This window comes from Amblyraja radiata, chromosome 9, assembly GCF_010909765.2.
Source record: "Amblyraja radiata isolate CabotCenter1 chromosome 9, sAmbRad1.1.pri, whole genome shotgun sequence".
NCBI lineage: Eukaryota > Metazoa > Chordata > Chondrichthyes > Rajiformes > Rajidae > Amblyraja > Amblyraja radiata.
In genome coordinates, this window is record NC_045964.1 from 2,520,251 (window position 1) to 2,808,608 (window position 288,358).

A 288,358-nucleotide genomic window follows, 5' to 3' on the forward strand; every position below is an offset into this window, starting at 1 on the left:
CATCAGGTGTTTTGCGCTTCTGACAGCTCGTTCAGTGAGCCCGTTACTCTGTGGGTATTCGGGGCTGCTCGTGACGTGGTCGAAATCCCATCGGTTGGCAAAGGGCTTGAATTCGTGGCTGGTAAACTGTCGGTCTGCAAACGGACGGGTGCGCCGAATATAGAGAAATATTTCTTTAGTTTTCGAATGCCCATCTCCGATGTGATGGATGGAGGTCAGTAGGTCGAGTTCAAACCAGTTTGAATAGGGGTCGACTAGGACGAGATAGTGTTCACCGTGCCATTCGAAAATGTCTGCCGCCAGCGACGTCCAGGGCAGAGCTGGTGCAGGTTGTTGCAGTAAGGGCTGTCTCTGTTGGTGTGGTACGAGACTGTTACAGGTAGGGCAGGAGGCTGTACGGTCACGTATGTACTTGGCCAGTAGAACAGGTTCTGTGCATGGGCCAGCGTGGCATCAACTCCTGGGTGACCGTTGTGTGCCTCTTTGTAGTATTCGTCATGTAGCGATGAGGGGATCACGACTTTATGTAGCAATGTTACAAAATTTTGAGATTTTAAAAATCAAGTCTGTAATTTATCCCATCAGATAAAGCATAAAAATAAGTTTAATTTGACACCTAATTCACTTTCATATCTCAAGTATTTAAAAAGTTATGGCCATTTTCATACTCGGAAATGAGCATCTTGTTCCCTATTGATTTTCTATGGACATAACAAAAAAGTTGTGATCGTGAACAGTCAAAAGCCCATAACTTTCTTAAAAATTAAGAGAACTGAATGAAATTTTCAGTTATCATAGATTGAAGCATTCTGAAACAAATATAAAATAATCTTACTTGGATGACCTGAAATTAAAGCATATAATTAGTTAGTTACCTAATTGTAGCTAATTTCAGACTTCAATTACTAGATCTAAACATCTATCCATTTCTTAATAAATGATTAACATTTTTAAATAGCCTAAATGTCCAAATAATATTCACAAATAATTCATAATAAAACATGATTTTTAAATCTCATTTACATTAATTTATAGACCAAATGGAAGGAATTTAGTGTTCAATTGCTGTAAATAAATGCCCATTTAAATCAGCTTTCCAGTGGGTCCCTGTGGAACGCGCTGGTTTAGAACGTTCACATTGCGGTAGATTTGTGCCCCAAATGCCCAGAAAAATACTGCGGGATATAATGGTCCCAAAATGAGCTACTCGCAATATTAAACTTTGTATAAAGGGATCTTAAGAAGCCCTTTTTAATGTAAAAATATTGTAAAAACCTTCAGTTATTTGCTCTATGAGACCCTGCGGTTGCTGGTGGTCGCGGGTTTAGAGATTGATTTTTAAACTACTATAACTATTATACGAGGCCTTTAAAACTAATAATAACTTTTGCGACGGGGTCTTCCAGCGATTTTTCGTTAATAATTAACTAGGCTGAACATCTTCGATTTGAACAGCCTAGAGAAAATCGCGTTTTAAACCCGCCCCCTCTAAACGGCGCCAAAATCGCGCACACCCGCAGCGACAGATTTTCAGCGACGCTTCAGGTAGGCTTTGCAACATACCTACTTTATGGCCCTTAACTATGACACCATCCTGTATTACCAGTTCATCGCCGACTAAGAAGACAACTGCACCGCTGTTGGTACGCTGGATTGTCAGTCTGGCCAACCTCTTTTGATCATTGAGGAGAGTAACAGGAGGATGGCGTCGGCGGCTGTGTGTTCGGCTAGGCGGCGCAGTTGTTTTGTAGGAACAAAGTCAATGTGAGGACCGTAAACTCTTCCCGTTCATAGGGGTGACGTTCGCTGGATGCCCCTGGTGCACAAGAGAGGGGATACACAACGTGCATGTCTGTACCCTTTTTGTAGACAAGTTTAAAGTCGAAACGTTGGAGCTGCATCATCATGCGTTGCAGGCGTGCTGGTGCAGCATGGATGGGTTTGTTGAGGATCGTCACCAGTGGTTGGTGGTCTGTCTCGACCGTGAAGGCGTTTCCAAAGACAAAATCATTGAATTTGGAACTGGCGAAGACGACAGCCAGCAGCTCCTTCTCGATCTGTGCGTAGCGCTGTTCAGTGTCGGCCATGGTGCGGGGGGCATAGGAGACAGGGCACAAGGCACCATCAGCAGATGCTTGTAGGCAGGCTGCACCAAGCCCGAATCGTGAGGCATCGCAGGTAACTGTCACAGGGCGCTTCAGGTCGAAGAATGTCAGGGTTGGTGCGCTGGTCAGCTTCGATTTTGAAACGTCAAATGCTTTTTGGTGTTGCTGGAACCAGGACCAAGTCGTATCCTTTCTAGTCAGTTGTCGCAGGGGCGAACTCCGTTCACTGAGGTTTGGTATGAATTTTCCAAGATAGTTCACCATACCCAGGAATCGCTGCAGGCCGAGCACGTCGGTGGGGGCAGGCATCTCTGTGATGGCGGCAGCTTTCTTCGGATCCTGCTTGAGGCCGTCGGGAGTGAACACATGCCCAACGTAGGTGACCTCTGAAACCCTGAACTTGCACTTGTTAGGGTTGAGTTTCAGGTTGATCTGACGTGCCCGGTCCATGATAAGCCTTAGGTTGTGGTCGTGCTCCGGTGCCTGATAGATATGGCAAATTTGTTTAATTCTTATGGCATGTGTGCTCACTATACTCACTCTTTAGGGGGAAGGATGTAGATTGGTTTATGCATGATAACCAAAGGTTAGCATCACTAACCATTTATATTAACACCCACTTCCTATACTGCTTAGGTCTGGAAGCAGTCAGGATGCTCTGACAACTAACGATCTTCTGTACTGCTATAGTTTGCATAACGATTAAAGATGATCTTGGATAATATATCGTGTGAATCTCTTGTTTACAGTAACCAAGCTGAAGGGATAGCAAATTGGCTCCATGGAACGAAGCAGAGGGTGATGGTAGAAGTTGCTTCTCAGACTGGAGGCCTATGACTAGTGGTGTGCCTCAGGGTTCAGTGCTGGGCCAGTTACTGTTTGTCATCTACATCAATGATTTGGATGAGAACATACAGGGCAAGATTAGCAGGTTTGCTGATGATACAAAAGTTAGTGATTTTCTTGGAAAGAGGCACAACATTTGCCACCCTCCAGTCTTCCGGCACCTCTCCTGTATTTAAGGACGACTCGTCAATTTCAACCAGGGCTCCCACAATTTCCTCTCTAGTTTCCCACAGTCCTCGGGTATATCTGCTCTGGAGATTTGTCTACCTTCATACACGATAGTAACTTCAGTACTTCTTTGAAGGTAACACTGACTGCTCTCAAGACACTTCCATTGATCACTCCAAGTTCCTCCGTCCTACTGTCTTTCTCATCGGTAAATACAGAGGATAAATACTCATTGAGGACCTTGCCCATCTCCTGTGGCTCCACACAGAGGTGACCGCTTTGATTCCTGAGAGGCCCCACTCTCTCTCCAGTTACCCTTTTCCCCCTAATGTATCTATAAAATCTTTTGTAATTGTCCTCAATGCTACTGGCCAGAGCTATCTCCTGGATCCTTTTTGCTCTTCTGATCTCAGTTTACTGATCTCCCTTTTCAGTTTACAGCGATGATACAAAAGTGGGTGGTTTTGCAGATAGTGAAGATGGTTGTGAAAAATTGCAGCAGGATCTTGATCGATTGTCCAAGTGGACTGTGGCATGGTTGATGGAATTTAATACAGAGAAATATGAGGTGTTGCATTTTGGGATGTTGAACGAGGGCAGGACCTACACAGTGAATGGTAGTGCCTCTGGGTAGTGTTGTAGAGCAGAGGGATCTAGGAGTACAGGTGCATGGTTCCTTGAAGGACGAGTCGCAGGTAGATAGGGTAGTCAAAAAGGCTTTGGGCACATTAGCCTTCATCAGAGTATATAGGGAGGTCATGTTGCAGTTGTATAAGATATTGATGAGGCCACATTTAGCGTACAATGCTCAATTCTGGGAATCATGTTATAGGAAAGATGTTGTCACGGTAGAAAGAGTACACAGAAGATTTACGAGGATTTTGCCAGGTCTAGGGGGTGTTAGCTATAGGGAGAGGTTGAGTAGGCTGGGTAGGAATAGATCGGGTAGATGTACAGAGTCTCTTGCCCAAAGTAGGTGAATCGAGGACCGGAGGACACAGGCTTAAGGTGAAGGGGAAAAGTTTTAATAGGAATCTGAGGGGTAACGTTTTCACACAGAGGGTGGTGGGTGTATGGAACAAGCTGCCAGAGGAGGTAGGTGAAGCTGGGACTATCCCAAAGTTTAAGAAACAGTTAGACAGGTATATGGATAGGATGGGTTTGGAGGGATATGGACCAAACGCGGGCAGGTGAGACCAGTGTAGCTGGGACATGTTGGCCCGTGTGGGCAAGTTGGGCTAAAGGGCCTGTTTCCACGCTGTATCAATCTAGAGTCCAATATTGGTATCGCCCAACAATGTGGAAATTGTTCAGGTATGTCCCATTCACAAAAAGCAAAAAAATCCCATCTGGCTAATGACTGCCTCGTTAGCCGACTCTCAAACATCATTAAAGTGGCAAGCCGTTGTCAATATCTACTGACTGAGTAGCAATTACTCTCCAAGAAACTGCTCAACCATGCCCTGTTTGAGTTTATCAGGACCACTTGACTCCAGTTCTTATCACAGCTGTAGCCCAAACAATTCCATAAACAAGGCAATAGTGATTGCCCTTGGTTTCAATGCAGCATTTGGCCTCGTGTTTTTGGTGCCCTGCGATCTGAAGTCAAGGGGACCCAGTCCCAGGTCATCAGCCCAGGAGTTTGTTGCTGGAGGTCCTAAGCACCTTTGTCTTTAGTTAGTTCATCAGTGACATTTCTTCCAGAAATGTAGATGTTTGCTGATAAAGGCCCAATGTTCAATTCCATTTGTAGCTCGTTGGCAAATACAGGCTTCCAACTCGGCATGCAACAAGAACCAGACATCATTCTGGCATGAGTTAATGAAGTTTTGTGAAATAAATTGCCACCTAATGGCATGTTGGCCTTCATAACAAGAGGAGTTGAGTATAGGAGCAAAGAGGTATTTCTGCAGTTGTACAGGGCCCTAGTGAGACCACACCTGGAGTATTGTGTGCAGTTTTGGTCTCCAAATCTGAGGAAGGACATTCTTGCTATTGAGGGAGTGCAGCGTAGGTTCACGAGGTTAATTCCCGGGATGGCGAGACTGTCATATATTGAGAGAATGGAGCAGCTGGATTTGTATACACTGGAATTTAGAAGGATGAGAGGGAATCTTATTGAGACATATAAGATTATTAAGGGTTTGGACACGCTAGAGGCAGGAAACATTTTCCCGATGTTGGGGTAGTCCAGAACTAGGGGCCTCAGTTTAAGAATAAGGAGTAAGCCATTTAGAACAGAGACGAGGAAACACCTTTTCTCACAGAGAGTGGTGAGTCTGTGGAATTCTCTGCCTCAGAGGGTGGTGGAGGCCGGTTCTCTGGATACTTGAGAGAGCTAGATAGGGCTCTTAAAGATAGCGGAGTCGGGGGATATGGGGAGAAGGCAGGAACGGGGTACTGATTGTGGATGATCAGCCAGGATTACATTAAATGGCAGTGCTGGCTCGAAGGGCCGAATGGCCTCCTCCTGCACCTATTGTCTATTGTCATGTCATCTCCAAAGTAGTGTCTAGCACCTAACTTTGACATTCAATGATCTTTGTTGAATCCCCTGACATCAAGATATTGGGGCTCTTTGACCAGAAACTGAAGTGGAACAGGTATATTAATAGTGTGGCTACAAATACAGGACATAGGCTTATGAACAACTCACGTCTTGACATCCCTACAATTTCCAATTGAAAATAAGGTACAAAAGTTCAAGAGTGAGGTTGAATATTCTCCATTTGTCTGGTGACGGCAGCTCCAAAAGCTCCCAGGAAGTTAGACACTATCCCGTAAAAATCAGCCAAGTTCATTGCTACCACCCTAAATTTTTATTCTCATCATCACCGGCAGCAGTTACGATACATTTCATCCACAAACTCTACTGCAGTTATCCAGCCAGGGCCCATTGATAACACAACCAAAACCACCACTACTACCAACAGGAAGAATATGCGTAACAGGCACATTGGAATGCCACCACTTGCTCCAAAGGTGCATGTGACAAATAAACTTGACTTGACTTGACTTGGCACTCCATCCTCATGGCATTATAATCAGCATGCCTACATTGCGGCATCTATTCCAGGCCTTTCTTTCCCAACAGCACGGTGGGAGTAAGTTCACCAGAAGAATTACAGCAATTCACATTTTGAATGGAAATCAAGGATGGAAAATAAAAGATGGCCTTAAATAAAGAATTAACTGATGACATTTCAATTATAGTTTTGACAATTGCCTGAAGGGGACGTGGAAATAGACAATAGGTGCAGGAGTAGGCCATTCGGCCCTTCGAGCCAGCACCGCCATTCAATGTGATCATGGCTGATCATCCCCAATCAGTACCCCGTTCCTGCCTTCTCCCCATATCCCCTGACTCCGCTATTTTTAAGAGCCCTATCTAGCTCTCTCTTGAAAGATCTCAAAATGTTGACACACAACTTAAATGGGGGACAAAGTGGTGCAGCGGTAGTTGCTTTAGTCTCTTACAGCGCCAGAGACTAGGGTTCGATCCTGACTACGGGTGCTGTCAGTAAGGAGTTTGTATGTGCTCCCTGTGACCGCGTGGGTTTTGTCCAGATCATAGTCATAGAGTGATAAAGTGTGGAAACAGGCCCTACGACCCAACTTGCCCGATGTCCCAGCTACACTAGTCCCACTTGCCTGCACTGAAGGTCAAAAGGCTTTTGGCACTTTGGCTTTCATCAGTCAGAGTATTGAGTATAGACGTTGGGAGGTCATGTTGCAGTTGTATATGACGTTGATGAGACCGCATTTCCAATATTGTGTTCAGTTCTGGGCACCATGTTATAGGAAAGATATTGTCAAGCTTGAAAGGGTTCAGAAAAGATTTACGAGGGTGTTGCCATGCCTAGAGGGTGTGAGCTATAGGGAGAGGTTGAGTAGGGTGGGTCTCTATTCCATGGAGCGCAGGAGGATGAGGGGTGTTCTTATAGAGGTGTACAAAATCATGAGAGGAATAGATTGGGTAGATATACAGAGTCTTTTGCCCACAGTAGGGGAATCGAGGCCAGAGGAAATAGGGTCAAAGTGAAGGGGAAAAGATTTAATAGGAATCTGAGGGGTAACTTTTTCACACAGAGGATAGTGGGTGTATGGAACGAGCTGCCAGAGGAGGTAGTTGAGGCTGGGACTATCCCATTGTTTAAGAAACAGTTAGACAGGTACATGGATAGGACAGGTTTGAAGGGATATGGATCAAGCCCAGGCAAGTGGGACTAGTGTAGATGTGGCATTGTTGGCCGATGTGGGCAAGTTGGTCCGTAGGGCCTGTTTCCACACTGTATCACTCTATGACTATGAGCAAACTCGCTAATCTTGGCATGTATGTTCTCATCCAGTTTTGTAACATACCTATGATATATACCACAATGACGTGCAGCAAAATTATAATACATTATCTCAACTCTTGTTACACATTGTAATTAATGCAATTTCTATTATTTCAGGGAGTGATTCTGCGTTGGTTTTCAGTGGTCGCAGCGAGGAGGCGACCGGACAGCAATGGCGGCCAGATCTCCCACAATTCAAAACGGGGCAGAAAGTGCCCAGCGCCGACCAGTTGCCGTGCACAGGGCGGCCGATGATGTGCGGGCCGTGGTTGTGCGCTTGTCCAGTGGGGAGGATGTGCTGGCCGTGGTTGTGCGCATGTGCAAGGCGGCCGGCCGTGCCGGCGGATGAGGAGCGAGCGGAGAGCGGATACCCGGCGGCCCAGATACGGATATGGATGGCGGGCGGAGACGGAGATTGACAGACAGAGAGAGAGGGAGATAGAGAGATAGAGAGGGGGGCCCGCCCAGAGTTGAACGGCAGGTGTCCTGCCTTGGCCAGAGGCCGCCTAGATTTCGAGGCCCTAGGCTTCAGCCTATGAAACCTAGTGCTAAATCTGGCTCTGCGAGGCCTTCCTAGATCTCGAGGCCCTAAGCTTAAACTTGTCCAGCTTATACGTAAATCCGGCCCTGCCGAGGACATTGCAGGAAACTAGAGTGGAAATTGCGGGAGCCCTGATTGAAATTTACGAGTCGTCCTTAAATACAGGAGAGGTACCGGGAGACTGGAGGGTGGCAAATGTTGTGCCTCTTTTCAAGAAGGGCTGCAGGGAAAATGCTGGGAATATAGGCCAGTGAGCTTAACATCTGTAGTTGAAACGTTACGAGAGTATTCTGAGGGATAGGTTATACAGGCATTTGGATGGGCAAGGGCTGACTAGGGATAATCAGCATGGTTTTGTACATGGGAGGTCGTGTCTCACAAATCTGATTGATTTTTTTTTGAAGATGTGACCAAAAAAGTCGATGAGGGCAGGACTGTAGATGTTGTGTACATGGATTTCAGTACGGCGTTCGACAATGTTCCGCATGGGAGGCTGCTCTGGAAGGTTAGACCGCATGGGAACTGTAGATTGGTTTATGCATGACAACCAATCATAATAGGTTAGCATCACTAACCCCACTTTACTGTACCATTTATATTAACACCCACTGCCTATACTGCTCAGGTCTGGAAGCAGTCAGGATGCTCTGACAACTAACGATCTACTGTACTGCTATAGTTTGCATAACGATTAAAGATGATCTTGGATTATATATCGTATGAATCGCATCTTTACATGGTGTCAGAAGTGGGATACGAACCCACGCCTCCAATTGGCAGTCTCGTTGTTCTGGACATCAGTCGCTGGGTAGGCGAGCCCAGGGTGCCGTCTCTAGCAATGTTCCTGAGATTTAAAAGATCAAGGTACACGTCTGATTTGGCAAGGCGTGCTCGTTCCATCAGGTGTTTTGCGCTTCTGACAGCTCGTTCAGCGAGCCCGTTACTCTGTGGGTATTCGGGGCTGCTCGTGACGTGGTCGAAATCCCATCGGTTGGCAAAGGGCTTGAATTCGTGGCTGGTAAACTGTCTTCCGTTGTCGGTCTGCAAACGGATGGGTGCGCCGAATATAGAGAAATATTTCTTTAGTTTTCGAATGCCCATCTCCGATGTGATGGATGGAGGTCAGTAGGTCGAGTTCAAACCAGTTTGAATAGGGGTCGACTAGGACGAGATAGTGTTCACCGTGCCATTCGAAAATGTCTGCCGCCAGCGACGTCCAGGGCAGAGCTGGTGCAGGTTGTTGCAGTAAGGGCTGTCTCTGTTGGTGTGGTACGAGACTGTTACAGGTAGGGCAGGAGGCTGTACGGTCACGTATGTACTTGGCCAGTAGAACAGGTTCTGTGCATGGGCCAGCGTGGGGAATCTATGACTATGAGCAAACTCGCTAATCTTGGCATGTATGTTCTCATCCAAATCATTGATATATTGCAGCTGCTCTGAGCCAGCCTAGCTAATGTTGCAGCATGTTCCAGAATGCAGATCTTCAATGCAACAACCTTGATGTTGGTTGTACGGGCTTGTATTTGGGTTCTTGGAGAAATCAAGAGATATGGGCATAGGACAGGAAAACTGTGTTGTGACGTCTAAGATCAGCGATGGTTCCAGAGAAAAGAGTTGGTGCGTACTGAATCTTTCCTCTTTTGATGGATCCACCATCGTGGTAACTAGCCTGGTCACAGTTAGTGGATCAGCTCAGGAACTCACTGTCAGAAGTAACTGTGGGCTGTGGAGACAGATTCAGCTGGAGGGAACTGGGGAAATATCTAAAAAGGAAAAACATTGGAGGGCTACTAGATGAGGACATGTGTATGGCTATCTGCATAGCTCTTGCAGGAGGCTAGTACAGATTTGATTGCCTGCAGATTTTTTGCCTAGTTGGGTTGCAATGCAAGTTTGAAGTGTTGTCAATAACTGCGGGGAACTACCCCCCCCCCACCCCCCCCCCCCCACCACCACCACAATCACAGCGTGGTTCTGCACAGTTCCCCAAAATAGCACGTCTCCTTCGGGGTATTTGAAATTCATTTGACTGATGTAGAACTGACAAACGCTTGGAATTGTATAACCACAACCTGAACATCCACTATCAATGACGTTTGGAAGTGTCTCCACCCGAAACGTCGCCTATTTCTTCTCTGGAACGGTCTCGACCCAAAACGTTGTCTATTTCTTCTCTGGAAAGGTCTCCACCCGCAACATCGCCTATTTCTTCTCTCTATAGATGCTGCCTCACCCGCTGAGTTCTTCCAGCATTTTTGTCTACCTACTATCAATGACCTGTTCACTGTCTTCTGGATTTCTAACCCCCAGCCATCCCTTACCCAAACCATCAAACCTTCAATCCATGATTAGAAAGTGCTGAATGCAGATTAAGCACACTCACCAATATGCTTGAAGTTTCACACTGGCAATATGGTGGGCAAGGGTTAATGACTCCTCCACCCTGAAGGTGAACAATCCCATTCTTTACAGTTTTGAAACATGAGGTTCAAGTCACCTATAAAATTACTAAACTATAAATACCAGTCTTTTGACAGTGTTTAGATGTATCTTGAAGATCCCATCTCAGTACTTCCAAAAATAGCATTGAATTTCCATGAATCTGGAATGCATTGAATGCTAATGGCAATACGATTCCAAACATTTGTCTGTTCTTCATCAGTCAAAGGAATTGCAAATAGCCAGAAGGAAAAGTGCTATTTTGGGGAACTATGCAGATCTGCACTCTGTGATTATGGGGGTGTAATACCCCATAGTTGTTGACAACACTTCAAACTTTCAATCAGTCCCTGCAAACCTGTACTGTCCCTGCCTGCTTTAAAGTGTCCACTATTGCCCCTGTACCCAAAAAGGCAAGGATTACTGGTCTTAATGACTACAGGTCTGTCGCGCTGACCTCTGTAGTCTTGAAGACCCTTGAAATACTTGTGCTGGCCCGGCTGAAAAATATCACAAACCCCTTGTGGGACCCCTTGCAGTTTGCATACCGGGCCAATAGATCAGTGGATGATGCAGTCAACCTAGGCCTGCACTTCATCCTACAGCTCCTAGACCGTCAGGGGACCTATGCAAGGATTTTGTTTGTGGATTTTAGCTCTGCATTCAACACCATTGTGCCAGAGCTACTACACTCCAAACTCTCCCAGTTGACTGTGCCTGAACCCCTCTGTCAGTGGATCACCAGCTTCCTGACAGACAGGAAGCGGCATGTGAGGTTGGGAAAGCACATCTCGGACCCGCAAACGCTCAGCATAGGAGCACCGCAAGGCTGCATACTCTCCCCTCTCCTCTACTCTCTCTACACCAATGACTGCACCTCCACAGACACCTCTATCAAGCTTCTCAAGTTTGCAGACGACACAACCCTGATTGGTACAATCATTGTCTTGTTAAATGTATGTCTTCAGCTAGTTTTTATTATTATTTTTAGCTGTGTATATGTGGGGGGTGGGGGGGACTTTGGGGGAAACCGTTTAATCTCTTCCCTGTGCGGGGACCCGACTTTTTCCCTGTTGGGTCTCGGATGTCGTTGGGTCTAACATCGAGGAGCTGGCTGGGGACTAACCTGAGGGCTCCAGTCGCGGAGCCTGCGGAACTGACATCGCGGAGCTGGCCGTCTTCGGAGCAGGGAGAGCTGTGGTGGAGCACGACTGCGACCCGACTTTGGAGTTCGGAGGCTCCGGCCGCAGGCCCGGTGGACAGGAACATCGGAGCTCGCAGGTCCCGGGTGGGAGACCGCTTTTCTGAGCTCCACAACGGCAACTTCTCCCGCTGAAATCGCGGGGTTTAAAAGACACGGAGCCAGGGCCTAACATCGCCCGGCGCGGCTTAAATGGCCACATGACTTACCATCGCCCGCTGGGGGCTTTAACATCGTGAGCCCCAGTTCGCATCGACGCTGCAGTTGGACTGCTGGACCGCGGGAGAAGAACAAAGGGAAACATAGAAAATAGGTGCAGGAGTAGGCCATTCGGCTCTTCGAGCCTGCACCATTCAATATGATCATGGCTGATCATTCAACTCAGTATCCCGTACCTGCCTTCTCTCCATACTCCCTGATCCCTTTAGCCACAAGGGCCACATCTAACTCCCTCTTAAACATAGCCAATGAACTGGCCTCAACTACCTTCTGTGGCAGAGAGTTCCAGAGATTCACCACTCTCTGCGTGAGAAATGTTCTTCTCATCTCGGTTCTAAAGGATTTCACCTCTATCCTTAAGCTGTGACCCCTTGTCCTGGACTTCCCCAACATCGGGAACAATCTTCCTGCATCTAGCCTGTCCAATCCCTTAAGAAGAGATAAAGACTTTGCCTTCCATCACAGTGAGGAAGTGTTGGAGATTCACTGTGATGGATGTTTATGTAAACTGTGTTAAGTGTGTCTTGGGTTTTTTTGTAATGTAAAACACTGTAAAAATGAAATTTCGTTCAAACCTAGGCTTGAATGACAATAAATAGCATTCCATTCCATTCCATCCATCACCTAATTTGGTTACAATGCAATCTGTCTCTTCATCAAACTTATTAATAATAACTAAATAGTTAAGGCCCCAGTACTGCACACTAAAGAGTAAGAAAGAGGCAAGAATGGAGATTGGACCCCTGGAGAAGTGATAACGGGGAATAAAGAAATAGCAGAGGCATTGAATATTTTTTTAGCATCAGTCTTCACAGCGGAAGACACCAGTAACGTGCCTGAAATTCACGAGAGTCAGGGGTGGACGTTAGTGGAGTGGCTAATAGTATTACTAGTGAGAAGGTGCTTGGGAAGCTGAAAGGGCTGAAGGTGGATAAGTCACATGGACTGCACCTTAGAGTTCTGAAAGAGGTTGCCTTAGAGATTGTGGAGGCATTGATAGTGATATTTCAAGAATCACTAGAGTCAAGAGTGGTCCCAGATGTTTGGAAAATTGTCAATAGTACCCTGCTGCACAAAAAGGGAGCTAGGCAGAATAGTCCTCGGCGGTTGGTAAGATTGTAGAGTCCATTATAAAGCATGAGGTTACGGAATAATGAGACGTTCACAATAACATAGGCCAAAGTCAGCATGGCTTTGTGAAGGGGAGGTCTTGCTTGACAAATTTGCTCGAATTCTTTGAAGACGTAAATAGCAGGACAGACAAAGGAGATTCAGTACATGTTGTTTACTTAGATGTTCGGAAAGCCTTTGATAAGGTGCCACACTTGAGGCTGCTAAGGAAGATGAGTGTCCACAGTATCAAAGGGCAGATACTGGCATGGATATCAGGCTGGCTGAATGGCAGAAGGCAAAGAGTGGCAATAAAGGGAGCTTTTTCTGGTTGGTTGCCAATGACTAGAGTTCCACAGGGGTGCTGGGGCCACTACTCTTCACGTTGTACATTAATGATTTGGATGAGGGAATTGAAGGCTTTGTAGCCAGGTTTGTGGATGAAACAAAATTAGGTGGAAGGGCAGGTAGTGTAGAGAAAGCAGGGACTCTGCAGAAGGACTTGGACAGGTTGGGAGAGTGGGCAGAGAGTGGCAGATGGAATATAGTGTAGCAAAGTGTGGAGTCATGTCTTTTGGTAGTAGACAATAGACAACGGGTGCAGGAGTAGGCCATTTGGCCCTTCGAGCCAGCACCACCATTCACTGTGATCATGGCTGATCATCCCCAATCAGTACCCCGTTCCTGCATTCTCCCCATATCCCCTGGCTCCGCTATCTTTAAGACCACTATCTAGCTCTCTCTTGAAAGTCTCCAGAGAACCGGCCTCCACCGCCCCCTGAGGCAAAGAATTCCACAGACTCACTACTCTCTGTGAGAAAAAGTGTTTCCTCGTCTCTGTTCTAGATGACTTATTCTTAAACTGTGGCCCCTGGTTCTGGACTCCCCCCCATATCGGGAACATGTTTCCTGCCTCTAGCATGTCCAAACCCTTAACAATCTTATATGTTTCAATAAGATACCCTCTCATCCTTCTAAATTCCAGAGTGTACAAGCCCAGACGCTCCATTCTCTCAGCATATGACAGTCCTGCCATCCCGGGAATTAACCTTGTAAACCTACTCTGCACTCTCTCAAAAGCAAGAATGTCCTACCTCAAATTAGGGGACCAAAACTGCACACAATACTCCAGGTGTGGTCTCACTAGGGCCATGTACAACTGCAGAAGGACCTCTTTGCTCCTAATCTCCTTTGTGGGACCTTATCAAATGCTTTCTGATAGTCCAGGTACATTACATCCACTGGCTCTCCCTTGTCCATTTTCCTAGTTACATCCTCAAAAAATTCCAGAAGAGTAGTCAATCATGATTTCCCCTTCGTAAATCATGATTTCCCCTTCGTAAATCCATGCTGACTCGGACGGATCCTGTTACTGCTATCCAAATGTGGCGCTATTTCATATTTTATAATTGATTCCAGCATCTTCCCCACCACCGATGTCAGGCTAACTGTCTATAATTCCGTTTTCTCACTCCCGCCTTTCTTAAAAAGTGTGCTAACATGAGCTACCCTCCAATCCACAGGAACTGATCCTGAATCTATAGAACATTGGAAAATTACCACCAATGCATCCACAGTTTCTAGAGCCACTTCCTTAAGTACCCTGGAATGCAGACCATCAGGCCCTGGGGATTTATCAGCCTTCAGTCCCATCAGTCTACCCAACACCATTTCCTGCCTAATGTGGATTTCCTTCAGTTCCTCCGTCACAGTAGGAATAAAGGCATAGACTATTTTCTAAATGGGGAGAGAATCTAGAAATCGGAGGTACAAAGGGACTTGGGAGTGCTGGTGCATGATTCCCAAAACGTTAATCTGCAAGTCGAATCGGGAGTAAGGAAGGGAAACTCAATGCTAGCATTTATTTCAAGAGGGCTTGTATACAAAAACAGGGGTGTAATGCTGAGGTTCTATAAGGTGCTGGTCAGATCGCATTTGGAATATTGTGAGAAATATTGTGAGAAAATGTACTCGCTGGAGTTTAGAAGAGGGGGGACCTCATTGAAATATACAGAATAGTGAAAGGCTTGGATAGAGTGGATGTGGAGAGGATGTTTCCACTAGTAGGAGAGTCTAGGACTAGAGGTCATAGCCTCAGAATTAAGGGATGTTCTTTTCAGAAGAAGAGGAGAAATTTATTTAGTCAGAGGGCGATGAATCTTTGGAATTCTTTGCCATAGAAGGCTGTGGAGGCCAGGTCAGTGGATATTTTTAAGGTAGAGATAGATAGATTCTTGATTAGTACAGGTGTCAGGGGTTATGTGGAGAAGGCAAGAGAATGGGGTGAGGAAGAGAGAGATCAGCCATGATTGAATGGCGGAGTAGACTTGATGGACCAAATGGTCTAATTCTACTATTATCACATTACTTTAGTACCTTATGCCAACCTATTAACCACAATACTACAAGTTCTTACTTCATACAGTGGACTTCCATTTGGTAGCTCAAGAATCCCCTTGGGAAATTCAAATACATCTTTTGGTTTTTCATCTGCCTGCTGTGTTGATTCCAACATTTCCCCATGCAACATTTCAGGCCAATTGGCCTAGTTTCCTGCATTTAATCTTCCTATTTTATGAAGAATATTACATTTGCAGCTTTCCAATTCACTGGGATCCTTCCAAACTTTCACAAACATCAGACGATCATAACCAGTGCATCCACTGTCATTTTTGATAAGTGCCCTGGTTGCAGACATCAGATTCAGCAGACCTGTCAACCTTCATTACTAAAATACTTATTATTACCTATGTACACTGAACAGATAATAGCCAAGCCTGGGTGGCAAAGAAATGGCTTGATTCTTTTTGCAAAGATGTTCTTGTAGGTTGTTTATGACTGTATGGTGGAGGGTGAACATGACTTGTATGTTCAGGAACAAGCCTATACAACATTTATCTTGTGATAGATTTTCATTTACTACTGCAGCTCATCAGCTGACAACCACCAGTACCTTGCTATGAGTTTGATGTCTGGCAACCTAGTGAACTTGAAAGGATGTAAAATAAATTGTAAATTAACTGGAGGGGGAAACTGAGGGTCAGGAGCATGGCACCAGTCAGGTTGGCAAAGTGCCTCGGGAGCTTAAGGTAAGCTTATGCAGTAGCTTTAATTTAAACCTGGCAACTGAGATTTATGGAGGTATTGCAGCATATGCTAGCTTCCTCAATTTTCTAATCTTTTAGAAAATGTACCAGGTATAAAATTAACTGCAAGGTGGATGAACCTGGTGCAGTCTGAAGAAGAAACCCAACCGGAAATGTCATCTATCCATGTTCTCGAAGATCCTGCTTGACCCGCTGAGTTACTCCAACTTTGTGTGTTTTTTTTGGTAAACCAGCATCTGCAGTTCCGTGTCTGGATGAGCTTTACATTGAGTAGTTACAATAAAAATAAGTACAAGCTCAAAGCATGTGAACCCTTTGCTGGAAACACTAAGTAAAACATGAAATCTTACTTGGCGTACAGATAACATTAATCATCACCCTCCAGTCACGACACACACCGTGAGGAATATGCCTGTTTACTTAAAAATGACCCTAATTATTATGTGAAAGCACTTTGCAAGCCACGTCGAAAAATACCTTTGAATCATCATATAAACTCAGATTAAGTCCAGCCTAAATATTTAAAATGTCATGGGATATGTTAGTGTTTGTTACCATGGGTCTACTCAGTTTTATTAGCTCTCCTTCTGGATGGCAATTTACCAATGGAAATGAGAAGCTGAGTTTAAATTGACTGTTTCCTTGGGTGGTATATGCTGAGTCATGTACATGGAGGCTGGTATTTCAACTGATATTGAACTAATTTCTGTTTTCTTGTTCTGTGAGGAAAATTCGATCCATATGTTCATTTCTGTTTGTTACGTATATGTAATCTGTGGGCAAGTCCCCTCGTGTGTAAAATTAGAATTTCGAAGATCTTGCATTTTTAGCGATGCTTACTCTACAATGATTGTAGGACCGAGATACCAAGCACAACTATACAGCTCCTATTATCTTCATGCTGTCAGTGGCATTTAGCCCATCTGCCACTAAGAACGGTTCTTTGGAGACACAGTGGTAGCTGTGCCATAATGCATAAAAGGAGCTGCCATTAATTGGAGCTGAATTTCTGTGGGCAGCCAAATTTGAAGGTGTGCACAGTCTCTCCCCCCCAATTGATGGAATCAATGATAAGGTTGAAAAAAATCCATGTACAGTGATTGATGTGGCTCCCAGCACTTTTCTTAGAGGTGATGTGTGCTGAAGGTCATGTCCATGTTGCTGCTGGGTGGATAGAATCCATACTGTGATTTGAGGTGCTGCTCACTGGTGCAGGTGGTCGAGGAAAAACCCTGGTGTTGATTTATCTGTGGTAGATTGCTCGATGTCAAAACATTGCCACAATATTCCACCTCAGCCGCAACAAACCTCTTGGGGGAGGGAAGCTACTGAGTCAGAGTGATACAGTGTGAAAACAAGCCCTTCGGCCCAACTTGCCCACACCGGCCAATATGTCCCAGCTGCACGAATCCCACCTGCCAGCATTTGGTCCATGTCTCTCCAAACCTGTCCTTTCATGTGCCTGTCCAACTGTTTCTTAAATGTTGGGATAGTCCCTGCCTCAACCACCTCCTCTGGCAGCTTGTTCCATACACTCACCGCCCGTTGTGTGAAAAAGATACCCCTCAGATTACTATTAAATCGTTTCCCCTTCACTTTGAACCTATGTCCTCTGGTCCTCCATTCCCCTACTCTAGGCAAGACTGTGTATCTACCCAATCTATTCCTCTCACGATTTTATACACCTCTATAAGATCACCCCTCATCTTCCTGCACTCCAAGGAATAGAATCCCAGCCTACTCCGAATCCCAGCCTAATCCCAGCCTTCTCAGAACTGAGAAATGGGAAAGGGGTATTATAGACCTCCAAATGGGGAGCAACAATTGGAAGAGCAAATATGCAAGGAGCTCGCAGATATTAGTAGTAAGCACAAGGTAGTGATTGTGGGAGATTTCAATTTTCCACACATAGACTGGGAAACACATTCTGTAAATGGGCTGGATGGTTTGGAGTTTGTAAAATGTGTGCAGGATAGTTTTTTGCAGCAATACATAGAGGTACCTACTAGAGAAGGGGCGGTGCTGGACCTCCTGTTAGGAAATGAGACAGGTCAGATGGCAGAGGTATGTGTTGGGGAACAGTTCGGGTCCAGTGATCACAATACCATTAGTTTCAATATAATTATGGAGAGGGTCAGAACTGGACCTAGAGTTGAGATTTTTGATTGGAGAAAGGCTAACTTTGAGGAGATGCGAAAGGATTTAAAAGGAGTGAATTGGGACATTTTGTTTTATGGGAAAGATGTGGAAGAGAAATGGAGGACATTTAAAGGTGAAAATTTAAGAGTACAGAATCTTTATGTCCCTGTTCGGTTGAAAGGAAATAGTAAAAATTGGAAAGAGCCATGGTTTTCAAGGGAAATTGGACACTTGGTTCGGAAAAAGAGAGAGATCTACAATAATTATAGGCAGCATGGAGTAAATGAGGTGCGTGAGGAGTATTAAGAATGTAAAAAGAATCTTAAGAAATAAATTAGAAAAGCTAAAAGAAGATATGAGGTTGCTTTGGCAAGTAAGGTGAAAGTAAATCCAAAGGGTTTCTACAGCTATATTAATAGCAAAAGGATAACGAGGGATAAAATTGGTCCATTACAGAGTCAGAGTGGACAGCTATCTGCAGAGCCAAAAGAGATGGGGGAGATATTGAAAAATGTCTTTTCTTCGGTATTCACCAAGGAGAAGGATATTGAATTATGTGAGGTAAGGGGAACAAGTAGAATAGCTATGGAAACTATGAGATTCAAAGAAGAGGAAGTACTGACACTTTTGAAAAATATAAAAGTGGATAAGTCTCCAGGTCCGGACAGGATATTCCCTATGACAGTGAGGGAAGTTAGTGTAGAAATAGCAGGGGCTATGATAGAAATATTTCAAATGTCATTAGAAACGGGAATAGTGCCGGAGGATTGGCGTACTGCGCATGTTGTTCCATTGTTTAAAAAGGGTTCTAAGAGTAAACCTAGCAATTATAGACCTGTTAGTTTGACGTCAGTGGTGGGCAAATTAATGGAAAGGATACTTAGAGATAATATATATAAGCATCTGGATAAACAGGGTCTGATTAGGAACAGTCAACATGGATTTGTGCCTGGAAGGTCATGTTTGACTAATCTTCTTGAATTTTTTGAAGAGGTTACTCGGGAAATTGATGAGGGTAAAGCAGTGGATGTTGTATATATGGACTTCAGTAAGGCCTTTGACAAGGTTCCTCATGGAAGGTTGGTTAAGAAGGTTCAATTGTTGGGTATTAATGGTGGAGTAGCAAGATGGATTCAACAGTGGCTGAATGGGAGATGCCAGAGAGTAATGGTGGAGGGCTGTTTGTCAGGTTGGAGGCCAGTGACTAGTGGGGTGCCACAGGGATCTGTGTTGGGTCCACTGTTTTTGTCATGTACATCAATGATCTGGATGATGGTGTGGTAAATTGGATTAGTAAGTATGCAGATGATGCTAAGATAGGTGGTGTTGTGGATAATGAAGTTGATTTTCAAAGTCTACAGAGAGATTTAGGCCAGTTGGAAGAGTGGGCTGAAAGATGGCAGATGGAGTTTAATGCTGATAAGTGTGAGGTGCTACATCTTAGCAGGACAAATCAAAATAGGACGTACATGGTAAATGGTAGGGAATTGAGTAATGCAGTTGAACAGAGGGATCTAGGAATAACTGTGCACAGTTCCCTGAAGGTGGAATCTCATGTAGATAGGCTGGCCTATATAAATCACAGCATTGAGTATAGAAGTTGAGATGTAATGTTATAATTGTACAAGGCATTGGTGAGGCCAATTCTGGAGTATGGTGTACAATTTTGGTCGCCTAATTATAAGAAGGATGTCAACAAAATAGAGAGTACAGAGGAGATTTACTAGAATGTTGCCTGGGTTTCAGCAACTAAGTTACAGAGAAAGGTTGAACAAGTTAGGTCTTTATTCTTTGGAGCGCAGAAGGTTAAGGGGGGACTTGATAGAGGTCTTTAAAATGATGAGAGGGATAGACAGAGTTGACGTGGATAAGCTTTTCCCACTGAGAGTAGGGAAGATTCAAACAAGAGGACATGACTTGAGAATTAAGGGACTGAGTTTAGGGGTAACATGAGGGGGGACTTCTTTACTCAGAGAGTGGTAGCTGTGTGGAATGAGCTTCCAGTGAAGGTGGTGGAGGCAGGTTCAATTTTATCATTTAAAAATAAATTGGATAGTTATATGGACGGGAAAGGAATGGAGGGTTATGTTCTGAGTGCAGGTAGATGGGACTAGGGGAGAATACGTGTTCGACACGGACTAGAAGGTCCGAGATGGCCTGTTTCCGTGCTGTAATTGTTATATGGTTATATGGTTACTCAACCTCTGCCTATAGCTCAGACCCTCTAGTCCTGGCAACATCCTTGTAAATCTTCTCTGTACCCTTTCCAGCTTGACAACATCTTTCCTATAACATGGTGCCCAGAACTGAACACAATTCTCTAAATGTAGTCTCACCAACGTCTTATACAACTGCAACATGACCCCCAAAGTCTATACTCAATACTCTGGCCGATGAAGGCCAATGTGCAAAAGCCCTTTTGACCACCTGCGACTCCACCTTCAGGGAACTATGCACCTGCACTCCCAGATCCCTCTGCTCTACAACAATACCCAGTGCCCTACCATTCACCGTGTAGGTCCTACCCATGTTAGACTTCCTAAAATATAACACCTCACATTTTTCTGCATTAAATTCCATCAACCATTCCTCAGCCCACTTGGCCAATTGATCAAGATCCTGCCACAATTTTTCACAACCATCTTCACTATCTGCAAAACCACCCACTTTTGTATCATCTGCAAACTTGCTAACCTTGCCGAGTATGTTCTCATCCAAATCATTGATATAGATGACAAACAGTAACGGGCCCAGCTGTGAACCCTGAGGCACACCACTAGTCATAGGCTTCCAGTCCGAAAAGCAACCTTCCACCATCACCCTCTGCTTCCTTCCATGAAGCCAATTATCTATCTATTCAGCTATCTCTTCTTGGATCCTATACGATCTAACGTTCCAGGGCAGCCTACCATGAGGAACCTCATCGAATGCTTTACTGAAGTCCATATATACATTTAGAGCTCTGCCCACATCTACCTTTTTGGTCACTTCTTCAAAAAATCATCAGATTTGTGAGACACGATTTCCTACGTACAAAACCATGCTGACTATCCCTAAGCAGCCCTTGTCAGTCTAAATGCTTGTATATCCTATCCATCAGAATACCCTCTTGTAACTTTCCAACTACAGATGTTAACCTCACTGGACTACAGTTCCCAGCATTTTCCCTGCAGCCCTTCTTGAATAAAGGCACAACATTTGCCACCCTAGTCTTCAGAACTACTTACGACAACTTCGCTCTTGAAACAAGGTCGGCACAACCTCTGTGAGCTGCAGCCTAGACAATGCCTATGTCTATATGCTTTTAAAGGCAAACCTCAAGCCATCAACACTTTCATTGAGACAGAAGATGGGCTTCACACTCAAAGTTTGCATGCCAAAGTGTTTCACCAAAGTGCTCCCCATTGCCTGAAACTGTAAAGGTACATAGCAAATATCACTGACTTTCCATAACATGAAAGCCGCTACTTGGTGAAATTCACCAGTCATCAATGTGCCAAGAAACCATCTGATCAGTTGAAGAAAATGGAACTTAAAGACCAAGTCCTCAAACATGGTGAAACGATTGTAGCCTAGAGGCAGTTAATCAGACTTTACTGGACTTTATCTTGCACTAAATGTTATTCCATTTCTCCTGTATCTATACACTGTGAATGGCTTGATTGTAATCTTGTATGGTCTTTCCACTGATTGGAAAGCACACAAAAAGCTTTTCACTGTATCTCGGCACATGTGACAATAAACTAATTGATCCCCGAATTCTACATGGCTCTGAGATGTGGTGAAAGGCACCAACATTTCAGAAAGGATAAATTAAAAACTTCAACATCACAGGTTCTGAAGCAGTCTGACGGTGAAAGCCAAGTCATTTACACACTTAGCATCAAACTTCTGAAATGGAAACTCTACTCAGAGCTCCACCATGGGAAGATATTACCAGGCATATGGGGGAAAGATTAAAGAACATGCTCAAAGCTTCCTACAGAGAATTAACCTCAACCCACTCCCTTCCCACCCAACACCTAGGAATCTCTCCTTCGACCCCTCCCACAAATTCAAGGCCTCAGCTACAGACCTCTGAAGGGTATGTTGAACAATCTCTGTTCCAGGCGTACACTGGCCCTATCCCCAAACTCTATCTTTGTTGCTTTGACGACAGCATCGGTGCTATCTCCTGCACCCATGCAGAACTCATGGACTTCATTAACTACTACCAATTTCCATCCTATCACTTGGACAATCTCTGACTCCTCCCTCCCCTTTCTTGATCTCACCATCTCCATCACAGGAGATAGACTATTGACTGACGTCTATTATAAACGTACTGATTCTCACAACTATCTAAGCTACACTTTTTCCCACCCTGCCTCCTGCAAAGTCTCTATCCCCTATTCCCAATTCCTCCGTCTATGCTGTACCTTCGCCCAAGATGAGGTGCTCCATACCAGGACATCCGAGATGTCCTCATTCTTTAGAGAACGAGGGTTTCCCTCTTCAATCATAGATGAGGTCATCACACGTGTCCTCGATACCACGCAGCTCTGCTCTTGCTCCCCCTCCCCCCAGTCACAACAGGGATAGAGTACCCCTAGTCCTTACCTTTCACCCCATCAGCCGTCGCATACAACATATAATCCTCTGATATGTTTGCCACCTCCAATGGGATCCCACAAGTCGCATCTTTCCATATCCACCCCCAGTAGAGACTGTTCCCTCCGCAACTTCCTGGTTCCCTTCCCACCCAAACTACCCCTTTCCCAGGTACCTTCCCCTGCAACCGCAGGAGATGCAACACCTGTCCCTATACTTTCTCCCTCGAATCTGTCCAGGGACCTGGAGAGTCCTTTCAGGTGAGGCAGATGCTCGCTTGCATCTCCTCCAACCTCATCTCCTGTATCTGTTGTTCCAGGTGTGGATTCTTATACATCGACAACACCAAACATAGACCAAGCCAATCATTTTGCTGAACGCCTTAGCTCAGTCTGCCTGGACCTACGTGATCTCCGGGTTGCCAAATACTTCTTTGATTCCCCCTCTCGTTCCCATACTAACCTTTCTATCCTCCTCCATTGTCAGTGAGGCCAAACACAAATTGGAGGAACAGCACCTGATATTATGCTTGGGCAGCTTACAACCTAGTGGTATGATATTAATTTCTTTAACTTCAAGTAACCCTTGCATCCCCTCTCTCTCGCACCACCCCCCGCCCACCCGTCGTTGTATTAGTTTCAGTCACCCTGGTGAGCTTCATTGTCTGTATAACTCTTTACTATCCTAGCCAAAAGCCAACAATGGACCATTTCTGTCATCATTGTTACTTTTTTGCATGTATTTATTCTATATCTCTCTATCACCGTCTATATCTCTAGTTTCCCTCTCCTGATTCTCAGTCTGAAGAAGGATCTCGACCCAAAACATCACCTATTCCTTTTCTCCAGAGATGCTGCATGACCTGCTGAGTTACTCCAGGCACCCTGCATCTGCAGTTCCTTCTTACACCAAGGAATCTCGGCCCCATGACTACTCAAAGTGGCGGGACCTGCATTTTGTGTAGTATGGATGGGCAAGACAAAGATGCTGTGCAGCCAACAGAAGGCTCACTTCTTCCCTTGCATATGGGCAACCACCCCACAGCGTATGAGTAGAAGAGTCTGCGGTTTTAACCTTGTCCACATCAAACCCAGTGGAAGCAAATCACCTTCAATACAGAGGGACTGCATAAGCAGAAATCTTAAATAATAGTACTAAAATGCTCGCAATACTGATTGGAGACATATCAATCAAACGTTGTTAATCAAAACTATTTACTCTGAGTAATGAAACCCGAATGCAGATAACAATTCACATCAAAATGCATTGTATTGGGTAGTGTTTTTTTTGTCCCCAAAAGTTTGAAACAGTTATAACCCGCAGATGTCTAAAAAGTTATCGTAGCATCACCGAACTCTTCACCCAAGTTTATAATTCCTTTGTCAGTGCTCTTAAATAAAGGAGTAAAATAAAATACAGAATTCCATTGGCAACGCTGCGGAAGATACTTGACGCTTTCTAAAAGGACGTCTTTGCAACCAGTCTGTTGTGTGAATCCCTAGGAGCACTAAGCCGCACCATTTAGTCTGAAGCAGGGTCTCGGCCAGAAATGTTGCCAGTCCTCGTTCTCCATGGATGCTGCCTGACCCGCTGAGTTACTAATTCAGTGGTGCTTTTATTGTCACACGTGCGAAGTGCAAACGCAGTGACATTCTTTCCTTGCAAACAGTTTCTGCAGCAGTGTGTCTTGTAAAGCAGCAGACACACACCTCGTCGTTTCTACCATTTGCAGTCAGACGGGGCGGCCTGCTTGAAGTCCAAGTGTGTGAGCAGGTGCGAGATGGGCAGCTCGTCCAGAGCCTCGGGGAACCGCTCGGGGGCGATGGCCGCCATCACAGTCTGCATGGCTCTCATGAAGAGGGAGGGCGGGCTGCGGCCCGACAGCCACTCGTAGACATCGTGGGGCAGCAGCCGCCGCCACAGGGCGTCGTCCGCCCTCAGCTCGGCCTGCATGTGGAAGTGTGGCCGGGGCATGAAGAGGAGGAGGGTGTGTAGGCAGGCGAGGTGGGGCTGCGGCGTGTTGGGGCGGCGGTGGTGGTGGCGGAGCTGTGCGAGGAGCGTGTCGAGCGGGGTGCGGCCCTGGCCGTCTGTCAGGAGCGGCGAGCACCCGTTGGCGAGGAGCAGGGCGGCGCACTCGGCTCGAGCCAGCTCAGCCGCCACGTGGAGCGGCAACTTCCCGCGCGCGCCGTCACAGCCGCAGCAACCGCCGTAACCACTGACGTCGCCGCCGACGCCGACGCCGCACGAGCCGCGGCCGTTGAGGAGGCGCACGCGCTCCGGGCCCGCGCTCCGCAGCAGCAGCGCCAGCGCCCCCACGCGGTTGTAGCGCACGGCCAGCGCCAGGTGCGGCCCCGGCCCCCTCGGCCCAGACCCCGGGCCCGGGCCCCCCGAGCAGCCGCACACACTGAAGCTGCCGCCCGGCCACGCCAGCGCCTCGCCCGGGTGCTCCCTCAGCAAGTACTGGCCGTAGCGCCGGTGGTCGTGCACCAGCGCGTACAGCAGCGCCTCGGACGGTGAGTAGGCGCTCGCCCGCCCGCTCTCCTCCCAGTGCAGCACCTCGGTCGTCCTCATCTCCTCCAGCAGCCAGACGGGCAGCCGGTCGCGCACTGCCTGGTAGAAGGCGAACGACGACATCTTGCAGCGCTTCTGGCAGCGGTAGTCGCGGCTCGGCGAGCAGGGCTCCCAGGGCATGGCGCCGGCGGACATCACCCTCACCTCAAGCGGCTCCCACTAGCCCGGTCCCTCACTCGCTGGCTCAGTCAGTCAGTGTCCCCCGCTCGCTCGGTGTCTCAGTGGGACTTGTCTCCGACCTGTTGCCGCCAGCCGGCCGCGCTGCTCCAGCCGCTGCTTTTATAGGCGCCGACATTGGCATTGGCCACCCCCGGGTCACACACCCTCTCCCCGCCCCCGGGTCACTCACACACACACCCTCCACGGGACACACACACACCCTCCACGGGACACACACACACACACCCTCCACGGGACACACACACACACACACCCTCCACGGGACACCCTCAGCTCACACCCCACCACTCCCACATCCCCATCCCCCTGCCTCAGCTCACCTCCCTCCCTCAGTTCACAAACAAACACACACGCTCCCCCCTCCCGGCTCATGGCCAGCCGCCCCATCCCGCTACAACCTGTCAGTGCTGGTCCTGTGGCTCCACTTGCTTGTTTCTGCTGTCAACACTGCAGCCGGAGTGCGTGAACACTGCAGTCCAGTGTTTTATCATCCTATGTCCCAAAACGGAATAGTGAAGTTCTTACGTGCAGCGGCACAACAGACGTGTAGACAAACTGACACAGAGTGCTGGAGTAACTCAGTGGGTCAACAGACAATAGCAGGAGAAGGTTATTCGGTCCTTAGAGCCAGCGCCACCATTCACTGATCATGGCTGGTCATCCACATCAGTACCCCGTTCCCGCCTTCTCCCCATATCCCTTGACTCTGCTATCTTTAAGAGCTCTATCTAACTCTCTCGTGAAAGCATCCAGAGAATTGGCCTCCACTACCTTTTAGGCAGAACATTCCACAGATTCACAACTCTGTGTGAAAAAGTTTTTCCTCATCTCCGTTCTAAATGGCTTAACCCTAAAGAGCCTGTCCCACGAGCATGCGACTCCATGCAGCAAGCGTGATCTAACGTGGTCGCTTGAGCCGTACGGCCTCGAGGGGCCGGTCCCACTTCGATCGCCTGAGCCGTATGGAGTCGTGCGGAGCTGGTCCCGACATCGCGCGGGGCTCCGGAAAACTGACCGTGTTCAAAAATTCCGCGCGGCAACGGCCTGCCGGCCCGCGGACCGCTCGAACTTCACGTCGCTCACTCTACCTCCGCGCGACCCCCGCGATTTGATTTAATTAAATTTCTTAACAACAGAGCTACCCCACCCCCTTTGCCCACCTGTCTGTCTTTTCGATAGGACATATACCGGTGAATTTTCAGTTCCCTGCCCTGGACCTCGTGCAACCATGTCTCTGTAATTACCACAACATCATACTTGCCAATTACTAACTGAGCCTCAAGCTCATCCACTTTATTTCTTATACTTCGGGCATTCATATACAACACTTTAACCAGTATTCACCTCCCACCTCGGACAATGGAGATACCCATCACTATGGCTCTGCCCGACGTCGGTCTCGCCTCATCGCTACGACAACAAGCAATTGCAAATGCTGGTTTACAAAAGAGTACATAACGTGCTGGAGTAACTCAGCGGGTCAGGCAGCATCTCTGGAGAACACGGTCTGTATCAGTCTGAGGGGTCCCGACCCGAAACATTACCTATCCATGTTCTCCAGAGATGCTGCCTAACCCGCTGAGTTACTCCAGCACTTTAGGTCTTCTTTTATAAACCAGCATTTGCAATTCCTTGTTTCGTTGTTTGCCTCATCTTGGTCACAACATTCCTCCATTCTCTTACCCTGTTTTTATTTATTTTTAATAATTTATCTTGAACTGAGAACTGCCGTTGCATTAAAGTGGGTACTCTAAATGAGTTCTTGCTTTGTACACTACAGGTTTGAAGTGTTGCACTTTGGTATGTCAAACCAGGGCAGGACTTAAGAGTTGAATGTAGACCCCTGGAGTGTTATAGAACAGAGAAATCCGTGACTACAGGTGCAAAGTTCTTTCAAAGTGACAGGTCAGGTGAACAGCATGGCGAAGACAACATTTGGCACGGAAAATTGGCATATCATGATGCTGCTATACAGGTCGTTGGCGAGATCACACTTGGAGTATAGTGTGCAGTTCTGGTTGCCCAGAAGGATGTCATTAAGTTGAAAAGAACTGAAGAGATTCACCAGGATTTTACCTGGGCTTTCACGCTTGAGTTTTAGGGAGAAATATGGTAAGCCGGAACTTCTTTCTTTGGAGCATAGGAAACTGAATGACCTTACACAATCACGAGGGCATAGATAAAGTGAATGCTCAGCCTTTATCCCCAGGGTAGAGGATTCTAAAACTAGATGTCACAGGCTTAAGGACAGAGGGGAAAGATTTCAGAGGCAACTTTTTTGGAACGTTGCGAGTCCGTATTTGGAACGAGCTGCTAGAGGAAGTTACAGAAACTGATATAATTATGACATTTCAAAATATATTTCTATGGATATGTCCACAGGAAGGGTTTAAAAGGCTATTAATAGGTTTTAGCCAGTCTTCAACAATGACTAAGCATTTTACTAGACAAGGCAGGACAAATCAAAATAGGAAGTACATGGTAAATGATTGGGAATTGAAGATTGCAGGTGAACAGAGGGATCTGGGAATAACCGTGCACAGTTCCCTGAAAGTGGAATCTCATGTAGACAGGGTGGTAAAGAAAGCTTTTGGTGTGCTGGCCTTTATAAATCAGAGCATTGGGTATAGAAGTTGGGATGTAATGTTAAAATTGTACAAGGCATTGGTGAGGCCAATTCTGGAGTATGGTGTACAATTTTGGTCGCCTAATTATAGGAAGGACGTCAACAAAATAGAGAGAGTACAGAGGAGATTTACTAGAATGTTGCCTGCGTTTCAGCAACTAAGTTACAGAGAAAGGTTGAACAAGTTAGGGCTTTATTCTTTGGAGCGCAGAAGGTTAAGGGGGGACTTGATAGAGGTCTTTAAAATGATGAGAGGGATAGACAGAGTTGATGTGGATAAGCTTTTCCCACTGAGAGTAGGGAAGATTCAAACAAGGGGACATGACTTGAGAATTAAGGGACAGAAGTTTAGGGGTAACATGAGGGGGAACTTCTTTACTCAGAGAGTGGTGGCTGTGTGGGATGAGCTTCCAGTGAAGGTGGTGGAGGCAGGTTCGTTTTTATCATTTAAAAATAAATTGGATAGTTATATGGACGGGAAAGGAATGGAGGGTTATGGTCTGAGCGCAGGTATATGGGACTAGGGGAGAATACATGTTCGGCACGGACTAGAAGGGTCGAGATGGCCTGTTTCCGTGCTGTAATTGTTATATGGTTATAAGGTTATAAAGTGAATCACTGGTTAGTGGTTAGTACCTGGAATGCTAAACAAGTTTTACAAGAACATTAAATTGAATGGTTAAATGTATCCTTAAAAATAGCTAGAAGACTTTAAATCCCTGCGTTAAAATATTTATTGCTGATTATTTTACCTAAAGCAGAGACTTTAAAGGTGGATCAAAATTCAATTGTATCTGCCTCTAACAGTATTTTAATTTGCATATTTTAAAAAGTCTAATTTTTCTAAATGCCAGTAACTCTTCATATCAAAAAGTAAGTTAAACTGGCAGATAAAGACACGGAAAGAGGGAATACTTGCTTTCATTCTAAACCACAAAAAAAATCAAATTAAACTTAATAAACTTTGAGGAATAAAATGTATTATTAGCACTAGTTTTGGTTTGATTATGAAATCTTTTCAAAACATGAAAAAGAAACATTGATAAAAGTAGGGGAGACATGTCCAGAATCAAATCATAAATCACTGAATTCAATATTTACATAAAACCTCTACCTTCCGACTGAAGACTCAGTGTTTTGTGCATGGCCATTTCTCCTTATTGCTGATAACCCACAGTAATCACAGTGAGCCAACATTCACTTTTCCTTTTAAAAAGGGCACAAAGCACTGAAGCAACTCAGCAGGTAAGCAGCATCCTCGGAGAACATGGATAGGTGACGTTTCGGGTCGAGATCCTTCTTCAGACTGATTTTGGGGGAAGAAAAGAAAGCTGGAAGAGGAGGGACAGGGTAAAGCATGGTAATAGGAAAGGTCGTGACCAGAAACATCACCAGAGATGCTGCCTGACCCCTTGAGTACGCCAGCATCTTGTGCATTTTGCTGTCTATATATAATTTGCATGCTATTTCTCAGGCTCGGCGCTGTAGAAAGACCACAATGTGCTGGCCCTGGCTTGCACCAATGTTTACGGAATTGCTGCAAAGGAGTTCCTTGAAATGGGTGTAACTAGGTTGTATCTTTCTTCCCATCTGATAAATGCAGAAAACTAGATGATTCACCACCTCAGGGCCATACTTATCCAACACACCAGCAAAGTCCAGATGTGCACTGAAGCAAGTGTGTAGTGCAAAGTTCATTTCAATGTTATAATTTCCCCAAAATACAATCAGTTATCGAGAACCAAAATGACGATAAACCTACTTGACCTCAGGCAATAAATCATCTGATGCAACCTTGATGCATCTACTACAATATTGGTAGGAGTGACTACTGCACAAAGTCCAATCTACACATTTCAGTACTCTGGTGAACTGATGGAGTGTTAACTGAGATTAATTCAGAATTTATCTAGCAGCTCAAAACTATCTTCACCAGATACTATAGGTGCAGAATCTGCAAGCTCATGGCATAAAATATCCCTCACTTAACCATTAATATCCAGCTGAGCAACCAAGCTTGGTTGAATCTGTGGACAAGTATGCCAGCCAGCAGCGGCAGACACAATTAACGAGTTAAACTGTTCGAGCAGAGAATAGAATGGAGCAGGCACATGGGAATACCCCACTTGAAAGAGCCTTTCCAAATCTAGATTCAAAATTCAAGAGAGTTTGTCATGTGCCCCTGATAGGACAATGAAATTCTTGCTTTGCTTCAGCACAACAGAACATTGTAGGCATGACTACAAAACAGATCAGTGTGTCCATATACCATTATATAAATATATACACACATGAATAAATAAACTGATAAAGTGCAAATAACAGATAATGGGTTATTAATGTTCAGAGTTTAGTCCGAGCCAAGTTTAATAATCTGATGGCTGTGGGGAAGTAGCTATTCCTGAACCTGGTCGTTGCAGTCTTCAGGCTCCTGTACCTTCTACCTGAAGGCAGCGGGGTGATGAGTGTGGCCAGGATGGTGTGGGTCCTTGATGATGCTGGCAGCCTTTTTGAGGCAGCAACAGTGGTAGATCCCCTCAATGGAAGGGAGGTCAGGGCCGATGATGGACTGGGCAGTGTTTACTACTTTTTGTAGTCTTTTCCTCTCCAGGGCGCTCAAGTTGCCGAACCAAGCCACGATGCAACCGGTCAGCATGGTCTATACTGTGCACCTGTAGAAGTTAGAGAGAGTCCTCCTTGACAAACCGACTCGCCGTAATCTTCTCAGGAAGTAGAGGCGCTGATGTGCATTCTTAATAATAGAATCAGTGTTCTCGGACCAAGAAAGATCTTCAGAGATGTGCACGCCCAGGAATTTGAATCTGCACATCTTAATCTGGAAATATATTGCCTTCCTTCACTGTCCTTTGTCAAAATGCAGGAACCCTGCAAGTAACAATGTTAAGGGAGGATTCGCACCCCTGGCCTTGCAATATTGGTGGGAAAGGGCACTGCACAAAGTCCAACCCACAAATTCAACGAGTTGATTCTTAACAGTTTGTTAGGAGCAATAGGGTACGTGCCTTAAAGTTATGGTCTTGTTAGTAACATTCACGTCCAGTAAATCAAAAAGAAAGAAAAATAGGGTACAATGTTTAGTTTAGAGATACAGCACGGAAACAGGCCCTTCGCCCCACTGAGTCCGCGCCGACCAGCGATCCCCGCACATTAACACTATCCTACACCCACTATGGACAAGCCAATTAACCTACAAACCTGTACGTCTTTAGAGTGTGGGAGGAAACCGAAGATCTCAGAGAAAACCCACGCAGGTCACGGGGTGAGTGTACAAACTCCGTACAGACAACACCCGTAGTTGGGATCGAACCTGGGTCTCCGCGCTGCATTCGCTGTAAGGCAGCAACTCTACCGCTGCGCCACCGTGACCGCCTGTGTTGTTAGTTCATTCTCAAAATGTAACCGTCAACTTCAGAAATTCTTGCATAAAGACAATGTATGCAAATTATGTTAAAGCAAATGTAGAAAAGATCCTTTAGTTCTTTTATTTTACTTTTGCTGGAGTTAGGCAAACAAGTACAGGTAATATTTTAGGAACAGTACTATTTTTGAAACACAAATGTAAAACATAAATGTTTTAATAAAGTTGTTATTAGCTGTAATGAGAGTTCATTCATAAATAATAGTTAAAATATACAACACCATGCATGTAGTACAATTCTGTTTACAACATTGCTTAAATACTCCCAGAGCTATTTCAGCCACAGCCGTCTCTCTATTTAACTACAATTTACATTTTAACATCTACAAGTATTCAGCACTTGAAATAAGATGTCAAAAAAGGCCATAACCATGTAAAGCTGCAACGTCATGTTAATGCGTATCATCTTTCAAAGTGTTAAAGCAGCACATTACCAACTCAAAGTTTTACCCTCATACAATCACAGCATTAACAATTACAGTATTCAACACTATGTACTACCAGAGACACATTCTAAAAACTGCTTAAAAAAATATTTCCTATTTGTATACTGCATCTAAGATACTGAGTAACAAATGTTGGAATTCTTTCAAAGAATGAAAATTAAGTTGAGCAAATGAGTTTTTGCAAAAATACATTAGAATTTCCTGTATTTTTAAAGACATAACAGACTTCTGTTAGTGCACACTGGTTAGTCACTTGCACGTACAAACTAATTTTCCAACATTGCAGGCTTTTGCAATTTTAATACTCCAGTTGGGGTTGATATTAATAAAAATCTTTTCACATTGAATTTATATAGTTTTATTTTGTCGGTAAAACTCCAGGGGAATCAAAAGTTTCCATATTTAGTATCCAAGTGTCACATTCACATATTACTGTGTCGGACGGAACTGCAGATGCTGGTTTACGTCGACAAAATGCTGGAGTAACTCAGCGAGACAGGCAGCATCTCTGGATAGAAGGAAGGGGTGACGTTTCGGGTCGAGACCCTTCTTCAGACTGAAACGTCACCTATTCCTTCTATCCAGAGATGCTGCCTGTCCCGCTGAGTTACTCCAGCTTTTTGTGTCCATCTTCACATATTACTTACAGATTGGAGCATCTCCAAAATGTCGAGTGTGATTATTTGCAGTCCAGACCTGGTGATGCTGCCAATTGGAAGGGCCAGTACCATAGAAACCTCATTTGCTTGGATAATAATTAAGACTGATTACAAAATTTATTTCCATGAATATGGTACAGATTTTGCATACCCACATTATCTAGTTCTGTCTTTTTAATCATATTTTACTCCGCATTTACCTAAAGTTATGCTTCACATTTATACAACCTTTAAATTGACTGATAAGTACCCAATTTATTTGAAGGCAAGTTAAAGGTAAATGATCAGACAAGTGGGCTTCTCATTCCCTACATAGAACAAGCTTTCAGGAGTTTAATTTTTCCAAACAATTATCTGGGGATCTGGCATGTACAGTTATACATCGACAATGCTGGTTGCACAAATCCTTTGTGGCTTAAAAGGATTTATGCAGAACGTTGAATAAAGGTTTCAGAATGAACCAGCAATGTTTGGGCAAATGAATTAACCAATCCATGGTTAGCTTTTTTTGTACAAAAGGTGCTGTTGTTTGTGGAATATTTAACTTGCTACCTGATATTTATTTTGGGATATTTCACACTGTCATTTACGCTGGAAAAAAATTGTCTCATTCCAGAACAAAAGTACATCATTTCAATATAATGGGACATTACATACCTCACCATGAATGCTACAAATCAGATTATAATGTTATGTCAAGATATTAAATATGTATTTTCACAAAATACTCAATAGAAATGCTCAAAGTGCAAATTGCAACGGACTAAACTTTCATTATGTACAGAAACTGCTTCTCATCTGTACATAAACATGGGGTTAATATTTATCCCAAACGTGTAAACATCTTTAGTTTCGCAGTAAGCTAGGGAATAAGCATCACTAATCAGTTTTGCCGATAATTTTATAGCCAGGTTCTGTCACTTAAAAGGATTAAAAAAATTAAAATTACTAAAACCTCAAATTATTACTACAGTTGTACACAGATACTGTTTACAGTAAATTATATTTAGCAAAAGGCTTTTTGGGAAGATAGCATAATAATTCAACACAAAATTTAAATAGATGTACAACTTATTTCAAAACGATACTTTAATTCAATCAATGAGTTGAATAATGTACTGTTATGATATCTACAATTAGGGTTTTACTGCTGTATACTAATATCTTAAATAATAACATAAAACTGTTCTAAATTATCTACACTATTGTACAAGTATATTGTACAGTTTACTTAATAAAATCCATGATAGAGTAAGTGTTTAAAATCGGAGACTGCTGGCTTCCAGTCATAGAAATTAAGTTGAATTGCAGGTTTTGAATTGAAGGTCATGGAAATACACATGCTTTCCATACAGCTGCAACTTGGGTGCAGATCAAACTCTGACAAAATTATCGTGCTTTATTCATGGTCATATAAATCAACAAAACTGCACACAAACCTTTCAAGTATGAGGGTATGTCAAACAGCTGCAGGAAAGCAACACATCAGAGCTATTTATGTGGATTGTTAAATGATTGGCACAAGGCAGTCCAAATATATATTCTATCGGAGCATACTCTGGCATTAATTGTCCAATTGAAGATAGGATACCAAGCAGTCAGTCCCTATTCAATAGTGTAGTGATTTATATATATATCGATACCGGCAGAATCACAAAGCCATATCAATTATAACATATCAATTATAACATTGATAACTTAGAAAACTTCAACTGAATGCAATTTTTATCCCTAATAGTTTTAACATTGTGTACAAAAAAAAGTGATCTAAATTGCTTGATTAAATGGCCTCAATGCTGCAAAAAGCTATGCTTCCAATGGTCAGATAATCTCCCACTCATCATCAAAGTCATCGCATGGCCCCAAAGCAACATTACGGTTGTGGTTAACCAGTGAATCAGTGTGGCTAAAATTCTTGGTTAGTCTTTGAAGGAGAGAACCTCCATTACTGATGCCCCACAGTTCATCTTGAGGAGTTACTGTGTGGAAAGTGAGAACAAATTGAAAACAAACATTAGAATCACAAAGCAAATTTATCCTTGGAATTACTGGTATATTCTTAATGCTATAGGATGATCAAAAGCGAGCATTTTCTACGGAAAAGCCATCAGATATATATATATATATATATACACATAGGAAGGAAATGCACGGTGGCGAAGCAGTAGAGTTGCTGCCTTAGTGTCTGAGACCCGGATTCAATCCCGACCAAGGGTGCTGTCTGTACAGAGTTTGTACATTCTCCCTGTGACCACGTGGGTTTTCACCGAGATCTTTGGTTTCCTCCCATACTCCAAAGAGTTAGGTTAATTGGCTTGGTGTATGTGTAAAATTGTCCCTAGTGTGTGTAGGATAGTGTTAATGTATGTGGGGATCATGTGGACGGTAGGCCAAAGGGCCTGTTTCCGCGCTGTATCTCTAAAAACTAACCTAATACTGAAGGAACTGTAGGTGCTGGTTTACACAAAAGATAGACACAAAACGCTGGATTAACTCAGCGGCACAGGCAAATTCTCTGGATAGAAGGAATGGGCGACGTTTCGGGTCGAGACCCTTCTTCATACTCAAGTCTATCCAGAGATGCTGTTACTCCAGCATTTTGTGTCTATCAATCAGAAATATAATTGGTAGAAAAAGTCATTCTCTTCATTCCAAGGAATTGGTGCGCTACAATGTTCTACAATGCTGAGAACTATATTCTGTATCTTCCCCCTTGCTCGATCTGTTGGACTTGAGTTTGAACTTACTTGTTATGCAAGCCACATTGCCAGGAATCTTTTTCCAATAATCACCAGGAGGATTTTTGCTTGTTATGCCATAACGACGTGCCACATCTCCATTAGAACAACGTACCCAAACTGTTCGGTTGCTCACTGCTAATTGACTTGCCTGCAAACCTGTTAAAATATTAAAGCAGCTCTTTAATAAGTTCAATAAATTGCATGCTTTATATATGAACTATTGAAACTAAAAGAGTTTTACTGAGGAGCAGATAATTCCTCCTGCTGACGCAATTTCTTAAATCCTTTCTTAAAAACATCATTTATCATTATACATTAACTCTACCTGGAATTTCAGTGGGTTACCAGTACAACTTAATCTGCCTCCGTGCAAGAAAGAAGAGGAAGTTTGCAGCCTGATAAGCGGGGGATATTTGGAAAACAAACCCTACCAAAATGAGTGCACGACAGGAAACTGAACTAAACGGGACCTTGTGGAGAGAACAATAAAATAAATATTTGAACAGAAATATTTAAACAGTAAAGTTCAAACATTTCAGTTAAGAATCAAAAAACTGAAGTTTAGATGAAGAAAAACATAAACTGAAATAGAAGAAAATAATTAAGGACTATCAGTGTGTAGGAAGGACTATAGGTTGGGTCACGGAATAAATCATTTTAAATTTTACCTGGAACATGCTCCCAATCAGTGCCTACAGGCATTGCCTCCGTTATTCCAATTCGTACGTGCACATTTCCACGATTATCAATGGCCCAAAGCATCTGATCATTGGAGCTACAATATACATTGTACAGCTGTGTTCCTAAAGGCTTTAAATGGAAAATAGAAAAATAAAATGGAATCCTGGAACTTATTTTTAATATACTAGTATACTGTCTAAATATACAGGAAATGAATAACTACATCCTCTAGAAATGACCACATGACTCCAAGCACTTTTGAAGGACACAGACTCTACTTGTGATTATGTAACTATCAAATAAGGTCACTCAGTGTGCTGTTAAAGCTTCAAATATATGCCTCATCTTGCCTTTTTTGAGAAAAATGAACCAAATGAATGTGCTGAATTTACTTTTGGTAAACATTAGCATGAGAGAGTGAGGTATTATGATATGCACTCTATGTGTAATGTATTTATAATCAATTTAAAGACCAAAGATCATATAACTTCGTAACTTAAAAGATCGCATTACATAGTTTTAAATAATCAGTGCCACTGGTTACGAAGATTGCAATAAAAATGTAAATTCTTTTTAGAACCTTTTCTTCTTGGTTGGTGTTCTTTACAAAGAAACAGAAAAATACTTTATAAAATACAGTAGAACACTGATATTCAATGTGTAGGAAGGTAACTGCAGATGCTGGTTTAGACCGAAGATAGACACAAAAATTGGAGTAACTCAGCGGGACAGGCAGCATCTCTGGAGAGAAGGGATGGGTGATGTTTCGGGTCGAGACCTTTCTTCAGATTCAATTATCAGACTATTTAGGAATCAGGAATACCAATAGTCTGTCCTCGAGCTTGCCAGGTGAAGTATGGCTTGCTTCCTTCCAATTTACTGGGGAGAAGCCTTGGTACTTGCACTCTCTCCAAGCACCCTGGGGCCTGGTTCCTATTCTCCATTTCAACCGGGGCCCTGTTTCTAATGCTCCCTTTAAGGGTGGATTAATGAATTCATGGAAAACATTAATCCAACTGTATAACATCTGAAAAAAGGCAAGTTAAAAGTATAGAAACAAAGAACTGCTGATGCTAATTTATACCAAAGATAGACACAAATTGCTGGAGTAACTCAGCAATGAGGCGGCCTCACTGGTGAAAAAGAATAGGCGATGTTTTGGATCAGTCCCTTCTTCAGACTAAAAGTAGGGGGTGGGGTGAAGAGGTGGAGGCGAGAATAAAACAGACCAATCCAGACCATCAAAAATGACCTCAGGCAGGACATTGAGTCGAGTCTGAAGAAGGGTCTCGACCCGAAAAGTCACCCATTCCTTTTCTCCAGAGGTACTGCCTGTCCCGCTGAGTTACTCCAGCATTTTGTGTCCATCTTCAGGCAGGACATTACCTGATAGGTCCATTGCTGGTCAGGGGCGCATTTAAAACTGTATTTAGAAGAGTAACAGCCAAGAATCTGGAAAATCTGCTAGTCCATCAATGTTAAAAATCCCATGTGTGCTGGATTAAGGGAGTTTTACTCCCATGCTGTGAGATAAAAGCAGGCTGGAATTGTTTACAACGAGCTCTCTGGTTGAAACGTGAACTGCATTGTAAATATGCACTCACGTGGTAGAAAATCATCTCTTTTTGTTAATGAGTGCTGGTAGTCTCATGAATGTTGCAAGTGTCACAAAACTCTGCAGTTTTTCCATGGAACATTCACAACGCATTGAACTATCCTTCTCAGTGAATTCTTGTTAGTATTTAGAATCGAGTAAAATATGACGATTGTTTGCAATGTCTCAAACAAAAAGCACTTCTGGTTTCAGTGTCCTCAACGTAAAAAAGACATTGTAAAGGTTGGCGGCACTGTGGCACAGCAGTAGAGTTGCTGCCTTGCAGCACTAGAGACACAGATTAGATCCTGACTGACGCCTGTTCGGAGTTTGTACGTTCTCCCTGTGACCGAGTGGGCTTTCTCCGGCATCTCTGGTTTCCTCCCACATTCCAAAGACATGCAGGTTTTTACATTAATTGGCTTCTGTAAATTGTCCCTACTCTGTCCCTATCTAGTGTATGGGGTGATTGTTGGTCGGTGCGGACTCGGTTGGTGAAGGGCCTGTTTCCGTGTTGTATCTCTAAAGTCTCAAAGGAAGAGTTGTCCAGAATGAACTGGGAAAGTAGACTAAAGGAAAGGTCAGCAGATGAGCAGTCAGATATTTAAGTAACAACTTCATGGTCGCCAGCAGAAAGGGTGACTCAAAGAGAAAGGGAAACTAACCATGGCTAATCAGAGATCAAGGAAAATATTACATAAAAAAACTACAGCATATGAAGTGTCAAAATTGTGGAGTATTCCACAGGAGAGAATTTTCCAGGAAGACTAAATCACAAGGCTAAAAAGTTAATATGGGAGAATAAAATTGATCAGTAGCACAAATTGGCAAGAAGCATCAAAGCAGATGAGCATTTGTGGCTATTTATAAAAAGGAACAGGGTAGCTCAGTATGGGAGCCCTGGAGTGTGAGACTGGAGAACTATTAACCAGAAGCAAGAAAGTGGCAAGTTGTTTTATCTAGTAGTTTGTATCAGACTTCACTCGGAGGGACAGTGCAATATCAGAAACAGATCAGATAGTCTGGTTTTAAATAGGAAGGAAGAAATTGTAACAAGAGCAAGACACAAAATGCTGGAGTAACTCTGCGGGCCAGGCAGCATCTCTGAAGAACATGGACAGGTGATATTAGGGTTGGGACCCTTTGTCAAAATGTGTTGTTTTTTGTAAACCCAGCACCTGCAGTTCTTCAGTTCAGTCTGAAGAAGGGTTTCGGCCCGAAACTTTGCCTATTTCCTTCGCTCCACAGATGCTGCCTCACCCGCTGAGTTTCTCCAGCATTTTTGTCTACCTTCGATTTTCCAGCATCTGCAGTTCCTTCTTAAACACCTGCAGTTCCTTGTTTGTCCATCTCCTTACATTGTGAGAGGAAGATTTTAAAAATGTTCAAATCTTTCAAGTTCTTCTCCCTACGACAAATGCAACTTCTTAGTTAACTAACTAATACAGTTGGAGTTTACACTTGAACCATAACCACACAAGCAATAAAGAGTTTGACTAGAATTACATGTTTGCAAATGAAGTACAGCAACTTTGCAATATAACGTTTGTGAGATCAGAGTTCACAGGTTTTAACTTGGACTGCTGCAGACAAATCAAAACTGGATCAGAACAAATAAAGGCTGATAGTCATGTCTGGCTCTGGTAACTAGGCTGTACATTCTCTGCAGGCAGAGTTTAGTTGCTGCGTCAATAATTGTTTAGAAAAGATCAGAAACTTAAACTGGGAACAGAACCACTCCCGCAATGAATCAGTTGATTCTTTCAAGACAAACGAGTTACCACAGCGACAAGAGAAAGGATATGAATTTAAAATAGCAACCACTGAATGAAAAGCACTGGTATTGTTGCTTGGGCACTGCTAAGCTGGGCTTCATCTGAGTAGTGTTCCTATCAACATGTCAGGGTTCAACTGAAACAGAACAATGATATTTACTTGCAGCAGCACAACAGGTTTGTAAACTGCTCAATGGATAATACAATAGTTTAGTTTAGAGATACAGCATGGAAACGCCCTATGGCCCACCAGTTCCTCACCGACCAGCACTCCCCGCACACTAACACTAACCTACACACTAGGGACTATTTAAATTTAGGCCAAGCCTACAAACCCGTACGTCTTTGGAGTGTGGGGAAAAAACCAGAGCACCCTGAGAAAACCCACGCGGTCTCAGGGAGGACGTACAAACATCACACAATTGCTGCCTCTTCCTACATGTGCAGCACCAAATCTGAAATTTCTATTATATGGGCATTAATACAGAGGTTCCAAATCCTCCTGCTATTTGCTAGCCTTTTCCAAACTGTGATCTAGCATTGAACTCAACATTAACCATAATATTATAAATGCAATAAAAGTATTGACTTCATGCTCAAAACTCTCAGCAAAAGCCTGTGGTAATATATTAATGAGGGATCGGACATAACTAGATTGCTTCATTGACATGGTTACTATTAGGGCTGTTAGAGAGGGTTGACACCCAAATGGGGAGAACTCTCCTAGCAAGTCACACATTGATTAATGCAATTCAGGAGGCGCTTTGAAAGTTATGAGTATATATGGCAGTGTTGCTCATGTTAAAGTTTGGCGTAATGTTCACAATTTACTTGGCAATTTTACAAGAAGAGGTCTCTAAACTTTGAAGTGTCTCAAAAGTTAAGACTGCACAATTTACCAACTGGATTTAAACAATTCAGGTGCATCATCTTCTGACGGCAGTTAGTGGGGAGGCAAGTGTTTATAGTTTAGAAACAAAACTTAGTTTAGAGATACAGCGCAGGAATAGGACCTTTGGCCTACCAAGTCCGCGACAAACAGCGACACCCCATACACTACTTTACATACTAGGGACATTTTATAATTACCAAATTACCAAAGCCAATTAACCTACAGACCTGCTTGTCTTTGGAGTGTGGGAGGAATCCAGAGCACCCAGAGAAACCCCACGTGGTCACAAAGAGAATGTACAAACCCCGTACAGACAGCACTCGTACTCATGATTTAACCTGGGTCTCTGGCGCTGTAAGGCAGCAACTCTACCGCTGTGCTACTGTGCCGCCCCTAAGGAACTGCAGATGCTAGTTTACAAAAAAAAGACAGGGTGGATTGGTGGCGCAGCAGTGGAGTTGCTGCCTTACATTTCTTGCAGCATCAGGTTCAATCCCGATTACGGGTGCTGTCTGTACGGAGTTTGTGCGTTCTCCCCGTGACCGCATGGGTTTTCCCCGAGATCTTCATGTTCCTCCAAAGACGTGCAGGTTTGTAGGTTAATTGGCTTGGCATAAGTGTAAATTGTCCCTTGTGTGTGTGTGTAAGATAGTGTTAATGTGCGCGGATCACTGGTCGGTCCGGACTCAGTAGGCCAAAGTGCCTGTTTCTGCTTTTATCTCTAAACTAAACTCAGCAGGTAAGGTAGCATTCCTGGAAAACATGTACAGAACACAGGTAGACACAACTCAGCGGGTGAGGCAGCATCTATGGAGCGAAGGAAATAGGCAACGTTTTGGGTCGAAACCCTTCGTCAGACGACTGAAGTCTGAAGAAGGGTTTCGACCAGAAACGTTGCCTATTTCCTTCGCTCCATAGATGCTGCCTCACCCGCTGAATTTCTCCAGCATTTTTGTCTACCTTCGATTTTCCAGCATCTGCAGTTCCTTCTTAAACATGTACAGATGACAATTCAGGTCTGAAGAAGGGTTCTGACCCGAAACATCACCTATCCACCTTCTCCAGGGATGCCGCCTGACTAGCTGAGTTACTCCAGCACTTTGCGTCTTTTATTTTAGTCATTGTTATCAGCATAGTAAGTGAATTTACTCAGGTATAGATAGCAACTTGATAGGTAGATGGTTGATCACAACTGTAATATCTCAAAGGTACACTCACGAAGGACAAGGCCAAACACGTTCTGCAACTATTCCTCGCCACAAAGGCTTGAATCTCTTTCATTGTCTCATTAACCAAACCCACTAACATTCTAATTACCTGCAGAAACGAATCATTAATTTTAATTTGTCTTAATCATCGGAATTCACTTGTAAATTTATCTAATGATTGCTCGATAACTGGTTCTACTTACAATCCACACTGATTAATTACTTGCACTGAGTGTTTAAAGTGGACTAAATATAGTTTAAAGGTCAAGGAAAAATACTTCATATCATGTGCTTGATGCCAAGATCACTGTAGAAAGGCTCTAATCAGGTCCTCCAGCATTTTGATCAGATCGACAATAGACAATAGGTGCAGGAGTAGGCCATTCGACCCTTCGAGGATATTTTTACATGTAAATGGGTACACATTATTACGGATCCACCACAGATTTTCTGGCACCCTTGGTTCCAGAGCCTTTCTGGATTATCCGTTTTGCCGGACCAGCAGAGGTCACGGCCTTGGGTGGCCGAGATATCAGTTCGCAAAGTCGGCCGTGGAAGTCGGCTATGGGAACAGATTTTCCGGCCCCAGCTGGGCCGGAGTTCCAGAACCCTCGCCGCAGGCTGCAAATTTGACCTGCCGATCTGCTGTGGAAGTGCCGATGAGGCCTCACCCGGCCTAGGTGCCATATTTTTAGGGGGACTTCAGGAAGGGGGAGATTTTGACCGGATTAAAGAGGGAGGGTGGACCACCAGTTGCCAGACAAATCAGTGCGTGGACCTGTAGTGTGGCTATCCACTCCTGTTATTTTGTTTAATCACAAAACTTTGGGACAAACACCTATACAATTTTCAAACATAGCTGTAATGCAATGGACAAAATCAATTGGACTTCATCCCTCAGTTATTTTTTTCCTCTCTATACTCCACTGGAGTCTGGAGATATGTGGTTGTGGATATATGGAACAAGCTTCCAGAGGAGGTAGTTGAAGCAGGTGCTATAACATTTAAAAGACATCAGGAACATTTGATGAGAAATGGACCAAATGCAGGCATGTGCGACCAATGTAGATGGGACATCTTGCTTGGCATGGGTAAGTTGGGCCGAAGGGACAGTTTCTGTGCTGTATGACCCAATGACATGGTATTGATGCTTCAAGGTCAATGATTCAAGGTCATCAACCACAACCAAACTGCTTTACTTTCCTTGCCGTTTTCCCCACACATACAAAAACACACAGGAGATGAATCCTTAAATACAACACGTTAGAACTTTAAAGCAGTCATTGCCCGTCATGTGGGGATGAAATAGTGGAGGCAGGAAATTAGACGAGTACGAAGTGGCGGCGCTGCCCTGGCAGCAGCGGCTCACCTGCAGTCCGTTTGTTTTTGCTTTTTTTGTGTTGTTTATTTCGTTTTGGCTAGTCCAGTTTTTGTTTTTTTAGTTTGTGTTTGGGGGGGGAGGGTTGAAACGGGGCTTGCTGTCTCTCCCTGCGGGGGAATGCGACTTTTTGTCGTATTCCCCTTCTCTGCCTCCGTCTGCGCTGAGGCCTAATGGCGGAGCTGGCGACCTCGGGACTCTGGAGGCAGAGCCCGCCAGGACTCGCCCTGGGCTCGCTCTCGTGAGGACGGCCCGGCTCGGGGGCTGGAACAGTGCTTTCGTGAGGGGCTGTGACGCTCCCGGGGGGCGGCCAGGTCCGAGGAAGGAACGATGCTCCCATCGGAGTGGCCGAGCTCGGGGAGGTGCGGCGCTCCCAGCCCGAGGGAGGAGCGACGCCCATGTCGGGGCTGCCCGGCCCGAGGGAGGAGCGGCGCCCATGTCGGGGCTGCCCGGCCCGAGGGAGGAGCGGCGCCCATGTCGGGGCTGCCCGGCCCGAGGGAGGAGCGGCGCCCATGTCGGGGCTGCCCAGCCCGAGGGAGGAGCGGCGCCCATGTCGGGGCTGCCCGGCCCAGCCCGAGGGAGGAGCGGCGCCCATGTCGGGGCTGCCCGGCCCAGCCCGAGGGAGGAGCGGCGCCCATGTCGGGGCTGCCCGGCCCAGCCCGAGGGAGGAGCGGCGCCCATGTCGGGGCTGCCCGGCCCGAGGGAGGAGCGGCGCCCATGTCGGGGCTGGCCCTGCCCGAGGGAGTAACGCGCACATTTCGGGCTCCCAGCCTAGGGAGGAGCGGACTCCCATTTCGGGGCTAGCCCGGCCAGGTCCCTATGGATTAGGCGGCGCCCAGTCGGGGCTGCCCTGCCGAGGGAGGAACGGCGCCCATGTCTGGGCCTGCCCAGCCCTAGGGAGGATCGGCGCCATGTCGGGGCTGCCCGGCCCAGCCCGAGGGAGGAGAGGGCCATGTCGGGGCTGCCGGACCGAGGGAGGAGCGGGAAATGTCGGGGTGCACGGAACGAGGGAGGAGCGGCGCCATGTCGGGGCTGCCCAGCCCGAGGGAGGAGCGGCGCCCATGTCGGGGCTGCCCGGCCCAGCACGAGGGAGGAGCGGCGCCCCGGTCGGGGTGCCCGGCCCAGCCCGAGGGAGGAGCGGCGCCCATGTCGGGGCTGCCCGGCCCAGCCCGAGGGAGGAGCGGCGCCCATGTCGGGGCGGCCTGGCGCGAGGCTGAGACAGTAACGGCACTCACGTGAGGGCGATCCGGCTCGGGGCTGGAACGGTGCTCCGGTGGCTGGGATGGTGTTCTGGCAGCCGTGACCTGAGTCCGGGGTTCAGCCGCGGGCCAGCGGCTGTGTCAGCAGGACTGGTGGACGGCAGCTTCGACCACCCCGGGGCCGCGGTGTTTGAGCCGCGGGACTGTTTGCTACATCGCCCGGTGGGTATCGCCTCAGCGCAGAGAGAGAAGAGGAGGGGAGAGACTGCAGCCCTAAGACTTTTGCCTCCATCACAGTGAGAAGGTGCTATGTGGACTCACTGTGGTGGATGTTAATATGTGTTTATTGTTGTTTTTTTATTGTATTGTATGTATGTATGACTGCAGGCACGAAAATTTGTTCAGACTTCGGTCTGAATGACAATAAAGGAAACCCTGTAAACCCTGTAACCCTGAGTAGATGGGAGGAGGAGGAGGAATAAGTACGACGGTGGAAATCGCAAAAACAAGAAGCTTGTTTTGCAATGTCAAGAGGCATATCCTTTGTGAAATTAGTGTTAAAGTCCAAATCAGTTCCATGAAACTCAAAGCAATGGGTAAATTAATTACTGTGCAACTTCACAGCCCAGTTGCACATATTTCAGCCCTTTAGGAATGTGTGTGTTTTGCTCTATAGGAGGCTCTGCCCTCCTTGCTTTATCTGATACTATCAATCTGACGAAGGGTCTCGACCCAAAACGTCACCCATTCCTTCTCTCCAGAGATGCTGCCTTTCCAGCTGAGTCATTCCAGCTTTGTGTCGATCAGCATCTGCAATTCCTTTTTACACACTCCCATCAATTTACAATTCCATTCCCATCTTATCTTCTCCATTTATCTATATTATTCATCTCAACTGTCCTTTAGGATAGCACGTTGCATCTTCTCATTTCAGTTTATTTATATATCCAGCCTTCTGAGTAATTTCAAGATTTTCCTTCACTACTAACAGCAAAATCAAGATCAATACACTCTATTCGGTGGACCACTTAAATGATTACCTTTCACCAGACACTATCAAAATAAACCATTTCAACTCAGCACAACTTTTTGCTCAATTTCATATAGAGAACTGGCTGGCACACAGGAAGCAAAGAGTAGGAGTAAACGGGTCCTTTTCAGAATGGCAGGCAGTGACTAGTGGGGTACCGCAAGGTTCAGTGCTGGGACCCCAGCTATTTACAATATATATTAATGATATGGGCGAGGGAATTGAATGCAACATCTCCAAGTTTGCGAATGATACAAAGCTGGGGGGCAGTGTTAGCTGTGAGGAGGATGCTAGGAGGCTGCAAGGTGACTTAGATAGGTTGGTGAGTGGGCAAATGCATGGCAGATGCAGTATAATGTGGATAAATGTGAGGTTATCCACTTTGGTGGCAAGAACAGGAAAGTGGAATATTATCTGAATGGTGGCCGATTAGGAAAAGATGCAACGAGACCTGGGTGTCATGGTACACCAGTCATTGAAAGTAGGCATGCAGGTGCAGCAGGCAGTGAAGAAAGTGAATGGTAAGTTAGCATTCATAGCAAAAGGATTTGAGTATAGGAGCAGGGAGATTCTACTGCAGTTGTACAGGGCCTTGGTGAGACCACACCTGGAGTATTGTGTACAGTTTTGGTCTCCTAATCTGAGGAAAGACAATCTTGCCATAGAGGGAGTACAGAGAAGGTTCACCAGACTGATTCCTGGGATGGCAGGACTTTCATATGAAGAAAGACTGGATAGACTCGGCTTGTACTCGCTAGAATTTAGAAGATTGAGGAGGGATCTTATAGAAGCTTACAAAATTCTTAAGGGGTTGGACAGGCAGATTGTTCCCGATGTTGGGGTAGTCCAGAACAAGGGGTCACAGTTCCGGGATAAGGGGGAAGTCTTTTAGGACCGAGATGAGAAAAACATTTTTCACACAGAGAGTGGTGAATCTGGAATTCTCTGCCACAGAAGGTAGTTGAGGCCAGTTCATTGGCTATATTTAAGAGGGAGTTAGATGTGGCCCTTGTGGCTAAAGGGATCAGGGGGTATGGAGAGAAGGCAGGTACAGGATACTGAGTTGGATGATCAGCCATGATCATATTGAATGGCGGTGCAGGCTCGAAGGGCCGAACGGCCTACTCCTGCACCTATTTTCTATGTTTCTATAAATCGATATCGAAGTCATCAGTACAGATAATTTTGGGAATCAAAATCCATATACCTGTCTAACTGTTTCTTGAACGGTGGGATAGTCCCAGCCTCAACTACCTCCTCTGGCAGCTTGTTCCATACACCCACCACCCTTGGTGTGAAAAAGGCACCCCTCAGATTCCTATTAATCTTTTCCCCATCACCTTAAACACCGATGTCCTCTGGTCCTCGATTCACCTACTCTGGGGAAGAGACTGTGCATCTATTCCGCTCATGATTTTGTACACCTCTATAAGCTTCACCAACGTCTTATACAACTGCAACATGACCTTCCAACTTCTATACTCAATACTCTGACTGATGAAGGCCAATGTACCAGAAGCCTTTTTGACCACCCTATCTACCTGCGACTCGACCTTTAAGTAACCATGCACCTGCACTCCTCGATCCCTCTGCTCTACAACACAACCCAGAGCCCTACCATTCACTGTGTAGGTCCTGCCCTTGATATACGTCCAAAAATGCAACACCTCACACTTCCATTAACCATTCCTCCGCCCACCTGGCCAATCGATTAAGATCCTGCAGAAATTTTCACAACCATCTTCAGTATCTGCAAAACCGCCCACTTTTGTATCTTCAGCAAACTTGCTTATCTTGCAGTGCATGTTCTCATCCAAATCATTGATTTCTCTGTACCTCGGTACGTGATGATAATAAACTAAACTAAATTCTTGTTGTGCCTATCCTTTTTGGAGTGACCAAGAGAAATAGCACCATCGGCCCATTACCTACCTGTTCTGGTGAGTCAATGGTTATCCAAGCGGGCAGCATCATGCTGGGGTTTAACGGTTGTGTACCGACACGGAAATAAATAACGCCGTCAAAATCACAAGCCCACACGTGCTGACCTCCACACGCCAAGCTTGCTAGCTTGATGCTTCCTGAAAAATAAAAGCACTCTTAGCAATGGCAGGCAGCCATGAGGAGTAAAGATTTTGCAATGAAGCTTTGTTTAGAATTATAGTAAAGACCGACTGTTGATTATTCCCATGTGATCGCATTCTCCGGTCACTCTGCGGCCTACCATTGATGGAGCGGGAAGCCTCCTTGGATTGACTTGAGCCCTACATGGACTTAACATCGGAGCCGATCCCTTGCCTGGGATCCCTCCAACTTTAAAAAGCCTGCAGACTTTACCACCGTGAGCTCGCAGTCTCGGGAGTGGCTAGTCGGGAGCTCCAACGTTGCAAAAGGTTCGACCAGCCCCGACGCAGGGTCCGATCGCCAGCGCAGGGGTGCTGACATCCCCCCGATGCAGGAGCTGAACGTCCCAATGCGGAGGGCCCAAACGCCGCCGGCTACGGGAGTCAAGATCGTCCCGTCAACGGAGAGCTCGAGACCCCTGACCGCGGGAGAGCAAAGAAGGGAAGAAATTTGATTTTTTCCCCCCTTCCATCAGTGAGGAATATGGAGGTGTCACTGTGGTGGATGTTAAAATGTGTTTTGTGTGTTCCATTGCTTTTTATTTGTATGACTCACTTGACAAATGAAATTCCTCGTATGTTGCAAAACATACTTGGCTAATAAAGTATTATTGTGATTGTGAACCTCTACTATTGTGTAGGAAGGAACTGCAGATGCTGGTTTATAGACTCAAACTGCTGGAGTAACTACGTCCACTCTACAGGCAGCATCTCTAGAGAAAAGGAATAGGTGACGTTTCAATTCAAGACACTTCAGAATTCCTTTTCCCCAGAGATGCTGCCTGACCTGCTGAGTTACTACAGCATTTTGTGTTCACCTTTGTTGAACCTCTACTAATACATTCCTGAGATGCTGTATGTAGAGTCACTGCACTTTCCATCTTTGGTGGTGAATCTGAGCAAGATCTGAGGCCATGTGGAGGGCATAATAAAGCAGGAGCGGGAGAAGAATTAATGAATGGCAGCCGTCCATTTGCATACCGTTAAAAGTCTTACATGTGGCCTTGGCTGCACAATACAATGCCCGCAGCTCTGACATCATGGTGAAAATATCAAACTAAAGATACACACAAATGCTGGAGTAACTCAGCGGGACAGGCAACATCTCTGGAGAGAAGTAATGGGTGACGTTTCGGGTCAAGACCCTTCTTCAGTCCCAACCTGAAACGTCACCCATTCCTTCTATCCAGAGATGCTGCCTGTCCTGCTGAGTTACTCCAGCATTTTATGTCTTTTGGTGTAAACCATCATTTGCAGATCCTTCCGACACAGTATCAAACTAACCACATATAAAAAGCCAGCAGATCCATTCCCATAACTGACTTCTGAGGCTGACTTTGTGGGCCAGTATCTCGGCCCCTCGGCAGACCATTCCAGTACTGTTGGACTCCTCTTAGAGGCCGTGACCTCTGTTGGTCCGGCAAAACGGATAATCCAGAAAGGCTCTCTAACCTAGGGTGCCGGAAAATCGGTGGTGAATCCGTATTTCCGTTGTTTCTCATGTTTCCTCTTCCAACAAATAGACAATGGATGGGTTGTCTAACCACCCCCCACTCTAGTGCTAGTTCCACCATTTAATGTCAGAACTGATCCAAGCACACAGAGGATTAAAAACTCCTTACACTCCATTGATCTCAGTGGAGATCTTGATCTTGCTATGGTATTTGAATATACCATACTCAATAAATAGATTTGATCTATTTGAATATACTGTACTCAATGAATAAGCAAGCGCAGACAAGATTTTCTGCTATAGAGAATTACAAATGTTTACAATAGTTAGAATGAAAGGAAGTCTCCTCACAGCCTTGAGTGACCTAACCCTTAAGTTCTTTATTGATCTGGATTTTACTTTAGTTTAGAGAAACAGACCCTTCGGCCCACCGAGTCCGTGCTGACCCGTGACCACCAGTAAATTGTACTATCGTACACACCAGGACAATTTACAGAAGCCAATTAACCGACAAACCTAATCTTGGATACCTCTATCTGGTCCACTCTGCTCATGGAAAACAACCCTGTTAATGCATTTAAATATCCATCCCAGTAGCTCTCCTCTGCAACCTCTCCTCTCCTTCCTATGGTTTAATGACCAGAATTGCAAAGAATATGCCAGCTGTACCGGAATCAAGATGTTATAACGTTGTAGCGGGACTTCCCTGTCCTTGTATTCAATGCCCCGGCAAATTAGGGCAACCATCCTGTCTGCCTTCTTCACTGCAATATCTAATTATGCTGCTACATTTGGAACCTGCAAACAACCCCCCCACCCGTGTTCTTCAATACTCTGGAAAGTTCTACCATTCAGGATGCCTGGTAGATGCATCCCGGCCACTTCATGCTGACAAATGGTCAAGGCCCCAGCACTGAAGACTAGTACACCACTGACCATAAAAGCAATCCTCCAACGTCACCTGTGCCTGTCCACATTGGCCATCTGTCTGAAGAAGGGTCTCGACCTGAAACGTCACCTATTCCTTTTCTCCATGTCCCTCTGAGGTACTCCAGCTTTTTGTGTCTATCTTCAGCCACCCTGATCTCACACCATTTCAACTCCTCTTTCCATTCCCAGACACACCTGCCTATCCCCAACCTTCTCAACTGCCAGGGTGACCCCAGAACGCAACCCAGGATAACAACACCTCATATTTTGGTGGGCTATAAACATTGTATTTTCCAGTTCCAGGTAACCAGCTCCCATGTTCCTTTCTCCCCTCCTGATCCACACACGTTTTCCCAGGCATCACCCAGTTTTGCTCCCCTTCCTGAGAATGCCCATTGGCATCGACTCTGCCAGCGAGGTTTTCCAGCGCACGGTGGAACAACTGTTTGCGGGGTATCCATGCGCCATCATTGTTGATGACATTCTCGTTTACGGGCGTGACTTGGCTGAGCATGACGCCAATCTGAAGAGAGTGCTGGACCATGCCAAAGACATTCAGCTCAAACTCAATCCCCTGAAGTGCAAGTTTTGGGATGCGGAAGTTATGGACATGTTTTCACAAGTGATGGTCTCAGACCAGACCCATCAAAAGCTGTTGCTGTCAACGAAATGCCGGTTCCTACTGACGGTACGAGTCTACAAAGGTTCCTTGGAATGGTCAACTACCTGGGGAAATTTATTCCCCAACCTCAGCGAGAACTGACACACAAAGACACGGCATGGTCCTGGTATCCGCAGCACCAAAGAGCTATTGATATCCTCAAGTTGCAGCTGGCCAGCGCACCTAACCTCGCCTACTTCGCTTTGGAGTTACCCGTAACGCTCACATGTGATGCCTCCCAGTACGGACTTAGTGCTGCTTGCCTGCAGACCACTACTGATGGTGACTGCAAGCCTGTTTCATATGCCTCTTGCACACTAACCGATACTGAACAATGTTATGCCCGTTCTCCGCCCGCGGTCCAGAAACAACTACAATTCAAGCACGATGCACAAAATCATTGTCCAGTAAGCCACTTAAACCTCTCTCCAGTGGACAGGTTGTTCGCCTCCAGACCAGCAAGGGCTATGGCCATTTGGGTCACATCCACAGCCCTGCCAAGGAACCGCTCTCCTACCTGGTAAGCGCGGACGGGGCCATTTACAGACGCAACCAGCAACGTCTCCTTCCAGTGAAGGAACTGCGTCCTGCGACTCCGTATCCAGAGGTCTCACGTTTTGTATACCCTCCCACTACCGGGCCGGCTGCTCAACTGCCAGAGACTGTATCCCCCGCGGCCTCTCCACGGCGTTGAACGCCCAGCTCACCTATTTCACCACCTCTACCGGTCTCCGGTGCCGTCCCTGGTCACATTCCCGGTCCCCTCCCCAGTCACTTCACCGGTGAAAGGAGGAGATGAGGATTCGTACCGCACACACGCCGGATGGGTCAGCAGGCCACCCATTAGATACGGCGATTTTGTGTAACCATTTATACTTCCCCATATGCGTTATTAGTGTTTCGGCTACTATGTTGTTTGGCCACCATGCATCCACGTATCTCTACTTTATTTTGTTTCTACAAGGAAAGGTGTAGATTGGTTATTTCCTACTAACCAATTGTAGTGCTTGTTAGTAGTTGCTCCGCCTAATGTGCGATTTATATTACCAAGAGCTTGCTTACGCAATTCAGTCTGATTAGCTGCTAGTTACTGTAACGTCCTGCAGACCAATGCTGTAAGTGGACTTTAATAAATATGTGTTGTATCTTGACGTGTGTACAACTCGACTCATTACACCCTCCTAATTGTTTGAAGTATCTCTGTATACATTCTATACCGCTGAAGTACAGCATCAATTTTCATTACTCTACACATGCCATATAACCATATAATAACCATATAACAATTACAGCACGGAAACAGGCCATCTCGACCCTTCTAGTCCGTGCCGAACACGTATTCTCCCCTAGTCCCATATACCTGCGCTCAGACCATAACCCTCCATTCCTTTCCCGTCCATATAACTATCCAATTTATTTTTAAATTATAAAAACGAACCTGCCTCCACCACCTTCCCTGGAAGCTCATTCCACACAGCCACCACTCTCTGAGTAAAGAAGTTCCCCCTCATGTTACCCCTAAACTTCTGTCCCTTAATTCTCAAGTCATGTCCCCTTGTTTGAATCTTCCCTAATCTCAGTGGGAAAAGCTTATCCACGTCAACTCTGTCTATCCCTCTCATCATTTTAAAGACCTCTACCAAGTCCCCCCTTAACCTTCTGCGCTCCAAAGAATAAAGCCCTAACTTGTTCAACTTTTCTCTGTAACTTAGTTGCTGAAACCCAGGCAACATTCCAGTAAATCTCCTCTGTACTCTCTCTATTTTGTTGACATCCTTCCTATAATTAGGCGACCAAAATTGTACCCCATACTCCAGAATTGGCCTCACCAATGCCTTGTACAATTTTAACATTACATCCCAACTTCTATACTCAATGCTCTGATTTATAAAGGCCAGCACACCAAAAGCTTTCTTTACCACCCTATCTACATGAGATTCCACTTTCAGGGAACTGCACAGTTATTCCCAGATCCCTCTGTTCACCTGCATTCTTCAATTCCCTACCATTTATCATGTACGTCCTATTTTGATTTGTCCTGCCAAGATGTAGCACCTCACACTTATCAGCATTAAACTCCATCTGCCATCTTTCAGTCCACTCTTCCAACTGGCATAAATCTCTCTGTAGACTTTGAAAATCTACTTCATTATCCACAACCCCACCTATCTTAGTATCATCTGCATACTTACTAATCCAATTTACCACACCATCATCCAGATCATTGATGTACATGACAAACAACATTGGACCCAACACAGATCCCTGTGGCACCCCACTAGTCACTGGCCTCCAGCTTGACAAACAACCATCCACCATTACTCTCTGGCATCTCCCATTCAGCCACTGTTGAATCCATCTTGTTACTCCACCATTAATACCCAACCATTGAACCTTCTTAACCAACCTTCCACGAGGAACCTTGTCAAAGGCCTTACTGAAGTCCATATATACAACATCCACTGCTTTACCCTCATCAATTTCCCGAGTAACCTCTTCAAAAAATTCAAGAAGATTAGTCAAACATGACCTTCCAGGCACAAATCCATGTTGACTGTTCCTAATCAGACCCTGTTTATCCAGATGCTTATATATATTATCTCTAAGTATCCTTTCCATTAATTTGCCCACCACTGACGTCAAACTAACAGGTCTATAATTGCTAGGTTTACTCTTAGACCCCTTTTTAAACAATGGAACAACATGCGCAGTACGCCAATCCTCCGGCACTATTCCCGTTTCTAATGACATTTGAAATATTTCTGTCATAGCCCCTGCTATTTCTACACTAACTTCCCTCAATGTCCTAGGGAATATCCTGTCCGGACCTGGAGACTTATCCACTTTTATATTTCTCAAAAGTGTCAGTACTTCCTCTTCTTTGAATCTCATAGTTTCCATAGCTACTCTACTTGTTTCCCTTACCTCACATAATTCAATATCCTTCTCCTTGGTGAATACCGAAGAAAAGGAGTATGCTTCATTATTATTTTTTAAACTCTCAGTATCTCTTCCCATCAAATGATCCCTGGAATTCCCTTTCCTCGCCTTACGATATTTTGCCCTTGAAAATCCTGAAAACCATGTCCACTTTTGGTTTCTCCTTATCTAGCCTTTAATTATACCTCCATTGATTCTTTATACATGGATTTTCATTTAATAAAACTATGTTGACTCTGCCCGAAAAAGGACACAAAGTGCAGGAGTAACTCAGCGGGTCAATAGACAATAGGTGCAGGAGTTGGCCATTCGGCCCTTCGAGCCAGCACCGCCATTCAATGTGATCATGGCTGATCATCCCCAATCAGTACCCCGTTCCTGCCTTCTCCCCATATCCCCTGACTCTGCTATTTTTAAGAGCCCTATCTAGCTCTCTATTAAAAGCATCCAGAGAACCGGCCTCCACCGCCCTCTGAGGCAGATAATTCCACAAACTCACAACTCTCTGTGAGAAAAAGTGTTTCCTCGTCTCCGTTCTAAATGGCTTACTCCTTATTCTTAAACTGTGGCCCCTGGTTCTAGACTCCCCCAACATCGGGAACATGTTTCCTGCCTCTAGCGTGTCCAAACCCTTAACAATCTTATACGTTTCAATGAGATCCCCTCTCATTCTTCTAAACTCCAGAGTGTACAAGCCCAGCTGCTCCATTCTCTCAGCATATGACAGTCCCGCCATCCCGGGAATTAACCTACGCTGCACTCCCTCAATAGCAAGAATGTCCTTCCTCAAATTAGGGGACCAAAACTGCACACAATACTCCAGGAGTGGTCTCACTAGGGTTCTGTACAACTGCAGAAGGATCTCTTTGCTCAAAGTCAAAGTATCCTTTATTGTCATTCAGACCTTTCGGCCTGAACAAAATTTTGTTGCCTTGCAGTCATACATATAATAAAATAACAAAACACACAATAAACACAAATTTAAAATCCACCACAGTGAGTTCACCAGCCACCTCCTCACTGTGATGGAAGGCAAAAGTCTTAAAGTCTTTGTCTCTTCAATCCTTGCTCTCCCTCTGCGCTGAGGCGATCCAGGCCTCCGATGTTGTGACCCCACCGAGTAATGGTAAGTAAGTGCCGCGGCTCAACCGTGCTCCGCGAACGGGCCGATTCAAACTCCGCGGCCCGGGGTGGTCGAAGCTGCCGAAGCTGCCACCGTCCAGTCCAGCGGACGCAGCTGTAGTTGCGGGAGCTCCGGAAAAACAGGTCACCAACCTGTGACCTGCGAGCTCCCGACGATGTCGTCCACTGGCCCGCGGCTGAACCTCCGAAGTCGGGCCGCCGCCTCAGCTCCGAGTCGGGCCACCACCGCCTCAGCTCCGAGTCGGGCCGCCGCTGGAACGCAGCCTCTGCTCCAAGTCGTGCCGCCGCCGCCTCAGCCCCGAGTCGGGCCGCCGCTGGAACGCAGCCTCTGCTCCAAGTCGTGCCGCCGCAGCCTCTGCTCCAAGTCGTGCCGCCGCCGCCTCAGCCCCGAGTCGTGCCACCGCCGCCTCTGCTCCAAGTCGTGCCGCCGCCGCCTCAGCCCCGAGTCGGGCCGCCGCTGCCTCAGCCTCGAAGTCGGTCAGCCTCGCGCTGCTAAGTCCTGGCTGGCTCTGCCTCCGGAGCCTCAAGGTCGGTCCCAGTTGGAGGCCGGCAGCTCTGCCATTAGGCCTCAGCGCAGACGGAGACAGAGATGGGGGATACGACAAGAAGAGTCGCATTCCCCCCAAAGGAAGAGACTAAAACAAGTTTCTCCCACCCCCCCCCCCACCCATACACAACCTAATAACTCAAATTAACTAACTAAAACAGGACAAGAAAACAACAAAAAAAGAAAGAACAGATGGACTGCAGGCGAGCCGCAGCTCCCATATTCGATTAATCTTGTTATAAAGGTTCTTCATTTCTTCACTGCCTGCTGTACCTGCTTGCTTAATTTCATAGACTGATGTAGAAGGACCCCCAGATCCTGTTGTACTTCCCCTTATCCCAATTTGACACCATTTAGATAGTAATCTGCCTTCCTGTTTTTGCTAACAAACCTTACATTTATCCACATTAAACTTAATCTGCCATGCATCTGCCCACTCCCCCAACCTGTCCCTGCATCCTCATAGCATCCTCCTCACAGTTCCCACTGCCACCCAGTTTTGTGTCATCTGTAAATTTCCTAATGTTACTTTGAATCCCTTCATCCAAATCATTGATGTATATTGTAAATAGCTGCGGTCCCAGCACCGAGCCTAGCGGTACCCCACTAGTCACTGCCTGCCATTCTGAAAGGGACCCGTTAATCCCTACTCTTTGTTTCCTGTCTGCCAACCACTTCTCTATCCATGTCAGCACTCTACCCCCAATACCATGTGCCCTAATTTTGCCCACTAATCTCCTATGTGGGACCTGATCAAATGCTTTCTAAAAGTCCAGGTACACTACATCCACTGGCTCTCCCTTGTCCATTTTCCTAGTTACATCTTCAAAAAATTCCAGAAGATTAGTCAAGCATGATTTTCCCTTCGTAAATCCATGCTGACTCGGACCAATCCTGTTACTGCTATCCAAATGTTCGGCTATCTCATCTTTTATAATTGACTCCAGCATCTTCCCTACCGATGTCAGGCTAACTGGTCTATAATTCCCTGTTTTCTCTCTCCCGCCTTTCTTAAAAAGTGGGATAACATTAGCTACCCTCCAATCCACAGGAACTGATCCTATAGAACATTGGAAAACTATCACCAATGCATCCATGATTTCTAGAGCCATTTCCTTAAGTACCCGGGGATGCAGACCATCAGGCCCTGGGGATTTATCAGCCTTCAGTCCCATCAGTCTATCCAACACCATTTCTTGCCTAAAGTGGATTTATTTCAGTTCTTCCGTCACCCCAGATCCTCTGGCCACTACTATATCAGGAAGATTGTTTGTGTTCTCCTAAGTGAAGACAGATCCAAAGTACCTGTTCAACTCATCTGCCATTTCCTTATTCCCCATAATAAATTCACCTTTTTTAGTCTTCAAGGGTCCAACTTTGGTTTTAACTAATTTTTCCGCTTCACATACCTAACAAAGCTTTTACTTTCCTGCTTTATATTCTTGGCTAGCTTACCTTCGTACCTCATCTTTTCTCCCCGTATTGTCTTTTTAGTTATCTTCTGTTGTTCTTTAAACATGACCCAATCCTCTTGCTTCCCGCTCATCTTTGCTACGTTGAACTTCTTTGCTTTAATTTTTATACTGTCCCTGACGTCCCTTGTCAGCCAGTCCCTTTCTCCCCTTGGAACCTTTCTTCCTCCTAGGAATGAACTGATCCTGCACCTTCTGTATTATTACTAGAAATACCTGCCATTTTTGTTCCACTGTCACCCCTGCTAGTGTATCTTTCCAGTCAACTTTGGCCAGCTCCTCCCTCATGGCCCCATAGTCCCCTTTATTCAACTGCAACACTGACCCCTCCGATCTACCCTTCTCCCTCTCCAATTGTAGATTAAACCTGACCATGTTATGGTCACTGCCTCCTAATGGCTCATTAACCTCAACGTCCTTTATCAAATCAAATAGGAACAATCCTCCAGGGTCAGGCAGCATCTCTGGAGGACATGGTTAGGTGACGTTTCACAGAGTGCTGGAGTACCTCAGAGGGTCAGGCAGCAACTCTGGAGAACGAGGAAAGGTGATGTTTCGAGTGGGGCCCCTTCTCCAGGCTCTGCCTGATTTTGCTTTGCTGTTCTTACAGTGACTGTGAAGGTTAGCTGTAATTTCACACTGTCCCAGTGGTGAAGATCAAAAGGAGTGTTAGGTTGAACTCATTTCCTCAGTATGAAGCTCAGTCTCTTGCAACGGTTTAATTCAGGTTGTGTACATTGAAAACCTAGGTTGCAATTTTTTTTTAAACCGAAGGCTTACTTCGAACAGCTTAAATTACAAAAACAAAACTCGGGACTATGCTGACAGAAGCTGTGTTCCACATGCCTTGGATGCTGGTATATATTATGTAATATTCCAGATGGCAAAGTATTTCCCAAACCAGACACGAACATTTCAAGGTTAACATTCTACGTCAGCACAGATGTCAATACGTGCCACTGTTGACAAAGCCTTCCCATCTTTGGAACCTGGTCAACTGAAAGACACGTGGGTACATTGGATAGCAATCCTACTGCAGCAAACAAGCAAAATTCACTGCTTTAAGGACATTTGAAGTTACACGTACATGACCTGCAGCGGTGGGGAACATCAGCATTGGAGGCCACTCGGCCAGGCCGACTCTGCAACTCCGACCCAGTGCCGTTGACAGGACAACAGACCTTCTTGGCCAAGTTAAGATTCAAACCTTTAACAACTTTGGACTTGAAGCACACAAAATGTTGCCGATAATGTAGCGACTCTGGTGTACTGTCTCAGTGTAATCTACAATTCCTACTCTCGTACTTCAGTACGATTGTTCCTATGTACAGCAACATATTTACTGAACTGTCTGCAAGAAAGGAATGTCACTGTACCTAGATACCTGTGACAATAAAGTACTATTGGACCTTTTTATTGTCAGCTCTCAGAAATATAGGAGTCACATCGGTGCAGCAAAGGTAAACTCAATCTCTAAACTCAATACTAGTTGAGTTTGACAATGTTAAAGATGTACACACTTGTAAAATCAAATATGAACAGCACCTTATGCTGTTCTCATTCCTTTTCTTGTACAGATCTTTCTACACTCAGTGAAGTGACTTTGAACAAACAAGAAGCGGGGAGACAATAAGTTGGATTTGAACCTTGTAAACCAGACGCAGCAAGTTTGGCAATGCAGCACTTCACTGGAGTAACAGTCTGAATTACTGTGCAAGATTTTGCCTCACGTTATAATGCTACCAGAGGAAAATACTTCAACTAGTAACGTTTCCAAACATGAATGCAGACATACCTGCCTAAAAGGAACACAAAATGCTGGAGTAACTCAGCGGGACAGGCAGCATCTCTGAATCGAAGGAATGGGTGATGTTTAGGACCCAAAAACATCACCTATTGCTTCTACCCAGAGATGCCGCCTGTCCCGCTGAGCTACTCCAGCATTTTGTGTCCATCTTCAGTGTAAACCAACATTGGCAGGTCCTTCCTACACATATATGCCCACACGTGTGATACACAACCTCTCCCTCATTGCATGAGTTTATTACAATTACGTTCTTGCTGAGTTTGGACAATTTTTGTGTTTAATTTCACTTTATGAGCAACGTTGTAGAATTCTTGTGATAGACAACATTGTCTAATGTTTACACAGGGAGGGCTGGATTCAACACATACACACACACACACACACAAGCAATGGTGTATGTATTTCTCACACAAGGTTATCACATCAGCAGTCACATGCATTAGATATCACGAACGCAATCACAAGGTACAGCTGTTAAAATGTATTTTGATTTTAAACAGCGTCACCATGATCCACAACACAGGGTCAGATAACGTCGACTCTGCATTGCAGATCTTATTTTTGATCCAGAAGCTCTCTCAATACAAGAATGTCCACAACCACCTTAGGCTACAGATAAAATAATCTACATTACTTTTTTCTGTTATTTTTAATTTATTCAAAAGAACATTCAAGAGGGTGGATAGACACAAAAGGCTGGAGTAACTCAGCGGGTCAGGCAACATCTCTGGACAAAAGGAATAGGTAATGTTTCGGATCGAGTACCCTTCTTCAGACTCAAGAGGGTGAATTACTTTCTATATTCTTTGTAATGCATCACCAGAAACGTTAACATGCTTTGATCTCACGGACAGTAATACACAAGTTTAATTTTTCTGTCAGCACCTGACTGAGCCCAGAGTTGAGCTGATGAATTCACTTTATCCAGTCAGTCAAGACTATTTTGGGATTTCTCATACCAATATTCCGGAAGTGGCGGCGCTGGTGAACGGCTGCGGCTCGCCTGCAGTCCGTTTGTCTTTACTTTTTTGTGTTGTTTTTTTTCGTTTTGTCTAGTTAAGTTTTGGTTTTTAGGTTGTGTTTATGTGGGGTGGGGGGTTGAAACAGGGCTTGCTGTCTCTCCCTTCGGGGGAATGCGACTTTTTTGTCGTATCCCCCTTCTCTGCCTCCGTCTGCGCTGAGGCCTAATGGCGGAGCTGGCGACCTCGAGACTCCGGAGGCAGCCAGTCAGGACTTGCCCTGGGCTCGCTCCCGTGAGGGCGGCCCAGCTCGGGGCTGGAACGGCGCACCCGTGAGGGGCTGTGACGCTCCCGTGAGGGCGGCCTGGCGAGGGGCTGAGACTCTCCCGTCGGAGCGGCCCATCCCGAGGGTGGAATGGCGCTCCCGTCGGAGCGGCCCATCCCAAGGGTGGAATGGTGCTCCTGTCGGAGCGGCCCAGCCCGAGGTGGAATGGCGCTCCCGTCGGAGTGGCCCAGCCCGAGGTGGAATGGAGCTACAGTCGGAGCGGCCCAGCTCGAGGGAGGAACGGCACTCCCGTCGGAGCGGCCCAGCTCGAGAGAGGAACGGCACTCACGTGAGGGCGATCCGGCTCGGGGCTGGAACGGTGCTCGGGTGGCTGGGACGGCGTTCTGGCGGCGGTGACCTGAGTCCGGGGTTCAGCCGCGGGCCAGCGTCTGCGTCCGCTGGACTGGAGGGCGGCAGCTTCGACCACCCCGGGCCGCGGTGTTTGAGCCGGCCCGTTTGCGGGGTTCGGTGAGCCGCGGGACTGTTTGTGCCATCGCCCGGTGGAGAATCGCCTCAGCGCAGAGGGAGAAGAGGAGGGAAGAGACTGCAGCCCTAAGATTTTTGCCTCCATCACAGTGAGGAGGTGCTTGGAGGATACACTGTGGTGGATGTTAATTTGTGTTTAGTGTTGTTATTATTGTATGATTGTATGTATGACTGCAGGCACGAAATTTTGTTCAGACCGTAAGGTCTGAATGACAATAAAGGAATTCAATTCAATTCAATTCAATACACTGAGTGGTTGAAGAAGGGTCCCGACCCAAAACATCACCCAGCCTTTCTCTCCAGAGATGCTGCCTGACCCGCTGAGTTAGTCCAGCGCTTTGTGTCTATCACTGAATGACGATGAATATAAATTTGCAAAGCCAAATGTAGTTGTAGTTTTAAAACATCATATTGGATGATTATGCCACGCTCCAAGGCCACACAGGTTTTCTCTGGATGAGAACAGTCCAATTTAGCACGTGTAGGGACGAACTGCAGATGCTGGTTTAAACTGGGAATTTGAAGGGGAATTGGCAACCAGGAGATCAGGTAGGTCCAGGCAAAGGTGTTCAGCTAAACAATCAGCCAGTCGAAGTTTGGTCTCGCCGATGTACAAGAGTCCACACTTTGAACAACAGATACAGTAGATGAGGTTGGAGGAGGTGTAAGTGAACCTCTGGGGAATGTTTCGCTGAACACCTTGACTCAGTTCACCTGGGCCTATCTGATCTCCTGGTTGCCAAACACTCTTCCCAAACCCCTTCCCACACTTACCTTTCTGTCCTGGGCCTCCTCCACTGTCAAACGCTTGCATCCCCCCCCCCCCTCTCTCTCTCTCTCTCTCTCTCCGTCCTTCTCCTACCAAAGTCATTGTACTAGTTTTAAAGTTGTCTTGTTGAGTCTCATTGTCTGTAACTTGTTTTCACCAGTGGCTTATTTCCTTTATCATAGTTACTTTTTTGCATATCTGTCATTGTTCTACATCTCTATATCACCGTCTACATCTCTTGTTTCCATTTCCCCCGACTCTCAGTCTGAAGAAGGATCTCAACCCGAAACGTCGCCCATTCTTTTTCTCCAGAGAGGCTGCCTGACCTGTTGCTACTCCAGCTTTTTGTGTATATCTCCAACTTAACACATAATGGCTTTTGAAAAAATTAAAGAAATGATACCAAGTATTCTATTAATCTACTGTACACATAATGTAGTTTTGTTGGAACCTCCACAATTAATGTATCAATGTATCCAGTGTCTACGCTATTTAGCCACTTGCACATAATCAACTAGACAGCATCATTGTTCACAATCACCACACTAAATCACTTGAACAAACCCTTCATCAAAACCTGTTATCTAATGTACCACCCCACAAATTACTAATGGTAGTCCATTCTTTATAAAGCAATACTATCAAATTAGTTTGGTTTAGAGACACAACGTGGAAACAGGCTCCTCGGCTCACCGAGCACAAGTAGACCAGTGCCCTCCATAATGTTTGGGACAAAGGCCCATCATTTATTTATTTGCCTCTGTACTCCACAATTTGTGATTAGTAATAGAAAAAAAAATCACATGTGGTTAAAGTGCACATTGTCAGACTTTAATAAAGGCCATTTTTATACATTTTGGTTTCACCATGTAGAAATTACAGCTGTGTTTATACATAGTCCCCCCATTTCAGGCCACCATAATGTTTGGGACACAGCAATGTCATGTAAATGAAAGTAGTCATGTTTAGTATTTTGTTGCATATCCTTTGCATGCAATGACTGCTTGATGTCTGCGATTCATGGACATCACCAGTTGCTGGGTGGCTTCTCTGGTGATGCTCTGCCAGGCCTTTATTGCACCCATCTTTAGCTTATGCTTGGTTTGGGGGATAGTCCCCTTCAGTTTTCTCTTTAGCATATAAAAGGCATGCTCAATTGGGTTCAGATCGGGTGATTGACTTGGCCACTCAGGAATTTACCATTTTTTAACTGAAAACCTCCTTTGTTACTTTAGTAGTATGTTTAGGATCATTGTCTTGCTGTAGAATGAACCGCCGGCCAATGAGTTTTGAGGCATTTGTTTGAACTTGAGCAGATAGGATGTGTCTATACACTTCAGAATTTATTGTGCTACTACCATCAGCACTTGTATCATCAATGAAGATAAGTGAGCCAGTACCTTCAGCGGCCATACATGCCCAGGCCATAACACCCCCACCACCGTGTTTCACATATGAGATGGCATGCTTTGGATCTTGGGCAGTTCCTTCTCTCCTCCTTACTTTGCTCTTGCCATCACTCTGATATAAGTTAATCTTCATCTCATCTGTCCACAAGACCTTGTTCCAGAACTATGGTTGCTCATTTAAGTACTTCTTGGCAAACTGTAATCTGGCCGTCCTATTTTTGCGGCTAACCAGTGGTTTGCATCTTGCAGTGTAGCCTCTGTATTTCTGTTCATGAAGTCTTCTGCGGACAGTGGTCATTGACAAATCCAAACCTGAAGAGTGTTTCTGATTTGTCGGACAGGTGTTTGGGGATTTTTCTTTATTATAGAAAGATTTCTTCTGTCATCAGCTGTGGAGGTCTTCCTTGGCCTGCCAGTCCCTTTGCAATTAGTAAGCTCACCAGTGCTCTCATTCTTCTTAATGATGTTCCAAACAGTTGATTTTGGTAAGCCTATGGTTTGGCTGATGTATCTAACAGTTTTATTCTTGTTTCTCAGTCTCATAATGGCTTATTTGACTTTCATTGGCACAACTTTGGTCCTCGTGTTGATAAACAGCAATAAAAGTTTCCAAAGGTGATGGAAAGACTGGAGGAAAGACTAGGTGCTGAGAGCTCTCTTATACCTGCATTAAGGAGGCATTTAAACACACCTGAGCAATTACAAACACCTGTGAAGCCATGTGTCCCAAACTGGATAGACTCGGCTTGTACACGCTATAATTTAGAAGATTGAGGGGGGGATCTTATAGAAACTTACAAAATTCTTAAGGGGTTGGACAGGCTAGATGCAGGAAGATTATTCCCGATGTTGGGGAAGTCCAGAACTAGGGGTCACAGTTTAAGGATAAGAGGGAAGTCTTTTAGGACTGAGATGAGAAAATCATTTTTTACACAGAGAGTGGTGAATCTGTGGAATTCTCTGCCACAGAAGGTAGTTGAGTCCAGTTCATTGGCTATATTTAAGAAGGAGTTAGATGTGGCCCTTGTGGCTAAAGGGATCAGGGGGTATGGAGAGAAGGCAGGGATGGGATACTGAGTTGGATGATCAGCCATGATCATATCGAATGGCAGTGCAGGCTAGAAGGGCCGAATGGCCTACTCCTGCACCTATTTTCTATGTTTCTATTATGGTGCCCTGAAATGGGGGGGAGTATAAACACTGCTGTAATTTCTACATGGTGAAACCAAAATATTTATACAATTTATACATGTTTATACATTTTAATAAAGTCTGACAATGTGCACTTTAACCACATGTGATTTTTTTCTATTACAAATCTCAAATTGTGCAGTACAGAGGCAAATAAATAAATGCTGGGTCTTTGTCCCAAACATTATGGAGGGCACTGTAGTTCTATCCTGCACAATAGGGACACTTTACAGAAACCAATTACCCTACAAACCTGCACGTCTTTGAAGAGTGGGAGGATAATCAGAGCACCCGGAGAAAACCCAAATGGTGACAGGCAACGTGCAAACTCCATACAGACAGCACTTATAGTCGGGATCGAACCCGGGTCTCTGGCGCTGTGAGGTAGCACCTCTCCACTGCATCAATTAAAATTTGAATTTTCCATTGCTGGATTACATTCATTCTGGCCATTTATGAGTTTATCTATATCTATACAATTAAAAGTCTCATCTTGACCACTTCCTCTTTGCACTGCATATTGATTTTAGAAAAATCGCTACCACTTACGGCTGTGATTTTTGGCCCTCTTACTCAGTCCCCCTCCGTTGCGCAGGACAAGAAGATTTTTCTCATTGATGAAAAATAAAAGAGTTATTAATGTTTAAAAAATGTTGAGATTCTCCCTCCTGTCAATCACCGCCATGAAGGCCATGCCCCTTCTGGTGGGAGGGGGGAGGGACTATAAAACCCGGAAGTATGTGCGTGGCTCAGTCTCTGCAAGATGGGGGAGGGAGAGGCCACCTTGGTGGCCTGGCACCCTACTTGAAATGGTAGGAATCTGCTTTTGAATTTGGTGGCCTTGCACCCTGCTTGAAATGGTATGAAACTTGATTTGAATTTGGTGGCCTGCACTCTGCTTGAAATGGAATTTCAAGGAATAGCCGCGAGTCAACTGCCAGCCCACCAGCCGTCAGTGAGTGAGCTTCCAGCACACCAGGCTTGTGTGACTGAGCTGCCAGCCCAAGAATCTATTCGGCCCACAATGTCCATGCTAGCCCTCTGGAAACCAGTCCCTTCAGCCCACAACACCCATACTAGCGCTCCAGAAATCCCCCCCCCCCCCTGGCCACCAATATTGGAATTGGTAGAGAGGTGGAATATTGTGTTGGGGGACCAGCCCACCTGTGTGAACATGGGAGCCAACGGGTCCCACTTAGTCTAGTAATTACCAAAACTCTCATCTTGACCACTTCCGGTTTGCTTTTTTAAAAATGTGCGTAAAACGGTACCCTATATCGCTAGGATTTTTTTCCATCTTACTCAACGTTCTCCTCTGCTCCAAGCGCACCGTTTTGTTCCGATCGGTGGAATATTACAAAAGTTATGAAGGTTTAAAAAATCGTGAGATCAGCAGATTGGTCTTCTCGCCTGTCAGTCACCATGAAGGTAACGCCCCTTCCGGGCGAGGAGAATAAAGCCCCGACGGCAGGGCTGAGTCCACAAGCCGTGTGGAGTCGGGGTAAGCCGCTACGTGACAATAGACAATAGGTGCAGGAGTAGGCCATTCGGCCCTTCGAGCCAGCACCTCCATTCAATGTGATCATGGCTGATCATCCCCAATCAGTACCCCGTTCCTGCCTTCTCCCCATATCCTTTGACTCCGCTATCTTTAAGAGTCCTATCTAGCTCTCTTGAAAGTATCCAGAGAACCGGCCTTCACCGCCCTCTGAGGCAGAGAATTCCACAGACTTACCACTCTCTGTGAGAAAAAGTGTTTCCTCGTCTCCGTTCTAAATGGCTTACCCCTTATTCTTAAACTGTGGCCCCTGGTTCTGGACTCCCCCAACATCGGGAACATGTTTCCTGCTTCTAGCGTGTCCAAACCCTTAACAATCTTATATGTTTCAATAAAATAACCTCTCATCCTTCTAAACTCCAAAGTGTACAAGCCCAGCCGCTCCATTCTCTCAGCATATTACAGTCCCGCCATCCCGGGAATTAACCTTGTAAACCTACGCTGCACTCCCTCAATAGCAAGAATGTCCTTCCTCAAATTAGGGGACCAAAATTGCACACAATACTCCAGGTGTGGTCTCACTAGGGCTCTGTACAACTGCAGAAGGACCTCTTTGCTCCTATACTCGACTCCTCTTGTTATAAAGGCCAACATGCCATTCGCTTTCTTCATTGCCTGCTGTACCCGCATGCTTACTTTCATTGACTGATGTGTGGAGTCCGGGAATCCGGTGAGTGTAGTCGGGCAATCCGCTGAGTGGAGCCGGGAGGTGCTGTGTGGTGCCACGACCGGTGGAGTCCCCTCCCCCCCACACACACCCCCTCCCCTCCCCCACACATCCCGCTTCTGCCCAATCCCACACCCCCCCTCCCCCCAAACCAACATCCCCCTTTACCCCTCCCCGTTCCTCCTCCCTTCTCCCCACACCAACCCACACATCCCCCACTCCCACACCCCCCTCCTCCTACACCCCCCCTCCCTCACACATATAAGTATTGCTTAATTGATTTATTTCATGTAACCCTTGTATTTCCTCCCTTCCCCACCCCTATACGTTCTACAAGTTCCACTGTTCGCATCCATGTACCCCTTTGTTATCACCTCATCCCCAGCCAACAATGGGCCACACCTTTCCTTGTTGCAGGTCCTGCTTTGTTCTCCTCTTTCCCAATCTCCACTTCCCTCCCCACTACCTTCAGCCCGAAAAGAAAGGCCCCGACCCGAAACGTCACCCATCTTCTTTCCCCACAGATGCTGCCTAACCAGCTGAGTTACTGCAGCACTTTGTGCCCATCTTGCATAACTTGGAGCCACAGAATAAAAGGAAAAATGCGGTTGAAGAATATAGCCTTACCTAGCTGTGCCAGGTCCAGTTTAGACCAGTGCATGCCGCTGGGGCAGTTTTCTGACAAGGTCCTGATATGAATCCTGCCCCTGGTGTCGAGACCCCATACAGCGTCATGATTGGCAACAATCTGCATCATCTCCACATCTGGAGGCAGCTGTACAGTAGAGGGCCGGAACTCAGGGTTCCCATCAGCGACGCAGAACAGATCTTTATGGCTTTGTCCCAGCCACAGAACACTTCCTGCACAAGAAATGTTGCATGATCAATACTGCAACCACTGATTTAGCAACAAACAGAAAATACCTACATTTCCATCATTTCACAAGATCATTAGTGATAGGAGTAGAATTAGGCCATTCGGCCCATCAAGTACACTACGCCATTCAATCATGGCTGATCTATCTCTTCCTCCTAACCCCATTCTCCTGCCTTCGCCCCCAAAACCACTGACACCCGTACTAATCAAGAATCCATCAATCTCTGCCTTAAAAATATCCACTGACTTTGCCTCCACAGCTTTCTGTGGCAAAGAATTCCACAGATTCATCTCCCTCTAACTCAAGCAATACTTCCTCATCTCCTTCCTAAAAGAACGTCCTTTAATTCAGAGGCTGACTAGTCCTAGAATGGAAACATCCTCTCCACATCCACTCTATCCAAGCCTTACACTAATCTGTACGTTCTAATGAGGTCCCCCCTCATTCTTCTAAACTCCCAGTACAGGCCCAGTGCCGACAAACGCTCATCATAGGTTAACCTACTCATTACTGGGATCATTCTTATAAACCTCCTCTGGACCCTCTCCACAGCCAGCACATGCTTCCTCAGATATGGTGCCCAAAATTACTCACAATATTCCACATGTGGCCTGACCAGTGCTTACAGAGCCTCAGCATTACATCCCTCTCAAAATAAATAAGCCCTCTCGAAATAAATAAATCAGGGGGTCAGCTTTTAGTTTGGTTTAGAGATACAGCGCCGAAACACGCCCTTTGGCCCACCAAGTCCACGCAAACCAACAATCACCACGTACACTAGCACAACCCTACATACGAGAAATCATTTACCATTTTTACCAAAGCTATTTCACCTACAAACCTGTACGTCTGTGGGAAAATACTGGAGCATCTGCGGAAAACCCAGCCGGTCATGGGGAGAACTCCGCACAGACAGCACCCAGTGTCAGGATTGAACCGGGGTCTCTGGCACTGTGATGCAGCAACTCTACCGTCCCACCACTATGCCGTCTACGTACATTCCAGTTGTAGAAGAGATGAACTAATCAGTGCATGCAGTGAATGAATAATTGACCATCTTTAGTTGTTTATTCAACCAGCCAATGATTAATTTGGACAATGCACAACTCTCCATGTTTCACCTTGTGTTCTGCAAGAACACGACTGCCAACAGAGTCAAGGCATGAGCATCTCACTAACATGTAGCAGCGATGGATTTATACTTCACGTCCGTTTGAGGGCTCAAACATTAACACACCTCAGTTGTGCTCAACAAATTGGCTTGGGAAATTCAATCATTTATAGTGTAAATAGGTCAGGCTTTGTGGTAACTCGGTAAAGTCTATGGGTTCCAGGTTAAGTTCTAGAACGTGGGGGTGGTTCGATAAGGAAAGATGAAAATTGCACTTCTACTTTCTGGAGCTCAGAAAAATGATAGCCAAGTCATTGGGTGGGTGTATGGAACAAGCTGCCAGAGGAGGTAGTTGAGGCAGGGACTATCCCAACATTTAAGAAATAGTTAGACAGGTACATGGATAGGACAGGTTTGGAGGGATATGGACCAAGCGCAGGCAGGTGAGACTAGTGTAGCTGGGACATGTTGGCTGGTGTGGGCGGGTTGGTCCGAAGGGCCTGTTTCCACATTGTATCACGCCATGACTCTCCATGACTCATTGGGTATTTTTAAAGCGGAGATAGACAGTTTCTTGATCTGTGGAATTCTTTGCCATAGAATGTTGTGGAGGCCGAGTCAGTGGATACTTTTACGGCAGAGATAGATAGATTCTTGATTAGTACGGGTGTCAGAAGGTATGGGGAGAAGGCAGGAGAATGGGGAGAGATAGATCAGCCATGGTCGAATGGCGGAGTAGACTTGATGGGCTGAATGGCCTCATTCTGCTCCTATGTCTTATGAACATGAATCTGCCACTGACCCCCCCCCCCCCCCCACCCCTGCTAAAGGACTTGGTTGAACTAGATGGGCTTTTACAACAACCTGCTACTTTCATGGACATCACGACTATATTTAATTAAATATTCACTATTAAAAAATAATTAATTCCTCAGCTATTATGATGGTATTTGAATTTAGCAGATCAATTTTTACAATAGATTCCTGGGAGGTGAGGTGATGCAGAGATTTTACAATAGATACCTGGGAGGTGTGGTGATGCAGAGATTTTACCATCAGAAAAGGGTACAGATGCTTAAAACAAGAAGCAGCAGATGTAGAGTGATATTGTGAATTGTGCACAACAATGTAGCTGGTTAGAGTTAACACAACAAGAAGAAAATATTGGGAAGACACAAAACACTGGAGTGACTCAGCGGGTGAGGCAGCATCTTTGGAGAAAAGAAATGGGCGACGTTTCGGGTCGAGCGCCTTCTTCATACTGATGTCAGGGGAGGGGGTGGGACAAAGAAAGAATGTAGTCGGAGACAGAAAGACGAGTGGGAGAACTGGGAAGGGGAGGGGATGGAGAGAGAAAGCAAGGGCTATCTGAAGTTAGAGAAGTCAATGTTCATACCACTGGGGTGTAAACTATCCAAGCAAAATATGAGGTGCTGTTCCTCCAATTTGCGCTGGGCCTCACTCTGACAATGGAGGAGGCCCAGGACAGAAAGGTCAGATTAGGAATGGGAGGGGGAGTTGAAGTGCTGAGCCACCAGGAGATCAGGTAGGTTAAGACGGACCGAGTGGAGATGTTCAGCGAAACGATCGCCGAGCCTGCGCTTGGTCTCGCCGATGTAGAGACGTTGACACCTGGAACAGCGGAGATGAGGTTGTAGGAGGTGCAGGTGAACCTCTGCCTCACCTGGAAAGACTGTTTGGGTCCTTGGATGGAGTCGAGGGGGGAAGGTAAAGGGACAGGTGTTGCATGTCAGGGGAGGGGGCGGGACAACGATGAGTCGGCCTACAGGGAGGAGGTCCCGCTCCTAGCAGCATGGTGTGCTGACAACAACCTGGCCCTTAATTCCAAGAAGCTCATTGTAGACTTCAGGAAGTCTAGGCACACCCCCATCCACATTAACGGGACGGAGGTGGAACATGTTTCCAGCTTCAGGTTCCTGGGGGTCAACATCTCCGATGACCTCTCTTGGACCCACAATACCTCAACTCTGGTCAAGAAGGCTCACCAGCATCTCTTCTTCCTGAGGAGACTGAAGAAGGTCCATCTGTCTCCTCAGATTCTGGTGAACTTCCACCGCTGCACCATTGAGAGCATCCTTACCAACTGTATCACAGTATGGTATGGCAACTGCTCTGACTCCGACCGGAAAGCATTGCAGAGGGTGGTGAAAATTGCCCAACGCATCACCGGTTCCTCGCTCCCCTCCATTGAGTCTGTCCATAGCAAGCGTTGTCTGCGAAGGGCGCTCAGCATCGCCAAGGACTGCTCTCACCCCAACCATGGACTGTTTACCCTCCTACCATCCGGGAGGCGCTACAGGTCTCTCCGTTGCCGGACCAGCAGGTCCAGGAACAGCTTCTTCCCTGTGGATGTTACACAACTCAACAATGTACCTCGGTGACTGCCAATCACACCCCCCCCCCCCCGGACACTCCTCCCACAGGAAAAACACTATGTCTGTATACATGTAAATAGATTTATTTATTGAAATCATATTCTGTCGCTCTTCCAGGGAGATGCTAACTGCATTTCGTTGTCTCTGTACTGTACACTGACAATGACAATTAAAGTTGAATCTGAATCCAAAGATAGAATGAAAATATTAACTAAATTACCCTGGCAACAACTAACCTTTTTTAGTAGGGGCCATGGAAGCCACAACAAAAGCCCATTTTGTAGCTGATACTGTTCCTCGTGGTACTATCGACTTCCAGTATGTAGCTGCAGAAGCAAGTGGAATGTGTTAGTGTCTTGCTGACATGGAAAGATCAATCTCATTTGTATTGTGTAGGAAGGAACTACAGATGCAGGTTTACACCAAGACAGACACAAAAACTTGAGTGACTCAGCGGGACAGGCAGCATCTCTGGAGAGAAGAAATAGGTGATGTTTTGGGTCGAGACCCTTTTTTCAGACTCGCACCTGTATATATTACATACCAGTAAACACTGTAAATATTTCTTGTAAAAAACAAATACTGTCTACTTTCATTTTTGGTGAAATCAATCATAACAAAACTTGTATTTCAAAGGTTTGGCTGACCTAACAGGTTTCCTTTGGCTACGTGGAACTCGTTTTTGCCCGATATAATCCACACGCCACAGCCGTTGACACTGATGAGACTTGGCTGAGACAGAGACTGTTGTGACCATAAGACACCTCGCAGTTTGTCTGCCACTTTCTCCACTGGTGCCTGAGCAACTGTAGCCACAGTCTGCGTGGCTTGAATTATCGCCTGGAAGATGTTGCACTGATCGAAGACCACGTAATCCGTAATGCTCACCTATAACAGAAGAATTTAGTTTAGTTTAGTTTAGAGATACAGCGCGGAAACAGGCCCTTTGGCCCACCGAATCCGCACCGACTGCACAGATTAACACTATCCTACACACACTCGGGCCACTTTACATTTACACCAAGCCAGTTAACCTTAAACCTGTACGGCTTTGGAGTGTGGGTGGAAACCAAAGATCTCGGAGAAAACCCACACAGGTCACAGGGAGAACGTGCAAGCTCTACACAGACAGCACCCACAGTCAGGATGGAACCCGGGGTCACTGCCGCTGTAAGGCAGTAGCTCTACCGCTGCGCCACCGTGCCACAAAAATGCTTTTAAAAGCTTTAAAAACTTAATTTCCTAAATTCTATTTTTGATAGGAACCCTTTTATATTTAGGTTCTCTATTGTCAAAGATTTTTCAAAACATCACAGGAGCATTTCTGGAGAGACAAAGAATTGCATGTATTGGTTTACAAACAAAGATACAAAGTGCTGGAGTAATTCCGCAAGTCAGGCAGCTTAGAAGACGGACACAATGTGCTGAAGTAACTCAGCGGGTCAGGCAGCAAGTTTGGAGAACATGGATAGGTGACGTTTCGTGTCGGGATCCTTCTTCAGACTGATTGTATGTGGTGGGGAGAAAGCAGAAAGAGAGGACGGGGTGGGACAAAGCAATGGAATGTGGATACAGATGAGGGAGGGGCAGGACAAGGCCAAAGATCAAGAATCAAAAAATAATGAGACAAGGATAGAAGAGGGTGTGAAATGTCGAGCCACCGAAGGAATGCAGGTGGCAGGGCATTGGGGGGTGAAGAGCAGGAGTGAATTCAATGAGTACATGCAGATGGGGCAGAGGGAAGAAGGAGGGGAAAAATGGGAGTATTCTTGGGTTAGTTATGGCCGTGCCCCACGGTACGAGTTCATTCTGAGTTATAAAAAAAAATCAAACTCGTGGTAAGCACGGAGAATGAACGTAGCGGGTACGTCGGAGCTCGGGAACGTCTCTTAGCGGCTCGTAACGCTAACGGCAGGTACTCGGGAAGACTCGCTAACGGCAGGTAAGCTCGAGAAGACTCGTGAACATTTTTCAATGTCCACGAGAGCCCCGAGTACCGACGAGCGGCCATTACCGTAAATCTCTGAGTTCGAATCAGGGCAAACGCGGGAAAGCTCCTGGAATGAACTCGTAACGTGGGACAAGGCCATTAGTTACCTAAAACTGGAGAATTCAATGTTCGTACCGTTGGGTTGTAAGCTGCGGAATACGCTGTTCCCCCTGTTTTGTGTGTGGCCTCACTCTGGCAGTGGAGGCAGCCCAGGACAGAAAGGCCAATATTGGAGTTGTAATGGTAGGCAAGCGGGAGATCCAATCGGCCTTGAGTAGACCAAGTGTAAAGGGTTGCCAAGTCTACACTTGGTCTTGCCGCTTAAAAAAGGAGGCCAACATCAGAAATACTGATTGCAGTTTAGAGGAGGTCTCAAACACAAACCTCTCTCTAACCTGGAAGGACTGCTGGGATCCCTGGTTGGATGTGAGGGAGGAGGTATAGGGACAGGTATCTATAGAGACAGGCTATAGAAATACAATATTGTCAATGTAGGAATGAGAGTTTCAGTCTCACAACAACCAAGTCATATTTCCTGCAGGATTTTCAAAAAGAGATCTTTATATCCAATCCAATCCAATCCAACTTTATTTGTTAAGCACTTTAAGACAACCAATGTTGACCAAAGTGCTGTACAGAAGAATAAACAAGACATCACAAACAGACAACATAACAGAACATAACATAACAGCTCACATAAGGCGCATAAATCACATATGAAATACAACAATAAATCAAAAGACATAAAACATGAGTAAAAATAATAACCATGCAATAAAGCAATCAAAATAAGAAACTAAATCAAGCAAATAAAGTCGACATCTTACTGGGTATCAAAGGCCACGGAGAAGAGATGGGTTTTAAGAAGTGATTTAAAAACAGACAGAGAAGAGGCCTGTTTAATGTGGAGAGGCAGATCGTTCCATAATTTGGGTGCCGACACAGCAAAGGCACGGTCCCCTCTGAGCTTCCGCATAGTTTTAGGCCCACTCAGGAGCAGCTGATTATCTGACCTGAGAGAGCGGGCGGGTGTATAAGGGTGTAGAAGCTCAGATAGGTAGGGCGGGGCAAGACCATTTAGGGATTTAAAAGGAAATTAAAGAATTTTAAAATGGATCCTAAACTGAATAGGCAACCAGTGGAGTGAGGCTAAAATGTGCGAAATGTGCTCATGTTTACGTGTGCCAGTTAAAAGACGTACAGCTGCATTCTGTACCATCTGGAGACGGGCGATGGAGGACCCACTAACCCCCACATACAGTGCATTGCAGTAATCCAGCCGAGTGGTAACAAAGGCGTGGATTACCGTCTCAAAATGCTGCCTTGACAGAATTGGCTTTATTTTGGCCAGCTGCCTCAAATGGAAAAAGCTTGATTTAACAACAGCCTTGATCTGACTGTCAAATTTAAGCTCAGGGTCCACTTTAACCCCTAGGTTTGTGATGCTTGGTTTGATATACTGGGCCAGGGAGCCCAGATCTACAGGGGGGGCCCCAGTGGTGCCACCAAAAACCATTACTTCCATCTTTTTATCATTAAATTTTAAAAGGTTCAGAGCCATCCAGGCCTTTATGTCGTTGAGACACTCAAGTAACAGTCCGACAGAGTGTTCATCCTTCTTTTTAAGAGGCACATAAATCTGACTGTCGTAAACATATGCTTATGTTTTTAATTGCCAGCTGAAAATACTAAAGGCCATTATATATTGATTAATTGAATACCCTTGCACAAGTGTCAATAGTTTAATTTAAGTTTAGTTTTGAGATACAGGCGCTTCGGCCCACCGAGTCAACACAGTCCAGCGATCCCCGCATATTAACACTATCCAACACACACTAGGGACAGTTTACACTTATACCAAGCCAATTAACCTACAAACCTGTACATCTTTGGAGTGTGAGGGGAAACCAAAGATCTCGGAGAAAACCCACGCGGTCACAGGAAGAACGTTAAAAAAAACGTACAGACAGCACCCGTGGTCGTGATCGAACCAGAGTCTCTGGCGCTGAATGCGCTGTAAGGCAGCAACTCTACCGCTGCTCCACCTTGCCGCACCTTCATTTCCTATAGAAGCAATGTCTTGACAATTTTACCGGCCACAATAGCTGTGTTCTAAAGAATCTGATTACTGCAGGGGGGTTACATGGAAACAGGTTTTTCCTCTCCTATACTGTTTAAATCCAGGCAGCTTTTTCCCTGCTTTTCAATTCCTACAGTATTCATTTTAAGTGGTTATCGTATTCCCAATTGAAATGATGTTGCACGCAATTCAGCCTGCATGGTGCAAATCGTCTTGCCTAATTCATCGCTTGTATTATATTCAAGTCGTGTTATGGAATCGAGCACGGCAGCAACAATGCCTGTATGTGACACATTCCTACCTGCCACCAGTGGTCATCTTCACCTTGTGGTTTCTTGGACGATATGCCAGTGCGGAACCAAAGGTTGCCATTTGAGTCTAAAGCCCAGACCGTCTGCTTGCCTCCCAGTGCTATACACACCAACTCCAGCATTTGTCTTTCACTGAATAACAGGAGCAAAAATGGATTTTCATAACTCAATATTTTCCCAATTGGACTATTTTAAAAATCATAGGCACATCCATGCAATATCTGTGAAAGCAAATACTAATTATGACCATGTGAAAACAGCCAGAAGCAAAGCAAACAATAAGGGGTACACAAAAATGCTGGAGAAACTCAGCGGGTGCAGCAGCATCTATGGAGCGAAGGAAATAGGCGACGTTTCGGGCCAAAACCCTTCTTCAGACTGATGGGGGGTGGGGGGGAGAAGGAAGGAAAAAGGGGAGGAGGAGGAGCCCGAGGGCGGGGGGATGGGAGGAGACAGCTCGAGGGTTGAGGAAGGGGAGGAGACAGCAAGGGCTAGCAAAACTGGGAGAATTCAACGTTCATGCCATCCGGACGCAAGCAACCCAGGCGGAATATGAGGTGCTGTTCCTCCAATTTCCGGTGTTGCTCACTCTGGCAATGCAGGAGACCCAGGACAGAGAGGTCGGTTTGGGAATGGGAGGGGGAGTTGAAGTGCTGAGCCACCGGGAGTTCAGGTAGGTTATTGCGGACTGAGCGGAGGTGTTTGGTGAAACGATCGCCCAACCTCCGCTTAGTCTCCCCGATGTAAATCAGCTGACATCTAGAGCAGCGGATGCAGTAGATGAGGTTGGAGGAGATACAGGTGAACCTTTGTCGCACCTGGAACGACTGCTTGAATGGAGTCGAGGGGGGAGGTGAAGGGACAGGTGTTGCATTTCTTGCGGTTGCAACGGAAAGTGCCCGGGGAGGGGGTGGTACGGGAGGGAAGGGAAGAATTGACAAGGGAGTTGCGGAGGGAGCGGTCTTTGCGGAAGGCAGACATAGGGGGAGATGGGAAGATGTGGCGAGTGGTGGGGTCACGTTGGAGGTGGCGGAAATGGCGGAGGATTATTTGTTGTATTTGCCGGCTGGTGGGGTGAAAGGTGAGGACTAGGGGGACTCTGCCCTTGTTGCGAGTGCGGGGATGGGGAGAGAGAGCAGTGTTGCGGGGTATGGATGAGACCCTGGTGCGAGCCTCATCTATGGTATCGGAGGGGAATCCCCGTTCCCTGAAGAACGAGGACATTTCCGATGCCCTGGTGTGGAACGTCTCATCCTGGGAGCAGATGCGGCGTAGGCGGAGGAATTGGGAGTAGGGGATGGAGTCTTTACAGGGGGCAGGGTGGGAAGACGTGTAGTCCAGATAGCCATGTGAGTCAGTTGGTTTGTAGTGTATGTCGGTCAGAAGTCTGTCCCGAGTTTATTTACACACTAACTCCTCAAAGCTTTCTGTACATTCCTTTGGGTGTGGTAAATCCACTCTCCCAGGCTGCATCAGGCTCAAATTCCCTTGCTTCATTCACTTGTTTACCTGGCCGAACTTGTTCTTGCATTGTTTTCCCGTTCAACCTCACATCAACACTGTAGCTAAGGGGACTCACGAGTCACCGCTACACGTGGCCTTTAGAGGGATATGTGCAACAGTTTGTGCTCCATGCCCCACTCCCTCAACTTTGTACTTTGCATTCCTGCTCCACTCATTTGGAAGTGATAAAATGTCATTACTTCTGCTGCCAGTTTCCACCCTGCTCCCACTTGCACATGGTCACGTGGTCTAAAGAAGGATCTCGACCCGAAACGTCACCCATTCCTTCTATCCAGAGTTGCTGCCTGTCCCGCTGAATTCCTCCAACATTTTGGGACTATTTTCACGTAGTCTGTCTTCAACTCCCTCCTCTCTGCACCATTTCCAGCATGACAGCTTTCCTATAACACGGGGCCCAAAACTGACAACCATACTCTAAATACAGCCTCACCAATGTTTTATACAACTGCAATGGCCTGGATAGCTCAGTTGGTAGAGCATCAGACTTTTAATCTAAGGGTTCAAAGTTCAAATCCCTGTTTCAGGTACATAGTTCATTCATCACAGGTGGATGGAATGGTCAAAACGGCATCTGGCACATTGGCCTTCATTGAGCATTGAGTACAGAGGTTGGGAGGTGATGTTGCAGCTATAAAAGATGTCGGTGACGCTGCATTTGAGTATTGTGTTCATTTCTGGACACCATGTTATAGGAAAGATGTTGTCAAGCTGAAAAGGGGACTGAGAAGCTGGACAAGAATGTTGCCAGGACTCGAGAGCCTGGGCTATAGGGAGAAGTTAAGCAGGCTAGGACTCTATTCCTTGGAGTGCAGGAGGATGAGGGGTGATCTTATCGAGGTGTATAAAACCATGAGGGGGATAGAGCTGGTAGACAAACAGTCTCTTGCCCAGAGTAGGTGAATCAAGAATCAGGGGACATAGGTTTAAGTTGAGGAGGGAAAGATTTAATCAGAACCCAAGGGCGAACTTTTCCACACAAAGGGTGGTTGGCGGGTGTATGGAACGAGCAACCGGAGGAGGTAGTTGAGGCAGGGACTATCCCACCGTTTAAGAAACAGTTAAACAGGTACATGGACAGGACAGGTTTTGGGGGAAACACAGGCAGGAGGACGTGTGTAGGTGTGACAGGTTGGCCGGTGTGGGCAAGTTGGGGTGAAGGGCCTGTTTGTACACAGCCTGATTCCTCCTTGATCCTTTGCGAGCTTGTAGTTTCCCACCGCCATGCTAACCATATTGCCTCCCTCCTAGCAGAAATTATATTTCTAACAAAACATCTCGGAGAAAACCCACGCGGTCAGGGGGAGAAGGTACAAACTCCGTCCAGACAGCACCCGTAGTCAGGATGGAACCTGGGTCCCTGGCGCTGTGAGCAACTCCACTGCTGTGCCACTGTGCCGTCCTTATACCCATTTATAAATTGAACTCAGTTTCTCCTCTTCCCACTGCCAGCAATTAATGTACTGGGCATTTCCAAATGTCTCCTTTTGGTTTCAGTTCTTTGAAATCCATGTTTCATAACTGGTTTCCTTTTCCATTTCTCCACCCGCCCTCATTAATCTCTCAGCCGGATAACTTCATAAACAGTGAATCACCACAACAACCCAACTACACCTTGTCACGGATATTCCAATTCCAAACCTCTGCCCATTAAAACAAACTCGGTTCCACATGTTTACCCAAAACATTAACTTGTTTTCCTTTCGCAAGTGCTGCCGAAACGACCAAGCCCTTCAAATGGATTTACTTATTTTCATGTCCGATTTCCAGCATCTGCCGTTTTATTATTTTCTATGGATGTCTTATTATTTTGAAGTGTCAAATAAAATAAACCTAATCTATTCAATAAAAGAAACCCGCCCTGGCACGGCGGTGCAGTGGTAGAGTTGCTGCCTTACAGGTATCCTAGACAACTAGCAACATTTTCTAATCCAGGGCTCGAAATTAACGGTTGCCCAGGTGCCAATGGCCACCTAACGTCCCGCCGGGCAACCTAAATGTTGTGTCATTTTGCCTGGCTTGGCAAACATCCGGGCCACCTGCTGTTCAACTCTGAGCGGGCTCCCCTCTCTATCTCTCTCTCTGTCACTCTCCGTCTCCGCCCGCCATCCGTATCCTTTTCCGGGCCGCTGTGTCTCCGCTCTCCGCCCGCTCCTCATCCGCCGGCAGGGCCGGCCACCTTGCACATGCGCACAACCACGGCCAACACATCATCAGCCGCCCTGCACATGCGCACTGCTACGGCAACTGGTCGGAGCCGGGCACTTTCTCCCTCCCTTTGCAGTGTGGGAGATCTGGCCGCATATTGCCTCCCTCCTAGCAGAAATTATATTCATTTCTCTCAGTTCTCCGTCATATCTACGTCAATGACATGGTCATTTGCAATGTTGGGGCTTTTCCTTAACCATGACTTTCCTCTCCCCATGGTTGACAAGAGCATTTGAAAACCCAAATGAGATGTTTTTTTCATGACTCACTCGTCCTGATTTTCATTCCCCACCAACCACTCCGTTCTCAAACTTTCCCATGCAACCTGAGACAATCCGTTGCCTCATCCTTCCCCACACCCAGGGACACAAATGGTCCTTTCAGGAGAAGCAGCGATTCTCTTGCACTTCCTCCAACCCACGCACTGCATTCAGCGTTCACCACGTCCTCTCCTTCCCACTGGAGAAGCAACATCTAAAATGGACCACACTTTACAGAGAAGCTATGCTCAGTCCACGGGAGCGAGCTCCATTCCCCAGTTGTCGACCTCTTTAATGTTGCGTTCCACTCCCATCTCACATCTGCACACTCCTGCACCATTGCAATGAAGTCGGGAAAAACAGCAGCACGGGTTCTGAAAGAACACTGTAGACTGAAGACTAAGGTCAACAATCTCAGCAAACACTCTCTCTCTTTGCATTACAGCTGGCCAGTTGCGTGTGAGGTTTAGTTTAGAGATACAGCTCGGAAACAGGCCCTTCGGCCCACAAGGACCCAGCGATCCCCGCTCACAAACACTATCCTGCACACACCAGGGGCAATTTACACTAATACCAAGCCAATTAACCTACAAACCTATATGTCTTTGGAGTGTTGGAGGAAACAAAAATCTCGGAGAAAACCCACGCGGTCAGGGGGAGAAGGTACAAACTCCGTCCAGACAGCACCCGTAGTCAGGATGGAACCTGGGTCCCTGGCACTGTGAGCAACTCTACTGCTGTGCCACTGTGCCGTCCTTATACCCATTTATAAATTGAACTCAGTTTCTCCTCTTCCCACTGTCAGCAATTAATGTAATGTTAAAATTGTACAAGGCATTGGTGAGGCCAATTCTGGAATATGATGTACAATTCTGGTCGCCAAATTATAGGAAAGATGTCAACAAAATAGAGAGAGTACAGAGGAGATTTACTAGAATGTTGCCTGGGTTTCAGCAACTAAGTTACAGAGAAAGGTTGAACAAGATAGGTCTTTATTCTTTGGAGCGCAGAAGGTTAAGGGGGGACTTGATAGAGTTCTTTAAAATTATGAGAGGGATAGACAGAGTTGACATGGATAAGCTTTTTCCACTGAGAGTAGGGAAGATTCAAACAAGGGGACATGATTTGAGAATTAAGGGACAAAGGTTTAGGGGGTAACATGAGGGGGAACTTCTTTACTCAGAGAGTGGTAGCTGTGTGGAATGAGCTTCCAGTGGAAGTGGTGGAGGCAGGTTCGATTTTATCATTTAAAAATAAATTGGATAGGTATATGGATGGGAAAGGAATGGAGGGTTATGGTCTGAGTGCAGGTAGATGGGACTAGGGGAGAGTAAGTGTTCGGCACGGACTAGAAGGGCCGAGATGGCCTGTTTCCGTGCTGTAATTGTTATTTGGTTAATGTACTGGGCATTTCGGGTAGTGTTGCTGCCTTACAGGTATCCTGGACAACTACCAACATTTTTGAATGCAGGGCTCGAAATTAACGGTTGCCCAGTGGCCAATAGCCACCTAACGTCCCACCGGGCAACCTAAATGTTGTGTCATTTTGCCTGGCTTGGCAAACATCCGGGACACCTACCATTCAACTCTGAGCGGGGCCCCCCCTCTCTATCTTTCTCTCTGTCACTCTTCCTCTCCGCCCGCCATCCGTATCCTTTTCCGGGCCGCTGTGTCTCCGCTCTCCGCCCGCTCCTCATCTGCCGGCAGGGCCGGCCACCTTGCACATGCACACAACCACGGCCAACACATCATCAGCCGCCCTGCACATGCGCACTGCTACGCCAACTGGTCGGAGCCGGGCACTTTCTCCCTCCCTTTGCAGTGTGGGAGATCTGGCCGCCATTGCTGTCCGGTCGCAGCCTCGCCGCGACCGCTGAAAACCAACACAGAATCACTCCCTGGAGCTGGAGTAACTTCCTGGAGTAACTCTTGCTTCTTGGTTTCCTGGTCCTCCAAAAATATTCTAAATGGAATTTAAACTGGATGTGGTGGAGGGTCCATCACCAAACTCCATACTCTGAACAATAACAGCCTATTGCACTTTATCTGTTTATTTATTGTGTATATATATGGTCTATGGTATACAGACACACTGAACTTTTATCTCATGTTCTGTCTTATGTTTCCATATCCTGTTGTGCTGCAGCAAGCAAGAATTTCATTGTCCGATCTGGCACACATCACAATAAAACTATCTTGACTTGGACTTAAGCAAAAAAGGGTTCTTGGGGGGAAAGAGGTACCTTAAATTTAGTTGCGTCTGGTTGGGTAACTATGGTAGGGTGAAGACTATTCAATGCTTTAATTGTGCGGGGGAACTCCATGGAGCAGCCAGCATCTCTGGATAGAAGAAATTAGTTGACCTTTTCGGGTAGAGACCCTTCTTTACACACCCTCTGGTTTTAGTTTAATTTAAAGATACAGCTTGGAAACAGGCTCTTCGGCCCACCGAGTCCACGCCGACCAACGATCACCCGTACACTAGTTCTATCCCACACATTAGCGACGTGAGTCAAGAGTGTTTTATTCTCGCACGTCCCAGTTAGAACAATGAAAAACTGTCATTTGGCAACCTAAAAAGCTGCCAAGGTTGCCCGGCTGACAACAGAGAAAAAAGGTTAAGTGAGAGCCCTGTCACCATGCAAAAGGTGAAGGCTTTGTTCTAAGGAATAGTAAACAAAATATACCAATGAAACTGGAGGAAAAAAGTCACAGACAATCACATTCAGGCCAAATACTATTTAAACAAAAAACAGACTTGTTTGTGGACAAAACATAACAGCTCCATTGCCCAATTTTTGCTGGTTTAATATTAATATTAAAGGTTAAACAGATGGTTTAACCTTTAATATTCTTCACCGGTGACTTCAAATGTTTCTCCGGTAGACACTAAATGCTGGAGTAAACCAGCGTGTGAGGCAGCATCTCTGGAGAGAAGGAATGGGCAACGTTTCGGACTCGGCATCCAGAGATGCTGCCTCACCCGCTGGGTTACTTCAGCATTTTGCGTCTCCCTTGGATTTTACCAGCATCTGCTGTTCTTTCTTATCAAATGTTTCTCTGTTACAAATGGGGAAATATAATGGTAGGAAAACCGGAATTATGAAAATGATTGAGAATGGGTAAACAATTTTCAGAAAACATTTTAAAACGGCACATCACAACAACGACAACAGTATTGTCCCACCTTACAACGTCAGGCATCCACTGTTCTCCTTCTGGGCAGAAGCTGCTGATGCCTTTTCTGTAGAGAACCGTTCGCTGTTCCGTTAGTGCCCAGACCACGTTATTCCTGGAGATTATTTGCATCAAAGGGCAAGGGCAATCCACCCTCACTGCTCTGGCACAGGGACGATCTGCACTGAGGCCTCAGGGTGAGGAAACAAAGTATTAAACACACCACGGCACGACATTGTACACGTCTACATAAAGCTTTTCACTGTACCTCGGTACACGTGACATTATTATCTCAATGGGGTTAGGTTAGGTAAGGGGGAGGTGCAGAGAGACCTGAGCGTCCTTGTACACCGGTCACTGAAAGTTGGCGTGCAGGTACAGCAGGCAGTGAAGAAAGCTAATGGAATGTTGGCCTTCATAACAAAAGGATTACAGTATAGGAGTAAAGAGGTTCTTCTGCAGTTGTATAGGGCTCTGGTGAGACCACATCTGGAGTATTGTGTACAGTTTTGGTCTCCTAATTTGAGGAAGGACATCCTTGTGATTGAGGCAGTGCAGCGTAGGTTCACGAGATTGATCCCTGGGATGGCGGGACTGTCATATGAGGAAAGATTGAAAAGACTAGGCTTGTATTGACTGGAGTTTAGAAGGATGAGGGGGATCTTATAGAAACATATAAAATTATAAAAGGACTGGACAAGCTAGATGCAGGAAAAATGTTCCCAATGTTGGGCGAGTCCAGAACCAGGGGCCACAGTCTTAGAATAAAAGAGAGGTCATTTAAGACTGAGGTGAGAAAAAAACTTCTTCACCCAGAGAGTTGTGAATTTGTGGAATTCCCTGCCACAAATCCACAGGGGGCAGTGGAGGCCAAATCACTGGATAAATTTAAGAGAGTTAGATAGAGCTCTGGAGGCTAGTGGAATCAAGGAATATGGGGAGAAGGCAGGCACGGGGTATTGATTGGGGACGATCAGCCATGATCACAATGAATGGCGGTGCTGGCTCGAAGGGCCGAATGGCCTCCTCCTGCACCAATTTTCTATCTATGTCTAATAAACTAAACTAACAAACGGTTTAATGCAAATCATCAGATTAGTGCTTTACACTGCAGACTGCAATGTTGTCAAGAGAGATAAAAATTAGTTAAAGAAAGAAAGCAAGAACAGCAAGATAAAAGCATGAGAATGGCAAGAGGAGATAAAGTTAATGGCCGCTTTTAGGACACAAATGTCACCACAGCCGATTAATTTTATGCTGACGTTGGTCATTACATGGGAAAACAATGTCATGCAAGGAGTATTGTGCCCAATAAATCTCTCTTCATCGCTGGGAAACTGTACATATGTCCTCAACCCATTTCATAAAAGCAGAGCAAATGTGGACTTAGCACCAAATGTAGCCAATAAAAACATCAACAACCCGGGCAAGGACAGAAGTGAATCTGAATAGTGAAAGCCTCAGATAGAGTGGATGTGGTGAGGATGTTTCCATTAGTGGGAGCGTCTAGGACCAAATGTTTCAAAGGTCTTTTATTGTCACGTGTACCAATTAAGCTACAGTGATATGCGAATTACCATACAGCCATACGGAAAAAAAAGCAACAAGACACACAACTACAAAAAAGTTAACAGCTGATTCCCCACATTCCTCACTGTGATGGAAGGCAATAAAGTCCAAACTTCTTCCTCTTTTATTCTCCCGCAGTCTGGGCAGTCGAACCATCTGACGGGGCAATCGAAGCTCCCGCAGCCGGCGGTCGAAGCCCCCGGGCGTCGGTGGCGGTTTAAGCTCCGACGTCAGGCCGGTCGGTCGAAGCTCCTGCGGCTAGTTCCCGAAGCCGGTCTCTAACCAGAGACCGCGGGCTCCATGATGTTAAGTCCGTAAACACCCACGGTTGGGGTTCCGAGGTCGATCCCTGGCAAAGGGATCACGGGCGCCGCGACGTTAAAGGCCCGTAGCTCTCAAATGTCGGTCTCCAGCAAAGGCCGCATTGTTAGGCCGCAATGCAGACGGAGACACAATACGGAAAAAAATCACATCTCCGTCGAGGTTAGAGATTAGAAAGTTTAGCCCAATCCCCCCGCCCAACATAAAACAAGCTGAAGAACACTAAGAACATACATTTAACACATACTATTTAAACACAAAGAAGTAAGGGACAGACAGACTATTGGCGAGGCAGCCTTTGCTGGTGCCACCTGGTGGAATAGTCATAGCCTCAGAATACAAGGACGTTCCTTTAGGAAGGAGACAAGGAGGAATGTCTTTAGTCAGAGGGTGGTGAATCTGTGGAATTCTTTGTCACAGATGGCTGTGGAGGCCAAGTCAATGGACATTTTTAAGGCAGAGATAGATTCTTGATTAGTACGGGTGTCTGGGGTTATGGGGAGAAGGCAGGAGAATGGGGTTAGGAGGGAAAGATAGATCAGCCATGATTGAATGGTGGAGTGGACTTGGTGGGCCGAATGGCCTAATTCTGTGCCTATCACTTATAAGCTTATGACCACATGAGTCTTATTAAAGAGAAGAAAGTAAAAGGGAGGGTACGGAGGCAGACATTTCACCCAAGTCACTATGCCAGAGCTGAAAAATATGTTGTGCCGGCTATCTGCTCGATTGCATCTGCACTGTACTTATAAGTGGGCAATCTTCATGTAAGAATGGTGGCTCATATCTGACCCATTGGCCACCACCAGGCAACTTCTGGAATTACAGGTATTCTGATACAAATGGGCTACTGAAGCCAATCAGAGAATTGTTGTCATTTATTCTCCACACTCTTGTCCAATTCATAGAAACATAGAAACATAGAAAATAGGTGCAGGAGTAGGCCATTCGGCCCTTCGAGCCTGCACCACTATTCAATATGATCATGGCTGATCATCCAACTCAGTATCCCATCCCTGCCTTCTCTCCATACCCCCTGATCCCTTTAGCCACAAGGGCCACATCTAACTCCCTCTTAAATATAGCCAATGAACTGGCCTCAACTACCTTCTGTGGCAAAGAATTCCAGAGATTCACCACTCTCCGTGTGAAATTTTTTTTCCTCATCTCGGTCCTAAAAGATTTCCCCCTTATCCTTAAACTGTGACCCCTTGTTCTGGACTTCCCCAACATCGGGAACAATCCTCCTGCATCTAGCCTGTCCAACCCCTTAAGAATTTTGTAAGTTTCTATAAGATCCCCCCTCAATCTTCTAAATTCTAGCGAGTACAAGCCGAGTCTATCCAGTCTTTCTTCATATGAAAGTCCTGACATCCCAGGAATCAGTCTGGTGAACCTTCTCTGTACTCCCTCTATGGCAAGAATGTCTTTCCTCAGATTAGGAGACCAAAACTGTACGCAATACTCCAGGTGTGGTCTCACCAAGACCCTGTACAACTGCAGTAGAACCTCCCTGCTCCTATACCCAAATCCTTTTGCTATGAATGCTAACATACCATTTGCTTTCTTCACTGCCTGCTGCACCTGCATGCCTACTTTCAATGACCGGTGTCATTGTAGAATTATTTCCACAACTTCAACAAGGGGCGGCACGGTGGCGCAGCGGTAGAGTTGCTGCCTTACAGGGCTTACAGTACCAGAGACCCACGTTCGATCCCGGCTACGGTGACCTGGTGACATGCCTGGGTTTTCCCCGAGATCTTCGCTTGTAGATTTGTAGGTTAATTGACTTGGTATAAATGTAGAAAAAATTGTCCCTAGCATGTGTAGGATAGTTTTAGTGTGCGGGGATGGCTGCTCGGTGCAGGCTCGGTGGTCTAAAGGGCCTGTTTCTGCGCTGTATCTCTAAACGTACCTAACACCAAAAAAAATGTATTTACGCCAAATCACCAATGTAATTAAAAAAACCCTCGGCATTCAGAATCACTTGCTAATAACCTTTCTTCAGCTAGACTCTTCAGTTTCTTTTCTCAACATGACCTATTCGTATTCTCCAGAGATGCTGCCTAACCACCGAGTTACTCCAGCACTTTGTATCCTTTTTTGTAAATCAGCATCTGCAATTCCTTGTACATTAGCTAATTAATAAAATTAGTTAATTGAACAGCAAATAAATGTAGGGCTTGCTCTAGGGAGAGCGGCCTTGGTGAGTAAAGTGCGAGTCCTTGGTTCAAGAGTCTTCAGCGAAGAGGCTGAGGCAAGGAGGCTACACTTATTCTGTTGTGTGTTTGATTTATATATTTAAGCGTAATGGCAGGAATATTACTGCAGTGCGTTTGCTGCAGGATGTGGGAAGACAGGGGCACTGTGGGATCTGTGTCCAGATGCAGCTCCTCAAGGAGTGAGTTAGGGAACTAGAGCAGCAGCTGGATGACCTGTGGTCCATCCGGGACGATGATAGACGATGATGGTGGCCGATTAGGAAAAGGGGAGATGCAACGAGACCTGGGTGTTATGGTACACCAGTCATTGAAAGTAGGCATGCAGGTGCAGCAGGCAGTGAAGAAAGCGAATGGTATGTTAGCATTCATAGCAAAAGGATTTGAGTATAGGAGCAGGGAGGTTCTACTGCAGTTGTACAGGGTCTTGGTGAGACCACACCTGGAGTATTGCATACAGTTTTGGTCTCCTAATCTGAGAAAAGACATTCTTGCCATAGAGGGAGTACAGAGAAGGTTCACCAGACTGATTCCCGGGATGTCAGGACTTTCATATGAAGAAAGACTGGATAGACTCGGCTTGTACTTGCTAGAATTTAGAAGATTGAGGGGGGATCTTATAGAAACTTACAAAATTATTAAGGGGTTGGACAGGCTAGATGCAGGAAGATTGTTCCCGATGTTGGGGAAGTCCAGAACAAGGGGTCACAGTTTAAGGATAAGGGAGAAATATTTTAGGACCGAGATGAGAAAAACATTTTTCACAGAGAGTGGTGAATCTCTGGAACTCTCTGCCACAGAAGGTAGTTGAGGCCAGTTCATTGGCTATATTTAAGAGGGAGTTAGATGTGGCCCTTGTGGCTAATGGGATCAGGGGGTATGAAGAGAAGGCAGGTACAGGATACTGAGTTGGATGATCAGCCATGGCGGTGCAGGCTTGAAGGACCGAATGGCCTACTCCTGCACCTATGTTTCTATGTTTCCTGGACAGGACCTACAGTCAGGTCGTCACTCCAAGAGTGCAGGAGGTGTGACGGGCAGAGACGGAAAGGAAGAGGATGAAGCGGGTGCAAGAGACCTCGGTGTAAGTGCCTCTTACAAACAGGTACGCCCTCTTGGGAGCTGTCAGGGCAGACGAGACGACGCTTCCAGTACGTGCAGCGGACAGGTCAGTGGCTCCAATCCTAGCGATGAGGCTCGACGGGCAAGACCGATGTCGGGCAGAGCCATAGTGATGGTGGCTCCATTGTCCGAGGTGCGGACAGGAGATTGTGTGGCGGCAGGCGAGACTCGAGGATGGCGTGTTCCTTCCCTGTTGTCAGGGTTCAAGATGTCTCGGACCGACTTCAGAACATCCTCGATAGGGAAGATGCGTAGCCGGAAGTAGTTGTGCATGTGGGCACAAACGACGTCAGGAAGAAGAGGAAGGAGGTTCTGAGTTTTGAGAGTTAGGAAGAAGGCTGAAACGCAGGACTTCTAGGGTTCCTGGGATGTCAGGATTGTCTTATGAAGAAAGACTGGATAGACTTGGTTTATACTCTCTAGAATTTATGAGATTGAGAGGGGATCTTATAGAAACTTACAAAATACTTAAGGGGTTGGACAGGCTAGATGCAGGAAGATTGCTCCCGATGTTGGGGAAGTCCAGGACAAGGGGTCACAGCTTAAGGATAAGGGGGAAATCCTTTAAAACCGAGATGAGAAGAACTTTTTTCACACAGAGAGTGGTGAATCTCTGGAACTCTCTGCCACAGAGGGTAGTCAAGGCCAGTTCATAAACTAAATAGTGGAGGGGGGGTAGACAAATGGAGTTAAAGGGGAAGAGAGCAAAGGGAAAGTTACAAAAGACACCAAAATTAAAGGAACAGAAAGTTCAAGAAGGGATAAGAGTAAGATCAGATGAAATAGGAACTGGCGTGAGAGGGGAGGTGAATACCGAATTAAAAGTGTTATATATGAATGTGCGAAGTATAAGAAATAAAGTGGATGAGCTTGAGGCTCAGTTGGAAATTGGCAAGTATGATGTTGTGGGAATTACAGAGACATGGTTGCAAGAGGACCAGGGCTGGGAACTGAATATTTAGGGGTATACATCCTATCGAAATGACAGACAGGTGGGCAGAGGGGGTGGGGTAGCTCTGTTGGTAAGGAATGAAATTCAGTCCCTTGCGAGGGGTGACATAGAATCAGGAGATGTGGAGTCATCGTGGATAGAACTGAGGAATCGGAAGGGGGAAAAGACCCTAATGGGAGTTATCTACATGGCCCCCAAACAGTAGCCTGGACATAGGGTGCAAGTTGCATCAGGGTTAAAATTAGCATGTAGCAAAGGTAATGCTACAATGGTCATGGGAGATTTCAACATGCTGATAGACTGGGATTATCAGGTTGGTTCTGGACCCCAAGAAAGGGAGTTTGTGGAGTGCCTCCGAGATGGATTTTTAGAGAAGCTAAAACTAGAGGAGCCTACCAGGGAGAAGGCAATTCTGGATTTTGTGTAATGAACTGGATTTGATAAGGGAACTCAAGGTAAAGGAACCATTAGGAGGTTGTGACCATAATATGACAAGTTTTAATCGGATGTGTCAGTATTACAGTTGAACAAAGGGGACTATGGAGCTATGAGGGAGGAGCTGGCCAAAGTTGACTGGAAAGATACCCTAGCAGGGATGACAGTGGAACAACAATGGCAGGTATTTCTGGGAATAATACAGAAGGTGCAGGATCACTTCATTCCAAAGAGGAAGAAAGAATCTAAAGGGAGTAAGAGGTGTCCGTGGCTGACAAGGGAAGTCAAGGACAGTATAAAAAATAAAATAAAAGACATATAACATAGCAAAGATGAGCAGGAAGACAGTGGATTGGGAAATATATAAAAATCAACAGAAGATAACTAAAAAGTCAAGACGAGGAGAAATTATGAACTACAAAGGTAAGCTAGCCAATAATATAAAGGGGGATAGTAAAAACTTATTTAGGTATGTGAAGAGGAAAACATTAGTTAAGACAAATGTGGGTCCCTTGAAGACAGAAATTTATTATGGGGAACATGAAAATGGCAGATGAGTTGAACAGGTACTTTGGATCTGTCTTCACTAAGGAAGACACAAACAATCTCCCAGATGTACTAGTGGCCAGAGGATCTGGGATGACAGAGGAACTGAAGGATATCCACATTAGGCAGGATTAATGGTGTTGGGTAGACTGATGGGACTGAAGGCTGATAAATCCCCAGGGCCTGATTGTCTGCATCCCAGGGTACTCAAGGATGTGGCTCTAGAAATCGTGGGTGATGATTTTCCAACGTTCTATAGACTCAGGATCAGTTCCTGTGAATTGGAGGGTAGCTAATGTTATCCCACTTTTCAACGAGGGAGAGAGAAAGCAGGGAATTATAGACCAGTTAGCCAGACATCAGTGGTGGGGGAGATGCTGGAATCGATTATTAAAGATGTAATAGCGGCGCATTTGGAAAACAGTAACAGGAGGGGAAATCTTCTGGAATTTTTTGAGGATGTAACAAGTAAAATGGACAAGGGAGAGCCAGTGGATGTAGTGTACCTGGACTTTCAGAAAGCCTTTGATAAGGTCCCACAGGAGAATAGTGGGCAAAATTAGAGCACGTGGTATTGGGGGTAGAGTGCTGACATGGATAGAGAAGTGGTTGGCAGACAGGAAACAAAGAGTAGGGATTAACAGGTCCCTTTCAGAATGGAAGGCAGTGATTAGTGGGGTACCGCAATGCTTGGTGCTGGGACCGCAGCTATTTACAATATACATTAATGATTTAGATGAATGGATTACAAGTAACATTAACAAATTTGCAGATTAAACAAAGCTGGGTGGCAGTGCAAACTGTGAAGAGGATGCTATGAGAATGCAAGGAGACTTGTTGGGTGAGTGGGCAGATGCATGACAGATGCAGTTTAATGTGGATAAATGTGAGGTTATCCACTTTGGTGGCAAGAACAGGAAGGCAGATTATTATCTGAATGGTGTCAGGTTAGGAAAAGGGGAAGTACTACGAAACCTGGGCGTGCTTGTACATCAGTCACTGAAAGTAAGCATTCAAGAAGGAACTGCAGATGCTGGAAAATCGAAGGTACACAAAAATGCTGGAGAAACTCAGCGGGTACGGCAGCATCTATGGAGCGAAAGAAATAGGTGACGTTTCGGGCCGAAACCCTTCTTCAGACTTTCAGCATGAAAGTAAGCATGCAGGTACAGCAATTAGCCTTCACAACGAGAGGAGTTGAGTATCGGAGCAAAGAGATCCTTCTGCAGTTGTACAGGGCTCTGGTGAGACCACACCTGGAGTATTGTCTGCAGTTTTGGTCTCCTAATTTGAGGAAGAACATTCTTGTTATTGAGCGAGTGCAACGTAGGTTCACCAAGTTAATTCCCGGGATGGCGGGACTGTCATACGATGAAAGAATGGAGCAACTGGGCTTGTATTCACTGGAATTTGGGAGGATTTTATAGAAACATATAAAATTATTAAGGGATTGGACACGCTAAATGCTAAATGTTGGGAGAGTCCAGAACCAGGGGCCACAGTTTAAGAATAAGGGGTAGCCATTTAGAACTGAGATGAGGAAAAAACTTTTCACCCAGAGAGTTGTGAATTTGTGGAATTCTCCGTCTCAGAAGGCAGTGGATGCTTTCAAAAGAGAGTTAGATAGAGCTCTTAGGGCTTGCGGAATCAGGGGATATGGGGAGAAGAGGATTGTGGATGATCGGCCATGATCACATTGAATGGCGGTGCTGGCTCGAAGGGCCAAATGGCCTACTCGTGCACCTAATGTCTATGCATCTACCCATCTATGTAAATACCTCAAATTAAAATACCTCAATACCTGCTATAAAAGAAACAGCACCAAAGAAGGCCACAAAATCTCATGGTATTTGCAGGAACCCAAGAGATTTCGTACGAGTTTCAAATTATATTTGGACATGCTTTATAGCATTCTCAAATAATTTCAGTCCACATTATGGAAGGAAATGTGCATTCCAAGCACAATACCACATGTAGGGGGCCTCTGGTGTACAGTGCAGTACATTCAATCATTGAAAGAATTCTCAAAATAATCGCTTATGTCTGTTTATACAATAGCACACAAGTTTCCATCTACTTTCCCTTCCCAGCATTAACTTTTCAATTTACCTACTATGCAGCAGTGACTACCCCCCGAAAAGTGCTGTAAGACTTTGGGGTTGTAAAGAAACTACAAAAAATATAAGTCTGCTTTTCTCTAAAAGTACACCAACATATTATCAATATATGCAACAAACCATTCATCAACTGCGCAGTTATGGGGGAAATAAAAACCTTAATTGGACTCACTTATAGGACGGCTTTCTGCTGCAAGCATATTTTCAGTCTACACAACTAGTTTAGTTTCGAGATATAGCATGGAAACAGACTCGTCAGCCCACCGAGTCCAGGCTGACCATCCATCACCTATTCACATTAGTTCTATCCTACACACTTAGGTCCATTTACAGATGCCAATTCACCCACAAACAACAGACAATAGACAATAGGTGCAGGAGGAGGCCATTCGGCCCTTCGAGCCAGCACCGCCATTCAATATGATCAAGGCTGATCATCCCCAATCAGTACCCCGTTCCTGCCTTCTCCCCATATCCCCTGACTCCGCTATTTTTTTAAGAGCCCTAAACAGCTCTCTCTTGAAAGCATCCAGAGAACCCGCCTCCACCGCCCTCTGAGGCAGAGAATTCCCCAGACTCACCACTCTCTGTGAGAAAAAGTGTTTCCTCGTCTCCGTTCTAAAGGGCTTACTTCTTATTCTTAAACTGTAGCCCCTGGTTCTGTACTCCCCCAACATCGGGAACATGTTTCCTGCCTCTAGCGTGTCCAAACCCTTAACAATCTTATATGTTTCAATGAGATCCCCTCTCATCCTCTGGCCGATTAGGAAAAGGGGAGATGCAACGAGACCTGGGTGTCATGGTACACCAGTCATTGAAAGTAGGCATGCAGGTGCAGCAGGCAGTGAAGAAAGCAAATGGTATGTTTGCATTCATAGCAAAAGATTTGAGTATAAGAGCAGTGAGGTTCTATTGCAGTTGTACCACCAGTTCGGAAGTGGCGGCGCTGTGATACAGCTGCGGCTCGCCTGCAGTCTGTCTGTTTTTACTTTTTATGTTGTTTTTTTTTGTCTAGTTTAGTAATTTTTTTGGTTATTAGGTGGTGTTATGTGTGTGGGGGGAGGGTGAAACAGAGCTTTCTGTCTCTCCCTTCGGGGGAATGCGACTTTTTGGCGTATCCCCCTTCTCTTCCCCCGTCTGCGCTGAGGCCTAATGGCGAAGCTGGCGGCCTCCAACCTGCGACCGACCTCGAGGGTCCGGAGGTAGAGCCAGCCAGGACTCACCAACGCGAGGCTGGCCGTCTTCGAGCTGTGGCGACGTCCGGGTAGCGGCACGACTCGGCGCTCCGGTGAGGGTGGACGGTGCGGAGCTGAGACACTCCTGTGCGGCCGGCACGGCTACCGGCTGGAAGGTGCTCCCGTGTGGGCAGCCCGGTGCGGGGCTGAGACGCTGCCGTGCGGGCGGACCGGCTCCCGGCTGGAAGGTGCTCTCGTGGGGGCAGCCCGGTGCGGGGCTGAGACGCTGCCTTGTGGGCAGCCCGGTGCGGAGCGGAGACGGCGGCTGAGGCGGCGTTTCTGGCGACGGCGACCTGGATCCGGGGCTCGGCCGCGGGCCAATGGAGGACACAACAGCTGCGGGCATCTTCGACCATCCCCCGGGCCGCGGAGCTTGAACCGGCCCGTTCGCGGAGCTCGGTTGAGCCGCGGGACTGACTTACCATCGCCCGGTGGGGTATCGCCTCGGCGCAGAGGGAGAAGAGGAGGGAAGAGACAGTAACTCTAAGACTTTTGCCTCCATCACAGTGAGGAGGTGTTTGGTGAACTCACTGTGGTGGATGTTAATTTGTGTTTATTGTGTTTTGTTATTATTACATGTATGGCTGCAGGCAACAGCATTTCGTTCAGACCGAAAGGTCTGAATGACAAATAAAGGATTCAATTCAATTCAATACAGGGTCTTGGTGAGACCACACCTGGAGTATTGCGTACAGTTTTGGTCTCCTAATCTGAGGAAAGACATTCTTGCCATAGAGGGAGTACAGAGAGGGTTCACCAGACTGATTCCTGGGATGGCAGGACTTTCATATGAAGAAAGACTGGATAGACTCGGCTTGTACACGCTGGAATTCAAAAGATTGAGGGGGGATCTTATAGAAACTTACAAAATTCTTAAGGGGTTGGACAGGCTAGATGCAGGAAGATTATTCCCGATGTTGGGGAAGTCCAGAACTAGGGGTCACAGTTTAAGGATAAGAGGGAAGTATTTTAGGACCGAGATGAGAAAATCATTTTTTACACAGAGAGTGGTGAATCTGTGGAATTCTCTGCCACAGAAGGTAGTTGAGGCCAGTTCAATGGCTATATTTAAGAGTTAGATGTGGCCCTTGTGGCTAAAGGGATGGAGAGAAGGCAGGAATGTAATACTGAGTTGGATGATCAGCCATGATCATATCGAATGGCGGTGCAGGCTCGAAGGGCCGAATGGACTACTCCTGCACCTATTTTCTATGTTTCTATGTTTCTATCCTTCTAAACTCCAGAGTGTACAAACCTGACTGTCTTTGGAGTGTGGGAGGAAACCGGATCACCCGGAGAAAACCCAGGCGGTCACAGGCAGAAAGTGCAAACTGCGTACAGACAGCACCCGTAGTCAGGATCGAACTCTGGTCTCTGGCACTGTGCTACCGTGATTATCTTGATTTATATTAAAATATCTTGATTTGAACTTTAAGATACAAAGATACCATTTAAGATATTGAAGACTTTAAGATATTAATTCTGAAATACCTGTTTGCAAATAGAGCTCGCCGTTGGTTTGAATGATCCAGGCAGCGTCATCACTTAAGGCAACATAAGCAGCGTTGGGCAAGGCCTCGTACCAATGTCTCTTCCCCTTCATTGTCACTTTGCCACAGGCATATGCTTTGCTCGATTTTTGTTCAATTTTCCACAGTAACACACCTGCACATAGGAACGGTAAGATGGAAAGTCAATACAGGAATACATTTCAAAAGATCAAATAAAAGCTGGTTTTGCAAATGATGCACAGAAACAGCATGTACAAAAATTGTGTGCATTGCATAATTATATCCTAGTGTAGAGATATAGCATGGAAACAGGCCCTTCGGCCCACCGAGCCCATGCCAACCATTGATCACCCGTTCAAACTAGTTCTATGTTATCTCATTTTCCCTGCATACTAGGGGGCAATTTACAAAGCAGCAGAATTAGGCCATTTGGTCCATCAAGTTTACTACCCCATAAGGCAGAGGCCAATTAACCTACAAACCCAAACATCTTTGGGATGAGAGGGGAAAGCAGAGTACCCGGAGGAAACCCACGTGGTCACAGGGAGAACATGCAAACTCCATACAGGCAGCCTCAGGTCAGGATCCAACCTGGGTTTCTGGCGGGGGCTGCCTATTCTGCATCACACATTTGACATTTCATGCAGCACTTGTATACAAGTACAAAACTGCATGGAGAAAGCTACACAAACTGAAGGCTGGAATTTGTTAAACATAGTATTTTGGAAATGTTGGTAAAAAATGGAATGAAAATGTAAAAAAAACTGTAGATGGTGGTTTACAAAAAGAAGACAGAGTGCTGGAGTGGGTCAGGCCGCATTTGTGGAGACCATGTTCTCCAGAGATGCTGCCTGACCCGCATAGTTACTCCAGCACTCTGTGTCTTCTTTCAATGGAATGAAGATGTGGCTTTGTCACTAACCTGAGGGTGACACTGCCACCTGCTGGACACCATCTTCAAACTTCTGCCACCGCAGACCTGTACTGAAGAAAGGGCTACAGTACAGACCACCCTTACAGTCCAAACACCAGATATGCTTTTCAGAGACCACCAAACTAAGCATATTATACCCAGGGCCAGAGTAACCCATCCAGCTCTCAGCAAACTGCCAACAAAAGACAAATAGAAGCAAGTCAACTAAAATGTTTGTATTTCAAGAACCTTTACTTAAAAATGTCATTGCAAAAGTCGAGTGTTTCATTGTCATGTCCCGCAATGGAACAATGTCAATCAATCAATCAATCAACCTTTATTGTCATCTAGCAAAGCAACAGTTGTACAGTGCAAAATGAGAAGACGTTTCCCAGGGAATACCGGAGCATCGCACATGAAACTTAAAACATTTCACACATAATAACAGTAAAAACAATCCAGTCCCTGATGAAACAGTATAGTTAAAAGCAGGTAAAACAGCAACATTAAAATACAGTAAAAACAGTCATTAAAATGTCCAGGGCAGCTGATTTGAGTGGCCAGTGCCAGAGTTATTAAAATGTCAGTGCAAAGCCGCAGAATCAGGTGGAGTGACTGTTTAGCAGCCTCACAGCCTGTGGCAGGAAACTGTTTAGCAGTCTGGTTGTCCGAGCTTTGATGCTACGGTATCTCTTGCCTGATGGCAGGAGATCCAGGTGTGTGTGGAGGGGGTGCAGTTTGTCCTTAGCTATTCTCAGAGCTTTTTTCAGGCAGCGGCTCCGGAACAGTTCTTGTACCGAGGGTAGGGAGACGCCAATGATCCTCTCTGCTCCCCTCACTACCCTCTGCAGAGCCTTCCTGTCTGAGCAGTTACAGTTGGAGTACCACGTGTTCATGCAGTACGTGTAATTCTTATCTGCAGGACAATATTAATAACCCTCAACTTAATAACATTTTATGTTAACAAACCTCACCAGAAAGTCTCGGGCACCCATAGTTGGGACTGAAATGGTGGCAAACCCTGGTGATTATTGCAGATAATCAAGGACCAGTCTCACCCCGCTCACTTCCTCTTCTCCCGTCTCCCATCAGGCATGAGGTACAATAGTGTGAAAACGTACACCTCCAGATTCAGGGACAGCTTCTTCCCAGCTGTTATCAGGCAACTGAACCATCCTATCACCAACTAGAGAGCGGTGCTGAGCTACCATCTACCTCATTGGAGACCCCCAGACCATCTTTGATCAGATGTACTAAACGTTATTCCATCTATCTGTACACTGTGGATTGTTCAATTGTAATCATGTATAATCTTTCTGCTGACTGATTAGCATGCAACAAGAAAGCTTTTCAGTGTACCTCAGTACATGTGACAATAGACTAAACTATAGACTCAGTGAGCTGCTTCTATGCGTTAGGTGCTGTGCTGGTTATTGTACTTATGTGTGGTCTAATGATCCTTATGCAAAAAAAAATCTCACTGTACTTTGGTACACATGGCTAACGGAATCAAGGTATACAGGGAGAAAGCAGGAACAGGGTTCTGGATGATTAGCCGTGATCATATTGAATGGCGGTGCTGGTTGGATAGGTGCCTCCCGCACCTATTTTCTATGTTTCTATAATATAGCAACCATTGAACCATATTACATAGAAACATAGAAAATAGGTGCAGGAGTAGGCCATTCGGCCCTTCGAGCCTGCACCGCCATTCAATATGATCATGGCTGATCATCCAACTCAGTATCCTGTACCTGCCTTCTCTCCATACCCCCTTGATCCCTTTAGTCACAAGGGCCACATCAAACTCCCTCTTAAATATAGCCAATGAACTGTGGCCTCAACTACCTTCTGTGGCAGAGAATTCCACAGATTCACCACTCTGTGTGTGGAAAAAAATGTTTTTCTCTGTTACGTAGTACTAACATTTACGTACATTTAAAATGTTACGCAGTACTAACGTTACTGTTTAACAAAACGTTAAAAGCTAGGGGGTATGGAGAGAAGGCAGGTACGGGATACTGAGTTGGATGATCAGCCATGATCATATTGAATGGCGGTGCAGGCTCGAAGGGCCGAATGGCCTACTCCTGCACCTATTTTCTATGTCTATGTCTATATAAGACGCTTTGAAAAAGCAAGGCAGTACATTAAAATGTAAGCAAGTATAACTAACAAAGGCTGCTACCTTGAAACAAAATTAGTTAGCACTTCACCTGATCAGACTTTAAAAGTTCCATTTCATCGGCAGAGTTTTTCAAGTCCTGGGAGACTAGGCCCAGCGATTCTGCTGTGGTGCGACTGTGTAGGAGTTCAGCCATGCTGGTTTCAGACACTGAGTGAGAAACGGCACGGCCATAAATATCATCCTCATCACTGGATGACAAACATGGCTCTGGGGCATTCTCTCTTTTCCAGCTACCACTGTCACCAGAGCCCACTGTTTCCATTCTCCCTGCACCCTCAGCCGTCCCAGGTAAATGCGGCTCGTTGTATGAAACATAAAGCTGCGAAAACTCTTTGGCTTCTTGTTTGTTCACATCTATATCTGGTGAAAGAATCCTCATCAGCAGAGCGTGACGCTCATCCAAATACGTCTCCGAGCTTTCCCTTAGCGATTCGTGCAAACTCAGGGTGCAAGTCAAGACTGCATTTTGCGGAGTTTGAGATCTTAATGCTAAGGGGTCACTGTCATAGGTTTCATCAATCACGGTGCCAACTGCACTTCTCTGCAGGCTCGTGACCGGTTCACAACAATTGAACAATGAAACCTTGTCCGAGTGCTCATCTTTTTCATCACAGGAGTTTAGTAACTTAACAGAAGATACAGGATCTGAGCATTCTGTAAACCTTGGATGGTCGGAAGAACAAAGATCTTCATTTGTCAAGTTGGATTCCCGCAAAGATTCTGGTGAACTGTGTGAGGGGAGAGGGTGTGGAGTAGGTACAGGAGGCTGTGTGGCATCCACACAGAGGCAAGTGTCCAGCTCCTGCAGCATGTTGTTGGAGTCGGTACTAATCTGGCTCTCCCGTTCAGGAGAGTCCGAGGCCAAGTGGTCCAGGCTGCTGCTCAACAAGCTCAGCTGCTCTGACAGGTCGCACGTTGTGGTCACAGAACTATCGATGGCAAAGTCACTCAGAAGTGCTGGCTCTGAACACACAGAGCTGTTGGAAAAGTCAGTTTCATGTTTCACCTGGCTGCTGTTTTCCGATGCCAAACTTGCTGCAAGCAGAGGTAAAATGCAATGTAAGAGTCTATCTGCAACTCAGTGAAAGAGACGTGGACATATTTAACAATAATAAATGCCAGCATTTTTCCATGTATTTCTTTATGACATTGGAGGCCAATTTGGCCTCAGAATAATCTCAATTTCCACTAATTTGACCCATCCAACCTGTTCTCTTACATTTCCATCAACTTGCCCCAGATTCTACCATTGACGCACCTTTATGGCAATTTACAATGGCCAATTAACCCACCAACCCACACATCTTTGGGGTATGGGAGTAAATTGGAGCACAAGATTACAAAAGTTGGGACATGATGCTGCAGCTGTACAAGTTGCTGGAGGGACCACACTTGGGATACTGTGTGCAGTTCTGGCTGCCCAGCTATAGGAAGGATGTCAACAACTTAGAAAGGGTGCAAGAAGATTCACCAGGATGTTCCCCGGGCTTGTGGGCTTGACCTACATGGAGAGAGAGGTCGGATAGGCTGTGACTTTTTCTTCTGGAGCGTAGGAGGCTGAGGAGTCAATCGACAATAGACAATAGGTGCAGGAGTAGGCCATTCAGCCCTTCGTGCCAGCACCGCCATTCAATGTGATCATGGCTAATCATCCACAATCAGTACCCCATTCCTGCCTTCTCCCCATATCGCCTGACTCCACTATTTTTAAGAGCCCTATCTAGCTCTCTCTTGAGCTTGGGACCTTATTGAGGTGACCTTATTGAGGTGCACAAGACCACGAGGGGCATGGATAACGTGAATGCTCACTGTCTTTAACCCCAGGATAGAGGTTTCTAAAACTAGGCGGCACAGGTTTAAGGTGAGAGGGGAGAGATTTAAGAGGAACCTCAGGGGCAACTTTTTCTGTCAGAGGGTAGTCTGTATTTGAAACAAGCTGATACAATTCTGACTCTTAAAAGACATTTGGACAGAAGGACATGGAGGATTATGGGCCAAATTCAAGCAAGTGGGCTCAAAGAGAGTGGTGAGTGTAGAATTCTCTGCCGCAGAGGGCGGTGGAGGCCGGTTCTCTGGATACTTTCGAGAGCTAGATAGGGCTCTTAAAGATAGCGGAGTCAGGGGATATGGGGAGGTAGGAACGGGCCACTGATTGGGGATGATCAGCCATGATCACATTGAATGGCGGCACTGGCTCAAAGGGCCGAATGGCCTACTCCTGCGCCTATGGTCTATTGTCTAAAAGGCCAACTTGGTTGGCATGGACAAGGGGGGTGGAAGGGTTGAATGATCATTCTCCCCTCACGATCTTGTACACCTCAATAAGGTCACATCTCTAACCTCCAACGCTCATAAAAAAAAGTCCCAGCCTATCCAACCACAAGCCCAAATAACATTCTGGTCAATCTCTTTTTTGTTAATGACATCCTTCCTCGAGCTAGGTGACCAGAACTGCACACAGGTTAGTTCTGTGATCACAGGGAGGAGGTGCAGACTGCGCCAGGATAGTGCCGGAGACAATGATTGAATCCGGTTCACTGCAGCCATGAGGTGGCAACTACTCATCGCACCATCGTTTTACAGCAAGAACACACATTATTCATTATTTTGCTGCTTCAATAGTTTTGAAGGAAAATGAATATTTCATTCGGCCTGTGGAGTTTGCCCACAGCACAGATCTTTTGGTCCTCTGTATCAAAGCTGCCAGGCACTTGGTGCCATTGAAAGCTCAACACCATGACTTCAAGCCTCCCAACACCATGACTTCAAGCCTCCCGCAAAAACAGCCGCTGGGCGTCCTTTCAATCTCAGCTTGAATTGTCACAATCACACACAATTTCGCTTCAGGTTTTACTTTTAAAACAGTCCTGGTAATCCCGCTTCTTTGTCGTGGTTTGTTTCTTTGGGAGGAAACTAATGTGGTCACAGGGAGAACATGCAAACTGCACGCAGACAGCGCCCAAGGTCAGGATCAAACCCGGGTCTCTGGCGCCGTGAGACAGCGGCTCTATGCGCTGGCCTTGGGGCCTTATTTAAGAATAAGGGGTAGGCTGTTTAGAACGGAGATGAGGAAAAACTTTTTCACCCAGAGAGTTGTGAATCTGTGGAATTCTCTGCCTCAGAAGGCAGTGGAGGCCAATTCACTGGATGCTTTCAAGAGAGAGTTAGATAGAGCTCTTAGAGGAGTCAGGGGATATGGTGAGTAGGCAGGAACGGGGTACTGATTGTGGACGATCAGCCATGATCACAGTGAATGGCGGTGCTGGCTCGAAGGGCCAAGTGGCCTACTCCTGCACCTATTGTCTTTTGGGGTCAAGGTTGTGAACAGTCTAATGCTGACATTTGGTCAGGGAACAGGAAGTTAACCACAACTGAATGGATATAGTGGGAGCAGTGAGGCGAGGGAAGCTAAAAGGTTGGAAAAAATATACCTTGTTTCCGTTTCTTCTTCTTTTTCACCGAGACAACGACCAACTGTTGGTTGAAATCTTCCACGTTCATTGCCCCGAATCTCTCCGAAGTCTCTGGAACCTTTGATAACAACACAGGCGAGGACAGTGCTCCAACCTGCTGTTCTGGAGTGGTTACGTGGCTGAAAACACTGATACTACTATTAAGGGAACTACTTCTGCTCCTGGGCTCACTGGCCAAAGAGCCTCTTCTTTCCCCCGTCTCATCCCATGCTTGTCCCCCCCCACCATCATGTTCAATACTCTGCCAGTGCTCAGGCTCAGAGGATGACGACTTCCGCATCTCAAAACTAACACTTCCTGAAGTCTTATCATCATTTTGCACATCCCTCGAGTCGGTTGAGCTCATTCTTTCTTGAACTGATTCACTGCAGGTGGTTGTCAGCAGGGATTGTGACTTTACACCTGGGGATAAAAGTACAAGAGTTAACGTTACACCTCATTTCCAAACTATGATACAAAGTTTGGCTGATGGTCTCTATATGCATTTAAGGGTGAAGTCTAATATTAAATCTTGGCTGTCTTATGGCCCTGTCCCACAGTGCGAGTTCATTCCAAGAGCTCTCCCGAGTTTGCCCTGATTCAAACTCGGAGATTTACGGTAATGGCCGCTCGTCGGTACTCGGGGCTCTCGTGGACATTTTTCAACATGTTGAAAAATCTTCACTAGTCTTCCCGAGCCTACCTGCCGTTAGCGAGTCTTCCCGAGTACCTGCCGTTAGCGTTACGAGCCGCTAAGAGATGTCCCCGAGCTCCGACGTACCCGCAACGTTCATTCTCCGTGCTTACCGCGAGTTAGATTTTTTTTTTTAACTCGGGAGAGTTGGAATTAACTCGTACCGTGGGACAGGGCCATTAGGCAGATCCTTTGATAGAGACTGAGTCAATTCGACTCTGGCCCAGATTGACACTAAATGCTGGAGTAACTCAGGCAGCATCTCTGGAGAGAAGGAACGGGTGACGTTGCAGGTCGAGACCCTTCTTCACAGGGGTTTTCGATCTGAAGAAGGGCCTCGACGCAAAACGTCACCCATTCTTTCTTTCCAGAGATGCTGTCTGTCCCTCTGAGTTACTCCAGAATTTTGTGTCTATCTTCGGTCTAGATTTTGTGTCTATCTTCGTCTATTCCTTCTGGCTAAAAACCAGCATCTGCAGTTCCTTCCTACACATTTTGTCTACTAGAGTCATAGAGTAATACAGTGTGGAAATAGGCCCTTCGGCCCAACTCGCCCACCCCGGCCAACAATGTCCCAGCTACCCTAGGCCTACTTGCCTGCCCTTGGTCCATATCCCTCAAACCTGTCGTGTCAAACTCTGGCTTTAGTTGGTTCTGAGATGGAGAATAAGGCCAAAGAGAGAACACAGGCTCGTCCACAGACGGGACATGGTGACTGTTGGGGGAGGTGGGTGGTAGTTTCAGGTGTCTAATGCTTTGGTAGATAATGCAGGACCTCTCTCTGCTCCCTCTCCATGTTTATCCAAGCTTCTTAAAGCCATCCTGAATACTCCTCCTGTACTTTTAGAGATATTATGGGTCAGATATTCTCTTGATTAGCAAGTGATGTTGCAATAGTATAATGAGGCTTATCTATAACAATGTCTGCACTTTATTTCTGAAGTTCTGTTTTATTGAAGCCAATTTAATTTAACATCACTCTCAGAACAAATTGCTCCACCACTTCCCCATATTCATTCCAAGTTCCCTGTTCACTCATTTAAAAGAAATTGAAGATTTTTTTTAAATCTGCACAGTGGGATATCCAAAACTTCCTAGTTTTCCTTTCTTTTATAGAAACATAGAAACATAGAAATTAGGTGCAGGAGTAGGCCATTCGGCCCTTCGAGCCTGCACCGCCATTCAATATGATCATGGCTGATCATCCAACTCAGTATCCCGTACCTGCCTTCTCTCCATACCCTCTGATCCCCTTAGCCACAAGGGCCACATCTAACTCCCTCTTAAATATAGCCAATGAACTGGCCTCGACTACCCTCTGTGGCAGGGAGTTCCAGAGATTCACCACTCTCTGTGTGAAAAAAGTTCTTCTCATCTCGGTTTTAAAGGATTTCCCCCTTATCCTTAAGCTGTGACCCCTTGTCCTGGACTTCCCCAACATCGGGAGCAATCTTCCTGCATCTAGCCTGTCCAACCCCTTAAGAATTTTGTAAGTTTCTATAAGATCCCCTCTCAATCTCCTAAATTCTAGAGAGTATAAACCAAGCCTATCCAGTCTTTCTTCATAAGACAGTCCTGACATCCCAGGAATCAGTCTGGTGAACCTTCTCTGCACTCCCTCTATGGCAATAATGTCCTTCCTCAGATTTGGAGACCAAAACTGTACGCAATACTCCAGGTGTGGTCTCACCAAGACCCTGTACAACTGCAGTAGAACCTCCCTGCTCCTATACTCAAATCCTTTTGCTATGAAAGCTAACATACCATTCGCTTTCTTCACTGCCTGCTGCACCTGCATGCCCACTTTCAATGACTGGTGTACCATGACACCCAGGTCTCGCTGCATCTCCCCTTTTCCTAGTCGGCCACCATTTTATGCTGGTTAACGTAACATAAAAACAGGTAATCATCTCCTTTATCCAGGAACATCTGGTTTTAACTAGTTCGCAGCCACTGATATTTGGCCAATTTTGGTGAATTCACTAGAGGTTCAATGCTGAATAAAAGTGTCGATTGGTGATATTATTGGTGTGAGACTGTAGAAAGAGACTGTGGTTCCCACATGGCCTCATATGGAGGAACAAGAGGTGTTCAAGTAAAGAGTGGGGAAAGAAAAAAAACTTAATTACCAAAGCATCAGAATAGTAGCAACAAAATTAAATAACTTTTCAGATCTAAAACCTTTTTTAACAAGATAATGAATGCACAATATAATTTGAGGTCTATAAAACGGAAGGTGGAAGCTGGCCATTGCAACTGCATCATGGACAATTAATTTCAATCTTCACACACTATCATTCAATCACACTATCATGCAGTCACTTAGAATATGCCAATTTCATGATACAGGTCCACCACTTATTTTTCCAGCAACTGGAAACTCCGACACTTCCTTTACTCTGGACAAAATCACAAGAGCGCACTTGAAATCCCCAAAATGTGGCGCCTAGGCCGGGTGAGGTGGCCGATCTCAACCTCATCGGGACTACCACGACTGATCGGTGGGTTCATTTTGCCCCCAGCGGCCGGGGCTCTGGAACTCCGGCTCGGCCGGGGCCAGCAGATCCGTTCCCACAGCTGGTCTTCCGAGGCAAACTTTGCGGGCCGGTATCTCGGCCCCTTGGCAGACCGTTCCTGTACCGTTTGACTCCTCTCGGAGACCGTGACCTCCTGTTGGTCCGGAAAAACGGATAATCCAGAATAGCTCTGGAACCAAGGGTACAGGCATATCGGAACTGTATGTTACCATTAGAAATAGAATAATATGCTGATGAAAAATGAGCACTGGGTCACATATTCCAAAACTCTAAATCATAGTTATAAATTCATACAGCATGGAAACAGGCCCTTATCAAGTCTATGTCAACTAACAATGATTATTAGTTTTGTCATTGGAACACACAATTACGTTAGTTTGCACAAAATTGAAAAACAGATCTGCCCTTTGGTGCAAACAATGAGAAAATGGACTGAATTCCAGAGACCAAGAGCAACATTAGTTCTCAATAGCCAGCACACTTAGATCTGGTATCTAACTCAGTCACATCCTGAATATTTCATTTACATCTTGTAGGGGGCGGCACATTGGCGCAGCAGGTAGAGCGTCAGCGTCAGAGACCAGGGTTCGATCCCGACCTCGGATGCCATCTGTGGGAAGTTTGCACGTTCTCCCTGTGACTGCGTGGGTTTTCTCCGGGTGCTCCGGCTTCCTCCCACATCCCAAAAACGTGCGGGTTTGCGGGTTAATTGGCCTCTGTTAATTCCCCCCCCCCCCCCAATGTGCAGGGGAGTGGATGAGAACGTGGGATAGCGTAGAACTAGTGTGAACGGTTGGTCGGTGTGGACTTCGTGGGTCAAAGAGCCTGTTTCCATGTTGCATGTTCAAACTAAAGCACAAGACAAATTTCCATATTTGCTTTAAATATAAAAATGAGGTTTACCGGCTATCAAGCCTTCTGGCTTGCTGGAAATCCGAATGATATCACGGTCGTGGGTCAACATGAAAATCTCATCTTCTGTACAGGAAACAGATATAATACTACTGAACCCCTCCAGTCCACCAATTAGAGCCTGCAAATATCAACAGCAACTCAATCACCCCCATTTCATCAACTTAACCTTCTGAGTAAGACAACTTGATTTTACCTTCATGAACATTTCATTTCAACGAGTGGCTATTATCAGTATTCAACAATATAATTAACTGGAAAGTAACTACAGCATTTAAAAAAACAGCAAGCATTTTATCACAGAGCATAATTGTACATTGCAACAATTAGAAGATTGAGGGGGGATCTTATAGAAACTTACAAAATTCTTAAGGGGTTGGACAGGCTAGATGCAGGACGATTGTTCCCGATGTTGGGGAAGTCCAGAACACGGGGTCACAGTTTAAGGATAAGGGGGAAATCTTTTAGGACCGAGATGAGGAAAACATTTTTCACACAGAGAGTGGTGAATCTGTGGAATTCTCTGCCACAGAAGGTAGTTGAGGCCAGTTCATTGGCTATATTTAAGAGGGTGTTAGATGTGGCCCTTGTGGCTAAAGGGATCAGGGGGTATGGAGAGAAAGCAGGTACAGGATACTGAGTTGGATGATCAGCCATGATCATATTGAATGGCCGTGCAGGCTCGAAGGGCCGAATGGCCTACTCCTGCACCTATTTTCTATGGTTCTATGTTTCTAATTCTAAACCTTTTAAAATATGGGACTGTACACAAATAATAATAGCGCCTGCAAGATTCTAAACACTTTGTGCCCAATATTAGTTCCCATGTAGATACAAAATGCTGGAGTAACTCAGTGGGACAGGCAGCATCTCTGGAGAGAAGGAATGGATGATGTTACGGGTTTTTAGCCTTTCCTCAGACTGAGAGGCAGGGGAGAGGGAGTCTAGAGATATAGAAGAGTAAGGTGTTTCCACCTTTAGTTTCCATGTACTATGCACAAAATTAGCCGGAATCAAACATTAAAAAATATATATCCATTGAAATATGCCATCTCTGACTGCTGACCAAAATGAATGCTACACTTCTCTTCATAATGGATATGAGTGCAACCAAATCATAGACTCAGAGAGTCAGAGTTATAAATCATTTGCACCAAGTGTGACATTTCCAGATTCTGACTCCACCCAGTAACAATTAGGTGCCAATTTAAAAAATATTTTTGCACCATGCAAAGCTCCTATTTCCATTTTTGACCCTTAAGGATAATTAATGAAAAAGTAGACTTTGATTATATCAAGAGGACCCAGCTCCTAAAGATGACAATTTTGGCCGTTCCTTTAGTCCGTGTTTGACAAATGTTCAACTCTGTGAGTTAGAGAAATCATCTCTGATTGAATTTAGGAATACTGAAGCATTTGCTCTATTCATAGCTGAATTATGTATTGCAGATATAAATATTAGAGTCCATTTTAAAATAGGACTTCAAATAAGATTTTAAAATATTTTTTTTTAATTTAAATTTCTCCTGTCTTGACTTTTATATCCCACTGTAAATTCTTATCCAGATTTATAACATATTTCTATGAATTTATCACATTAATTATGCCTTTCAATCGCAGAACAACTTAATTTGAATGCTTTCAAAGGCGATGCTTCAATGGACAGTGGGATTTAAAATGGAGTAAGCTGTCAGGGCGAGTACACAATATATCAGCTTTGCTGTAGCATACCTGATTAACTGCATCAATCACATAAATACTAGCCTCATTCCAGCTCAGTACCCATCCGTCACGTAAGCAGCACTTCAACAGGCCGAGGTTTCTCTCTGAGGCCTGTGCGCCTTTGAGGTTAGTTGTCAACCTCGGTCGTGGAAACAACTCAAAAGGTTTCACACCACTGGTAAATATACTTTTTAAAATGAGGGTTGACTGAACAGCTCCGTGTACGTCAGATTTCCACAGTCGAAGCCCCGGTCTTGAAGCATACAGATTGATATCAGTTTGTTTGCAGAGGCCTGGAATGAAACATGCTCCAAATCTGCCAGCACTAGAAACACGAGAGATTAAGATATCTTAGTTGGGGTTTTTTTCAACAATTAGTAACTAGACGTTATGTAAACTTGGTACAACATAATATAAAATTACAGTGCATCGAAACAAAGAACTGCAGATGCTGGTTTAGACACAAAATGCTGGAGTAACTCAGCGGGACAGGCAGCATCTCTGAAGAAAAAGAGGTTGGGTGACGTTTCAGGTCAGGACACTTCTTAAGACTGGGAAGAGGCAGAAGGTTCCCGACCAAAAACGTCACCCATCCTTTTTCTCCAGAGATACTGCCTGACCCGCTGAGTTACTCCAGCACTTTGTGTCTATCTTACATAAAATCACATGGGGGTTTCCCTAATTGTACAACAATTATTTTAATTCTCAACTACAAACTGTATTGACAAACGGGGCTAGAATGCCAATTGCTCAAATTCTATTTGTTTCATACATTCGTTTCAAAATTTTCAGTTCATCAACTCCCATAAATGTTTAGATTTCTAGTTTTAGTTTTAGAGATACAGCGCGGAAACAGGCCCTTCGGCCCACCGAGTCCGCACCACCCAGAGATCCCCACACACTAACAGACACACACTAGGGACACTTTTACATTGACACCAAGCCAATTAACCTACAAACCTGTACATCTTTGAAGTATGGGAGGAAACCGAAGATCTCGGAGAAAACCCATGCGGTCTGGGGGAGAACGCAGTCTGTACAGACACACCCCTAGTCAGGATCGAACCGGAGTCTCTGCGCCTGTAAGCAGTAGATCTACCACTGCGCCACCCCCTACTACTCAACCGTACAGTGGGTAATTTGCCAGTTCACCACCACCCCATATCTTTTGGATGCGAGAGGAAAACAAAATGGCCACAGGTACAAACTCAACACAGACACCACCTGAGTTCTCGATGGAATGAACGCTGTTGAGAATACAAGGTACCGGCTCTATAAGCTGCACCCCTGCGATGCAGACGTTATCACAACCATGGGTGCATCTTATTTTAGCCTAGGTGCCACAAGCAATGATACTTGATATACTACATTTAATTATTTAAAAATTCTCCACACTTACATTTTCCTTGGCTGTGTTCCAACCTGCCTGATAACATTTTGCTCAGTATATATAAGGATGGAGCGCAGGCAAGTTGAAACAAGAAGAATTTTCTGCGTGTAGTCCAACTGTACAATAGAAGATGCATCTTCTAATATCACTGTAGGACTACAAATACCCTGTGGGAAACCAGAACACAACAATCAACAAGTTCAAATTCAAACTATACATTAAATATATCTCCATGGTGCATTTGGTCATTTTTCCACAATAAAAAAGGAGTAGTGAGAATACTATATTTTGTTCACAGACACATGAAATGACTGATATTGTCAAACCTCCATTTGAAAATTTCACCAAAGGAAAAACATACATAAACTGAGAACACACAAAGCTGTACTGATCACAGTTATCAATTGAATAGAGCTGAAACATTCCTGTAAACACAAGGAACTAGAGATGCTGGTTTACAAAAGGCACAGAGTGCTGGAGTAACTCAGTGGGTCAGGCAGCATCTCTGGAGAACATGGATAGGTGACGTTTCACAGAGTGCTGGAGTAACTCAGTGGGTCAGGCAGCATCTCTGGAGAACATGGATAGGTGATGTTTCACAGAGTGCTGGAGTAACTCAGCGGGTCTGGCAGCATCTGTGGAGAACATGGATAGGTGATGTTTCACAGAGTGCTGGAGTAACTCAGTGGGTCAGGCAGCATCTCTGGAGAACATGGATAGGTGACGTTTCACAGAGTGCTGGAGTAACTCAGTGGGTCAGGCAGCATCTCTGGAGAACATGGATAGGTGACGTTTCACAGAGTGTTGGAGTAATTCAGTGGGTCAGCAGCATCTGTGGAGAACATGGATAAGTAACAGAGTGGGGACCCATCTTAAGACTTGAAGTCTATCCATGTTCTCCAGAGATGCTACCTCTTTGTGGAGTTACTCCAGCACTGTGTCTTTTTTTGTTATACCAGCATCTGCAGTTCCTTGTGTCTAAAATATAATTCCAGTTGTAAAACACATGGCGGGAATAAAAGGCAGAAACAAGGAACTGCAGATGCTGGTTGCACTAAAAAGTACACAAAATGCCAGAGTAACTCAGCGAGTCAGGCAGCATCTTTGGAGACCGTGGATTGGTGATTTTTCAGATTGGGACCCCAATCCCTATACTAGTTTAGTATCAGCAAATATATCCCTTTATCATCTTGATGTCTTTGGCAATTTACAAAAAAAATGTTCTCAAAACATTCCTTTCCATTTTAGCTGGAGAGTTATACAGTAGAGACAGAGGCCCTTCAGCCCACGACATCCATGCCAATATTTTTTTTTACTTCTATACTAATCCCGTTTGCCCGCATAAGGACCATATCCTTCTGTCCTTTAAAAAAAAAGACAAAGTGCTGGAGTAACTTAGCAGGTCAAGCAACATCTCTGGAGAACTTGGAACGGTGATGTTTCCGGTCAGGTATTTTTCTATGCCTTGCCTATTTCTTGTTCATAAGTGATAGGAGCAGAATTAGGTCATCCGGCCCATCATGTCTACTCCACCATTCAATCATGGCTGATGGATCTTTCCTTCTCATCTCACCCCATTCTCCTGCCTTCTCCCCATAACCCCCAACACCCGTACTAATTAAAAATCTATTTATCTCTGCCTTAATAATATCCATTGACTTGGGCTCCACAGCCTTCTGTGGCAATGATTTCCACAGATTTACCACCCTCTGACTTAAGAAATTCCTCCTTTAATTCTGAGGCTGTGGCCTCTGGTCCTGGACTCTCCCACGAGTGGAAACATCCTCTCCATATCCGCTCTCTCCAATTCTATCTTAATACGGTTTGTTTTTTAACAACTCTAATTTCTAAAGGTACCTTATTTCAAAAGTAGTGCCGATGGAATTAGCAGACATTAAAAATAAACCTTAGGCTCACAATTTATCTGAGGATTGGTTACCTGATCCAGGTCCACAGCAGCATAGACAACTTTACCCAGCTCATCCCCAGAGAAGAGTTTCATTCCATTGCTGCTCCAAGCTAAAGCTGTAATGTTACTTTTGTGAATCCCCACAACATCAAATCGGCGCAACTGTGGAGAAAGAATACCAGAAAATAAATAGAGTCGGCAAAATGGAAACAAACTCTGCTGAACCTTTATCCAATTATGGCTGTGTTCTTTTTAACAGAGAGTCTGTTTCCTGTTTCATGCCTGTAGCAAGTAGTTTAGTTTAGTTTATTATTGTCACATGTACCGAGGTGCGGTGAAAAGCCTTTGTTGCGTGCTATCCAGTCATAAAGACTGTACATGATTACAATCAAGCCGTCCACAGTGTACAGATACAGAATAAAGGCAATAACATTTTGTGCAAGATAAAGTCCAAGTAAAGTCCAGTAAAGTCCAATTAAAGATAGTCTGAGGGTCTCCGATGAGGTAGATGGGAGGTCAGGATCGCTCTCCAGTTGGTGATAGGATGGTTCAATTGCCCGATAACAGCTGGGAAGAAACTGTCCCTGAATTTGGAGGTGTCCGTATTCACACTTCTGTACCTCTTGCCAGATGGGAGAGGGAAGAAGATGAAGTGAGCGGGGTTTCACAAATCTGTTGAGATTAACTACCTAATAGAAGCAGACTCAATACGGCAAGGAGCAGTGCAGATGTAAATGCTGTCAAGCAGGCGAGGCTTGGTGTTGGTCAGAACCGGCCTGCTAAAAACTCTGAAGCAGCTTCTCGACCCGAAACATCACCCATTCCTTCTTTCCAGAGATGCTCCCTGTCCCGTTGAGTTACTCCAGCTGTTTCTGTCTAAACCTGATAACTAGTTCAGACAGGGTTTGACTTAGCTAATAAAAAAGACACAAAGTGCTGGAGTAACTCCGCAGGTCAGACAGTATCCCTGGGGAACATAGATAGGTGAGTGCCCACTGGTGAAGGGGGAAATGTCAGGCTGAAGGGCTTGTTTCTCTGCTTCACGACTGTAACCAGTGTGGGTGCTTATGCATTAGTATGAACCGGCTTCGACGGTTACTACAACCACATGACAAAACGAGTTACATCATCTCTGCTCAGCCAGTGCATGAAACACAAGCTGAATGTTACTAACGGGGATGCAGTAAATAAACATGCATCACTCACCTGCTTGTTTCTACCAGGCAAGTGGGAAACCAGCTGGAAAAGCGTCACTCTCCCTGAGGCTGTCCCAACGGCAACCAGGTCATCAAAGCAGGCCAACAGCTTCACCACTTTAATAACCTCAGTCTTGCCCTTACATTGAAAACACATACAACACTAGATCATGAGACACATTTACAAAGCTATTCAATCCAATTTATTAGGCCAAATCCATAGAAATACCAGACATAAACATGGATAAACATTGTGAAATCTAAATACAGGATTGAGAAAATCTTTTCTTTGCTAGTCTGGCCCTGACAATCAAGTACCCAACAACAAACCTGGTTTAAATCAATGGTCAGAAATGTAAAAGCAAAGTGAGTATAGTTTTGACAAGTTCATAAGGGATAGGAGCAGAGATATTAGGCCATTCGGCCCATCAAGTCTACTCCACCATTCAATCATGGCTGATCTATCTCTCCCTCCTAACCCCATTCTCCTGCCTTCTCTCCATAACCCCTTACAGATCAAGAATCTATCTGTCTCTGCCTTAAATATATCCTCTGGCCTGGTCTTCACAGACTTCTGTGGCAACAAATTCTACAGATTCACTAAAGAAATTCCTCTTGAACTTCTTCCTCAAGGAACGTCCTTTTATTCTGAAGTTATGGCCAAGGCTCTTTCCACTAGTGGAAACATCCTCTCCACATTCACTCTATCCAGGCCTTGAGCACAGACCCTAAATTTCTAATGCAAAGTTTGCTCAAAGATGCTCACTACAAAGCACTAGTTGGTTGGTGACTTTATAAAAGTATCCCAAGCAAAAACAAATAAACTTAAGTTCAAGTTTCAAGTTCTTGGGCGAGCTTGTACCTTAGATCTCTCCTGGCACCAGCACATCAATGCAATCATAATGAAAGCTCAAGAATGTCTCTGTTGCATTAAAAGATCGAGGTGGTTTGGTATGTTGATGAATATTCTCTTGAACGACTCCAGGTAGAGAGCATATTGACTGGTTGCATCGTGGCCTGGTTCAGCAACTCAAGGAACAAAGACTAACAGAATATGTAAATAATGCCTGGTCGTTCATAGGTACTGACCTCCCCACCATCAAGGAAATACAAAAGAGCAGCTGCCTCAGGAATGCAGCCAACATCATGAAATATCTACACCACCCTAGCCAAGTCTCCATCATTGGGAATACGATACAGGAGCTTAAAAATCATGACCACCAGGTTCAAGAACAGCTTCTTTCCAACAATCATCAGGCTCTTGAACACTGCACATCACTAAACCTACCTCGGCAACTGTGATCTTTTATGTGCTATCACTGGTTGCACCATTATGGTTACCTCGTATTAATTTCTTATTATTAAATATTTGTGTGTTCTTGCATTAACAGACCTGTTAAGTTGCTGTGAGAATTTCATCGTTCTGTTGCCGTTACATATTACCATTAAACACTCTTCACCCTCAACACGTGACTGTACATTTATCCACTGCAGTTTTGAGGGGAATTTAAAATGTTTTATTTCCAGATGGACATTAGAAGTCTCTCTACGAGGTGAAATCAATAAAGGGCCTGTCCCACTTTCACAACCTAATTCACAACCTGTGCCAAGTTTGCCTTTGACTCATACTCGCAGCATGGGCGTCACGAGGTTGTGGGTCGGTCGTGATGTTAGTCGTCGGTACTCGTGGCATCAAGTAGGTCGGGGCGTTTTTTCAACATGATGAAAAATGTCCATGAGTAAAAAAAGGTTGTGAATTAGGTCGTGAAAGTGGGACATGCCCTTAACGAGTGACACCATCTTTAAACTCCAGGCACAATTAAGAATCACACAAATATGCAAGAGGCTGACTATACCACGTAACTGGAGTCAGCAAAGATGCCCAACAGATTTCTGCAGACTCATGTCAAGAACTAATGTTCCAGCCACCAAAATAGTAATGATGAATAATTCTGTGGCTGCATACACAACTCCACAGGAAGGTTCCGACCTAAAATGTCACCTGTTCCTTTTCTCCAGAGATGCTGCCAGAGCCGCTGAGTTACTCCAGCACTTTGTGTCTATCTACAATGACACGTTCCCTTCCTGACACTAGAGTCAATGATGCCAAGAAACAGCTGCAGCAGATCTTGAAGAGAGAAGATGAAGAAGAGATGGTCATGGACTGTAGATGCAAGAAACTACACGTGCTGGAACCTTGCCAAAACGTGGCAGGGTCCAGCGGGACAGGCAGCACCTGTGGAGGGAATGGGCAGGCGGAGTTTTGGGTTGGGATACTTCTTCAACGTTCTTTTAGGAAGGAGATGAGGTGAAAGTTCTTTAGTCAGAGGGTGGTGAACCTGTGGAATTCTTCGCCACAGAAGGCTGTAGAGGCCAAGTCAGTGGATATTTTTACGGCAGAGATAGATAGATTCTTGATTAGGTGTCAGGTTATGGGGAGAAGGCAGGAGAATAGGATTAGGAGGGAGGGTTAGGAGATCAGCCACGATTGAATGGCGTAGACTTGATGGGCCAATTGGCCTACTCCTATCCATTATGAAAGCTGGAAAAGAGGTGGGAGTGGGGCAAAGCCTGACAAGTGACAGGTGGATACAGGTGAGGGGAGGTCAGTGGGGGTGTGATTGGTGAATGGGTGGGGAAAGTGACACAGGCTAGAGGTGAAAAGATGACACAAGGAAATTATATCCTTGTTCCATAAGAGGAGAGTAAGATTAAGAGAAGACTGTGGGATACAGAGGGGACACAGGTGAGGGCTCCAACCACAAGTGTAGGAGGGAAGCCACGTTTGCTGAAGAAAGAGGGTATCTGGGATGGATGCAAAATGCTGGAGTAATTCAGCGGGACAGGCAGCATCTCTGGAGAGAAGGAATGTGTGATGTTTCGGGTCGAGACCCTACTTCAGACCCAAAATGTCACCCATTCCTTCTCTTCAGAGATGCTGCCTGTCCCGCCGAGTTACTCCAGCATTTTGTGTCTATCTTTGGTTTAAACCAGCATCTGCAGTTCTTTCCTGCACAGGATATCTAGGATGTCTATTACAATCCCATCAACTCTGATGGTTACCTTGGCCACACCACCTCCTAACCTGCCTCTTGGAAGGAAGACCAGGTGATCACAAGGTGATTCTTTACCCTCAATTTCTCCATCTCCACTGCATCTTCTCCCAAGACACGGCTTTCCACTCGAGGACACCGGAGATTCACACAACTGCAATCAGAAGCTGATGGTGAAACCTACCTCTAAATTATATTTAGTCATCTTGTTCATCCGCCTGGAGTAGAGGTAAAGCATGCCGATGTTGGTGCCCACCGCAATGAAGTCCTTATTGGCATCGAGGGCCGTGAGATGTACAGCCACATTTCTAAATCCTTTCTGAACTTTTGCTGGAATCGCGTTAAGCAAGTAATACAGTGGACTGAACTCCTTAAAGGTGGAGAATCTCCCATCTACCGCCATAGCAGTCAAAATTACACTGTTCACATGGAAAAAAACACACAAGAAAGAACAAGATTAGAAATATTGGCATCATGCAAATATACTTCATAAGTACAAAAGTGATAAGCACAGAATTAGGGCATTCAGCCCATCAAGTCTACTCCACCATTCAATCATGGCTGATATATCTCTCCCTCCTAACCCCATTCTCCTGCCTTCTCCCCATAACCCGGACACCCGCACTAATCACTGCTTACCCACCACACCACCTCCAGGTCCCTCAGATCGGCTGAGTAGGGGCTACTGAACATCCCGCGGTCTAGGCATAAGCTCAGGGGCGACCGCGCCTTTGCGGTTGCAGCTCCTAGACTTTGGAACAGCATCCCTCTTCCCATCAGAACTGCCCCCTCCATCGACTCTTTTAAGTCGAGACTTAAAACTCATCTTTACTCTCAAGCCTTTCTTGACGTCCTCTGAGGGAGGGCTATATGTATGTATTTATGTATGTACTTAATCTATGAACCAATGTTGTAGAACGTTAATACCTTCACCAATGTAAAGCACTTTGTTCAACGAGAGTTGTTTTTTAAATGTGCTATAAAATAAAAGTGACTTGACTAATCACAAATCTGCCAATCTCCGCATTAAAAATATCCATTGACTTGGCCGCCACAACCGTCTGTGGCAAAGAATTCCAAAGATTCACCACCCTCAATGAGGTACCCCCTCATCCTTCTGAACTCCAGCGAGTACAGGCCCAGTGTTGTCAAATGCTCATCATATGTTAACCCATTCATTCCTGGGGTCATTCTCATAAACCTCCTCTGGACCCTCTCCAGTGCCAGCACATCATTCCTCAGATCTGGGGCCCAAAATTGCTCACACTTCATTGCTCACTAAAAAACAATATTTTTTCCCTTCATTTATACCACGCCAGATTTGAAGCTTAAGTTCGCAATGTAAACAAGAAAATAATTCACAAACTAAGGAAATAAAACTTCAATAGTGGATTCTAATTAGACTGAAGAAGGGTCTCGACCTGAAACGTCATCCATTCCTTCTCCCCAGAGATGCTGCCTACCTGCTGCTGTCCCGCTGAGTTACCCCAGCATTTTGTGTCTATCTTCGATTTAAACCAGTGTCTAGTTCTTTCCTACACATTATGTAGATCAAGGCACCTCTTAAATTGCTGACCTCAAATGCCAAGTTTGGTTTCAGTCATCTAAAACCTGATCTCCAAATGCACTCATAACTGAACAACATATTTCTCATTTTATTTAGAGTTTTTTTTCCTACTTTACATATTCTAACGTATGCTGTAAAAACAGGGAAGTGCACATGCTGGTTTACAAAGAAAAGGCACAAAATGTTAAAATAACTCAACAGGTCAGGCAGCATGCAGGGAGAACATGGATAGGTGACGTTTCTGAAGAAGGGTCCAACCCGAAACGTCACCTATCCATGTTCTCCAGAGATGCTGCCTGGCCCGCTGAGTTACTCCAGCACTCTGTGAAACGTCACCTATCCATGTTCTCCAGAGATGCTGCCTGACCCGCTGAGTTACTCCAGCACTCTGTGAAAACGTCACCTATCCATGTTCTCCAGAGATGCTGCCTGGCCCGCTGAGTTACTCCAGACTTTTTTCTTTCCAACTTACAATACCCGTTCACTTACAATCCGGATGAATTATAAAGCACTAATAACAAGAACACTATTTAGGCACAATTTTGCAATTGAATCACAGCAACATTTTGGCCAGCACGGTGGTAGAGTTGCGCTCATAGCACCAGAGGACCGGGTTCGATCCTGACTACATGTGATGTTTCTAAGTTCTCTCTGTGAATACGTGGGTTTTCTCTGGGTGCTCCAGTTTCCTCACACTCTCTAAAAATGTGCAGGTTTGTTACTTGACTTCTGTAAAATTGGAAATTGCACGACAGAGCTAGTGTACGCGGTGATCACTGGTCGGCGTGGACTCGGTGGGCCCAAAGGCTCGTTTCTGCGCTGTATCGCTAAAGTCTAACATTTCTGGCTGTAGAGGTTCAGCAATGGTGAAAGCTGAGACAACAAGACTAATGAGTTGTACTCCCTGCTTGGCCTCTTTACAATATAAACTTAGAATGTAAAAACAAGGAAGTGCAGATGTTGGTTAATACACAAAAGGACAGATTGCTGGAGTAACTCAACGGGTCAGGCAGCATCTCTGGAGAACATGGATAGGTGACGTTTTAAGTTGAGATTTAGGCCCTTTCAGATATTTATCCAATTCCTTTCTGAAATTTGTGACCATAACAAGGTGGCACAGCAGTAGAGTTGCTGCCTTGCAGCACCAGAGACCGTGGTTCGATCCTGACTGCGGGTGCTGTCTGTATGGAGTTGGTAAGTTCTCCATGTGAAAATTGAAAATTTGAAAATTTATGTTTAGTGTGTTTTCTATGAAAACCATATAACAATTACAGCACAGAAACAGGCCATCTCGGCCCTACAAGTCCGTGCCGAACAACTTTTTTCCCTTAGTCCCATCTGCCTGCACTCATACCATAACCCTCCATTCCCTTCTCATCCATATGCCTATCCAATTTATTTTTAAATGATACCAACGAACCTGCCGCCACCACTTCCACTGGAAGCTCATTCCACACCGCTCCCACTCTCTGAGTAAAGAAGTTCCCCCTCATGTTACCCCTAAACTTCTGTCCCTTAATTCTGAAGTCATGTCCTCTTGTTTGAATCTTCCCCATTCTCAAAGGGAGAAGCTTGATCACATCAACTCTGTCTATCCCTCTCATCATTTTAAAGACCTCTATCAAGTCCCCCCTTAACCTTCTGCGCTCCAGAGAATAAAGACCTAACTTATTCAACCTATCTCTGTAACTTAGTTGTTGAAACCCAGGCAACATTCTAGTAAATCTCCTCTGTACTCTCTCTATTTTGTTGACATCCTTCCTATAATTGGGCGACCAAAATTGTACACCATACTCCAGATTTGGTCTCACCAATGCCTTGTACAATTTTAACATTACATCCCAGCTTCTATAGTCAATGCTCTGATTTATAAAGGCTAGCATACCAAAAGCTTTCTTTACCACCCTATCTATATGAGATTCCACCTTCAAGGAACTATGCACGGTTATTCCCAGATCTGCGTAGGTTTCCTCCCACACTCCAAAGACATGTAGGTTTGAAAGCTAATTGGCTTGGTATAATTGTAAATTGTCCCCAGTGTGTGTCGGATCGTGCTAGTGTGCGGGGATCACTGGTCGCGCGGACTCGGTGGGCCGTATAGCCTGTTTCCACGCTGTATCTCTTAACTAATCTACTTCCACCATTCTTTCAGGCACCACATTTAGATCACAGAAGCGTTACCCTCCTCATCCTCTCCCTCGCTACAAATAGGATCATGGCTGACCTACACACATCTTCCTTTTCCACTAAATCATCAAAACCTATCATATGTTTCTGGTGAATTAATTCAGATTTCAAGTTATATGACCAGGCATCAACAGCCGCTGGCAGAAAAGTAGTTCCAAATTTCTCATGCTCTTAAATTCTCTCTCAAAAGACCTTGGCTTAATCAATAGGCAGTCTTTCATAGCCCTAATGTCCACAAGTGATGGATATGATTTCTTCCCATCAATGCCAGATCCACCTTTTCCGTTACTTCCAAAAGAACTACCTCATCCGTTGTCTTCAATAAAGGTGTTTTTCACTTATTTACCCCTATTTTTCCAAGTGCAAATTAAATTGGTCATATCGATATATTTTGCCAAAATACTTTGGAATACTGTGACACCCTTACTAATCAAGAACCTGTCAATCTCCACGATTTGAAAATACCCAATGACTTGGTCTCCACCACCATCAGTGACAATAAATTTCACAGATTCACTATCCTCTGGCTAAAGAAATTCCTCCTCATCTTCTGTCTTAAGGTATGTCCTTTTATTCTGAGGCTGTGCCATCTCTATTCACAGTATTATCTGATCCGTTTGGATAACATGCAAAACAAAGCTTTTCACTGTACTTCAGTACACACGACAACAATAACCTGTGACGATACATGGCACAACTCAGTACATGTGATAATAATAAAACCCATACCTATTGTACTTGAGTTTGGCTTCATCATATTTATATATAATCTTACTATATGATCTGTTTGTGTAGCATACAAAACGAAGCTTTTCACTGTACCTCCAAACATGTGAGAATAATAAACCTAAGCCTGTTGCACAATAAAGTAAACCTATTGACTTAATTTGACTTAATTATATTTATATATATTCTATACAGTTTTATCTGATCTGGTGCGTGTTGTTAACATGGAAAACAAAGCTTTCCACTGTACCTCAATGCATTTTACAATAATAAGCCTAAACCTGTGACAATACATTGTACAATATCGGTATGGGACTAAAATAAACTTGCTCACCCATCACTAATAAGTCCCCCCCCTCCCTCAAAGTAGCAATGTTACAAAATTTTGAGATTTTAAAAATCAAGTCTGTAATTTATCCCATCAGATAAAGCATAAAAATAAGTTTAATTTGACACCTAATTCACTTTCATATCTCAAGTATTTAAAAAGTTATGGCCATTTTCATACTGGGAAATGAGCATCTTGTTCCCTATTGATTTTCTATGGACATAACAAAAAAGCTGTGATCGTGAACAGTCAAAAGCCCATAACTTTCTTAAAAATTAAGAGAACTGAATGAAATTTTCAGTTATCATAGATTGAAGCATTCTGAAACAAATATAAAATAATCTTACTTGGATGACCTGAAATTAAAGCATATAATTAGTTAGTTACCTAATTGTAGCTAATTTCAGACTTCAATTACTAGATCTAAACATCTATCCATTTCTTAATAAATGATTAACATTTTTAAATAGCCTAAATGTCCAAATAATATTCACAAATAATTCACAATAAAACATGATTTTTAAATCTCATTTACATTAATTTATAGGCCAAATGGAAGGAATTTAGTGTTTAATTGCTGTAAATAAATGCCCATTTAAATCAGCTTTTCAGTGGGTCCCTGTGGAACGCGCTGGTTTAGAACGTTCACATTGCGGTAGATTTGTGCCTCAAATGCCGAGAAAAATACTGCGGGATATAATGGGCCCAAATTGAGCTACTCGCAATATTAAACTTTGTATAACGGGATCTTTAGAAGCCCTTTTTAATGTAAAAATATACAACCTAACTTCTGCTATTTGCTTTATGAGACCCAGCGGTTGGTGACGGTCGCGGGTTTAGAGATTGATTTTTAAACTACTATAACTATTATTCAAGGCCTTTAAACCTAATAATAGCTTTTGCGACGGGGTCTTCCAGCGATTTTTCGTTAATAATTAACTAGGCTGAACATTTTCGATTGGAACAGCTTAGAGAAAATCGCGTTTTAAACCCGCCCCCTCTAAACGGCGCCAAAATCGCGCACACCCACAACGGAAGATTTTCAAGGACGCTTCAGGTAGGCTTTGCAACATACCTACTCAAAGTCCCTCAGCCCCCTCCCCCTCAGTGTTCCCCCCTCCCTCAATGTCCTCCATCTTTCTCCCTCAGTGTTCCTCCCCCTCCGATCCCTCACCCAGTGCAGCCCTCACCCAGTGCAGCCCTCACCCAGTGCCAGTGCCTGTGCCGGTGCCAGTGCCGGTGCCGGTGCCAGAGCCGGCTTCACCCGGGGCTTCGCTGCATCTTCCCCTGATGCAACTTCCTCTGCATCTTCAGGAGGCCGCGACCCGCGACCGCCAACGCGCATGTCAGCGGCAACCCGCCAATCACTGCCCGGCCCCGCTCCGCCAATCACAGCCCGGCCCCGCTCCACCAATCACAGCCCGGCCCCGCTCCACCAATCACAGCCCGGCCCCGCTCCGCCAATCACAGCCCGGCCCCGCTCTGCTCCGCCAATCACAGCACACTGTCATCATGCAGCCACTGGACCAATGGGGAAGTGTCCCGAGCCGTGTTCTCCACAGACCCTGCCTGTCCCGCCCCACACACACAGCACTGGCCCCAGTGTAGACCAGCAGCTGCAGCCCCGCCCCACACACACAGCACTGGCCCCAGTGTAGACCAGCAGCTGCAGCCCCACCCCACACACACACACAGCACTGGCCCCAGTGTAGACCAGCAGCTGCAGCCCCGCCCCACACACACACAGCACTGGCCCCAGTGTAGACCAGCAGCTGCAGCCCCACACACACACACAGCACTGGCCCCAGTGTAGACCAGCAGCTGCAGCCCCGCCCCACACACACACACAGCACTGGCCCCAGTGTAGACCAGCAGCTGCAGCCCCACACACACACACAGCACTGGCCCCAGTGTAGACCAGCAGCTGCAGCCCCGCCCCACACACACACACAGCACTGGCCCCAGTGTAGACCAGCAGCTGCAGCCCCACACACACACACAGCACTGGCCCCAGTGTAGACCAGCAGCTGCAGCCCCACACACACACACAGCACTGGCCCCAGTGTAGACCAGCAGCTGCAGCCCCACACACACACACAGCACTGGCCCCAGTGTAGACCAGCAGCTGCAGCCCCGCCCCACACACACACACAGCACTGGCCCCAGTGTAGACCAGCAGCTGCAGCCCCGCCCCACACACACACACAGCACTGGCCCCAGTGTAGACCAGCAGCTGCAGCCCCACACACACACACAGCACTGGCCCCAGTGTAGACCAGCAGCTGCAGCCCCGCCCCACACACACAGCACTGGCCCCAGTGTAGACCAGCAGCTGCAGCCCCGCCCCACACACACAGCACTGGCCCCAGTGTAGACCAGCAGCTGCAGCCCCGCCCCACACACACAGCACTGGCCCCAGTGTAGACCAGCAGCTGCAGCCCCGCCCCACACACACACACATATAGGGTGATTTCACTAAAGGTCACTGGAGCGTAGGTCCGCACCCACGTGACCGAAAATTTTAACTGGAGTACATGCGTCACTTCCGGTACATGTTAGTAAATGGTAAAACACGCTCTTTCACACCTGTTAAAAACATCGAAAACGGCCCGTTTTTGAGCTGCAATTTACTGTACCAGTCGGGGTGACCGTGAGGAACAGCTACCTAAATTTACAGTCCAAAAAACAAGATAGAAACTAAGGTAAATTCAAGAGGGAGCTGAAGGTGTAAATACGGCGGAAGTTGTTATTGGACATTTGCCGTGGAGATTTAAAGATCCAAAATATCGGGAATTATCGCGATTGCTCGCTGCATTTCATCAAAAGTGGCATTATGGACTTTTTATCTTTATTCATTTGTTATATGAAAAGTATTAAAAGTTAAAAATCCGTCAGTAAAATTGCAAAATCGCCAATTGTTCTCAGGTGGGTTTTAACATGCAAAATGAAAACGCTTCTGAGGCTTCTGATAAATAAATAAATAAGTAGTTTGGGTGATTGTGCAGGCTTTAAACAAGAAACATTGAGAAATATATTTTGGCAAATAATAAAATGTCCTGCTTTTGTCCAACAGCTGACAATTATCCCATTCCTTAGCTTGCATCTCAGTAAAATTTATTTCAAAACGCATTGATAGTTTACGATTATTTAAATGGTAAATGGAGCTTCAGAACCGTTTTCATTTTGCATGTTAAAACCCACCAGAGAACCATGGGCGATTTTGCAATTTTACTGACGGATTTTTCACTTTTAAAACTTTTCATATAACAAATGAATAAAGATAAAACATAATGCCTTACTTTTGATGAAATGCAGCGAGCAAACGCGATAATTCCCGATATTTTGGATCTTTAAATCTCCACGGCAAATGTCCAATAACAACTTCCGCCGTTTTGACACCTTCAGCTCCCTCTTGAATTTACCTTAGTTTCTATCTTTTTTTTGGACTGTAAATTTAGGTAGTTGTTCCTCACGGTCACCCCGACTGGTACAGTTAATTGCAGCTCAAAAACGGGCCGTTTTCGATGTTTTTAACGGGTGTGAAAGTGCATGTTTTACCATTCACTAACATGTACCGGAAGTGACGCATGCACTCCAGTTAAAATTTTCGGTCACGTGGGTGCGGATCTACGCTCCAGTGACCTTTCGTGAAATCACCCTATACACACACGCACACATATATACACACACACACATATACACACACACATATACACACACACATATATACACACACACACATAATAATAATAATAATAATAATAATAATAATAAATACTTTATTGATCCCCTCATGGAAATTCAGATGTCCAGAAGCCCCCAACCAACAAACCCACAGATTCAAAACGAACGCAGACAGAAAATACATAGAATACAATGTGGACACTACCTGAGAGCAATAAATACTTAAAAAGACCAATAATTAACAATTAAAAATTGCAAAATGCATCCCCCTACAGCCTAGCGGTCCGAATTATAAAATCTAATGGCTGCAGGGGTGAAGGATCTCCTGAACCGCTCCGTTCTACAGGGCAGGGAGAGGAGCCGGTTGTTATTCCGAGTGCTCTTTTGACTCTCCAGAATTACATGGAGGGGATGCCCGGGGTTTTTCAGGATGACCTGCACCTTGTGCCTCATACGCCTCTCAAGCACATCCATCCCAGAGTCTACTCTCCCCTCCAGCACTGAGCTAGCTCGTTTAACCAGTTTGACCAGCTTCTTGTTGTTTTTTGCACTAATGCTGTTGCCCCAGCAGACAACAGCGTAGAAAATAACACTTGCAACCACAGTGTTGTAAAACATGTGCAGCATATCATTACACACATTGAAGGATTTGAGCCTTCTGAGGAAAAAGAGTCTGCTCTGGCCTTTTTTGTAGAGGGAGTCAGAGTTGACAGACCAGTCCAGTTTGTTATCAAGGTGCACTCCAAGGTATTTATATGTCTGCACCACCTCAATGTCAGCCCCTGCAGCATTGACCGGCTGAAGGGGGAGCTTGGACCTGCCAAAATTAACCACCATCTCTTTAGTCTTAGTTGTGTTCAGGATGAGACAGTTCTCTTCACTCCAGGCACAAAAGGAACTGGTCAAGTTCCTGTATTCCTCCTCCTGCCCGTTCCTTACACATGCCACAATCGCTGTATCATCTGAATATTTCTGTACGTGGCATGTGTCAGACTTATAGTTAAAGTCTGCTGTATACAGGGTGAAGAGGAACGGGGCCAGAACCGTTCCCTGTGGGGCTCCAACATTGCACACCACTGTGCCAGAGACACTGTCCCCCAGCTTGACAAACTGTGGTCGACCCGTCAGGTAGTCGTATATCCAGGAGATAAATGTGGAATCCACCCCCATCTTCTTAAGCTTGTCATTCAGAATCAGGGGTTGGATGGTGTTGAACGCACTTGAGAAGTCGAAGAACATAATCCTCACATAGCCACCGGGTTTGTCCAAAAAGGAGTAGATCCGGTGCAGCATGTAGAGGACTGCGTCATCCACCCCAATGTTCTCCTGGTATGCAAACTGTAGTGGGTCGAGTGCGTGCTGGACTTGTGGTCTCAGGAGACGAATGAGTAGCCGCTCCATTGTTTTCATGATATGGGATGTAAGGGCCACCGGTCTGTAGTCGTTGATCTCGGTCGGCCGCCCTGCTTTGGGAACCGGCACGAGACATGATGTTTTCCACAGACCTGGTACCCTCCCTGACTGGAGGCTCAGGTTGAAAATGGTCTGGAGCGGCTCCGCCAGCTGAGCCGCACAGTCTTTTAGTAGCCTGGGGCATACACCATCAGGGCCAGCTGCTTTACCAGGGCGCAACCTCCTCAGCTCAGCTCTCACCTCGTCCCCCGTGAAGAGCAGTTGAGGAGATGCCGGCATAGGAGGTGCTGCAGCTGTGGTGTTGGGGGGGCTGCCTCGTGGAGGTGATGGTGGGGGGAGAGGCTGCACCTGTAGAGGTGGGAGTGGATACCACATCAAACCTGTTATAGAACAGGTTAAACTCATTGGCCTTGTCCACGTCTCCTGACGGCTGGCTTCTCTTCTCCTTGAAGCCAGTGATGGTCTTCATTCCTCTCCACACCTCTTTGATGTTGTTGTACTGCAGTTTCTTCTCCAGCTTCCTTTTATAGTCCCCTTTTCCCTGCTTCATACTCCTTTTCAAGTGGTGCTGCACCCTCTAGATTTTTTCCCCGATCACCGACCTTGAAAGCCTCCTTTTTCTCGTTCAGGAGGCTCTTGATGTTGCTTGTAATCCAAGGTTTGTTATTGGGAAAGCAACAAACAGTTCTTACTGGCACAACAACATCCCTACAGAAGTTGATGTAGTCCGTTATGCATCCAGCCATCCTGTCGATGTCCATACAGCTGTTTAATTCCTGTGGCTCCATCAGTATGTCCCAGTCTGTGCATTGAAAGCAGTCCGTCAGTGATTCACTGGCCTCTGGTGTCCACTTTCTGAAAGACCGGGTGGTTGTAGGCTGTCTTAGTACACAGGGTTTGTAAGAAGGCCTTAGATAAACCAGGTTGTGATCTGATTTGCCAAGCGGTGGAAAGGCTAAGACACTATAGGCCTCCTTGACATTGACATAGCACAAGTCCAGTGTCTTATTGTGCCTTGTGGGACAGTCAACATACTGTGAGAAGCCTGACAAGTGGGGGCTGATGTTCACATGATTGAAGTCCCCTGATAAGGCAATGAGTACGCCCAGGTGTTGGGTCTGTAATCTCGCGACAGTCTCTTGGATGACGTCACATGCGACTACAGGCTCCGCTCGAGGAGGAATGTAAACAATAATGGCGACGATGTGGGAGAACTCCCTCGGTACATAATAAGGTCTCAGTCCAACCGCCAGGAGCTCAATATCCCGACAACAGATCTTATCTTTCACAGTTATGTGACCTGGATTACACCATCTATTGTTCACAAGCAGAGCAAGTCCCCCACCTTTGATCTTCCCACTCGCCTTTGGGTCTCTATCTGCTCGTACCGTAGTGAAGCCGGGGAGATCCACACAGGAATCCGGGATGATGTCCATCAGCCACGTCTCGGTAAAACACATGAGACTGCACTCACGGTAGACCCGTTGGTTCTTCATAAGGGCCTCCAACTCCTCACACTTGTTAGGGAATGAGTTGACGTTCCCCATAAGGATTGATGGCAGAAACGGCTTGTATCTCCACCTCCAGGCCCTTAGCCTGGCCCTTAGCCTGGCACCTGCACGGCAACCACGGAACGGCTTCTTCAGCTCAGACGGAATATGGTGTTTTATTCCGTAAGCTGTCCGTCGCCACATAAGGAGTTCATCCCTCCTATACGCGACTCTACACATGCTGTGTAAAAATTACTGCACAGCAGCAGCGGCAGCAGCCAACGCACAAAACACACTAAAGCACTAAAGCACTAAACAAAACTCTGAGCTACAAGGACTTGTATCCAAGTCCTTGTCCTTGTCCTTCACAAAAACTAAACTAAACTAAATAAAACACTAAACAAAACACACTAAAACGCTAAAACACTAAAACAAAACTCGGAGCTACAAGGACTTGCTGCCTCTCAGTTCGGCGCATGCGTATTATATATACACACACACACATATATACACACACACATATACACACACATATATACACACACACACACACATATATACACACACACACATATACACACACACACACACATATATACACACACACATATACACACACACACACATATATACACACACATATACACACACACACATATATACACACACACACACACATATACACACACACAAACACACGCAAATATACAAGCACATATATACATACACACATATATTTTGTGTTCAAGAAGGAACTGCAGATGCTGGAAACTCGAAGGTACACAAAAATGCTGGAGAAACTCAGCGGGTGCAGCAGCAGCAGCATCTATGGAGCGAAGGAAATAGGTGACGTTTCAGGCCGAAACCCTTCTTCAGACTGATAGGGGGTGGGGGGGGAGAAGGAAGGAGAAAGGGGAGGAGGAGGAGCCCGAGGGCGGGGGGATGGGAGGAGACAGCTCGAGGGTTAAGGAAGGGGAGGAGACAGCAAGGGCTAGCAAAATTGGGAGAATTCAATGTTCATGCCCGCCGGCCGCACGCTACCCAGGCGGAATATGAGGTGCTGTTCCTCCAATTTCCGGTGTTGCTCACTCTGGCAATGGAGGAGACCCAGGACAGAGAGGTCGGATTGGGAATGGGAGGGGGAGTTGAAGTGCTGAGCCACCGGGAGTTCAGGTAGGTTCTTGCGGACCGAGCGGAGGTGTTCGCTTTTTGTATACCTATATATATATACATAGACATAGACACACACACATATATATACACGCACACGTATATGCATACACACACATATATACACACGCATATATTAAACACAGATGTGTAGAAAATAAACACACCCACATATGTACATGTGTATACACGTATAAATAGGTGTGCATGTTTATTTTCTATACATCTCTGTGTGTCTAATATATGCGCGCGCGTGTGTGTGTATACGAAATGTATATATATATATATTTTGTTGCATATCCTTTGCATGCAATGACTGCCTGAAGTCTGCAATTCATGGACATCACCAGTTGCTGGGTGTCTTCCCTAGTGATGCTCTGCCAGGCCTGTATTACAGCCATCTTTAGCTTATGCTTGTTTTGGGGGCTAGTCCCCTTCAGTTTTCTCTTCAGCATATTAAAGGCATGCTCAATTGGGTTCAGATCGGGTGATTGACTTGGCCACTCAAGAATTTACCATTTTTAACTTTGAAAAACTCCTTTGTTGCTTCAGCAGTATGTTTGGGATCATTGTCTTGCTGTAGAATGAACCGCCGGCCAATGAGTTTTGAGGCATTTGTTTGAACTTGAGCAGATTGAATGTGTCTATACACTTCAGAATTTATTATGCTACTACCATCAGCAGTTGTATCATCAATGAAGATAAGTGAGCCAGTACCTTCAGCAGCCATACATGCCCAGGCCATAACACCCCCACCACTGTGTTTCACAGATGAGGTGGTGTTTTGTTTCTTGGGCAGTTCCTTCCTATTGAACCATTGGCTCAAGCGATTCGTCAAGATAGGGAACTGAGGGGAGTAACTATAAGAGACGGAGAACAGAAAATTGGCCGTTTTGCAGATGACGTAATGATGTATCTCACGGAAGTAAACACCTCCTTTCCAAGGATGGGAATCATAGAGAATTGTAATTTCTATGCAGGATATAAAGTGAATATTTCAACAACTCAAACCCTCCTATTTAATTGTGCTCCTTCAGAAGAAATCAAACAAAAGTATAATATTAAATGGGATTCAAAATCAATCAAATACCTAGGGGTATATATAAAACCAATGTTGTATGGGGCCAATTATAAAACATCAACCAAAACATAAGAAAGGATATAGAAAGATGGTCCACCTATCCAATGGATTTTAGTAGTAAGATAAATGTGGTGAAAATGAATATTTTGCCAAGGCTATTGTACTTGTTTCAATCTCTGCCAATAGAGGTACCATTAAAACAATTCACGGAATGGGATAAATTAATATCTAGGTTTATTTGGGGAGGAAATAAGGCCCGAGTTTGATACACTACACTCCAGTTGCCAAAGGACAAAGGTGGAATGGCACTTCCAAATTTTAGGATATATTTCTACACAGCCCAACTTCGACCACTAATTAATTGGTGTGAGGACAGCTATATAGCTAGGTGGAAAGAGATTGAAACATATATTCCTGACTTCCACATCCAAACACTCTTGGGAGAAAAAGCGCTTCCTGGACATATCAGGAGAATAATCGATCCAATAACGATATTTACTTTAGAAACCTGGTTCACTCTTACCAGACAACTTAAACTGAACAAAGGACAAAAGTATTAAGATGGATAGCTTTGGATAGTGAATTTAAACCAGGGATGTATGATTCAACATTGAAAGAGTGGATGAAGAAAGAATGACTGCATTTTGTACTGTTACTGACAATGGAGACCTAAGAAGTTTTCAAGATTTGAAGGATAGATTTGCACTTCGGAACCAAGACTTGACTAGAAACCTCCAACTGAGAGATTATTACATTAAAAAAGTTAAAAGGGAGGCACTAGATGAAAAGAATCCAGTGGTAGAAGCAATAGTTAATGCGTATCATTAAAAAACATCAAGAATTATTTGGAAACTTTATCATAGTGTAATGGAATGTCAAGCTAAAACTACATTTTATGTACAATTTAAGTGGGAAAAGGAATTGAACATCACAGTCTCAGAAGAAGAATGGCATCATATGTGTGTAACACTGCAGACATCCACTAATTCACAAAAATTGAGAGAATTTAACTGGAAACATTTGATTTGTTTCTTTATTACACCTAACATAAAAAACAAGCAAATTCCAAGGCAGCAAACATGCTGGAGACTCAAATCATGCACATATCTTCTGGAGTTGCCCAAAAATAGAACCATTTTGGGACAGAGTGAATTCAGCATTAAAGGAGGTATTAGGATATATAGTCTCCAAGAAGTGTTCCATTTTATACCTGGGTAATATAACTAGAGTAGTGCTGAAGGAAGATCATTACTTGGTTAAAATCCTACTCACAGCTGGCAGAAAGGCCATTACAAGAAACTGGCTTGCAGCGGACACACCCAGACTTAGACGATGGTTAGACATAGTACAGGAAATATTTGTGATGGAGAAAATGACATATTCTCTAAGAGTGAAAGAAGATGGGTTTAACAGAAAATGGTAAATATGGATTAGGTATAGAAATATAGACATCAACACTGTATCATTTTATTGACAATAATGTAAGTTATTGGAAAAGGCTTTTTTAAGAAAATAATTCTGTATACTGCATCATTAATTGTAAACTGAACCTCCCGCTGCACTGTTGTATGTTTCACTGCATTGTTGTATGTTTCGTTGTTATATTTGTGTTTTATTTGTGTATGCATAAAAGCAATAAAGACTAAAGTGAAAAAAAAATCATTATGCGCCTGCCATCAGCAGTTGTACCATCAATGAAGATACGTGAGCCAGTACATTCAGCAGCCATACATGGCCAGGCCATAACACCCCCACCACTGTGTTTCACAGATGAGGTGGTATGCTTTGTTTCTTGGGCAGTTCCTTCTCTCCTCCATACTTTGCTCTTGCCATCACTCTGATCTCATCTGTCCACAATTCCTTTTTCCAGGAACTGTGGTTGTTCTTTTAGGTACTTCTTGGCAAACTGTAACCTGGCCATCCTATTTTTGCGGCTAACCTAATGGATTGCATCTTGCAGTGTAGCCTCTGTATTTCTGGTCATGAAGTCTTCTGCGGACAGTGGTCATTGACAAATCCACACCTGACTCCTGAAGAATGTTTCTGATCTGTCGGACATGTGTTTGGGGATTTTTCTTTATTACAGAGAGAATTTTTCTGCCACCAACTGTGGAGGTCTTCCTTGGCCTGCCAGTCCCTTTGCGATTAGCAAGCTCACCAGTGCTCTCTTTCTTCTTAATGATGTTCCAAAGTTGATTTTGGTAAGCCTAAGGCTTGGCTGATGTATCTAACAGTTTTATTCTTGTTTCTCAGTCTCATAATGGCTTCTTTGACTGTCATTGGCACAACTTTGGTCCTCATGTTGATAAACAGCAATAAAAGTTTCCAAAGGTGATGGAACAACTGGAGGAAAGACTAGGTGCTGAGAGCTCTCTTACACCTGCATTAAGGAGGCAATTAAACACACCTGGGCAATTACAAACACCTGTGAAGCCATGTGTCCCAAACATTATGGTGCCCTGAAATGAGGGGACTATGTATAAACACAGCTGTAATTTCTACATGGTAAAACCAAAATGTATAAAAATACCCTTTAATAAAATAAAATACTTTTTCATAAAATCTGACAATGTGCACTTTAACCACATGATTTTTTTCTATCACAAATCTCAAATTATGGAGTACAGGGGCAAATAAATAAATGATGGGTCTTTGTCCCAAACATTATGGAAGGCACTGTGTGTGTATATATATATATACACACACACATATATATATACACACATATATATACACACACACATATATATATACACACACATATATATATACACACACACATATATACACATACACACACACATATATACACACACTAATATACACACACACACACATATATATGTGTGTGTGTGTGTGTATATATTAGTGTGTGTATATATGTGTGTGTGTGTACATCATATATATACATATATACACACATATATATCATATATATACACACACACATATATACATATATATACACACATATATATATATACACACACATATATATATACACATATATATATTTACACACACACACATTGTCTGAATGTATTATCTGAATGGTGGCCGATTAGGAAAGGGGGAGATGCAACGAGACCTGGGTGTCATGGTACACCAGCCATTAAAAGTAGGCATGCAGGTGCAGCAGGCAGTGAAGAAGGCGAATGGTATGTTAGCATTCATAGCAAAAGGATTTGAGTATAGGAGCAGGGAGGTTCTACTGCAGTTGTACAGGGTCTTGGTGAGACCACACCTGGAGTATTGCGTACAGTTTTGGTCTCCTAATCTGAGGAAAGACATTCTTGCCATAGAGGGAGTACAGAGAAGGTTCACCAGACTGATTCCTGGGATGTCCGGACTTTCATATGAAGAAAGACTGGATAGACTCGGCTTGTACTCGCTAGAATTTAGAAGATTGAGGGGGGATCTTATAGAAACGTACAAAATTCTTAAGGGGTTGGACAGGCTAGATGCAGGAAGATTGTTCCCGATGTTGGGGAAGTCCAGAACAAGGGGTCATAGTTTAAGGATAAAGGGGAAATCTTTTAGGACCGAGATGAGGAAAACTTTTTTCACACAGAGAATGGTGAATCTCTGGAATTCTCTCCCGCAGAAGGTAGTTGAGGCCAGTTCATTGGCTATATTTAAGAGGGAGTTAGATGTGGCCCTTGTGGCTAAAGGGATCAGGGGGTATGGTGAGAAGGCAGGTACGGGATACTGAGTTGGATGATCAGCCATGATCATATTGAATGGCGGTGCAGGCCTGAAGGGCCGAATGGCCTACTCCTGCACCTAATTTCTATGTGTGTGTTATATGTATCTACGAAAAGCTGGCGTAACTCAGCGGGACAGGCAGCATCTCTGGAGAGAAGGAATGGGGGATGTTTCTGTCTTTAATAAAAAATCAGCATCTGCAGTTCCTTGTTATTCCGTTCTAAGCTCCTCTAGTATCTTTGGTTCGCCATAAGATCTTTGGTTCTAAGCAAAGATCTCACACTAGGCCTTATCCCCCCGGCACTCCATCGCCTGCCCCCTCACTACAATGTCTCCCCCCCTCCCTCTCCCGCTGCCCCGGGCCCCGCACACTCTCTCCCCGCTGCCCCGGGCCCCGCACTCCCTCTCCCCGCTGCCCCGGGCCCCGCACTCCCTCTCCCCGCTGCCCCACACTCTCTCTCCCCGCTGCCCCACACTCCCTCTCCCCGCTGCCCCGCACTCCCTCTCCCCGCTGCCCCGCACTCTCTCTCCCCGCTTCCCCGCACTCCCTCTCCCCGCTGCCCGCACTCCCTTCGCCCCGCTGCCCCGCACTCCCTCTCCCGCTGCCCCGCACTCCCTCTCTCCCGGGCCCCACACTCCCTCTCCCCTGCTTGCCCCACACTCTCTCTCCCCCTGCCCCGCACTTGCCCTCTCCCCGGCCCCACACTCCCTCTCCTCCGCTGCCCCGCACTCTCTCTCCCCGCTGCCCCGCACTCCCTCTCCCCGCTGCCCCACACTCCCTCTCCCCGCTGCCCCACACTCTCTCTCCCCGCTGCCCCACACTCCTTCTCCCCGCTGCCCCGCTGCCCCGCACTCCCTCTCCCCGCTGCCCCGCACTCCCTCTCCCCGCTGCCCCGCACTCCCTCTCCCCGCTGCCCCGCACTCTCTCTCCCCGCTGCCCCGCACTCCCTCTCCCCGCTGCCCCGCACTCCCTCTCCCCGCTGCCCCCCACTCTCTCTCCCCGCTGCCCCACACTCCCTCTCCCCGCCGCCCCGGACCCCGCACTCCCTCTCCCCGCTGCCCCGGGCCCCGCACTCCCTCTCCCCGCTGCCCCGGGCCCCGCACTCCCTCTCCCCGGGCCCCCCCTCCCTCTCCCCCTGCCCCGGCCCCGCACTCCCTCTCCCCTCCCCGCCCCGGGCCCCGCACTCCCTCTCCCCGCTGCCCCGGCCCCGCACTCCCTCTCCCGTGGCCCCGCACTCCCTCTCCCCGCTGCCCCGGGCCCCGCACTCCCTCTCCCCGCTGCCCCGGGCCCCCCACTCCCTCCCCCGCTGCCCCGGGCCCCACACTCCCTCTCCCGCTGCCCCGGGCCCCACCCTCCCTCTCCCCGCTGCCCCGGGCCCCACACTCCCTCTCCCCCTGCCCCGGGCCCCCCCCTCCCCCTCCCCCCGCCCCCCCCTCCCTCCTCCCCCCCCACTCCCTCTCCCCGCTGCCCCCCCCACTCCCTCTCCCCCGGCCCCACACTCCTCTCCCCGGCCCCACCCACCCCTCTCCCTCTGCCCGGGCCCCACACTCCTCTCCCCGGGCCCCCACTCCTCTCCCCCCCGCACTCCCTCTCCCCCGCCACGCACTCTCTCTCCCCGCTGCCCCGGGCCCCACACTCCCTCTCCCCGGGCCCGCACTCTCTCTCCCCGCTGCCCGGGCCCCGCCTCTCTCTCTCCCCGCTGCCCCGGGCCCACACCTCCCTCCCCGCTGCCCCGGGCCCGCACTCCCTCTCCCCGTGCCCCGTCACTCCCTCTCCTCCCCGCTGCCCCGGGCCCGCACTCCCTCTCCCCGCTGCCCGGGCCCCACACTCCCTCTCCCCGCTGCCCCGGGCCCCACACTCCCTCTCCCCGCTGCCCCGGGCCCCACACTCCCTCTCCCCGCTGCCCCGGGCCCCACACTCCCTCTCCCCGCTGCGGATCCAATCTTTGGCCGGAAGCAAGAGGGCGGGGACTGGTTGCTAAAATGGCCCATGAATCCGCCCATGAGCGGACTACACGTGTGTGTGAGAGGTTACTCCCATCTCGCTCCGCTACAGGATCTTTGGTTCTACGTATAACCATTGGTCTTCCTGTATTTGTCTCCACCCTGCAGCTTTGAGGAAATGCCGACCCCGCGGGGAATGTCCCTCCTCTGTAGATCATGTAACCAATGCAACGGCGGCGGTTCCGCGCACCAACCTATTGGGGATGTAACAGCTCGATTACTGCGAGTTACAATGTGATCGCAGCTCTCACGCCTGCCTTGAAAATGGAAGGTAAGCTGTATACCCAATACGCTTCAATATCACATCTTTAACATCTTAAGCTTCCAAAACTATGTTTTGACAGAACTGGGAGCAGAAGTAGAAACAAGAAACTGCTGGTTTACAAACGACAGCGAGTGCTGGAGTAACTCAGAGGGTGAAGGAGACTGGACGTGTTCTCCAAAGATGCTGCCTAACGCGCTGAGTTACTCCAGCACTCTGGAGACCCAGGGACATTATTGAATGCAACTTTACCTTGCACTAAATGTTATTCCTTTAACACTGGACTGCTGGATTGTCTTTCCACTGACCGGGTGACAATAACAAACTATGTGTGGGTATGCCAAGAGCAGGGGCTACAGATCCTTCGACTGGTTTCAAATATTACAGAGCATATCTTTAAGATGGGGAGGGGGGTTTAAATGAGATGTGTGGGGCAAGATTTTTGCTCACAGAAGCAGGTGAGTGCCTGGAACACGCTGGTGGTTGAAGCAAGTAGGATAGTGATGTTTAAAAGACTTTTGCATAGGCACGTGGATATGCAGGGAATGGAGGTCTATGAGTTATATGCAGGTAGATATTAGTAATGGTCTTGGCATCATGCTCAGCCCGAACATTGTGAAGCTGGGGGCCTGTTCTTGCGCTGTACTGTTCTATGTTTTCAAGAGAGAGTTAGATAGAGCTCTTGGGCCGAACGGAATCAAGGGATATGGGGAGAAGGCAGGAACGGGATACTGATTCTGGATGATCAGCCATGATCATATTGAATGGCGGTGCTGGCTCGAAGGGCTGAATGGCAATAGACAATAGGTGCAGGAGTAGGCCATTCGACCCTTCGAGCCAGCACCACCATTCAATGTGATCATGGCTGATCATCCCCTATCAGTGCCCCGTTCCTGCCTTCTCCCCATATCCCGTCTCCGCTATCTTTAAGAGCCCTATCTAGCTCGCTTGAACGTATCCAGAGAACCCGCCTCCACCGCCTTCTGAGGCAGAGAATTCCACAGACTCGCAACTCTCTGTGTGAAAAAGTGTATCCTCATCTCTGTTCTAAATGGCTTACCCCTTGTTCTTCAACTGTGGCCCCTGGTTCTGGACTCTCCCAACATCTGGAACATGTTTACTGCCTCTAGAGTGTCAAAACCCTGAAGCCCCTGTCCCACTTTCCTGAGTTACTCACGAATTATCCCGAGTTTATCCCTCAATTCAAACTTGCAGAATATCCGTAGGAGTTCGTAGATATTTCATAGCTTCTCATAATGCCTGTCGTAGGTACTCAGGGCATCAGGTAAGTCGGGACGTTTTTTCAGCATGTTGAAAAATGTCCACGAGTAAAAAATAGCCCCGAATACCTACGGCTGGCATCTCCGAGTTTGAATCAAGGGGAAAACTTGGGAGAATTCGTGAGTAACTCGGGAATGTGGGACAGGGGCTTTAATAATCTTATATGTTTCAATAAGAACCCCTCTCATCCTTCTAAACTCCAGAGTATACAAGCCAAGCTGCTCCATTCTCTCAGCATATGACAGTCCCGCCATCCCGGGAATTAACCTTGTAAATCTACATTGCACTCCCTCAATAGCAAGAATGTCCTTCCTCAAATTAGGGGACCAAAACTGCACACAATACTCCAGGTGTGGTCTCACTAGGGCCCTGTACAACTGCAGAAGGACCTCTTTGCTCCTATACTCAACTCCTCTTGTTATGAAGGCCAACATGCCATTCTCTTGCTTCACTGCCTGCTGTACTTGCATGCTTACTTTCATTGACTGATGATCAAGGACCCCTCCAGATCCCGTTGTACTTCCCCTTTTCCCAACTTGACACCATTTAGATAATAATCTGCCTTCCTGTTTTTGCTACCTAAATGGAAAACCTCACATTTATCCACATTAAACTGCATCTGCCATGCATCTGCCCACTCACCCAACCTGTCCAAGTCACCCTGCATTCTCATTGAATCCAGCTTACAATCCAGCGGCATGAATTTTGACCTCTCACTTCAAGTCACCCTAGCTTTCCCTCTCTCTCCATCCCTCCATCTTCCTAGTTCTCCGAACAGTCTGACTGTCCTCCTGATTACATTTTATCTTTGTTTTCACACCTTCCCCTTTCATATCTCTAGTCTCCCTCTCCGCTGACTCAGTCTGAAGAAGGGTCTCGACCCGAAATCCATTCTTTCTCTCCAGAGATGCTGCCTGTCCCGCAGAGTTACTCCAGCATTTTGTGTATGTCTAAGGCTCTGTGTTCTGAAGGTGATTCAAACAAAATACTCCTAAACAGTCCAAAGCCTTTATAATGATCTAAAAGACAAGCTAGGAGGGGAAAGCAATACAGCACGCTTGTCTTAATGTAGCTCTAACGCACTAGAGGCTCCACACCCTTCACAATAAAGGAGCCTGCACTGCCAACAGCCCAGATGAAAGGTTAATTTTCATCACTAACAGCACACGGAGTTACACCATGTGCCATCTGCAAGATGCACTGCAGTTACTCACCAAGGCTTCTTTGATAGGATCGTTCAAACTATTTTCACACAGAGAGTGGTGGGTGTATGGAACGAGCAGCCAGAGGAGGTGGTTGAGCCAGGCACTATAACAACATTTAAAAGACACTTGGCCAGGTACCTTGACAGGAAAGGTTTGGAGGGATATGTGCCAAAGACGGGCATGTTGGATCATTGTAGATGGGAGATGCCGGTCAGCACAGGCAGGTTGGGCTGAAGGGCCTGTTTCCGTACTTGATGACGCAATGAAACCAATAGGAGCACGACCAACATTTTTCACCCAGAGAGTTGTGAATCTGTGGAATTCTCAACCACAGAAGGCAGTGGAGGCCAATTCACTGGATTCAAGAGAGAGTTAGATATAAGCATAGCAAATAGGTGCAGGAGTAGGCCATTCGGCCCTTCGAGCCTGCACCTCCATTCAATATGATCATGGCTGATCATCCAACTCAGTATCCTGTACCTGCCTTCTCTCCATACCCCCTGATCCCTTTAGCCACAAGGGCCACATCTAACTCCCTCTTAAATATAGCCAATGAACTGGCCTCAACTACCTTCTGTGGCAGAGAGTTCCAGACATTCACCACTCTCTGTGTAAAAATGTTTTTTACCTATTTTATATTCAGAAATGTTAACTATTGAATCAGATTTAGCTCTTAGGGCTAATGGAATCAAGGGATATGGGGAAAAAGCAGGAAAGGGTTACTGATTTTGGATGATCAGCCACGGTGCTGGCTCGAAGGGCCAAATGCCCTACTCGTGCATCTATTTTCTATGTTTCTAATAGCTGTCTGAGACAGAACTAAATGGTTAATGTTCATTGTAGAGGATGGAACTGCAGGTGCTGGTTTGTACCGAAGATAGACACAAAATGCTGGAGTAGGTCTGTGGGTCAGGCACCATCTCTGGAGAAAAAGAATAGGTGACGTTTCAGGTCAGGACCCTACTTCATCTGAAGAAGGATTCCGACCCAAAACAGCACCTCTTCAGAGATGCTTCCTGACCTTCTGAGTTACTCCAGCATTTAGTGTCTATCTTTGGTATAAACCAGCATCTGCAGTTCCTGTTATTACATTCTAGTTTATTACTGACAGCTTGGTTACGATTTTAGTGATTTGATTTGGCATTCTGCAGAATTCTTAAAACAAATTTTTTTCTTAAATAGATTCGTACCCTAGTTCACGTTTAATGACTCCAAGAAAAACAGACTGGAATAATAGTTCCAGAAAAGTAAAGGACAATGCTGCAGATTGGCATAACCTCATACTGAAATGGGAAACTTGTAACGACGCAGGATTCACAATTGCAAATAAAATTGTTAATATCAAACTCCACAGCAAGTAAGCATTTTCTTTACCTATTTTACATTCAGAAATGTTAACTATTGAATCAGATTGTTTAAATGAAAATATTTGTGATCCTGAAAATTAATTCATCACCTTCACCCTGGCACTTCCATATATGCCTTATAGGGTCAGTGTTACAGCGTGGAAACAGGCCCTTCGGCCCTACTTGCCCATACCGACCAACGCCCCATCTACACCAGTCGTTCCAGGTGCGATAGAGGTTCACCTGCATCTCCTCCAACCTCATCTATTGCATCCGCTGCTCTAGATGTCAGCTGATCTACATCGGTGAGACCAAGCGGAGGCTGGGCGATCGTTTCGCCGAACACCTCCGCTCGGTCCGCAATAACCAACCTGACCTCCCGGTGGCTCAGCACTTCAACTCCCCCTCCCACTCCGTCTCCGACCTCTCTGTCCTGGGTCTCCTCCATGGCCAGAGCGAGCAACACCGGAAATTGGAGGAACAGCACCTCATATTCCGCTTGGGGAGTCTGCATCCTGCGGGCATGAACATTGAATTCTCCCAATTTTGTTAGCCCTTGCTGTTTCCTCCCATCCCCCAGCCCTCGGGCTCCTCCTCCTTTTTCCTTTCTTCTCCCCGCCCCCCCCCCCCCCACCCCCGATCAGTCTGAAGAAGGGTTTCGGCCCGAAACGTTGCCTATTTCCTTCGCTCCATAAATGCTGCTGCACCCGCTGAGTTTCTCCAGCTTTTTTGTGTATCTCCCATCTACACTAGTTCCACCTACCTGCGTTTGGCCCAAATCCCTCTAAACCTGTCCTATCCATGTACCTGTCTAAACGTTTCTTAAATGTTGCGACAGTACAGTACATGCCTCAGCTACCTCCTCTGGCAGCTCGTTCCATACACTTATCACCATATGCATGAAAAAGTTACCCCTCAGATTCCCATTAAATCTTCCCCCCCCCTCCACCTCCCCTTGCACTTATGTCCTCTGGTTTTCGATTCCTACTCTGGGCTGGAGACCTATTCATGATTTTATGGATTATTATTATTTTGCAGTATTCTTTGGGAAATTAAGTTTACAAAGAGTTATTCTACTTTGTTAAAATAAGACTAATCTTGTCATAGAGCAATTCTGCTTGGCTGTTTACAATTTGTGAGGAAACAGATGAGAACCTTCTGAATGGTTGTATTCGTAACACGCACAATACTCTTTGATTCGTAATAGCATTCGTAGTAATGTATTTGAGCTATAATCTTTGCAGCGATATAATCGTTCCTGTTCATTCCTATCAATTAAAACATCGTCTGTCAGCTGGGTATGGCCTTTTTAAACGAGTCATGATATTGAAATTTGACTTGCTAATTTCTGTAGGAGTGGTGAAATGGAACAGGAACAATCAGATGGTGAAGATGATTTTACTGCTAAGCCTGGAAAAGCTACAGTGGTGTATAACAAAGAGCTTGATCAACATTGCACCGAATTGCTCAATTTACATGACAAAATGGTATGAATTTGAATGCCTGCTGAAATTGGAATAAGCTTTATATTAGTAAACATATGATTCCAAGAATGCAAGATTGCGACTGATATGTTTCCTGTACTTTGTGTTTAAGAAGGAACTGCAGATGCTGGAAAATCGAAGGTACACAAAAAAGCTGGAGAAAGTCAGCGGGTGCAGCAGCATCTATGGAGCGAAGGAAATAGGCAACGTTTCGGCCCGAAACGTCGCCTATTTCCTTCGCTCCATAGATGCTGCTGCACCCGCTGACTTTCTCCAGGTTTTTTGTGTACCTTCATGTTTCCTGTACTATTTAGTTTAGAGATAAAGCGTGGAAACAGGTCCTTAAAGGGCCTGTCACACTTGGGTGTCATTTGCGCGGCACACAGGTGGTGCGCGAAGATTTTGTGAATCCCCAAATCCTGGGACGCCGCGCGCGACCGCGGGTCACTGCATATGCCACCACGCACCATGTGCGCATCACATGTGCGTCATGACACGTAAATGACGCGCAAATGGCGCTCAAGTGGGACAGGCCCTTTAGTCCACTAAACCATGCCAACCAGCGATCACCCGTATACTCATTTTATCCTACGCACGAGGGACAATTTACAGAAGCCACTTAGCCTACAAATCTGTACTTCTTTGGAATGTGGGAGGAAACCTGCACACCCGGAGAAAACCCACGCGGTCACAGGGAGAACGTACAAACTCCGAACAGAGAACACCTGTAGTCAGGATCAACTGTGAGGCAGCAACTCGACCGTTGTGTCACTGTGCCGCCCGACTACTGGAACCTTGCATTTGAAAATGAGTTTACATTATTGCATTGTCATTTATTTTGTTGTCCCTCTATAGTATGCTTTGCTGTCTTACATATCAGAAAGAGGCATGTAGTGTTAGCCTCTTGGCCTTCCTGCAAAACTAATAAGTGTCTCTCATTGGTCTTTCGTCAATCTGTAGCCCAAAGATCCTATAGACCACTCCTGCTAAATGCAATGGGCTGACGTGCAGTACGCAACAGAACGGAACGGGGGCCTTTTTTTCATCCATTTCCGTAACCGGACCTGACCCGACTCGCAGTGTAATCAACGTTGTGGGGGAACAGTTTGTGTTAATAAATTAAAATTCTGAAAATGAGAAGATTTTTACCAAATAACTTTTATTTTTACGAGGATGTTTCCGTATCCGGCTTCCGTCTCCGCACTATTATCCTATGGGATCTTTGGTGCGGAGACGGAAGCCGGTTACGGAAATGGTGCCGAAAATTACCCATGAATCTGCCCATGACCGTACTACGTCTTTTTCATCAAGTGGACTATCTTGCTCGCCATAGGATCTTTGCTGTAGCACGAACATTTGTGCTTCATGTGTGAAGCAAGTCTTAACGCCATAACCTTATGCAAATGTTATAAATTGCCAGCTGCCAAAATATCAGGCTGTTCTGATGAAAATGTTTTGATTTGAAATATTAACTGTGTCTTTCTCTATAGATGTGGCATAGGTTTTTCAAGCATTTTCTTTATTGCAGATTTATATTGCATTGTACAATATGTTGGCTATTTTTATTACTGACACACTTGTTCAGTTTAGGACTGCAGTGATTCTCAAGTCCAAGGAATGTTGTCTGGCAAAGACTAGGGGTTCACATTTGACCCAGTAACAGATCATAAGCTCATAACCCGACACCCGTACTAATCAAGAATCTATCTATCTCTGCCGTAAAAATATCCACTGACTTGACCTCCACAGCCTTCTGTGGCAAAGAATTCCACAGATTCACCACCCTCTGACTAAAGAAATTTATACTGGCCCTATCCCCGAACTCTATCTCCATTACATTGATGACTGCATTACATTGATGCTACCTCCTGCACCCATGCAGAACTCACGGACTTCATCAACTTCACCAATTTTCATCCTGCACTCAAATTTACTTGGACCATCTCCGACACCTCCCTCCCTTCTTGATCTCAGTCTCCATCACAGGAAATAGACTATTGACTGACGTCTATTACAAACCCACCGACTCCCACAACTATCTCGACTACACTTCTTCCCACACTGCTTCCTGCAGACTCTATCCCCCCTACTCCCAATTCTTCCGTCTATGCTGCACCTGCACCCAAGATGAGGTGTTCCATACTAGAACATCCGAGATGTCCTCATTCTTTAGGGAACGGGGGTTCCTCTCCCATCATAGACGAGGATCTCACTCGTGTCTCCTCGGTACCCCGCAGCCCTGCCCGTTCCCACTCCTTGTCGCAACAGACAGAGTCCCCCTAGTCCTGACCTTCCACCCCATCAGCCATTGCATACAACACATAATCCTCTGAAATTTCCGCCACGTCCAACGGGATCCCACCACTAGCCACATTTTCCCATCACCACCCCCTTCTGCCTTCCGCAGAGACCGTTCCCTCCGCAAATCCCTGGTTAACTCATCCCTTCCCACCCAAACCACCCCTTCCCCAGGTACCTTCCCCTGCAACCGCAGAAGATGCAACACCTGTCCCTATACATCCTCCCTCAACTATGTCCAGGGACCCCGACAGTGTGTTTAAGAAGGAACTGCAGATGCTGGAATATCTTCCTTCTTACATAGATGTTGCTGCATCCGCTGAGTTTCTCTAGCACTTTTGTCGACCCCGACAGCCTTTCAGGTTAGGCAGAGGTTCACTTGCATGTCCTCCAACCTCATCTGCTGTATCCCTTGTTCAAGATGTAGACTCTTATACATCGGCGAGACCAAACGCAGACTGGGCGATCGTTTCGCGGAACACCTTCGCCCAGCCCTCGTGATCCAACCTGATCTCCCGGTTGCTGGACACTTTAATTCCCCTTCCCCTTCCCACACTGACCTTTCTGTCCTCGGTCTCCTCCATTGTCAGAGTGAGGCTAAATGCAAATTGGAGGAACAGCATCTTATATTTCGCTTGGGCAGCTAACATGGTGCACGGACTCCACCATCATCGAGAGTCACTGCTCAGCTAACCTTGAGTTCCTCTTGGTTAGATGCAGACCGTTCTATCTGCCCAGAGAGTTTACCTCCACTGTTGTGACTGCAGCCTATATCCCTCCTGATGCTAATGCCAAGCTTGCAATGAAAGAGCTGCATACTGCCATTAGCAATCAACAGACGCACAACCCCGAGGCAGCCTTCATTGTTGCGGGTAACTTCAATCACTCTAACCTGAAGACTGTACTCCCCAAATTCCACCAACATGTCTCCTTCCCCACTAGAGTAGACAAGACACTGGACAAAGTCTACACCAACATGGCTGAAGCTTACAAAGCCATCCCCCTCCCCCACCTTGGTCAGTCTGATCACGTCTCATTGTTCCTGCTCCCTAAGTACTCCCCACTCATCAGACGGGTTAAACCAACTGTGAGGACAGTTAAAGTCTGGTCAGAGGAAGCGGACTTCACACTTCAGCAGTGTTTTGGAAACACTGACTGGAAGGCGTTTGCAGCCCAGGCCACCCTTGACTCCCACACGGACATTGATTCCTACACATCCTCTGTTCTGGACTTTATAAACTCCACCATCAATAGTGTCACCTCCCTCAAACAGGTGACCATATTCCCGAATCAGATGCCATGGATGAACAGCGAGGTCAGGCTACTGCTGAAAGCACGGGACACCGCTTTCAGGTCAGGCGATGCTCGAGCCTACAGTTCAGCCAGGGCTAACCTGAAGAGGGGCATCAAGAAGGCCAAGCACTGCCATAAGCTCAGGATTGAGGAGCACTTCAACAACAACTCCGACCCCCGACGCATGTGGCAAGGCATCCAGGCCATCACGGACTACAGACCCTCCAACACCACCCCCACATCCAGCGACGCCTCCTTCCTTGAGGAGCTTAACCACTTCTATGGCCGCTTCGACAGGGACAATCTAGAGACAGCCATCAAGGCTGTGCTACGTGCCGATCACCAACCCCTCACACTCACCCCCAACGACGTATACGTGGCACTGGGTAGGACTAATGCACGTAAAGCTGCTGGCCCTGACGGCATCCCCGGGCGCGTGCTCAGGGCCTGTGCTGCGCAGCTGACAGACGTCTGGACTGACATCTTCAACCTGTCACTTGCCCAAGCAGTTGTCCCCACGTGCCTTAAAACCACCTCCATCATGCCAGTGCTAAAATACTCCACTGCGGCAAGCCTCAACGACTTCCGCCTAGTTGCACTTACCCCCATCATCACCAAGTGCTTCGAGAGGCTGGTCCTGGCACACCTCTAAAGATGCCTACCCCCGACACTGGATCCCTATCAGTTTGCCTACCGCAAGAACAGGAGTACGGAGGATGCCATCTCAACGGCACTTCACTCCGCCCTCTCCCACCTCGGCAACAGAGACACTTACGTAAGAATGCTGTTCATCGATTACAGCTCAGCATTCAACGCCATGTTACCATCACAACTGATCACCAAACTCGGTAACCTGGGCATCGACCCCTCCCTCTGCAACTGGATACTGGACTTTCTAACCAACAGACCCCAGTCTGTTAGGTTAGACAAGCACACCTCTTCAACCCTCACCCTGAACACCGGCGTTCCACAGGGCTGTGTGCTGAGCCCCCTCCTCTACTCCCTCTTCACCTATGACTGCACACCTGTACATGGTACTGACACCATCATCAAGTATGCAGATGATACAACGGTGATTGGCTTCATCAGCAACAACGATGAGTCGGCCTACAGGGAGGAGGTCCAGCACTTAGCAGCATGGTGCGCTGACAACAACCTGGCCCTTAACTCCAAGAAGAGCAAGGACACTTCCTTCAGGAAGTCCAGGTGCGGCACGCACACCCCCATCCACATTAACGGGACCGAGGTGGAACGCGTTTCTAGCTTCAGGTTCCTGGGAGTCAACATCTCCGATTACCTCTCTTGGACCCACAATACCTCAACTCTGATCAAGAAGGCTCACCAGCGTCTCTTCTTCCTGAGGAGACTGAAGAAGGTCCATCTGTCTCCTCAGATCCTGGTGAACTTCTACCGCTGCACCATCGAGAGCATCCTTACCAACTGCATCACAGTATGGTATGGCAACTGCTCTGTCTCCGACCGGAAGGCATTGCAGAGGGTGGTGAAAATTGCCCAACGCATCACCGGTTCCTCGCTCCCCTCCATTGAGTCTGTCCAAAGCAAGCGTTATCTGCGGAGGGCGCTCAGCATCGCCAAGGACTGCTCTCACCCCAACCATGGACTGTTTACCCTCCTACCATCCGGGAGGCGCTACAGGTCTCTCCGTTGCCGGACCAGCAGGTCCAGGAACAGCTTCTTCCCGGCGGCTGATACTCTACTCAACAACGTACCTCGGTGACTGCCAATCACCCCCCCACCCCCCGGACACTTATTATCACTTATTATTATTTATTTAAATCATTTGCTATGTCGCTCTTCCAGGGAGATGCTAAATGCATTTCGTTGTCTCTGTACTGTACACTGACAATGACAATTAAAATTGAATCTGAATCTGATCTGAACAGCCCAGTGGTATGAATATTAATTTCTCACTTCAGGTAGCCCCGGCATTCCCTCTCTCTATCCCTCCCCCACCCAAGTCACACCAGCTTCTCGTTTCCACCCAACAAACAGCTCACAAAGGCCTGTTTCCTTTATCATCATTACTTTTTTGCATATCTTTCATTCATTGTTCTTTATCTCTATATCATCGTCTATAGAACAAGTTAGGGCTTTATTCTTTGGAGCGCAGAAGGTTAAGGGGGGACTTGATAGAGGTTTTTAAAATGATGAGAGGGATAGACAGAGTTGACGTGGAAAAGCTTTTCCCACTGAGAGTAGGGAAGATTCAAACAAGGGGACATGACTTGAGAATTAAGGGACAGAGGTTTAGGGGTAACATGAGGGGGAACTTCTTTACTCAGAGAGTGGTAGCTGTGTGGAATGAGCTTCCAGTGAAGGTGGTGGAGGCAGGTTCGTTTTTATCATTTAAAAATAAATTGGATAGTTATATGGATGGGAAAGGAATGGAGGGTTATGGTCTGAGCGCAGGTATATGGGACTAGGGGAGATTATGTGTTCGGCACGGACTAGAGGGGTCGAGATGGCCTGTTTCCGTGCTGTAATTGTTATATGGTTATATCTCTCGTTTCCCTTATCCCTAACCAGTCTGAAGAAGGGTCTCGACCTGAAACGTCACCCATTCCTTCTCTCCAGAGTTGCTGCCTGTCCAGCTGAGTTACTCCAGCTTTTTGTGTCTATCTAAAGAAATTCCTCCTCCTCTCCTTCCTAAAAGAACGCCCTTTAATTCTGAGGCTATGACCTCCAGTCCTAGTCTCTCCCACTAGTGGAAACATCCTCTCTACATCCAATCCTTTCACTAATCTGTACATTCTAATGAGCCTCCCCTTCATTCTTCTAAACTCCGGTGAGTAGAGGCCCAGTGCCATCAAACGCTCATCATAGGTTAACCTACTAATTCTTGGGATCATTCTTGTAAACCTCCTCTGGACCCTGTCCAGAGCCAGTACATCCTTCCTCAGATATGGTGCCCAAAATAGCTCACAATACTACAAATCCAATATTCCAAGGCCTGATCAGCGCCTTATAAAGCCTAAGCATAACATCCCTTTTTTTGTATACAAGTCCACTCAAAATAAATGCTAGCATTGCGTTTGCTTTCTTTACTACTGATTCGACTTGCAGAATAACCTTTTTGGGAATCTTGCGCCACAACTCCCAAGTCCCATTCACCTCCGATTTCTGGATTCGCTCACCATTTAGAAAATAGTCTACACCCTTATTCTTACTACTAAAACAAAATGCATCACTCCACACTTTGCTCCACTATATTCTCTGCCCACTCTCCCAACCCGTCCAAGTCCTTCTGCAGAGTTCCTGCTTTCTCTACACCATCTGCCCCTCCACCTATTTTCGTATCATTTGCAAAATTGGCCACAAAGCCTTCAATTCCCTCATCCAAATCATTAATATACAAATTAATGGGTCTTCATGAGTTGCTGAAGATGGCCAAGCTTTGTGGGACCATTTTCAAATTGAGAGGAATACATTAACCTTACAATTTATATAACTGACGTAGCCTGGAAGCTTCCTCTGTGCAATTCACAAATGTAATCAGCGAAAATGTTACTTGTTTTAGTTATTGCAATTGCTTGGTTATCTCGCTGGTAAGAATTCTTGCAATCAGGATAGCAATGTCTTAACTGAAATCACAAAGCATGTTCAAGCAATGTAATCCTTAATCTTTTTCAGGTCAAACTGGTATTGAAGATGGAAAAGCTTTGTACAACCATGAAAGGAGTAAATGATCTTGATACTTTCCACTATGGTGAAACAGGAAGACAAATGCCCCTCTTTCACACGTGGCCCACAAGATGCTTCTGTAAGGATCATTTGTCACAAAATGTAATCTCCTTATCATTTGTAATGAGCGGCACAGTGGCAGAGTTGCTCCCTTACAATGCCAGAGACCAGTGTTCAAGCCTGACTATGGGTGCTATCTGTAAGGAGTTTTCACATTCACCTTGTGACAGCGTGGGTTTTCTTTGGGTGCTCGTTTCCTCCCGCACCCAGGCAGTTAAAAGGAAAGCCAACCTCATTACACAGGATCCCACCCACCCCCTACACAAGTCCTTCCAACTTCTGCCATCATGCTGCCGATATAAAGTCCCCCTATCCAAGAAAAACATCCACAAAAACTTATTCATACCCATTGCCATAAACAGCTTAAATAAAAAATGAACAAGGGACAAATTAACCCTGACGCACTGTCACTTTACACGTATCCACAACTTTTATCTTGTCTATTTTTATAGTTTCTAATCTTTATACTTGCTTTTAAGATCTATACACACTGTGTGTGCTCGCAGAAATCTGTGTTGTATGACTGCTTATCAGTACATTGTCCTGGTTGTATGTTGAGCCACGTCAAAGAAGATTTTCTGTTACGACAGACAATAAAGTTTTCTGAATCTGAATTGCACATACGTGCAGGTTTGTAGGTTAATTGGCTTCTCCAAAGTGTTGCAAGTGATATGAGCAGAATTAAGCCATGTAGCCCATCATCTACTCCTCCATTCAATCATGGCTGATCTAACTCTCCCCTCAAACCCCTTCTGCTTTCTCCCCATAACCCCCAAAACCTGTAATAATCAAGAATCTATCTATTTCTGTCTTAAAAATATCCATTGACTTGGCCTCCTCAGCCTTGTGGCAATAAATTCCAGATACACCACTTTCTCTCTAAAGAAATTCCTCATCTCTTTCCTAAAGGAACATCCTTTTTATTCTGACCCTAGTGTGTGGGATAGAGCTAGTTTAGGGGTGAACGTGGGTTGGCCCAGACTCGGTGGTCTGAAGGGCCTGTCTGCCTGCTTTATCTCTAACTTAAACTAAAGTGTACTCAATCTGAATGATAAATTGTGTTTCATTATTACCTGCTTCGGTGGTGATATTCTTTTGCTGGTGGGAATGGTTATATTGGAAGCTACTGATTTGTGGATGGATATTTTTGCAATTCTAAAATTATCGGGAATCGACACCAGCGATTTTGTGATTAGAGTACAATTACTAATTTTAAGCAAGGCAAATGAGACTTGCCTTAATAAATTGTTGGAGGATATGATTCTTCTGTTAGTGAACACCCTTTTCTGCTTTGTGTCAATGCAGAAATGCAGCTTTGCTTTACTGTTGTTCTCCTCATCCCCTATCATTTTTGCGGCGTGGTTCATCTGAGCTGATGCCTTCAACGATCTTCAAGCAATGATTCTCTGCACAACCCAGTCCATGATAACCCATGGGCTAGATGTCAAGACCGCTGATCCACAAATCATAATTCAGCCCAAATTTCCACTGCCCTCTTTATGGCATGCTGTCAACCTTCCACCAGTAACTGCAACCAAGACTAAAATTCCACAGAAACCTACCTGGCTTCATCCTGGTACAGCGAATAGCCTCCTGGTAATGCCAGACTGATAGTGACTAGTGACTTGAAAGTTTTTTTCTGCTTCCTGCAATGGTTGGCTGGATAAAATGAATTTAACTTTACCTGGGATGGCAGGACTGTCATATAAGGAAAGATTGAAAAGACTAGGCTTGTATTCACTGGAGTTTAGAAGAGGGGGATCTTATAGAAACATATAAAATTATAAAAGGACTGGACAAGCTAGATGCAGGAAAAATGTTCCCAATGTTGGGCGAGTCCAGAACCAGGGGCCACAGTCTTAGAATAAAGGGGAGGTCATTTAAGACTGAGGTGAGAAAAAAACATTTTCACCCAGAGAGTTGTGAATTTGTGGAATTCCCTGCCACAGAGGGCAGTGGAGGCCAAGTCACTGGATGGATTTAAGAGAGTTAGATAGAGCTCTAGGGGCTAGTGGAGTCAAGGGATATGGGGAGAAGGCAGGCACGGGTTATTGATAGGGGACGATCAGCCATGATCACAATGAATGGCGGTGCTGGCTCGAAGGGCCGAATGGCCTCCTCCTGCACCTATTTTCTATGTTTCTATTTTTCACACTTGAATAACCTTTGAATTATGATCCACAGCAGGTGATTTAACCTCTTAGATTTAAACTGTGAAGTTACACTGCTGTAACTTGCTTTATACTTGTTGATATATAACCCCTTTCTGTTTCAGATGAAATCTCAGTTGAGTTACTGGAGATGTACAGAAAGGAACTGCAGCTAAAGAGTTTAATTGTTCAAGAGATCGCCCACACTAGAAGCTGTGATCTTATGATGGTGCAGCTGTCATCCTGGCTCTACCAGCCTTATATAGAAGAAAAGGCCAGACTTCTTGTTGAAAGCATGCTACTGGAAACTGGACACAGGGTTCTGTAACAAACACAATTGAAGAAATATTTACAAAGAAATTGGTACAGAGACAAATGACAACTTTTTGTGTGGAATTTTTCCCTCCAATGAAACACGACCATTCATTCATTAAAATCAGCTTTAGCACTAGTAAATGCCTATCCATCCAGGATTGTATGGCTCAGCTTTGAAACTGGGACGATGTCTGGCCGAAGGACAACTGTCTACCACAAAACTTCTTGGAAGATTCACTCATTCTCAAATATCATTCCGTGGCAGGTAGAATTCAGTAACACAATGATTATGACAAAAGACAAAGAAAAATATATTTATTTATTTCCTTTAAGAAATTGTTGAAATACTTATGCTGAAAAAAATAATTTTGTTCAAATTACTAAACAATGGTCCTGAAAGATTGTTAATGATTTGTCTTGCACACTCAAGCGATGGAAAAACAAATACCAAAACTGCAAAATAAAAATGACTTTAAAAAAAAAAAAACCTTCCATATATTGCTGATATTTAACGGAGCTTGATGGTAGGTTATCGGCTTGTCACCCTATTAAAATAAAGGCAGCTTTTCAAAAATATAGACCCATGTCACCAACCAAAAACATTAATGGTCTGCATTAAATTCTACAGCAAAATTGTAACAGTGGTGCATAATACAAACCAGACTTGTTTCCCAGGCCTGTTACAAAGCTGATCCTTGACACAGAGCTATTCCATTTTGTAATTACCTTTGAAATATCAAATGTTTAAAGTGAATGATGATTATCCCTTCAAATGGTCAGGCGATTACAACCACCATCCAATTTACTGATGACATTTAATCACCCCACCACATTAATTAAGGCAACAAATCTGTCTGTCAAGATTACAATGTATTTTACGTCAAAGACATTACAAAATACTTTGTATATTATAATTAAAAATAGAAAATAAATTCCATTTTCTGCTATTTTCAATCTTTAAATAGTTTCATTATTTACAATAGTCAAATTACAGGTCTTTGATAGAGATTTGTTGTACACTAATAAAACTGGGAATTACTAACATGCACATCTGCTTGAATACACATTAAATGAACAGCCTACCGCAGGTATATACAGAGCGTAGCAATGTAACTCTCCCATTTTCACATTCTTGCAAAGTTCTACAAAAGGATAGTGTGTTTCACATCAGATGCAAGACTCATACCCAGTTGTAGGAAAAAAAAAAAGGAACTGTGTACTAGGCACAATTGCAAACATGCTGCACAAGGAAAATGGCCTATTTAAAGCTCATGACTAAGATTAAATAAAGGACTCATTTTAATTTTTGTTGTCAAAGGTTCCGTTTGGGTGATAACTAATGTTACCCCAGTACTGCCTGCAAGCTAGCCATCTCAGATCCATCTCTGATCGTCAATTTATGCTTTTGGATATAACATTGTAAACCCAGTGACTGAAGACTCTCGTGTTGGCACAAAAAAATGATGGCAACAGCAATGGGTTAAGAGGGGAAATTAAAGTGATTGAAATACAAAATAATTTAGCTTAAAGTAGCAAACTCCATACACTTGCAATATGTTTGGAATTGATGATATAATGAGAGAAAAACTCAAATCTATAGCCCAAAATGCATTGCTGCCACACAATTTTGGTAACTCAAAAAACTAATATTCGGCAATTTATTTTGTTATGGTTCCTTTGAACTTCGTACACAGGTTATCCAATTATTAAGTGCTGCTTGGTTTGTCTAATTTCTTAGATTATCAAATTAGATGAGCAGTGAAATACAGCCCAGTGAAACATAGTCAGAAACAAACATATCCTTTTTGTACTTGAGATAGTTATCAAGACTGCAACTTAAATCCAATACTTTAAATCAGAAATTACCAAGAAACTTACAGGCTTTTTGCAAATTTAAAGATTTGAATCATTTACAGCAGTGATCTATACAAATTGATTCCACATTTACCTGTCATTTGAGATGAACAACAAATATTTAACAATTTTAGCAAAAATGTCATTTAATCTAACAGAATTATATTTATCATGAATGTTTTATGGGAGTACAATTAATTTTTTAATGGCAGTTTCAAAGGTAGGCAGTAGAACATATACAAATACTATTTTGGCAAAATAGTTATATTGAATAAGCAACAAGGAATCAAAGATTTTAAGAAAACATTCAAAATCAGTGCAGCAACATCACATTTTCCAGACCACTGCAGTCAAATGGATGTTCCAAAAGTACAATAAATAAACTTGGATTTAGTTTGTGAAATTCATTCAGGTACCTTACCAAGCACATAGCAACATGGAGGGTAAAGCACTCTTGAGACCTCCTACCCAGTTTTTGTACAAGACTCATTACCTTGTGGGATGATAAAGTTTAACACAAAATACATCAAGTAATAAATGTTCACTATAACGTAACAGGAAACAGTCGAGTTTCTTTCACGAAAATGAACCACCTTATTTTTGTATTGAAGCAGTTTATTGAAGAAGAGAAAAACCCTTTTAGTTTTTGCTACTGTATTAAGGGAAGGAAATCAGGGCATTGAGGTCATTGTTCCACTTCAGTATGTGTTTGTGTGACTATCAAGCCTTCACTTTGCCCTTCAGCATCCATTGCCAGAAGTGCTTCTACAGTTTCAAAGGGAACACCGTCAGGTGTCCGTATGTGCATTGTAGTACCATCGGCATTAGTCACTATAACAATGCCTTCAGAGGTCTGAGACACAACCGCTGTCCCTTCATGTGACACAATTAGACCCTCAGACGTTTGAATGAAGATCTGTTCATGTCCTTGTGCCAATAACTCCTGACTGCCAACAGGCAGCTGGAATTCCAATGCTCCATCTTCTGTCACTGTAGTTTCTAAAATGTCTTCTGAACTTTCCTGACTTCTTTGATCCATACTCTGGTCTTCAAAGTGACCTATTATTTTACTTTGCCCGTCTACTTCCAACCCGTTCATCTCCTCAGTGGATACCTGACTCTCCAGAACTACTTGATGGGAGATGTCAGTTTCAAAGGTCTGTTCAGTCTGGTGATGCTGTAAATGACTATTGTGACAAATTTGGCCTATGGGCTCCACATCTCGAGACAAAGCCTTCTCCAGCTGCTGCATCTGGTCGGCGATGTCAGAATCATTGAGCTGCTCACCTTGTTCCTGATTGCCAAGTGGATCCTGGATGTCCATGTTATGCTGTAAATCCTGAACAGAGTTGCTTACTTCAGAACCTTTTTCACTGACCTTAGTCATCTCCGAAACAAGTGAAGTCTGATTTGTCATTTCATCCACAGTGGAATTTAGCTCAGTATCATTCAGCTGCTCTGAAATATTTTGACTAGATAATTGTTCTTGAACCAATTCCTCTGCTGTAATATCTGTATCCATACCTAAAAAATCATCTCCCTGAATAGTGTTATTCAGGGCTTCGTTGTGGGGCTGCAGCAGAGGAAGCTGAGTACTTGACAGGTTTACTTGAGTCACCTGATAACACAAATCCTCAGGAGTAGATTGTTCTATGGAACTAGAACGTTTAATATCCCCAGAAAGCAACAATGCATCCGTATGGTTATCTTCTTCTACCTGAACAGACGGTGCTCCATACACCGTATGTAAATCGCAAGCATTCAGCGCTGGGCAATCGGTTTGTTTCTTGTCTGCTGGGGAATAAAATGTAGTGGTTTTATTTTTAAATAAAGCAGACAATACAGAAAGCCATCTAATAATGAAGCATGCATATACACCAACATCAAGAAATTTATACAAATCACTGTAATAACAATAAAATCAATATCAAATATTCACAACAAAAAAAATTAAAAATAAGTGGGTGGCACAGATGCTGCCTTACAGTGCCAGAGATCCGGGTTTGATCCCAGCTATGGGTGCTTGCTTGTACGGAGTTTGTACATTCTCCCCGTGACCTGCTTGGGTTTTCGCCAAAAAGGCGGTGTCCTCCCACACTCTAAAGGTGTACAAGTTTGTAGGTTAATTGGCTTGGTATAAATCTAATTTGTCCCTGGTGTGTGTAGGATATTGTTCATGTGCGGGGATCGCTGGTCGGTGCGGACTTGGTGGGCCGAAGGGCTCGTTTCCACGCTGTATCTCCAAACTAAACTAACTAAACCTTTAACCACCTTGTCGCCAAACCCATATATAAATTCCTGTTCACCTATATCTACAAAAACATCTTCTTCCTCTTCAGTTGGGCCGTAGAATTCAGGAGTCAAATTTTACAAAACTCTTATGTAACATTGCTACAGAATTGCACATAAAAAGCTGTGCTACAAGGATAAGCACGTTTTCCTCATTTGGTTGCAAATCTTATTTTTGAAGGTGCAGACTATTTCTAAAAAGTAACAGATAGATTAGATTAAAAAAAACATTTATCTTTTTAGAAAGTCTACTTCAGCTAATCATGCAAGGATCCCAAGTGTAAATAGTGTATGGTCATAATCTAGCTCCTATTGGTCATAAATACCCACTTGTGGGTCTTTTTGTGTCCAAATGAATTCTTACTAGAATTATCAAAAGGGTATATGGTTTATTATTGTCGCCTGTACAGAGATAATGAAAATCTTTGTTTTCTCTGCTGTCCAGCCAAATCATCCGTACATGATTACCATCACATACACACATTCAATAGGATACAAAAAGAGAAAATAAACAGAATTCGGAATACTGCAGAGAAAGTGCAGATGAAAAAAGTGCAAAGACCACAGCGAGGTTGGCTGAAAGATCAAGAATTCATCCTTAGCTGAGAGATGAAGAGTTTTATATGACCCAGACAGAACAATGAATTCCTTGTAGCAGAACAACAGATATGTAAACATAGTAGTACATATTAAACATAGTCCATTCAAGAATCCCTTGAATTTTATATCTTCTGCCTGAACAGAGAGTGGAGAAGAGGGAATGTGGTGAGAGTAGTTCTTGATTATGTTTGTGACAAGGGAATTAAGACATAAAAGTGCAAAATGTTGGTGTTTTGTCCTGCATCTAATCTGAGAAGTGGCAGTAGCATGGTCTAGTGCTAGTTATTCATAGCCTTATGCTAAAAATCTTCTTATAGTGGTCGTGGTTTGAAGTTAATTGTAACATGCTTTATCGTTTATTGTTGGACCAAGTGATTAAAACTCAAATCTCTGAAACCCCTGCTGCAAAATGGTTTGAAGAACAAATACGTTTTAGCAGGGCTTCATAATCTGCCCTTCTCAGCAAAACCGATAATATACCTGCACCATAACACCTACTAAATGATAAAGTCTTATATACCTGTTGCATTAGTTAAGCTTTCTAAATGTACTTCACCAGTTATTTCTATCCCATTTTGGTTCAAGTTATTTTCGGTTCCTGCTATCGAGTCATCGATCTTCATTCGTTTTGACGAAGGGGATAACGGTCCAAAATCTTGCTGAAAGTCAAATGAAATAATTATACATTTCTCAACATTTCCCAAGAGAGGATTATCATGAAAGAGTATTTTATTTTAAATAACAATAAAGACTTCTGATTAACACTTGAATGATGCATACAATAATAAACACAGTCATACAGCACAACTTGCCCACGCCGACTAACATGCCCCATCTACACTAGTCCCACCTGGCTGCACTTGGCCCATATTCCTCCAAACTGGTCCAATCCATGTACCTATTTAAAAGTTTCTTAAACATTGTGATAGTATCTGCAATAAACGCAAATAAAATCTTACTTCTGTCAATAGGAGCAATGTACTTGTGGCTTGGACACGCTAGAGGCAGGAAACATGTTCCCGATGTTGGGGGAGTCCAGAACCAGGGGCCACAGTTTAAGAATAAGGAGTAAGCCATTTAGAACCGAGGCGAGGAAACACCTTTTCTCACAGAGTTGTGAGTCTGTGGAATTCTCTGCCTCAGAGGGCGGTGGAGACAGGTTCTCTGGATGCTTTCAAGAGAGCTAGATAGGGCTATTAAAAATAGCGGAGTCAGGGGATATGAGGGGGATAGCAGGAACGGGGTACTGATTGGGGATGATCAGCCATGATTACATTGAATGGCGGTGCTGGCTCGAAGGGCCAAATGGCCTACTCCTGCACCTATTGTCTATTGTACGAGAGAAAGACAAATCTCAGATTTTGCAATCAGCACAGAAGAGCAAATTATTCTTCGTTTCTTTCAAACTCTTTCAACACAGGATCTGTATTTGAACAGCAACATATTAAAATGCTCCAAGGTGCTCCTTCGTGAATTACTCAATAAAGTCTGTCTTAGGGTCGCAGAGGAGACATCAGGGAAGGTGACCATGAGCCTGGTCAAAACAGCAGATTTTGAGATGATTTATGAAGGAGCAAAGTAGAAAGGCAGAGAAGTTTAGGAGGGAAACTAGAATTTAAATCTTCCACTGCTGATTCATTGGCTACCAATCATCAGATACTTGGCCAATACATTGATTCTGATTCTGATAAATCTTGCGGCACGGTGGCGCAGTGGTAGAGTTGCTGCCTTACAGTGCCAGCAGCACCGGGTTCCATCCCGGCTGCTGTCTGTACGGAGTTTGTATGTTCCCCCCGTGACCGCGTGGGTTTTCTCCGAGATCTTCAGTTTCCTCTCACACTCTAAAGACATACAGGTTTGTAGTCTAATTGGGTTGGTCTAAAGGGCCAGTCCCACTATATGAAGTAATTCAAGAGTTCTCCCGAGTTTCCCCTGATTCGAACTCGGAGAATTACGGTAATAGCTGCTCGTAGGTACTCGGGGCTCTCGTGGACATTTTTCAACATGTTGAAAAATCTTCACGAGATTACCGCGTTTCCCGAGTACCTGCCGTTAGCGTTACGAGCCGCTAAGAGACGTCCCGAGCTCCGACGTACCCGCTACGTACTTACCACGAGTTTGATTTTTTTTTTAACTCGGGAGAGCTTTTGGGTAAACTCGTATGGTGGAACAGGCCTTTAAGTGTAAATTGTCCCTAGTATGTGTAGGATAGTGTGAATGTGCGGGGATTGCTGGTCGGTGTGGACTTGGCAGGCTGAAAGTAAAATGTTTATTAGCTTTGCTAGAATCCTTCCTGAATAATTCAATTAATTTGCAGGATCAAATTCTAGAAATCGACTACTTCTAGCACGTCGTGGAAGGGAAGCATGTGTATTGAGCGCTACCACTGCAAGTTTCCATCCACGATGTACACAACCTGAGCTGGACATTGCAAGTCCTTCATATTGCTGGGCTAAAGCACTCTGGATGCATCTTCAGCAGAAGGGCTGCAGTGCTTCAATGGAATGTTATTTGGAATATTGTGAGCAATTTTGGGCACCATATCTGAGGAAGGATGTGCTGGCTCTGGAGGAGGAGGTTTACAAGAATGATCCCAGGAATGAGTAGGTTAACCTATGATGAGCGTTTGTCGGCACTGGGCCTGTACTCGCTGGAGTTTAGAAGATTGAGAGGGGACCTCCTTGAAACATACAAAATAGTGAAAGGTTCGAATATAGTGGATGTGGGGAGGATGTTTCCACCAGTGGGAGAGTCTAGGACTAGAGGTCATAGCCTCAGAATTAAAGGACGATCCTTCAGGAAGATGAGGACGAATTTCTTTAGTCCATGGAGGCCATGTGGATAATTTTAAGGCGGAGATAAATAGATTGGTGATTAGTACAGGTGTCAGAGGTTATGGGGAGAAGGCAGGCGAATGGGGTTAGGAGGGAGAGATAGATCAGCCATTATTGAATGGTGGAGTAGACTTGATGGGCTGAATGGCCTAAAATCTACTCCTATCACTTACAAGATACAAGATAAGATACATTTATTTGTCACAAGTACCAATTGGTACTGTGAAATGTGTGGTTGCCATACAAATAAATAATAAAGAGCACAGGACACTTATGACCTTAACGCTAACCCCATCCCTGCATGAGCAATTAGGACAAGTTTCAATGCTGGCTTTGTCATTAGCATCCACACCCCTTTCACAAATAATTAAATACAGCTCCATGTTGTTCAGCTGAGAAAATATTTTTCAGCCAAAACAGGTTTAACAGCAGGCTTGTTGGGGTGGAAGATTGCAACCTTCACGTGGTCCGCCCTGTTTCGGCTAATGCAATCAACTCGACGCGCACAAACGGAAGATCAAATAGAACAAGTTGTCCAACAACTTTAGGCTGTGCATGCCACACAAAAGAAGAAGAAGCAGGCTTGTTCACAATTCAAGATGCAGTTAATAATCACTTGCATTCTTATTAACTTCTGCAGCAGTGACATTTTTTTAGCTTATTGAAAAAAGACTTAACAGATTTTATTCTTAGTGTAGTTTAGAGATACAGCATGGATACAGGCCATTCGGCCCACCTAGTGCACACTAACCAGCATTCACCCATTCGTACTAGATTTATGTTGTTCCACTTTTGCATCCACTCCATGGACACTAGGGGCAATTTACAGAAGCCAATTAACCGACAAACCCGCACGTCTTTGGGATGTGGAAGGAAACCAGAGCACTCGGATAAAATCCATGCAGTCCCAGGGAGAATGTGCATATTCTGCACAGACAGCATCCGAGGACGGGATTGAACTCGGGTCTCCGGCGTTCTGAGGCAGCAGCTCTACCAGCTGCGCCACTGTGCTGCCCGCCAAGACATCTGTGTCTTCTCTACCATTTCGTTATTTTTGTGCTATTACAATAAAAATGCAATTCTATGTTTAGTTGAAGCTTTTTCATTTTACATTGCAATCAAACCAGACTATATTAAGTGGGTACAGAGAGACAATGTAATGGAGCTCAACACTCAGCCTCGGATCAAACAGGAGAGGGAATCTGAACAGGCTGATCCAAAACGCTAATTTAAGGTACTGTCAAATTAAAAAAAAGATTAAAAAATTCATAACATTATCAATTTGGAATATTCCACTTGGTAGTTTGTAATTAGCAATTCACTGAATTCCTATTTCTTCCAGTTAAAATATTTACAGAAATCAAATGTTATCATTTCTCTGAATGAAAACTGTTGCAATATTAGTAAAGCCCCTGTCCCACTTACGTGTCCTTGGCACGCTAATTACGCGACCTCATGGTCGCAACGGTCCCGCGCAATTTCATGCGCCCGCACAGCTTTCTGGAGCTCGTGACGTCATTTGAAGATGGACACCAAATGCTGGAGTAACTCAGCGGGACCGGCAGCATCTCTGGAGAGAAGCAATGGGTGATGTTTATTGTCGAGACTCTTCTTCAGTCTGAAAAGAAGGGTCTTGACCCAAAACGTCACCCATTGCTTCTCTCCAGAGATGCTGCCGGTCCCGCAGAGTTACTCCAGCATTTTGTGTCTATCTTCAATTTTCTCTGCCCCGCTCTGGGAGTAGAAGTGGGGGCGGATCCGGACCGCAACGGCCGTGAGGCCCAGGCCGAGTTCGGCGATCGTTTGCCTGCTTCTGCTGCTGTTGCAGGTGAGACGTTGCGTTGCGCCAGGGTCTTGGGCCTGTCCCACTTTGGCCGTCAGTTCCGCGACAGGCCGTTGGCGCGCGAAGATTTCGTTCGCTACAAAAATTTCTGAGCCCCGCGCGATGTCGCGCATACATGACATGACATACATGACATACAGCTCTGCGCTTCTCATTGGGACCGGCCCCGCGCAGCCATACGATGCCCGTGCGCCTCAACGCGACGATGAGGTCTCGTAATTTGCGTGCCAAGGACACGTAAGTGGGACAGGCCCTTAATTCTGCTAACTAACTGAAGCAAATAGTACTGCTTTACATTGAATGTTTAAGTTTCAGGTACCTCCATGACATGTTTCTCTGCCGGTGAATTGTTATGGTTTTGGTCATCCGCAGTCACTAGTTTGTAGGTCAGGGCCATGCTTGCATCTTGCTGATTTTCTTTATTCATGTGCTCAGTTATTCCCAGCGACTCGGCAACCTGGAAAGTTTATCGCAAAAAAAAACATCAGGGCTAGAATTTCTTTCTATTCATTTCATAAGCGCCTCTACTTCCTGAGAAGATTACGGAGAGTCGGATTGTCAAGGAAGACTCTCTCTAACTTCTACAGGTGCACAGTCGAGAGCATGCTGACCGGTTGCATCGTGGCTTGGTTCGGCAATTTGAGCGCCCTGGAGAGGAAAAGACGACAAAAAGTAGTAAACACTGCCCAGTCCATCATCGGCTCTGACCTTCCTTCCATCGAGGGGATTTATCGCAGTCGCTGCCTCAAAAAGGCTGGCAGTATCATCAAAGACCCACACCATCCTGGCCACAAACTCATCTCCCTGCTACCTTCAGGTAGAAGGTACAGGTGCCTGAAGACTGCAACAACCAGGTTCAGGAATAGCTACTTCCCCTCAGCTATCAGGCTATTAAACCTGGCTCGGACAAAACTCTGATTATTAGCAACCACTTTCTGTTATTTGCACTACCAGTTTATTTATTCATGTGTGTATATATTTATATCATGGTATATGGACACATTTATCTGTTTTGTAGTAAATGCCTACTATTTTCTGTGTGCTTAAGCAAAGCAAGAATTTCATTGTCCTATACAGGGACACATGACAATAAACTCACTTGAACTTGAACTTGAAATGATTGCAAAGGTATACATCTATTTACTGATTAGTAATAAACTAATTCACCGTCCCTGAAACAAGCAGGTGCTCTCCAGTTACAAGTAATGTGACACAAAGTAAACCTTCAATGCAAAGTATTTAGACCATGTGAAACATTCATGATAACGTTCTAATGAATTTCAATTGGTTATATGGTTCATTGTGTAAAGATGACAAGTGGGTGTTCCTGAAACTCTTCTTAAAATAAAACAATGCTGGATAACTACAGCAACAAGAAAAACAAATCTATGTAGTCATTAAATTTTTTGAAAAGTGGAGTATGACAAAACTATATTTGCCAACTCATTTTTGTATATATTTTTAATTTAAACAACAGAAGTAGCCAGCAAGGCCTAAATAGCAAGAAAAGACAGGCTTTTCTGTTCAGGATCAGTGGTAACAAACTCAGTTGCTGCCATCTTGATGATAGAGAGGTGTGAGCAACAGGTGCATCACACCAGTTAGGCAAGGTCAGGATTTCTCAGTTGCAACGAAGAATTCAGAAGGATGACACTAAAAAAGAGCAATTCCAGTAATGGTAGTGCAGCTAGGTTACAAAATATTGAAAGGGAATATAAATTTAGTTTAGGGATACAGGCCACAAAATAGCTCTTCTGCCCACCGACTCCGCGCCGACCAATGATCACCACACACTAGTTCTATGTTATCACAGCTTCCCATCCTACATACTAGGGGCAATTTATGGAAGCCAATTAACCTACAAATCCACACGTCTTGGGATGTGGGAGGAAACCAGAGCACCCACCCACGCAGTCACAGGGAAAACGTACAAAGTCTGTACACACAGCACCCCAGGTCAGGATTGAACCCGGGTCTCCTTAAGGTAAGGTAGCAACTTTACAGCTGAGCTATTGTATCACCCCTCACTATAAGTAATTCATAAAACTGTATGCTTGTAATAAAGGGCCAAGGATGGAAACAGTGAAGTTATGTGGGGGCATGGTGGCACAGTGGTAGAGTTGCTGCCTTACAGCACCAGAGAGCCGGGTTCAATCCTGACCTTGGGTGCCATCTGCACGGAGTTTGCACATGCTCCCAGTGACTGCGTGGGTTTTCTCTGGGTACTCCGGTTTCCTCCCACACTCCAAAGTAATGCTGGTTTGTAGGCCAATTGGCTTCTGTAAATTGTCCCTAGTGTGTAGGATAGAACTCGTGTACAGATGATTATTGGTCGGTGCAGACGTGGGCCCATTTCCATGCTGTATTTCTAAACTAAAGACAAATACTTGTCTATCTTAAGAACGAATAGAATGTTTAGGAAGAAAACAGAAGTGGGATTAGACTGGATAACGCATGTACAGGTGATTACAGTAGATCCCGAACAATGGCAAAGATTTAATGACTAGACTTTTGAATAAAATTAATCCACATTAGTATCAAACAATTAGAAGTTTTGGAAATTAGGTATAATTTGTTTTCGTGTGTTTGTTCGACTATGTGCCTGCAACGCTGCTGCAAGTAGATTTATCATTGTAACTATACTCACTGAACTTGTGCATATGACAACAAACTCAACTTGACTCATAATGACTCCATTTTAAAATAGAAACGTGTGTTCCCAAAACACACTATTTTGAACTTCTCCAGTCCCCCAGATGTGGAACCTACAGAGGAGGTTTACCAGGATGCTGCCAGGTTTAGTGGGTTTCAGCTACAGGGAGAAGTTGGATAAACTGAATTGTTTTCTTTGGAAGGTAGACAAAAATGCTGGAGAAACCCAGCGGGTGAGGCAGTATCTATGGAGAGAAGGAATAGGCGACGTTTCGGTTCTCGACCCAAAACGTCTTCCAGCATCATCAATTCTTTCTTAAACAACTTAAATGTTTTCTTTGGAACATCAGAGGTTGAGGAGGGATTTGATAGGAGTATATAGAACATGCGCCTTTGGCAGCAAAAACAAGGGGGCAGAATATTATCTCAATGGGGTTAGGTTAGGTAAGGGGGAGGTGCAGCAAGACCTGGGTGTCCTTGTACACCAGTCACTGAAAGTTGGCTTCCAGGTAAAGCAGGCAGTGAAGAAAGCTAATGGAATGTTGGCCTTCATAACAAGAGGATTTCAGTATAGGAGTAAAGAGGTTCTTCTGCAGTTGTATAGGGCTCTGGTAAGACCACATCTGGAGTATTGTGTACAGTTTTGGTCTCCTAGTTTGAGGAAGGACATCCTTGTGATTGAGGCAGTGTAGGGTAGGTTCACAAGATTGATCCCTGGATAGCGGGACTGTTATATGAGGAAAGATTGAAAAGATTAGGCTTGTATTCACTGGAGTTTAGAAGGATGAGGGGGTATCTTATATAAACATATAAAATTATAAAAGGACTGGACAAGCTAGATGCAGGAAAAATGTTCCCAATGTTGGGCGAGTCGAGAACCAGGGGCCACAGTCTTAGAATAAAGGGGAGGTCATTTAAGACTAAGAGGTGAGAGAAACCTTTTCACCCAGAGAGTTGTGAATTTATGGAATTCCCTGCCACAGTGGGCAGTGGAGGCCAAATCACTGGATGGATTTAAGAGAGTTAGATAGAGCTCTAGGAGGTAGTGGAATCAAGGGATATGGGGAGAAGACAGGCACGGGTTATTGATTGGGGATGATCAGCCATGATCACAATGAATGGCGGTGCTGGTTCGAAGGGCCGAACGGCCTCCTCCTGCACCTATCTTCTATGTTTCTACGAGGAGAGCCATAGATAGGATAGACAATCAGAACCCTTTTCTCAGGGTGGAAATCTTCAACATTAGAGGGCATAGCTATAAAGTGAGAGAAAGGTTAAAGGAGACGTGCGAGGCAAGTTTTTTTATTTTACACAGAGTGTGGTTGGGGCCTGAAACGCTTTGCCTGGGGTGGTGGTGGAGGCAGATACAATAGTGGTGTTCAAGAGGCTTTTAGATAGGCACATGGAAGTGCAGGGAATAGAGGGATATGGATCATGTGCAGGCAGATAAGATCACTTCAGATAGGCATCATGTTCGGCACTAACATTGTGCGCCGAAGGGCCTATGCTCAGGTGTTGCACTGTTCTATGTTTAATGTTTAAAACTTTTTATATATATTTATTTTACAGAACCATGCACATGAGGCATTTTTATGGACGCACCTAGCACTTTTACTTTTACTATTTACCTGATTGGAGAGTCAAATGCAACGAAATTTCGTTCAAGGTGCACTGTGTCTAGGTGTATATCTGAATGACAATAAAGTTTCCATTCATTCATTCATTCATTCATTCATTCATTCATTCATTCATTCATTCATGTTCACTCCAGATCGATAGCTCTGTATTCCTTCAACTCTAGCTTCTTTCATGCTCATTGACTGCACGGCTTAATCTGTCAAGGTCCCTATTTCTACATCTTCTTATGTCACTTTTTCTGTCACTGTTCTCCTTTTAGATACTCTCTAAAACCTATTTTTCGGAAAAAGCGTTTAGTGTGGGTTGGGGTCAAATTTAGTTTGGTAACACTGCAAAAAGCAGCTGGGAATATTGAATTAATTGCATTTTAAATTGCCGCATAAATACTAGTGGTGTTAAATAATTGCCTAAACCGATGATGATGGAAGTAGCCGCTTGAGTGAAGTTACTTGGTGGAAGTTACGTATCACAATTTGAGGGCTCAGGTTTCCTGAAATAGAAACGGGAAAGTCAGCCAAGAATACACTGACATAAAGTCTGGAGCGGTCACGAGCTTGGCTCAGAAAACAGAGGACAATGGTCCATCAAAAAACAAATCCTCTGTCTGAAATGGTCAAAACTTGCAATATTCCAGCACCGTTAACTTTAAAAGGATCAACACAGCAATGGGCAAGAGTTTCTCAGGTGTAACTTGGTAGATGTGTTCTATGTAGGTATGTTGCAAAACCTACCTTAAGCGTCGCTGCAGATCTGTCCAAGCCCGTGTGTGCGATTTTGGCGCCGTTGAGAGGGGGGCGGGTTTAAAAACGCGATTTTCCCTAGGCTGTTCAAATCGAGCTTGTTCAGCCTGCTGAGTTGCTGACGAAAAATCGCTTGGAGGTTTGTTCGCTGGAGATATTTTTACATTTAGCGGGTTTATTTAATTATTATAGTAGTTTAAAAATTACCCTCCAAACCCGCGACCGCCGACCACGGGCCGGATCTTATACAGGGATCAACGGAAGGTAGGTTGTTTATTTTTACATTAAAAAGCGCTTCTTAAGGTCCCTTTATACAAAGTTTAATGTTGCGAGTAGCTAATTTGGGGCCCCATTAAATCCCGCAGTATTTTTCTGGGCATTTGGGCTTCAAATCTACCGCAATGAGAACGTTCTAAACCAGCGCGTTCCACAGGATCCCACTCGAAAGCTGATTTAAATGGCCATTAATTTACAGCAATTGAACACTAAATTCCTTCCATTTGGCCTATAAATTAATGTAAATGAGATTTAAAAATCATGTTATTGTGAATTCTTTGTGAATGTTATTTGGACACTTAGGCTATTTAAAAATGTTAATCTTTTCTTAAGAAATGGATACATGTTTAGATCTAGTAATTGAAGTTTGGAATTAGCTACAATTGGGTAACTAACTAATTATATGCTTTAATTTCAGGTCATCCAAGTAAGATTGTTTTATATTTGTTTCAGAATGCTTCAATCTATGATAACTGAAAATTTCATTCAGTTCTCTTAATTTTTCAGAAAGTTATGGGCTTTTGACTGTCCACGATCACAGCTTTTTTGTTATGTCCATAGAAAATCAATAGGGAACAAGATGCTAATTTCCGAGTATGAAAATGGCCATAACTTTTTTAATACTTGAGATATGAAAGTGAATTAGGTGTCAAATTAAACTTCTTTTTATGCTTTATCTGATGGGATAAATTACAGACTTGATTTTTAAAATCTCAAAATTTTGTAACATTGCTATTCTATGGTGATTCATCTTGGAAATTGCTGGAACAATGATTGGCGCGATATTGTTACTTAATCCGTGGCTCATTGGGTTGAGCCATTTTATCTGCATCTCATTCCGATATTTATGCTTAAAATGTAGCCCTCATGAAAATGTAGCCCTCATTTATCCTTACAATGTAGCGATGGATTTACATTGCAGGTAAAGATAAAATTGACTCCCAACAACACAAAATTGTCCTGCAGAAAATTATTTTAGATGCACTAATAAACAATAAAGTGACTGGCAGTTGACAAGGACCAAAATGTTCAACACAGTAAAACAATAGGCAGCTACTAACAAAAGGAAAACGCAACAAATCTTAAGGAATATATTTCAGAATTGTTTTGAAGTATATTTGACAGTTCTCATTGCAATCATGCAAAAGGATTGATCGGTGCAGAAAAAGCGGAAGCAAATTCACTTTATCTGAGATCTTAACATTGCTTGTCCTATAAACACGTCCGTAAGCATTTATTTACCTGCAGACTAGAAATCTGTAAGGGCTGTTGAGGATTTAGCATTCGAATGGAATTACTTAAGTGCTCTTCAGCCATTTTCTTCACATGTTTATGCAGCATTTCAAACTCTCTATATACATCTTGAAACTGTGGTCTGGCGGGACGTCCTTTTTCCACCTAGAGGTTCAGCATCAAGTGTAAGAATTTGATTTTTATAAGAGAATTTACCAGACATTAAGATTCTTAAGATCCAACTGTACATCACAAAAGAGCAAACATTACGTTTGTTCAGCATAATGGTATTTCAAAGTTATTGCCCACGAAAAAAATGATATGTGCACTAGTTTCCCAACAGGCCGAACTCCAGATTCACATCAACAATTTTTTTCAAAGCAGACAACTTAGAAAATGAAACACCCTTTGGAAGTCTGTACAACCTTAAAGGAGCATTCCTTCACAATGGGCTCCGAGAAAAATAATGGCTAATAGTATGAAGTCCACCTGTGCTAATTCAATGATGTAACCAGAAATACAAGATCTGCTCAGAAACATTCAACCCAGCTGAAGATATTGAATATAAAGGAAAAATAATGAAGGGACTGCAACAAGTTATTATCGACAAATAGAAAGGATGAACTGATATTTTGATATACCGATTCAACTGAACTATTGTGTTACATCTGGAATATTAATCTACCGTCTTTAACAAATGAAAACTCATTGATTACATTTACTTTTATTTCTTGTTTTGCTGGATCTGCCAAGACACGGGAAGGACTCGATACAAGCTATTCAGAAACCATTTAAAATCTCAATGAATGTAATGAATGAATGTAGCAAAATCTTTGTTTATCGTTGTTTGTGAGCTTCAAAAAATGTGGCAGTATGAGAAGAGTAATAGTAGCATTACAGAACTAGCACACAAATGCCATGGCCAGAGTGGACAGTACACAGAGGAACCATCAGGCTGGGAGGAAGTTATCCACCAGAGAAACTTAATGAGTACAAATACTGGCAATTATCCAAGATGATTTGGTTGAGGGTAGGTTTGTATCCAATGCAAGATTAAAGGATATATTAATTTTAACTAAAGATTAGAGGTCATTAACCAGAACTAGAGACAGACGACACACATTATTCCCTCTGATTTAAGCACGGTTTTTTTGTTAAGGAGAGAGGGGAGGGGAAGAAGCAATTAGGAAGAAAAGTCAGAACTCCTCACCTTAATTACTAGGTCCACCATTTTGAGTACAGCACCACAGGGGTGGCAGCTTTCATGATACCATCACAGCTGACGGACTGCTAACAATTTTCACCGAGGATTCTGTTTCGGTCACCATTATTTCCAGTTTGCGATAGGGGTGGAAAGACTTGCAAAATGGTGGATTTATGAATAACTTGTGAATTGAGGGAGGTTACATGCACACATATACACATGCACACGAGGATTTTAAATAAATGTAGTTCTTTGTTTAGGGTTCCCAGAGCCTGATAAGTCTGCAACAGCATGCAGTATTTTATCTGTCTATTTCTAATGGAGCCTGGAAGGAATGCAGCTTTAAGTAACAAATACATCTTCAGAAATTCAAGATATTCCTCTGAAATAGTACAACATACGTTAAAATATTGCACGCTTTGCACAATGCTGTTCAATGAATAAAATAATCAACAGCTGGTTAATATATTTCTGATTTTGTTATAGATTACTTGGCCTATTGTGAAACCATAATCATGCACTTTAAACTTTTACATAATTTAGTACATGACAAACGATTATGTTGTAGCCAAATTTACTTGAACATTGTAACTAATAGCTTTAGTTACATCAGCCCCAAAACAGAAAACCTTTTAAACATAGTTCTATGACAAAATATACAGGAAAAACAACCTTTGCAGGTCTGAATAGAGCATAAACTTTGCAAATATTGAAAGTTCTGGGATAGTCAAAAGCATTGAGCGCAGATTAAATAAAGTATATTCTGGCGATTTATTTTTGTGGAAGAAATATTAGGAACTCCAGTTGCATGAAACTTGGACTCATCTTGTATAACAGGTATAGTACTTCATGAGAATACGCTTACCTTCATCAACAGAAATTCCCAGAGTGTGATGACTTTAGTAAGTCTGGGAAGAGCTAATTCCATCAGTTCCTCATCATCACACTGTTTTAGGAGCTAATTAAAACAGAATTTTCATTACTGCATCACACAGAAAATATGATATTTAATGTACAGCAATGAAGAGCACGCTGCTCAGATTTTATTGACATTTTAAGCAGTTGTTGAAAGATCATAAGGTCATAAGTGATAGGAGCAGAATTAAGCCATTTGGCCCATCAAGTCTACTCCGCCATTCAATCATAAGGGAGTAGAATTAGGGCATTCGGCCCATCAAGTCTGCTCCGCCATTCAATCATGGCTGACCTATCTCTCTCTCCTAACCCCATTCTCCTGCCTTCCCATAACCTCTGACACCCATACTAATCAAGAATCTATCTGTCTCTGCCTCAAAAAATATCCACTGATGGCCTCCACAGGCTTCTGTAGCAAAGAATTCCACAGATTCACCACCCTCTGACTAAAGGCATTTCTCAACTTCCTAAAAGAATGTCCTTTAATTCTGAGGCTATGACTTCTGCTCCTAGACTCTCCCACTAGTGGAAACATCCTCTCCACATCCACTCTATCCAAGCCTTTCACTATTCGGTAAGTTTCAATGAGGTCCCTCTGCATCCTTCTGAACTCCAGCGAGTACAGGCCCAGTGCCGTCAAACATTGAAAGCTAAGATTCCATGATCTTTAAAAAAAAATTAAAACTCAATCTATTTTTATGTTAAAAGCTGCAAAAAAATAGGATGAAATGTTACAACCTTAATAGGATAGTTAGCATCAGAGTGAAAAAGATTTATGTTACTTAAAAAAAATATTTGGTGGTTTGAGTCCGAACATAATTTTCCGATTAAGCAAGAATGAGCATAAAGGCATGTATAACGATGAAAAGATTAATTATGCCAGGTATGTTCAGGCAGAAGACCGCATGTAGCACTTCAATAATTCCTGATATCTAACATGTACACTTTCTTAATTTGATTTACAGCTGACAATAAAAAAAATCAAAGGGTACCACTCATGAAGCAAGGGAGATCTCCGAATTGCCTCATTAACATTCATCTTTCAATCAACACCATCAGGAATAAATTCATTATTCTTTTCTGTCATTTGTGGAACACTGGTATGCTCTAATTGGCTGCTATACATGTGAAAAATGAAGGTGACCACACTTCAGAAATAATCACCTATAAAGGGAAGGCCTTGAGCACATGAAAGAACCTTTATAATGCAAGCTTTTTCTTCTTCTAGGAGCACAAGATGTGTACAGAATATCTTTCAGTCTGAAGAAAGGCACCCATTCCTTCTCTCCAGAGATGCTGCCTGTCCCGCTGAGTTACTCCAGCTTTGTGTATATCTTTCTACCTACACTGTTATAAGGGGAGATTTGCAACAGGATCTCACAATGATTACAATGATTAATACATCTGAGCGGATGGAGGGAATTAAAATTAAGGAAATTCTGATTTCAGTGCAACACTTTAATACGATAATTGAGAAGGGAATGAGCAAGACATTGACCAGAGAAAATAATTGGCAAATTGCCAGGTTTTAGGTTATTGGCTACAGAACATGGGAAAGTGAACAATGAGGTGGGCAAATCAAAAAAGTGTTGAGGGAACTCAGCGGGTCAGGCAGCATCTGCAGAAGAAATACACAGACGATGTTCTGTGTTGGGACCCTTCTTCACATTCATGCCAGAAACGGGGTCAAGTTACATAGAATAGCAAAAATAACATTACCAGCATCATCCTTTCTATTTCTCCGGTACATACTATCTCTCACCGCCATTGGCTACGTGCAAAGAAACAAACACCGATAATACCGCCTCTACCTGCAGTTTCTCTGGATCCTTTCTTTCTGCCAAAACTCTAAAGGGACTGTCCCACTTAGCCTATTTTTAGATGACTGCCATAGTCGTAGCAAGTCGGCAAAAAAAACGGCGACTGGACCCCCCCCTTCGACATAAAATTTGAAATAGAATCATTACTTCAACAACAAATAAAAACAAAATCAGCACCAGCGACAACCTACGTCACCTGGCGACAATCTACGTTAACCTGGCGACAACTACGACAGCACCTACGTCAGGAGAAGTCAAGCTACGCTCATTTCAATATATCGAAAATCCAGCGGTGACCAGAAAGACTCTACGACTCTTTGAGCGACTGAGGAGACTACTCACGACCATACAGGCCTGTACACCTGTCACCTAAAAAATGGCCTAAGTGGGACAGGCCCTTGACTATCTATCAGTTCCGGATAAGGAAAAATGTGTTCCTTTATACAGGCACCTGTTATGTGCTAGCAAAGCAGCATAAAATTCAAAAACACATATCTTAAACATACACAACGATGCTGTCAGCAGTAAATTTGATCACGCGATTACAAAAATATGAGCGCGTAAATCAAGCTTTGGTATTAAAGGAACAAGTGTGTTATTGTAAAAATGCACAAATCAAACACACGTAAAAAGCTTTTGCCCTTGGTCCTTACCACAACCTCAGTTTCCTTACCTATGATGCCATCTTTCTTCCTGTCAATTATCCATGGAATCTGACAACTCAGCACCCACAGTCAGGTTAAGTAACTGACCATGAATCCACGATAGCACAACAAATGCCTTTTTTCACCAAAATAACATCACCTGACAGCCTCAGCCCCACATTATGTGCTCTTGCAGACCATTTTTGTGCCTGTATCAACTCTAAAGCGGATCATTCCAAACCATCAGAACACCTACTTAAACTTTAAGTCATTCAAAACTCTGCTGCCCTTATTCTAATTTACAATGTCCCATTCACTCATCACCCCCGAATAAACTGTTCACTGGAGTTTACAAGAATCATAGATATACATAGAAAATAGGTGCAGAGGTAGGCCATTCGGCCTTTCGAGCCAGCACCATCATTCAATGTGATCATGGCTGATCATCCATAATCAGTTCCTGCCTTTTCCCCATATCCCTTGATTCCGCTAGCCCTAAGAGCTCCATCTAACTCTCTTTTGAAACCATCCAGTGAATCGGCATCCACTGCCTTCTGAGGCAGAGAATTCCACAAATTCACAACTCTCTGTGTGAAATTTTCTTTCCTCATCTCAGTTCTACATGGCCTACCCCTTATTCTTAAACTGTGGCCACTGGTTCTGGATTCCCCCGACATCAGGAACATGTTTCCTGCATCTAGCGCGCCCAATCTCTTAATAATTTCATATGCTTCTATAAGATCTCCTCTCATCCTTCTAAATTCCAGAGAGTACAAGCCCAGTCGAATCATTCTTTCATCATATGACAGTCCCGCCATCCCGGGAATTAACCTTGTGAACCTTACCTACGAGGTCACGCTAGTCTACGAGGTCACAAAGCCAAGCTTCAATGAAATATACAATATTCTGAAAGGGATAATGGGCTGGGTGCTCAAAGGATGTTTCCTCTCTTGGATGAATCTAGAATTAGGAAGAATTCCCCTCTCTCATCATAGACAAGGCCTTCACACACGTCTCCTCAGTACCCAGCAGCTCCGCCCTAGCCCCCTCCCCTAGCCCTTACCTTTCAACCCATCAGTCGTCACATACAACACATAATACTCTCAAATTTTCACCACCTCCAATGGGATCCCTCCACGACTCACATCTTCCCATCACCACCCCTTCCCGCATCTCCCTGGTTAACTCATCCCTTCCCACCCCCTCCCCAGATACCTTCCCCAGCAATCACAGAAGATGCAATATCTGTCTTTATACCTCCTCCCTCGACTCTGTCCAGGGACCCCGACAGTCCTTTCAGATGAGGCAGAGGTTCACTTGCTCCTCCTCCAACCTCATCTTCTGTATCCGTTGTTCAAGATGTGGACTCTTACATTGGCGAGACCAAACTTAGACTGGGCGATCGTTTTGCGGAACACCTTCGCTCAGTCCGCCTGAACCGACCTGATCTCCCGGTTGTTAAACACTTTAATTCTCCTTCCCATTCCTACACTGACCTTTCTGTCTTAGATCTCCTCCATTGTCAGAGCGAGGCTAAACGCAAATTGGAGGAACAGCATCTCATATTTCGCTTGGGCAACTTACAGCCTTGTGGTATAAATATTGATTTCTTTAACTACAAGTAACCCCGCATTTCCTCTCTCTCCATCCCTCCCCCACCCAAGTCGCACCAGCTTCTCGTTTTCACTCAACAGCTAACAATGGCCTGTTTCCTTTACCATTGTTACTTGTTTTGCATATCCTTCATTCATTGTTCTATATCTCTACATCATCGTCTATATATCTTGTTTCCCATTCCCCCGACTAATCTGAAGAAGGGTCTCGATCCGAAACGTTACCCATTCCTTCTCTCCAGAGATGCTCCCTATCCCGCTGAGTCCAGATTTTTGTGTCTATGTTTGGTTTAAACCAGCATCTGCAGTTCCTTCCTATGCAATACTTTGTATTTTGGACATCAACTAAAATTTTACATTCAGTTAGATTGTAATGTGCATTTAAATTTAATAAAGCAACTCCATACCTCTTTTAGCCTTGCTTTCCTCTTGATGACTTGGTCTTGATGGTGAGTATTGTTATGGTGTTTAGGGGGTCGGCCTCGCCTTACAGTTCGCCGGCGTGCAGGGAAATGCTGTGCTAATGTCACTTTTCCAGTCTGCAAACAAATCAAACTTGCACTTTTAGAGCTGGTTAGCAAAAATCAAGTGGTTTCCATTATAGGCAAGGCTATTATTTATATAAAGTTAAAAATAGGCAGTGTTATAGGGCGCAGATGCCAAAAGCTAAAACATTGCATGATGATACTAAACTGGTAATCCTATACATGTTATAGTTGAATCACTTGAGAGCATGATGATATATTTCCCCACAATGGCCCAGGGTGTCATCCATCCCTGCCATGCTTCTGGCGAAGTCACTCCCAACATTGGCTTGAGGATGTAGACCCAGTGATGAAGGAACATTGACACACTTGCACGGCATGTTGCTCTGGAGCAACTTTGGGGGGGGGGGGGGGGGGGGGAACCTTAAAGCAATAGTATTTCCATGTACCCGTCATCCTTTTTCTCCTTGATGACTGTGGGATTGGGAGGTGCTGCCAAAGTAGCTTTAGTGAGTAGTGGATTGCATTTTGCAGTTTATATGCACAACCATGGTATGAAAACAGTTCAGGGAACTAGTGGTGAAATAACTGGTCAGAGTTACAGGTAGCAACGGTGGCACAGCACATGTGTTGCTGCCATACAGCGATTGAAGCGCCTGAGACCCGGGTTCGATCCCGACCCTGGGTGCTGTCTGTATGGAGTTTGTACTTTCTCCCCGTGGGTTTTTTCCAAGATCTTCGGTTTACTCCCACACTCTAAGGACATACATGTTGGGTAAATTGGCCTGGTATAAGTGCAAATTGTCCTTGGTGTGTGTAGGGTGGTGTTAATGTGCGGGGATCGTGGGTCAGAGGGGACTTGGTGGACCGAAGGGCCTGTTTCTGTGCAGATAGTTGATCCCATGTTTATAGTTGACCCCATCTCTAAACTAAACTAAAATTGGGCAATCTGGATTAGCCTTGAGAAAAGGAACATAGTCGATGCAGTGGCATTAACAGAGTTTTTATGTTGAGTAAAACAGTTCAGTCTTTACCTGTTTAGTTGGGGAACTGTAGTGATGAATAGAAACGCAACAGTAATTGAGTGGTGGGGACAGATGTAGATTGTTGGTATAGTTGACCCCATAAGTGAATGACAGTCAAGGAGTAGATGAAGAGAAGATATAGTTGAAAGGTGGTAGTTACTTACATGCACAATTGAGGAAGAAGATTAGACTTTATTGCCTTCCATCACAGTGGGGAGGCCGTTGTGGTGGATGTTTATGTTAACGTATGTAGTTGTGTGTCTTGTTGCTTTATTTTTAGTATGGCAATCCGAGTTTCACTGTACCTTAATTGGTACACGTGACAATAAACTAACCTTTGAATTGACTATTCTAGGATCAAAATTATACTGCTGAGCACAAAGATTTAGCTGAGACCCGAGGGAGATTTTTTCACCAAGAGTGTAGCGGAAGTCTGGAACACACAGCCCAAGCAAGTTGTTCCACAACATTTTTGTAGTGTTATGGTGGGCACCTGAATCACCAAGGCACAGGCGGTCAAGGACTAATTAGTGGTAAATGAGGTGTGTGAACACTTGATGGAATAGTGAGCAGTAGGACCACTATCTTTCAATGTGATCAAAGGTTGCAGTGATGATAGGGCGGCCTAATACATCGCAACTAAAGGTGATATACAAACAAATAATGACAACAGATACTGCGGGTGAATGTACAAAGGTACCAGGGAGAATGTAGGCACTCTAAATAAATAGGCAACGACAAGGCAGTGCGATATGTTCTGGCAAAATGGAAAAGTCTTCCAATTTGGTAGAATTTTATTTGAAACGATGAGACACTGAAAGGTTTTGATGTTCAGGGAGAATCGGATATCCATGTCAAGTCGAGTTTATTGTCATAAGCGCAAGAAAGATGAGGAAATTGTACAACAAAGCGCTTGCCTGCAGCAGCATCTGAGGTATGTAGACTGACAACTCACAGAAACGAATTATACATAGATTATAGCTAGATTATACATGACAATGAAGAGAAATATATAAAAACATGCAAACACAATACATTAGTGCAAAAACACAGTAGAAACAAACTGTAGGCTCTGTTGCTGAGGTACGATTCGGATTGTGTGGATCGATTAAAAAACCTGCTGGTTGTACGAAAGCAGTTGTTCCTAAACTGGATGGTGTGGGACGTCAGGCTTCTTTACTTCCTGCTCAACAGCAGCAGTGAGAAGAGGGCATGACCCGGATGGAGGGATTTTTGATACCAAATGCCCCCTTCCTAAGGCAGTGCCTCATGTAGATGCTATCGTTGTTGGGGAGGGTTGTGCCTGAGATGAACTATATAAACAATGCTCGAGAGTCTCTTGCACATTCACCTTGAACAACTCAGAAAGTAGAGGCACTGATGCGCATTCTTCGTGATTTCATCTATGTGCTGAGCCCAGGTCATCCAACACAGACAGACAGACACACAGCTGCTCAGTGTCTCCAGCACTGACCCACCAATGAGGTGTAGTAAATGGTCTCACAATGGACAGGAATAACTGATGGTTGATCACTCATTGATGCAAGTTCACTGCTTTGTTTTGATACATATAATAATAGAACACTCTTGGTTCTCTTGTGCAGAAAGGGTTCACTTATAAGTACATTTAAACCCCTGTCCCACGGTACGAGTTCATTCCAAGAGTTCTCCCGAGTTTGCCCCAATTCGAACTCGGAGATTTACGGTAATGGCCACTCGTCGGTACTCGGAGCTCTCGTGGACATTTTTCAACGTTGAAAAATCTTCACGAGCCTTCCCGTGCTTACTTGCCGTTAGCCAGTCTTCCCGAGTACCTGCCGTTAGCATCACGAGCCGCTAAGAGACGTCCCCAAGCTCCGACGTACCCGCTACGTTCATTCTCCGTGCTCACCACGAGTTTGATTTTTTTTTAAACTCAGGAGAGCTCTTGGAATGAACTCGTACAGTGAGACAGGGCTATTACTATCAGCTGATGGTTAACAGAAATAGGTGGAATTCCAGGTGGGGCATAGGGGAAGAGAAGTTATTTGGGGGTTACCTAAAATTGGGGAAGACAATGTTCATACCACAAGATACGCAAGTGAAATATAAGATGTCACACCTCCAGTTTTTTGCATGTGGCCTCAGTCTGGCAATGGAGGCAACCCAAGACAGAAAAGTCAATGTGGGAATGGGAATAGCAGTTAAAATGGTTATCAACCAGGAGATCCAGTAGGTAGTGTTTGTGCAGAGTCTGAAACATGGATTGCAGTAAAGATTGATTTGGGAGTGAGATGAGGTGGCAGCATATTGATGAATCTCAAAGGGAGAATGAGGGTTTGCTTGAATAAGGGCATGAAATGGCATAATTATGGAAGTGGCACACTGACCAAAGAGTAAAAAATCATAAACAATGGAGAGACAAAGGTTATTCCAGTGTACATTAATCTGCATTATAAGCAACTTGGGGAAGAGCATGAACTGAACAATAGATTTAATTGGCTGTGTTCAATCAAACTGAACAGGTACTTCACTTTTAATGCAGGTTTGTACACTTTCTCCTTCCAAGGACAACAATAGATCAAACCAATGATTGCTGGCAGCTGGTAGGCTCATGCATTTATGAAATTTATGAAATGCACACGGCAAACAGTCTTCTTCTTCCCCAAAAGCAAAATCAGTTTGATTTAGGGAATACGACTGATTCCACTAAAACCTCAGATGTTGGAATCTGAAGCAAAAATAATAAAATTGCTGGAGGAACTCAACAAGTCGGGCAACATCCACAAAGAGAAATGGATGGACAATGTTTCAAATTGGGTCCCTTCTTCAGATTAAAGAAGGGTCACAATCTGAAATGGTACCTGTCCAGTTCCCTCCACAGTTGCTGCAAAACCTGCTGAATTCCTTCAATAGTTTGATATTTGCAACAGATTCTGCTTCTGGTTCCATCTCCTCCCCAAGGTTACCGACAACGTAAATTTAAGTTCTCCACTATCCTTTTGTTTTTCAATTATTACAATTTTACAGCCATTGACCTGGCGAATGCAGTTAAGAATTTGAAATGCAATTATGTATTCACTGATGAACAACCGATCCTTTCCTGCATATTGGTCGTCTGCAAATAGCTGCCTCTGCAATATCCAATTTCAGAATGAAGTAGAAATATCTAAAATTCTATCACAGTAAGCACACCATATTACAAATTAGCTACACAGATTGTTGAAGACTGACATATTCTACTAAGACTACTACATTATAAAGTCTGCTTTTATTAACTTTCCACAATTTGGCAAATTTGTAATATCCTTTGGAAAACAGTTTCACAGTACAACAAATTCAACAAAGGCTATTTTTATTCCAGTAATGAGTTGCAAAGATTTCTTTAAAACAATTCAAATTGAGATAGTTTCCCTTTTCGGTGGATCGGTGCCTCGCTCCCTGCCATGGCTGTCCTTCACCGCACACAGTGTCTGAGACGGGCTGGCAAAATCATTAAGGACCCCTCACACCCCAACCATGGACTATTTGCCCTCCTACCATCAGGGAGGCGGTACAGGAGCCTCAGGTCTCGCTCCAGCAGGCTAAGGAACAGCTTCTTCCAAAACACCATTACCCTGCTGAACTCACAGGCCCGGCGCTAGCCCTCCCCCCTTCCCATCAGTGTTATTTATAGTTTATATAATTTATAGTTAAGCGCTTATTCACCAGAATATAGCACATGTCAATCTTTTGCACCATAACAACTATCTGTATATATGTACATGCCTATGTACATACACCAATATATCCTCATTTGTATATAGTGTCTTAATCAGCACTTTATTACTTTGCACTCTGGTTAGTTGCAAAACTGCATTTCGTTGTACTGTACTTGTACTATGTGCAATGACAATAACGTTGAATCTAATCTAATCTTTTGTTGCTCCACTGAACATTGAGATATTAATTAGATAGCTTCAATGCCTCTGTGATGAGCAGACAGGATGCTAGAATAGTAATAGATAGAAATCACTCTCTTCAAAACAAAACATAATTTTAAGCATGAGAAATAAAATTAACGTCTGCTGAATAATAGTAAGAAATTTAATCTTCACAGAAGGAACTGGTCATTTTTTGGTCTGACCCAGAAAATGAGTCTTAAACAGCTGCTGAAAAGGCCCATCAATTCTCTCAAGCTAATTAATGGGTCAAAAATTAAGAATAAAACTGGAAAGACCACCTGCTATCAAGCTCGGCACCAGGCAACAAAGTTGCATTTAGTACTATCAACACTGTAAAGGCCTTCTTGTGAACAATAGGAACTCCCATCTAAATTACAAGAGCCATTCACTTATATTTTGATGTAAAATGCGGTGCTTTTTCGTTTAAGTTCGTGACCCAAATCACGTAACTACCTGAATTTTTAACGTATTGTGTAAAAATATTATAGAAATCATACCTGATACTCGTCAAGACCACAACCTGCACATATTTTTAAATTATGAGAAAAACCTCAAATTTTCCGTTAATTGTCCAATCAATGCACGTTTGACATTGCGTCGGACGCCAATTGACGAATCACGCGCTTTGTTTCATGGTAGGTAGGCAGTGAGCACTCTGGGATCATGGCTGCCTCCTAATTACATCAAAATAGTAGCAAGGTTTCAGAGGAATAAAGGTAATTCTAACCTTGCTGATAATTTTGTTTTACAATTGATTTATCTTTGTAAAGTTATGATGTGAACTGTTAAATAGTTATGGGCAGTGGGCAGGTGCTATAGACCTGCACGGGAAGGTAGACGCTCCCACCCCCATGAGTGGCTGGGCAGATGGGGTTCGTCAGCCTGGGAAGGCAGTCCATCTAGGAGAGGGAAAACTCTGATTTAAAACCTCCCACTGCCACCATATCCAGTCATGGAAAAGGCTCCAGCAGTAAACCTCAAGAAAATCCGGAGTCGGAGCCCCTAAGGCAGTTCGTCATTGTCTACAACCTCGCTCTGGCAGCTCCTGCGACGGTGCTGGTGCCAAACTGTAACGACCCTGTTGTTCCTTTGGATCGATCAGCGACATGGAGAGGGGGGGGACGTGCTGCATGGGCAACAGCCTGTCCTCCATATGACATCGCCCAGGCTTGCATCTGACAAACTAGGATGCATCACCCATGGTCAGTCATGACCGATTGGGGGCCCTACTACTACTGTTAAATAAAAATGATAAATAACAAATGTAGAGCTAGGGTTCGCATTAGGATTAGGGTCAGTCAGTCGGTCAGTCAGAAGTCGGTCAGTCAGAAATCAGTCGGTCGGTCAGCCGGTCGATCAGCCGTCAGATCTGCTTTTTCAAGAGTAAACGCTTGGAAAGCAGCCATCCTGGATGGAGTTCCTGGATAGGTTTGGAAATCATGCGCCAATCAATTGAACACAACCTTCGCCGGCATCCTTCAACCTCTCACTTCAGTCTACTCTGAAGTCGTTACGTTTGTTACGTGCATAAGTTTGGTATTATGAAAAACTTGCTTGCAGCAGCAGCATCACAGACACAGACTCAGACACACAAAATCAAATTATATAGAAATTACACACAATTCTTCAAGACAGTGAAAAGCAAAAGACTGCAAAATAACAACAATGCAAACTACAATTAGGAAACAAGCCTACTACCGTACAAGAGATGCGCTATAATGTTATGTTGTCAAAGTAGGATTAGGGTTGTGCAGGTCAGTTCAATAACCTGATGGTTGTCAGAAAGTAGCCATTTCTGAGCCTGGTCATGTAGGGCTCATGCTCCTGTACAACCTGCCCGACAGTAGCAATGAAAAGATGGGGTGGCCTGGATGGTGGGGGTCCTTTTGAATCCTTTCGGAGCTTTTGCAGTTTTCAGCTTGAAATTGTGCAATGTGGTGCATACTGTAGCTAGTGTTTTAACCTACACTTGAATGCAATATTTATGCTTAAAATTGGATTAACTATGAATAAGGTTAGGCTAAATTACATTCCACAGTAGAGCCAGGCTCTGAACAACAGATGCAGTACATTAGGGAAGATGGCGGCGCGCACAGTCGCAGCGGCTCGGAGCTCTCCCTCTAGTTGCCGGTTTTTAGTGTTTTTCGTGTTTTTTTTAATGTTTACTTTCTGCATTGTGAGCCTTTCCCTTCAAATGGGAACGAACATAACTTATAACCGACTGCACATCTTGAATATTCGGAGTACAAACTACATTCCACCCCCTCCATCTGCTATATCGGAGGAGCTGCTCCTGCCTGGATAACGAGCCAAAGCAGCAAGCGGGGCAGACGGGGACGGAGACGGGAGAGGAAGCAAAAGCGGGGCAAGCGGGCCGGCATCCACGCTAGGCTGAGGAGCTCACCGGACCGACCAGCTTTGCCCAGCCTGTTTATAGTGAACGCCCAGTCCATTGTCAACAAGATCGACGAACTCAGACTGAGGCTTCACTCAAACAGGATAAGTAGCTGTGCTTTCTTCTTCACCGAAACCTGGCTGAATCCGAACATCCCTGACGCTGCTATTGAACTAGCAGGCCGGACTGTTTATCGAGCAGACCGAACAGCTGACTCCGGTTAGGATAAAGGCGGTGGTGTGTGCATATATGTGTGTAACTCATGGTGCACCACCACTGACATTGTTGAGACTTTTTGCTCACTGGACTTGGAGTTTATTACAGTGAAATGCAGACCGTTTTATCTGCCAAGGGAGTTTACAGTGGTGTTCCTCACTGCTGTTTACATACCACCGCAACCTAACGCTAAGCTAGCACTGGCTAGTCTGCATGATGCTATCCACCAGCTGAAAAACAACCACCCAGACGGCGTGTTTTTAATAGCAGGAGACTTCAATCACGCCAAGCTGAAGACAGTAATGCCAACATTTCACCAGTTTATTGATTTTCCGACCAGAGGAAACAATATCTTGGACCAGGTCTACTGCCCCGTGCCCCCATCTTGGCCGATCCGATCACATCAGTCTGTACTTAACACCTGCATACAGACCCCTCATTGCAAGGACAAAGCCAACAGTTCGCACCATCATGGTCTGGCCAGAAGGAGCCATGGACAGGCTACAGAACTGCTTTGAGTACACTGATTAGGACATCTTTAAACAGGCTGCCACTCACAACAACCACACAGACCTCAACACCTACACCTCATCAGTATTGGATTACATCACCTTCTGTATGAACAGTGTCACCACACAGAGGACAATACTGACACTCCCCAACCTTAAGGCATGGATGAGTGGCGCTGTAACTGGTCTGCTGAAGGCCCGGGATGCAGCTTTCCACTCAGGTGATGCAGAGGCATACAGAACAGCAAGGTCCAGTCTGAGGAAGGGCATCAGGGAAGCAAAGCACCGCTACACGAAGCGTATCGAGGAGCATTTTAACAGCTCAGACTCTCGACGCGTGTGGCAGGGCATCAGAACCATCACCGGCTACAACAGCTCCACACACGCACAAAGCTCATCCCTCCCTGACGACCTGAACTGTTTTTTGCCAGGTTTGATTGCGCCGACTGCAGTGACAACATACGGGCACAGCAGGGACCCTCACCACCGGTGCTGACTCTGAGCCCCCACGACGTGAGACGGACCCTGCAGCACATCAACCCCAACAAGGCCACCGGAACTGACGGAGTACCAGGGCGGGTTCTGAAGCACTGCGCAGGGGCAAGACAGCCACAATCATCCCTGTGCCAAAACAATCAGCCATCAGGTCCCTCAATGACTATCGGCCAGTGGCGCTGGCACCGGTGGTGATGAAGTGCTTCAAACGTCTGGTACTGGGACACTTGAAGAACAGCATCCCCCCCTCCTTAGACCACCACCAATTTGCCTATAGGGCAAACAGGTCGACGGAGGATGCAATGTCACTGGCCCTCCACTCCACCCTGACACACCTTGACCAGCGGGACAGTTATGTGCGGATGCTATTCATAGATTATAGCTCCGCCTTTAACACCATCCCCCCCCCCCCCATAAACTAGTCACCAAGCTGGACCACCTGGGCCTCAACACACACCTGAGCAGCTGGGTCCTGGACTTTCTCACCGGCCGACCACAGACTGTGCGCATGGGGAGGCAGGTCTCCTCCAGCATCACCCTGAACATCGGTGCACCACAGGGCTGTGTGTTGAGCCCCTTCCTCTTCTCCCTCTACACTCTCGACTGCAAACCCATCCACGAGGCCAACACCATATTAAAGTTTGCAGATGACACCATCGTGGTAGGCAGGATCACGAGTAACAACGAGGCCGCCTACAGGACAGAGGTAGAGAACCTGGTGAGCTGGAGCCGTGAGAACAACCTGATCCTCAACGCAGCAAAAACAAAGGAGATGATCCTGGACTTCAGGAGGAGACCGAAGACCTTCGTCCATCAGCCCATCACCATTAACGGCGAGACAGTGGAGGCTGTGCAGAACATCAGGTACCTCGGGGTCAACATCAGCCACGACCTGACCTGGACCGTCAACATCACGGCGATGGTCAAGAAAGGACTTCAAAGGCTTCACTTCCTGAGGTGCTTGAAGAGGGCATGTCTCCCACAACAGCTGCTGGTGAGCTTCTACAGGTCAGCCATCGAGTCAGTTCTCACATACTGTATCACAGTATGGTACTCTGGCTGCACCGCAGAGAACAGGAAAGCTCTCCAACGCGTCATTAAGACTGCTGAGAGGATCACTGGCACCCAGCTCCCCAGACTGGAGGACATCTACCGGACCTGCTGCATCCGGAGGGTCAAGGGCATCATTAGAGACAGCACACACCCTGGACACTGCCTCTTCACCCCCCTGCCCTCAGGAAGACGATACAGGACACTGAGCGCCCGCACGACAAGACTAAAAAACAGCTTCTACCATAGAGCTGTGACACTACTGAACTCTATCCCCCTCCCACACTGATTCCCCCCCTCTCTCTCACACACCCGCCCATACTTCTATATGTTTATAGTCTAATTTTTTAATAGTTCTTTTTTTTTTAAACGTATTTTTATACTCGTATTCCTGTGCAGCTGGAGGACTGCTCCAACAACATTTCGTTGTCTTGTACAATGACAATAAAGATTATTATTATTATTATTATTATGAATGATCTTAGTATATACATGTATGGAAATCAGATTATATTCAAACACTTGGCCCATGTTGACCAACCTAGGTCTCACTACTGGTACTACTCCTGACCCTGACTCCAGTTGCATACCTTCTCTCATTCCTGACCCCGAGTCCAGCCTTACACCTGGCCCCCTATTTTACCTTGATCATAGTTGCTTACCTGCTTAGGTTCCCAGTGCTGAACACTCCCATTGTCCCAGCTTTGACTGCACACCTAGTACTATTCCAGACCTTGACTCTGGATGCACACATGGCCTTGCTCCTAGCCCCTCTGCACTGACAATATATCTGGCCCACACATAAAGCCCCATATCTGACCCCCTGGACTTAACCTATTACGTTCAAGTCCACAGGTGCTTATCTAATGCGGTAATCTTTTATGCGGCACTTCAAGGACCAAATTATGGATAACAAAATTTGCTACATCCATTGGCTTCATTGTTATCTAACATGCTAGTTAATTTGTCAAAGAAGTCATCAATTGGTGGAACACAATTTCTCATCCATAAAATTATACTCACTCAGCTGTATAAGTATTTTGTTACCATTTCTTTCATTTTCCTAACAAACTGTCCTGAAGTCATTTTCACCCCCAATATTTTCAGTATTTTGCTGTCTTCCTCTCAGCTGGGACTATTCCAAAATGTAAAGTCCAATAACTATATATTTAAGCAATACTATTCTATTAAATGTGATCTTGAGAGTACATAATATTTTCTGTGGTATTCATAACACAAAAATGATTTTTTAAAAAAGACCTTTGTTTTGTTTGCACCTACCAACATGCATACATTATTATATTACAGTTAAGATGTACCGAGGGCAAATTTTTGTTCCAATGCTCCCCATTCCCAATTACTTTTACATTGAAGTGATTGAAATCCAAGTGAGCTTAAATGGCATCAGAAAAATAAAACCTCCGAATGGAAGATATTCATTACGTGGTTGGTTTAGCTCAGTATCAGCACAATTGCTATATTAAACTTTGAATCTTCAGATGTCCTGGTTCCAGCTAAAACTAAAGACAAATAATAACCGCCTCACACATTCCCCATGCAGGTATCTCTGTCACTCATTTAAAATATGCCCCTTCTTTGAACAAGCTCTTAAACATCGCATCTGAATTAGTTTTTATTTGATTACACTCCTTGAGGATGTTCATCGACGTGTTCAATTAATAAAACAACGAGATTGGGGACATTTCTATTCAACCTGTCAAAGGAATTTAGGAGGGGGGGGGTTAGAAATAGTCAGCGAGGTAAACAAACATAATAGTTGAGTGGCAAATGACAATAGTGCTATCTTCCCAATATTAACTGAAGGAAATAATGGGTTATCGGGGCTGTATGTTGAGACAGACAGCCTGACATCTTGCATGTCATTTTAATATTCAATTATCCCATCCCCCTGGATATTCCGGATTAATAAATTAAGGTTTTCTCAACGAATTACAAATCAGGCTAATTACAAATCAATCACATTAGCCAACTCCGAAATACGAAGCGCTGAGCATTGGGATCCAGACATCACGGATAACTGGCCTCAGTTCCCCGCTCACATCTGGCAGTGTTCTCTGTGGCCACGGAATGTTTTTGAAAGTGGGGGGGCTGAGCGATCACTGGCCTTGTGGGTACCCGGCGAGGGAGTGGAACAACTGAGTGGGGGGAGGTTGTGGGAGGGGGGGGGGGGGGGGTGTCCCACTCCCACGGTAGGAACCTTTTGAAATCTGATGTATTAAAATCATGTTTTAGTGCATTGTAGAAGTTTGATTTCAATGTTTTTTGTTTGAAGTATTTTTAAGAGGTAGCTTTTTAAGAGGTAACTTTTTCCACACAAAGGGTGGTGGGTGTATGGAACAAGCTGCCAGAGGAGGTAGTTGAGGCAGGGACTATCCCAACATTTAATAAACAGTTAGACTGATTCATGGATAGGACAGGTTTGGAGGGATATGGACCAAAATTAGGTAGTGTAGCTAGGACATGTTGGCGGGTGTGGGCAAGTTGCGCCGAAGGGCCTGTTTTCACACTGTATCACTCTATGACTACATTATACGTCCACCATGCATGAATGCTTCAAAATCAAGTGGTCGGGTTTTATTGCCATATACTCAAGCATAGAAACATAGAAAATAGGTGCAGGAATAGGCCATTCGACCCTCCGAGCCAGTACTGCCATTCAATATGATCATGGCTGTTCATCTAAAATCAGTACATCTTTCCTGTTTTATTCCCCCATATCCCTCGATTTTCCCCATATCCTTACCCTTTATTCCAAACTGTAACCCCTGGTTCTGAACTCTCCCAAAATCAGGAACATTTTTCCTGCAGTTACAGTAAGTGAAAATCTAGCAGGCAAGCAGGGTGCTTTCTCCAACCATCCCCATTTGAAGGCCCCTTTCTTCAAAACCCTGGAGCGTATCGTTGCGTCGCAACTTCATTCCCACCTCCTTGCGTATAACCTACTTGAACCCCTCCAATCTGGCTTTCGCCCCCTCCATAGCACAGAAACTGCTCTCCACAAAGTCCTCAACGACCTCCTCACCTCTGCTGACACTGGTTCCCTCAACATCCTCATATTCCTCGACCTGAGCGCAGCCTTCGATACAGTGAACCATAACATCCTGCTCACCAGACTCAAAGACCTCGGCATTGAAGGCTCTGCACTCAGCTGGCTCCGTTCCTACCTTTCCAACAGATCCCACTTCATCTCTCTCCACAACCACACCTCTGTTACAGCCACAGTCACTCAAGGCTCCGTACTCGGCCCCCTCCTCTTCATCATCTACATCCTCCCCCTTGGTCAGATACTCCGCCACTTCAAGCTGGACTTCCACTGTTACGCCGATGACACCCAGATCTACCTCGGCACCAAATCCCCCCACAACCCCCCCCTCTCCCATATCAACTCCTGTTTGTCAGCTATAAAAACCTGGATGCAACATAACTTCCTCAAACTCAACAGCTATAAGACAGAATTCCTCCTCATAGGCTCCAAAGCCACACTCAGCAAAATCAATAACCCCACTCTCACCATCGACGGCACCACTGTCTCCCCAGGCCCGCAACCTTGGCGTGATCTTTGATTCCACCCTCTCCCTTGAGCCTCACATCCGCCATGTCATTAAAACCTCCTTCTTTCATCTCCGCAACATCGCCAAACTCAGACCCTCTCTCACACCTCCCGCTGCTGAAAGACTCACCCATGCCTTCATCTCCTCCCTACTGGACTATTGCAACTCACTTCTCCTTGGCATCAGCTCCACCTACATCAACTGACTCCAACTGGTCCAGAACGCAGCCGCCCGACTCATCACCCACACCAAATCCTGGCATCACATCACTCCAGTCCTCAAACAACTTCACTGGCTTCCCATCTCCCACCGGATCACTTACAAAATCCTGGTCCTCACCTACAAAGCCCTCCACCATCTGGCCCCCCCATATCTCACTGACCTCCTCTCCCCCTACCAACCCTCACGGTCCCTCAGATCCACATCAGCCGGTCTCCTCTCCATCCACAAGTCCAACCTCCGCGGTTTTGGGGACAGAGCCTTCTCCAGGGCAGCTCCCAGGCTCTGGAACCCTCCCCCAACTGATCCGCAATTCCGTGTCCCTCACCATCTTCCAGTCCCGCCTCAAGACCCATCTCTTCACCTCTGCCTATCCTTAGCCCCACGTCCCCCTCCCTTTTCATCTGTGCATTAATTGCCTCATATTGTGTTTTGAATTGAATTCTGTCTTTACTTTGTGTACTAGTCATGTCTCTACTATTTATTTCATTCCCCTTACATGTTTTTCCTCTACCTGCTAAATTTTTGTAAGGTGTCTTTGAGACTCTTGAAAGGCGCCCATAAATAAAATTTATTATTATTATTATTATCTTCCACCGTTTCTACCCAGTGCTTGGTACCTACTTCCAGCAGCCACAGGTTGTCCTCCAGGATGCACCGAGCCGCAGCCTGAAGAACCTGTCCCACTTAGGCAATCTTTTGGTTGATTACAAGCGACAATGGCAACAATTTTTGCTGTCGGTGGTTGTCGCGAGGTGTCGTAGGCGAATGCTAGTAGAACTAGTCCCTGACAGTCACCTAAAGAGTCGCCCCAGTGGGACAGGCCCATAGGTGCTTGGGAATAGCGTAGATCACGACCAGCTGCGTCACTCGTTGTCCAGCCCACTCTCCAAGTCACTGATAGACACAAAAAGCCGGAGTAACAGCCAATTTCCTCTCTGTGTCTGTGGACCGGCTGCAAGCACCAGAGGCCCATTGATCTGCGGCGCTGCTCGATACGCTATTGGCTTTGTGGAGATCAGAGCCAGATGTCACCGTGTCCCGGCACTCCGCGCTACACAGCCCTGCTAGCCGGACAGGTTTCAGTTTAGAGATACAGCGTGGAAACAGGCCCTTCGGCCCACCAAGTCCGCACCAGCGATCCCCGCACATTAACACTATCCTACATACACTAGGGACTTTACACTTATACCAAGCCAATTAACCAGACCTTCAGTCTGAAGAAGGGTCTCGATCCGAAACTTCACCCATTCCTTCCCTCCAGAGATGCTGCCTGATCCGCTGAGTTACTCCAGCACTTTGTGTCTATCGGTTTAAACCAGCATCTGCAGTTCCTTCCTACACGTGTATCTGTCCAAATGCCGTTTAAATGTAATTGTGGTAATTTCAAGTGTAGAATGAAGACAAGAGTGTTTAGTTGTCGCGTGCAGCGACATCAGAAAAATGACATTCTCAGTTGCTGCATCTTAACAGGCTGGTTAAAGCAACAACACATAGATACATGTAAATAGATTGATTTAGTTTACTATTGCCACCTGTAGCGAGGTACAGGGAATAGCTTTTGTTGCGTGCTATCCGGTAAATGCAAGCAAGCCGCTCACAATGTACAGATAAAGGAGAACGGGCACAACATATATAATCAATAATACAATGGATTAATAATCAGTAATATTGGGTAATCATCCCGGCATATCAGCGGAGATCCAAGTATTAGCATTACAATTAATGCCCCACAGCGCCGGATACCAGGCTCCGATCCTGGTCTTGGGTGCTGTCTGTGTGGAGTTTGCACGTTCTCCCTGTGACCGCGTGGGTTTCCTCCAGGTGCCACATCCCAAAGACGTGCGGGTTTGTAGGTTAATTGGCACTCTGTAAATTGCCCCCTAGTGTGTAGGGAGTGGATGAGAAAGTGGGATAACATAGAACCAGTGTGAACAGGTGACCGATGGTCGGCACGGACTCGAGGGGCCGAAGGGCTGTTTCCACGCTGTATCCTTTAACTAATTATAATATTGAACAAATCAAGACTTATCTATCGGATTTGAACATGAACAATATTATTCCAAGGTTGCAGAGTATTTGAAAGGCATTTACTGCATAATCCCTGAGGTTATTCTTTGTAAAGTGAAGGGCAAAGTTCATCTCTAGAAGTTTCATTTTCTGAAGTTAATTTGTAGTTTATATTTACCATCTTGCCTTTGCTTTTTTGTTCCCGCGATACATGAATCCAAGACTTACATTTAAAGATGAACAAAATATCAATTTAAAGAAAGATATCAACTAATGTCCCCGATTGAGTATGAATATCGATTTCTTTAACATCCCCTCTCTCTCCGTCCCTCCCCTACCCAACCACTACCTGGTACTAGCTTCTCATTGTGTGAGAATGAACTGCAGATGCTGGTTTAAACCGAAGAGAGACACAAAATGCTGGAGCAACTCAGCGGGACAGGGAGCATCTCTGCAGAGAATGAATGGGTGACGTTTCGGGTCGAGGCGCTTCTAAAGGTTTCGGATAGAGACCCTTAGACCCTTAAACGGGTCACGACCAGAAACGTCACCCATTTCTTCTCTCCAGAGACGTTGCCGGATCCAGGGCGAATTCGGCACAGAGACTAACGGCAGCGGCGCAACACTTCCGACGCCTCCGACGACCCGGGACTCTTGCACTGCTCCATGGCCGGAGCTGCAGCGAGTGACTCGCCAGCCCGGCAAACACTCGCCAGCCCCAGCTCCCCGTCCACATCTGCCCCCGCCGCTGCTTCTGCTTACATCCCTCCCTCAGCCCCGGCTCTCCACTCCAACACCCGTGGCCCATGCAGTTGATATGCGACAGAGCGTGAGAAATTTGTAATCAGCGTGAGAATTTGGCAAAATGCGTGATACTCACACTCAATGCATGAGTTGGCAGCCCTGGCATACCATGTCTTTGAGGAAGTAACAACCCGGGTGGATAAAGGGGAACCGGTGGATGTGGTATACTTGGACTTCCAAAAGGCTTTTGACAAGGTGCCACATAAGAGACTATTGCTAAAAAATAAAAAATTATGGGATTGGGGGTAATATATTAGCATGGGTAGAGGATTGGCTAACAAATAGGAAGCAGAGAGTGGGGATAAATGGTTCATACTCGGGATGGCAACCGGTAACTAGCGGGGTTCCGCAAGGGTCGGTGCTGGGACCCCAGTTGTTCACAATTTATATAAATGATTTGGAGGAGGGAACCAAGTGTAATATATCAAAATTTGCGGACGATACAAAAATGGGAGGGAAAGTAGGGGATGAGGAGGATAGGAAGAGTCTGCAAAAGGATATAGATAAGCTAGGTGAGTGGGCAACAACTTGGCAGATGAAATTTAATACTAATAAATGTGAAGTCATTCACTTTGGGAAAAAAAATGATAGGGCAAGTTATTTTCTAAATGAGGAGGAGCTGCGTTGTAATGCAACGCAAAGGGATCTAGGGGTATTAGTACATGAATCACTAAAAGTCAGTATGCAGGTGCAGCAAGCAATCAGGAAGGCCAATGGAGTTTTGGCCTTTATTGCTAGGGGGATTGAGTATAAAAACACGGAGGTCTTGCTGCAGCTGTACACGGTATTAGTGAGACCACATTTGGAATACTGTGTACAGTTCTGGGGTCCATACTTAAGAAAGGATGTACTAGCCCTGGAGGCAGTGCAGCGAAGGTTTACAAGATTAATTCCTGCAATGAGGGGATTGACATATGAGGAAAGGTTAAGTAAGCTGGAACTCTACTCTTTGGAGTTTAGAAGAATGAGAGGCGATCTCATTGAAACATATAAGATCGTGAGGGGCCTTGATCGGGTGGATGCACCGAGGATGTTCCCAATGATCGGGGAAACTAGAACTAGGGGACATAGTTGCAGAATAAGGGGGGGCTCTTTTAAAACTGAGATGAGGAAGAACTTCTTCACCCAGAGGGTGGTTAATTTATGGAATTCACTGCCCCAGGGAGCAGTGGAAGCAGAAACGTTAAATATATTTAAGTCTAAAATAGATGTTTTTTTAGCTGCCAAGGGGATAAGGGGCTACGGGGAGAGGGCAGGGATATGGACCTAGGTATGGTTAGTATAGTAGACCTGAGTGATCTCCTGGACAAGTGTCGATCGCCTGGATTGGGGTCGGAGAGGAATTTCCCGGATTTTTTTCCCGAATTGGACCTGGGTTTTTATCCGGTTTTTTGCCTCCCCCAGGAGATCACGCGGTTCTTGGGGTGGAGAGGGGTGATAGCGGTATAAAGGGGAGGGTAGTGTTTTGTGTTCTGTGTCTTGTGTCTACTGTTTGTGGGTAAGTGTGTCTGTTTAGTGTTCAGCCATGAGCGAATGGCGGTGCGGGCTCGATGGACCTGGTGGTCTACTCTCGCACCTACTTTCTATGTTTCTATGTTTCTATGTCATGATCTAACCAATCACGGTGCTTTCTACAGAGTATCTGTAGAAGTCTGTCAAACACTTAGGGATGGATGATATTGAGCATATGTTTCACCAACAACTTAACTTGGTCTGGTTCCTTCAACCATAGGGATGTAATGCTGAGGCTCTATAAGGCGCTGGTCAGGCCGCATTTGGAATATTGTGAGGAATTTTGGGCACCATATCTGAGGAAGGATGTGCTGGCTCTGGAGAGGGTCCAGAGGAGGTTTGCAAGAATGATCCCAGGAATGAGTAGGTTAACCTATGATGAGCATTTGTCAGCATTGGGCCTGTACTCACTGGAGATTAGAAGAATGAGGGGGGACCTCATTGAAACATACAGAATAGTGAAAGGATAGAGTGGATGTGGAGAGGATGCTTCCACTAGTGGGAGAGACTGGGTCCAGAGGTCATAGCCTCAGAATAAAAAAAATCTTTAAGGAAGGAGATGAGGAGGGTGAGAGGGTGGTGAATCTGTGGAATTCTTTGCCACCGAAGGCTGTGGAGGCCAAGTCAGTGGATATTTTTAAAGGCAGAGATAGATAGATTCTTGATTAATACAGGTGTCAGAGGGTATGGGGAGAAGGCAGGAGAATGGGGTTAGGAGGGAGAGATAGATCGGCCATGATTGAATGGCGTAGTAGACTTGATAGGCCAAATGGCCTAATTCTACTCCTTTCACTTATGACCTTATGATGTAATGACCAAGAATGTGCATCAGTATATTTACTTCTTTAGGTGTCTGAAAAGATGCGACATGCGCACAAGGATCCTCTGGAATTTTTACTGATGCGCTATGGAAAGAATATCCTGATGGGATGCATCTTGGCCTGATTATGGCAACTGCTTTGTTCCTGTCCGCCTGAACCTGCAAAGAGTGGTGAACACAGCCCGGTCCATTGCAGGCTCATCACTTCCTTCTATTCAATCCATCTTCACAATGCAGTACATCAGGAAAGCTGCGAGTATCTTCAGGGATGCCTGTCACCCTGTCCTTTCCCATTTGTCTCTTCAATCTTCTGCAGAAGAAAAAGGAGCTTGAAACCCTAGATAGCCAGAATAGCTAATTCCCCACTGCTTTATACCCATGTCCCCTCTTCACCTCTTTCACTCTTTCTGGAGGCGTTGCCACATACCGTTAACTTTACCTCATTTAGTTATTCCATTATTGTTGTATCAGTATTTCTGTTGCAATACACAAGATTGCACTACGTTCTTTGCACTTTGTTCATTGTTATAGATGTATTTATCATTAGCATTACTATTCTGTTTACTCTATGAGCTTCATGCGAACAAGGACTTTCATTGCAAACTGGTCGATATGACAATAATCCGAATCAGGGAAGCGGCAGTACGTTGTTTAACTTTGCTTGCTGCACGTTGGTTAGGAGCTGATGTGTTGCAGCTTCAAAAGTTTGCACCTCAAGTATGCTTGGTGAAGAGGACAGAAGATTGCAATGGGATACAGAACATGCAAATGAAGTACATCGCAGGAATGTTGAAGCAGCATCTTTGGATAGTTAGTCTGTTAATTTAATGAATGCACCACTACAAATTCATCACTATAAATATCCTAGGGTCAGTACCAACCAAAAATGGAACTCAAGGTTCCAATCTTGAAGGTTAGATCACATGGGATCCAAGGAGAGATTGCTGAATGGATAGAAAATTGGCTCCATGGAAGGAAGCAGAGGGTGATGGTGGAAGGTTGCTTCTCAGACTGGAAGCCTATGACTAATGGTGTGTCTCAGGGTTCGGTGCCGGCCCCGTTACTGTTTGTCATCTATATCAATGATTTGAATGAGAACATACACAGCAAGATTAGCAAGTTTGCTGATGATACAAAAGTAGGTGGTTTGCAGATAGTGAAGACAGTTGTGAAAAATTGCAGCAGGATGGATTTAAGAGAGTTAGGTAGAACTCTAGGGGCTAGTGGAGTCAAGGGATATGGGGAGAAGGCAGGCACGGGTTATTGATAAGGGATGATCAGCCATGATCACAATGAATGGCGGTGCTGGCTCGAAGGGCCGAATGGCCACCTCCTGCACCTATTTTCTATGTTTCTATGATCCCGATCGATTGGCCAGGGAGGTCATGTTGCGGTTGTACAATACGTTGGTGAAGCCACATTTAGAATATGTTCAGTTCTGGGCACCATGTATAAGAAGGATGTTGTCAAGCTGGAAAGGGTACAAAGAAGATTTACAAGGATGTTGCTAGGGCTAAGATGTAGGGAGAGGTTGAGTAGGCTGGGACACTATTCCTTGGAGCACAGGAGGATAAGGGTTGATCTTATTGAGGTGGATAAAATCACGAGAGGAATAGATTGCGTAGATGCACAGAATCTCTTGCCCAGAGTAGGGGAATCGAGGACTAGAGGTCATAGGTTCACGGTGAAGGGGAAAATATTTAATAGGAATCTGAGGGTAACTTTTTCACACCCTTTGTGGTGGGTGTTTGGAACAAGCTGCCAGAGGAGGTAGTTGAGGCAGGGACTATCCCAACATTTAAAAAACAGTTAGATAGGTACATGGTTAGGACAGGTTTGGAGTCGTCTGAAGTAGGGTCTCCACCCGAAACGTCACCCATTCCTTCTCTCCAGAGATGCTGCTTGTCCCACTGAGTTTCTCCAGCATTTTGGGTCTACCTTCGATTTAAACCAGCATCTGCAGTTCTTTCCTACACAGGTTTGGAGGGATATGGACCAAACGCAGGCAGGTGGGACATGTGGTCGGTGTGCGCAAGTTGGGCCGAAGGGCCTGTTCCACACTGTCTCACAATGACTCTATAAACCAGTGAAACAGAGCAACAGCAGATTCTGCCTAGGCATTTTGCATTGATTCATTAACCTCACATATTCCCTACCGGGGTGGTAGATTGCAACCTTCACATGGTCCGCCCTGTTTCAACGAATGCAATCAACCTGGCGTACACAATCAAATAGAACAAGTTGTCTTACAACTTTAGATTGTGCACAGGGCTCGAAATTAACGGTTGCCCGGGTGCCACTAACCACTCAAAGCGCCGTCGGGCGACCTAAACACCGAATCATTTTGCCCTGCTTGGCAACCAGATACTGGATAGTTACAAAAAACTGGAGTAACTCCGGGGGTCAGGCAGCATCTCTGGAGAAAAGGAACGCGACGTTTTGTGTCGGCGGTGACGGTTGTATTGCGCGGGAAAGATACTAGGTGCGGGGTGACGAAGGGTCGAAGCGAATGACGGGCCCTGAACAGTGGCTCCATCTCATCCTCCTCCCGCCCCCCGCCCGCCCTGATAGCGGCCGCTGCTTGCAAACCCGCTAACGGCACTTAAAAAAAACCCTCCCGCACGCCGAGGCCGGGAGGAGGGAGGGAGGGAGGGGGACGCCTCGGCGTGCGGGAGGGTTTTTTTTTTTAAAGCTCCGTTAGTGGGTTTGCAAGCGGCGGCCGCTATCAGGGAGGAGGAAGAGATGGTGCCGCTGTCGCAGTCGCTGTGCGGGGCCCGTCATTCGCTCGGACACTTCTGAAGCAGCAGCACAGACCCTACACCGACCCTTCATCCTGCACAGACCCTCCGATCCACACTGTACTGACCCCCCACCCCCATTCATCCTGCGCTGATCTCCCTCTCCCACCCATCCATCCTGTACTGATCCTCCCATTCAAGAAGAATGGGGGGAACAGTCTGAAGAAGGGCTCGACCCCAAACGTTGCCTATTTCCTTCGCTCCATAGATGCTGCCTCACCCGCTGAGTTTCTCCAGCACTTTTGTCTACCCTCATCCATCCCGTATTGAACCCCCCCCCCCCCCATTCAACACCACTGACAGCCCCCGTGCTCTCCCCTCACAATTGTACCTACTCCAACCAACACATACTAATTCACCTGCCTCAATCCATCCATTCTGCACCGACAGCCTTCTAACCACCCACCCCCCCCCCCCCCCCCCCGCCATCTATCCACCCCGCACTGATTCACACACACCTCCCTATTGTCCTGGAAATGTCTTCAGAGCGAACATTGACTATGTTTGATAACGGAATGCAATCAAATGTGAATGCTTCATTGAGTATAATTCCGACTGGTAACTACGCGCTTCTTCCGAGCACATTATCGCACGCGTCATGCAAGCCATCTTAAATGATCACCTAAACTGTCATTTGGCAACCTAAAAAGCTGCCACGGTTGCCCGGCTGGCAACAGGGAAAAAAGTGAAGCGAGAGCCCTGGTGCATGCCATACGCAAGAAGAAGATATTCCCTACCAAGCCTCTTCCACCATCAAGATACATGTCAGGAGTGGGAAGGAATACTTTCCGTTCAACTGATGAGTAATTTCAACAATACTTGACACTCAATACCATCCAGGACAATGTAGCCCTCCTTGACTAACAAAATCTATGCAATTTACTCCCTGTACTTCAGCCATATCATGACGACACCATGTGCAAAATGCACTGCTGAAACTAATGGGCCTGCCCCATTTAGGCTATTTTTTCAGCGACTGCCGGCGACTGTCATAGTCATAGCAGGTCGCCGAAAAACCGGCGACTGGACCCCCCCACGACAATGAATACGACAATGTCTACCTACCACCTAATGACGACTGACGACTGATTTAGGACGCCCACTTACGACCATACCTACGACAACCTACGTCCACCCGCGACAAGCTACGACAAGGTACGACCCTGTCGGCGACAAAAGAAGACAACTGAAGACAATTCAGTCGCCGGTCTGTCGCCAATGGAATTCACCGACGTCAGCACTGGCGAGAACCTACGTCATCCTGGCGACAACCTACAACAAGCCAACTGTCGCCGAAAAGTTTTGAACATTTCAAATTCCAATGGCGACCAGAAAAACGCTACGATTCTTTGGGCGACTGAGGAGACGAATCAGGACCATACAGGTGACACCCCGGCCTAGTCGCCTGTAGTCGCCGAAAAAAATTGCCTAAGTGGGACAGGCTCTTAAGTATCTTCAACACCACCCAAATCCCCAACTTCTTTCATGTAGTTGGACAAGGGCAACTGGTGTACAGATCTTCCAAATAACCACATCACGCCTCAATAAGATCAACCCTTGTAAGAACCACATCCCACCTCAATAAGATCAACCCGTGTTACCATACCTGCTTTCCAAAAGTTTCAAAATCTTTGACCTCCATACACAGAACACGATGGAAGCATTAACCACACGAACTACAAAGGCTACACAATTTGTTCGTGCTTTCTCAAAGCCAATTAAGGAAAAGTGTTAACCAAATGAGTTTCCCCCAAAATTCCAAGTATGAATAATTTACAACATTGGAAGTTACAATGACTACCATTTCCCAACAATTTAAAAGTTTAAAATGATCACGGAAAAGCTTCTGCATTTGCCACAAATTTACCGCAGTGTTACTTCACACTGAAGTCCACATTAATACAAGTGAAGGATGAAGCCGCAAATTTAAGTTGAAGCAGTAAGCAAATATCACAGCACAAGAAAAAGGCTGCTTCAAAGTAATATTTACTTGAAAGTCAATACACATACTAAACATCACACAAAATGTCCATGACCATCAGAATTTGGTTTCAAGACAGTATGACATTACATTAGAACAGAAATTGAGGAATAACTGATATTAGTAAAAACAATATGTTCCTACTTCTGCTTTGACTCAAGTATTGGACCATTATTCTGACAACATGTACATAACATACCGTATTATGCCTCACAGTCACCAAAAGGCCACTATCTCAATTAATTCATGAACTGCCTGGTCTGGAACTTAGCCCATTAAATTGCCAGCACATCCTAAGTTGGACAATTTGCTGATAATACTCATTCTCAGCTTGCGATTGATAATATGGCGACCTGAGCAACATATGCAACGGACTACCGGCACCCCTGAAACTGAACTCCAACATATCATCATTTTTGGAACAGAAATAAAATCCAAATATCAAGTATCAGTACACACCTGTTGGATGTCTTGGGAAGATGAATCTGTACTTCCCACCATCAAAGATGTAGTGTCAATATTTATGGATGGCGTCACCAGCCCATCAGTTATTGTGCCATTTGTGTCACCACCTCCTCCACTGTCCCCACCAATCACATTGCCATTGGATTTGTTCACAGAAGTTCTCTGCTCCTCAGAGACAGAAGCCAGCTGCCCGTGCGATGGGTTGAGTCTATAATGTCGTGCTAATCCTCCCCTTCCAATATAAGACTTTTCACAGGTGTCACACTTAAACTTTTTGGGTTTGAAAGAACAAGGCATTGAAAGGCTTAAATCATCCATTTTTGTTTTCACTTCTTCTTCTTCCAAACTGTATTCAGAATAGTCATCTGAATCAGACTGATGGCCCTCTGCTAAATCTTCTGTTTTTATGAACTTGTAGTCTTTAACTTTGTATTTTGGTGGTCGCGATATACGGCCGGATCGAGTTTTGATCTTCACTGGCTTTTTTTCCTTTGATTTATCACTACTCTCGTGTTTCTTGGCATGGCTAGTGGCAACCAAATTTACCACAGCTGTTGTAGTAGTAGATATGTTGGTAGTTACAGTACCAGTGGAAAGGCCAGACTGGCCGCTGATGGTTATCCCAGGAATCGTACGTATAGAGTTTACAGGTGCAAGTGGCGGGGGCTGCCGCTGAACAAGTAGTTGAATTGGAGGTTCTGAAGTGCTGTGCAAAATATATTGTTGTGAACCACTTGTTGAAAGAGGTTGTATCCTAATGATCTGAGGTCCAGAAATATTAATACCCCCTGACACAGTCGTTCTTTGGTTAGCCATCAGACTGGATGCTGCGGTTTTGGGTTGCACTACTGCAAGAGGTGGCATAGGCCTGTCTTTCTCCTCCTGGGCTGAAACTGCTTGTAAGTGAACTTGAACAGTATCTAGTTGATGCTGCAATAAAACAAAAAGAACTTAGCATTTACTGACTTCAAGTTTACAATCACATGTGTTAGGAAATTACGGTGTCAAAATAAGAGATGCGACTCTTACATTCAAAGCCATGTTTTAACTCTGGTTGTTAATATTTGGAACTCTCTACCCAATCAGTCGACTCAGTATGTTTAAGGCCGAGATCAACATGCACTATTAAGGGCTGGTTACCTAGTAGTACTGATTATTAACTTATTGATTACTGATTATTGTAACATTTCTGGTAATTCTAGTCCACAAAAGCCAACACAGGTAGGTGGGGTGTGTGTCTCTATGATCGAGTGGGCCACAACCAGGTGGTCGGGTTTCCTGCCACATTCCAAAGATTCAGCAGGTTGGCAAGTTAATTGACCACTGCTCCTTTACTCATGTATAGGTGAGTGGTTAGAGTTAATGAGAATGTGGGGAGAATAAAAAGAAATATGATTAATTCAGGATTGGCATAGAGGGGTGGCTGATGTGGGGTAAAGGGTCTCATTCCTGGGATCATTCTTGTAAATCTCCTTTTGGATCCTCTCCAGAGCCAGCATATCCTTCCTCAGATATGGTGCCCAGAAATGCTCACAATATTCCAAATGCGGCCTGTCCAGCACCTTGTAGAGCCTCAGCATTACATCCTTGTTTTTGTATACTAACCCTCTTGAAATAAATGTTAGCATTGCAGTTGCCTTCCTCACTACCGATTTGACTTGCAGATTAACTTTTCGGGAATCCTGCACTAGCACTCCCAATTTCTGGATTCTCTCCCCATTTAGAAAATAATCCATGCCTTTATTCCTAATACCAAAATGCATGACTCCACACTTTGCTACACTATATTCCATCTGCCACTTCTCTGCCCACTCTCCCAACCTGTCTAAGTCCTTCTGCAGAGTTCCTGCCCCTCCAATATTTTTGTATCATCTGCAAACTTGGCCACAAAGCCTCGTCCAAATCATTAATATACAACGTGAAGAGTAGTGGCCCCAGCACCGACCCCTGTGGAACTCCGCTAGTCACTGGCAGCCAACCAGAAAAAGCCCCCTTTATTGCCACTCTTTGCCTTCTGTCATTCAGCCAACCTGCTATCCAGGCTAGTATCTGCCCTTTGATACCATGGGCTCTCATCTTCCTTGGCAGCCTCACGTGTGGCACCTTATCAAAGGCTTTCTGAAGATCTAGGTAAATAACATCCACTAACACTCCTTTGTCTGTCCTGCTATTTATTTCTAGAAAGAATTCCAGCAGATTTGTTAGGCCAGATCTCCCCTTCACAAAGCCGTGCTGAATTCAGCCTATTTTATCATGAACTTCTAATTACACCCCAACCTCATCCTTTATAGTGGACTTTAAAATCTTACCAAACTAACTGGCCAGTGTCCACTATTCTGCTTTGCTCCTTTCTTGTGCAGTGGGGTAATATTGGCAATTTTCCAATCATCTGGAAAATTGCAAAAAAAACTTGCACAAAGTCAGATTATTTTTTTTAAAGTATATAAAGAGAAACTGCATAAGTTGCCTATTTGATTACCTGTTTTATAATCCTAGATGCCTCATCTACACTATTCTCACCTGCCAGTGTTTGGTCCATATCTCTCCAGCCATTCCCTATCCATGTACCTGTCCAAAAGTCTTTTTAATGTAGTTAATGTACCTGTCTCAACAACCTCCTCTGGCAGCTTGTTCTATACACCCACCACCCTGTGTATGAAAACTCAGGCTCCTATTTTTTTTTTCCCCTCTCACCTCAAACTTTTGTCATGTACATACGTTATTGGAACAGAGCTAGGCCATTTGACCCATCGAGTCTCCTCCGTGTTTCAATCATGGCTGATCTATCTTTCCCTCTCCACCCCGTTCTCCTGCCTTCTCCCAGTAACCTTTGACACTCTTACAAATCAAGAATCTGTCAATGTCCACTTGAAAAATACCCAGTGACGTGGCCTCCACAGCCAACTGTGGCAATGAATTCCACAGATTCACCACCCTCTGACTAAAGAAATCCCTCCTCATCCTTCTAAAGGTACATCCTTTTATTCTGAGGCATTGCCCTCTGGTCCTGGACTCTCCCACCAGTGGAAACACCCTCTCCAACTCCACTCTATCCAGGTCTTTCACTATTCGGTACGTTTCAAAGAAATCCCCCCGCATCCTTCTAAACTGCAGCGAGTACAGGCCCAGAGCAGTCAAACGCTCATAATACGTTAACCCTATCATCACCAGACCATTCTCGTAAACCTCCTCTGGGCCCTCTCCAACGCCAGCATATCCCTCCTCAGATAGATGGCCCAAAACTGTTTACTGTACTCCAAATGTGGATTAAACAGCACTTTATAAAGTCTCAGCATTACATCCCTGTTTTTATTTTGTAGTCCTCTCGAAATGAATGCTAACCTTGCATTTGCCTTCCTTACTACCGATGTAACTTGCAAATTAACCTTTGGGAATCCTCCCATCACTCCCTTCTTCCCACAAGTTCTTTCAAACCCTGGGGTGTAGTCCATCAAATCCAGGTGACTTATCCATCTTCAAATCTTTCAACTTCCCAAGCACCTTCTACTTAGTAATATTAACTCCACTAACTTCTGCACCCTGACTATGTTGAATTTCTGACACATTGCTGGCGTCTTCCACCTTGAAGACTGACGAAAAACATATTCAGTTGGACAATAGACAATAGGTGCAGGAATAGGCCAATCAGCCCCTCGAGCAAGCACCGCCATTCAATGTGATCATGGTTCATCATCCACAATCAGTACCCCGTTCGTGCCTTCTCACCATATCCCCTGGCTCGGACAAAACTCTGATTATTAGCAACCACTTTCTGTTATTTGCACTACCAGTTTATTTATTCATGTGTGTATATATTTATATCAGTGTATATGGACACATTTATCTGTTTTGTAGTAAATGCCTACTATTTTCTGTGTGTTTAAGCAAAGCAAGAATTTCATTGTCCTATACAGGGACACATGACAATAAACTCACTTGAACTTGACTCCATCTTTATGAACTCTATCTAACTCTCTCTTGAAAGCATCCAGAGAATTGGCCTCCACTGCTTTCCGAGGCAGAGAATTCCACAGATTCACAACTCTCTGGGTAAATTTTTTTTCCTCATCTCCGTTCTAAATGGCCTACCCCTTATTCTTAAACTGTGGCCGCTAGTTGTGGACTCCCCCACATCGGGAACATGTTTCCTGCCTCTAGCGTGTCCAAACCCTTAATAATCTTATTTGTTTCAATAAGATACCCTCTCATCCTTCTAAATTCCAGAGTATACAAGCCCAGCCGCTCCATTCTAACATATGACAGTCCTGCCATCCCAAGAATTAACCTGGTAAACATACACTGCACTCCCTCCACAGCAAGAATGTCCTTCCTCAAATTAGGGGACTAAAACTGCACACAATACTCCAGGTGTGGTCTCACTAGGGCCCTGGGCAACAGCAGAAGGACCTCTTTGCTCCTATATTCAATTCCTCTTGTTATGAAGGCCAACATGCCATTAGCTTTCTTCACTGCCTACTGTACTTGCATGCTTACTTTCAGTGACTGATTAACAAAGACCCCCAGATCTCGTTGTACTTCCCCTTTTCCCAACTTGACACCATTCAGATAATAATCGGCTTTCCTGTTTTTGCCACCAAAGTGGAAAACCTCACATTTATCCACATTAAACTGCATCTGCCATGCATCTGCTCACTACCCAACCTGTCCAAGTCACCCTGCATCCTCATAGCATCCTCCTCGCAGTTCATACAGCCTCACTGTTCACATTTGTGTCATCTGCAAATTTGCTAATGTTACTTTTAATCCCTTCATCGAAATCATTAATGTATACCGTAAACAGCTGCGGTCCCAGCATTGCGGTACCCTGCCTGTCATTCTGAAAGGGACCCGTTAATTCCTACTCTGTTACCTGTCTGCCAACCAATTTTCCATCCACTAGATTTTTTGCCCACTAATCTCCTATGTGGGACCTTATCAAATGATTTCTGAAAGTCCAGGTACACTACATCCACTGGCTCTCCCTTGTCCATTTTCCGAGTTACATCCTCAAAACATTCCAGAAGATTAGTCAAGCATGATTTCTCCTTCGTAAATCCATGCTGACTCAGACCAATACTGTTACTGGTTTCCAAATGTGCTGCTATTTCATCTTTTGCAACTGATTCCAGCATTTTCCCCACCACCGATGTCAGGCTAACTGGTCTATAATTCCCTGTTTTCTCTCTCCCGCCTTTCTTAAAGAGTGGGATAACATTAGCTACCCTCCAATCCACAGGAACTGATCCTAAATCTATAGAACATTGGAAAATGATCGCCAATGCATCCACGATTTCTAGAGCCACTTCCTTAAGTTCCCTGGGATGCAGACCATCAGGCCCTGGGGATTTATCAGCCTTCAGTCCCATCAGTCTACCCAACACCATTTCCTGCCTAATGGAAACATAGAAAATAGGTGGAGTAGGCCATTCGGCCCTTTGAGCCTGCACCGCCATTCAATATGATCATGGCTGATGTGAATTACCTTCAGTTCCTCTGGCCACTAGTACATCTGGGAGATTGTTTATGTCTTCCTTAGTGAAGACAGAACCAAAGTACCCGTTCAACTCGTTTGCCATTTTCGTGTTCCCCTTAATAAATTCACCTGTTTCTATCTTCAAGGGTCCAACTTTGGTCTTAACTAATGTTTTCCTCTTCATATACCCAAAGAAGCTTTTACTATCCTCCTTTATATTCTTGGCTAGCTTACCTTTGTACCTCGTCTTTTCTCTCCACATTGCCTTTTTAGTTATCTTCTGTTGCTCTTTAAATGTTTCCCAATCCTCTGGCTTCCTGCTCATCTTTGCTATGTTATACTTGTTCTCTATTATTCTTATACTGTCCTTGACTTCCCTTGTCAGCCACGGTCACCCCTTACTCCCCTTGGAATCTTTCTTCCTCTTTGGAATGAACTGATCCTGCACCTTCTGTATTATTCCCAGAAATACCTGCTATTGTTGTTCCACTGTCATCCCTGCTAGGGTCTCTTTCCAGTCAACTTTGGCCAGCTCCTCCCTCATGGCTCCATAGTCCCCTTTGTTCAACTGTAATACTGACACTTCTGATTTTCCCTTCTCCCTCTCAAATTGTAGATTAAAACTTATCATATTAAGGTCACTACCTCCTAATGGCTCCTTTACCTCAAGTTCCCTTACCAAATCCGGTTCATTACACAACACTAAATCTAGAATTGCCTTCTACCTGGTAGGCTCTAGTACAAGCTGCGACATGCCAATTTTAACTGTTGATTCAACTTGCACCCTATGTCCAGGTTACTGTTTGGGGGCCTGTAGATAACTCCCATTAGGGTCTTTTTACCCTTACAATTCCTCAGTTCTATCCATACTGACTTTACATCTCCTGATTCTACGTCACCCCTCGCAAGGGACTGAATTTCATTCCTTACCAACAGAGCTACCCCACCCCCTCGTCCCACCTGTCTGTCTTTTTGATAGGATGTATACCCCTAAATATTCAGTTACATGTCTCTGTAATTCCCACATCATACTTGCCAATTTCCAACTGAGCCTCAAGCTCATCCACTTTATTTCTTATACTTCGTGCATTCATATACAATACTTTTAATCCATTATTCCCCTCACCTTTCATAGTGATTCCTATTTCACTTGGCCATACTCTCTTGTCCCTTCCTGAGCTTTCTGACCCGTTAATTCTGGTGTCTTTCTTAACTTTTCTTATACTCTCTTTCCCCTTAACTCCATCCTTATATCTCCAGTTTGCCTCCTACTCAGTTCATCTACCATTTCTTTATTTCCCATTACTATTTCTCCAGCATCATTTTCCAGTGGTCCAATGTCCACTATTGCCTCTCCTACTCTATATATCTGGAGAAACTTTTCATATTTTCTCCCGTATTGCCTTTTTAGTTACCTTCTGTTGTGTTCTGTAAAGCTTTCCAATCTCTAACTTGCCACTCATCTTTGCAATATTGTATGCCTTTTCTTTTCGTTTTATGCTGTATTTTAGTTCCTTTTTCTGCCAGTCACCTCATTCTCCCCTTAGAATCTCTCTTCCTCTTTGGATGAAAAGATTCTGCATCTTCCCGAATTTCTCCCAGAAACTCCTGCCACTGCATGGTCCACCACAAACATCATTCTGTAATTTGTATCCCATTTCTGGAGCGTAACATGCTGGTTTGCTTATTCAGTGAACTTCTACAAAATCAACTGGTTTCGCCAAGACTGGATGAGTAGTAATCAGATCATTCTATTTATAATCAGGCCAGGCTGTATTTCAAAATCAATGTAAAACATAATAATTGCTTATTGGCATGATAGTAGTGATTTCTAATGCTATTTTGCCAATAAAATGCATGATAGTACCTGCAGTAGTCACACATCGCATTAGCACAGAAGATGCATGATAGTACCACAGGCACATGGTTGGGCGTACTAGAATTTCAAGCTTTTACTTTAAAAGGGGAGAGAATTACTCACTTTGAAATGTAGTAAGGCCACAACTTGTATATTTTGACAAGATTAATACTTTACTCAATAATATAAAAGAATTGAACTATTTTATGAATAAGGTGCACAAGGCAGCCACTTGGCTTTTTGAGCGTGTTGTCATTTAAATGGTACCATGGCAGATCTAATTGTAACTTTAATTTTGCATTTACGACCACCTCACCTTGAATTCATTTGCTCCTATTGTATTCATCAACTTTCTACCTTTAAAGTATTTTGGACCCTTCCACAAGAGGAAACCTCCTCTCCACATCCATTGGATCAAGCTCCTCAGGATCCTATGTGTTTCAATCAAATCTCACCCGTCTAAATTCCAAAAAATAGCCCATCGCCCCTCATAAGACAATCCACCAATTCCATTGTACCTTCCCTGAACTGTTTCTCACACTATTGTTTTTCATAAAATAAGATCAATAATGTACCCAATACTCCAGACACGGTGTCATCAATGTCCTCATGCATTAATATTACTACTAAAATGGCCAATTTCACATTTTCCTACATTATATTTCCTTTACTGGATCACCTGTCTTCCTAACCTCCTTGTGTTCTCCTCATAATGTACTTTCCAACTACTTTTGCATTGTCAGGAAATTTACCAAGTGTATCTTTAATGTCTTTAGACAAATTAAGAAACCCCAGTACAATTCCTGTGGCATGCCACTTGTTACTTTTTGCCTACCTGAAAATGATCCATTCCCACTGCTCCATTCTCCATTAGCCAGCTAATCTATCCATGCCAATATTGCAACACAAACTTCCATTTTCTGAAAATACAACTGATGCAACATTATATTAAATGCCCTCAGCACATCTTTATATAATACATTAATTAGTCCCCCTTTATCCCCGAGACATGTCACTCTATAAAATAAATCCATTAAATTGGACAAGCATAAATTCCCTTTCACACTTAAAAAACATCCCTTCCCACCCAAGTACAACTGCAGGAGATGTAATACCTGTACTATAATACCTCCACCCTCACATGCATCCAGGGACTCCAGCGGGACTTCCAGGTGAGACAGAGGTTCACATTCTAACCTCATCTATTGCATCTGGTGCTCTCGATGTGGCCCCCTTTACATCGGCAAGACCAAGCGTAAACTCAGCAATCATTTCAGGGGGCACTTACCCTCAGTCTACCAAGAACAGCCGAGTCTCCCATTTACTAACCTTTTACACCCCCCTCCCTCTCCCATACCGCCGATCTTTCTGTCCTGGGTCTGTTGCATTGCCAGAGACCAAGCACAAACTACAGGAACAGCACCTCATCTTCCATTTGGGTAGCTTACAACCAACAATATTCTGAATTCTCCAATTTCAAGTGACTAACCTACAACTCCGCCTCATTTTATTCCCTCGCTCTCAAACCCATTTCTCCCACTATCACGCCCCCACACCCCCACACCCCCTTCCTTTAAGTCCACAATTCTCACATATATATACACAATAGACAATAGGTGCAGGAGCCCATTTGGCCCTTCGAGCTATTCGATGTGATCATGGCTGATCATCCTTAATCAGTACCCCGTTCCTGCCTTCTCACCATATCCCCTGACTCCGCTATTTTTAAGAGCCCTATCCAGCTCTCTCTTGAAAGCATCCAGAGAACCTGCCTCCACCGCTGAGGCAGAGAATTCCACAGACTCACCACTCTCTGTGAGAAAAAGTGTTTCCTCCTCTCCGTTCTAAATGGCTTACTCCTTATTCTTAAACTGTGGCCCTTGGTTCTGGACTCCCCCAACATCAGGAACATGTTGTGTCCAAGCCCTTAACAATGTAGAAACTGTCATCGATGTTCTGCCCTCCAATCGACTAACATTTACATTAATTAAGAGATAATATCTTTAGGTCACCCTTGGAATTTTTCTCTCATCAGAACATATGGCAAAGCTGTTTCTTGAAATGAGTGTACAAAGTATCTGGAAATACCAATACCTGTGTTGAAGATGTTACACGCAATGGAGCCATCTTATGCTGTACATGTGCAATGCTTTGGTGTAAATTCTGATGAAGGACAGCCTGATGAGCAGCGTTCTGCAACTGTCGCGCTGCATTTTGAACGATTGTCAACGGCTGAGTATAGGCTGCCTGCTGCTGTGAAAGTGCCGTTAGAATCTTAGGCTGGCTGGGTTGGTTGACTGTAGAAGACTGAGTGGAGATACATATTTGCTGAACTTGAACCGGGTTACACGAATCAATCCTATGGACAACCTGACTTGGTTGAACACCCGTCTGTACCTGCGGCATCAAAGCATTACACACAGGGACTTGTATCATCCGACTTCGATCCGTTGCAAGCATTCGCGTTTCGGTGGAAATGCACGGTGTCAAGCTGGTTTTCTGTAGAACCTGATTTCCAAGGGATGCAGAAGTGAGTTGGACGGCGGCGGTTTTGCCGAACTGTGCGGCATGTTGCTGGGATTTAGTAACGTGAGCGATGACTTGCTGCAGTTCATCGGTGAGCGCCACATGCTGCACAAACTGTGTGTGATGTTGCTGGTGTTGCTGCTGGCTGCCGAACATCTGGGCCGCTTCGCTTTCGCTGACTTCCACCAGCCCTTGCTGCTTGGCCAACTGCTCGACCAGTTGCTGCTGCTCCTCGGGGCTCAGGCCGGTCCCTTCCACCAAGGTGCCGTCGGGCTGCACGTAGATGATGGTGCTGGGATGGTGCTCGGTCTCGATGGAGATGCCGTCCAGCTCCTGGGCCACGGCGAAGTCGCCCGCGGCTCCGGGGGGCTCGGGCTCGGCCATCGAGGTCAAGAGGCCGCCGGCGTTGAAGAGGCCGCCACCGACCACCCGAGCGGCGCCGTCCTCCACGGCCACCCGCACAAAGTCGGGCAGCACCGAGTGCACCTCCAGCGGCTTGCGGGGCGAGGCCGTGGCTGCCCGGCCCGGCGGGGGCAAGGGGTCGGCACCATGCGGCCGGCCGCACTCGGCAACCTCCTCCACGGCTACCAGGCCGCCCTCAGCCCTCTCCCCGGCCGCCAGGCCGCTGTCCTCCTCCTCCGCCATGTTGGGGAGTCACGCTCCGCCCGACCGCACTTTGTTCCGCCCCATGAGGGGGGACGCGGGTCCCGGGAGGTTGGTTAGTGAGACGAGGGAGAGAGTGAGTGGATGGGTGGGTCACTGTGCCTGCCTGCGCCGCTCACGGGCCGACACACAACATGCTGGGCTGTGGGCCCTGGTCTGTGGGCCGGGCTGTAGGCAATGGGCTGTGGGCTGGGCTATGGGCCGTGGGGTAATGGGCCGCCGCCGCCGCCGCCGTCGTCCTGCGCCGCTCACGGCCCGTCATACAACACAACATGGCGGCCGGCGCGGCTACGGCGGCCGCGCAACAGCCACGTCCCTCCCCCCCCCCCGCCACCGCCGGGCAGCGAGAGCGAGAGCGAAGCCGCAAGTCGATACGCGGGTAACACAAAAGTGCTGGGGAAACTCAGCGGGTGCAGCAGCAGCATCTATGGAGCGAAGGAAATAGGCCGAAACCCTTCTTCAGACTGACACGCGGGTCTGGCAGCCTTCTCTCCACAGATGCTCTGCCTGTCCCGCTGCGTTACTCCAGCATTTAGTGTCTTCCTTCGGTGTAAACCAAAGCTCTTAGAGCGGGGATCTTTGGTGTAAACTAGTATCCTACACAGCAGAGGCCCTTCGGCCCTTCTCGCCCATGCTACACCAGTCCACATCTGGGCCCCCACATCTGGGCCCCCCCCTCTTAACCTCCCTCCTGTCCATGCATGTTCAGGCTTGTTAATTAAAGGAATGAATAGAGTCATTGCAGCGTGGAAACAGGCCCTTCGGCCCGTTTCGGCCGTGCTGACCATAAACATGCCCCATCTCGGCTCTGCTAAACTTGTCCCACCTGCCCCACGTCTCTCCCTTATCCCTCTAAACCTCTCTCTTGATCCATGTACCTGTTCAAATGCATGTTCAGGCCAGTTAATTACAAGAATATAGTCATGCAGCGTGGAAACAGGTCTTTCGGCCCTTCTCGGCCATGCTATACTAGTTCCACCTGCCCCACGTCTGTACCATATCCATCTAACCCTATCTCCTGTTTCATGTACGTGTTCAAATGCATGTTCATGTTCAGGCTTGCTTTAGAGTAATTCAGCATGAGGCAGGCCCTTCGGCCCCACTTGCCCATGCTGACCATGGTATCCCATCCACACTTGTAAGTACTACTCTAACCCTACTAGTACTGGTGAACTTGTGAAGAACTTCAACACTGACTACACATTTATACAATAGACAATAGGTGCAGGAGTAGGCCATTCGGCCATTCGAGCCAGCACCGCCATTCAATGTGTTTATGGCTGATCATCCACAATCAGTACCCCTTCCTGCCTACACACCATATCCCCTGACTCCGCTATTTTTTAAGAGCCCTATCTAGCTCTCTCTTGAAAGCATGCCTTTAAAAGCATTTAAAAACATGCCTCAAAATAAAAGAATGATATCTCACTATTATCTCAGAGATAATAAGATAATTGCAGCAAAATATAAATCTCCACAAGTTAAATGTCTGTTATTTGACAGAATAGAAAATTACTCGAGATTAGATTAAATTTGTGCGACAGAAAAGAAGTAGAAAAAAAGGTAGCGCCCAACGTGGGGCTCGAACCCACGACCCTGAGATTAAGAGTCTCATGCTCTACCGACTGAGCTAGCCGGGCTCTGCAGCAAACACCACTGTTACTCCTCATAGCAGCGGGCCACACTGTAATTAGTGTGTCGTATGCTGCGAGATTTGTTACTTAATGGCCAGAAGATACTGAAATCATTTCAAGAGTCAACCATGTGTTTAATTGTAATATGCACCAAAACATGACAATGAAAATCGTAGCAGCACAACAGGTTTGTAAACACAATACTCAGTAGATAATATAATAAACAAAATAGAAATAAATTCAATAAACATGATTGAATGACAGAGAAGACTTGTTGGACCGAATGGCCTAATTCTACTCCTATTATAACCTGATGAACTACCTACAACCATTAAACATTACAATCTCCAAATAAACTCTGAACAAGTTCAAGTGAGTTTATTGTCATGTGTCCCTGTATAGGACAATGAAATTCTTGCTTTGCTTAAGCACACAGAAAATAGTAGGCATTTACTACAAAACAGATAAATGTGTCCATATACCATGATATAAATATATACACACATGAATAAATAAACTGGTAGTGCAAGTAACAGAAAGTGGTTGCTAATAATCAGAGTTTTGTCCGAGCCAGGTTTAATAGCCTGATGGCTGAGGGGAAGTAGCTATTCCTGAACCTGGTTGTTGCAGTCTTCAGGCTCCTGTACCTTCTACCTGAAGGTAGCAGGGAGATGAGTGTGTGGCCAGGATGGTGTGGGTCTTTGATGATACTGCCAGCCTTTTTGAGGCAGCGACTGCGATAAATCCCCTCGATGGAAGGAAGGTCAGAGCCGATGATGGACTGGGCAGTGTTTACTACTTTTTGTAGTCTTTTCATCTCCAGGGCGCTCAAATTGCCGAACCAAGCCATGATGCAACCGGTCAGCATGCTCTCGACTGTGCACCTGTAGAAGTTAGAGAGAGTCTTCCTTGACAATCCGACTCTCCGTAATCTTCTCAGGAAGTAGAGGCGCTGATGAGCTTTTTTGATAATTGCATTAGTGTTCTCGGACCAGGAAAGATCTTCAGAGATGTGCACGCCCAGGAATTTGAAGTTCTTGACCCTTTCAACCATCGACCCGTTGATATAAATGGGGCTGTGGGTCCCCCTCCTACTCCTTCCAAAGTCCACAATCAGTTCCTTGGTTTTGCTGGTGTTGAGGGCCAGGTTATTGCGCTGGCACCATATGGACAGTTGCTCGATCTCTCTTCTGTACTCTGACTCATCCCCATCAGTGATACGCCCCACAATATTGGTGTCGTCAGCGAACTTGATGATGGAGTTCGCACTGTGGTTCGCTACGCAGTCATGGGTATAGAGTGAGTACAGCAGGGGGCTGAGCACGCAGCCTTGAGGTGCTCCCGTGCTGATTGTTATTGAGGCTGACACATTTCCACCAATACGAACAGACTGTGGTCTGTGGACGAGGAAGTCGAGGATCCAGTTGCAGAGGGATGCGCAGAGACCCAGTTCTGCGAGTTTGGTAACCAGTTTGGAGGGGATGATTGTGTTAAATGCCGAGCTGTAATCAATGAATAACAGCCTGACATATGAGTTTTTGTTGTTCAAGTGGTCCAGTGCGGAGTGGAGGGCCAGCGAGATCGCATCCACCGTTGATCTGTTGTGGCGGTACGCGAACTGCAGTTGGTCCAGGTTTTTGTCGATGTAGGAGTTGATTTGCTCCATGATCAACCTCTCAAAGCACTTCATCACCACCGGCGTTAGTGCCACTGGTCGATAGTCATTGAGGCATGTCACCTTACTCTTCTTGGGCACCGGTATAATTGATGCCCTTTTAAAGCAGGTGGGGACCTCAGACCTCAGAAGTGAGAGGTTGAAAATGTCCGTAAAAACTCCCGCCATGTTGGTCCGCACAGGTTTTTAGAACACGACCGGGTATACCATCAGGATCAGGTGCTTTTCGGGGGTTCACCCCTCTGAAGGATTTCCTGACATCGGCCTCTGTGACTGAGACTGAAATGCCATCACAGCGAATGGGGGCTCGGGAAGGCACATCAGTATTCTCCCTGTCAAAGCGTGCGTAAAACGCATTGAGCTCGTCAGGGAGTGATGTTACACCGGCATTCGAGCTGCCTCCTGGTTTTGCCTTGTAGGAGGTGATTGCATTCAGACCCTGCCACAGCTGCCGAACATCTGTCTCGTCCTCCAGTTTGGAGCAGAAGTCCCTTTTGGCCTTTTTGATGGCCTTACCAAGGTCATATCTGGTCTTCATGTAGGCCACTGTATCATTGGAGGTGAATGCCCTGTGTCTGGACTTCAGGAGAGTGCGGATCTCAAAGTTCATCCAAGGTTTCTGATTGGGAAACACTCGGAAGGTTTTTGTAGGGATGCAGTCCTCCACACATTTCTTTATGAAGTCTGTAACGACTGTGGCATATTCGTTCAAGTCCGTTGCCGAGTCCTTGAACATTGCCCAGTCTACAGACTCCAAACAGTCCTGGAGTTGTTCTTCTGCCCCCCCCCCGACCAGCTCTGTGCTGTCCTCACTTCTGGGCGTGCGCTCTTTAATTGCTGCCTGTAGGCAGGAAGAAGCAGCAACGCGGTATGGTCGGATTTACCGAAGTGAGGGCGAGGGATAGAACGATAGGCATTCTTGATGGTAGTGTAGCAGTGGTCGAGGGTGTTAGGTCCTCTGGTGCAGCAGGAGACATGTTGGTGGAAGTTGGGGAGTGATTTCTTGAGGTTCGCCTTATTGAAGTCCCCAGCAATGGTGGTAAATGCCTCGGGGTAAGACGTCTGGTGTTTGTTGACCACGGCCTGCAGCTCCTCCAGTGCCAGACGGACGTCTGCCTGGGGTGGGATGTAGACTGCGGTCAGGATAACGGAGGTGAATTCTCTCGGGAGGTAGAAGGGACGGCACTTCACCGCCAGATGTTCGAGGTGTGGAGAGCAGGAGTTGGACAAGGCTGCCACGTCGGAACACCACGCAGAGTTGACCATGAGGCAGACCCCCCCTCCTCTCCCTTTCCCAGATACCAGGGTACGGTCCATGCAGTGGATGGAAAACCCTTCAGGCTGGACCGCTGAGTCTGGGGAGCTGGGGGTGAGCCATGTCTCTGTGAAACAGAACACAGAGCATTCCCTCAGCTCCCTTTGATAAAGCAGTCTTGCCCTTAAGTCCTCCACTTTGTTTTCAAGGGACTGTACATTAGCCAGTAGGATAGTTGGGAGAGGGCGCCGAACATACAGAGTTGGAGGCATTGATTTTGTCTTTGTGCAATTGTTTGTTTTGTTATATATACACAGTATACACACACACATACACATATATATATAAATGTATTACATATATACATTTATATATATATTTACACACACACACACACATATATATATATAAATGTATTACATTTATAAATTTATTTTATATGTATATAAATACACACACACACATCTACATTACTAAATCTCTGATTTTGACCGCTTTTGGCCGACTGTGCTGCGATTTCCGAGAGAACGCCATCCCCTACGGCCGTCATTTTTGGCCACCTCGCTCAGAGCCCCCCTCCGCCATATGAGTGCGGAGGATTTTTTCCGTCGATGAAAAATGAGAGAGATATTAATGTTTTTACAAAATTCTCCATTCTCTCTGCTGCCCCCGCTGGCGGCAGGGGGAGGGACTATAAAACCAGGAAGTGTCGTGCCTCACTCAGTCTCTGCCAGACCCAGGAAGCGAGAGGGTCACGGCTTTCTGAGTTGCGAATAACACTGCACGGTGAGTCCCCTCGATGCGGCTGTAAAGTGGCTGCAGCCATTTAAAAAAAATTTGTGTCCACAAAATGAATTTTGGTTGTCGGGTGTCTGCAGCCCAATTGTTTGCCTCGCCTTTTTTAACAAGTTTGTGTTCACAAAATGAAATTTGGTTGTCGGGTGTCTGCAGACCAATTGTTTGCCTTGGCTTGGCTTTTAAAATCATTGCAACAGTTGAATGCCTGCCCAAGCATCCATATGGCCCACAATGTCTATGCTGGAAACCAGTACCTTCGGCCCGCAACACCCATACTAGCGCAACAGACAGCCCCCCCACTGGCGAGCAGTATTGGAATTGGTGGAGAGGTGGATTATTGCGTTGGTGACCAGCCCTCCCGTGTGATGCTGGGACCCAACGGGTCCCACTTAGTCTAGTATATATATATATATAATAATAATAATAATAATACATTTTATTTAATGGGTGCCTTTCAGACATCTCAAGGACACCTTACATAGTAATCGGAATAAAAACATATAATCGGAATAGAACAGGTAAAAAAGACATCACAGAGACACAAATTAAAAACAGAATTCAATCCAAAAACAGAAAATCAAAAACACAGTGTGAAGAGAGAGCAGCGGCAGCCAAAGCATGCCAGCGTCCACTCTCCCTTCACGGCAGCCATCTTAGACACAGACCTACAGGACTACAATTAGACAAAAAAATCATCCCCCCACAGTGGGTAGCACTGTGGAGGAAGGCACAATGTCCAGTCCCCACCCCATGTTCACCCCAAAGTCAGGCCTATTGAGTCCACCGCAATTGCCTTTACGGAGGCCCGATGTCCCTGGCCGTTCTCACCGGGTTATCTTGCCCCGGCGTCGGGAGAGTCCTTTCAGCGGCTGGGCCACCTGGAACGGCCGCTTCCTGGTTGGAGCCCGCGGCTGCCGAAGCCGACAAGGCCGCGCCGGTTTGGAGCTCCCAGGCTCCCGATGATAAAGTCGGCGCCGCCTCTCCGCACTGCCACCTAGCCGCACTGCCGCCTCTCCGCACGCCGTCTCTCCGCTCCGCAGATGTTGCTCTCGGCGGTCCAGCTCGCCAGAGCTCCAGCGCGGCGACCCAGGCAAGGCATCGCCCGCTCCACTCCGCTCCGCTCCAGCGTTCTAACGCTGTGCCGCCGCCGAGGCCGAGGTGCTGGACACCCCCGCCAGGAAACGGCGCTCCAAGCCCGCAGGTAGGCCACGAGGACGGGTCGACGGGCAGCCCGGAGAAAAGGCTGCCACACCGACCAGGTAGGGACCTAGAAATAAAGTTACAACTACCCCCCCACATTAAAAGACCATATCCCCTACAAACAAAAAAACAGGACTCACTAAAAACTATAAAAAAAACGAATTTAAAACGGACGGCTGCTGGCTAGCAGCCGTTCACCAAGATGGCTCCTCCTCGTAGGATATATATAAATGTATTACATTTGTAAATTTATTTTATATGTATATAAATATATATATACACACACACGCACACACACACACACACATATAGATATGTGGGTCCCATGTTCACAGGTCCCCCGATGCAATATTCCACCTCTCCACTAATTCCAATATTGGTGGCCAGTGGGAGGGCTTTCTGGAGCGCTGGTATGGGGTCTTGGGGTGGCAGCTCAGTCCCTCAAGCCTGGTCTGCTGGCAGCTCACTCAAGGCTGGTGGGCTGGCAGTTGACTCATGGCTATTCCTTGAAATTCCACTTCAAGCAGGGTGCAAGGCCACCAAATTCAAACCCATTTTCCTACCATTTCAAGCAGGGTGCAAGGCCATCAAATTCAAGTGCAATTTCTTACCACTTTGAGCAGGGTGCAAGGCCACCAAATTCAAGTGCAGTTTCCTACCACTTCAAGCAGGGTGCAAGGCCACCGAATTCAAGTGCAGTTTCCAACCACTCCAAGCAGGGTGCAAGGCCACCGAATTCAAGTGCAGTTTCATACCACTTCAAGCAGGGTGCAAGGCCACCAAATTCAGTGCAGTTTCATACCACTTCAAGCAGGGTGCAAGGCCGCCAAATTCAAGTGCAGTTTCATTCCACTTCAAGCAGGGTGCAAGGCCACCAAATTCAAGTGCAGTTTAATTCCATTTTAAGCAGGGTGCAAGGCCACCAAATTCAAATGCAGCTTCATACCATTTCATGCAGGGTGAAACCACCATAAAACCACACAAAACACCAAACTCACAGTTCAGTAGACATTCAGTGTGTTCAGTTGATTCACAGCTCAGGCAGTTGTGACCTCTCCTTCCCCCATCATGCAGAGACTGAGCCACACCCACACTTCCAGGTTTTATAACCCCTCCCCCTCCCACCAGAAAAGGTGTGGCCTTCATGCCGTGATTGACAGGAGAGAGATTCTCAACATTTTTAAACACTAATAACACTTTTATTTTTCATTGATGGGAAGAATTCTCTGCACCTGTGGAGCGGAGGGGGACTGTGTAAGATGGCCAAAAATCACAGCCATAAGTGGCAGCGTTTTATCTAAAATCAATATACAATGCAAACAGGAAGTAAGTGCATTTGCAGTAGTGCCTTTTAAGTTCAAGCCAAAGCACCCAAACCACCATTTGCAGTAAGTAGTGCCTTTCAACTTCAAGCCAAAGCACACAAGCCACCATTTGCAGTAAGTAGTGCCTTTCAACTTCAAGCCAAAGCACCCAAACCACCATTTGCAGTAGTGCCTTTCAACTTCAAGCTAAAGCACCCAAACACCATTTGTAGTAGTGCCTTTCAACTTCAAGCTAAAGCACCCAAACACCATTTGTAGTAGTGCCTTTCAACTTCAAGCCAAAGCACCCAAACTACCATTTGCAGTAAGTAGTGCCTTTTTACTTCAACCCAAAGCACCCAAACAACCATTTGCAGGCAGTACCTTTTTACTTCAAACCAACCATATTTTCATTTCCCAACCACATTAAGGGGACTCACAGTTGAGTAGACATGTGTTCAGTGTTATTCAGAGAGACGTGAGACGTGACCCTCTGGCTTCTTCCATCTTGCAGAGACTGAGTGAGACACACCACTTCCTGGTTTTATAGTCCCTTCCCCTCCCTCCAGCAGGGGCAGCAGAGAGAATGGCAATTTTTTCTCTCTGGTTTTTCATCGATGGGCTAAAATCCTCTGGTCCAGGAAGGCGGATGTGGGCTCTGAGCGAGGTGGCCAAAAATGACGGCCGTAGGTGGCGGCGTTCTCTCGGAAATCGTACCACAGTGGGCCAAAAGCGGTCAAGATCAGACTTTTAGTAATATAGATTTATTTCAGAAATATATTTTTGGTTTACAGGTCCTCACAAACACGTCTGACCACAATGGTGGTTAGCACACAACTGTGGCGCGAAAGTGAAACCGCGCGAAAACAGCAGCCCCTCCCGAGTCATGTGACCGCGGCTTCCTCACGCCGGGTTCGATACCTGCGTGCTCCAGCAGGCGCCGCTACAATATTGCACATATAATACATATATGTATATATATATACACACACATACAGTGTTAAGAAAGTCCACATGGGGCGCTGTCGCTTGCCATCAGAGCACATGTGTGGTGGCGCTGGCGACCAAAGATACTAGAGCAAGAGCATGATCTATGATCTATGCTGGCGATCTCAGGGTTGTCCCAGCAACTCAGTCCTGGTTATCGAAAGAGGAGGCGTGGCAATCTCAGGCATTAACCCTGTAGTTCACCCTTGCCTCCAGAGGAGGCACTGGCGGTCTCAGGTTTATCCTGTTGGCTCAGCTTTGAGCTTGCCGAGGCGATACTGGCCATCTCTGGATTATCCTAGTAGCCGCCGTCACTGGCTCGCGCTCACCTCTCCCACTGTTGCCACTGCCACTAACATCCTGGTTGCGCCCACCACCGCGTCACCACCCTGGCTGCTCCTAGGCATCACCGCCACGCCCGACGTTCCCATGTCGCGCCTACCATCGCTACTTTCGCGACCCGGCCACTCCCACTGGCACCACCGCCGATACTCACCTGCACTCCGCCGCCTGCATATTCCTGCACCTATTTTCTATGTTTCTATGATTCTACAAAGCGCTGGAGTAACCCAGTGGGTCAGGCAGCATCTCTGGAGAACTCAGCTGGTCGGACACCATCCCTGGAGAGAAGATAGACACAAAATGCTGGAGAAACTCAGTGGGTGCGGCAGCGTCTATGGAGAGAAGCAATTGGCGACATTTAGGGTCGAGACCCTTCTTCAGTGAAGGGTCATCCTGGAGAGAAGGGCCTGTTTCCCTGCTGTATGACCTTGACTCTATGACCCGCTGAGTTACTCCAGCGCTTGTGCATCTTCCTTACAAAGTTTTGTGCTATGCGTTCTGGATTTGACATTTTAATTAGACTCCTCTATAACAGTGACTACATTTTATTGCAATATATTTGTTGTAATCAGGTTAAAAAATCCAAGGGCATCTATGGTGCTGTTCAGCTGCAAGTTATTTCCATCTGTAAATGGCAACAGCTGTGCAGAGTTTGGGCAGCACCACACTCCCTTGTCAGCGCATTTATATAACACTGAAGCACAATAAAGTGAGTTGCTTGTTGTAATCTCCAGAGAAAGCGTTATTAAATACGAAGGAACTTCGAAACAATAGCGTTGTGGCTGAGCTCAGAATTGCTGTGTGGCGTTCTGCCATGCAAACACAAAAATATTCCCTTTTTAACTCCTTATCTCCAACCCCCGCCCCTCAGTCACGTGCTTCTTCCGAGGGCTCTTCCGAATGCAACGACCTGATCTTGTAACCACAGGACCCGCATTCGGACATCCCGCAAGCACGGGAATCTGGCGGAACCCCCCAACGGCAAGGCAGAGCCACCTGCAACGGCTGGCCAATGTCCACATGAGCCGGCTTAAGACGCGCCACCGATACAGTCTCAGGCTTTCCGCCCACGTCCAACACAAAAGTTGAAATGCCGTGCTGCAACATCCGGAATGGACCCTCATACGGGCGTTGCAACGGCATACGATGAGCATCCCGACGCAGGAACACATTTGGGCAGTCCTTGAGGGCAGATGGAACCGAGGAAAAAGCGACTCTGTGCTGGGATGCTGGAACGGGAGAAAGCTTGCCCACCTGCTCCCGAATACACAACAGCACAGATGGTGACTCCTGCTGCTCCTGCGCAGCCGGAATGAAATCACCTGGGACCGTAAGCGGAGCACCGTACACTCATTCGACAGAGGACCTAGCCAGATCTTCCTTCGGGGCAGTGTGAATTCCCAACAATACCCACGGTAACTCATTGACCCTATCCGGACCTGTGAGCAGATTATTATCTAAATGGTGTCAAGTTGGGAAAAGGGGAAGTACAACGGGATCTGGGTGTCCTTGTTCATCAGTCTATGAAAGTAACCATGCAGGTACAGCAGGCAGTGAAGAAAGCGAATGGCATGTTGGCCTTTATAACCTGAGGAGTTGAGTATAGGAGCAAAGAGGTCCTTCTGCAGTTGGACAGAGCCCTAGTGAGACCACACCTGGAGCATTGTGTGCAGTTTTGGTCCCCTAATTTGAGGAAGGACATTCTTGCTATTGAGGGAGTGCAGCGTAGGTTCACAAGGTTAATTCCCGGGATGTTGGGACTGTCAAAAGCTGAGAGAATGGAGCGGCTGGGCTTGCACACTCGCGAATGGTGGTGCTGGCTGGAAGGGCCGAATGGCCTACTCCTGCACCTATTGTCTATAGCAGATGGTAGGCCTTGGTTTGGTGCAGCTTAGCCCCCAACAGCTGGGACATGGCAGACCACACCTCAGAGGTGAACTGTTGCCCCCCCTGTCAGATGAGATGTCCACTGGCACAACAAAACGAGCGATCCAATGAGCGGAGAGGGCACGAGTGCACGTAGTGGCAGTGGAACAGCCTCCGGCCATCGAGTGAAACGATCAATGATGGTAAACAGATGAGTAACCCCTCAGGACGGGGACAATGGACCCACAATATCCACATGGATACGGTCAAAATGCTTCTGGGGTACAGCAAAACCCTGCATGGGTGCCCTGACGACGCTGGATTTTAGACATCTGACAGGAGGTACACGTTCTCGCCCAGTGACCGACCTGCTTGCGCAAACCATGCCTTGGCCGCCACCAATGCAATCGTCGCTCGGATGGATGGATGAGCCAAGCCATGAAACTTACAAAATTCTTAAAGGGTTGGACAGGCTAGATGCAGGAAGATTGTTCCCGATGTTGGGGAAGTCCAGGACAAGGGGTCACAGTTTAAGGATAAAGGGGAAATCCTTTAGGACCGAGATGAGGAAAACATTTTTCCCACAGAGAGTGGTGAATCTGTGGAATTCTCTGCCACAGAAGGTAGTTGAGGCCAGCTCATTGGCTATATTTAAGAGGGAGTTAGATGTGGCCCTTGTGGCTAAGGGGATCAGGTGGTATGGAGAGAAGGCAGGTACAGGATACTGAGTTGGATGATCAGCCATGATCATATTGAATGGCGGTGCAGGCTCAAAGGGCCGAATGGCCTACTCCTGCACCTATTTTCTATGTTTCTATATTTCTATGTTTCTATGAACAAAATCGAAAACCAGGCGACGCCAAGCTGCAGGTAGGATGGGTCTCAGCTGACCAGTCGACACGTCACAGAGGACCATGGCACCAGCAGGACCAAACCGCACATCCTCCAACACCAAACTAGAAATAGCGGTGGGGTAGGCGAGCCCCTCATCATCATCACGCTGCGCAGGCACCAGGGCAGTATAATCATTACCACCTCATGGACGGCATGGATGGCGGTGTGGGATAACGCATCCGCAACTTGGATGCTCTTCCCCGCAATGTGCCGGACGCAAGTTGTACATTCCGACACGTAAGCCAAATGGCACTGCTGCCGTGCTGACCAGGGATCCGAGATCTTTGCAAAAGCGAAAGTGAGAGGCTTGCGATCCGTGAAAGCGGTAACTCCCTGCCCTCGAGAAAATACCAGAAATGGCGAACGGCCAGGCAAAGCGCAAGGAGCTCCCGATCAAACGCACTATACTTCCCTCAGCCGGGCTCAGGTGCCGACTGAAAAAGGCGAGAGGCTGCCAGCGTCCATCCATCAACTGCTCGAGTACGCCCCCAACAGCAATGTCAGAAGCAGCAACCGTCAGGGCAGTCGGAGCATCAGCTCGCGGATGGACCAACTTCGTCGCTTTCACCAGCGCCTCCTTCACGCCCTCAAACGCAGCCGTAGCCTCATCATCCCACACCAGGTCACGCCACTTGCTGGACATGAACCTAAACAATGGCTATATAATCCGAGCAGCCGTGGTCACGAAACGATGGTAAAAATTGACCATCCCGACAAACCCCTGCAGGCCACACACCGTAAATGGTCGAGGAAAATACGGAATAGCGTCAACCTTACTCTGGAGCGACACTACCCACTGTGGTGTAACACGATGCCCCAGGAAAGTGATGGAACTCAGACCAAACTGACACTTTGCGAGGTTTACGGCCAGTCCATATTCACTGAGACGCTGACACAGTAAACGGATGTGGGCGCAGTGATCCTGACGAGAGCGACTGGCGATGAGGATATCGTCCAAGTAAATAAATAAAAACACCAAACCACCGACCCACCATGTCCATGAGGTGCTGAAAGCCTGTACGGCGTTCTTTAGACCAAAAGGCATACGCATGAACTCGTACAGCCCAAAAGAGGAGCCCATGATAGCAGTTTTGGGGACTTCAGCCAGATGAACTGGAATCTGATGAAAACCTCTCACCAGGTTAATCTTTGAAAAAAATTTTGCCCCATACAAATAGGCCGTGAAATCCTGGATATGTGGAACAGGATATTGATTAGCCACCGTGACAGTATTTCAATGGCGATAATCCCCACAAAGCCTCCAGCTCCCATTTGCTTTGGGAACCATATGTAGTGGAGAAGCCCACGGGCTATCAGAACGACGCACAATCCCCATCTCCTCCATTTGGCGGAACTCCGCCATGACAATGAGAAGCTTGCCAGGAGGCAACCGGCGTGCCCTAGCCTGCAGTGGTGGACCGGCGGTAGTAATATGATGTGAAACCCCATGTTTGGAAACGCCCGACTGAAACTGAGGGTTCAGAATGGCAGGAAACTCCGCCAAATCTGAGCGTATATATTGTCAACAGTGGAAGGTTGAGGCGAGGCAGAGGAACTGGTGCGGGGCAAAGGGAAATCGACTCCACAGTTCCAGAATGTACGAGCCCTGCCCACGCACATCAACTAACAGCGATTGTGCCTGTAGAAAATCGGCGCCCAGCAACGGCTGGGACATGGGGGAATCGGGTTTCGGCCCGAAACGTTGCCTATTTCCTTCGCTCCATAGATGCTGCTGCACCCGCTGAGTTTCTCCAGCATTTTTGTGTACCAACGGCTGGGACATGTCGGCCACAGTGAGAGTCCATGTAAAATGGCAGGAGTCGAAAATAAGCTGGACCGTACAAAAACCATGGGTATGGATGGGGCTGCCGTTAACTGCGGTAAGAGCGGGCCTCCGTTTACCTGATCGAGTGTCCACTCCCGCTGAGGGGCAAAACGCTGACCTCGGCAGCCTAGTCCACCAGAAACCACCATCCTGAATAACGGTCCCAGGTGTAGAGGCGATTCTTCTGGCCTGCAGGACCCCAGTGTTGGTGGTAGTAGCACCACCTACCTTTACCCACGTCACTCGAAACCGGCCTTCTGGTGGAACCCTCCACCAAAACCAAAACCGGAAACCTTGCTGACACCCGACCGATGGAAAAGGCCCCCTGCTGTTTGGCCTCCCACAGCTCATCGGCACGCTCAACGAGCTGCAGTGGGTCAGAAGAATCGGAGCGGGTGGATGTTCTCGGGCATCTGCTCCAGGGACACGTGCTTGAAAAGGAAACAGGGCTGATGGCCGCCCACCAAGGTAATCGTTTCGCTCATCACAACCGACGGCTTGCAGTCACCGAGACCACCCATGTTCAGATTCCTCACAGCTCGCTCATGCCCGAAAGTGCGCAAAAGGAGTGCCGTGAGGCCATCATACTTTCCGGCAGCTGGTGGCTGGCGAAGAAAGTGAACGATATGGCCGGCCATGTCCGGATCCAAGGCCCCGACCACGTAATAGTATTTCGTGTCGTCAGCAGTAATATGTCGGATATGAAATTGAGCCTCGGCCTGCTCAAACCATACGTGCGGCTGCGATGTCCAAAACACGGGTAACTTAACCGCAACGGCGTTCTGCTGAGCCAGAGTGCTGCCGTTCTGCTGAGCCACAGGGCCGACTGCATCAGGCGGGCTGTTATCTGCTTACATTTTGCATATCAGCTTGTTTTTCCAAAACCACAGTTTGGAAAACGTCGAGGTCACCAATAAAGCGAGTTGCTTGTTGTAAACTCCAGAGAAAGCGTTATTAAATACGAAGGAACTTCAAAACAATAGCGTTGTGGCTGAGCTCAGAATAGCTGCCTGGCGCTCCGCCATGCAAACACAAAAACTTTTTAACTCCTTATCTCCAACCCCCTCAGTCACGCGCTTCTTCCGAGGGTTTGACTAAACAATGGCGCGACTATCAGATGGCACCACAACGCCTTCTTTAGCAGGGAATCAATATAATAACTATCAATGATAAAAACAAAATGCTGGAGTAACTCAGCGGGACAGGCAGCATCTCTGGAGAGAAGGAATGGGTGACGTTTCGCGTCGGGACCCTTCTTCAGACTGATAGTCAGGGGAGAGGGAAAGTAGAGATATGGAAGGTACAAAGAGCATGTAAGATGTGAAAAGGACAGATCAAAGGAGGCGATGGTCAAGGAAATGTAGAATGTTTCATTGTTGGCTGAGGGGAAGGTGACAACGGGGAATACAAACAGTAAAATTAATCAGGAGGATGGTGAAACTAATCGGAGAACTAGGGTGGGGGGGGGGGGGGGGGGGTGGGGATGGAGAGAGAGGGGATGCAAGGGTTACTTGAAGTTAGATAAATCAATGTTCATACTGCTGGGGTGTAAGCTACCCAAGCGAAATATGAGGTGCTGTTCCTCCAATTTGCGCTGGGCATCACTCTGACAATGGAGGAGGCCCAGGACAGAAAGATCAGTGTGGGAATGGGAGGGAGCGTTAAAGTGTTTAGCAACCGGGAGATCAGGTCTGAGCAAAGGTGTTCAACGAAATGATCGGCCAGTCTGTGTTTAGCCCCACCAATAAGCGCAGACTTGGTGATCGTTTCGCTAAACACCTGAACCCCATTGTCAGAGTGAGGCCAAACACAACCTGGAGGAACAGCACCTCATATTTCACTTGGGCAGCTTACAACCCAGTGATATGAATATTGATTTCTCTAACGGAGAGTAGCCCTTGCTCTCCTCTCTCTCCATCCTTCCTCCACACTAGTTCCCCGACTAGCTCCTCCTGATTAATTTTACTGTTTGTATGCCTCGTTGTCATCTTCCCCTCAGCCAGCAATGATTCATTGCACATTTCCTTGATTATCTTCAGTATAAACCAGCACCTGCTCTTCCGTCCTACACATAATAGCTTCAATCATCTTCCTGGGATGCACTGAATTATTCCATGCAATGGTATAGTTGAAATAAAATCACTTTAAGCCTTTTTATAGAAGAAATGGTTCAATGGTTCAATGATACTTTACAGTCACGTGTACCCAAGTTCATTCAATTATTTTTTGCATACAGTTCAGTGACAATCCTACTAGAGTTTAGTTTAGAAATACAATACGGTAACAGGCCCTTTGGCCCACCGTGTCCACACCGACCGGCACATACTTCATTGTTCTATCTGGGACATCTCTAAACCTATAAAAGTCTCATCTTGTATGTGTGTGTGTGTGTGTGTGTGTGTGATCACCGGCCTTGGGGTACCCAGCGAGGGAGTGGGGGGAGGGTGTGGGAGGGGTACTTTATGAAATTTGATGTATTAAAATAGTAAGATTAAACGAGAACTTACCAGTTTGAGGTTTGATCTGTATTTTATGAGGAGTTACGATGAGGGATTACGTGAAGAGCCCGCTCAGCACGCATGCGCGGCATACTTCAAAGCAGCGGTGTGGAATCACAGATAGACACAGTTATTGAAGTAAACATAGTAAAGACAAGGAGACATCAGTTTATCAGTTTGACCCATATTATTGAGGGTGGGAGCGGAGGGCACGTAATCCCTCATCGTAACTCCTCATAAAATACAGGTCAAACTTCAAACTGGTAAGTTTTCGTTTAATCTTACTATTTTACTTCGGAGTCACGTGAGTGATTCCGTGAAGACTTCAAAGCTCTGTGATTTCAAACCGTGTAACAGGTATTATATCACGCACTGCCGAAGTCCTTGAGGGAGGAAGTGTGTTATCGTAATCAACCAATGATTCTGTTTGTAGAAAAACACAATGGTATTTTTTTTTTTTTAACAATAACAATAAAGAAATTAAATTGCTCCTCTGGGCTTAAATTAAATATTTGCAGTCTGTAAAATCTTTTCTGCAAATAAAACAGGTTTTGCCAATGGCTTATAATAGAATTTCTGAACGGTCTTTCCCCCCACCATCCTGCTGTAGCCAGGATGTGGTCTATAAGCACGTCCATTCTTTTAGCCGTCGACGTGGATGCTGCCCTGGTGGAATAAAATTTGTACATGTTAGTGTTTATCCCAGCAGTTTTTAGCACCTGCTTGAGCCATCTCGCAATGGTTTGGCTCGTCACCCGACCATAAGGTTTTTTATGACTGATCCACAAGGCTTTTCATCTCCCTCGAATATTTTGGTTGTGTCTATGTAGGATAGTAGGTGGGTCATGGCACATAACCGTGGTTCTGGCGGGTAAGCCCGGAATTCCACGACTGGATTAGGTGTTCCTGGTCTGCTCTGTTTGATCAGTCTCTAGATAACGACAGAGATCTGGTCTGGAGCTGTGAGCATGCTGTCCAGTCGCAATAGGTGTAGTGACTGGACCCTCTGTGCAGATACAAGTGCCATCAACATGAGTGTTTTTGAGCATAGATTGTGCCAGGTTGAGGGATCTGGCTGGTGGCCATCCCCTGAGGTATGTCAGGACCACACTGACATCCCATATATGGGTGTACCTTGGTCTAGGGGTTAGAGTTGTAAATACCCTTCATTAGTTTGACCATCAGCGGGTGGGACCCCATGGCCTGTTGTCCTGGAGCTGGTTTTAAATAGACAGGCAGGGCACTTCTAGCTGTGTTGATGGCTCTGTAGCTGCGTCCTTCATCGTGGTGAAGGTTCGCCAGGAATTCCAGTACGTTGGTAACTGTAGCGGTTGAGTAGGTGGTCCCTGTACCCAAGCAGTACTTCTCCCATTTTTTGATGCTGGACAAGTGCTGTTTTTTAGTGGATGTTCGGAGGGATGCTGACATGGTGTCGACGGTTTGTTATGATAATCCCAGTCCCAGAAGTGGTTTGTGCAGAATCTGCAACCCAGGAGTTTGATTTTTTCATGGCACGGGTGGCTTGCGCCCGACACTGGGTGTTAATAACTCTGGGTCACTGGGGAATACCATCGGAGTTTCAACAACCATGTCATGGAGTATTGGGAACCATGGCTGTGTAGGCCAGTCGGGTACTATCAAAATACCTGAAGCAGAGTCCATTTGTATTGTGCGTAGTCCCCGACTGATGAGGCAGAAGGGAGGAAATGCATAGAAGAAGAATTTCCCCAATCCAGCGCGAACGCATCTACCGCTGCTGCCTCAGGGTCTGGTTCCCAAGCGACATATATAGGTACCTGGTGATTTAGCCCTGATACAAATAAATCGATATCTGGCGTGTGATATTGCTTGATAACTTTAGCGAAATTTTTTTTTTGGGTTTTAACATCCATTCGATGTTGTCATTAAATTTACGTGACCTGGTGTCTGCCATTGTATTTAGCTTACCTGGCAGGTAAGTTGCTGATAGCCAAATATATCTTTGGACACACCATTGCCAAATTGTGTTGACCAACGTCGCATGATACCGATTTTATGCCGCCCATATGTTTAATGTAGGCCACCACCGTAGTATTATCTATTTGTAACCATACATGCAAGTGATGCATATTTATGCATATGCTTTTAAACCATAAAAGTCACCCAACATCTCTAGATAATTAATGCCCAGTGTAAGTGGTAACGATGACTCTGGGTTAGTCCATCTACTACTTGCCAATTAGTCCATGATAGTGGATGGCTTCAACTTAGATTTATCTGGATGTAAGACAATCCCAGGGTTTCGAATAACTGTTTGGTAGCTGAACAGCTAACATAGTCAATTCCATGGTCTTGCCTACCATTTAAGATATCATCAAGATATGCCATGACAATATGTTTTTGTCTTCTGAATATTGTCAGAGCTGGTTTTAGTGTCTTGGTGACACTCTTGGGCTGATGTGAACCCATTGGGTAACGCTTTAAACTGCTATAGCTGACCCATCCAGGTAAATTTCAGGTATCTGCGATGATCCTTGTGAATGGTACTAAATAGTAAACATCTTTAAGATGAATGCTTGCCATGAAGTATCCTTTGGAATGTAGTTGTTTGGCAGTAACAACCGGTTCCATTTTGAAATGTATATACTTAACAAACATATTTAGTGAAGTTAAGTCATTGATGATGCGACATCCACCATCTTTTTTGGGTTTAGTGAATATATTTGATACGCCGCGCATGCGTGCTGAGCGGGTTCTTCACGGAATCACTCACGTGACTCCGAAGTAAAATCATGTTTTAGAGCATTGTAGAAGTATGATTTCAATGTTTTTTGTTTGAGGTATTTTTAAGATAACGTAGACCTACATGAGTGATAGGAGCTGGTGATTATTGTTTTTGTTATTGCTCAACCTCCAAAAACTGGCGGATAATAATGCAGGCCATCACCACCTCAAAAAGTGCGGGGATTTATCTCATCTATTGCATCCGCTGTTCTAGGTGTTAGCTGATGTACATCATCACTTCGCCCAACACCTCCGCTCAGTTCGCTATTTTTTTTTAAAATTTCAAAATAGACTTTATTCAGGTAATAAATATACAATACATGAACCCTGCAACAAATTAATCCGACATTTTCGGAGGCTATACAAATTATTCAATACAGTCTACATACATTGCTCAAATTTCACAAATTTAACCCCCACCCTTGCTACTCATGTGGCCCCCTGGCGTGGGATACCTTCCCTTATTTTGAGGGATGTCCCCACCACACCATGCCCCCCATGTCCAGCAGCGGAAGGACCCTAGACTGTGGTCCTCCCCCACAGAGCCTTGGCATTGGCTGTACCGAGCTTCAGTGCGTCCTTCAGCACGTACTCCTGCAGTCTGCAGCGGGCCAGTCGGCAACATTCCCTGATGGACATCTCGCTCTGCTGGGTGGTCAACAACGCTCGGGCAGACCAAAGAGCGTCTTTCACCGAGTTGATGACCCTTCAGCAGCACTCGATGTCAGTCTCTGAATGTGTCCCTGGGAACAGTCCGTAAATCACAGAGTCCTCTGTGACGGAGCTGTTCGGGATAAAGCGTACCAGGGACCCTTGCATACTTCTCCAGACTCTCTTTGCAAATCCACACTCTGCGAAGAGGTGGGCAACCATCTCCTCTCCATAGCAGCTGTCCCGAGGGCAGCGTGCACTGGCAGTGAGGTTCCGACGGTGCAGGAAGGATCTGACTGGGAGGACTCCCCTCACCGCCAGCCAAGCCAAGTCTTGGTGCTTGTTGGTGAGTTCTGGCGATGAGGCATTTTGCCAGACAAGCTGGGCAATCTGCTCTGGGAACCACGCCACCGGATCCATCGAGTCCTTTCCCTGCAGTGCCTGCAGGACGTTCCATGCTGACCACTGCCCGATGGACATGTGGTCAAAGGTGTTGGTCTGGAAGAACCTTTCCACAGATGACAGATATACGGATATTGGTGTAGAGCAGTTTGATCCAATTTCGGATTCCCTCCCCAAAGCCCATTTTGGAGAGCACGTCCCTCATGTACGTATGTGATATCCTGTCGAAGGCCTTCTCCTGGTCCAAGCTGACTAGGCAGGCATCCACCCGTCTGTCCTGCACGTAGGCGATGGTATCTCTCAGCAGCGCTAGGCTGTCTGAAATTTTCCTGCCAGGTACAGCACAGGTTTGGTCCGGGTGGATCACCTGTCCCAGAGCAGACTTGACCTGGTTGGCAATGGCCTTAGACAGGATCTTGTAATCTACATTCAACAATGTGATGGGTCTCCAATTCCTTATATCCTTCATCTCCCCCTTCTGCTTGTAGATTAGGGTGATGCTGCCCTTCCTCATGGAGTCTGACATGCAGCCGGCTAGAAGCATGTCGTTGTACACTTCCAGCAGGTCCAGGCCCACCCAGTCCCACAGAGCCCAATACAACTCGGCCGGTAAGCCATCGCTTCCGGGAGTTTTACTCGAGTCAAAGGAACAGATAGAGCCAGTCAGCTCCTCTTGGGTCAGTGGTTGGTCCAGACTCTCCTGCTTGCTGTCCTCCAAGACCTCCGTGATAGAGGACAGGAAGTTCTGGGAGGTGGTGCTGTCTGTGGCCTTTTTGTCATACAAATCCGTATAAAAGGATTTGCAGATCCTCAGCATGTCCGTAGCGATGTTACAAAACCTACCTTCAGCGGCGCTGCAGATCTGCCACGGGCTGTGTGCGCGACTTTGGTGCCTTTGAGGGGGGGGGGGCGGGATTAAAATGCAGGTTTGTATCGCTTGTCGGAGAGGGATTTCCTCAGACTGCTAGTCGATGAAGAAAAATCGATCGGACTTCCGTTCCCGGTTTTTAAATTAAAAAATCGCTGGACAATTTAATAGTTGGATTAAATTAAAAAGCGACTTCGAACGCCTACAATGTGACGGATTGTAATATCAGGAAGGTGAGTCGTTTATTTCAAAAAAAGTCATTTCACAAAAGGTGAGTCGTTTATTTCACTTATAATCTTGCCTCTTGGGGTGGCTTTAAGCTAATTTTACAACGCAAAAATGTTATTTGGGCCCCATACGAACCGGCAGTGTCTTTCCTATGGGGTTAAAATTCACGGCAACGGCAACGTTCCAATCGATCACATTCCAGAAACACCCACTCACAAGATGATTTAAATCCTTTTTTTTTTGGGGCAATCATGTCATAAATCGTCTATATTTTGTATAATTATCTATCCATAGTCAATATTTTTATACTAAACATCCACAACAGTTTTAGCCACATGTATTGTGCAAAAAATAATAATTTTGATTATATTGAGAGTGGATGTTTCTAGATTAATTTATGGGAATTAAACATTAAATTCCTTCCATCTGGCATATATGTTCATGACAGTGAGATTTAAAAATCATGTTGTATTGTGAATTCTTGTGTGAATAGGAATAGTTTGTTATTTAGATACTTAGGGCTATTTAAAAAAATTATCCTGGACTGGATAGACTCGGCTTGTACACGCTAGAATTTAGAAGATTGAGGGGGGATCTTATAGAAACGTACAAAATTCTTAAGGGGTTGGACAGGCTAGATGCAGGAAGATTATTCCCGATGTTGGGGAAGTCCAGAACTAGGGGTCACAGTTTAAGGATAAGAGGGAAGTCTTTTAGGACCGAGATGAGAAAATCATTTTTTACACAGAGAGTGGTGAATCTGTGGAATTCTCTGCCACAGAAGGTAGTTGAGACCAGTTCATTGGCTATATTTAAGAGGGAGTTAGATGTGGCCCTTGTGGCTAAAGGGATCAGGGGGTATGGAGAGAAGGCAGGGATGGGATACTGAGGTGGATGATCAGCCATGATCATATCGAATGGCGGTGCAGGCTCAAAGGGCCAAATGGTCTACTCCTGCACCTATTGTCTATTGGGTGAAAAGCATTCGAGTGATCCCATGTAAACTATCCACAATGTGCAAAAAAGATTAATTCTGAATCCATATAATTTACCTGACAGCAGAGGTCAGTATAATCTACCAGGAAGCTAGAAACAGCTAACTGATGGTTCTTGTTCCCATCCTGGGCCCAGCGATGTTGGGACAGATTCCCTGATCTATTGATCACTACCAAATATCAATGGATATGTTTAAGGCAGATATAGATAGATTCCTGATTAGTACAGGTGTCAGGGGTTATGGGGAGAAGGCAGGAGATTGGGGTTAGGAGGGAGAGATAGATCAGCCATGATTGAATGGCGGAGTAGACTTGATGGGCCGAATGGCGTAATTCTGCTCCTATGACCTCATGACCCAAACTCACCGTCCAGGGATCAAACCTCTTATCTGGCCAAACGCAAATTGGAGGAACAGCATCTTATATTTCACTTGGGCAGCTTACAACCCAGCAGTGTGAACTCCTTCCTTTACCTTTCCTGGTGGTCACCCAACTACCTGTCCCTACTACTGTACCTGCTGAGAGAATCCACCTCAGCTATCATGAAAGCAGTCTCCTTACGGGTGCTGTCTGTATGGAGTTTGTACGTTCTCCCCGTGACCCGCGTGGGTTTTCTCTGAGATCTTCGGTTTCCTCCCACACTCCAAAGACGTACAGGTTTGTAGATTAATTGGCTTGGTGTAAATGTAAAAATTGCCCCTGGTGGGTGTAGGATAGTGTTAATGTGCGGGGATCGCTGGTTGGCGTGGACCCGATGGGCCGAAGGGCCTGTTTCCGCGCTGTGTCTCTAAACTACTCATCAATAAACAATGGTGAACAAAAATGCTGGAGAAACTCAGCGGGTGAGGCAGCATCTATGGAGCGAAGGAAATAGGCAACGTTTCGGGTCTGAAGAAGGGTCTCGACCCGCAACGTTGCATATTTCCTTCGCTCCATAGATGCTGCCTCACCCGCTGAATTTCTCCAGCATTTTTGTCTACCTTCGATTTTCCAGCATCTGTAGTTCCTTCTTAAACATAGATAAACAATGACTGCCACTCTGTCCCATGACCACATTTCAGGAAATCTGATCACCAAGCTGTGCTTCTGCTCCCTGCCTGCAAACATAGAACATAGAAAATAGGTGCAGGAGTAGGCCTATATTTTAGCGAGTACAAGCCGAGTCTATCCAGTCTTTCTTCATATGAAAGTCCTGACATACCAGGAATCAGTCTGGTGAACCTTCTCTGCACTCCCTCTATGGCAATAATGTCCTTCCTCAGATTTGGAGACCAAAACTGTACGCAATACTCCAGGTGTGGTCTCACCAAGACCCTGTACAAATGCAGTAGAACCTCCCTGCTCCTATACTCAAATCCTTTTGCTATGAATGCCAACATACCATTCGCTTTCTTTACTGCCTGCTGCACCTGCATGCCTACATCCAGTAGAGAGAGTGTGAAATGCTGGTCATTGGACATGGATGACATCTTACGCGACTGCTTTGAGTCAGTGGACTGGTCCATATTCAGGGATTCCGCAGCTAACCTGAATGAGTACGCCATCTGCCGTGACTGACTTCATCAGCAAGTGCGTGGAAGACTGTGTGCCGACGAAGGCAATCCGAGGGTTCCCCAACCATGGATGAACCGTGAGGTAGAGGTTTGCTGCGTACATGTCAAACCACCCCGAGTGGTACAAGAATGCCCGCTATGATCTCTGCTAAGCCATCAAGGATGTTAATAGACGATACCGGGACAAACACGAGTCCCAGTATAATGACTCGGACACACGGAGAATGTGGCAAGTTCTGAATAAGGTAACTGGTTGCAAAGCAAGGTCAGGCAACATCATTGGTGACACACAATCAATGGTCAACATATAATCCTCCGAAATTTCCGCCTCCTCCAATGGGATCCCACCACTAGCCACATTTTCCCATCACCAACCCTTTCCATCTTCCGTAAAGACCATTCCCTCCGCAACTCCTAGGTTAAATCATCCATTCCCACCCAAACCACCCCCTCCCCAGGTACCTTCCCCTGCAACCGCAGAAGATGCAACAGCTGTCCCTATACCTCCTCCCTCGACTCTGTCCAGGCACCCCAACAGTTCTTTCTGGTTAGGCAGAGGCTCACTTGCACCTCCTCCAACCTCATCTACTGTATCCACTGTTCAAGATGTGGACTCTTATACATTGGCGAGACCAAACGCAGACTGGGCGATCGTTTTGTGGAACACCTTTGCTCAGCCCACCTGAACCTACCTGATCTCCCAGTTGCTGAACACTTTAATTCACCTTCCCATTCCTACACAGACCTTTCTGTCCACGGTCTCCTCCATTGTCAGAGTGAGGCTAAACGCAAATTGGAGAAACAGCATCTCATATTTTGCTTGGGCATCTTACAGCCCAGTTGTATTATTTTTTAAATTAAACTTTATTACAGACTCGAGATTCGGACAAGAGACGATATTACATCAAATACATTGCATATAAAAACACCATAAAATACATATAAAAGCTTAGTAAATTACTTATAAGAGCATCATAATTTATATACAAAAACAGAATATATGATTTAAAATCCAGAATGTAAAGAAAGATCCTACAACGAGACAACGAGACCAATATCTCCACAACTAGGATTCGTAGCGTGTGGTGCTAAACCTTTTGTTTGACAAGGCCACGATAATTACATTTTCAGAGTCATTAACCCTGCAAATGAATTCATACATATGATTTCTTAGGATAGCTTCTAAAGTACTGACTCCTGCAGCCACAAACATATTACTGGCACTACACCATCTAGGTTTCCTTAGCAGTGTTCTCATGGCATCATTATAGGCCACCTTTAGTCTCTGTAAATTTGTCTTTCTGCAGTTTGACCACAAGTGTGCAGTATAGAGTGGTGTGCAATATGCTCCAAACAAAGACATTTTCACCACATCTGTACATGCACCAAACGTACGTGAGTGAATATTCACCTGTACATGCAGCATATAAATATCCTCATGAATCCTATGAATATTGATTTCTCTCACTTCAGATAGCCCCGGCATTCCCTCTCTCTCTATCCCTCCCCCACCCAAGTCACACCAGCTTCTCATTTTCAACCAACAAACAGCTAACAATAGCCTGTTTCCTTTATCATCATTACTTTGTTGCATATCTTTCATTCATTGTTCTTTATCTCTCCACATCACCGTCTATATCTCTCGTTTCCCTTATCCATAACCAGTCTGAAGAAGGGTCTCGACCCGAAACGTCACCCATTCCTTCTCTCCAGAGATGCTGCCTGTCCCGCTGAGTTAAGGGCCTGTCCCACTTTCACGACCTAATTCATGACCTTTTTTACTCGAGGACATTTTTTTCATCAGGCTAGAAAAACGTCCTGACCTACTTGATGCCATGAGTACCTACGACTAGCTTCACGACCTGCTACGACCTACCTACAACCTCCTACAACCTCGTGACAACCATGCTGCGAGTATGAGTCAAGGGCAAATTTGGCTGAGGTTGTGAGGTTGGTCGTGAAATGGGACAGGCCCTTTGCTCCAGTTTTTTGTGTCAATGATTGGTGATAGTGTGGTCCTACCTGATGAACTGAATGCTTTCTATGCTTGTTTTGAGCTGAAGGCCAACAGGGTGGTGACACCTGGCCCTTCAGTCTCCAATGTGCCTCTCCCCAGAGTGACTGTTGTAGAGGTTAGATCGGCCTTCCTGTGGGTAAATCCACAAAAAGCAACTGGCCCAGACGGAGTTCCTGGCCCTGTCCTTAGTGGCTGCGCGGGCCAGCTAGTGGGAGTATTCGCGGACATCTTTAATCTCCCCCTACTCCGTTCTAAGGTACCCACCTGCTTCAAGAAGACCATCATCCCAGTGCCGAACAAAAGCAAGGCCTCATGCCTAAACGACTACTGTCCAGTGGCCTTGACATCCACCATCAAGAAATGTTTTGAGATTATACCTATGGAACATAGAAACATAGAAAATAGGTGCAGAAGTAGGCCATTCGGCCCTTCGAGCCTGCACCGCCATTCAATATGATTATGGCTGATCATCCAAATTAAGAACACATTAAAGTCGTCAAATCAAGTCAAGATTGTTTTATTGTGTCCCAGATAGGACAATGAAATTCTTGCTTGCTGCAGCACAACAGAATATGTAAACATAATACAGAACAGGAGATAAAAGTTCAGTGTGTCTATATACCATAGACCATATATATACACAATAAATAAACAGATAAAGTGCAATAGGCTGTTATTGTTCAGAGTTTGTTTGATGGCAAGTTTAATACCCTTGTGGCTGTGGGGAAGAAGCTGTTCCTGAACCTCGATGTTCCAGATTTCAAGCTCCTGTACCTTCTTCCCGATGGTAGCGGAGAGATGAGTGTGTGGCCAGGATGGTGTGGGTCTTTGATGATGTTGGCAGCCTTTTTGAGGCAGCGACTGCAATAGATCCCTTCGATGGTGGGGAGGTCAGAGCCGATGATGTTCTCAACTTTCTGCAGTCTTTTCCGCTCCTGGACGTTCAAGTTGCCGAACCAAGCCACGACGTAATCCAGTCTACCCAGCGCCCTTGACCCATTGCAGTTCACCTACCGCCACAACAGATCCACGGACGATGCCATCGCCCTGGCCCTATACTCATCACAAGAACACATGGATAAGAGAGACACATATGTCAGACTCCCATTCATAGAGTGTAGCTCTGCCTTTAATACTATTATACCATCCAAGCTTATCAGTATCACCAAACTCGCGGGATTTGGTGTCAGCACTCATCTCAGCAACAGGATCCTCGACTTCCTGACCAACAGACCCCAATCAGTCAGGATAGCGGACAAATCATCCTCCACGATAATCCCCATCACTGGCGCTCTACAAGGATGTGTTCTCAGCCCCCTTCTTTACTCCTTGTACACCCACCACTCTGCAGCCATATTCAATTCTAATTAAAATTAGCAGACGACATCACTACTGCAGATATCAAATAATGATGAGAGTATAGGAAGGAGATTGAGAATCTCGTGTCTTGGTGTTGAGACAACAACCTTTCTCTCAATGTCGGTAAGACAAAGTGATCGACTTCAGGAAGTGAAGCGGTCCACATACCCCAGTTTGCATTGACGGTGCCAAAGTGGAGATGGTTGGAAATTTCAAATTCCACCTATTCCTTTTCTCCAGAGATGTTCCTCAGTCAGAGTCAATATCACCAACAACTTCTCCTGGACCACCCATATAGATGCAACGACCAAGAAAGCACACCAACGCCTCTACTTTATCAGAGGGCCTGTCCCACTTGCATGCGATTACATGTGTCTGGCGTGACCAAACGTGGTCGCTTGAGATGTACGGGCCGCGCGGGGCCGATCCCACTTCGAAGCGCGGAGGCGTGTGGAGTTGTGCGGGGCTGGTCCCGACATCGCGCGGGACTCCGAAAATCCCGCACTGTCCGAATATTCCGCGTGCCAACGGCCTGTCGGCCCGCAGGCACATTGAGGGCGTGCGTCTTGACCTCGTACGCAGCGTCTTGACGGCGTAAACCTAGTGCGTGGCGTTGCGCGATGACGTCACCGCCCGGCGTGCCGTTGCGTGATGACGTCACCGCCCGACGCCGTGCGATGCCCAAATTCAGACGGCCCACCTCCTGTCCAGCTGATTGGTAAGTATGACGCAAATTACATCACACGCGAACTTAGTGCGAACTTACCGCGAATTTAGCGCGAACTCCGCGTCCGTTTGGTCAAGCCAAACTCATGCAGTCGCATGCAAGTGGGACAGGCCCTTTAGGAAGTTTGGCGTGTCTCCTACAACTCTTACCAACTTCTACAGATGCGCCGTAGAAAGCATTTTATCAGGATGCATCACAGCTTGGTTTGGGAACAGCTCCGTCCAAGACCACAAGAAATTGCAGGGAATTGTGGACACAGCCCAGACCATCACACAAACCAACCTCCCTTCTATTCACTCCATTTATACCTCACGCTGTCTCGGCAAGGCCAGCAGCATAATCAAGGACCAGTCGCACCCTGGTCACTCCCTCTTCACCCCTCTCCCATCAGGCAAAAGGTATAGAAGTGTGAAAACGTATACCTATAGATTCAGGGACAGTTTCTTCCCAGCTGTTATCAGGCAACTGAATCATCCCACCACAACTAGAGAGCAGTGCTGAACTACTATCTACCTCTTTGGTGACACTCAGAATATCCTTGATTGGACTTTGCTGGCTTCACCTTGCACTGAACGTTATTCCCTTATCATGTATCCTGTATCTATACGCTGTAAATGGCTCGATTGTAATCATGTATTGTCTTTCTGCTGACTGGTTAGCACGCAACAAAAGCTTTTCACTGTACCTCGGTACACGTGACAATAAACTAAACTGAAACTGAAACTGTGACCCCCTCCATGAAGCTCCTGTCTGTGACTCTCTCAGCATCCCAGATGACCGAGACTGGATATGTAGGAAGGAACTGAAGATAGCCACAAAATGCTGGAGTAATTCCACGGGACAGGCACCATCTCTGGAGAGAAGGAATGGGTGAAGTTTTGGGTCGAGATCCTTCTTCCGCCTGATGAAGAACCGGGAGAGGGAGATACATAGATAAGGAAGCGTACGGTGTGAAAATAGGCCAAAGGGAATGAGGCTCCAGGAAAATGTAGAATAGATCCTTGTTAGATGGGAGAAGGTAACAACAAAGCAAACAGAGATAAAATGTAGACAGAGACAGTAAGACTGGTTGGGGAACTGGGAAGGGGGAGGGATGGAGAGAGAGAGAAAGCAAGGGATACTTGAAGTTAGAGAAGTCAATGTTCATACCGCTGGGGTGTAAGCTGCCCAAGCGAAATATGAGGTGCTGTTCATCCAATTTGCGCTGGGCCTCACTCTCACAATGGCGGAGGCCCAGGACAGAAAGGTCTGTGTGGGAATGGGAGGGGGAGTTAAAGTGTTGAGCAACCGGGAGATCAGGTAGGTTTAGGCGGACTAAGCGAAGGTGTTCAGCGAAACGATCGGCGAGCCTGCGCTTGGTCTCCCCGACATACAGGAGTCCACACCTGGAACAGCAGATACAGTAGATGAGGTTGGAAGAGGTGCAGGTGAACCTCTGCCTCACCTGAAAAGATTGTCGGGGTCCTTGTACGGAGTAGAGGAGGGAGGTATATGGACAGGTGTTGCATCTCCTGCAGTTGCAGGTGAAGGTACCTGGGGAGGGGGTGGTTTGGGTGGGAAGGGAGGAGTTAACCAGGGAGTTGCGGTTGGAACGGTCTCTGCAGATAGTAGAAAGGGGTGGAGATGGGAAAATGTGACTAGTGGTGGGATCCCGTTGGAGGTGGCAAAAATGTCGGAGGATTATATGTTGTACCCTAAGGACAACGCCACTCTGAACTCCGCACTGAATACACAGCATCCATAGCCAATATTTGGTACTGCCACTCTACTGTGAAATATTGCACATCACGACTTGACGTTTTCTTGCCGTTTTTGTTATTCACTATTCATTATTCGTTATTATTTATCTGTTATGTCGTAGCTCCGCTCGGGCAGTGCACCTGAAATTTTGTTGTATGTATTTACAATGACAATAAAGTGTATCAATATTATGATTTTTATTATTATTATTATTATTATTATTATTATTATTATTATTTTTTTTTTTATTTTTATTATTTTTATTATTATTATTATTCGACAGCTGATGGGGTGGAAGGTGAGGACTAGGGGAACTCTGTCTCTGTTGAGTCTAGGGGGAGGTGGAGCAAGAGTGGATCTGCGGGAAACCGAGGAGACATGTGTGAGGGCCTCATCTATAATGGAAGAGGGGAACCCCCGTTCCCCAAAGAATGAGGACATCTTGGATGTGGGTCTGGCAGGGTCTACGGACAGTAACCAACTACCGGAGCACCCCTCCCTCATCCGTAAGTGCCGGCACCTCCCTAGCTGATGACCTGAACTCCTTTTACGCTCGTTTCGAGATGGGCAACACCACCCCAGGTCTGCCGACTATCGACAATACCGCCAGCGGGCTGGCTACCGAAGCTAAAGGGAGGAATGTGCAACACATTCTCGCTGTCCGAGCACGACGTGAGGAGGGCTCTGACAAGGGTGAAGAACGAGGAAAGCTGCAGGCCCCGATGGCATCTCGGGGCGAGTACTCAAGTCCTGTGCTACGCAGCTAGCTCCGGTGCTCACTACAATATTCAACCTCTCCCTGGACAAGTCCGTGGTCCCTGCCTGCTTCAAAAAATCCATCATTGTACCGGTACCAAAAAATGCCTCCCCAGCCTGTCTGAATGACTACCGTCCGGTGGCCCTTACCTCGGTAGTCATGAAATGCTTTGAGAGGCTGGTGAAGAAACACATCTGCGCCTTCCTCCCTCGCAACATGGACCCGTTGCAGTTCGCATACCGTCCGAACAGATCCACGGACGATGCGGTCTCCCAGGTTTTGCACACCGCTCTCTCTCATCTTGACAGCCAGAAGGGGGGCTACGTGAGGATGCTGTTCATAGACTTCAGTTCAGCCTTCAACACGATAGTCCCCACCAGACTGGCCGGGAAGCTACTGGAATTAGGGCTCAACACCCCCCCTGTGTGCCTGGGCCCTGGACTATCTCACCGCCAGGCCCCAGGTAGTCAAGATGGGAGGGAATACATCGAAGTCCCTCACCCTGAGCACAGGATCGCCCCAGGGTTGCGTCCTCAGCCCCCTATTGTACTCCCTGTACACACATGACTGTGTGGCTAGGTTCAGCTCCAACTCAATAATCAAGTTTGCTGATGACACTGTGGTGGTGGGCCTGATCTCAGACAACGATGAGAAGGCCTACCGGGAGGAGGTGGCTGATCTAGCACTCTGGTGTCAGGACAACAGCCTCCTCTTGAACATCAAAAAAACGAAGGAGCTGATCGTGGACTTTAGGAGGGCACATCATCCGAGGACGTACACACCATTGAGGATAAATGGGGATACTGTGGATAGGGTGAGCTGTTTTAAATATCAGGGAGTCCACATCTCTGAGGATATGACATGGACATCACACGCCGCAGCACTCGTGAGTAAGGCAAGGCAGCGCCTTTACCACCTCAGGCAATTGAGGAAATTCAGAGTGTCTCCGAGGATCCTCCAGTGCTTCTACTCAGCGGCTGTGGAAAGCATCTTGTCCGGAAATATTACCATCTGGTTTGGGAATTGCTCTGCCCAGGACAAGAAGGCTCTGCAGAGAGTAGTGCGTTCGGCCGAACGCACTATGGGAACTTCACTCGCCCCCCTGCAGGAACTATACATCAGAAGGTGCAACTCCAGAGCCAATAATATCATGGGAGACCCCTTCCACCGATGCAACGGACTGTTCCAGCTGCTACGGTCAGGCAAACGCCTCCGTTGCCATGCTGTGAGAACGGAGAGGATGAGAAGGAGTTTCTTCCCAGAGGCCATTTGGACTGTAAACGCCTATCTCACCAGGGACTAACTTTACTGAACCTTTTTCCTACCGCCCACAATATTTAATATGTGAAAGAATATGTGATTCTGTTTGTAGTTTGTTTGGTGGTTTGTTTGTTTGTCATTTTGCACAAAGTCCGCGAGCATTGCCACTTGTCATTTCACTGCACATCTCGTATGTGTATGTGACGAATAAACTTGACTTGACTTGGCCGAGCGTAGAAGACCCGACGGGCCACGGCCTGCAGAGGGAGCCGCTGATCCGGCGGCTGCTCGTCCCTGAAGACTGGAGACCAGAGACCAGAGAGAAGGGAGGGATGATGGATGTGAGGAGCAAGGCCAAGGTGAGCCGGGGCCTGACTTTCCGCCCCCTCATGGTTGGCTGCAGGAGGTGCCCCCGGGCAACAAAGCCAGGCGAGGAGAGGGACGATGGTTCACTGAACGATCCAGACAGAGGTGACGACTGGAGGCCCTGCAACAGCCTGGGTCTCACCTGGATCGGGCTCGCTCCGGGAGACCAAGAGCGCGGACCGGACTGGGCTTTGGAAATTGAGCCAAAACCTTCAACTCATGCATGTGAGCTCAGTGTAGGTATGTTACAATACTTACCTTCAGCAGCGCTGCAATTCTGCCACTGGCCGTGTGCACGATTTTGGCGCCTTTGAGGGGGGGGGGGGGGGGGGGTTAAAACGCGGTTTATTTCCTACCTTGTCCTGGATTATATTTAGTTAGAGTGCAAGCTTTTGCTGAAGAATCGTTCCGACGGGCATTCTGTTTATTTATGTTTTTAAATCGTCCGACTAGTTCAGCGCTGCAGTCATTTTAAAATCAGCTTCTAAAGCCGTCAACGCCGACAACGGGGACGGATTTCATGTAGGTGACAGGTAAAAGAAAGCCGTTTATTTTGATGTATAAAAGTGGTCCTTAAGATGCCTTTAGTTCACGTTTTAATTTGCGAAACGGTGATTTTTAGGTCTACAGAGGACGCCATATCGGCGGCCCTACACTCTACCCTGACCCACCTGGACAGCAATAACACCTACATCAGGATGCTGTTCATTGATTTCAGCTCTGCCTTTAACACTGTCATCCTCGCTAGCTTGATCACCAAACTCAGCGGACTTGGCATCTCCACCTCCCTCTGCAATTGGACACTGGATTTCCTCACCAACAGACCACAGTCTGTTAGGGTCAACAACCTCACCTCCTCCACTATAACACTGAACACCGGCGTGCCACAGGGCTGTGTGCTCAGCCCTCTCCTCTACTCCCTCTTCACCCATGACTGCATCCCTAAGAATGGCTCCAACGCCATCATTAAATTTGCCGACGACACCACGGTGGTAGGACTGATCAGTGACAACGACGAGTCAGCCTACAGGGATGAGGTCCAGCACCTGACAACCTGGTGTGCCAACAATAACCTCGTCCTCAACTCCAAGAAGACGAAGGAAATTATTGTTGACTTCAGGAAGAAGAGGGGGCAGACATACCCCCATCCATATAAACGTGACTGAGGTGGAGCGCGTCTCCAACTACAAATTCCTCGGGGTACACATCTCGGAGGATCTGTCCTGGTCCCTCAACACCTCCAAGCTGATCAAAAAGGCGCAGCAGCGCCTTTACTTCCTGAGGAGGCTCAAGAAAGCTCACCTGTCCCCCCAGATCCTGACCAACTTTTACTGCTGTACCATCTAAAGCATCCTGACCACCTGCTTCACGGTATGGTACAGCAGTTGCACCGTAGCGGACAGGAAGGCACCACAAAGGGTGGTGAAAACCGCTCAGTACATCATCGGTGCCCCGCTCCCTGCCATGGATGCCCTCCACCGAAAACGGTGTCTGAGACGGGCCGGGAGGTTCATCAAAGACCCCTCCCACCCCAACCATGGACTGTTTGCCCTCCTCCCATCAGGGAGGCGGTACAGGAGCCTCAGGTCTCGTACTAGTAGGATGAGGAACAGCTTCTACAACAACACTATCACATTGCTGAACTCGGAGTCCCGCCGATAGATTTCTCCAGTCTCTCCGTCCACATTGTTTGCTTATTCTGTATTTTTATTTCTATATTGCACTATTACTACGGACTGACGCTAAACTGCATTTCGTTGTACCCATACTTGTATCTGTGCAATGACATTAAAGTTGAATTGAATTGAATTGAATTTAGTCCCCATATGAACCGGCAGTGTTTTTCATGCAGATATCGGGGTCTAAATCACTGCAAACCGCAACGTTCCAAATGATCGCGTTCCAGAAAAACCCACTCGCAAGATGATTTAAATGGCCATTAATTTACAGGTATTAAACATTAAATTCCTTCCATTTGGCCTATAAATCCATGACAATGAGATTTAAAAATTATGTTATATTGTGAATTCTTGTGTGAATGTTATTTGGACACTTAGGCTATTTAAAAATGTTAATCTATTCTTCAGAAATTGATAGATGTTTAGATCTAGTAATTGAATTTTGTAATTAGCTACAATTAGGTAACTAACTAATTATATGCTTTAATTTCAAGTAATCTAAGTAAGTTTGTTTCATATTTGTTTCAGAATGCTTCAATCTATAATAACTGAAAATGTCTTTTATTTCTCTTAATTTTCAAGAAAGTTATGGCCTTTTGACTGTCCTCGATCACAGCTTTTGTGTTGTCAATGGAAAAGCAATAGGAGAACAAGATGCTAATTTCCGAGTATGAAAATGGCCATAACTTTTTTAATACTGAAGATATGAAAGTGAATTAGGTGACAAATTAAACTTCTTTTTATGCTTTATCTGATGGGATAAATTACAGACTTGATTTTTAAAATCTCAACATTTTTAACATTGCTACTCAGTGGACAGTTTCTGCACACTTTGCTAATTGGAGATTGTGTTTGGGCATGGCAATACTTTACTGAACTGGATGCTATAAAAAGAATTTCACTGCACTTGAACACGTGGCAATAAATTGTCCATTGATCATTAAAAAAGAGTGCCTCATCTCCAGCTCCATTTCCTCAACAGTCAGTCAGGAGCAGGACACAATTTAGAGATACAGCGTGAGCCCTTGCCGACCAGCGATCACCCCATACGCTAGTTCTATCCTACTCACTAGGGACAATTAACATTTCACAGAAGCCAATTAACCTACAAACCTGCATGTCTTTCGAGTGTGGGAGAAACCGGAGCGCCCGAAGAAAACCCACGCGATCACGGGGAGAACGTACAAACTCCGTACAGACAGCACCCGTAGTCAGGATCGAACCGGGGTCTCTGGCGCTGTGAGGCAGCAGCCTTCCGCTGCGCTACCATGTTGACTTCCCTTGGATATATTCACCATGGATATTGGATATTCCCCTAGATACTCACAAAATGCTGGAGTAACTCAGCGGGACAGGCAGCATCTATGGAGAAAAGGAATAGGTGACGTTTCTGGTCTAGACTCTTCTTCAGACTGAGAGTCAGGAGAGAGGGTAGAGGGAAGCTCCTCTAATCTCCCACATCCTGCAGAAGCAATGCACTCCTGCCCAGGGATAGGAAGGTTATCACCACCAGGTGGCGCCTCGCCAACAGTGTGTCTGTCCCTTCCTTCTTTGTTGTTTTTTGTATGTGTTAAATGTATGTTTTAGAGTTCTTTAGCTTGTTTTATGTAGGGGGTGGGGGTGGGAGGGGGTTGGGGGTAAACATTTTTTTAATCTCTACCTCGACCGAGATGCACTTTTTTCCCGTATCGTATCTCCGTCCGCACTGCGGCCTAACATCGAGGAGCTGACGGCCTCTCCCGGAGACCGACTTCGGGAGCTCCAACCGAGGGAGCCTGCGGACTTACCACAGTGGAGCTCACGATCCCTGTCGGGGATTGACCTCGGAGCCCCAACCGAGGGAGCCTGCGGACTTACTTTGGATCTGTCTTCACTAAGGAAGACACAAACAATCTCCCTGATGTACTAGTGGCCAGAGGTCTAGGGTAACGGAGGAACTGAAGGTAATTCACATTAGGCAGGAAATGGTGTTGGGTAGACTGATGGTACTGAAGGCTGATAAATCCCCAGGGCCTGATGGTCTGCATCCTTACTTACTTAAGGAGGTGGCTCTGGAAATCGTGGACGCATTGGTGATCATTTTGCAGTGTTCTATAGATTCAGGATCAGTTCCTGTGGATTGGAGGGTAGCTAATGTTATCCCACTTTTTAAGAAAGGCGGGAGAGAGAATACAGGGAATTGTAGACAGTTAGCCTGACATCGGGGTTGGGGAAGATGCTGGAGTCAATTATAAAAGATGAAATAGCGGCACATTTGGATAGCAGTAACAGGATCGGTCCGAGTCAGCATGGATTTACGAAGGGGAAATCATGCTTGACTAATTTTCTGGAATTTTTTGAGGATGTAACTAGAAAAATGGACAAGGGAGAGCCAGTGGATGTAATGTTCCTGGACTTTCAGAAAGCATTTGATCAGGTCCCACATAGGAGATTAGTGGGCAAAATTAGAGCACATGGTATTGGGGGTAGAGTACTGACATGGATAGAGAAGTGGTTGGCAGACAGGAAACAAAGAGTAGGGATTAACTGGTCCCTTTCAGAATGGCAGGCAGTGACTAGTGGGGTACCGCAAGGCTCAGTGCTGGGACCGCAGCTATTTACAATATACATCAATGATTAAGATGAAGGGATTTAAAGTAACATTAGCAAATTTGCAGATGACACAAAGCTGGGTGGCAGTGTGAACTGTGAGGAGGTTGCTATGAGGATGCAGGGTGACTTGGACAGGTTGGGTGAGTGTGCAGATGCATGGCAGATGCAGTTTAATGTGGATAAATGTGAGGTTATCCATTTTGGTGGCAAAAACAGGAAGGCAGATTATTATCTAAATTGTGTCAAGTTGGGAAAAGGGGAAGTACAACGGGATCTGGGTGTCCTTGTTCATCAGTCACTGAAAGTAAGCATGCAGGTACAGCAGGCAGTGAAGAAAGCGAATGTTGGCCTTCATAACAAGAGGAGTTGAGTATAGGAGCAAAAGGGTCCTTCTTCAGTTGTACAGGGCCCTAGTGAGATCACACGGAGTATTGTGTACAGTTTTGATCTCCAAATTTGAGGAAGGACATTCTTGCTATTGAGGGAGTGCAGCATAGGTTCACAAGGTTAATTCCCGGGATGGCGGGACTGTCATATGCTGAGAGAATGGAGCAGCTGGGCTTGTATACTTTAGAATTTAGAAGGATGAGAGGATATCTTATTGAAACATATAAGATTGTTAAGGGTTTGGACACGCTAGAGGCAGGAAACATGTTTCCGATGTTGGGGGAGTCCAGAACCAGGGGCCACAGTTTAAGAATAAGGAGTAAGCCATTTAGAACGGAGACGAGGAAAACATTTTTCACACAGGGAGTTGTGAGTCTGTGGAATTCGCCTCAGAAGGTGGTAGAGGCCGGTTCTCTGGATGCTTTCAAGAGAGAGTTAGATCGAGCTCTTAAAGATAGTTATATTCCGTTTATATGTTAAATATCTTATATCTTAAAGTATGTTATATTCCGATTATATGTTATTCCGATTACTATGTAAGGTGTCCTTGAGATGTCTGAAAGGCGCCCATTAAATAAAATGTATTATTATTATTATTATTATTATAGTGGAGTCAGGGGATATGGGGAGAAGGCAGGAACGGGGTACTGATTGGAGATGATCAGTCATGATCACAGTGAATGGCGGTGCTGGCTGGAAGGGCCGAATGTCCTACTCCTGCACCTATTGTCTATTGTCTATTACTATTGTGGAGCTGGCGATCCCTGTCGGGGATCAACCTCGGAGCTCCAAGCTGCAGGAGTTTCGATTGCCCTGACGTGCAAGCTTCTATCGCTCCGACTGCGGTTGGTTCTCCTGCCCCGACGGCGGGAGAATAAAGAGGAAGAAGTTTGGATTTTATTGCCTTCCATCACAGTGAGGAATGTGGGGAATCAGCTGTGGTGGATGTTTATGTTAACTTTGATGTAGTTGTGTGTCTTGTTGCTTTTTTTAGTATGGCTGCATAGTAATTCGAGTTTCACTGTGCACGTGACAATAAACTGACCTTTGAACCTTTGAATCTTTGAATCTTTGAACCTTTGTGCTGGTAAAACACAGCATCATCTCCAATCATCCGAGGCTCTGAGACCTCCTCGGATTCTTCAACCTCCCAACAGCTGTTGAAGAATATATTTTATTCCTTATTTGGCTAATCCGAAGTAGAACTTCTTCATAACTGAGACTTAGTCAGTGGGAGTTTCTAAGGGATTGTTCTTTGCCAAGAAATGAGTAACTTTCTAAATATTTAGCTGTTGTGGGTTTAAAGCACGATGACCTCATGAGTTTGATTTAACCTTTTAATTTCTCCATCTTTTAACTTCCTCTGCAAAGTTGAGGGGTGAGTTGGCATAGATAATAATAATAATAATGGATGGGATTTATATAGCACCTTTCTAATACTCAAGGCGCTTTACATCGCATTATTCATTCACTCCTCAGTCATGGTAAGCTACTTCTGTAGCCACAGCTGCCCTGGGGCAGACTGACGGAAGCGTGGCTGCTAATCTGCGCCTACGGCCCCTCCGACCACCACCAATCACTCACACACAGGCAAAGGTGGGTGAAGTGTCTTGCCCAAGGACACAACGAGGATTCGGGATTCTCCAAGCGGGATTCGAACCGGCTACCTTCCGGTTGCCAGCCGAACACTTAGCCCATTGTGCCATCTGTCGTCCCACAGATAGTGCGTGACAGATGAGTAGAGAGATGAACATTTCACAGTCTAAGTTTCCAAACACATTCGCAGATTAAACCCTAAAGTCTGAGGAAGGATCTCGACCCAAAACGTCGCCCATTTCTTCTCTCCAGAGATGCTGCCTGTCCCGCTGAGTTACTCCAGCATTTTGTGTCTATCTTCGGTTTAAACCAGCATCTGCAGTTCCTTCCTACACAGCACATTAAAACCATGTGATTTTAACAAGGCAACAAAAATGTTCAAATGTTTACAGTGCCGGCTTTCCTTCCATTGTTTATAACTGAGATAATTCTCCTCTCGTGTTGGAAGAGACTGCAGATGCTGGTTTAAACCGAAGATAGACACAAAAAGCTGGAGTAACTCAGTGGGACGGGCAGCATCTCTGGAGTGAAGAAATGGGCGACGTTTCGGGTCGAGACACTTCTTCGGACTTTAGGTTTTAATGTGCGAATGTGTTTGGAAGCTTGGACTGTGAAATATTCATCTCTCCACTCATCTGGCTAAGCACACACTATCTAAGCCACTCACCCCTTAACTTTGCAGAGAAAGTTAAAAGGAATGAAATTGAAAGGTTGTCTGGAGAGAAGGAGTAGGTGACGTTTCGGGATATGACCGCTCTTCAGACTCATAATTCTCCTCTGCATCTGCTACGCCGTCTCCTCCCACACCTCTGTGCAAATGATTCACAGATCGATGTCCAGCCACTGCTCATCCTGCCCATAATTGGGTAGCGACTTGCTGATAACAAGCCTAGTTTCTAAACGATGGCTTTGCTGAGGGATGTGCAGCCCTGGTGATCTGCTTTTCTCAGCCCAGCTCCTTGGTTTCTGCTCAGACAGCAGCTCATTTTCTTGGCCCTTCTACTCGCCAATCTTTCCAGCTACATTAGCTGATTGCCAGACTCTCCCCCTACGGTATAAACACTGGCAACTAAGAGGATACCAAACAAACCATTTTAAACCATATCTCTTACCTGTTTGGGTTGTGCAATTCAGTAGATAAATAATAAATTCATAAGTTGTAGGAGCAGAATTAGGCCATTCGGCCCATCAAGTCTAGTCCATTATTCCATCATGGCTGATCTATCTCTCCCTCCTAATCCCATTCTCCTGCCTTCTCCACGTACTAATCAAGAATCTATCTACAAATATCCATTGACTTGGCCTCCACAGCCGTCTGTGGCAATGAATTCCACAGATTCACCACCATCCAGGGGTTGGAGATTGCAACCTTCACGTGGTCTGCCCTGCTTCCATGAATTAGATTAGATTAGATTAGATTAGATTAGATTAGATTCCTTTATATTCATTCAGACCTTTCGGTCTGAACGAAATATCGTTGCCTGCAGTCATACATATAATAATAAACAACAAAACACACCATAAACACAAATTAACATCCACCACAGTGAGTTCACCAGGCACCTCCTTACTGTGATGGAGGCAAAAGTATTAAAGTCTCTGTCTCTTCCCTCCTTGTTCTCCCTCTGCGCTGAGGCGATCCAGGCCTCCGATGTTGTGACCCCGCCGGGTGATGGTAAGTAAGTGCCGCGGCTCAACCGAGCTCCGCGAACTGGCCGGTTCAAACGGGGTGGTCGAAGCTGCCGAAGCTGCCGCCCTCCAGTCCAGCGGACGCAGCTGTTGTTGCGGGAGCTCCGGAAAAACAGGTCACCAACCTGTGACCTGCGAGCTCCCGACGATGTCGTCCACTGGCCCGTGGCCGAGCCCCGAATTCAGGTCGCCACCGCCGGAACGCCGCCACAGCCCGAAGTCGACCAGCCTCGCGTTGGTAAGTCCTGCCTGGCTCTGCCTCCGGAGCCTCGAGGTCGGTTGCAGTTGGAGTCCGCCAGCTCCGCCATTAGGCCTCAGCGCAGACGGAGGCAGAGAAGGGGGATACTACAAGAAAAAGGAAGAGACAAAAAACATGTTGCCCCCCCCTCCCCCACACATACACAACCTAATAAACTGAAATTTAACTGAAACAGTCTTACAACTTTAGACTGTGCACGCCATACGCAAGAAGAAGACCACCATTCAGAATTCCAATTCAGAAATTCAGTGGATCCATGACGGAGTTGCCAATGCCACAGAACCAAGTTCGACCCCGACTACAGGTGCTGCCTGTACGGAGTTTGTACGTTATCCCTGTGACCACGTGGGTTTTCTCCGGGTGCTCCGGTTTCTTTCGACATCCCAAACACAGAACGTGTGGGTTTGTAGGTTAATTAGATCCTGTAAATTAGACTTAAGACTTTAAAGATACAGTGTGGAAACAGGCCCTTCGGCACAAGCACCAGCATCCGCAGTCTCTTCCTACACGTGTCCGCGCCGATCATCGATCAACCTGCACACTATCCTACACACATTAGGGACAATTTTACAATTTACCAAAGCTAATTAACCTACAAACCTGTAAGTTTTGGAATGTGGGAGGAAACCGGAGCACCCAGACAAAATCCACATGGTCACAGGGAGAATGTACAAACTCCGTACATCCAGTGCCCATAGTCAGGATCGAAGCCAGGTCTCTGGCGCTGTAATGCAACAACTCTACTGCTGCACCACTGTGTCACCCCCCCCCCTAGTATCAATGTCCCAAGTGTGTAGGATAGAACTAGTGTAAGGTGATTGCTGGTTGGCATGGACTCGGAAGGCCGAATGGCCTGTTTCCACACAGTATCTTTAGTTTCGTTTTTTTTAGTTTTGAGATACAGCGTGGAAACAGGCCCTTCAACCCACCGGGTCCGGGCCGACCAGCGATCTCCGCACATTGACACTAGCCGACACCCACTAGGGACAATTTTTACATTTATAACAAGCCAATTAACCTACAAACCTGTACGTCTTTGGAGTGTGGAAGGAAACCGAAGATCTCGGAGAAAACCCACGCAGGTCATGAGGAGAACGTACAAACTCCGTACAGACAGTACCTGTAGTCGGGATCGAACCCTGGTCTCCGGCGCTGCATTCGCTGTAAGGCAGCAACTCTACCGCTGCACCACCGTGACCGCCCTCTAAACTAATCTACACTAATCTCTAAACTAATCTAAATGTTATGGTGTGTTGGAGGACATCATTGTGCATTTGTAAATGTTGTGATTCACTTACGGTTAACCATTAAATGTTCACACAAAGAAACGTGCTTATTTGGAGCTGTTCTATTGGACACACCTTAATGCTTTCTGTGTGACCTTAATGCACAGAGTCTTTTACCCATGGTAGGGAATCAGGAATCCATAGGACATAGGTTTAAGGTGAGAGGGGAAAGATTTAATAGGAACCTGAGGGGCAACTTTTTTACACAGAGTGTGGTTGGTGTATGGAACAAGCTGCTGGAGGAGGTAGTTGAGGCAGGGACTAGAACAACATTTGAAAGATGTTTGGACAGATATATGGATAGGAAAGGTTTAGAGGGACATTGGCCAAACGCGGGCAGGTGGGACTAGTGTAGCTGGTGCAGAATGGGCTGAAGGACCTGTTCCCCTGCTGAAAGACGATGAGTTTATGACACGTTCTTTCAGAAAACAGATGGATGGTGTAATTTTGAGGTATTCTGGAGATTGCTGTTGTAAACACCATTGATATTTGCCCACCACATAATTCTCTGACACCAGGATTCACTCCGTGATCTAAATGTTGACAGGAGTCCAGAACCAGGGGCCACAGTCTTAGAGTAAAGGGGAGGCCATTTAAGACTGAGGTAAGAAAAAACTTTTTCACCCAGAGAGTTGTGAATTTGTGGAATTCCCTGCCACAGAGGGCAGTGGAGGCCAAGTCACTGGATGGATTTAAGAGAGAGTTAGATAGAGCTCTAGGGGCTAGTGGAGTCAAGGGATATGGGGAGAAGGCAGGCACGGGTTATTGATAGGGGACGATCAGCCATGATCACAATGAATGGCGGTGCTGGCTCGAAGGGCCTAATGGCCTCCTCCTGCACCTATTTTCTATGTTTCTATGTTTCTATGTTTCTATGAGTAATAAAACCTCTGTTCAATAACACATTTCATTTACATGGCATCTTTCAATCTTCCACATTTTCTATGTTTCTATATCTCTAGACTCTCTCTCCCCTGGCTCAGTCTGAAGAAGGGTCTCAACATGAAATGTCCCCCATTCCTTCACTCCAGTGATGCTGCCTGTCCCGCTGAGTTACTCCAGCATTTTGTATCTATCTTCAATGGAAAGACTACACGATTACAATCAAGCCACCCACAATGTACAGATACACGATAATGGAAATAATGTTTACTGCAAGGCAATGTCCAGTAAAGTCCGGTTAAAACTATGTGCTATAATAGTCATTATAACGCCACCGTTAATTTGATTTCCCAGAAGTAATGTCACTTGAGACGCACCCAAACGCACGCGCCTTTGTGAGTTTAAGGTATCGTTAACAATGTTTTCTGCTGGGGGAAGTCTAGGGCTGCTGCTTGAAGGGACACTGCTGTCAACTAACGGCATTCAAATACGTATCATTCCCAGGGGTTTGCTGTGCACATCTGCCTCATGGTTTTGATGCTGAACAAAGGAGCGGTGATACAGAGACATTCTTGTGTGTGAAAAGCCCACACAATACAAAGTGACTGAGGGAAAAACCACATCCAGTCTTTAGTTTTATTTGGGGCTAGTTTTAGAGATACAACGAGGAAACAGGCCCTTCGGCCCACCGAGTCCGCACCGACCAGCGATCCCTGCACACGCTAAGGACAATTTTTACATTTATACCAAAGCAATTAACCTACAAAACTGTACGGCTTTGGAGTGTGGGAGGAAACCAAAGATCTCGGAGAAAACCCACGCAGGTCACGGGGAGAACGTACAAACTCCGTACAGGCAGCACCCGTAGCCAGGATCGAACCTGGGACTCTGGTGCTGTAAGGCAGCAACTCTACCACTGTGCCACTGTGCTGCCCCATATTGTTTTGAAAAATACATACTTAGAATTTCATTGAAAGAATTCAAAACAACCAAACAAAATTATTCTATAAACATTTCCTGTTGGCTTCTTCGAGGGAAGTTTTTTTAAATCTCTCCATAAAACACTGAGTTGCACAAGTACCTTCAAGTTTGAAAGTATATTTTCTGCACGCATTGCGTGATGGTCTGATATCTATCCATGTCCTGCAGAGATGCTGCCTGATGTACTACATAGAGCCATAGAAAATAGGAGCAGGAGGAGGCCATTCGGCCCTTCGAGCCAGCACCGCATTTCATTGTGATCATGGCTGATCGTCCCCTATCAATAACCCGTGCCTGCCTTCTCCCCATATCCCTTGACTTCACTAGCCCCTAGAGCTCTATCTAACTCTCTCTTAAATCCATCCAGTGACTTGGCCTCCACTGCCCTCTGTGGCAGGGAATTCCACAAATTCACAACTCTCTGGGTGAAAAGGTTTTTTCTCACCTCAGTCTTAAATGACCTCCCCTTTATTCTTAGACTGTGGCCCCTGGTTCTGGACTCACCCAACATTGGGAACATTTTTCCTGCATCTAGCTTGTCCAGTCCTTTTATAATTTTATATGTTTCTATAAGATCCACCCTCATCCTTCTAAACTCCAGTGAATACAAGCCTAATCTTTTCAATCTTTCCTCATATGACAGTTCCGCCATCTCAGGGATCAATCTCGTGAACCTGCTTCAATCACAAGGATGTCCTTCCTCAAAGTAGGAGACCAAAACTGTACACAATACTCCAGATGTGGTCTCACCAGAGCCCTATACAACTGCAGAAGAACCTCTTTACTCCTATACTGAAATCCTCTTGTTATGAAGGCCAACATTCCATTAGCTTTCTTCACTGCCTGCTGTACCTGCACACCAACTTTCAGTGACTGGTGTACAAGGACTGGTGTACTGAGTTACTCCAGCACTTTGTGTCCTGAACTGACCTCTCAACTTCTCACCCCCTAACTTTCCAGCTTCTGATTTTCCATATTGTTTCCCACATGGCAGACCATCAACTACTCGTACTGACCCACAAGCGCAGGTCTCATCACAGCTGGAGTTTTAATCTTTGCATTATTTATATATCTTCCCAGGAATCATTCTCTGCTTCATTCCTGATTTTTACCTCCTGCCTAAAACACATCACCTCCATTCCAAGCCAGTCTGAAAATGCCCGATCTCATGCCCGGTTGGAAGCTAAGCAGGCTCAGGCGTGGTTAGTACTTGGATGGGAGACTACCTGGGAATACCTGGGCGATTTGGGGAAGCATAGTGGCGCTGGGTTAGAATTGCTGGAACCATCCTCTCCACATCCACTCTATTTGAAAAGCCCAGGTCTTCTAAGGCAGGTATTAATCAAGCTAAAGGGCCTGTCCCACTTAGGCTATTTTTAGGAGACTGCTGGCGACTGTCACAGTCGTAGCAGGTTGCCGAAAAATGGCGACTGGACCCCCCTTCGACATAAAATTTGAAATAGAATCGTAACTTTAACAAAAAAAAACGCAGTCAGCACCGGCAACAGCCTACGTCACCTGGCGACAACCTACGTTAGTTAACCTGGAGACAACTTCAACAGCACCAACGTCAGGAGAAGTCAAGCTACGCTCATTGGCGCCAAACCCACTGTCGCCGACTGTCTCTGAAAATGTTTCAACTTGTTGAAAATCCAGCGGCGACCAGAAAGACGCTACGATTCTTTGGGCGACTGAGGAGACTACTCACGACCGTACAGGCAACACCCCGGCGACCATGTGGCACCTGAAGTCGCCTAAAAAATCGCCTAAGTGGGACAGGCCCTTTAGAGACCAGCTCAGAATGAAGCAAAGATTGATGATAAAATATAAACTGGAGTGAGCTTGCCCATGTTTGCTCCGACACTCACTTTAGATTTAACTCCATGTCCCATAAATCTATCACTCATCATCTAGAAATATTAATCTCACTCAATATCCACAACCTCTGTGGTGAAAGAGTTCCAGAAATTCTACTATCCTCTGGGTAAATCTGCGCTTTATCATTCAGCCGTGGCCTATCTATAATTTGTAAGACCATGTTATGATTAGGGTGGCACGGTGGTGCAGCGGTAGAGTTGCTGCCTCACAGCGCCAGAGACGCGAGTTCGATCCTGACTACGGATGCTGCCTGTACTGAATCTGTACATTCTCCCAGTGACCGCGTGGGTTTTCTCCAGGTGCTCCGGTTTCCTCCCACATTCCAAAGACCTACAGGTTTGTAGGTTTATTAGCTTCTGTCCCTTGTCCCCAGTGTGTAGGTTAGAAACATAGAAACATAGAAAATAGGTGCAGGAGTAGGCCATTCAGCCCTTCGAGCCTGCACCGCCATTCGATATGATCATGGCTGATCATCCAACTCAGTATCCTGTACCTGCCTTCTCTCCATACCCCCTGATCCCTTTAGCCACAAGGACCACATCTAACTCCCTCTTAAATATAGCCAATTAACTGGCCTCAACTACCTTCTGTGGCAGAGAATTCCAGAGATTCACCACTCTCTGCGTGAAAAATGATTTTCTTATCTCGGTCCTAAAGATTTCCCTCTTATCCTTAAACTGTGACCCCTTGTTCTGGACTTCCCCAACATCGGGAACAATCTTCCTGCATCTAGCCTGTCCAACCCCTTAAGAATTTTGTACGTTTCTATAAGATCCCCCCTCAATCTTCTGAATTCTAGCGAGCACAAGCCGAGTCTATCCAGTCTTTCTTCATATGAAAGCCCTGACATCCCAGGAATCAGTCTGGGATGGCAGAACTAGTACACAGGGTGATCAGTGGTCGGCGTGGGCTCGGTGGGCTGACTGGCCTGTTTCCACACTGTATTCCTAAACTATACTGAACTAAACTAAATAGTTTCTGTGAATTGTTGGTCCTAAGAAAGTCATTGTGAATCTTCCAACTCTTCAAGAGTCAATAGTGTTTTAGTCATATGAAATTCTTACTTGCAGCAGCACTACAGGTTTGTAAACACAGTATTTTTACTCTACATGAACTTTGCACAGAATGGCCATCAGTGCTCAATTAATGCTTTCAGATGCATTTAGTAACAAAGATTATTAATTAACTTGAGTATGATTAAATAACCCTGTACCCTGTAAGATTCTGTACCCAGAAATATTTTAGTTTAGTTTAGTTCAGAGATATAGCATGGAAACAGGCCCTTCAGCCCACTGGGTCCATGCCGGCCATCGATCACCCCTTCACATTAGTTCTATGTTATTCCACTTTCTTTACATGCTAAGAGCAATTTGCAAAGGGCCAATTAACCTACAAACTGAGTCTGAAGAAGGGGTCTGACCTCAAACCCTATTCCATCTCTCCAGAGCTGCTGCATGACCCGCTGAGTTACTCCAGCATTTTGTGTCTATCTTCGGTACAAACCGGCATCAGCAGTTCCTTCTTACAGGTCCATGTCTAACCTACAAAGCTGTATGTCTTTGGAGTGTGGGAGGAAACTGTAACACCTGGAGGAAATCTATGGGGAGAACGTACAAACTCCGTACAGCCAGCACCTGTAGCCAGGATCGAACCTGGATCTCTGGCGCTGTAAGGCAGCAACTTTACCGCTGCGTCACTGTGCGGCTCCAATTTGTTTTTAAAAATACATTCTTTACTCAGAATTTCACTGAAAGAATTCAAAACAGCCAAACACAATTATTCCCTCAACATTTTCTGTCGGCTTCTTCCAGGGAAGTTTTCTTTTATCTCTCCATAAAACACTCAGCTGCACAAGTACTTTCAAGTTTGAAAGTATATTTTCTGCAAGCATTGTGCGATAGTCTGATATCTATCCATGTCCTGCAGAGATGCTGCCTGACCTACTGAGTTACTCCAGCACTTTGTGTCCCCATCTGATCTCGCAACTTCCCCACCCCTAAATAATGCCCCAGTCCCACTTAGGAAACCTGAACGAAACCTCTGGAGACTTTGCGCCCCACCCAAGGTTTCCGTGCGGTTCCCGGAGGTTGCAGGTGGTTGCCGGAGGTTGCAGGTAGTGGAAGCAGGTAGGGAGACTGACAAAAACCTTTGGGAACCTCCGGGAACCGCACGGAAACCTTGGGTGGGGCGCAAAGTCTTTAGAGGTTTCCGTTCAGGTTTCCTAAGTGGGACAGGGGCATTACTTTCCAGACTCTGATTTTCCATATCTATTGTTACCCAGGGAGAACATACAAACTCGGCACAGACAGTACCCATAGTCAGGATCAGACCCGGGTCAGTGGTGCTGTGAGGTGCCACCGTGTTGCCCTGATGTACAGTTGTGAAGTGATACGGCCTAGTGATGCACTGACATAAATAGGGCCTGGTACAAGGTAACTCTCATTGCATGAGTTACTGCAGGCAGCCGCAAGGTTAAACATCAATCCTTTGTATTATTTTGCTAAAACGCTGAACTGTCAGCCTTCCCCATCTGCTATAATAAAGACATTGTTATGTTTACAGTCCCATAGCTGCTGTTGTGGCAGGCAGTGACACCAATAAACACAGCCATATATTCATCACTGTCCAAAGCTTTATTGCTATGCTTTATACCCTTTTATTACAATTGTAACTCTTATGTTTATTTCTGCAAACCTTCTGAAGATCTTTCCTGGTCCGAGAACACTAACGCAATTATCAAAAAAGCTCATCAGCGCCTCCACTTCCTGAGAAGATTACGGAGAGTCGGATTGTCAAGGAAGACTCTCTCTAACTTCTACAGGTGCACAGTCGAGAGCATGCTGACCGGTTGCATCGTGGCTTGGTTTGGCAATTTGAGCGCCCTGGAGAGGAAAAGACTACAAAAAGTAGTAAACACTGCCCAGTCCATCATCGGCTCTGACCTTCCTTCCATCGAGGGGATTTATCGCAGTCGCTGCCTCAAAAAGGCTGGCAGTATCATCAAAGACCCACACCATCCTGGCCACACACTCATCTCCCTGCTACCTTCAGGTAGAAGGTACAGGAGCCTGAAGACTGCAACAACCAGGTTCAGGAATAGCTACTTCCCCTCAGCCATCAGGCTATTAAACCTGGCTCGGACAAAACTCTGATTATTAGCAACCACTTTCTGTTATTTGCACTACCAGTTTATTTATTCATGTGTGTATATATTTATATCATGGTATATGGACACATTTATCTGTTTTGTAGTAAATGCCTACTATTTTCTGTGCTTAAGCAAAGCAAGAATTTCATTGTCCTATACAGGGACACATGACAATAAACTCACTTGAACTTGAACTTGAACTTGATGTCTATAGTTTCAGTTTTACTGCATGAAAAGACACACAGTGCTGGAGTAACTCAGCGGGTCAGGCAGCATCTGTGGAGAACATGGATAGGTGACGTTTCACAGAGTGCTGGAGTAACTCAGCGGGTCAGGCAGCATCTGTGGAGAACATGGATAGGTGACGTTTCACAGAGTGCTGGAGTAACTCAGCGGGTCAGGCAGCATCTGTGGAGAACATGGATAGGTGACGTTTCACAGAGTGCTGGAGTAACTCAGCGGGTCAGGCAGCATTTCTGGAGAACATGGATAGGTGACGTTTCAGGTTGGGACCCTTCTTCATTCAGATTGTGGGGTTGGGAGGGGAGGGGAGTGGGGGGGGGGGGGTGCAGAAAGCTGGAGGAGAGGAGGGGCAGGACAAAGCCTGGCGAGTGATAGGTGAACACAGATAAGATATGATATGATACAACAGAACTCTATTTATCCCAGGAGGGAAATTGATCCGCCGACTGTCATAAAACACAAAATACATGAAACATGAAATTAAAGTGACAAGTGGAAAGGATTGGGGACGTGGAAAGATTGGGGAGGGGGAGAGGAGGGGGGGGGGGGGGGGGGGGGGGGAGTTGTACAGTTTGATAGCCACAGGGATCTCCTGTGACGTTCTCTGCTGCATCTTGATGAGGTGGGCATTTTGATAGGCAGATGGTTGGACAAAGACCAGAGATGTAAAGACAAGGTGTGAGACAAAAGGATTGAGGACTTGTGAATTGTGAAGCTGGAGGAAGGAATGTAGCTGTAAGGGGAGGGGGAAGGGAGAAACAGGTGTGAGTACAGGTGGGTATCGGGGGGGTTGAAAAGATGGGGGGCGGTTTTTTATTACCTAAATTTGGAGAATTCAATGTTCATACCATCGGGTTACAAGCTACCCAAGCGGAATATGAAGTTCTCCAGAAATGTTGCCTAGTCCTACTGAGTTACTCCAGCACTTGGTGCCTTATTTTGTAAACCAGCATCTGCAGTTCCTTATTTCTCTACTCTACTTCATGTACCTTGGCTTTGCTAAGTTTTATGACCAGTGATTATAATGAATTAAACATCATTATTTTTATTGAAATCATGTCTAGATTATTAAAGGGAGTGGATCGACCTTTCCACTTACCAGCTACCTCATTGGAGACCCTCGGACTATCTTTAATCGGACTTTATCTTGCACTATTCCCTTTGCCCTGTATCTGTACACTGTGGGCGGCTTGATTGTAATCATGCATGCGTAGAAAGGAATTGCAGATGCTGGTTTACACCGAAGATGGACATAAAATGCTGAGAGGGAGAGGCAGCACCTCTGGAGAAAAGGAATGAGTGATTTTTCGTGTCGAGACCCTTCACCTATAGTCTTTCTGCTGACTGGTTAGCATGTAACAAAAAAGCTTTCCACTGCACCTCGGTACAACAAGAGGAATCGAATATAGGAGCAAAGAGGTCCTTCTGCAGTTGTACAGAGCCCTAGTGAGACCACACCTGGAGTATTGTGTGCAGTTTTGGTCCCCTAATTTGAGGAAGGACATTCTTGCTATTGAGGGAGTGCAGCGTAGGTTAATTCCCGGGATGGCGGGACTGTCATATGCTGAGAGAATGGAGCAGCTGGGCTTGTACACTCTGGAGTTTAGAAGGATGAGAGGTTATCTCATTGAAACATATAAGATTGTTAAGGGTTTGGACACGCTAGAGGCAGGAAACATGTTCCCGATGTTGGGGGAGTCCGGAACCAGGGGCCCCAGTTTAAGAATAAGGAGTAAGCCATTTAGAACGGAGACGAGGAAACTCTTTTTCTAACAGAGAGTGATGAGTGTGTGGAATTCTCTGCCTCAGAGGGTGGTGGAGGCAGGTTCTCTGGATGCTTTCAAGAGAGAGCTAATTAGGGCTCTTAACAATAGCAGAGTCAGGGGATATGGGGAGAAGGCAGGAATGGGGTACTGATTGGGGATGATCAGCCATGATCACATTGAATGGCGGTGCTGGCTCAAAGGGCCGAATGGCCTACTCCTGCACCTATTGTCTATTGTCTATTGTATATTGCCTATTGGTACAAGTGACAATAATAAACAAAACTAAACTAAACACTTTCCTTAAAGGATGTGCAGGGATAATGATGGTGACCTCTTCACACCCACTGTATTAGCAACACCTCCAGTTCCATTCACACAATGGAACATTTACTTGGGGTATAGTTTTCAGGTAGGATGTGAAAGCAATGGAAATTGCTGCAATGGTGATGGAGCAATTTTTATACTGATATCCTTGCAGAAATATTTTTACATTAATAAAAGGCATCTCTCAGCTTCACAGTTCATCTGCAGCCTGTTTCCCACCAGGGCTCATTGTAATCATATATCGTCTTTTCTCTGTTTGGATAGCACGCAACAAAAAGGCTTTTGAATGTGTCTTGGTACACGTGACAATAATGATAATAAGAAACTAATTAAATAAACTCATGCCAATCTCTGTAGTTAAAGACCAACAATAGCTCAGTGTACAGTAGGAAGGAACTGCAGATGCTGGTTTACACCAAAGTTAGACGCAAAATGCTGGAGTAACTCAGAGGGGCAGGCAGCCTCTCTGGAGAGGAGGAATAGGTGTTGTTTCGGGCCGAGACCCTTCTTCACTGGTGTTTAGAAGGATGAGGGGAGATCTTATGGAAACATATAAAATTATAAAAGGACTGGACAAGCTAGATGCAAGAAAAATGTTCCCAATGTTGGGCGAGTCCAGAACTAGGGGCCACAGTCTTAGAATAAAGGGGAGGTCATTTAAGACTGAGGTGAGAAAAAACTTTTTCACCCAGAGAGTTGTGAATTTATGGAATTCCCTGCCACAGAGGGCAGTGGAGGCCAAATCTCTGGATGGATTTAAGAGAGAGTTAGATAGAGCTCTAGGGGCTAGTGGAATCAAGGGATATGGGGAGAAGGCAGGCACGGGTTATTGATAGGGGACGATCACCCATGATCACAATGAATGGCGGTGCAGGCTCGAAGGGCCGAATGGCCTCCTCCTGCACCTATTTTCTATGTTTCTATGTTTCAGACTGAGAGTCAGGGGAGAGGGTGACAGAGATATGGAAGGGTAAGATGTGAAAACGAGAGATCAAAGGGGACTGTGAGCAATGAAAATGTAGAATGCTTCATTGTTGGCTGAGGGGAAGGTGACAACGAGGCATACAAACAGTGGAATGTAATCAGGATGACAGTGAACTAGTCGGAGAACTAGTAAGGGGGGAGTGATGGAGAGAGAGGGAAAGCAAGGGTAACTTGAAGTTTGAGAAATCAACAGTCATACCGCTGGGGTGTAAGCTGCCCAAGCGAAACATGAGGTGCTGTTCCTCCAATGTGTGTTGGGTCTCACTCTGACAATGGAGGAGGCCCAGGACAGAAAGGTCAGTGTGGGAATGAGAGGAGGAGTTAAAGTGTTGAACAACCAGGAGATCAGGTGAGCATAAATGTAATATCTCAGTGTAAATGCTTCAGATTCAAAACTGTTGCCATTGTTCGCAGATTTTTCACTGGCTTTTTCTTCTTGAGTGGTTTTCATAATCAACATTAAATAATTAGAATGGAAATAGCTGAATCCTTTTCAGATGTCCATTCAGTTAACTTCTTAAGCACCCAAAATATGACATCTAAAATTACTGATGGCCTTAATTTAGTCCTCCCACCTCTCCTTCCCTCCCCCTCCTCCTCCCACCCAAATATTGACTTCAGTAATAACAACCTACTTTATTTTCACGCAGTCAAGCATCAGTTTAAAACTTGGTTAACGCCAAGGCCAAAAGGTGCGACCTGTGTGCGACCTGCATAGAACCAGTAGCATCAATAAACGCCCCCCACTCATAAGGTATTGAGTTAACATGAACACATCTCAACCATGTCCACTGATTAGATAGTTTTAGGAATCTTCAAGAGCACCATTTCAAACTGAAGCATCATGAATTGAATGTCTTTGACAAGGGCATTTTTTCCTTAATATAGTCAAATTTTAGGCTTCCTAATCATGGGCGGCATGGTGGCACAGCGGTATAGTTGCTGCCTTACAGCATCAGAGACCCGGGTTCGATCCTGACTATGTGTGCTGTCTGTACGGAGTTTGTACGTTCTCTCTGTGACCGCGTGGGTTTCCTCTAGGTGCTCCAATTTCCTCCCACACTCCAGAGACATTTGTAGGTTAATTGGCCTCTGTAAATTGTCCCTAGTGTGTAAGATAGAACGAGTGTACAGGAGATCATTGGTCGGTGTAGACTCGATGGGCCAAAGGGCTTGTTCCCATGCTGTATCCCTAAACTAAACTAAACATTCCAATAAAACAAGAATATAAATATGCAGTTAATCAGAACTTAATCAGAAATGATCCACATTTACCAGGGACCAGCGTCAGCCTGGGGCTTGTCTCGCCACTCGTAAGAACTACAGCCCAGACTCGACTTTGAAAATGGCTCCAAAACATGACGGCTCTTTCATGCGGGATCGGTGGACTATTTCTGTACAAGTTGCCAATCGGGGACGTGTTGGTTATGGCAATACTCTACTTGACTGTAAGAAAATAATTTCACTGTGCATTTGCACTTCGCACATGTGACGAAAAAAGCAACATTGACCCATTGACCTAGTGACCCTTGACACATTGACCCGTGACCCATTGACCCGTGACCATTGACCCTTGACCCGTTGATGCTTTGACCCTTGACCCATTAAACCATTGACCCTTGACCCATTGACCCTTGACCCTTGACCCATTGAACCATTGACGCTTTGAACCACCATTGAACCAATGACCCATTGAAGCATTGTCACATTAAACCATTGAACTATCGAGTCAGGGAAAGTTGCAGGGACTTCCTGTTGGTGCAAATCCCCGACGGTTAGCAACTGTTCAGCAGATGATGTCATGTGATCATCTGGGAAATTCTAAACTGAACTGCATTGTATAAGCAACCAGATACCATTCTGCTTTATGTAAGAGCAAACCTGTAATGGAAGTTGCCCTGGAGTCAATGCTACCATGCAGACCTTTCCTAGCTCAGGTTACCTACCTCACAGTCCAGTCAATGAATGTCTTGTGTTTAACTTACACTTGCACTAGCAGAAAACGGAGACAATTCATACAAAGACTTCCCGTGCATTAGACAGAGCTCTGATATAATCCCTATGTAAACGATACAGTGAGAATCCAAATCCAGCAAAAAAAAATCTTTCATTCTTAATTTAGTATTCGCAACTTTCAATTTAAAATCTTATCCATGTGATTAATAAACTAAACTGTACGGAGGTCCTTGGCAATTGCCAGCTCACTTGATGGCCCATCGTTCTAAACTTGCCGCTACACGTTGTGGCGCAGCGGTAGATTTGCTGCCTCACAGCGCCAGAGATCCGGGTTCCATCCTGGCTGCTGTCTGTATAGAGTTAGTACATTCTCCCCGTGACCGCGTGGGTTTTCTCCGTGGTCTTCGGTTTCCTCCCACACTCCTAAGACATACAGGTTTGCAGGTTAATTGGCTTGGTTTAAATGTAAAAATTGTTCATAGTGTGTGTTGGATAGTGTTAATGTGCGGGGATCGCTGGTCGGTGCGGACTCGGTGCTCAGAGTTTATGTAGGAAAGAACTGCAGATACTGGTTTAAATCGAAGGTAGACACAAAATGCTGGAGTAACTCAGCGGGACAGGCAGCATCTCTGGAGAGAAGGAATGGGTGACATTTCGTGTCGAGACCCTTCTTCAGACTGATGCCAGTGGAGGGGGCGGGACAGAGATAGAATGTAGTCGGAGACAGTGAGACTGGTGGGAGAACTGGGAAGGGGGAGGGGATGGAGAGAGAGGGAAAGCAAGGACTATTTGAAGTTAGAGAAGTCAATGTTCATACCGCTGGGGTGTAATCTACCCAAACGAAATATGAGGTTTTGCCAGCAATTTTGCTGTGACTAGAATTCCAATGGACAAATTATCTCAGATTGTATAAAGGGAACAAGAAACTGTCTATGTCCTTAAACAATCAGACTGAAGAGTCTAGATTTAGTTTAGAGGTACAGCAGGGAAACAGGCCCTTCGGCCCAGCGAGTCCACACTGACCATCGATCAAGTTATTCCTCTTTCTCGTCCACTCCCTACATGGGATGGCATAGAACAAGTGTTAATGGGTAATCGATGGTCGGCATGGACTCAGTGGGCCGAAGGGCCTGTTTCCACATGGTTATGTCTACACTAAACTGTCCTGTCTGAGCACATGGATATTGGAGCATCTTCACACCATGCCCCCAGACTGGGGCCAATTAACCTACAAACCCGTATGTCTTTGGGATGTGAGAGGAAACCGGATCACCCGGAGGAAGCCCAAATGGTCATAGTGAGAGCGTGCAACCTCAGCACAGACAGTACCTGAGGTCAGGATCGAACCCTGGCCTCTGGCACAGGACAAAACCAAGAGGGTTTTTATCCAGTCCAAAAACGTGTGTTGAGTCTCATTGTCTATAACTCATTTTCACCTAGCCCACAGCTAACAATGGCTTGTTCCCCTTATCATCATTAGTTCTTTGCATATCTTTCATTCATTTGTTCTATATATCTCTATATCATCGTCTATATCTTTCTTTCCCCTGACTCTCAGTCTGAAGCAAAGATCACACAAACTGTTCCCCCGCAACGTTCATTACTGAGCGAGAGGCATAACTGAAGTCAATAGACAATAGACAATAGGGGCAGGAGTAGGCCATTTGGCCCTTCGAGCCAGCACCGCCATTCAATGTGATCATGGCTGATCATCCCCAATCAGTTCCCCGTTCCTGCCTTCTCCCCATATCCGCTGACTCCACTATTTTTAAGAGCCCTCTCTAGCTCTCTCTCGAAAGCATCCAGAGAACCGGCCTCCACCGCCCTCTGAGGCAGAGAATTCCACAGACTCACCATTCTCTGTGAGAAAAAATGTTTCCTCGTCTCCGTTCTAAATGGCTTAGCCCTTATTCTTAAACTGTGGCCCCTGGTTCAGGACTCCCCCAAGTCGGGTCGGGTTTACTGAAATGGCAGAAGTTACGCTCCAGTAAGTACTACACGTCAGTCCATTGGATTTCGCAGGAGTGGACCATCTTGCTCCGCTCTAAGATCTTTGGTCTGAAGAGGGTCTCGACCCGAAACGTCACCTATTCCTCTTTTCCAGAGATGCTGTCTGACCCGCTGAGTTACTCCAGCTTTTTGTGTCTCATTGCAACGTTTGATGCTGGCATAATTGGCCCTCTGTCAATTGCCTCCTAGGGTGTAGGGTATTGAATGGCAGAATAGGCCTGATGGGCCGAATGGCCTAATTCTGCTCCTATCACATGACCTTGTGAACTAGTGTGAAAGGGTGATTGAAGGTCGGGGCTGAAGGGACTGTTTCCATGCTGTATCTCTAAACTAAATGTGATGTAGGTGTATATACATTCACTTATATACTCTATATAAAAGGTGATATACAAGGTATATCATTTTTCATATACAAAGTGGCAGTGAGAGAAAGCTTGTTATTTTCACCAATAGTACCTTCAGAAGCAGAAAAAGTCCAAAACTTTAATCCACAAAAATATTTTATTAGTTGATATACTGATTGAATTATTAAGCATAGAGTCACAGGTGTGGCGCAGTGGTGGAGTTGCTACCTCTTGGTTCTTGGTTTCTTGGTCCTCCAAAATATTCCAAATGGAATTTAAACTGGAGGTGGTGAAGGGAGGACTTAAGCCAGAAAGGGTTATTGGGAAGAAAGAGCTATTTTACATTTAGTTGCATCTGGTTGGGTAACTATAGTTAGGTGGAGATTATTCCATGCTTTAATTGTGAGGGGGAAGAACGAATTGCTGTACACATCTGTCTTTGTAGCTGGGATCACAAATTGGATCGAATGCCCTCGTCTGCTCCTAATTGGTTTGGGTTTGGTGTAGGTCTTGCAATCTATGTCGAGCTGACCATTTAACATTTTGTAAAAACAGGTCAAACGGTGAGCTTCACGTCTGTCTTGGAGAGGGTTCCACCCCAGAGAATTCAGAAGTTTGGTGACACTCGCTTCTCTCTCTCATAGGTGTTAGTAACAAATCGAGCTGCCTGTCTTTGGACACGTTCGATGGAAGAAATGTTTTTATCTGTGTATGGGTCCCAAGCTGCAACTGCGTAGTCCAAATGAGGTCTAACGAGGGTGAAGTATAGCCTCACAGTGCCAGAGACCTATGTTTGATTCTGACCTTGGGTTCCGTCTATACAGAGTTTGTATGTTCTCCCTGTGACCACGTGGGTTGTCTCCGGTTGCTCCGGTTTCCTCCCACATGGTACAACTTTGTAGGTTAATTAGCTTCTGTAACATTGTAAAATTTCCCTAGTGTGTAGGATAATGCTAGCGTGCGGTGTGATCAATGGTGCGGACACAATGGGCCGAAGGGCCTATTTCCACGCTGTATCACCAACGCCTAAAGTTACATTGACAAAACTGCAATTGAAGAATGCACAGATAAAGACAAACAGCAGAAAATAGAAAAATGCAAATTTGAAATGGCAATTTTGTAAAGTTTCTTATGAATTTGAGTGAAATGTTCAATCTATCTGTCCTGGCTGCTTTTGCTTCACCCTCCATAAGTAGTGTATACATATTTTATCATCTTACATGCAGTTATAGGATGCTGCAGGATAGTTGACACTGGCTGTAATGTATCTTTGAAATTATTCTGTTGTAATCCATCTGTTAATCTGGTTGCCAGGACATTACAAAAATAGACACAGAGAGCTGGAATAACTCAGCGGGTCAGGCAGCATCACTGGAGAACATGGATAGGTGACGTTTCACAGAGTGCTGGAGTAACTCAGCGGGTCAGGCAGCATCTGTGGAGAACATGGATAGGTGACGTTTCACAGAGTGCTGGAGTAACTCAGCGGGTCAGGCAGCATCTGTGGAGAACATGGATAGGTGACGTTTCACAGAGTGCTGGAGTAACTCAGCAGGTCAGGCAGCATATGTGGAGAACATGGATAGGTAACGTTTCACAGAGTGCTGGAGTAACTCAGCGGGTCAGGCAGCATCACTGGAGAACATGGATAGGTGACATTTCACAGAGTGCTGGAGTAACTCAGCGGGTCAGGCAGCATCTGTGGAGAACATGGATAGGTGATGTTTCACAGAGTGCTGGAGTAACTCAGCGGGTCAGGCAGCATCTGTGGAGAACATGGATAGGTGACGTTTCACAGAGTGCTGGAGTAACTCAGCGGGTCAGCCAGCATCTGTGGAGAACATGGATAGGTGACGTTTCACAGAGTGCTGGAGTAACTCAGCGGGTCAGGCAGCATCTCTGGAGACGTTTCGGGTTGGGACCGTTCTTCAGACCAATACATTACATTGATGCTTAGATGTGGGTTAGTGTGGAAGATTGATAATATTTATTGATTGGATTTGCTACCATGGAGCATGGTCATTTAATTTTTATTTGTGATCCCAAAAACATAGGTATTTGGTGCCAGTACAAAAAAGAAAGGCCGAGATATCAACATTTAAACACATTTAGAGGAAAATGTACATTTCTGAACCGCTTTTCCCAACTTTGAGACAGCCCAAACTATCTTTAACAGGGTATGAATAGGTAAGGTGAATGCACTGTCTTTTACCCAGAATAGGGGAATCAAGAACCAGAGGACATAGGTTTACGGTGAGTGGGAAAAAATGTAATAGGAACCCGAGGGACAACTTTTTCACACAGAGGGTGATGGGTGTATGGAACGAGCTACCATTAGAGGTAGGTGAGGCAGGTACTATAACAATATTTTACTGTGTGGGCCCTAAGCATAGGGTCTTAGAGTCATACAGTGTGGAAACAGGCCCTTCGGCTCAACATGCTCATGCCAACCAACATGCCCCATCTACACTAGTCTCACTTGTCTGCATTTGACCCATATCTCTCTAAACCTGATGCATTGTCTGTGTAGGAAGGAACTGCAGATGCTGCTTTAAACTGAAGATAGACACAAAATGCTGGAGTAACAGCATCTCTGGAGAGAAGGAATGGGTGACTTTTCGGGTCAAGACCCTTCTTCAGACTGGTTAGGGAAAAGGGAAACAAGAGATATAGACGATAATGCAGAGAGATAAAGAACAATGAATAAAAGATATGCAAAAAAGTAGCAATGATAAAGGAAACAGGCCATTGTTAGCTGTTTGTAGGGTGAAAACGAGAAGGACTTGGGTGGGGGAGGGATAGAGAGAGAGGGAATGCCGGGGTTACTTGAAGTGAGAGAAATCAATATTCATACCCTGTGGCGGACTGGGTCTAAAGATATTGGTTGCCAGGAGACAAAGGGGCCCACTTCATCAGGGGCCCACTTGATATTGGGCCCCACTTCATCAGGGGCCCACTTGCCATCGGGCAAGCTGACACCCTGGCCAGTCCGCCACTGTTCATACCGCTGGGCTGTTAGCTGCCCAAATGAAATATGAGATGCTGTTCCTCTGTTTTAGTTTACGCCAAGTCCACAGCTAACAATGGTTGTTTCCTTTATCAAAGTTACTTTTTCACATGGCTTTCATTCATTTGTTCTACAAGTCCCCAAATCACCATTTATATCTCTCGTTTCCCTTTCCCTTTCCCTTGACTCTGAAAAAGTGTCTCGACCCGAACGTCACCCATTCCTTTTCTCCAGAGATGCTGCCTGACCCGCTGAGTTACTCCAGCATTTTGTTGTCTATCTTCCCTCTAAACCTGAGCGTCCAGGAGTGGAAAAGACTACAAAAAGTAGTAAACACTGTCCAGTCCATCATCGGCTCTGACCTCCCTACCATCGAGTGGATCTATCGCAGTCGCTGCCTCAAAAAGGCTGGCAGCATCATAAAGGACCCACACCATCCTGGCCACTCACTCATCTCCCCGCTACCTCCAGGTAGAAGGTACAGGAGCCTGAAGACTGCAACACCCAGGTTCAGGAATAGCTGCTTCCCCACAGCCATCAGGCTATTGAACTCAACTCAAACAAAACTCTGAACATTAATAGCCCATAATCTGTTTATTTTCACTTTATCAGTTTATTTATTCATGTGTGTATATATTTATATGATGGTATATGGACACACTGATCTGTTCTGTAGTCATGCCTACTATGTTCTGTTGTGCTGAAGCAAAGCAAGAATTTCATTGTCCTATTTGGGACACATGACAATAAACTCACTTGACTTGACTCTTGATCCATGTACCTGTCCAAATGTCTTTAAGAAAACAGCAGTGCTAATAATTAAATATAATATTTCTTACAATATTATATAACTAGGCTGATTCTCAATTCAGTCTACATTTGTTAATCCATAGCCGTTTTAATGTGGGCCTTGCCTCCTGTATTTCAGTTAGTTCCCTGTTTCATACTAAATGTGAAGGTTTATCACAAGGTTTATCAGCTCTGGGTCCTGCAAGCTTGATCTCAGCTTTTTCCGTAAAGTGGAAATGAAAGGAAAATGAAGTGAATGGGAATCTTGGTTCCTGAGCCTGCCTGGGTAACTTGGCTTGCTGCAAGCTGGTCATAGTCAAGTGAATATTTACCAAACATGCACAGAAAATGTGCTCATTTTCATCGAGAAAAATTGGAGGCTTTCCAACAGGATTTAGGAAGGATTTGGAAAAGTATTGGCGACTTGGAGAATTGCCAGCACAAGACAGAGTGCAAACTGGCTTGGATCCTAAAGGCTGTTACAAATCTGTTACAAGTCAGACTCCATGTCCAAGAATTAACCCAACAACCAGCAAACACTTTGGCATAGAATGTGATTATGCTATACCCATTAGTTTTTGGCAATAAATAGGTGCAAAGCCTGCTGCCTCACAGCGTCAAAGACCAGGGTTCGATCCTGACCTCGGATGCTGCCTATGTGTAGAGTTTAGTTTAGTTTATTTTAGTTTAGTATATTGTCACGTGTACTGAGGTACAGTGAAAAGCTGTAGGAAGGAATTGCAGATGCTGATTAAACCAAAGATAGGTATGAATATTAATTTCTCTAACCAAGTAACTCTTGCTCCCCTCTCTCTCTCTGTCCCTCCCCCACCCAAGTCATTGTACCAGCTTCAAAGTTGTCTTGTTGAGTCTCATTGTATGTAACTCGTTCTCACCTAAACCACAGCTAACAAAGACCTGTCTCCTTTAAGGGCCTGTCCCACTGCAGCGACCTAATTGGCGAGTTTAGAAGAATTTGCCCTCGACTCATACTCGCAGCATGGTCGACACGAGGTCCTAGGAGGTCTTTGTAACTCTCCTTCATGCTCGAGAGTAGTCCCCGTGTACTCGAGGCCTCAGCTAGGTCGCGGCGTATTTTTCAACATGCTGAAAAATGCCCGCGAGTAAAAAAAGGTCGCAATGGAAAAAATTGATATTTTTTTTACTCGTAGGTTTAATCGAAGTAGGTCGTAGTAGGTCGGCATGTTAGTCATAGGTAATCGAGGGTAGTCGAAGGTAATCGAAGGTAGTCATAGATAGTCTTCATCATAGTCGAAGGGAGGTCGAAGGAGATCGAAGGAGATCGAAGGCGATCGAAGGAGGTTGTCTTCACTCTCCAATATTCGGTGACCAGTTTTCCCGAAGCTAGTTGAAGCTGGTCTTCCACATAGTCGAAGCTGGTCTTCCACATAGTCGAAGCTGGTCTTCCACATAGTCGAAGCTGGTCTTCCACATAGTTGAAGGAGGTCTTCAACATGACACTTTTTCAAACTCTCCTAAACTCTTCTAAACTCTCCAATTAGGTCGCCCAAGTGGGACAGCCCCATTACTTTTTTGCATATCTTTCATTAATTTGTTCTACATCTCTCTATATCACCATCTATGTCTCTTGTTTCCCTTTCCCCTGACTCTCAGTCTGAAGAAGGGTCTCGACCTGAAACGTCACCTATACCTTTTCTCCAGAGATGCTGCCTGTCCCACTGAGTCACCGTGAAAAGCTTTTTGCTGCATGCTAACAAGTCAGCGGAAAGACTATACATGATTACAATCGAAACCAGATACAGGATAAAGGGAATAACGTTTAGTGCAAAATAAAGTCCGATTGAAGATACCCTGAGGGTCCCAATGAGGGGTGAATTTGACCCCTGTAGCGGGTCAGGCAGCATCTGTGGAGAACATGGATAGGTGACGTTTCACAGAGTGCTGGAGTAACTCAGCGGGTCAGGCAGCATCTCTGGAGAACATGGATAGGTGACGTTTCACAGAGTGCTGGAGTAACTCAGCGGGTCAGGCAGCATCTGTGGAGAACATGGATAGGTGACGTTTCACAGAGTGCTGGAGTAACTCAGTGGGTCAGGCAGCATCTGTGGAGAACATGGATAGGTGACGTTTCACAGAGTGCTGGAGTAACTCAGCGGGTCAGGCAGCATCTGTGGAGAACATGGATAGGTGACGTTTCACAGAGTGCTGGAGTAACTCAGCGGGTCAGGCAGCATCTGTGGAGAACATGGATAGGTGACGTTTCACAGAGTGCTGGAGTAACTCAGTAGGGTCAGGCAGCATCTGTGGAGAACATGGATAGGTGACGTTTCACAGAGTGCTGGAGTAACTCAGCGGGTCAGGCAGCATCTGTGGAGAACATGGATAGGTGACGTTTCACAGAGTGCTGGAGTAACTCAGCGGGTCAGGCAGCATCTCTGGAGAAAGGAATAGGTGACATTTCAGGTCTTCATCTCTCTGATGAAGGGTCTCAACCTGAAACATCACCAAAACCGAAAATCCTTTTGTTGTGGTCCTAGTGGAACAGATATGTTACAGATTGTTTAAAAAATGAATGCAGGCAATAGAAGCAACATTCAGATGTCTGAAGTAGCAATGCAAAATGTTGCCTGTCCATGTTCTCCAGAGATGCTGTAATTAGGAATTCAGACTAAATCTCTCTAATCAGAGAGTGGTGAATGTGTGGAACTCATTGCCACAGAAGGCTGTGGAGGCCAAGTCAGTGGATATTTTTAAGGCAGAGATAGATAGATTCTTGATTAGTACGGGTGTCGGGTTATGGGGAGAAGGCAGGAGAATGGGGTTAGGAGAGAGAGATAGATCAGCCATGATTGAATGGCGGAGTAGATTTGATGGGCCGAATGGCCTAATTCTGTTCTTATCACTTATGACTGCTGAGTTCATAATACCGAGTGGCACCACCAGCAGTGGCTGCCTCGCCAACAGTCTGTCTGTCCTTTCTTCTTGTCGTTATGTTTGGTATGTGTTAAAAAGTATATTTTAGTGTTCCTGGTTTGTTTTATGTGGGGGGGGAAACTTTATTTCAGTCTCTTACCTCGACGGAGATGCGATTTTTCCCGCATCGTATCTCCGTCCCCACTGCGGCCTAACATCGTGGAGTTGGCGGCATTTCCTGGAGACCGACCCGGCGCTCCAAGCCGCGGGAGTCTGCGGGACTTTAACATCGCGGAGCTTGCGATCCCTTTGCCGGGGGTCGAAGCTCCAACCGCGGGGCCTGTGGACTTTAACATAGTGAAGCCTGCGGTCTCTGGTAAGAAGAGGCTGACTCGGGAGCTCCATGCGGTGAGAGTTTCAACTGCCCCAATGCGGAAGTTTCGATCACCCCGACGGGGGCTTCGATCATTGGCTGTGGGGGCTGTGATCGCCCCAACTGCTGATGGTTTGACTGCCCCGACCATGGGAGAACAAGAGGAAGAAGATTGAACTTTGTTGCCTTCCATCACACTGAGGAATGGGGAATCCACTGTGGTGGATGTTTATGTTAACTTTTATGTGGTTGTGAGTCTGGTTGCTTTTCACTTAGTATGGCTGTGTGGGAACTCAAATTTCATTGTACCTTAACTGGTGCATGTGACAATAAACTGACCTTGAAACCTTGAGTCTCTCCAGCAGTTTGTGTCTATCTTTGGTATGAACCAATATCTGCAGTTTCTTGGTGTTCATGGCTGGTGGTTTCAATGTCACCTTAAATGATGGTGTTGTCATTTACCATGTACCGCTGTACATGCAGAGAAAACAGCACTTTCCCAATGCCAGCTCACACTCGCTCTAGCCCGGCTCACACTCACTCACTCCAGCCCGGCTCACACTCACTCACTCCAGCCCGGCTCACACTCACTCTAGCCCGGCTCACACTCACTCTAGCCCGGCTCACACTCACTCTAGCCCGGCTCACACTCACTCTAGCCCGGCTCACACTCACTCTAGCCCGGCTCACACTCACTCTAGCCCAGCTCACTCTCACTCACTCTAGCCCGGCTCACACTCACGCACTCCAGCCCGGCTCACACTCACACTAGCCTGGCTCACTCTCACTCACTCCAGCCCGGCTCACACTCACTCCAGCCCGGCTCACACTCACTCACTCCAGCCCGGCTCACACTCACTCCAGCCCGGCTCACACTCACTCACTCTAGCCCGGCTCACACTCACTCTAGCCTGGCTCACACTCACTCTAGCCCGGCTCACACTCACTCACTCTAGCCCGGCTCACACTCACTCCAGCCCGGCTCACACTCACTCTAGCCCGGCTCACACTCACTCACTCTAGCCCGGCTCACACTCACTCTAGCCCGGCTCACACTCACTCCAGCCCGGCTCACACTCACTCACTATAGCCCGGCTCACACTCACTCCAGCCCGGCTCACACTCACTCCAGCCCGGCTCACACTCACTCTAGCCCGGTGTTGATTGAATCTTTGTAGGCAGGAACTGCAGATGCTGGTTTAAACCGAAGATCGACACAGAGTGCTGGAGTCCCCAGAGAGAGAGAGAGATGCTGCCTGACCCGCTGAGTGAGTCCAGCTTTTTGAGTCTGAATCAAACAAGCCCATCCCCGCAATCTGCGCTTCCCTGCTCGCCTTATTAATATTTGAACGGCCCATTAACCATATGCGACGTGACCTTGGGTGGGAGATGTTGGCAGTGGGCGGGGGGAGGTAATTATAGTCGCCAATGAGACGGGGGAGAGCGGGCACGGAGTTGCAGGCTTTGCCTCTGGCGATGAGCAGCGCTGGCGGCCAGTGTCAGGTCGTATCTGCGGTTCACGCTCTCTGTGCACTGAAGATTGAAACTTCAACCTCTTGCCGTGCCTTAGGGGGGACGGGACAGAGCAGTGGGGAAGAAGACCCTACCTACGTGATGTCTGACTGCGAGGGATTAGCCCTGGGTGAGTGTCAGCTCTCTCTCTCTCTCTCTCTCTCTCTTGCCTGTTCCCGGGTGTACATTTCCACCCTGTCAACGCTGCCTGCCTCTGCAGCAACTTCACCGCCACTTGTCTTCCTCCTTGTAAATAAGCAGCAGAGCTCACAGCTCCATCTACTGCAGGCTCGACCTGATGACTCTGCACTTCTACCCTTCAAGCCTCCGGGCCATAGAATGAAAATAAAGCCAGCACAGGTCAGGAGGAAGGTATAAGCGGCTCCAATAAATCTTGCAAAATAGTTGCTGGGCCATTTTTAGACAGTCGCTGTGGCTGAAGCGAATTCTCCAAAGACAGTTGAACTCTTATATGTACATGTGAATGTATGCGTGTATATCTGTATTGTGCGTGTATACATACACACAAAGTATGTGGGTGTGCACATGTGTACCTATATTTGTGGAAATGTATTGTTTATTCAGTTTTATTGACATGGAATAGATCGGGTAGAAACATAGAAAATAGGTGCAGGAGTAGGCCATTCGGCCCTTCGAGCCTGCACCGCCATTCAATATGATCATGGCTGATCATCCAACTCAGTATCCTGTACCTGCCTTCTCTCCATACCCCCTGATCCCTTTAGCCACAAGGGCCACATCTAACTCCCTCTTAAATATAGCCAATGAACTGGCCTCAACTACCTTCTGTGGCAGAGAATTCCACAGATTCACCACTCTGTGTGAAAAAAGTTTTTCTCATCTCGGTCCTAAAAGATTTCCCCCTTATCCTTAAACTGTGACCCCTTGTTCTGGACTTCCCCAACATCAGGAACAATTTTCCTGCATCTAGCCTGTCCAACCTCTTAAGAATTTTGTAAGTTTCTATAAGATCCCCCCCTCAATCTTCTAAATTCTAGCGAGTACAAGCCGAGTCTATCCAGTCTTTCTTCATATGAAAGTCCTGGCATCCCAGGAATCAGTCTGGTGAACCTTCTCTGTACTCCCTCTATGGCAAGAGTGTCTTTCCTCAGATTAGGAGACCAAAACTGTACGCAATACTCCAGGTGTGGTCTCACCAAGACCCTGTACAACTGCAGTAGAACCTCCCTGCTCCTATACTCAAATCCTTTTGCTATGATGGGTAGATAGATATACAGAGTCTCTTGCCCAGAGTAGGTGAATCGAGGACCAGAGGACATAGGTTTAAGGTGAAGGGGAAAAGATTTAATAGGAATCTGAGGGGTAACTTTTTCACACAAAGGGTGGTGGGTGTATGGAACAAGCTGTCAGAGGAGGTAGTTGAGGCAGGGACTATCCCAACATTTAAGAAACAGCCAGACAGGTACACGGATAGTACAGGTTTGGAAGGATATGGACCAAACGCAGGCAAGTGGGACTAGTGTAGCTGGGACATTGTTGACCGGTTAGGGCAAGTTGGGCCGAAGGGCCTGTTTCCACATTGTATCACTCTGTGACTCCATGTACTGTATATCATATGTACTGTATACTGTATGATTGCCGATGATGATGGGTTGAATTCCGAGAATTACATTTTTCCTCATCTTTTTGAAGTGCCATACAACCCCCACAAATTAACCAGAATCTACGAGACTGTAAATGTCCTTCTCTCTCTCTCTCACACACACACACACACTTAAAATTAGATTAGATAAGTTGCAAGAGGACCATGATAAATCGTGTGAGAAATACGCTCAAAATCTACAGTGCTGGGAGAGCTCTCTCATTATGGCAATATGAGATTGTCTAGTATCATGTAAGGTAAACAATTGCAGGCTTCAATTCCACATTGAACAGGTGAAGCAGGGTTTTTTATTTTAGGAGAACATGGATAGATGTCTTTTTGGTACAGGACCCTTCAGACTGAAGGATCCTGACCCGAAACTTTGCCTATCCATGTTCTCCAGGGATGACAATGGACAATAGATGGACAATAGGTGCAGGAGTAGGCCATTCGGCCCTTCGAGACAGCACCGCCATTCAATGTGATCATGGCTGATCATCCTCAATCAGTGCCCCGTTCCTGCCTTCTCCCCATATCCCCTGACTCTCTCTTGAAATTATCCAGAGAACCGGCTTCCAACGCCCTCTGAGGCAGAGAATTCCACAGACTCACAACTCTCTGTGTGAAGAAGTGTTTCCTCGTCTCCATTCTAAATGCCTTACCCCTTATTCTTAGCATGTGGCACCTGGTTCTGGACTCCCCCAACATCTGGAACATGTTTCCTGCCTCTAGCGTGCCCAACCACTTAATAATCTTATATGTTTCAATAAGATACCCTCTCATCCTTCTAAATTCCAGAGTGTATAAGCCCAGCTGCTCCATTCTCTCAGCATATGACAGTCCTGCCATCCCGGGAATTAACCTTGTGAACCTACTCTGCACTCCCTCAATAGCAAGAATGTCCTTCCTCAAATTTGGAGACCAAAACTACACACAATACTCCAGGTGTCCAGGGCCCTGTACAACTGCAGAAGGACCCATTTGCTCCTATACTCAGCTCCTCTTGTTATGAAGGCCAACATGCCATTCGCTTTCTTCACTGCCTGCTGTACCTGCATGCTTACTTTCAGTGACTGATGAAGAAGGACCCCCAGATCTCGATGTACTTCCCATTTTCCCAACTTGACACAATTTAGATAATAATCTGCCTTCCTGTTTTTGCCACCAAAATGGATAACCTCACATTTATCCACATTAAACTGCATCTGCCATGCATCTGCCCACTCACCCAACCTGTCCAAGTCACCCTGCATTCTCATAGCATCCTCCTCACAGTTCACACTGCCACCCAGCTTTGTGTCATCTGAAAATTTGCTAATGTTACTTTTAATCCCGTCATCTAGATCATTAATATATATTGTAAATAGCTGCGGTCCCCCACAAAATTGTGAGGCTACCTGTATATAAAATTATGGGAGGCATAGATAGAAACATAGAAAATAAGTGCAGGAGGAGGCCATTCGGCCCTTCGAGCCAGCACCGTCATTCATTGTGGTCATGGCTGATCGTCCCCTATCAATAACCCGTGCCTGCCTTCTCCCCATATCCCTTGACTCCACTAGCCCCCAGAGCTCTATCTAACTCTCTCTTAAATCCATCCAGTGATTTGGCCTCCACTGCCCTCTGTGGCAGAGAATTCCACAAATTCACAACTCTCTGGGTGAAAACGTTTTTTCTCGCCTGAGTCTTAAATGACCTCCCCTTTATTCTAAGACTGTGGCCCCTGGTTCTGGACTCGCCCAACATTGGGAACATTTTTCCTGCATCTAGCATCCTTTTATCATTTTATATGTTTCTATAAGATCCCCCCCTCATCCTTCTAAACTCCAGTGAATACAAGCCTAGTCTTTTCAATCTTTCCTCATATGACAGTCCTGCCATCCCAGGGATCAATCTCGTGAACCTACGCTGCACTGCCTCAATCACAAGGATGACGTTCCTCATATTAGGAGACCAAAACTGTACACAATACTCAAGATGTGGTCTCACCAGAGCCCTATACAACTGCAGAAGAACCTCTCTACTCCTATACTGAAATCCTCTTGTTATGAAGGCCAACATTCCATTAGCTTTCTTCACTGCCTGCTGTACCTGTACGCCAACTTTCAGTAACCAGTGTACAAGGACACCCAGGTCTCGCTGTACCTCCCCCTTACCTAACCTAACCCCATTGAGATAATAATCTGCCCCCTTGTTTTTGCTGCCAAAGTGGATAACCTCACATTTATCTATATTATACTGCATCTATCGGGTAGACAGTCAGAATCTTTTTTTCAGGATGGAAAAATCAAATGCTTGAGGGCAAAGCTTTAAGGTGAGAGAGGCAATGTTTAAAGGAGATGTGTGGGGGCTAATGTTTACACAGGGTGGTGAGTGTCTGGACACTTTGCCAGGGGTGGTGGTGGAGGCAGACATGTTAGTGGCATTTAAAGTACTTTAAATAGGTGCAGGGAATAGAGGGATATGGGTTAGGTGCAGGTAGATAAGTGATGGTCTTGGCATCATGTTCGGCACAGACATTGTGGGCCGAAGGGCCTGTTCTTATACTGTACCGTTCTCAGTTTAGTTCATCAATTCAGTTTAGTTTATTGTCATGTGTACTGAGGAACAGTGAAAAGCTTTTAATATGAGCTAACCTGCCAGCAGAAAGACAATGCATGATTACAACTGAGCCATTTACAGTGTACAGGTACATGATAAAGGAATAATGTTTAGTGCAAGATAAAGCCAACAAAGTCTGATCAAGGATAGTCCCAGGGTCACCACAGAGGTAGATAGTAGTTCAGGACTGCTCTCTGGTTGTGGTGGGATGATTCAGTTGCCTGATAACAGCTGGGAAGAAACTGTCCCTAAATCTGGAGGTGTGCTTTTCACACTTCTACACCTTTTGTCAGATGGGAGAGGGGAGAAGAGGGAGTGGCCAGGGAGCGACTGGTCCTTGATTATGCTGCTGGCCTTGCCGAGGCAGCGTGAGGTATAAATGGAGTCAATGGAAGGGTTGGTGTGTGTGATGGTCTGGGCTGGTTATATCTGATGTTATTGGTGTAGGCTGACCCAGTACTTTATAACCAGTGTACCACCTTAGCTAAGATAGACACAAAAAGTTGGAGTAATTCAGAGGGTCAGGCAGCATCTCCGGAGAAAAGGAATTTGTGACGTTTCGGGTTGGAATCCTTCTTCAGAGTTCCGACCTGAAATGTCACCTATCCATGTTCTCCACAGATGCTGCCTGACCCGCTGAGTTACTCCAGCACTCTGTGAAACGTCACCTATCCATGTTCTCCACAGATGCTGCCTGACCCGCTGAGTTACTCCAGCACTCTGTGAAACGTCACCTATCCATGTTCTCCACAGATGCTGCCTGACCCACTGAGTTACTCCAGCACTCTGTGAAACGTCACCTATCCATGTTCTCCACAGATGCTGCCTGACCCGCTGAGTTACTCCAGCACTTTGTATTTATCTTCGGAATAAACCAGCATCTGCAGTTCCTTCCATTTATCTTGGCTAAATCTATGCATACAGCCAGAACATTCAGATAATTGTAATCTGAAAACCCAAACAAATGCCATCGAGTAGCCAGTTTGGTTTCTTCAATTTTTTTTAATAGACTTCATATTTATTTTTTTCCATATCAACTATTTTTTTGTGAAGAAGCAGTATCCTTATTTTTGCATCTGGGGCGTCTGTCCCGGAGTTAAACGCCATTGCAGAGCCAGCTAATGTGAAAGTGTCTGATTCCATTTAGATGGTAGGGAAACAAGAGCTCTTTATTAATCAGGATCAAGTGCGCTCTTGTGCTGTGGCTGAGTGAGGGGGTCAGGCACGTTGCCGTCTACATGCCCAGGGATCTCAACTGCAGCAGCCCGGAGCCCTTTCTGTACAGCGTTGACTTCCAAAGTTCTTGACAGTGAATAAACCCACTGTAGAATATAGAACAGCACAGTGGCGCAGTGGTAGAGTTGCTGCCTTACAATGCTTACAGCAACAGGGACCCCTCTGCAAATTGCAGGATAGAAATCTGCTCAGACCATTCACTGGGGAGGGTGGGGGGTGGGCTCCATCAGAGCCAGATGTGCTCCCAGTCAACCCTCTTTCTCCCGATGGAATATCTTGCTTTATCCTCTTGGATGGGAATTAGGGACGAAAGCGTTTGGATAATTATCTTGTGTAAGAAAAAACTGCAGATGCTGGCAAAATCAAAGGTAGACACCATGATCATATTGAATGGCGGTGCTGGCTCGAGGGGCCGAAAGGCCTACTCCTTCACCTGCTGTCTATTGTCTAAAATGCTGGAGCAACTCAACGGGTGAGGCAGCATCTATGGAGAGAAGGAATGGGCGACATTTCGGGTTGACCCGCTGAGTTACTCCAGCATTTTGTGTCTACCTTCGATAATTATCTCTTTCTGTTCTTAAGGGCCTGTCCCACTGTACGACGTATTTCAAGAGTTCTCCCGAGTTTCCCCTGATTCGAACTCGGAGAATTACGGTAATAGCCGCTCGTAGGTACTCGGGGCTCTCGTGGACATTTTTCAACATGTTGAAAAAACTTCACGGGCTTACCGCGTTTCCCGAGTACCTGCCGTTAGCGTTACGAGCCGCTAAGAGACGTCCCGAGCTCCGACGTACCCGCTACGTACATTCTACCTACTTACCACGAGTTTGATTTTTTTTTAAACTCGGGAGAGCTCTTGGGTAAACTCGAATAGTGGGACAGGCCCTTAAGTCATCGTGTCTGAAAAATTATTTTGGCAAACTATGCTATTGATCACTTGCTCCACAGTCAAAACCCATAACCGCCCATCACCAGTAACCTGATTGGTGAGGGTTGGTGGTCCATAATCTTACAGGAATCACTAGGGACAGGGGTGGTCCCAGATAATTGGGAAAATTGCCAATATACATGAACGGAGCAAGGCAGAATAGTGGGAACTATAGGTCGGTTAATCTGGCTTTGGTGGTTGGTAAGATATTAGAGTCCATTATAAAGGATGAGGTTACAGAGCACTGAGAAGTTCTCGATAAAATAGGTCAAAGCCAGCATGGTTTTGTGAAGGGGAGATCTTGCCTGACGAATTATTTGAGGACAGGACAGACAAAGGAGAGTCAGTGGATGTGATATATCTGCATCTTCAGAAGGCCGTTCATAATATGCCACATGTGAGGCTGCTGAGAAAGATTTGAGCCCATGGTATCAAAGGGCAGATACTAGCATGGATAGCAGTTTGGCTGGATGACAGAATGCAAGGAGTGGCAATAAAGGGAGCTTTTTCCAGTTGGGTACCAGTGATTAGTGGAGTTCTGCAGGGATTGGTGCTGGGGTCGATACTCTCGGGATGCTACTCTCGCTAGCTAGATAGGGCTCTTAAAGATGGCGGAGTCAGGGGATATGGGAAGAAGGCAGGAATGGGGTACTGATAGTGGATGATCAGCAATGATCACATTGAATGGTGGTGCTGGCTCGAAGGGCCGAATGGCCTACTCCTGCACCTATTGTCTATTGTCTATTGTCTTCACGTTGTATATTAATGATTTGGATGAGGGAATTGAAGACTTTATGGCCAAGTTTGCAGATGCTACAAATATAGGTGGAGGGGAAGGTAGTGTAGAGAAAGCAGGAACTCTGCAGAAGGACAGGTTGGGAGAGTGGACAGAGAAGTGGCAGATGGAATATAGTGTAGCAAAGTGTGGGGTCATTTATTTTGGTTGATGGAATAAAGGCGTAGACTATTTTCTAAATGGGGAGAGAATCTAGAAATCGGAGGCGCAAAAGGACTTGGGATTGGTGCAGGATTCCAGAAAAGTTAATCTGCAAGTCGAATCAGAAGTAAGGAAGGGAAACACAATGCATTTATTTTGATAGGACTAGAATACAAAAATAGGGATGTAATGCTGAGGCTCTATAAGGCGCTGGTCAGGCTGCATTTTGAGTATTGTGAGCAATTTTGGGCACCATATCTGAGGAAGGATCTGGAGAGGGTCCAGAGGAGGTTTACAAGAATGATCCCAGGAATGAGTAGGTTAACCTATGATGAGTTTGTCGGCACTGGGCCTGTACTGGGAGTACATTGAAACTTACTGAATAGTGAAAGGCTTGGATAGAGTGGATGTGGAGAGGTTGGGAGAGTCCACTAATGGGAGAGTCTAGGACCAGTGGTCATAGTTTCAGAATTAAAGGGCGTTCCTTTAGGAAGGAGATGAGGAGGAATTTCTTTAGTCAGAGGGTGATGAATCTGTGGAATCCTTTGCCACAGAAGGCCGTGGAAGCCAAGTCAGTGGATAATTTTTAAGGCAGAGATAGATAGATCTTTGATTAGTACAGGTGTCAGTAGTTATGTGGAGCAGGTAGGAGAATGGGGTTAGGAGGGAGAGATAGATCAGCCATGATTGAATGGCGGAATAGACTTGATGGGCCGAATGGCCTAATTCTGTTCCTATCACATGAACTTATGTAGTCACAGGAGGTACTGCAGCAACTGATCCCAAATCCGGGAGAAGACATGATGACTGTCCAATGACAAGGCCAATGAGCTTGACAAGGCCCAATGACATGACCCAGGACAACAATCTAGGAACAGGAAGCTGGGGATTCTGGTCCTTACCTTTCCTGCCTTGCCACAGTTCATTGCCTCTTCCAACTCGCATGTCAGCGCCAACACATAGTGACTCTTGTTTACTGCCGCGGTGAGGTCAGCTGCATGATTTTACAGGGTTGTACGCAAGACAAAGCGTTTCACTGGACCTCGGTACACGTGACAATAAAGTGGCATTGAATCAATTAATATTGAAAGAAAGCAATAATTTAATATTTTCATCCATTTTTCATGCTGTAAAATGGTTGCTTATTCTGTTAAGATTCAAGATTCAAGAGAGTTTATTGTCATGTGTCCCAGATAGGACAATGAAATTCTTGCTTTGCTTCAGGACAACAGAATATAGTAGGCATAAATACAGAACAGATCAGTGTGTCCATATACCATTATATAAATACTGTATATACACACGTGGATAAATAAACAGATAAGGTGCAAATAAACAGCTATTAATGTTCAGAGTTTTGTTTAAGTTGTGTTTAATAGCCTGATGGCTGTGGGGAAGTAGCTATTCCTGAACCTGGTTGTTGCAGTCTTCAGGCTCCTGTACCTTCTACCTGAAGGTAGCAGGGAGACGAGTGTGTGGCCAGGATGGTGTGGGTCCTTGATGATGCTGCCAGCCTTTTTGAGGTAGCGATTGCGATAGATCCCCTCGACGGTAGGGAGGTCAGAGCCGATGATGGACTGGGCAGTGTTTACCACCTTTTGTAATCTTTTCCGCTCCTGGGCGCTCAAATTGCTGAACCAAGCCACGATGCAACCGGTCAGCATGCTCTCGACTGTGCACCTGTAGAAGTTAGAGAGAGTCCTCCTTGACAAACCGACTCTCCGTAATCTTCTCAGGAAGTAGAGGCGCTGATGTGCTTTCTTCATGATTGCATCAGTGTTCACGGACCAGGAGAGATCTTCAGAGATGTGCACGCCCAGGAATTTGAAGCTCTTGACCCTCTCCACCATTGATATAAATGGGATTAACTGGTGATATTTGAGGAATATTGGCTAGCAGTAAAGTGCACTGCAGAGAACCTCAAGCTTCAACTTATCGTGCATCCCCTCAAAAAGTGGCCAAGGCATCAGATGCACCATTGAGGGAAATAGAAAGGGAATTCAATAAGGTTGCAGACTTCCGAAGCTCTCCATTAATTTCCACCTGCTAATCCCGCATTGACATGCTACAGGTTAGTTTAGTTCAGTTTAGTTTATTGTCACTTGTACTGAGGTACAGTGAACAGCTTTTTTGTTGCATGCTAACCAATCAACCATAAGACTATACATGATTACAATCAAGCCGTCCACAATGTACAGGATAATGGGAATAATGTTAGGTATTGGAATCCTTAGTTTAGTTTAGAGATACGGCATGGAAAGGGGCCCTTCGTACTGACCAGCGATCCCCGCACGTTAACACTATTCAACACTAGGAACATTTTTTTTACATATATACATATATTTATTTATTACATATACACCAAGTCTACAAATGTGGAGTGTGGGAGGAAAACAAAGTTCTTGGAGAAAACTCACGGGGAGAACGTGCAAACTCCGTACAGACAGCACCCATAGCCAGGATCGAACCCAGGTCTCTGTAAATCAGCAAGTCTGCCACTGCGCCACTGTGCCTTAAGTTAAAATGCAGAAATGCCATTCAATGCATAATGCCGTTGTTAGCCCTTCAATGTTCTCTCATATTAATTCCCTGCCATGTTTTTGTGTCCATGTTTGTATCTTAATTCAAATATCTGAATTAATTCCCTTTCAAGTTGTATTCTTGCTACTTCAATAGTCACCGTCTTCAAGGTGTTTGTGTAGATCTCCCCCTTCAGTTTCAGGCCAGCAAAATCAGCCCCTACAAAATGTGCATTCTAATCACCTGCTGTGTTGTGCTGTTAGTATGTGAATAGGATTTAGATCATTTTAAAGTCATTCAGCATGGAAACAGGCCCTTCTGCTCAACTCATCCATGCTGACATGATACCCCATCTACACTTGGTGCCTTCCCACACAGTGGGAACCATTGTGGGGGGATGTTTTTATGTTTTATGTTAAATTTCTTTACAATGTTGTGTTGGTATTCTTATTAATGTGCTGCAATGGCAACTTGAATTTCACTACACCAATTATTGTATCTGACAATGAATGAACCTTATGAACCTTGCCACTTGTCCACGTTAGGCCCATATCCCTCTAAACCTTTCCTTTCCCCATACCTGTCCAGATGCCTTTTTAAATATGATTATTGTACCTGCCTCAACTCCCTCCTCCAGCAGCTTGTTCCATATAGCTACAACGCTCTGTGTGGGAAATACAATTGCCCCTCAGGTTCTTATTAAATCTTCACCTTTCACCTTAATCCTATGTTCTTTGGTTCCCAATTCCTCCGCTCTGGGTAAAAAGACTCTGTGCATTCACCCTATCTATTCTCATCATGATCTTGTATACCTCTATGAGATCACCCATCATTCTCCGGCACGCCAAGGAATAAAGTCCTAGCCTGCTCAACCTCTCCTTATACCTCGAGTCCTGGCATCACCCTCGTAAATCTTCTCTGCACCCTTTCCAGCTGAGTTGAATATGATTTCATATCTGGCCCCGGGTTATGTGATCATCTGAAACATTATACATTACATAAGGTGTTCCAAAAGGTGTTCCCAGTAAATGCAGAGAGCAAGGAGTTGCTTGGCAGCAGAAACGACAATGTTCTCATCCCCAGATGATATTGCTCATGGTTTGTAGTCAAAGGGAGTCCAGCCTGACAGGGGCTTTCTTTTAGTTTAGAGATACAGCACGGAAACAGGCCCTTCGGCCCACCGAGTCCGCACTGACCAGCGATCCCCGCACATTAACACTATCCTACAAAATCCCTCACACTAGCGACAATTTACACTTGTACCAATTCACATCAACCTACAAAGCGGCACGTCTTTGGAGTGTGGGAGGAAACCGAAGATCTCGGAGAAAACCCACGCGGTCACGGGGAGAACGTACAAACTCCGTACAGACAGCACCCGTAGTCAGGATGGAACCCGGGTCTTTGACGTTGCAAGCGCTGTAAGGCAGCAACTCTACCGCTGCGCCACCGTGCCACACACAGCCTTGTTCAAAGCCTTGGTACTGTTCTTTGCCCCTCTTATGGATTTGTCAGGCTTCACCCTAAGGACCACAGTGGCACTCCCACGCATTCCCTCCCACCTGTTATCAGGCAGCTGAGCTGTCCTCTCACCAACGAGAGAGTGGTCCTGACCTCCCATCTACCACATCGGAGTCCCCCAGACTATCTTCAATTGGACTTTACTGGGCTTTATCTTGCAGTATGGATGAGAGAGAGAGAAAGCTTCATTTGACCCTCCTTTCCACCAACTTTTTTTTCCGCCCTGAATAAGTTTTTCATTGTAAGTGTTGAACCCGCTGCCCCTCCAGTACCTGTTGTGTATCGCGAGCATCTCACCTGGTTGTGAGGTCCCTTTGGTCTGGGACGTTCTAAACCAGGGGTTGCCAATGTGTTTAAGAAGGAACTGCAGATGCTGGAAAATCGAAGGTAGACAAAAGTGCTGGAGAAACTCAGCGGGTGCAGCAGCATCTATGGAGCGAAGGAAGATCTGAAGATCTTCAGTCTGAAGGAGGGTTTCGGCCCGAAACGTTGCCTATTTCCTTCGCTCCTTAGATGCTGCTGCCCCCACTGAGTTTCTCCAGCACTTTTGTCTACCAGAGGTTGCCAATAGCAGATAGTGGCCAATGCAACCCTAGAGCACACTTCTTCAATAGCAATATATGAGTCATAGAGTCACACAGCACGGAAACAGGCCCAACTTGCCCATGTTGACCAAGATATCCCATCTATTCTAGTCCCACCTCCCCTGTGTGTGGCCCATAACCCTTTCATTGGTGGTCACTCAAAACGAGTATGACTGTCCTCTCATGGAGGACGCCTGTGCGTGACTGTGTTTAACGTGGGGAGACTGGTGCACAGACAGCCACCCCACGGTCCTTGACAGATCTGGGTCAGGATCCAGTGGCATGGAGTCCAAGACGACCGGAGACCCTTTTCTGTTGCAGCCTTCATCCGCCTTCCCAACTGTTGTGAAGCTGCACTAAGGTCAGCCATCGTCCTCCGCCTGTTCCACCGTTGAGGTCTTGGTTGGATTGCTCTTTGTCAGAGACCTCCCCCTCGACCTTACAGCCATGGGTGGCCCTACCAGGAGCATGGCTCAAGACGGCATAGCTCTCAGGATCTCAGGTCCACACAAGCTTCTCCACCACGACAAGGTGACAATCCACAGACATATCCTTTTAAACTTGTCCCGTCCATGTACTTGCCCAAATGTCTTTTCAATGTTGTGACAGTACCTGCCTCAACTAGTTCCATACACCCACCACCCACTGTGAAAAAGTTGCCCCTCAGGTTCCTATTAAATCTTTCCCCTCTCACCTAAGACTGCATTTACCCTATCTGTTCCCCTCAGTATTTTATACCTCTATAAGAGCAACCCTCAGCCTCCTGCTAATGTCCTAGCTTGCTCAACCTCTCCCTAGAGCTCAGGCATCTCATGTCCTGGCAACATCCTCGTAAATCTTCTCTCCACTCTTTCCAGCTTAACACCATCTTTCGTACAGCAGGGTGACCAGAACAGAGCACAATACTCTTAGTGCTGCCTCAACAACGTCCAGTACAATGCTGAAGTGAATGTTTTAACAGTTTTATTGCCATGGCGACCAACAATTAATCTGGGATTTATGAAGGAGGTCCATTATGTGGCACAGTGTTAATTATACATGTAAGCATCGCCTGTGAACTGGATTTGAACCGCCTTTGCTCCAGAGGTGGGGCTGTGTTTCTGAACTTTCTTTCTCCTCACTGATTGCCACGATAAAGGAACAATAGAAGATGTATGAAACTCAAACTCAACGCATATTTTTGCAGGCACATTCAGGGCAGAAATGTTTGGTAACCAATAGCGATAGTCACCTCTGACCTTTGACAGGGAGACTCCTTCTGGGAGAAAGCATCCATTTGGGAATGGAAAAAGTAGCTCGTTCTCTCAGCTTGTTATCAATTAAAACAGCCATTAAAAGTGGAAGTGGACTATTTTATCCCAGAGGACTTGAAGCAAACAGATGGCGCTGTTGTGTGTTAGTGTTGGCAATTGTATTGTTAGGTTAAATGCAGAGTAGAACACAAGGGTGGGGAACCTTTTCATGTTGGAATGCCACATTAAGTTAGCTGTAATCTAATAAGGCCGCATCCAAGATACTTCAATTAGATACACTTCAAAATGTATGTTATTTTGTAAAAATCTAACTATGGTAGTAAAAATCTAACTAATCTAATCTAGAACGGAGACGTGGAAACACTTTTTCTCACAGAGAGTGGTGAGTCTGTGGAATTCTCTGCCTCAGAGGGCGGTGGAGGCAGGTTCTCTGGATGCTTTCAAAAGAGAGCTAGATAGGGCTCTTAAAAATAGCGGAGTCAGGGGATATGGGGAGAAGGCAGGAACGGGGTACTGATTGTGGATGATCAGCCATGATCACATTGAATGGCGGTGCTGGTTCGAAAGGCCGAATGGCCTACTCCTGCACCTATTGTCGATTGCTTTTTGTGGGAAAGCATTTGAATATTTGGTTGCAACATGGAGGTACACAGTTTCAGCTGATCTTCTAGATGGGTATCCGTCATTTGTGACCTTAAGGGCGTCTTGATTTGGGTTAGGTAGGAGAATGTAGATTGGAAGCAATAAGTGGTTGTAAAGCAAGAAAGCATTTATCGTGCATGTTGCCGAAGACGTGGGTATTCTATTGCAGTTTTTCCATATTTCAATCGGATCTTTCTTAGCGTTAAATAAGGACTTTAAAATGTCATCTTCTGAGAGCTCAATCAATTCCATCTGTAGTTCTTTAGGAGCCTTGGAGACATCAAGGAGATGAGGTTGAAATGCTAAATTGAGTGTGGTGTCATGATTCTCAAAGTCTTTGTATTCTTTAATTAATAAGTCTCTAACAGCTGCGTATTCTTCAAATGATTTGCATGGATCCTCCTGCTCATCAATGACCTTCGCTAACTGGGGGAAATGTTCATCCCAAATTTCATTTTGAAGAAGAAGAGTTTTGAAAAAAGATCGCTTTTTTCGAAATGCTTGGATTTTTTTGCCACATATATAGACTTAGTTTTACCTTGCAAAGAAATATCCAAGTCATTATGTTTTGACATGATATCACACAGAAATGCAGTCTTTTTTATAGAAATCTTCTTTGCTGATTCTGATTCTTCATGAAATTTAACTATCTGTTCTTGCAAAGATAAGCATTTTGCTAACACCTGTCCCTGCGATAGCCAACCCACTTTACAAATACTCTTTGGTATTTTAAATACGTTCATTTTAAGATTTAAATAAAAATAATAAAAGACGAACAAAAACATATTAATAAAAATAAAAGGATTTGTTCTACAAAATTTGGATTCATTCAAAAGGCCGCTTTTAATGGCCAAGAAGGCCGCAGGTTCCCCACCCCTGGCAGAGGGTATCAAGAACCAGAGAGCTTAAGTTTAAGGTGAGAGGAGAAAGATTTAATAGGAACCTGAGGGGCAACTATTTCACAGTGGGTGGTAGGTAGATGGAACGAGCTGCCGGAGGAGGTTGTTGAGGCAGGTACTGTCACAATATTGTCAAGGCATTTGGACAGGTACATGGATAACTGATATTGTCGTTATTACAAAGTAGCAATTTCATTTCGGGACTCGACTGACATAAGAGGCTTTTCCAAATTTAACTGCATTTAACAAATTTAACTGCATCTGCAAATGTTTCAACGTTGGAAATAAGTTCTACCCACAGTTTAGTTTAGAGATACAGCGCAGAAACAGGCCCTTCGGCCCACCGAGTCCGCACTGACCAGTGATCCCCACACACTAACACTATCCTACACACACTAGGGACAATTTACATATACACCAAGCCAATTAACCTACAAACCTGCACGTCTTTGGAGTGTGGGAGGAAACCGAAGAACTTGGTGAAAACCCACGCGGTCAATCATGCAAACTCCATACAGACAGCAGCCGTAGTTGGGATGGAACCCGGGTCTCTGGCGCTGCAGCTCTACTGCTGCGCCACCGTGCCGCCCCTAACTGGGTTCCTGTCCGGTTTAGGGCACTGTTTGTCTGAAAGGCTGAGTATAGAAGTTGGGAGGTCATGTTGCAGTTATATAAAACGTTGGTGAGGCCGCATTTAGAATATTGTGTTCAGTTCTGGGCACCATGTTATAGGAATAATGTTGTCAAGCTGGAAAGGATACAGAGAAGATTTATGAGGTTGTTGCCAAGACTGGAGGGCTCTGAGCTACAGGGAGAGGTTGCGCAGGCTAGCACTTTATCCCTTGGAGTGCAGTAGGATGAGGGGTGATCTCAAAATCTCCCCTCACCTGTATCCCTCTTCCACCCAAGTCGCACCAGCTTCTCGTTTTCACCCAACAAGCAGCTAACAATGGCCTGTTTCCTTCACTGCAGATGCTGGTTTAAACTGAAGATAGACACAAAAAGCTGGAGTAACTCAACAGGCCAGATAGAATCTCTGGACTGCTCATAGATCATATATATATACACAATAAATAAACAGATAAAGTGCAATAGGTCGTTATTGTTCAGAGTTTGGAGTTAGGTGGTGGAGGGTCCACTCCAGTTTAAATTCCATTTGGAATACTTTTGGAGGGCCAAGAAACCAAGAAGCAAGAGTTACTCCAGGGAGTTACTCCAGGCTGGAAAGGGTACACAGAAAATGTACGAGGATGGTGCCAGGACTAGAGGGTGTGAGCTATCGGGAGAGGTTTGTGTTACAGCAAAGGGTGTTAGTCTTTGGAATAACTGCCATGATGAGCTGAAAAAATGTAAGACTCTATTCAAACTAAAAACACTCTTCAGAAACAAAAGATTGAATGGTTATGAGCTGGACCAGTGATTTTCTTTTCTGTTTGGTTATTTCTTGTTTGTGGACTGTTCAACAGATTTTGGGTCCATTTGTTCCCATTATTTTGTTTTTCCATGAAAATGTATAGAAAATAAGAGGGGGTAGGACCAGAAAAGTTTTCGAACTTCTTCTTACCCTTTTTGAACATGAACGATATTATTTGTATTATTTGAGTTACTTATTTGTTTGTTTTCCTTTGTGTTTTATTTTCTTCTTTTTTTTATTTTTTATTGCTTACAAGTTTATTTGTCAAAATCAGACCCTCTCTCACACCTCCCGCTGCTGAAAGACTCATCCATGCCTTCATCTCCTCCCGACTGGACTACTGCAACTCACTTCTCCTTGGCATCAGCTCCACCTACATCAACCGACTCCAACTGGTCCAGAACGCAGCCGCCCGACTCATCACCCACACCAAATCCTGGCATCACATCACTCCAGTCCTCAAACAACTTCACTGGCTTCCCATCTCCCACCGGATCACTTACAAAATCCTGGTCCTCACCTACAAAGCCCTCCACCATCTGGCCCCCCCATATCTCACTGACCTCCTCTCCCCCTACCAACCCTCACGGTCCCTCAGATCCACATCAGCCGATCTCCTCTCCATCCACAAGTCCAACCTCCGCAGTTTTGGGGACAGAGCCTTCTCCAGGGCAGCTCCCAGGCTCTGGAACTCCCCCCCCAACTGATCCGCAATTCCGTGTCCCTCACCATCTTCCAGTCCCGCCTCAAGACCCATCTCTTCACCTCTGCCTATCCTTAGCCCCACGTCCCCCTCCCTTTTCATCTGTGCTTGAATTGCCTCATATTGTGTTTTGAATTGAATTCTGTCTTTAATTTGTGTACTAGTCATGTCTCTACTATTTATTTCATTCCCCTTACATGTTTTTCCTCTACTTGCTAAATTTTTGTAAGGTGTCCTTGAGACTCTTGAAAGGCGCCCATAAATAAAATTTATTATTATTATTATTATTATTATTATTATTATTATTATTATTTGTGTTTGTATTTTTTAACATGTTCAATAAATTAATAAAGTAAAGTAAAGTAAAGGTTGAGTAGGCTGGGTCTCTATTCCTTGGGTAGTTGAGGCTGGGACTATCCCAACATTTAAGAAACAATTCGACAGGTACATGGATAGGACAGGTTTGGAGAGATATGGGCCAATTGCGGGGAGGTGGGACTAGTTTAGCTGGGACATGTTGGCTGGTTGGGGAAAGTTGGACTGAATGGCCTGTTTCCACGCAGTATCACTCTATGACTCTGACAGTGTGAGTGTGTTCCTAGTGTGCAGGACAGTGCTAGTTCATGGGTGATCGCTGGTCAGTGCAGTCTCTCACGGCCAAAGGGCCTGTTTCCACGCTGTTTCTCTCGAGCCTCAAAAAGGGTCCAAAACCAAAAGGTCACCAATCCATGATCTCTATGGATGTTGCCTGACCCGCCGAGTTACTCCAGCTTTTGTGTCTTTATCTTGTTAGATGTTACTCGGGTTCGTCCTTGGAGACGTCAAAGAAAATTGAACAGAGAACATTCAAAAGAGAGTTAGATGGAGATCTTAGGGCTAGCGGAATCAAGGGATATGGAGAGAAGGCAGGAACGGGGTTGTGGATGATCAGCCATGATCAGCGGTGCTGGCTTGAAGGGCTGAATGGCCTACTCCTGCACCTGTTGTCTATGTACCTATGAACAAAATAGTCTCATTTTGGAATTTCAGAGCCTTCAAGTTTGTTTTTGGATTACTCTTGGAACGTGAAATTTTGGAGAGAAAGGTCAAATGTATTTGACTTGCATTTTGATCATTGAGCACCAGAGGGCGCATAAATGGGAATAAGCACATTGCAAAATATCTTCCCCTCCGCTGTGGGATGATCGGTACGAACATTCTCCAATTTTAGATAAGTAACCTCCAAACAACTCTTCCTTCCTCCCCCCCCTTCCTTCCTCTAGCTTCACAATCTCTTCAATCCTTTAGTCTCACACCTTTCTCATTTATTCATCCCTGGCCTTTGTCCATCCATCTGCCAGTTGAAATGTACCCTAAGCTGTAGCCACCTATCACTCCACCAGACTTTGTCCTGCCCCCCCCCCCTTCTAGTTTTCTCTCCCTGACTCCCCTACAATCAGTCTAAAGAAGGGTCTGGACCTGAAACATCACCTATCCATGTTCTCCAGAGATGGTGCCTGAGCCGCTGAGTTACTCCAGCACTCTGTGTCTTTTCTCAGATTTTCAGTGTTGGACGGCAGAATATTCTGTACTGATGTGACATGGAAGTTTCATCCATTACAATCGCTCCACACAGATATTCAGGGGCCGGAGGGATGTGGAGCTTGTACAGGGTAAAG

General features: G+C 45.6%; 4 protein-coding genes and 1 non-coding gene across 9 annotated transcripts; 1 reads left to right on the forward strand and 4 right to left on the reverse strand.

Annotated features, from left to right (window-relative positions):
* Positions 1 to 24,000: 24,000 nt before the first annotated feature.
* ankrd9 (ankyrin repeat domain 9) lies at positions 24,001 to 25,743 on the reverse strand. Its single transcript, XM_033026493.1, has one exon. It carries the CDS (start codon positions 25,509 to 25,511, stop codon positions 24,525 to 24,527), a length of 987 nt encoding a protein of 328 aa, XP_032882384.1. The 5' UTR covers positions 25,512 to 25,743; the 3' UTR covers positions 24,001 to 24,524.
* Positions 25,744 to 33,785: 8,042 nt separating this feature from the next.
* Positions 33,786 to 119,741, reverse strand: tecpr2 (tectonin beta-propeller repeat containing 2). 4 transcript variants are annotated; one of them, XM_033026495.1, is made up of 20 exons: positions 119,588 to 119,741; positions 113,774 to 114,008; positions 110,547 to 110,675; positions 109,371 to 109,502; positions 107,441 to 107,598; positions 106,051 to 106,366; positions 104,311 to 104,440; positions 100,156 to 100,599; positions 96,753 to 97,759; positions 94,546 to 94,729; positions 93,604 to 93,777; positions 81,607 to 81,787; positions 74,421 to 74,562; positions 70,697 to 70,937; positions 70,286 to 70,375; positions 66,292 to 66,525; positions 47,157 to 47,305; positions 36,136 to 36,277; positions 35,474 to 35,623; positions 33,786 to 34,705 (listed from the first exon to the last, which is right to left on the reverse strand). In XM_033026495.1, exons 2-20 carry the CDS (start codon positions 113,990 to 113,992, stop codon positions 34,548 to 34,550), a joined length of 4,380 nt encoding a protein of 1,459 aa, XP_032882386.1. In that variant the 5' UTR covers positions 113,993 to 114,008; positions 119,588 to 119,741; the 3' UTR covers positions 33,786 to 34,547. The 4 variants fall into 4 exon arrangements, 3 of the variants coding, with proteins under 3 accessions (XP_032882386.1, XP_032882385.1, XP_032882387.1); XM_033026494.1 differs by having other exon boundaries at positions 119,604 to 119,701; XR_004413013.1 differs by lacking the exons at positions 33,786 to 34,705; positions 47,157 to 47,305 and having other exon boundaries at positions 35,492 to 35,623; positions 119,604 to 119,702.
* Positions 119,742 to 133,090: 13,349 nt separating this feature from the next.
* On the forward strand, positions 133,091 to 148,879 carry LOC116976662 (cyclin dependent kinase 2 interacting protein). The gene is made up of 5 exons (XM_033026499.1): positions 133,091 to 133,215; positions 136,875 to 137,049; positions 138,393 to 138,525; positions 145,765 to 145,894; positions 148,151 to 148,879. The coding sequence occupies exons 1-5, from the start codon at positions 133,110 to 133,112 to the stop codon at positions 148,351 to 148,353; spliced, it is 747 nt and encodes a 248-aa protein (XP_032882390.1). The 5' UTR covers positions 133,091 to 133,109; the 3' UTR covers positions 148,354 to 148,879.
* On the reverse strand, positions 148,646 to 205,365 carry znf839 (zinc finger protein 839). 2 transcript variants are annotated; one of them, XM_033026498.1, is made up of 8 exons: positions 204,200 to 205,365; positions 194,769 to 195,704; positions 170,903 to 171,034; positions 166,369 to 166,461; positions 164,309 to 164,464; positions 158,080 to 158,217; positions 153,604 to 153,742; positions 148,646 to 151,985 (listed from the first exon to the last, which is right to left on the reverse strand). In XM_033026498.1, the coding sequence occupies exons 1-8, from the start codon at positions 205,274 to 205,276 to the stop codon at positions 150,880 to 150,882; spliced, it is 3,777 nt and encodes a 1,258-aa protein (XP_032882389.1). In that variant the 5' UTR covers positions 205,277 to 205,365; the 3' UTR covers positions 148,646 to 150,879. The 2 variants fall into 2 exon arrangements, with proteins under 2 accessions (XP_032882389.1, XP_032882388.1); XM_033026497.1 differs by having other exon boundaries at positions 148,646 to 151,988.
* A 1,496-nt stretch (positions 205,366 to 206,861) lies between these two features.
* Positions 206,862 to 206,934, reverse strand: trnak-cuu. Its single transcript has one exon. It is a non-coding gene; the product is annotated as a tRNA-Lys (tRNA).
* Between the last annotated feature and the right edge of the window lie 81,424 nt (positions 206,935 to 288,358).

Bases quoted from the DNA above. Each gene is read 5' to 3' on its own strand.
- LOC116976662 (XM_033026499.1), top strand. From the start codon at position 133,110: ATGCAACGGCGGCGGTTCCGCGCACCAACCTATTGGGGATGTAACAGC. The intron at 138,526-145,764 runs GTATGAATTTGA...AATCTTTTTCAG, and splicing joins TCAATTTACATGACAAAATG to GTCAAACTGGTATTGAAGAT. The intron at 145,895-148,150 runs GTAAGGATCATT...TTTCTGTTTCAG, and splicing joins GTGGCCCACAAGATGCTTCT to ATGAAATCTCAGTTGAGTTA.
- ankrd9 (XM_033026493.1), bottom strand. From the start codon at position 25,511: ATGTCCGCCGGCGCCATGCCCTGGGAGCCCTGCTCGCCGAGCCGCGAC.
- znf839 (XM_033026497.1), bottom strand. From the start codon at position 205,276: ATGGCGGAGGAGGAGGACAGCGGCCTGGCGGCCGGGGAGAGGGCTGAG. The intron at 164,465-166,368 runs GTAAGCGTATTC...CTGAACCTCTAG, and splicing joins GGGAATTTCTGTTGATGAAG to GTGGAAAAAGGACGTCCCGC. The intron at 158,218-164,308 runs GTAAATAAATGC...TAAACTTTCCAG, and splicing joins TACAGATTTCTAGTCTGCAG to GTTGCCGAGTCGCTGGGAAT.
- tecpr2 (XM_033026495.1), bottom strand. From the start codon at position 113,992: ATGGCGGTAGATGGGAGATTCTCCACCTTTAAGGAGTTCAGTCCACTG. The intron at 100,600-104,310 runs GTAAACCTCATT...TTTTATCCCCAG, and splicing joins GCCAGAAGGCTTGATAGCCG to GTGTAAAGTCACAATCCCTG. The intron at 97,760-100,155 runs GTATATTTTTTC...CTCTGCTTGCAG, and splicing joins GAAGAAGAAACGGAAACAAG to CAAGTTTGGCATCGGAAAAC.